Genomic DNA, 258,381 nt, shown 5'->3' on the forward strand with positions numbered 1-258,381 from the left:
AGTTCCAGCCCAATAATTCGGTCTTCCAAATTTTTTAACTCCCCCTCTATACGACCAAATACTTCTTTATTCTAGACTCGCAAAGCACTTTTAAGGAGGTTTAATTTTTTGCTAATCCGAACCATTGCACATCCATCCACACGTGTATTCCACACCTCTTGAACTAGAGGAATAAAACACTCATGAGAGCCCCATATGCGTAGAAATCTGAATGGCCGAAGGATAGACACCCGATCTTGCAATAATTGAACAACCATGGGGGCATGATCCGATGTGGTTCGCGGTAAGTACTTAACCGTAATATCTCCAAAGGAGTTTAAAAAATACATATTAACGAGCACTCTATCCAACCGCGCCTAGATTCGACGGCCACCTAACCTTCCATTACACCATGACAAACGATTTCCTTCACAAGGTAGGTCCACCAAACCTTTTTGGGTTCAACTCCATAATCTGCCTCTGGCAGCCATGACTGAGGAGGTGGGGGATCAGTTTGGTTCCTCTATTGGTCATGTCATTAGGGTGGATGCTGAGTCTAATGGTTTGGCTTGGGGGTGGTGTCTTCGAGTAAGGGTGGTAGTTGATCTCCATAAGCCTCTGTTGAGAGGTAGGTGGCTGAGTTCTGAGGGGAAACAACACTGGATTTCTTTCAAATACGAGAGAGGTTGCAGACTCTCTGTTTCCTGTGTGGCATCTTGTTCCATCAAGGGAGGGGGTGTTCTGGGCAGAGGAATGAGCAGCTAGGAGATGGTGTGAAGAACCAACAGTATGGTCCTTGACTTCAAGCACAGCCAATGAACACTAATATTTTTTATGTTAGGAAGTATGGTGGTGTTACTGAACACAACCACCAACAGAGGCGGCAGGAGGCTGAAGTCAAAGGTGGTGGAGAAGATGATGCCAATTTAGGCAAGAATGATTCATGGAGGATTCTAAGGCTAACATGAAGAAGGATCCAATTCAGAAGCAGTTGAAAAAGGAAAATTGAGTGATTGGGTTTTGGGGGGGGGGGGGGGGGGAACAATCCCATGTTAAGAAAGTTGGTAGTGTGGATACAGCTGTCAAAGCTTCCAGTAATTTTGGGATTTTCCTTATGGGGACTTTGGAAAGTAGACCTTTTGTTTTGAAGCCACAAATGAGTCTAAAAGGGGATAATCTCTCCTTAGTTAATCCTGGTGAGTCAGAAAAGGGAAGTATTGATTGCCACATGGAGTTTGAGACCTCTAACCCAAAATTGGAAAGTTTTTCTAGGACTAGAATGTTGGATAAGTCCAATAAGTCTCGTGAGAATAAAGAGCCTGCAATATCAATCAAGCCAAGTGGTGCTGGAAAAGTGCCCAAGACAAAGGGGTCCACATGGAAAAGATGGGCTAGGAAAGTGAATTGCCACTCACTTATAGCTTCCAAGGTCGTGGCCCTACTAGTAAGAAGAGAGGTGGTAATTCTCAACTGAGTAACGTGGACAAGTCTGGTAAGAAACAGAAGTAGGCTTTTGTTGTGGACTCTATTAGTTATGAAACTGGGTTGGTGGAGGCCTTAGTTGGAACTATAGAGGGCTTGGGAACCCTCGTACAGTTAGAGAACTTCACATGTGGGTGAAGACAAAGTGGCCCAAAGTGGTATTTTTCATGGAAACAAAGTGTTGAAGGAAGAAAGTGGAGGAACTGAGAAATTCAGTGGGTTTTGACAGAAGTTTTGTGGTTGAGAGTAGAGGACTTAGTGGGGGGCTTGCCTTTTTGTGGAATAGCACAGATGACATTACCTTGGAATCTTTTTCTCCGAATCATATCTCTTTGTCTATAAGGAGGGAAGCAGACAGTGTGCCAGTGTGGAACTAATACTGACTGGTTTTTATGGACACCTTTCCACTTCTCAGAGGGAGGGTAGCTGATAACTTTTGAGAATGCTTAAGCCTAACAAAGATAGAGCCTGGATTTGTTTTGGGGACTTCAATGAAGTACTGCATCAACATGAAAAGAAAGGTGCAGCTCGAAGGCCTTATCACCAAATGGAACTTTTAGGAAGGTAGTGGAGTTTTGTGGTTTAAGTGATCGTGGTTTTGAAGGAACAAAGTTTAATTTAAACAATGGAAGAGTGGGCTCTCATTTCACCAAGGAAAGATTGGATCAAGCTTTTGGAAACCTCTCTTGGACTAAACTGTTTACTGAATGCAGTGTCGATGTTCTAGCAGCATAGATTTCTGACCATTGTGCCCTTTGGCTTAAAATGAGGAATGGGAGGGAGAGGGTATAGAGTGAAGAAGGGGGTAGAACAAGGGTGTTTAGATATGAGGCAATCTGGGATCAAAGTGGCAGTGGAATTATTCACAATAGCTGGTCTCAGAAACAAACTTGGCAGGGGTCTCATTTGTGGGGTGTGCATAATAGCTTATTGAGGTGCATAGACTCTTTGATTAAATGGAGAAAAAATTTTCTTGGCAAGCACAGGAAAGAGGTTCAGGAGAAACTCAAAAAGTTTTCTAAGTTGTAGGATTCTAACTCTAGTGATCACTCAGTGGCTGTGAAACAGGTTCCGAAGGAAGTTGATGAACTTTTGGAAGAAGATAATGTGAGATGGAAGTAGAGGGCCAAATAGATATGGCTCAAAGATAGTGATAAAAACACCAAGTTTTTTCATAGAAGTGCTAACCAGAGAAGAAAAGTTAATGAGATCAAGAGAGAGGTGAGGGGAGATGGAAGGGTAGCCAGCTGCTTGGATGATATTTCAGAAACCTTTTGTTTACATTTCAAGGACCTTTTTTCCTCTTCTAATCCTGATAAAATAGCTGATTGTTTGACTCATGTGGGAAGGAGGGTGGATGAGCACATGAATAGAATGTTGTCGAAGGAGTTTACTGCAGATGAGGTAAAAACAACTTTATTTCAGATGAGTCCATTGGGGTCTCCTGGCCCTGACGGATTCTCAACTGTATTTTATCCAACTCATTGGGACATAGTGGGAGGGGATGTGACTCGAGCTGTGCTTGAAGTGCTTAATCCAACAGGTGACATTTCCACTATTAATGAAACTTACATTGTGCTGATTCCTAAAGTCAAAAAACCTCGAACAGTTTCTGAATTTAGACCTATCTCTTTATGTAATGTTATTTACAAGGTGGTCTCAAAGGTCCTAGCAAATAGGCTCAAGCTCATCTTGCCTCAACTCATTTCTCCTACACAAAGTGCCTTTTGCCTTAGAGATTAATCTTTGATAATGTGATTGTGACATTCGAGGCTATGCACTCAATGAATTCTAAGGTGAAGGGGCAGCATGGATATATGTCTTTGAAGTTAGACATGAGCAAGGCCTATGATAGGATGGAATGGAGTTTTTTTAGAGAGGTAATGAAGAAGATGGATTTCAATTCTAGATGGATTTCTTTGGTGATGAGGTGTATTTCAACTATTTCATATTTCATTCTTATTAATGGTTCCCCTCAAGCTTGGTTCCAACCCACAAGGGGATCAAGAAAAGGGGATCCCTTATCCCCCTATCTTTTATCCTTGTCTCTAAAGTATTGAGCTCCATTTTGAATCATGCTGAAGCTTCTAAGTAGATTCATGGTGTCCAATTTGGTGGAAGCAAGTTGAGCATTAACCATTATTTTTTACAGATGATATATTGCTATTTTGTTGAGCAAATGCAGTGGAATGGTCTAAGATACTTGACTTGCTTGTTCTCTATGAAAGGGTCTCAGGATAGAAACTCAACAAGGACAAAACATGCATCTTCTTCAGTGCAAATACAAAAAGGTTGACAAGAGATTACATTCTTGGAATGGCTGGAATCAGAGCTACATCATGCTATGAAAAATATCTTGGCTTACTGATTGAGCTGAAATATTGTATGTTTTAGCTATTTAAAACCAATGTATTTTAAATTCTTCATGACACTATTATTGGTTTTAAATGAAAAAAAATAGTTAATAAGCATAAATACGAGTTGCGATTTTTAATTGATTAATATCATGTTTATGCTTAATTTTATAACTATGATTTAATGGGACAATATTTCCTCACATATATAGTTTATTTGTGATAATCTATTTTTCTTTTAATTTATTTTTGAGTGTTATTTTTATTTTCAGTTCAAATAAAATTCACATGATCCAATTGGAACTGTTGACCATGAAGAGAAGGAAATAAGAGATGTACTTGGGCAGCTAAAAATAAAGACAGTGACTTTCTATAGATGCATGAAGATTGCGGTGGACAAATACATACAATGTAAAGTCAAGAACAAGTTTGGCAAAAGAAGAAGTGAAGGAAATGGAGCTGGACGTATACGGAAAGAAAAAAAGTATTCACATCTTCACATCTGGCGTCTACTTGAGGCGGCAACTTGTTATCTAGCTTTACGTTGATAACAACATTACGGTGCAGTTAAAGTGGACGTGTGGGGAAAAGGGAAAAGGGAAGTGCCGTGTTTAATTTTTCAATCAAGGGAAACGTGTAGGAGTGTTGAGAGAATTGGAGGGAGAGTGAGACGTGGAAGTCTATAGTGAGTGTCGGCTTGGATTAATTTTCCAAACCAAATCAATAGGTGAGAGACGTGGATGTGGTGTGCAGAAAATTAGCAAGGAGTCATTGCTTTTGCTTACCACACGGACACCATGCATGGACCAACTTACACATGCAGCTCACATGCCAAACACCATGCAGCAACCACTCACTCGGAACTGCACTCACACGATGCAACCAAGCAGCACACGGATACCAGCTCACACAAGCAGTTTTCGGACAGCACTCAAGCAACTTACACATGCAGCTCACATAAACGTGACAGCAGCCACTCACACAATGAACCTGCAGCAAAGAAAACGTGACAGCAATTCACCACATGGACAGCACACACACCCACTCACTCGGATGTGCAGCAACCTGCGGCAAGGAAAAGCACTCAGATCAGTTCACACATGCATGACAGCAGGAGCACTCGGACAGCAGGACTCACACATGCACACGTGCAGCAAAGAGATCACTCGGAAGCAGGAAAAACACATGCACATGCAGAACAGAAAGACTCATTCGGATGTGCACACATGCAGCAGGTCAGCAGAAGAAAGAAAAATGCAGTGGACAGCACACATGCAGCAGACATTCGGACATATGCAGAACACAACCTGCAGCAAGGACAAGCACACATGCAGCAGGTTAGCAGAAGAAAGAAAAATGCAGTGGACAGCACACATGCAGCAGACACTCGGACATGCTTTGACAGAACATGCACATGCAGCAGCAGGTTTGTTCCCTCTTGTTCGAGTAGCTGGTGCAGCAGAAGATCAACAGCAACACACGGCTATAAAAGGAAAGAAAGCTGAAATGAAGAAGGGAGTTTTCGGGGGGCAGTTTTAGTTTTTGTTTACTTATTTTCTCTTTGTTTAGAAGCTAGAGAGAGTTTTAGTTTTGTTTTGGACTTAGAAGCAGCACGGAGAGAGTCTTTGTTTTGGACTTGTTTTATTTTCATTTAGAAGACTAGCGCAGCAGGGGTCTTTGACTCTTTAGTTTTATTTTCTTATTTTTCGTTCCAGACATCTTATTCTTTCTGTAGCTTTTATTTTCTTTCTTTTATTTCCGTTTAGAAGCTAGCAGCAGCCAGCTTATCCTTCTTGCACTTCCTTTTGGTTTTTCATTCGGCAGTTTTTATTTTCAAGCTTTATTTTGTTTTCGTTCCAGACCTAGTAGCATTAGAGTGGGCTGAGTTTTTATTCTTTCTTTTTTTTTTTCGTTTTCAGACTAAAGAAGCGGCAGTTTTTATTATTTTGTTTTAATTTAAACATAGTGTTGTGTTTGGCAGTTTTTATTTTTGGCTACAATGCTTTGTTGTTTTAAGAATTTTTATTAAGTATTAAGAATTGTTTTAGAAGTTTTTAATTAAGTGTACTAGTTTAATTTATTGCAAAAAGGGTTTGGTAGAGAGCTTTTGTTTTTGTTTTAGTTGGGTAATTTAATTGTTGTTTACTTATTTCATGTTATTTATTTTTATTGTTTCATTAAGCTTTCATTTTAATAGTAATTACAATTGTTATGGTTTAATTTGAGAATTTGTGATTTAGATACAATGATAAACCCTAGAATATTGGTTTTATGCATTTTCAATTTTCAATGCATGTTTTGTCTAGTTTAGTTCTTAATTTAGTTTTATTAATCTCTGATTTTAATCTGTTAGTCATTTACATTCCAATCCGACAATCAAAAATCTAAAAATATGAATTTAGTCCATGACTAGTAACCTCTTCCATCCATTGTACATATCATCCTCTTGTTTTCTCTTTGTGAAGTTTTTCACACATTTTTCAACAAGTTTAATTTTAAGTAACTTTCCCTGAGGAGACGATCTAGGAATTTATTCCTAATTATTACACGACATCCTCCTGCACTTGAGATAGCATTAGTGCTACTCATTTTTGAGTGAGTCAAGTTTTTGGCGCCGTTGCCGGGAAAAGTTGTCTAACTTAAATTTAAACTTGTTATTGTATTTTATTTTTTTACTCATCTCATTTGAATCAACCACTCATCTCTACCATATTAGATTGATGTTTCATGTCATGCCAGTATTTCAAGAAGGTGGGTCTGAGCCAATACAATCAGCTAACTGGGTCAATCGAGCACAGAATCAGCCTTTCTCCAACACATATAATCAGGGGTGGAGGAATCACCCAAATTTCTCATGGAGAAATGATCAGCCTGGTCGGTCCCCACCACCTCAGCAGCAGTCATTTAATCAAGGTGCTCCTCAGCACCAGTATCCGCCATATCAGAATCCTCAGAGCTATCCTTATGTAGCTCCTACTGGATTTCAGCCTCATGTAGCTGCACAAAGTCCTCAGCCTTCATCATCTGCCAAGAAGACTCTAGATGACAGTATGACACAGATGGCCAACACACTTCAGCAATTCATTCAGGCCACCACAAATAATACTCAGGCCATAAATGAGTTGCGTGGCACTGTTAATAAGATGAGCACAACCTTGAGCACCCTAGAGAAAGGGAAATTTCCTGCACAGCCTCAACCTAATCCTCAAGTATACAGACAACAACAAAATCAAGTGCATAATGTCTCAGGAGACGTTGTTGAGACAGCAAAAGCTGTTCTTACTTTGAGAAGTGGGAAGGAAGTTCCCCGACCTGAGATGACCATAGACACAGAGGTAATTGCTCCTACGCCTAAAGATGCAGCAGAGACAGATGAAGCTGAAAAAGAACCAGAGGTAGCAAGACCAGAACAGAAGAAGCCTATGAGTGCAGATGCTAAAACTAGTAAGGGATACCAACCTGTGGTACCCTATCCTCAGAGATTGGCAGCTGGCAAAAGTGGAGTTGTGAAACTTACCTTTGGAAACATGACATTGGAGCTGAATATCTTTAATACTTGCAGGCAACCTCAGGATTTAGAAGAAGGAACCGGGCATGGGGTGCCTTGGCAACCAATGTTTGCAAAGTTGCCACCTTGGGCAGCACCCATAAAACCATCTTCAAATGACAGACACCATCTCATTGGAGCACTCAGGACACTCGAAAATTCAAATCTGAGGTTGAATAATTTTTTTTATGATGACCTTCACTTGTTTAAATATTGCTCTGACCAAATGTTTCGAAGATGTTTAGCCAACAAACACATCCAAAGTAAGATTTTTGATCCTGGTAAGTTAAGGTTTCGGTGGAGTGGGCCTTATTTGGTTAAAAAAGTTTTCCCTCATGGTGCTATTGAGGTTGCACCTGAAGAACCTACTTTGCATTTGCTTGATCCTAATTGATGGTTCTTGATCTATCCATTTCTTTTCATTGTTTTCTTTTGTTCTTCAGTTTTTATTTTTATTTTTTTGGTTGCATTCCTTTCAAAGATATCCAGGTACTTCTTTTTCCTCTTTCCTTCAGTTTTTCTCCAAATTTTCGGTTCTTCTATTAGTTGTTTTGCTCCTTAACTACTCTCTTTGTGTAAATTCTTTCGTTTCTCTTGCACCATTGAGGACAATGGGTCCACTTTGGGGGTAGTGTTAGTAATGAGTTGAAAGCAGATTAAATCTCTCATTCTTGAATTTTACATGCTGGAAAGTGATTAAAAAAAAAAAAATTTGGATCCGTCCGTGACCTGACAAGTGTAGCTGGAGATTTGAAAACAAATCGCCTGATGTTGTTGACAAACGAGATTGAAGGCTCCGAGTTTCTAAGAAATGTCATTTTCACCGAAATCACATTACTCTTTGACTTGGATGATAGCTCGTCTGGTTCTTCATGCTATCTCTATAAAATCAGTCCTGAAGTTCATCCAATCCGCATCAAGTTTTCTTCTCATCTCTATAACTCATCTGCATTCTGTCAACATGCTCGTTTTAAGCCTTCTATTCCTTTGTCAATGGCTCATTCCTCTAGCATTTCTCTAGATCAATCCATGAGGCATTCTGCATCTCAACCTCTTGTCCTTTCTGCAGCTACCATTGGTGCCATGTTGCAACAAGAGAATACCAGTATGGCTAATAAGTCAGACTCCGATGCTATCTACGACTTGGTGAGTCTTGGGACTCGCTACTCATCCTCCATTGTTGCTTTTTCCCAGCGGGTACAAGCCAAAAACATGAGGTTGAAAGGCTTAAAGAACAAATTGTTGTACGTCAACGAATTGTTCAAGAGTCTCACACAAGGGAAGGAATCATTCGGCAGAAGAATAAACAGTTGAAATCTCTATTAGATTCTTCATTCCGCTTGCCAGTTCCCATGGATAGGAATGACATGATATTGTATGAAGAGAATGAGCGTCTCAAACATGAGGCTAAGAACCTCAAGTTTATGTAAAAAAAAATAAAAAATAAAAAAAATTTCTTTTTCTTTCTTGCTTGTTTTGCATTTTGTTTATTTTGTTTTGAGTCCACTACTTTGGAGGATCCTGCGTATCAGAATTAATTTCTGATTCATCATTGTATATACCATATGTGTTTGTTTTGTTTTCCCTTCTTTTGTTTTCTTTTGTGTTTTTAACTTTGACAGAAATCTACTCCTTGTGTGCACTCGAGTATCTCAAGTGAATTTTTTCCTCTCTGTTTAATCATTTTCGTCTCAATATATGTTCTGCAGTGTTTATCTTGCTCCAATTCATGTTTGTATAGCATACATCATCAAACATTCAATTGCTGAACATTGAGGACAATGTCAAATTTAGTTGGGGGGAGGGTTTTCTGTTGAAAATTTATTAAAAATAAAAAAATAAAATAAAATAAAATAAAATTTGTGAGGTGCATTGAAACATAAATGATTAACACACACTTCTGGCATGTTTGTTAGATTTGAGTATCTTGGTGGAGTAGTTGAGAGGAATTATTTTGTGAAGATTTATTTTCAACTTTAAACATAGAACATGACTTATGATGCATCATATTTTGTTGAGGAGTGACTTGAAACACCGGGATGCGATATTTACAAAAATGAGAATCAGTTTGATTTGTATAGAATGAAGGGTAAGTTTTGAAAGAACATTTTGCACATGCTTACACTTGTAGTGTTCCTCATTAATGTTTATTAATATAAAACAGGAGAAGTAAACTGCAGGACTACCGAGCCTTATTAAAAAAAAAAAAAAAAAAGAATGAATGAAAGAAAGAAAGAAAGAAATTGAAAAAGAAAAAAAAATATCATGTAATTTTTCCTGAATAAAGGGCTAGAAACAGTTACCCAAAACTTTGGGGGTTGAATGTTCAACGTTTAAACAGAGTTGGCGTGAAAACTGCTAGTCCCTTAGGCTTTGAGGTAGTTAGAATCAATAATGATTCATCTTAAGGTTGAAAAATCCTATGATAAATCATGTTTATTAGTGAGGAACATACAGAAGTTTAGCCACACACACATATTCGAGTTCTGATACATTTGCCCCAATTCTATGTGAACAATTGTTGAGACTTTCCTTGTGGATACAACTCCTGGTGTTGAGTAGTCACGAATTAATTTTTTGTGAGAATTCAGAATTATGTTCGATTGTTTTTGTTTGGATTTCAATCTTTATGCAATATTCATCTCAATTAATTTTCACTATTTTGCTCAAGGATTGGCAAAATGCTAGTTGGGGGGTGTGATTGAGCTGAAATATTGCATGTTTTAGCTATTTAAAACCAATGTATTTTAAATTCTTCATGACACTATTATTGGTTTTAAATGAAAAAAATAGTTAATAAGTATAAATACGAGTTGCGATTTTTAATTGATTAATATCATGTTTATGCTTAATTTTATAACTATGATTTAATGGGACAATATTTCCTCACATATATAGTTTATTTGTGATAATCTATTTTTCTTTTAATTTATTTTTGAGTGTTATTTTTATTTTCAGTTCAAATAAAATTCACATGATCCAATTGGAACTGTTGACCATGAAGAGAAGGAAATAAGAGATGTACTTGGGCAGCTAAAAATAAAGACAGTGACTTTCTATAGATGCATGAAGATTGCGGTGGACAAATACATACAATGTAAAGTCAAGAACAAGTTTGGCAAAAGAAGAAGTGAAGGAAATGGAGCTGGACGTATACGAAAAGAAAAAAAGTATTCACATCTTCACATCTGGCGTCTTCTTGAGGCGGCACCTTGTTATCTAGCTTTACGTTGATAACAACATTACGGTGCAGTTAAAGTGGACGTGTGGGGAAAAGGGAAAAGGGAAGTGCCGTGTTTAATTTTTCAATCAAGGGAAACGTGTAGGAGTGTTGAGAGAATTGGAGGGAGAGTGAGACGTGGAAGTCTATAGTGAGTGTCGGCTTGGATTAATTTTCCAAACCAAATCAATAGGTGAGAGACGTGGATGTGGTGTGCAGAAAATTAGCAAGGAGTCATTGCTTTTGCTTACCACACGGACACCATGCATGGACCAACTTACACATGCAGCTCACATGCCAAACACCATGCAGCAACCACTCACTCGGAACTGCACTCACACGATGCAACCAAGCAGCACACGGATACCAGCTCACACAAGCAGTTTTCGGACAGCACTCAAGCAACTTACACATGCAGCTCACATAAACGTGACAGCAGCCACTCACACAATGAACCTGCAGCAAAGAAAACGTGACAGCAATTCACCACATGGACAGCACACACACCCACTCACTCGGATGTGCAGCAACCTGCGGCAAGGAAAAGCACTCAGATCAGTTCACACATGCATGACAGCAGGAGCACTCGGACAGCAGGACTCACACATGCACACGTGCAGCAAAGAGATCACTCGGAAGCAGGAAAAACACATGCACATGCAGAACAGAAAGACTCATTCGGATGTGCACACATGCAGCAGGTCAGCAGAAGAAAGAAAAATGCAGTGGACAGCACACATGCAGCAGACATTCGGACATATGCAGAACACAACCTGCAGCAAGGACAAGCACACATGCAGCAGGTTAGCAGAAGAAAGAAAAATGCAGTGGACAGCACACATGCAGCAGACACTCGGACATGCTTTGACAGAACATGCACATGCAGCAGCAGGTTTGTTCCCTCTTGTTCGAGTAGCTGGTGCAGCAGAAGATCAACAGCAACACACGGCTATAAAAGGAAAGAAAGCTGAAATGAAGAAGGGAGTTTTCGGGGGGCAGTTTTAGTTTTTGTTTACTTATTTTCTCTTTGTTTAGAAGCTAGAAGCTAGAGAGAGTTTTAGTTTTGTTTTGGACTTAGAAGCAGCACGGAGAGAGTCTTTGTTTTGGACTTGTTTTATTTTCATTTAGAAGACTAGCGCAGCAGGGTTCTTTGACTCTTTAGTTTTATTTTCTTATTTTTCGTTCCAGACATCTTATTCTTTCTGTAGCTTTTATTTTCTTTCTTTTATTTCCGTTTAGAAGCTAGCAGCAGCCAGCTTATCCTTCTTGCACTTCCTTTTGGTTTTTCATTCGGCAGTTTTTATTTTCAAGCTTTATTTTGTTTTCGTTCCAGACCTAGTAGCATTAGAGTGGGCTGAGTTTTTATTCTTTCTTTTTTTTTTTCGTTTTCAGACTAAAGAAGCGGCAGTTTTTATTATTTTGTTTTAATTTAAACATAGTGTTGTGTTCGGCAGTTTTTATTCTTGGCTACAATGCTTTGTTGTTTTAAGAATTTTTATTAAGTATTAAGAATTGTTTTAGAAGTTTTTAATTAAGTGTACTAGTTTAATTTATTGCAAAAAGGGTTTGGTAGAGAGCTTTTGTTTTTGTTTTAGTTGAGTAATTTAATTGTTGTTTACTTATTTCATGTTATTTATTTTTATTGTTTCATTAAGCTTTCATTTTAATAGTAATTACAATTGTTATGGTTTAATTTGAGAATTTGTGATTTAGATACAATGATAAACCCTAGAATATTGGTTTTATGCATTTTCAATTTTCAATGCATGTTTTGTCTAGTTTAGTTCTTAATTTAGTTTTATTAATCTCTGATTTTAATCTGTTAGTCATTTACATTCCAATCCGACAATCAAAAATCTAAAAATATGAATCTAGTCCATGACTAGTAACCTCTTCCATCCATTGTACATATCATCCTCTTGTTTTCTCTTTATGAAGTTTTTCACACATTTTTCAACAAGTTTAATTTTAAGTAACTTTCCCTGAGGAGACGATCTAGGAATTTATTCCTAATTATTACACGACATCCTCCTGCACTTGGGATAGCATTAGTGCTACTCATTTTTGAGTGAGTCACTTACCTGCTCTTGATGGTAGGTCAAGGTATCTTATCAGGCTTTTAAAGGGATCCTGGATCAAGTTCAAAGTAGAGTGAGCCATTGGAAGACAAAACTGCTCTCACAAGTAGGGAAAGAGATTTTATTGAAGGCTGTTATTCAAGCTCTCCCCACCTACTGTATGGGGGTTTTTAAATTGCCTCAAGCACTTCTAAGGGAGCTCAATAGAGTTATGCATAAGTTTTTATGGGGTCAACAACAAAATGAGAATAAAGTCCATTGGGTTTCTTGGAAGCAAATGGGGAACTCAGGGAAGGCCAAAACTACAGGAGAGTTGAGTTTTAGAGACTTAGAGAATTTTAACATTGCTTTACTGGCTAAACAGGGTTGGAGGATACTGCAGTAGCCAAATTCTCTGGCTTCACAGGTTCTTAAAGTAAAGTACTTCCCTTTTACAGATTTTCTGAAGGCTATAGTGGGTGCAAGGCCCTCCTTTATCTAGAGGAGTATTTGTTCTTCTAGAAATCTAGTTGAAAAGGGTTCTTTTTGGAGGGTTGGTGATGGTCATGATACTCTCATTTGGAAGGACAGGTGGTTGCCCACTCTTTCTGGCTATAGGATCTAGTCTCCTTCTAAGATTCTTCTTGTGGATGCAAAGGTTGCTACTCTTATAAACCAGACAGATAAACAGTGGAATAAGGTGATGGTGAGAGATGTGTTTGGGGAGGATGAAGCTGCTACTATCCTGAAACTCCCAATTAGTGTCACTGGTGCTAGAGACAGATTGATATGGTTAGGCACTAAGGATGGGTTTTTAACAATTAAGAGTGCTTACCACCTTCAAAAGGAGATGAATGCATTGGCTACAATGGCTAGTGGTCAGTCCTCTTTTGTTGCTTATAAGGAGAAGGATTGGACTACCTGTTGGAGGTATAAAATCCCAAATGCAACAAAGAATTTTATGTGGAGGGCCTACCTCGAGTCATTGCCTACAAGGTTAAACCTGTTCAAGAAAAAAATTTGTAACTCACCTATGTGTCCCATCTGTTTGAGTGAAGAAGAAACTGTGGTCCATATTTTGTGGAACTGTAAATCTACTATGGATGTTTGGAGTCAGGGCCCTTCTGTGTTTCATAAAAGTTCCCTCAGAACAGAAAGATTTAGTGAGCTTGTTGAGGAACTGAGCCTATCTTGTGAATAGGAGACCATGGAACTCTTTCCAGTAACAGCTAGTAGCATTTGGTATAGGAGGAATCAATTTATATTTAAGGACTTATTTGCACATCCGACGGTTTTAGCTAAGCAAGTTGAGAAGTTCCTTGATGAGTTCAGAGTTGCTCAACAGACTCCTAAGGCATCTTCCATTTTGTAAGAAGGAAACAAGAAACATAAGCTACATCTTTCTTTATATGGTGTATACGTATTACTCAGTTTTTTTTTTTTTTAAAATACTAAAACAGGATGAGATAATCGTAGTATTTTGCCTCTTTAGAAAAATGGGGAAAGGGGAATTGGTTTCATGTGGAGGATCTGTACATCTCTGCAGTTTCCCAACGAATACGCATTCGACCCCCATTAGCCTACCCAGTCAAAACAGGATCTTTGGGTGTAGTTCCAGACAGTTACCATAACGATTTGCGCCCGGACGAACTTAGCCCAACTCTATTCTACCCTCAAAGACCTAAAGCTTCGCCGCTTTCCTTCCTCTCTTGCCGAATCAAGTTCTGGCTTCACCACCTTATTCCGGCTTCACCTTCTGCCTGTCCAGCTCCGGCTTCATGCTGCTTTGGAAGCGAATCACCTGAAGATAGTTAGCTCATTTCTTGCATGATAGTGGTCTCTTATGCTTATGGTAGTTATAGTGCTTTTGCGCATTTCCTTTAGATAGTCCGTCCGCACCCTCTCCTTGATTGTTAGAGTAAGCCTTGTGTCTATATGACTTACATATATTTATGGATCCATGTCGTTTAATTTAATTGTAGATTCAATTGAGAAAAAAAGAGAACTTAAGAGTAAAATCATATTTCTTACAAAGCGAATCTTACCTTATTTTTTTCAAATACTTCACAAACATCTCGTGAAAGTATAACCTACTGTGCTTGCCAACCAACACACTATGCTTAATTAGTCAACACTTATCTCTTGTTGTTATGATGATTCGACTTCTTAAACCAAACCAATCGCATCTTCCACATAGTTTTTCTAATTGGTCCAAATGATCAACCTCATCAGGATCCAAAAGGATATTTTTATGGCGAAGTCTCTACTTTAGCAAATTGATTCCTTAATCAACATGACCAACCTTCATACTTGAATATCTTAGGATCTCGGAAAGGATTTTCTCTTGCAATTGGATGAGACTGCCCTTATCTGGTTTTGAAGATTCTCTAACATCTTCTAGGAAACAAGTCTCTTCAACCTGATTAGCAATGAGGTTATACATCGCTTTTGCACTAGTTGTCTTACCAATTCCACCAGTACCGAAAATTCCTATCATGCGTGTGTCATTCATCTTAATACATAAAAGCATATTAATATCTTTCATATGAGACTTTATTCCCACCGGATACTCGGCAACGTGTAAGTATGTACGATTTAGTAGTATTCTCGGGACTTCTTGAACAATCTCTTGGATAAATTTACAGATTAGATGCCCATGAATCAAGTTGTTACTGTTATGCCCATGACTTCAAGCTACTGTAAATCCAAATCAATCATTATTTAAGTCTCCAAGATATTAGCTCTAGCATATCAGCATATTGAATATTTGTAACGGATAGATATTTAATGTTGATTTGTTACCTTGTATAGATTAAGAGATTACTGTCTACAACTACCAAATATACCTGTAAAGATCATATAGTGAATGTGTGAAATTTCTTTCTCCTATACTTTGTTCTTTCATGGTTTACGAGCCCCAAGGGTCTACACCTATTGTTATTGCTAATTCTAGTTCTACTCCCACCTCGTTTTCCTTTCCCAACATTACACGGTCTCTGTTAAATTGGACCATAAATAGTATGTACGTAAGTACTTGATTTTAGGGTGGGTTGTTCAATTCATAGTTTCCTAAATTCCCTTGATTTGTAGAATTTTTGGTGTTTGGTTGCTTAGAAAAGTAGTATATGCTGGACAAATTAGTATTTTTGATACCTTGTTTGATTTTCTTGTCTTTAGTTTCAAGAAAGGTCTTGCATAAGAAAAGCCAAAAAAGTTGAATTTCTTCACCTTTTTTTATTTTTTTTCCCGCTATTGGATTTTTTTTTTTTTTCTTACTTCACCCGCTGGTGGGTTGCTGAGAAAAACTGATTTGAAAGGAAATAAAATTGAGGTTTGAAATATGATTTCTTTCTAATACAATTAATGGAAATTATCATTTGGGAGGGCTAGAGGATTGTCGGTTCATATCTTAGTTGCCGCTGTGTTCCAACCTTTCCCATAATCCAAACTGACCATCAGGGGGTGAAACTGAAGGTATATAGTAATGTCATGAGTTCAATCGTATTTTTTCCTGGTTTGGGACTATTGTCTATTAAAATTTGTTTGTTTTCCTATTCATTTTTATTTAGCTTATTTATATCCCTGTATTCTATTGTTGTGTTTGTTAAAAATTTGCCCTGTATTTATTTGCGTTTTTCTCTTTTGAATTTTTTTTACTGCAATTTTTTTATTTGGCTTATGAGGTCTTGGGTAGCCTTATTAGTCTCTATGTAGGGCTTTAATTTTCTTGAGTTAGCCAGATATGGGTATATAATATTAAGCCATATTTCAGGAAACAGAGGACATGAAGAAGAAATTTGTAGATAATGAAACAGAAAAAATTGACCATTTCCTCGGATACTCCTTTATATTTTTTGGTGGATTTGGCCAAAAAATACACTTCCATTTGCACCTTTTTGTTTTTCAATGAGCCAATGTTCTTATTGATTTTTCCATTTGCAGACAGGAGGAACTGCCAACCGATTTTGAGCCACAAAAGATGAAGGAGCCAAGGAAAAACTTCCAAGACTGCATGCTTGTTGGTGTCCTTTTGTGAACTATGCCCATCCAACTCTCCAAGACTCCATGCTGTGTCTCTACATAGCCAAATACTAATACTAATACAAAACTTGGTAATAAAAACAAAGACCATTGCATTTAATGTAACAACTGGTTACATTAAGAAGAACAATCCAACCAAAGGCAACTTCCAGGTTATACCAAAAAGAACAACATCCTGGTTACGTCATAATGAGCAATAAATTGTTACAATTCACCAATTGTCTTGTCCACCATGAATGTTCCCAATCATGAGAAATCAAGCCACAACTTGCTATACAGTTCAAACAGTGAAAAACCAGCAACTCAAAGGCAAATTTTTCTCTTTCCGTCCCACAATTGTCTGCCAAAAATCCGTATTTATAATTCATGAAAGTATGAATTAGTACCTAATGATCTTAACCTTGGAAATTAACGTCGTTTAGAAAGGCACAAAAACCATACGTGATCCAAACTTTACGATCACAAAACTTTAAAAAAACCAATCTTGATCCCGAAAAACTGCAACCCCTGCAACACCAAAAACAAGTAAAGTAGCAAACAAAAAAGCTGCATTATAGTTATTAAAAGCAACAACTTTACTTTTCCCCAACAATCCAAAGCCAAAATTAAAAGAAATGCTCGTCATAAAGGAAATTCCATACCTCACTAGATCTCAGATAAGTGAACTGAAAGAAATACCCCATAAACAACTATCAGATGCAATCATGTCCTTCAATCTCTTCACCTGAAAGCCATGATAAATCTACATTTGTGTCGTATGCATGGAACTAGTATATAAACTAAAATAAATTCTAATCTAGTTCAAAAAATTAAGTTCTAAAATAAAAAGTTAAGAGCTAAACAATCAATGAATCAAAGCAAGAAATAATTAACTTATTAAGCTATAATCACAATAAAAAACTAAAATAAATTTTAAATATGCAAATTAATCTAAACAATGAAAAAACTATTAACGGATAATTTTATTTTTAACAAAACTATGAATCGGGCTCTCATCTGAGTAAAATTATTCTAGATCATGAAAATATAATTGAATTTATATGAAGAATTTTATCCCTCTCAATTGATATGAAGTAAGAATAATAAATCGTTGAACGCATGATTAATTGGAAAAAAAATCAATCTCATAAATAATATTACTAATCATTAATGAGGTTTCATCCTTAACCTTTGTTGAAAATTTAGCTAGGCATATTCATGAAAATAAATTCTGAAATATGAACGTAAATAAATATCAAATCCATATTTAAAATGGAACTACAGAAAATTAAAAATTACACTACTCTCAAAATGTAAAAATAGCTACAAGTCTGTTACCGACTTACCGTTGAAGTTTGTTATGGTTACAATTCTTTCCCTTCTTTGATTCCTTCCGCAACTTTGATTCATTTCCTAACTTCAATTCCTTCATTAAGATAAAGTTCAAATTTAAGTAAGAAAAATAAATATTTCAAAACTAATAAAAATATAAGAATTAACACTATTAAATTGCAACTGACATAGGTGTTTTCTTGCTCCAAATTATCATTTCCTCCACCATACTTTCTACTACTCAACCAAATGAAGTTAGAGGTAAGGAGGCTTGAGTTAAGAGGAACTAAGAGGTAAAAGCATCAGAAATTAGAGTAAACAATGAGGGGTTCAAATATGAAAACTGCTGCTGCAGATAGGATGTTTTTGTTTTCTGTTTTGCTTCATTCTGAGCTCGAGTATTTCATCCACTGGACTAGAATATATTGTATGGATGAGGGTCCTTGGAGTAAGAAGAGATTACATGTGAGAAGGAGAGGGAAAACAAAATGAGAAACTTTTATTGCTGCTGCTGTCTCTTACAACTTTCTGCTGTTGTTGTGTGTGTTGCTGTTCCCCTAAACTTAGAGCTGGTTTTGGTCTGAGATTTTAAGGTCATTCGGTAGTCCTAATGTCACATATTGAGACTGAGTTGAAGAGATGAAATAAAAGCAAACTAAGGTGCTGAAACTTAATAGGAATCAAGGGTTGAAGTTGCTGAATTTTTTCTGCACTAGAAGGACAGCCAAGAGCTTGTGTATTTTCTTGTTTTCAAACCATCCCTCTTTCTAATACATTCCTAATTACACAATCAAGGATTTAGAAGTGATCAAATGAAGATAAACAAGCTAGAGAGTCAACCAAACATAAACTAGTAGGAAGGAATCAATTGCATAAATTTAGAGGAGGAAACGCATTGCAGAAAGAGTTTGCTGCTATGCTACAGTTTTTTGGACAGAATTAAAAGAGGGATCTTACCTGCTGCTTTGGTGGCTTGTATGGTGGTTGTGCTACCTCTTGAGGTGGTCTAGAATGATTTTGCCATTTGCAGACAGAGGAGGAACTGCCGACTGATTTTGAGCCACCAAGAATTAAGGAGCCAAGGAAAAACTTAGTGAGTGGTGGAAGTGATGAGCAGCACCACTTCAAGACTGAATGCTTATTGGTATCCTTTTGCGAACTATGCCCATCCGACTCTCCAAGATTGCATGCATGCTGTGTCTCTACATATTTAATCCTTCTTAGTAAAACATAGCCAAATACTAATACAAAACTTGGTAAAAAGACAAAGACCATTGCATTTGACACTGCTTTGCAATTAACAACTGGTTACACCATAAAGAGCAATATCCTGGTTACTGTTGATTTATGTTTAATGCATTGTTTAAGTGGTCAGTTATTACCACATATGTATTTTCCTTTTATGTTGGGATGTTTGTTACTTGTTGATTTAGTCTTCCTACCACGTTTGTTATTGAACGTGGGCTATGTTATTGCTTTCAGTTATTTATTTCAGTTCTCTGTAAGGCTATTTAACAGCCAAGTTTGTTATTGAAATGATTAAGACGATTTCCTCCATTCTATCTATGCAACCTCTTCAATCTATATTTCCTTACTGTTGGTATCAGAGCCCCATCATAGGGGCCTGATTATTTTCAAGGCTCCAAAATTAAAGAGGCTTACTTCAAAAATTAGGTTTGGTTCAATCATATTAAAATATCCCATTAAAATAAGTTTTGGACTCATAAAAATATATAGAAGATTTTAAAACACTAGCTCAATTTAAAAATTATCTGCTAAATTTAAAAATAAGGATTCGAGATTTAAAACGTAAAGACAAAACTTGTGACCAATCGAGAGGAAAAGGAGCGGTTGGTCACAGGTAGTAAGTGAATATGTGTGTCCAAGAATATATATATATATATATATAGTAGTTGGGTGACGACAATTAATTAAATGCTACTACCTTAAAGGAAGAACAAGAAAAAAGAAATTGCAGACTTTGTTCAACCAGATTGAGTATTGCTTTATAATTATAAACAGTAAATTGAAGAATGACAGAGTTTTCCTCCAAACTGGCTTATAATTAGAAGGACTATTGGTATAATTGGACAATGTGATAGTGCTTCTTTGCATTGAAAATGATGTCAGTGAACACATTGAAAGGGATTACACAACAGAGGCGGATATTATATATATATGTATGTATGTATGTATGTATACATGCATGACAAAAATGCTATATTTATAAAGAAAGATATACAGAGGGCCCACCAATTCACGAACTAATATACATGCACATGTGAGAAAACATATTTTAGAAAGGAGATCAGTGTACCATGTAGATGAACGGCCAAGCTGGCCTTCTGCACAGTCAAATGCCAAGAGCTTCTCTTCCTTCCTATAGTAGTAAGCCACCAGAGGAAGCAGATTCGGGTGTCTCAACCTCCCTAACTTGCTCATATGCTCTTGAAACTCCTCTTTCCCCAAATTATTCATTTGTTTGAACCGCTTCACAACCATCACCTGTCCATTGTGCAAGGCAGCCTTGTAAGAAGACCCAAAGGATCCACTGCCCAATATCTCAGCTGAGGCTTTAAGCAATTCCTGCGTATCAAACCTCTCCCTATCTTCCCTGACAAAGTTCAGCTTCACATTCTCAACTTTCTGGATATTTCCACTGCGGTTTGTTGAGTCTTGCCCTGATTTGTTCGATTCCTTTATGCCTGATTTCTTTTGCAAGTTTGTTGGCTGTACTGGAGCCTTTGTCAATAAAGATGGTTGCCTCTTGTGGTTGATGAAGACCACTATACCTATGCCGATTGTTGCCATTGTTGCAAGTATAACAATCACTAGGATACTTGGAATTGAGCCTTCGTCACAATTACCCATAGGCTTTCCACATAGCTCTAAATTTCCTACCATTGATAGGACAAACCATCACTGCCTGAATGTTTTCACACATATTTATCTTTGTATATATGCACATGTGGGCTTTAGGCATTGTTTCATGTGGGTTTTCAGTTCTTTGGAGGTTTAAGTTGGCTAATCAATGTCCAATATTAGCGTGGAAAGTGCTAGATGCAAATGAAGCCTTGAGATGATCATGTATGTTCAAACATTATATTCAACTAAACAGTTTTGAGTATATATATAGATATAGATTTAACAATTAATCTTACAGGAAATACTCTCTATTTTAACTACCAGAACAATATAGAATCCAATAGATCACTTATAGGCTTAATCAATATTTTAGCTCAAAACATAAGACTGCAAATTTGTAACTATTACTTTGTACCTTAAGAGTTTGTTAGAAGCAGCCATTTTCTGATAACTCTGTGAAGAATAAACACAACTGAAGAAACACGTTTGTGTAAGTACATATACATGTACATGCACATGATACATTATATATATAGATATATATATATATATATATATATAGACTCACTAGAAAAATGAACTTTTCATGAGAAAAAACAGAATAATAAAGCAATGCAATGATCATAAAGCAGAGAATAGAAACAATTTCACAACCTAACAACATGCATGCTTCCTATATCCAAACAGAAACAAAACTCAAAATCCAATCTTATTGAGGGAACAGAATCCTCATAAGAGAAGATGCTGCAACAAGAGGCACTACCAGTATTAAAGCTTCTAGAAGAAAATCCTTCAAGCATGACTTAAGCATGACTTAAGCATGACCCCAGTAAAGTCTCCAGAATATTCCTCTATAACTAACTGAATAAATGTGAACCGTGTGATCAATGATTATAATCTGATTTGCTCTTACTCGAATATGTATATATGTGCTGTAAAGCATATGTATTAGGCATGAAAATGAAATACACAGAATAGAAATGAGAATCTGACTTCCTTTGAGACATTGTGTCAAGCACCTAGAGTGCACTCTTTATTTGAGCTTTAGGATTTATGGTTTGTGTAATTTCCGAAACCAGAAACTTTCAGCAATTACCCTATATATATGTGCTGTAAAGCTGATGTATTAGGCATGAAAATGAAATACACAGAATAGAAATGAGAATCTGACTTCCTTTGAGACATTGTGTCGAGCATCTAGAGCGCACTCTCTTTATTTCCTCTGTTTTTGTTGTTTCTTCAAAGCTCAATGCAATACTAATTCACAAACGATACCATCCTTGAAAGACTCAAAACAAAGTCCCAGCAAAGAATGCACGTACCAAATCAAACAAGAAAATGAAAAACCTTCACAAAACCATAACCACAAAATGGCAGGCCAATTACCCTGTATTTTGATAAATGCAGCCCACTAAGATCTACAAGTACAGTATGACGAAAAAGAAAATCAACAACTTTTTAGATTCTCAAAGAAATTAAGTTAATCTAAATTCATGCATTTGCCACACATGTTTAGAAAACCAGCTCCACACACATTTTACCTTTCTTCGCTCCACACATAAATTTGGTCATTAGTTTCAGCCTTTTAATGGTGACCTTCTAATGCCTAGTATAACAATTCATCCAACATCCTTTCCAATATGGTAAGAGGTCATCATAGTTTCATAGAAAGCTGTAAACGTGAAAAAGGGATAAGAAATCAGGTCCAATACATATTCTATTTGGTTAACCCCGAAAAGAATCAAAGAAAATTATAATTTCTTTTATGTTATGCTGTACAATTCTAACCTTATTATCCTTACCCTTCTTATGGTCATCAGGTCTATAAAAAATAGTTTTCAAGGCACTTAAATCTCCCTTTACAGATCTAGTCTTGGTCTAAAAACATAGACTTTGAGGCCTTGAACGTGTTTCAATATTCCTGGTAATGTTATGTATATATGTACTGGAATTCCAGTAGAGTGGTCGAGGAGATTACTTTGCTGCAAATTCCACAAGCATCCTGTGAATGAAAGGTTTGAGCCATTGCAAAACAATTCGAGAAATATTCATTCTATGTCACTTAAACTAAAAAATACCTTTAAAAGAGTACTAATTTCCCATGAAAATGTTTTCTAAGATACATGGAATATCAATGGAAGCTTATTCACAAGTCACCATGAGATAATGCAATTGAAGTTGATGATAAAACTGTTCAAGAAAGACAAGAGAATTCATTAGAAGAGTTGTTTGAGAGATACAATTGAGTCCAAAAGGAAAGAGTTAACTTGAAGAAAACTCACCAAGATCACTGAAGAGAGGCCTGCAGCTAGGGTTTATGTATAGGAAGGAGAACAACAGTGATTTCTTGAAATATTTGAGTTTTGGGGGGCTAAAAAGGGAAGGTCAAAGTTGCCCAAATCAAGCACTAAGACAGCCTGTGAATGAATAACTGCAAATCAAAATACAAAGTTCACAAACTCTCTGTATCCCTCATGTTATATATGTTGGTAAAGTTTATTACTTCTCCCTTACTATTGCAAAACATTGCATAACGGATGGGATAAAAAAATAAGGGATTAACAACACATGAATACAGATAAGGCGATGCATTATGATTGTAATAGACACAAAACATGCTGAAACAACATGCTCAAAATGAGTACAGTACAGTACAGTACAAACATAATGAAAAGTTAGCAGATAGAAATAGAAAAATTAGGATGATTTTGCAATAGTAAATTATAATTAGAAAAATTCTGAGGTCAACATAAATTCATGGGAGGCTGATTTTGCTTCCAGGAAAAATTAGGATGAGTCCACCAATTGAGATTGAATGTCTCAGAAAAATTAGCAAACAGAACTCTGAATAAGCCTGTGTGGAAGGACAGGCTTTCCACACAGGCTTGTGTCATATGCATGATAGCACAGAGAGAATATAATTCATCTTGAACTTGATTGACATAATTCATGATTCTACTTAGAGTCAAAGCTTCTGCCTTACAAGTGAGATTGTCTAATTTGACCTTAATATCTGCATGATTTTCACTTGTTTTAGACAAACCTCATTTCTTGACTGTCTGGGATAGAGTCTATCTATGATTAGGAAAATTCCATTGATAGGAGCTTTAAGATAAATTTTCAAGAAACTTATATGGCTCATCATCCATCGAACTCAAAAATCCATCATCATTCATCGACTCAATCATGTTACGGTTTCTCTAAATTAAACTGTTATAAAAATAGTGCACTTGTCTTCGTGTCTCAAGACCTTGATTGGGACACTTAAGAATCAAGTCCTTAAATCTCTCCCAACTCATAAAACTGTCATTATCATCTTGTTAAAAATCAACAATCTCTCTCCTCAAAGCACTAGTTTTTTGCATCGAAAAAAATTTAGAAAGAAATTTTGTGACGAGAATATCCAAAGAAGTGATAGATCTTGAAAGCAGAGAGAGTTAAACCATGCATTTGCATTGTCCTTTAAAGAAAAAGGAAACAAGCGTAGACGAGCTGACTCATCAATGAAGTTTTAGAACCTAAAGGTAGCATAAATTTGAAGAAAATCCTTTACATGCATGTAAGGATCTTCTTTCTCGAAACCATGAAAGGTAGGAAGTAGTCAAATTATTTGTAGCTTCAGCTCAAAGTGTGCCGCAGTGGTTTACATGATGGAGGGTTGGTGGTAAAATCAATCAAATATAAACTAAATAAATTATAATCCAGTCCAGAAAAATAAGTTCTAAAATAAATCAATCAAATATAAACTAAATAAATTATAATCCAGTCCAGAAAAATAAGTTCTAAAATAAAATAAGTTAAGAACTAAAAAATCAATGAATCAAAGCAAGAAATAATTAATTTATGAAGCTAATCACAATAAAACAAAATAAATTTTCAAAACTAATAAATATATAAGAATTAACACTATATATATAATTGTGATAATGCTTTATTTAATTTAGTAAAATTCTAAACAATTCAGCTATTATCACATACCCAAGTCTAAAATTCTTTATTAATTAAATCATCCATAGCCTCTTTGAATTTCCATAATGCTAGAGCTGGTTGAAGATCCCCGCCTCTTCTATTGTGGGTTCCAATCGGGTTCCAAGTCATGCTCACCATCATCTCGCGGGTATCTATTTGAAAGTTGAATAGGATTGTCATTCCCGTATATTAGATCGACTCCAGCACTTTTTAAGATTGCTCTCTCTGAATCACTTTCAAATGTAAACCTCAAATTATTGTTCCCCTCCCTGTAACTTCTTGACAGAATCGCATCAATAGAATTTCCAGCTATGTATTTTAGACATACACGATGTGGGTCCATTGAATCCCATAACCGCGTATCATCGTTTCCAATCCGCTGGCCGTTTATTGAGATAGTAAAACCATACAAAGTCCATGCTGGAAGAGGTCCCACAACAAAACACAAAACTAATGCCATGATCTGATGCCGAGAACACATGGACGCATTACGATCAATTTCTATTTCAATAAAATTAGTATATGAAGTATTCTCCTTGCAATACTTGAACCACTCTGGAATCCTACTTCCTGGATATATAATCATACTTGAATATTTCTCCCGAAAGCGTTCCTATTAAACCAAGTATATATATGTTAGAAAACAAATACAAGCTATCAAATATGGCATATATACAAAACAGAAAGAAATTAGTGATCAAATAGATGAGACATGTATACCTGAACCAATAATGGATCTGGCGCAAGATTCCCCACATTCACATGCACTTTATTGCACTCCGATAAGTCAATCCAGCTTAGCCGTTTTAATTCGGTTGTACCGAATGAAAATTCTGTTGATACATGAGGAAAGCATTCCAATAACCAGCATCCTTGAGCCTCTACATATTCTATATTTGGTGGAAGGTATTGAATTTCTTCAAGTTGCTTACAATCCTTCAAACTGAGGCGAGACAATCCAACAAATTCTTTTGTGGATGGAGGAAGTCTAATAATACCACTACCATCTAGGTTTAAATACCTCAAATTGGATGAGAAATTAGATGTCCAAGATAAATTATTTGATTCTTGAGGCGTCAATGGGAGCGATTCCATACTTGATGAAATTTCATTTTCCTGTGTACATTGCATGGATTGTCCATTATGCCCCACCTCCTGTCCAAAATTTACATAATTTGGACTTTTACTGACTGTAACACCCTCTAGACATTCCACCTTAAAAATGTTATTTGGAAGACGCACAAGGCTTTTGCACCCATACATATATAACTGTTTGAGCCCAGTGAGGAATGTAATGGATGAAGGTAGCTCCTGTATTACAGTGCTTTCTACCTTGACACACTTTAAATGTTTCATTTCACACAGAATTTCAGGAAATTTTTCAAGACTTGTACAACCTTCAAGTTCAAGTAATTCTAGAGATCCCAACTTGAAGCTTCTTGGCAACATCTTGAAATTGGAACATCCTTTCAATCTCAATTCAACAAGCTTCTCCAAAACTCCAACAGAATCATCAACCTCAGCTAATCTTATACATCCATCAAAAACCAACTCCTCTAGATTTGGGCAACTTGAAAGATCCGGTATATATGTCAAGTATCGACAGTAACTGAGATCTATACGTCTCAATTTCTGTTTAAAAAGAAGAAAATAAAGTAGACATATAAACAATTAAAGGAAATTTGCATCATACCTTAAAGGGAAGATAGATCGACATGAGATTGAAAATAAAGATACTTACCTTAGATTGCAATCCCGTTCCCAAACTACTAATATTGCCTCCTCTTATATTTAAAACAATGAGTTTCTTTCCATGAAAAGAAGATGGCAAAAACTCCAAAGAGCAACCAAGCCAATCAAGAACTCTTAACTCATTAGAGAGATAGTTCAATCCGTCACGAAAGATCCCCCTGCAGCATGTAATTTTTAATATTCTGAGGCTTTTCATTTTTGCAAACACCTTAGGACCCAAACGTATCAAGCAGTCCTCCTGAGGCAGATCTATCAATATGCCTTCAATTTGCCCAGTTCCCTAATGTGAGAATGCACAGGTGTTGAACTATAAGTTTAACATGCTAAGATTATATATATAAATATATATTTTTTCCAAAAATAAATCACTATCCCATTTTTTTAAGAAGGAAACAAAATACATAAGCCACATCTTTCTTCATATGGTGTTTCTATTTTAGATTTCGAAAGGGATAGCCTTATTTTTATTATCAGATTTTCAGAAATAAGTGAGCACTTTCAATTGTAAAAGTCATGTATACTTCTTTTGTTTCATACGTATTACTCAGTCTAAAATACTAGAACGCATCAGATAATCATAGCATTTTGCCTTTATAGGAAAAATATGGGAAAAAGGGAAATTGCTTTTTATGACTTTCTTTATACTTCTTTACTAAAATTATTTTATTTTCACATTGAGATAATATTTCATGTGGAGGGTACGTACGTGTCTATATAATAATTTATATGTATTTATGGATCCATTTGTTTTAATTTAATAGCAGCTTCAATTGAGAAAAAGGAGAACTCGGAAGTAGAATTATATCTCTAGGGCGAATCTTACCTTATTTTCTTCAAGTATATCGCGGACATCTTCGTGAAAGTATAATCTACTGCGCTTGCCAGATTTTTTGGGTGATTCTTGTCGGATAATTTCTCTACCCATATCTGCTAGTAAGTCATGCATCATCAGTCGGTCATCTTCAATCGTTATGAGACATTTATCATTGAGCATTTTGATACCGGAATCGGGAAAGAAATCACAACCATCTAGTATTTTAGTGACATCTTTTTTCTTGTTTCTTTTGAAGAAACATGCAATGTCAAGGAAAATACTTTTTGTAGACTCATCTAATCCATCATAACTTACTTTGAGTTTTTCCTGGATATCTTTTTCTGGAATTCTTTTGTACTTTTCCAATTCGCTTTTCCAATATTTTCTATCTTGTCCGTATAGATTTGAGCCTACCACCTTTAAAGCAAGTGGAAGGCCACCAGCATACTGTAGTGCTTCATCTATGAGATCCGCAAAACCATCAATCGGTTTGTCAGTACTTTTGAAGGCATTCCAGGTAAAGAGTTGACGGGCTTCATCGCCTTTCATTTCATTTCCTTCATAGGATAATTCAAACTCACTTTATGGTTAGTTAGCAAACTTGTATCCCTTGTTGTTATGATGATTCGACTCCCAGGACCAAACCAATCACATTTTCCACATAATTTTTTTAATTGGTCCATACGATCAACATCATCAAGAACCAAAAGAATTTTTTTACGGCAAAGTATATCCCTTATCAATCCCATTCCATGATCATCATCATCAACCCTTTGTGACTTTCCTAGAATGTTAGAAAGAATTTTCTCTTGCAATTGTCTGAGACGACCTCGATTTTGCTTTGAAGATTCTCTAACATCAGCAAGAAAACAACGGCCTTCAAACTTCTCAGCAATGAGGTTATACATATGTTTTGCAATAGTTGTTTTACCAATTCCACCAATACCGTGAATCCCTATCATGCGTACGTCATTCTCCTCAATACATAATAGCTTCTCTTTAATATAGTCTTCACGAGACTCTATTCCCACTGGATACTCGGCCACATCCAAGTGAAAACGATTTGGTAAGCTTGTTGAGACCTTTTGAACAATCTTCTGGATAAACTTAGATTCATCCCTACCATAGCAAAAAAGATTTAAAGAAGATTCATAAATTTGACTTCCTCACATTAAAAGACACGAGAACATGATTTGTGCAAAATTTTATTCTCATGTTATAAATGACGTTATTAACAAGGAAAATGATCACTACCATTTGAACTAGATACACGATAGATACAATTTTAGGTTGTGTTAGTTTCACACACTTCATTTTTTTTTTTTTTTAAAAGTAGAGTTCACTATTAAAAAAATAATTTCTTTATATAGATCCCAAATTTATCCAATTTGTTTCAAAATGAAATTACATGTTTTGAACTAACAACAGTTTATAAACATATGAATTTTTTTAGAAAGTGTAACAATTCTCATGGCTAGCTCTATAAGTACTATACCAAAACTATCATCCTAAGTGCTGAAACTGCTGATCAAAGAAGGTGCAGATCAGATGGTCTTTATCAAATTGAAGACTTAAAAAAGGTAAAAGAAATGGAACTTTGAAAATAGTTGAGAAGCAAAGCCATGTACGTTGTCATTCTTTGTTCAAATCGTTGTGGTAATGTTCTTCAGTACGTGACATATATGTGTTAAAAAAATACCACCCATATTCAATTTATACCAAAAGTTTGGTAAAGTTTTAATTTGCATTCTGAAGGACGGATAAATTTTACTTTGTACATTCTAATTTAATTTGACAATATATATCGAGAATGTGCTGCTTGACCAATTTAATTGGTAAATCATAAATGTATGCAATTACTTAGGGTAGAAATTATCTATATATATATATATATATATATTAATTTATGGTAAGAAATAAAAAAAAGACCGTAGTTCGAGTGTGAAAAATGTTATTGCTTAAAAAACATCAATATGAACACAAAGGATTCTGCATTTTGGTCATACGGAATGTGCAGCCAGCCCCAAAAGCCCAAGCACAGACCACAACTAAGACCCCAAAACCTTAGGAGAAGGCAAGCCCATCCCCTGAAAACGGCCTCGTTTTGTCCCATTTCACACAAACCCTAATCCCCCTCTCCTTCCCCGGTCCTCCCCTCTGTCTCGTTCCCGCTGATCTCTTCTCCCTCATCCCCTGTCGCCTTCCTCCCCCTCTCGTGACCTCTGTGCACCGCTCTGCCTACCAACCACACCCACAAAAACACACGTAGCCGAGTGTCATCCGACTCATCCCTTCTCTGCCACCCCTAGCTGCCACCGACCTCCATCAATCACAAACGAGAACTATGTTGCTCGTGAAGTGGTTTCTCGGTCTATAACTAGCGTGAGCCACCTCCCCCTCTGTGACCACCTTTCTCTTCCCTCCCTCGGCTTCTCGTTGTCTCTCTACTCCCTCTCATCTCTCGGTCTCACTCTCCCTCCCTCAGATTTCTCCTCTCTGTTTTGTGCCGTCTGCTGCCACCATCCTCCATGCGTCGACACCGCATCTCCAGTAATCCTCTCTCTCCATCTCTCTCGATCGTCGCTCTCTTTAACACGAAACCCACACCCATTTTGGGTTCGAAAACCCTAGCTACCGCCACCTCGCCGTGCCATGTCTGCCAGATGCTGGCCACGGTGAGCCCTTACACTCTGTGTTTGTCACACTCACTCACTCTCTCACTCGCTCTCTTTCATTCTCTCTTTCTGTCTCCGCCTCTCTGTCTCTCTCTGAAATTTTCCACCCGCCGACCACCCCACTACCTCTCACTAGCGTACTTCTCCTCCTTCTGCCGTCTCTCACTTTCCCTCCTTCCGCGTCTGTCTCCGTCAATCTTCTGTCCCTCTCATCCTCTGTCTCCGTCACACTCTCTCTCAGGCGGACGACTACCCACTTCCGCCTTCCCTCTCAGTTTCCACTCCCTCACTCTGTCTCACCCTCTCGGTTTCTCCTCTCTCTCTCTCTAGCTCCGCAACACACACAATCTGTTTATTTCTACCTGAGACCCACCACACCCATTCAAGAGACCACTTCGCCTTCAGCTTACGGGACGGGAATGACCACATGAAGCAGCAGAGCTCGGGACGCCTGTGATCATCCAGAGATTCTACCCTTCGTGTGTAAGTGGCTCTTGGACCAACGTTGAAAATAATTATTGATGTAAATTGTGAATTGTGATACGTGAAATTCGAATAATTTTACTTATCAAAGTACCACACACCATTCTTCCTTTAATTTTTTTTTTCCGTTTTTTCAAACAAATACGTGGTAAATAGATTATTTTTAGGATGAAGCGGAATAAAAATAAATAAATAAAATATGTAAAGTGTGGCGAGTGATGCTCGTGAAATTCTGTTTTGTGGCTGTGGCCGAGTGCCATTCGAAGTATATATATATAGAGTTTTGCTACGCATTAATCTGTGTATCAATACTGATTTATTCATACTTAAAATTTAAATTAACACTATTTTTAATTAAATTTATTTTTTGACCAATTACATCACATTGATATACAAATTAATGCACAACCATACTTATAAGTATATTTTTTCATATATATATATATATATATTATTTACTGTCAAAGGAAGTAATCAGATCAAAACTAAAAAAATATATGAATAGATAGAGGGATAAGAGTTGTTGAAATTACTGGTCGATCTTCAAATGAAAACCGCTTAGCCCGGCAGTTTGATTCAAGGCAGTCTTCCAACTCTGAACTCTAGCATCATCGAACCTTTTTTCATGTTCAGCGAACGCCTTTTTAAAACTATTTTTTTGGTATCGTACTGTTGATGGCTTGACTTTGTAATACACTGCTAGAACCTTCTGTTGTTTTGATTCTTTACATTCTAGGATCTTCAGCAGCTCATCCAAACACCATGAAGATGACGCATAGCTTTTAGAAAATATTATGAGTGAAATCTTTGACTCTTCAATGGCCTTTAAAAGTGCAGGTGAAATTTCTTCTCCTTTTTCCAGCTTCTTGTCATCCCTATAAGTGTTGATTCCATTTTGAACCAAAGCTTGGTAAAGATGACCAGTAAAATTATTGCGTATATCTTCACCTCGAAAGTTTAAGAATACATCGTGACTTGATTGCGAGGTTAAAACAGGGGAATTGGAGGAGGAGGGAGAGGAAAGGACTCCTGGTAATGCGTTGGGAGAAGTCATTATGAATGTAAAGTATAATTAATTGGAGATGGATGGATCGAGGAAGACGATGGAGCTCCTTATATAAGTCTCGTTGCATGAGGAGGAACTTCTTGGCAACTTCCGCGTTGCATCATAAAAAGCTGTCATCTGAATTGGTATAATTATTATAGGAGTTGAAAGAAACGTGTCCTGCCAGCTTTTTACTCATGATACACGATCCCGTCGGTGGGAAAAATTATTATTTGTTATAAATTTCAATGGGAATATATTTTTTGTTATTATTTATTTCTTTATCTAAACACAATATTTTTCATTTCTAAATTTTTAAAACTTCCACATAAATAAACAGTAAGGAAATTACTTATTTAAAAAAAATTAATAAACATTAAAAATGGATAATAAACAGTGTATGAATAATTCACAGTTCGACTATCTATGAAATAGTGATACATACACATTTTTCAAATATCAAAATTAAAAATTATCTCATCTCATCTATTCAAATACTTATTTTTTTTATAAATTATTTTATCTCATTTTAATTTAAAAACTGCATTATTATTCAAAATATATCATCTTATCTTATTTGAATTGCATATCCAAACGGGCATTAATTTATACTTGTTTGATAAAATCAAAAGTGTCTTTAAACTGAGTTTATTAAAAAAAAAAAAAGTGTCTTTAAACAGAAGAAAAATTAAAATTATGAAAATTATTTTTTAGATATCAGTGAATGTTTGGGTTAGTTTGCACGCATCTCGATTAATCTTACAGGGTCTTGAAGTTAAAGGTCTTGAAGTTAAAGGTTGGGTAAATCTCTTAAGAGGACTCAAAAACAAATTCAAGGCCTAACCATAGTTAGTGAGATGCTACTAATGATCATAGAAAATGATAATTGGCTTACCCAAATTTATAGTTCAAAGTAAATGTTCGAATATTTTATATATTTTTTCTAAATGGTTAGTACAGTGACTATTAATTATTAATTAAATCGTCTATTTTTTTCACTTTTTTTTAACTAATTAAGGATATTAGAAATTGAAGCGAATTGAAGTACATGCATTATAATTTCTCAATTGCTTTCAAGCGAACTGAAGTGGACGCATGATAAGGAGTGCAGCTAGTTTTGTCTTTGGTGTGGAAAATTCTTTCTGCAACTTTTTTATTTTTAGGGTTTAGTTGATTATACATTTTAGATGAGATGAGATTTAATATTTTTTAAAAAGCTGAGTAAAATATTGTTATAATATTATTTTTTAATATTAATTTTGTTTTGAGATTTAAAAAAATTATATTGTTTATTATATTTTATATAGAAATTTAATAATGAGATGAGATAGTTTAGATTTAGGTAAATAAATGAAACCTTACCAAAGAGGTGGGCCTCTTATAGATTGAGGTCAATCGTTCATTTTTTATTTATTTTTAAATCTATTTGATGTTGTAAACGATATTATTAATCAAATCAAGTGAAATATTAATATTTATTCTGATTTTTGTCTTTTCTAATCTTATTTATTGCTAATTAAATTAATAATCACTTATTAAATTAATAATAATAGCAATAATCAATAACCTACCACACTTATTAAATTAATAATCACTTTTTTTTTTATCTTTTTCTTTATGAAAATTTAAAAAAATTATAATAATTAAGTAATAATTATATAAAAAAATTAAAAATTAAAAAATATTTATATTTGTAACATTTAAATATGGGGACTTTCATTATCTAAACCAGGGGTTAGACTTTAATTGCATGTGCTTAAAGTATTTTGTGTACGGAATATGCAAAAAGCCTACGCGTGGCAACTTCTTTACCCACAAAAGAAACGGCTGCCACAAATTTCTTCAGCAACTTCCTTTTTACCGTGAGCCATTTCTCGAGGTCAGTCAATCAATCATTTAATTATTATTATTATTATTATTATTATTATTATTATTATTTATCTATTTAATGGTATAAAAGACATTAATCTAACAATTAAATTTAACAAAAATAAATTTTAAGCTAAACTCTTGGTCCATTCGTAGTTTCTTATTTTATACTATTTTTTTTTTTTTTTGTGATAAGTTTAGTTTTTACTATTGTTGATACGGTCAACAGATATGTTCAAGAGACATCACTCTATCTAAACAGATATTTAACCTTACCCTTCATAAAAAAAAGAAAGACAACCTCTACAAAAAATATATGAGGGACAAAATTTTTATTTTATTTTAATTAACAATAAAGAAATCAAAAAGAAAAGAAAATATTGTTTAAAAGCAAATCTAAATTATTGTTTGAAAGCAAAATATCATCTTAAGAAATAATTCTACTTCCACTAACTTGAAAGTACTTTAGCAAAGTTTCATAGGCTATTATTGGAAGGTTTTTTTTTTTTTTAGTCCAAATCTGAATTTCCTAATTGCAAGCCCAATAAATAATGTAATTTTCTCCCTAATCCCAATCTGGATTGCCATATGCAATTATCTCATTGTGGCTAAAACTTACATTTATGCTACTCACCTGGTCACTCACTTCATGTTCTAGTTTGCTTAGAGCCATAAGCATCCCTCCCGCATCAACATTCTTCTAAATATTCGTGTAAGTCTACTTGAGATTTATGGCCAGAGATGGATCCACAAACAAATTAAGCATCATTCACATTGAGTTTAATCATTATATTAATCTATTCAAAATTTGCAGTTTCATTTATGTTGATTTGCATTGAAAAAAATGTGGAAAGTCGGTCTCATCTATTTATGATGCAAATTCAAGTAAAGTTATATACATATATATGTCCGACATGGCTTCCAATCTTGGTATCTTTTTGAAAGTTCAATATGTGGATCACCATCATCTCGACATTGATCTCTTTAAAGATTGAATACAATCCGTGAAATTGCCATTTTTGTATATCAGATGGACTCCACTACTTTTGAAGATTACTTCCTTATTGAGCATTATTCCTACCATCTCTTGAAGAGATCTATTTTTTCTCTCTACTACCTCATTTTGTTGAGGAATTCGAGGAGCAGAAAAATTATGTACAAAACCATTTTCATTACAAAATGTTTCAATATTTTTATTAACAAACTCTTTTCCCCTATCACTTCGGATACTTGAAATAGTATAGCCCTTTTCATTTTGAATTCTCTTGTATAACTTGGTAAAGACATTATGTGCCTCATCTTTATGAGCAAGAAAGATGACCCAAATATATCTAGAGAAATAATCAACAATAACAAATGCACAATATTTTCCTCCTAGACTTGCAACTCTATTTGGTCCAAAAAGATCCATGTGTATCAGTTGCAGTAGTCTAGTAGTGAAAATATGTTTCTTGGTTTTAAAAAAAGTTTTTGTTTGTTTACCAAATTGGCATGCATCACAAATTTTGTCTTTAAGAATTTTTTTTTTTTTGGGTAAACCTTTCACAAGATCATTTTTTGAAAGTTTGGAAATAAGTTCCATGTTGGCATGACCTAGTCTTCTATGCCATAGCCAACTAGTTTATTTTGAGCTGAAAAACAAATAGCATCTTGTGAGATAATTTCTTCAAAATCGATTGTATAAACATTGTTGCTTCTAAAAGTAATAAAACAAATATTACAATTATGATCATTCAAAATAATACACTTATCCATTTTGAAAGTAACTATAAATCTTTTATCACATAATTGACTTATGTTCAAAAGATTGTGTTTTAGACCTTCAACAAGTAGAACATCTTCAATTATGAGAGAATATTCATTACCAATTTTACCTATTCCTACGATTTTCCTTTTCGAGTTGTCTCTAAATGTCACGTGTCATTCCTCTTTAGATTTAAGATAAAAGAACTTAGTCTTGTCTCCCGTCATGTGTCTTGAACATCCACTATCTAAAAACCATTTATTTTTTACTTGTGGAGGACTTCATGCATACCTATAAAAATAATTAAAATGATTTTTCTTGGTATCCAAATTCTTTGGGTCATTTATTTATTAGTATTAGAAGAAACAATATTTTTAGGTACCCATATAGTATTAGTCATTGTATGCTTTCTTCTAATAGGACAAGTATGATAATTATGACCATTTCTATTATAAAAATTGTAAATAGCATGTGACATATATGAAGAACTTGAATAATTATAATATTATCTTTTTTTGACAAAATTATTTTTATGAAAAGAATTTTGAATATTAGACTTTGATGTAGAAGGATTCTCAAAGAAGTTTTTATAAGGTTTGTATTTTTATTTTGGCATATATCCCAAGCCTGTCTTGTCAAAAACACATCTTTGACTACTAAGAAGTTTTTTAAAATTTCTTTTTCCATTCGTAAAGTTTTCAACAATATTTTCTAAATCAGTTTTCTTTTTCTTCAACTCAAGATTTTCATCTTTCGAAACGATGCTTTCTTTTCTTAAAATATCAATTTCGTTTGTTAAAGAATAATTTTTCTTTTTTAAAGCAGTATACTTGATACCCAATTTTTCAAGTTCCTCATATACCTCTTTTAAAACATTTTGCAATTATTCATATGAAAGATCTTCAATATTATCAAGATTTGTTACCTCAATATCATCTTTAGTTATAAGACAAAGATTTGCTGATTCTTCATTACTTGCTTCACTATCTGAGCTATTTTTTTTTTTGAAATGACATCTCAAATATCATTGATAATTGATCAATTACAGAGTTTGTCTATCAAGACATTACCTGAGATAATCTCAGGACCCTCCTCGATCATTACAATCTCACTCTCATAATGGAAACTTAACTTAGCTAACTGATGTGCTACACTGTTTGCTGATCTTGGTGCCCACGAAACTGTCCAATCATGCCTTCGGTGCAGCAAACCTTGTATGTCTTCCACCACTTGCCCAAACCACATCCAGTTGTCACCCTTTGTGTTCACTGTTTTTACCACCACCTGTGCATCACCTTCAAGAGTAACATTTCTAAAGTTAAGTTCCTCACACAGTTCTACAGCTCTACACAAAGCCAAACATTCAGCTAAAACAGGTTTAGAAGAAAATGGTTTGTTCACAATTAGAGTTGCCAAGATATCTCCATTATGATCTCGCACAATCACCCCTATACCCATCTTCTTTGCAATTGTATCCACTGCTGCATCCCAATTCACTTTTACACAGCCCTCATTCGGTTTTCTCCATCGCTGTACTCTAGACATTGCTATTCCTCCTTGAGTAGCCCCTTGCATCCTATCCTGAGCTTCTTTGAATTGGACCAATAACTCTGCCACCTCTTGGCCTATATGTCTGGGATCATCCAGCTTACCTTGATGCAAGTATTTATTTCTTCTCAACCAAATCCTCCACATGGCCACGGCTACCCATTGCAACTCACTTTCTGTCAACTTGTCTGATAAGCTCTTCCATAAAGCCATAAATTCACTTTCATGCATACAACACTTCTGAACTGGGCTTAGATTGTCCATCCAAACATCATTGGCAGCAGGACACCTCCATAGCAAATGAATAACCGTTTCTTCCTCAGCCTTACATATCATGCACATAGGATCCTTTAGAACCTGTTTCGAGTACAGATTCTTCTGAACAGATAAAGCATTTTGGCATGCTTTCCATATAAAAAGTTTCACTGCCTCAGGTATCTCTAGTCTCCATAATCTTTTCCAGCTGTTCTCCAAACCAGTCTTTATAGAAGATTCTCCCTCCTGCATCCTTTGTTGTTGCAGAGCCAAATAATAGCCACTCTTCACTGTATAAGTTCCATCCTTTGTGTAGCCCCAGTAGCATTTATCAGGATGTCCATACTTATTGGTAGGTAATTGGCAAATCTGTTCAGCTTCCTCATTCTCAAAAATTTCTGTGACAAGTTCTTTATTCCATCCCTGACCATCATTGTTGAAAAGCAAATTAACTGCGGCATCCTGATCTAACACCCGTACTTGAGATTGAACACTGAAGGATGTTGGGGATGAAAGCCATTTATGTCCCCAAATCTTTATCATCTGACCATTACCCACCCTTCATCTCAATCCTTCTTTCAATAGACCCATTGCCGAGCATAAACTCCTCCAAATCAAAGATGGGCCTCTGCCTAGTTTGGACTCCAAGATATGCTTCTTTTTATAATACTTATCTTGAAACACTTGAGCAACCAAGGCAGAGGGGTATTGCATCAACCGCCAGCATTGTTTTGCAAGTAAGGCTTCATTGAACCTCTCCAAGTCCCTAAACCCCAAACCTCCTTCATTCTTTGGTTTTCCCATTGTGCTCCATTTTTTCTAATGTATTTTCCTCTCTTTCTCCTTACTTCCCCACCAGAATCTGGAAATTAGGCTTGTGATGTCGTGACAAAGCTTTTTTGGTAATCTAAACACATTCATAGTATAAGCTGGCATTGCTTGTAATACTGATTTAATGAGCACTTCCCTTCCAACTTGAGTTAAAAAAGAGGATTTCCAGCTACTGATTTTCTGCCATACACGTTCCTTAATACCTCTAAAGGATTTAAATTGTGATCTTCCAACCAAAGCTGGCATTCCTAGATAACGTTCATAGCTTCCACACACCCCCCCTCCAGCTATTGTGATAATGTCCTCTTTATCTTTAGTTTTTGTATTTGAACTAAAGAAGAAGGAAGACTTCTGCTTATTAAGTTGCTGACCCGAGGCTGCCTCATATCTTTGAAGAATAGATTGAAGCTTCTCCCACTCCGATAGCTTGGCTCTACAGAAAAGAATATAGTCATCCGCAAACATTAAATGATTGATACTTATCCCACCTCTTCTCACCGAAACACCTCTAATCTCTCCCCTCTTCTCAGCAGCAACTATAAGTAAACTTAGGCCTTCTACACATAGGATGAACAAGTAAGGTGACAAAGGATCACCTTGCCTCAGACCCCTCTTTGGATAGAAAGCAGCACCTGGCTTGCCATTTACCAACACAGAAAAACTGACAGAGCTGATACATTCCATAATGATCTTTATGAATTTGCCACTAAAACCAAGTTTTCCCATAATTGACTCCAAAAAACTCCATTCTACCCTATCGTATGCTTTGGACATGTCAAGCTTCAAAGCTAAATTTCCCACTCTTCCTTTCTTTCGGGTCTTCCTTTCTTTCGGGTCTTCCTTACTTGAATCATCATCCTATGTAGCTTTCATTACTTTCTTGCCCTTGTTTCAATCTTTCTTTAGCAGAGGACAATCTGGCTTGATATGACCAGACTTATTGCATTTATAACAAATTAAAGTGTCATTTTTACCTTAATCTTTCTTGGAAAACTTTTTGAAAGATTTCTTCGAAGGAGTTTTATTTTTTTTTAAGAACCTCTGAATTCTTCTTGTTATCATCGCAAGTTCTTCATCTTTATCGTCATTTTCCTCATCTTCATCACTTTCACTTTCATGAGGAACAATTTTAAGTCCCAAGCTCTTCTTTGACTTTCCTTCTTCTTCTCCTCTTTTCAATGTGTACTCATGGGTGATAAGTGATCCGATGAGTTCATTCATTTTGAGCTTCTTAAGGTCTTTAGTTTCAAGAATCGCTGTAACTTTTGATTCCCAACGTTTTGGTAGAGAGTTGAGAATTTTTCTTACTATCTCCACCTTGGAATAAATTTTGCCAAGAGCTGTCAAGCTGTTTATGATGTTAGTAAAACAAGTGTGCATACTAGAAATAGATTCATCATCATTCATCTTAAACATTTCATATTCATGAATAAGAATATAAATTTTTGATTCTTTGACTTGCGAAGTTCCTTCATAAGTAACTTCCAAGTTGTTCCAAATTTCTTTTGCCGTAGCGCAAGTCATTATTCTATTAAACTTATTTCCATTGAGAGCATTTTATAATAAATTCATAACAGTTAAATTCAAAGTATAAAGTCTATCATCTTCACGATCAAACTCTTCTTTTTCGTTCATGACCTTTATTCCATCAACCACTTTTGTTGGAATATAAGGTCCATTTACAATACATTTCCAGATTTCTCGACCTTGAGCCTGAAAGAATATTCTCATTCTAACTTTTCAGAATGAGTAATTGTCTCCACAAAAGAGTGGAAGCCGACTGCTAGATTGACCTTCATCAAATGAAGCTGCAATATTAGCTATAAGATATTAACTCAAAAGATAGTTAATCTTATAATAGAGCTCTCAGCTTTAATACCACAGAGCTCTCAATTCTGATACCAATTGTTACTGATCATAGGCAGCATCTATGTCACCTAACAATTGTACCTACCAGACTAGCTGGCCACCGTCTCTACCGGTGCACAGTCACCCATGGTCGGAGAGTCTTGCTTGTGACTCTCCGGTGACATAGTCATAAGCGAGAGTTCCCATGAGTGATCTGCTTGTATGAACAGTACATGTCAACTAGCTCTGATACCAATTGTTGCCCAGATGACTAACACAAGAGGGGGGGTGAATTAAGTTGTATTTAAAAAAAATAACAATTACAAATCAAATATAAAATATAAACAAAATACGAAATAACAATAAATATAAAGAGTAAGGGTAAAAGAGAAGCAAACTCAGTATGTTAACGAGGTTCGGCCTCACTGCCTACGTCCTTGCCTCAAGCTACCCCTTGAGGATCCCTAAATTCACTATTCAACCTCCTTTAGGTGGAGATAGAAACCTATTACACTTTTGAATAACACTACTACAAAGGATCCATGTAGAACACCCTCTACACTTGCAATCACCTTATACATGGTGATTCAACTATTTCCTGTGTAGAACACTTTCTACACGCACAAGGGTTATACACACCCTTTTACTGATACAAGAGCTGATAGTGGGTAGGTTATCAGAAAACACTCATCAATGAGTGAAATAAGAACAATACAGCGCAAACTATATCTCTCTCAAAATGAATAAGGATTAAGGCTCAATACTTAGAGAAAAGATAATGAAAGCTTTAAATGAATGTTATATGCTCTTGGTGTTATGAATGTGAAGCTCTCAAATAATCTATTTATTGGCATATGAGACTTCATATTCATATTTAAAAAGATTCATATGCCAAAGACAACATCATCCACTTTTTCAAAAAATTCAAATAAAAGGTTATTCTTTTTCAATTGTCAAAAACAACATCATTCATTTTTCAAAAATTTCAAACCTAATCTTTTACTTTTGGCAAATGACAAAAGGAGCACACTTTACTTTTCAAATATTTCAAACCTAATCTTTTTACTTTTTGCATATGACAAAAGGAGCACACTTTACTTTTCAAAATTTTCAAACAAAATCATCTATCTTTTGCATAAGTCAAAAAAAGTATCAATTACTTTTGAAAATATTCAAATAAAACATGCACATGTGAAAGATGACAATCAATCATCTTTCAAGATTTTTAAATTTAATTTTCAAAATATTCATATACATGTGGAAAATGTATTTTAATGCTTTATGATAAAATATTAATTTTGAGCCTTAATCCTAATTTTGAATTTTTAAGAAATTTACAGCATTACTCTATTACTTTAATGTGAACTTGTTCCCTTCTTGCTCATGCTTGGTTTCTTGATGTGCTTGAATCCATTGTATAGACACCTTGAGCTTGAGACTCATTTATTCTTTGAATTCATTTGCTATCATCAAAATCCATGTGTAGATTTACGAAACTTGAAACCTTGGGTTCAACACTATTAAATATATTAATATATATATATATTAGTAATATGTTAATACTATTAGTCTATTAGTATATAGTAAATTAGTAATAATTATTAACTTATTTACTATAACTAATAATATACTAGTATTAATACTATAACTAATAACTATATATGTAATAATAGTAATACTATATGTAATATACTAGTATTATTATATCTCTTCAAACACCACATTGATTAGTACTATATGTAATACTATATTAAATAATAGTAATACTCTTATTACTAATACTTTATGTAGTTATATTAAGTACTATATTACTAATACTTTATGTAGTTATAGTGATTTAATACTAACATATTACATATTAAGTTAACTATACTAATACATTATAAATTTATAAATTATACATATATGATATATTATAATTTATACCATAACTCTTATAATATGTTAATATATTAATATATACTAGTACTATATATTATAGTTAATAGTTATACATTAAACAGTATAATAATACATTGATAATAAATATATATAGTTATATACTTATAATGATTTAGTTACTATGAATTTACGATTAGTATAACTATATAAATATATATATATATATATATAATAGTATTTGTATTAGATTATTAGTAATTTAGTATATCTATATTATATTAGTAATATTAGTTATGTTAAATCAATCAGTTAGCATAACTATTTTCTACATTATTAGTATTAATAATATTAGTATTAATTATAACCATATAACCTATATTAGACTTAAGAGTCTTAGACTATATAATAGACTAATAGTATTAGTACAACTGTATAAGTATACTGTATAGCTATATATTAATACTAATTATAGAGAAAAGTATAACTATATAATAGTATTAATAGTAGACTAATAGTATATCTATATATTAGTATTAGTTATACTGTTATAGTGATTTAATATATTATAATTTATACTATAATTCTTATAATATGTTAATATATTAATATATAGTAGTATTATATATTATAGTTATACATTAAAGAATATAATAATACATTCATACTAAATATATATAGTTATATTTATAGTGATTTAGCTATAACTATATTAGTATTAGTATTACTTATAGTATTTAATATAACTATATAGTCTATATTAGTATAAGTATAACTATAGTATATTATAATATTAGACTATTAGTATTATTTTTTTTAATACCATATTAGATTATATAATTAATTTATAAAATTATTTATATAAATTATATTTTATTTATTTATTTTTTATTCGGTCCGATTCGGTTCGGGGTGGGAAACCCTCGGACCGAACTCATTCAGTCCTCCCAAATGAGGACTGGACCGGACTTTGGCCGGTCCGAACCTACTGACTCTCACCCCTACTTTTCACCGTGGGTCGTTTCTCGAGGTCAATCAATCAATCATTCAATTATTATTATTATTGATCTATTTAATGGTATAAAAGACATTAATGTAACAATTAAATCTAACCAAAATAAATGTTAAACTAAACTCTTGGTTCATGCGTAGTTTCTTATTTTACACTGTCTTTTTTTTTTTTTTTGTGATGGGTTTAATTTTTACTATTGTTGATACTCTCTACAGGAACGTCTAAGAGACATCACTCTACTTAAATAGAGATTTAACCTCACCCTTCGTAAAAAGAGAAGACTCAACCTTCAATATGAGAGACAAAAATTTTATTTTATTTTAATTAACAATAAAGAAACCAAAAAGAAAAGAAAAATATTGTTTAAAAGCAAATCTAAATTATTGTTTGAAAGCACAATATCATCTTAAGAAATAATTTCACTCCCACTAAGTTGAAGGTACTTCAGCAAAGTTTCATAGACTATTATTGGAAGGGTTTTTTTTTTTTAGCCCAAATCTGAATTTCCTAATTGCAAGCCCAATAAATAATGTAATTTTCTCCCTAATCCCGATCTGGATTGCCATCTACAATCATCTCATCGTGGCTAAAACTTATATTTATACTACTCACCTGATCACTCACTTCATGTTCCAGTTTGCTTAGAGCCATAAGCATCCCTTCCGCATCAATATTCCTCTAAATATTCGTCCACTCGAGATTTGTGACCAGAGATGGATCCACAAACAAATTAAGCACCATTCACATTGACTCTAATCATTATATTAATATATTCAAAATTTGCAATTTCATTTATTTTGACTTGCATTGAAAAAAATGTGGAACGTCGATCTCATCTATCTATGATGCAAATTCAAGTAAAGTTATATATATATATATATATATATATATGTTCGACGCTTTTGAAGATGGCTTCCAATCTCGGTATCTTTTTTAAAGTACAATATGTGGATCACCATCATCTCGGCACCGATCTCTTTAAAGATTGAATACGATCCATGAAATCATCATTCTTGTATATCAGATGGACTCTACCACTTTTGAGGATTGCTTACTCTGAATAACTTTCAATTTTAAACCTTAGATTGTTCCACCAACATTGCACTTGATATCACTTTCTAATTGAAAGTGCATCATACTTTATGTACATATTGACGTGATGCATTTTAAGTAGTTATTCCTTTAATTTAAAACATGTATGATTAGAGAAAAAATGTAAGAGGAAGAACAATATTTCTCTTAAATTTTGGACATGTTTGGATAACGAGATAACATGGGAATTATATCAATAATAATGAAATGGTTCAACTTGTTTACGATAATCATAATTTTTATCACCTTTTTATTTACGATATTTTTAGGAGATCATGATCATATCTACTTCGTTTGGGAGCATATGAGGGAATGGAATAGAAAGGAGTAGGATAATTTTCATACGTTTTGATAATTTTTTAACCAGTATTAAATTTATGAAAGGATGTAAAATCAACAGACGAAACATTTTATGAATGTTTAGACCGAAAAGCATGCTGAAATAAAATGCTCAAAATGAATCAAACTCTGTATGATCAACCCTTTATCGGTTATGGTACACGTTCCTTGAAGGCAATTTGTAGATCTTGGAGTTGAACCTCCCTGATCTGTGATTAGAACAATATCTTTGAGATCATGTTCCTGCACTAGAACATTATGTGCAATATCCATCCGACACTACGTCTCCGATAATAGAATTTCCATGCGAGAAGGTCGTGCCACTTGTCTAGACTAATTAGCTTTCACCATCCTCAAGTGAAAATGGCCAAGACCAAGCTGTGTTTCTGAGCAAATGGTGGTATATATGATGAGCAATATTCCTAAGAAATAAGGAAAAATAAAGAGTGCATGTGTTTTAGTATTTTGTACATAATTAAAATGCATGCCAACACAAAGTAGGATCACATATAGACCTCACACCACCATATTGAGTTGTCAACTTTGGAAAAAAACTAGTTTTGTATATTTTAGTTTTGGGAGCACGATTTGAAAGTTAATCAAGACCAAATCAAGCATTTTGGGTAATGAAGAAAAACTGGTAGATTGATCATTCATATTATGAGTGATTTGATCATTCATGTTGTGTTTTCGATGGTAGTTAGATTCAAGTCGTAATCATGTTCATAGGTAGAGGACATCTGAATGATCTTTTGTGTTCTCTACATGCTTATGTAGCAAATGGACTTTGCAACTTTTAATGTATAATGAGCTTGAATTACAAGAAAACTCAATATTTAGACCTTACCTGTTTAGCTTAAAAGGCTGATCTAGAGCAAAGTACTTCAACTATACATGATCTCTAGATTTTGAAATCCCTATGTCGAGCATTTTCTCGTTGTAATAGTTGTGCACGCCATTAATAGTGATCTCAACACTAGGAAATGAAAGAGATCAAATGCAGAGCTTTCAAAATTTGCTTTAATAACACCACACAGAGCTATTCCTCTGATCTCATCCAAATTTAGATCACTTCCATTGATATCTATTTCACATGATTTAGAATTATTTGAAGCCTTCTTACTGTGGTTGAACCGCTCAAGAATCATATCTCCTAGAAATATAATGCTGCCAAAATAGCCATTTAGATGTCCCTGTCAAACATGTATCACAAAGTCTCAATCATAAAATTATAAATCAAAACACACACAAACATGTAAAAAAGAAAAAAAAAAAAACAGAGACATGTCATGATATTCGAACAATTCAATCTATCTTAGTTCTCGTAAGTTGCTGATTTTGAATTGGAATTTTTTTTTTGGATGGAAGCTCTAGAATTTCTTAAAGTTGCAGTCAATCCGTCAATAGAAGGTGCTTTTATCCAATGAGATGCATCCATTAGCATGCACCTACTCTATATTGGGTGGAAGCTCAGAATTTCTTTAAGATGAAGGCAATCTTTCATCACAAGGTGCTTGAGTCCAAAAACACTTTTGATGCATGTAGGAAGACTAATAACATCACTCCATAGATGTAACCTCTTTTTTATTGTTTTATATCTCTTGGTTTTTAAAGTTGGAATTTGATCAGTATTTTATTTAAAAGCTTTTAAGAAAAATTTATAAATTATATTTGTATAATTTGGCATCATGTAAACATAAAAAAGCGTAACCCCACTTAGCCTTATTAAAAAGCTTTTACGCTTATTTGATAAAATGAAAAGTTCTTTTAAATCGTAGAAAACTTTTTAAAAATTGAATCTTTTTTTATTTTTTTCCTCCCCCTCCCTCCCTCTATTTTGTTTTAATTATTTGAGAAAACTACAAACCAAAAAACTCCCTTTTGTTGGCGTAAAGAACGCGTGACAGGCTGACAGCTGTACAAGAAAACATATGCCTTGGTCAAAGATTAACGCGAACAAACTTTCTTAGTACGCACTGTAGTGGGCCTCTTCTCAAGTCAATCATTCATTATTATTATTATTATTATTATTATTATTATTATTATTATTTATCTATTTAATGGTGTAAAAGATATTTTCAAATTGGAAAATGAATTGGATCCGAATTCTTTTTTTAAAACAAACCTCTGTATCTTATATTCATTCATCTGTAGTCATTACAGTTTTGTCCTTCATTACATAGTATTAAATACCTGCAGGACCTTCTTCTATCCATATTTGCTCCTCATTTATAGTTAAGGAAAATTTAGCAAGAAAATCAGCTACTCTGTTACATTCTCTATATGTATGTATAACCTTCCACATTGGTCTGTTCCTCAGTATATCCTTGACATCTTCAACCAGTTGACCATGCCATTCCCAATTAGTCTCAGGATTATTAACAGCCTTAACTATATTCAATGCATCGCCTTCAAAAACTACCTCTGTCAAATTAAGATCTGCACAAATCTGCAAGGCACACCATAATGCCTGAAGCTCAGCTACCAAAGGACTGCATACATTCTGCTTTTGAGAACACATAGATACCATAAGGTCCCCATTCTCATTCCTTATCACTACACCTACTCCCATTCTCCCTTCTTCTAATTTTAATGATGCATCCCAATTTGCTTTCATCTGACTAGTTGTAGGAGCTTTCCATTTACAAAAGTCTCTTTGCCTTGTTCCAACCATTTGGCACCTTGCATTCTGTTTCTGAGCTTGCTGAAACTCAAATAAACTGTCTGCAGCATGCCTAAATATCACATCGGGCCCTTCAAATTTATTCTAAAAAACAAAGGGATTTCGCCTTAACCATATCCTCCTCAACACTATAGCCATAAGCTCCAGTTCCTCTTTTTGCATCTTTTCACACCAGTCTGCCCATAGATCTTGCATATCTCTTTCAGTAGATGCCCATTTCTGTACTGGACTTGCTTTGTCTGCCCATACATCCATAGCCCCACCACAACTCCAAAGAGCATGTGTAACTGTTTCCATCTGTAGTTTGCATATTGGACAGAAAAAATCCTTAACAGCCTTCCTGCAAGCCAGATTCCACTTTGTAGGTGAGCAATTATTTAGTGCTTTCCATAAAAACATCTTAACTACTCCAGGAATGTTCAGTTTCCACATATTCTTCCAAATATCTATTACACCTTTCGATACCTCCCCCTTTCCTCTATGTTTCCTACTCATCTCTAGGTGGTATGCACTTTTTACATTAAACTGTCCATTTTTTGTAGGGGCCCATATTAACTTATCTGGTTTACCAGAAGGACTAATTGGTAAACTGAAGACCAGTTTTGCCTCTTCTTCATCAAGAATTTCCCTTATCATCTCCTCTTTCCATGTCTTAGTAACCCCATCAATTAAATCTTTAACCTTTGCTTCAACTGGTAAAGAGTTTCTGGGAGTTTGAATTTTGAAAGTAGACAGCTTAGGTATCCGCCTATCACCACATATATTGATGTTTTCCCCATCACCAACTCTCCACACCAATCCTTCATTTAGTAAATCCAAAGAACCCCATAAGCTTCTCCACATAGTTGAAGGCCTGTAACCCAACTTTGCATCTAGAAATTTCCCATGCCTGAAATACTTGTCTCTCCATATCCTTGCAGCCAAAGATTGTGGATTCACTAACACTCTCCAGCATTGCTTGGCCAAAAGAGCCTTATTGAAACTCTCAAACTCTCGGAATCCCAATCCACCACCATGTTTCCAAACCCCCCATCTTGGTCCAGCTTCTCCATTGTATTTTACTATCCTTTTTCTTATAGCCCTACCAAAACTTTTCCATCTGTGCTGCTCTCTACTTACATAACTTCTTTGGAAGCTTGAAAACACTCATATAATAAGTTGGGATGGATTGTATAACTGCCTTTAGCAATACTTCCTTCCCTGAGGGAGACAAGAACTGATTTTTCCAATTTTGAAGCTTCTTCCACACTTTGTCCTTGATGACTCTAAAAGAGTTATACTTTGATCTACCAACTATAATTGGCAAACCCAAGTATTTTTCACAACAACTCTGTTGCCTGGCCCCCATCTCTCTTATGATTCCTTCCTTCACAGAAGCTTTGACTTTTGGACTAAAAAACACTGTGGTTTTATGTTTATTAAGGCTCTGGCCTGATGCCGCTTCATAAGTCCCAAGAATATCCATTATCTTCCTCCATTCCACCCAACTAGCCTTCCCAAAAATGATGCAATCATCTACAAATAACAGATGGGTAACCCTTGAGCCTCCTCTAGCCACTGCCACACCTTTTAGTTCTGAACTACTTTCAGCCTTATTAAGCAAAGCACTTAGTCCTTTAGCACACAAAAGGAACAAGTAAGGAGATAATGGATCTCCTTGTCTTAATCCTCTTGAAGGCACAATAGTCTCCCCTGGCTTGCCATTAACTAAAACAGCATATGTGACAGATGATATGCACTTCATTATCCACCCAATCCACCTTTCACCGAAACCCATCTTCCTCATTATTGCCTCAAGATAGCACCATTCTACCCTATCATAGGCCTTAGAAATATCCAATTTTAAAGCCATGCTCCCACCCTTACTTCTTTGCCTTAAATTCATAGAGTGAAGTACCTCATAGGCTGCAATCACATTATCTGAAATTAACCTCCCTAGTATGAAGGCACTTTGGCTTCTAGAGATAATAACATCCATTACTTTCTTTAATCTGTTGGAAAGTGTTTTGGCTATAAGCTTGTACATCACATTGCACAAGCTTATTGGTCTAAAGTCATGGACAGTTTTTGGATCACTCACTTTGGGAATAAGGGCTATATAGGTATAGTTTAGAGTAGGATCCATCTCTCCTCCATTAAGAAACTGAAGCACAGCACTACACACATCATCACCAACAATATGCTAGAAGGATTGGAAGAAACAAGCTCCAAATCCATCTGGTCCTGGGGATTTTAGAGGTCCCATCATTTTCAAAGCATCTTCCACCTCCTCCCTCCTGAAAACTTTTTCTAGAAATTGGATCCTAATTTGAGATCCAAAAAGTGTCTCTCTCTCTCTCTCTCTCTCTCTCTCTCTCTCTCTCTCTCTCTCTCTCTCTCTCTCTCTCTCTCTCTCTCTATGTTTTTTACTTAGTAATTAAGTAAATTCTTTTTAATAATATTGTAATTTTTTTTATTTTTAAAAAAATATTTTATAAAAAATTAAATAAATAAATAAATAATGACTTCATTCGGTTGGTATTCGGGCTACATCCCTTGGGATGTTGCAATACCCTTTAAAATTAGAAATATTGTTGTTCTTTTTATTTTTAATCTTTTCTAATCATATATGTTTCTAATTAAATGAATATCTTCAATGCATTACATCAAATTGCATTAAATGATAAAATTTAAATCAAAAATAAATTTTTTCTAGATCAAAATTAAATTCATTTGCTGCAAAAAATAAAGAAAAATATAGTTAAGATATAAATCTTAACTTTTAAGTGATTATTAATTTAATTACCAATATATAAGATTAGAGAAGATAAAATAAGAATAAATAATAATATTTCACTTAATTTGATTTATAATATGGTTTACAACATTAAATAGATTTTTTTATTAAAAAAAATATAGAGAAGAATGATTGGCCTCGACCAAGAAGATGCTACAAGTAAGAAATTTCTGACTGCAAAATTCTTCAATTATAATATGATAGATTTTAGGCCTGTTGTTGAACAATTCAGTGAGATTATACATATTTTTTTTTTTTATCAATTCTCTCAACATAACATGAAAATGGATGTCCATATTTGTCTCATCCATTATTGATAAACTTCCTCAATCACGGAAAAACTATAAAAGAAGTTTGAAACATAGAAGGGAAGAAATGTCTCTAGAAGAGTTAGGCCAACATCTTTGTATATAAGAAGAAAGAGAAAAACTTTCCACCGGTGCTTCCTATAAACTTCATTTATCGAAGACCAATAAAATAGTGACACGTCACTCCTCTATCTCCCATCCTTATCGCCGCGCTGCAGGGAATCAAAAAACAAAAAATAATTTCTGTCGGTTTGAGACCCGCTCCCCAACCCCCCCCTCTCTACCGAAGCTCTACAATTTTTCTTTGTTTCTGCTTCAAACTTTAGGCTATCCAAAGCTACGGATATATAGAAGGTTCGACCCTCTACCTCACCTTTTCTCCATATTAGAATATTCACTATGGATTTATACCTCTTTTCCTACCATATGAAAAAGAGCATTTTGTATGCTTTATCTGTCCCAAATTCCTATTCCTAAACTCCATAGCTAGCTAGTACCATATATATCTCACCAACTTGCAGAGCTGAGAGCATCATCTTTTTTTCAAAATCTGGAAAGCTCGATCGGTTTTGATGCAAAGACTGGTCAAAGATTGATTGTTACACATATGCAGTATGGTTACTGCAATCATTGATCAGGAGTGCAATGCATATGAAAGATTAGCATGAATCGATTCACTTATCTTAATTAATAATAAACTCCAACATAATAAAATTGAAAGATGTCCTTACGTCCGTACCCTTTAGATGCAAAGGTTGAATGATATGATTTCTTGGGTCCCTCTTTGCAGCTGGGGTTTGCATTCATGGAATCTAGAAAACACCTACCTTTTTTTCCCATACCGAAGTACCAGGCTTTACTTTTAAACTAGTTTCAGTAGTCTTATTCAAACTTCAAAGCAGCGTATGTATGCTGTATGCAGAGAGGATTCATGAATATGTGCCAACAGTGGGAAATCAGTTTCTCAAGAGAAAATGAGGGCAGAGAGGAGGAAGGAGAGAGAAAGGTGAGAGATTTCAGACTGAGAGAGAATGAGAGCAGAGAGAGGGACGGGGAGAGAGAGAGAGAGAAGTTAGGGATTTTTTTTCCCGAGAAATGAAGCAGAAGGTGGGGTGTGTTCAGCTCAGATGTTGCGTGTTTCACTGTGGGTTTTAATGAAACCCTTACATGGCGAGTCCCTATTGGTCTCCGATAATTGGAGGGTGTAGGAGACACCTGTTAGAATCGTTCCTCAAGAAGAAATAAGGCTTATATACAATAATGAAGAGCATGACTATTTGACTTCCAACATGCACATGGTAGAGGAAAGAAAGACCCACCAACCCAAACAACCCAGTGAATTCGGATATGAAAACCGGAAGAGAAAGAATAATTTTGGAAGAAAACGAAGTCACTTCCAAAATGAAAATTAGAAGAATCTAGGAGTAAGTTGCTTATATTGTGGCAAACAATGTCATTACAAAAGGGAATGTCATTTTCTTAAAAAGAAACAACATGACTCTGGTTCTAAAGATAATTTTGAGGCTATGATCTCTGAGACCGATACTCTTGAAGGAGATAACTCCTGGTGGATTGATTCAGGAGCAACAAGGCATGTCTATAAAGACAAAATTTTGTTCAAGAGGTATGAGCCAATAGAAGATATACATGTTCTATACATTGGGAACTCATCCACTGCCGTAGTTAAAGGCAAAGGGACAATAAAAATGGAGTTTACCTCCGGAAAAGTTCTTACTCTCAATGACATGTATTATGTATCAGAAATTAGAAAGAATCTTATATCTGGTAGTCGTCTGAATAAGTTTGGGTTTAAATTGGTTTTTAAGTTAGATAAATTTGTACGACCAAAAAGGGTAATTTCGTGTGGAAGAGATATTTAAGTGAAGGGATATTCAAACTTGTTATTAATAATTAAGGTTTTGCTTAATTTACAACATTATTGTTTAGAACACATGAATGCTAAAAATCTAGTTGATATGGATAATTTAGATTTTATTTATGAATATGCATGCAAACAAATAAAAAATGTGTGACTTCTATGTGATTTTTCTATATATTGTTATGTTCAAAGAACCAAGCTATTTGGATAGTTGTACAAAGCATTTTATGATATTTGAGAAATATCATAGATTATGGTATTGAGTACAGTGGATTTCCTTCAGTTATAGAATGAGGTTTCCTTCGGTTATAGAAGGAATATAAATGCCACTTAGGAACTAAGCATGATGATCACAAATCAAACAGTGGGTGGATATTTACCCTAGGTGGAGGAGTAATCTCCTGAGATCAAAGAAGCAAGCATGCATAACTCAATGACTGAGTTTATAGCATTGGCTTCTTATAGCAAAGAGGCAAAGTGGCTAAGAAAATATTGATAGAGATATTGGATTTGGCCAAAATCAATACCACCAATATCTTTGCATTGTGACAATTAGGTTGTATTGTCACAGGCCTAAGCCATATTTATAATGGCAGTGGCAAGTCTACACATATGTTAAGGAAATTACTCACATATGGAGTAATTACAATTGATTTTACTAGATAATGCTAGAACTAGCATATCCATTAACTAAAGAACTTGCAAAAGAATTGATGTGGGACATTAAAGGGATGTGTTTAAAACCAAAACAATAAAATCACTAATAATGGAAACTCAACTCAACTCTTGAATATATCATGACTTGAGTTCAATGAATAAAGTACATTATATGCTCGTGGTTTGCAAGCACCATGCTATTAAATTAGTTTTTCAAACTAATTTACCATCCCAAGGTTTAAGTGCTTGGTACTGTAATGAAAAGGAGTGGCTGAGCAATAAGCTCTTAATAGACTTATAACATGGTTATGTTAAAGTGTTTTATTACGGGACACTTTTGATAAGTCTACCTATATGAGTGTCGGGGGTGGTGCCGCCTCCTATGCGAATTAGGCTTTGTCACTAGAGCACTCATGAAACCAGGATATAGACACAAGGCCAATCCACGTGTCGACTTATATGAACTACCCAAAGAGAATAAAATTTATATGTGAGATATTTCCAGCTAATCGTATAGAATTGCTGGTTCAAAGCATGTCTACTATGCCATTTTGGTTAGCTTTGATGTATTTTCACTATGTGAAGGTTCAAGTCCAAAAGAGACATTCATTTATGTATAAGTTTTCCTATTCTAACTAGGATGTATTTTGAAAAATGGTGGGGGATTGTTAGAAATATTTTCAAAATAATATATATTATATTTATCATTAATAATATTTTGGGATTTATTTTTGGAAGTTATGAATTATTTTGGAAAGAGAGAATTAAAGGAAAGTTTATAAGCTATTGCTTATGGTTAACGGCATCTCTCTCATACAAATTTTGGTCCAATGCTTTTCATACTGCAACTTATCTCATCAATTTTCTCCCCTCACCTTCCCTTCACAACAAATCATCACATCTCCTTCTCTTTAACAAAGACCCAGATTACTCATTTCTCAAAATTTTTGGGTCCGAATGCTAGCCCAATCTTTGGCCCTATAACAATCACAAAATCCATTTTCCCTCCCTCTCTTGTCTCTTTCTTGGATATAGTCTGATACACAAAGAATACAAGTGCTTACATGTTCCCACAAATTGGCTATATATATCTCGAGATGTCATTTTTAATGAGAATTCTTTTCCCTATTCTTCTCACTCACATTCGGGCTCTAGTCCATCTCAACAAACCCATACCATTTTGCCTATTTTCGTTCCTCCTGCCATGGGCCCAAATCCAACACATATTCTAAGCCCACTGTCTCTTCATTCCAGCCCCACTCTAGTCGGCCCCTCATCACCTTCTTCTTCTCAAACAGACTCGTCCGCTACCTCAACCTCGACGCACGCTAACCCTAACCCTCAAACAACTTCATCCTCTCACCCAGATTCATCTCCTCCACCAGATTTATCCTCTCAACTAGTTTCATCTACTCAAAACCCTCCCATACCACCACCTCCCCCTTCTCCTCCACCTCCTCATCCACGCTCACCAATCATTACACGATCTAAAACCAATAACTCTCGTCCGAAATCCTTCATCCATGGCCAAATCCCTTACCCAAAATCTCATCACTACCTTACTCTCACCATTGATGTCCCTAAAGAACCATCGTCATAAAGCATTGCCTCATGATTTTCTAAGTGGCGTGACGCCATGAGTAGGGAGTTTCAAGCTCTTCTTTAGAGCAACACTTGGTCCCTTGTTCCCCCTCCCCTTTCCTCTAATGTTATTGGTTGTAGGTGGGTGTTTTGAACCAAGTACAATGATGACGGCTCCATCGAAAGAAGTAAGGCAAGACTCGTCGCTAAGGGTTTCCACTAGTAAGAAGGCGTCGACTATGCCGAGACATTTAGCCCGGTTGTCAAACGAGATCCTAAATCATTAATAAATTTAACTAAAATAGTTCAATTTGTCTTCATTTCTTTTTTCTTTTTTCTTTCTTTTTTTTTTTAACAAAAAACTGATTGGCAACTTCTTCGTGGCAATAATATCATGTAAGAGCTAGGGGTGAGATTTGGCCGATCCGGACCGGCTATTTTGGGACCAGACCTAATCGGACTGAAATTAATGGACCGAACTCATTTGGTCCATTGAAATTTGGACCGGACCGGACTGGACCGAATGTAAAATAATAAAAAATATAATTGTTTATATATTTATATATTATTTATATATAAATTAATTATATAATTATTAACTAATACTAATATTTATAATTATATACTAATATTAATATTTATACTATTAATAATAGTCTAATAGTTTGATATAGACTATTGTAATATTGTTATACTAAATCACTATGAGTAATACTAATATATAGCTATATTAATAATCTACTATTAATATTTAATACTATTATATAGTTATACTAATCACTATAATTAATACTAATATATAACTATACAATATACTTATACAGTTATCTTAATATATATATTAATATATTTATCATAGTATACTATATGTGTATATATATATATATATTAAATTATTTAATAGTTATAAACTTATAGTAAATAAGTTAATAAACTATTACCATATACTAATAGACTAATAATATTATAATTTGTTACTATATTACTATACTAATAGACTATTACTATATTATCAGTTATAATTATTACTATACTATAACTTATATAGTTATACTAATCACTATAATTAATACTTATATAGTGATATTAAATTACTGATTCACCATAACTAATATTACTAATATATAGCTATATTAATAGTCTAATACTGTTATAGTTTATATAGTTGTACTAATCATAATAAGTTAATAACTAAATCACTATAAGTATAACTATATATTTAGTATGAATGTATTATTATATTCTTTAATGTATAACTATAATATATAGTACTAATATATATTAATATATTAACATATTATAAGAGTTATAGTATAAATTATAATATAGAATTTATAATATACTAAATCACTATAACAGTATAACTAATACTAATATATAGCTATGCTAATATTCTACTATTAATACTATTATATAGTTATACTAAGCACTATAATTAATACTAATATATAGGTATACAATATACTTATACAGTTTTACTAATGCTATTAGTCTATTATATAGTCTAATGATGGGAACCAAGATGGAGGTAGCCTTCAAGATCCTTTGCAAGTCCCAGATGGGCTAATTACAAGATCAAGAGCCAAGAAGATCAATGAAGTAATGCAAGGATTGGTGCAAACCACTTGGGATGAAGTTAGGAAGAGCCAAACACTCAAGATGGGCTTGAAGGAAGGATAACCAGTTTTGATCTACTTGATACAAGCTGTGGAAAACATGACTTAGAGATAGGGCCTATTTTTGTTAAGGCTTTCAATTTATTATTAGTTTAGAATAAATGGGCTTAAGGATGCTTAACCCACATACGTCATATTTCTAATGAGTTAGGGTTTTTGGGTAGGCCTTGTATATTGGCCAAGGGCATATTTGAAAAGTTATTATTTTATGTGAACTAGGGTTTTACAAGTACTATAGCTCGGCACTGTTCACGCTACAGTACCTGCAGTACTATTCACTTAGGATTTTTGGGGATTATTATTTAAATCACTTGTAGCCTCATTTGAAAAGATTAGACAATATTAAATTTTCATTGTGAGTTGAGTTTACTCCTCTTATTCTTGATTGAACTTCTGAACTTATCAAAGGTAAATCACAACTTTTGTGGTGCTCTTCCTTGTAATATAGGTTTTTGAGACGGGTTCTTCAATGGGTCTAGATTTTAATATAATCTAGGCTCTTGAAACAAGATCTCAACGGGTCTAGATTCTCTATTCATAGACTTGAGTTTGGCTTTCTTGGATTTGTTTTTCCAATATTGTTGTTAGGTCTTAAAGCAAGTCGATTGAGGTTCACATCATTTGGTATCAGAGCCAGGTTTCCAATCAGGTCTGATTTTATCTTTTATTTATTTTATCGTTAATTCTAGGGCTTCATTGTTCTAGAGTTGCAAAAAAAAAAAAGTGCTTCATTTTTCCCTAGGACTGTCAAATTACTCTATCATTTGGGTTTCGAGTTCATCATCATAGGGTGGCTAAATCCCTTGTTTGAGGGCTGCCAAAATTTGCACCATCTAGTGTTTGAAATTTCTAGGGTTTCATTGATTCCCTTCTATTTCCTTGTCAATTTTTATGTGTTTGAATTCAATTGTTTGATTATCACAATTGAATATTTTTGTTTGTGGTTGAATTGTTGATAAAAGAAGAGAAAAGAAAATAATAGAAAAAAAAAAAAGAAAAAAAAAATCGAAAAAAAATTCAAATTTTTATTTTATTAATTGAGCCTTATCTTTAAAGGGGCTGAATACATCTTTCTAGTTGGTATCTTCTTTCGTAATTACTCTTTCCATCATATAAATTCCTTGAGTCTCATGTCATTTTATTCCTTCTGTGTTTTCTCTTATACTTTGTTTCTTGGACCTAATTACTAGTTTGAACAAAACAATGTTGTATTGTCTTGATTGAGTTCAATTAGTTCTTAAAGAACTTGAGTGGGAATACTCTTGAGGTAAAAGACAAGAGAGTGAGAGAGATCATTATCAAAAAAAAAAAGTCAATTAAGAGTGAAACATGAGTGGAATGCCATTATTCGAGTGTAAACACGTAAGGGAGCGTGTGATGTCTTTTCCACTAACACTTTTTTTGTGCAGCACATACGATATCTCATAAAAGTGACACATCACCAAAGGGGATGACAGATAACTCCTTTGTGTTGCAGGCCATGCAACAACAGTTTGAGCGGTTAAATATGATATTAGGGGAAGTGAGGGATAGGATGGATCAACAAAATGAAGTAATTAGAAATTTGTATGGTGGGAGAGATAGGAGGAGATGTGAACCTAGAAGAGAACATGAGTATGAAGATGAAGGAGATGGTGAAGATGAAGGAGATGGTGAGGATGAGGAAGACCTAATGTATGAAGTTGGGATGGGTAGGCATAGAGAAGTTAGGCTTGAAAGAGGATTTAGGGGAAACCCACAAGGTCGTGATGGAGTAGATAGGGACATTGAGAGCATCAAAATGAAAATATCATATTTTCAAGGTAGAACGGACCCTGAAGTTTATTTAGAGTGGGAGAAGAGATAGAGTTGATCTTTGATTGTCATAAATATTCAGAGGAGAAGAAAGTGAAGTTGGCAGTAATTGAGTTCACTGATTATGCTATTATTTTGTGGGATCAATTAGTGACCAATAGGAGGAGGAATTATAAGAGGCTTGTCGAGACATGGGGAGAGTTGAAAGCTCTCATGAGGCGGAGATGTGTACCTAGCCACTACTATAGGGACCTCTACCAGAAATTACAAAATCTTACACAGGGGTTTAGGAGTGTGGAGGACTACCATAAGGAGATGGCGGTGGCTATGATACAGGCGAATGTAGAGGAGGATAGGGAGGCCACTATGGCTAGATTTTTGTGTGGTTTGAATAGGGAGATAGTCAATGTGGTTGAGTTGCAACACTATGTAGAAATAGAAGACATGGTGAACATGGCTATGAAGGTGGAGAGGCCATTAAAGAGGAAATAGACATCAAGGTACACTTCGGTTTCTAGCACTCATTGGAAACCAAAGTAGGAGAAAGATGATCGAGCTGTAACAAAGGCAAAGACCGAACCACCTAAGGGAAAAGATGAAGGAACTAGCAACAAACCCAAGGTAGCATCCCAACCTTCTAGAAATAGAGATATTAAATGCTTTAAGTGTTTGAGTTCAAGACACATTGCTTCTCAATGTCCAAACAAACATGTGATGATTATGCGTGACAATGAAGAGGTGATGATTGCAAGTGAGGATGATAGTGATGAAATGCCCGAGTTAGAGGATGCTAGTGATGATGATGGAGTAGAATACCCCGTAACAGGTGAGTCCCTTGTTGCTAGGCATGCTCTCAACACACAAATTAAGATGGATAATGTAGAGCAGTAGAGAGAGAACATTTTCCATACTAGATGCCACATCAATAGCAAGGTATGTAGTATAATCATTGATGGGGGAAGTTGTACTAATGTTGCTAGCACTACATTAGTTGAGAAATTGAATTTACTTACCGTGAAACACCCTAGACCATACAAGTTGCAGTGGTTGAATGATTGTGGAGAGGTTAGGGTGGATAGACAAGTGTTAGTTACTTTTTCTATTGAGAAGTATCGGGATGAAGTGCTTTGTGATGTTGTGCCTATGCACACTGGCCATATCTTGTTGGGGAGGCCGTGACAGTATGATAGGAGAGTGATACATGATGGATTCAAAAACATGTACAACTTTGTAAATGAGGGCAAAACAATCAAGCTTGTTCCTTTAACTCCAAGACAAGTCTATGAGGACCAATTGAAACTGAAAAGTGAGGTTGCTCAAAAAAGAAAGAGTGAAAATGAGAGTGATAAAAAAAAAAAGAGTGAAAATGAGATTGAGCAAAAAAAAAAAGAGTGAAAAAGAGATTGAGTAAAAAAGAAAGAGTGAGAGTGAAAATGAGCAAAAAAGAAAGAGTGAAAAAGAAAGAGAGTCTACAGAGAGAAAAGGAAAGACAAAAGTGAGTTTCTATGCAAGAGAGAGTAAGGTTAAGAGGGCTTTCTTAGCAGATCACCCTATGATTTTTCTTGTTTATAAAGAATCTTATCTTAATTTTGATGAAACTAACCAGTCTCTTCCTAGTTTGGCTTTTTTTGTTGTTGTAGGAATTTGATGATGTATTCCCAGAGGAAATGCCTAATGAGTTGCCACCCATTAGAGGCATTGAGCATCATATTGATTTTGTGCCGGGGGCTGCTATTCTAAATCGACTAGCTTATAGGAGTAATCCTGAGGAGACAAAGGAGCTTAAGAGGCAAGTTGAGGATTTGATGATCAAGGGGTACGTGAGGGAGAGCATGAGCCCATGTGCAGTGTCAGTGCTACTAGTGCCCAAGAAGGATAGGACGTGGATGATGTGTGTTGATTGCAGGGCGGTTAACAATATTACGGTAAAGTATCGTCATCCCATTCCTAAATTAGATGATATGCTCAATGAATTACATGGCTCATATATTTTCAGTAAAATTGATCTTAAAAGTGGGTACTCTCAAATTAGAATGAAAGAGGGTGATGAATGGAAAACTACTTTTAAGACTAAGTATGGGCTTTATGAATGGTTGGTTATACCTTTGGACTTACAAATGCGCCGCCCAGTACTTTCATGAGATTAATGAACCATGTCCTATGTGCGTTCATAGGCAAGTTTGTGGTTGTGTACTTTGATGACATCCTAGTGTACAACAAGGACTTAAATAAACATATTGAGCATTTGAGATATGTGTTTGATGTGTTGAGATGTGAAAAGTTGTATACTAATTTCAAGAAATGTACCTTTTGCATGGAGAAAGTTGTTTTTCTTGATTATGTTGTTAGTACAAAGGGTATTGAAGTGGATGAAGAGAAAGTCAAGGCCATCAAGGAGTGGCCAACGCTAAAGAGCATCACTGAGGTAAGAAGCTTTCATGGTTTAGCTAGCTTTTATTGGCATTTTGTTAAAGATTTTAGCACCATTGCTGCACCACTCACTGAAGTCATTAAAAAGAATGTTGGGTTTCATTGGGGGGCTAATCAAGAGAATGCTTTTGCCACTATTAAAGAAAGGTTGTGCTCTGCACCCGTGTTAGCATTACCTGATTTTAACAAAACTTTTGAGATTGAATGTGATGCCTCAGGAATAGGGATTGGATCCGTTTTGATGTAGGATAGGCGGCCCATTGCTTTCTTCAGTGAGAAGCTAAGTGGGGCATCCCTGAAGTACCCTACTTATGACAAAGAGCTTTATGCTCTTGTTCGTGCATTAGAGAATTGATAGCATTACCTGTGGCCTAGGGAATTTGTGATCCACACCGATCATGAATTATTGAAGCATCTTAAGGGTCAAGGTAAGTTGAATAAGAGGCATGCTAGATAGATGGAATATATTGAGACCTTTCCATTTGTCATCCGTTACAAGCAAGGTAAAGAGAACATTATTGCTGATGCTTTATCCTTTTTTTTTTTTTTTAGAAGAGTCGGTAGCCACACACATAGCAGCCCCATCCCAAGTTTATTAATAAACCCTCACTTGTGGCGGAGGAAAACCGTGGTAAAATCGTACACTTGGGGGTTTACAAGAAAAGAACGCTATACCTACCCCAAAAACCAAGCGTAAATAGAAAGACAAATCAAACAAATAAAACCAACCAGCAACTAACAAGCCTAAAACAAACCACAAAAAAAACCTGAATAAAACACTTGACGCTCTTATTCAGTCCAAAAAAACACCTATTCCGCTTATAGACGAATAGCCAGAAGACCAATTTTATCAACTTTTAGAATCCCTTTGAGCAAAAGCGACACTTCATTGTAAGTGTTCCACGTACCATTATTCTGACTTGAGGCCCAGCGTGCCAAGAAATCTGCTCCTGCATTGCCTTCCCTATAAATATGTCAAACCTTAACTTCCAAGTTGGCAAGAAGAGTTTGTATCTTTTCCCAATAATCTTCAAGATACCATATACCACATCGCCCTTTTTCTAGCCAATGAACCACTAACAAAGAGTCTAGTTCAATCTCCACTCTTTGAATTGCCAAGTCTTTACAATATTGAAGACCATAAAAAAGTGCAGTGAGCTCAGCTTCATTATTGGACTCATTCCCCAGTTCTTTAGCAAAGGCCCAAATAAGACTTCCCTCACCATTTCTAATTAAACCACTTGCACCTATATGACCCGGATTTTCCAAAGAACTCCCATCTACATTTAATTTAAACCAGCTTGGGAAGGGTTTCATCCATTTCACAATACAAGGTCTTTGCCTCTTAACAGGTTTAAACGGAATAGAGAAAAACTTTAGAACTTTTTCATCTCCATCCTTCATCTTTTTTGTAGCACGCAATCGGAGACCCACCCAGGTAATGGTAGCCTTGATCGAACCCCACAAAGATCCCATAGAGCTCCTTTTACCTTCCAACGTGCTTTACATCTCCAAACCCAAAGAGACCAAGTCACAATAATAGGAACAAGAGCAAGTAAAGTACGTTTTTGAGTCGAATGAGCAATTCGCCGGAACCATAATTCCATAGTTGCTTTCCATGATCTACTGGGGTCATAGGGCATCCCCAGCTGTAGAGATACACATCTCCAGATATCTACTGCTACCAACCCGTTTGCAAGGACATGATCGTGGTCTTCCGCACACGCCTGAGTGCAACATTCACACTTTGAAGCCAAAGGAATGCCCAGAGAACTAATTCGACTATCAACCATAAGACTAAAGTTAAAGCCTTCCAAGTGGTAACCGAATACTTCTTAGGAAGCGTAGAATGCCAAATCCAAGAAGCCCACTCAGATTTGGGAGCCCGAACATTGACACAATCCCAAGTCGACTTCGAAGAAAATTCCCCATTCAGATTTGGCTTCCAAATCAACAGGTCGTTTCCATATTTTTGTTCCCCTAGACAATTTAGAACTTCTTCCATTTTGGATTCCCCCACCAAGCCCTGCAACATGTCCACATCCCACCCATTCTAAAGCCTGCATTCCTTAACTTTAAGAAGGGGACGATTAGATATCTCACAAGAGTTTAAGAGGACACCTGATTTCAGCCAAGGATCTCGCCAAAAAGAGACATTTCCATCCCGCACCCGCCACCATGAGTGGGCTAAAATCTTCAGAACCATACCCACAACATGTTTCCAAAATAAAGTGCCTTTCTGATGATCCACCAAAGTCACATGTTTATCTTTCAGGTACTTAGTCTTGAAGAAATTAGCCCATAAAGAATCTCCAGTCAGTAGATTCCAAGCAATCTTCATAAATAAAGAATCTTGAACTTCCACTATTTTCCAGACACCCAAACCCCCTTCTTGAATTGGAGAGCAAATTTTATGCCAAGCAACCCACTTACGCTTTTGTTTTCCGTTAGAGAAACCACAAAAAAAAAATTACTCATGATCCGGTTTACAACCACCATAACAGCCTTGGGAGCATGCAAACCAGAGAGTAAATGAATAGGAATACTAGCAACAACATGCCTCAATAAAAGCAATTGAGCACCAGAAGATAGAAACCGGTTCTGCCAACCTTCCAACTTCCGACGAATGCAATTCAATAAATCATCAAAATGGGACACTTTGAGCCTACCTACCAAAAGAGGCACACCCAAATATTTAACCGGAAAGAAACCCTCAGAAAAAGATGTCAACATCAAAGAGCTCCTCTTCCGAGTAGCAGTGGCATGTTTAGAAAAGAAAATAGATGATTTTTCTTTACTAACCACCTGCCCAAACCAATCTTCATATAAAGCGAAAGTATCTTTGATAGTTTGGAGAGAAGATCTTCTTTCATTTGCAAAGAGTAGAATATTACCAGCATATAATAAATGAGAAACAAGAGGGGTACCTCGGGGATGTGAGAAAGGAGCAATGGTGCCAAGAGCAAAATTATGCTTTAACAATCTTGAGAGCACCTCTTCAACGAGAATAAATAGATAAGGTAAAAGAGGATCACCCTGACGCAAGCCACGACCACTAAAGAAAAAACCTTTTGCAGTACCATTCATAACCACTAAGAACCAAGGAGTCGAAATATAGTTCCTGATCAAATTACAGAAACGCAAAGAGAACCCAAAGGTAGCCATAACATGAATTAAGAAATCCCAGTCTATGCTATTATAAGCCTTGGCCATGTCAATTTTAACGACGACGTTACCCCCCCTAACCTTCTTATTAATCAAATGTATCATTTCTTGAGCCAAAGAAATATTTTCAAAGATACTTCTCCCAGGAAGAAAGGCACCTTGTTCTGGAGAGATAATTCTGTTTAATATGGGAGCCAAACGTCGAACCAAAATTTTAGAGAAGACCTTGTACACAACTGAGCAAGGGCTTATAGGGCGAAATTTATCAAAACCGTTAGGCTTCTGCATTTTTGGAATGAGAACAATGAAAGAAGCTGAATAAAATCTAGGCATAGGGATTTCAAGGAAAAACTCCCGAACCGCTGCCACCACATCAGTTTCAACAATATCCCAGCACGATTTATAGAATCCAAACCCAAATCCATTTGGGCCCGAGCTACTATCAACAGGAATGGAGAACATTGCCTCTTTAACCTCTTGGATCGAAGGGAGCTATAGGAGGTTGGAATTTTCCTCCTCAAGAACGGAGTTTTGCACCAGAATCGACAAATTTGGTAAATCTCTAAGATGTCTAGCCGAAGAAAGAACTGAAATAATCCACAGCACCTAAATGAATAGCTTCTGGGGTGACCAAACAAGACCCATCTCGAAGTCTCATTTCATGTACTATAGTCTTGGTTAAAGAAGCAAAAGTTTTAAAGAAATACGTTGAAGCTTCTCCTTTTTCCATCCAACTAAGCTTCACTCGTTGTGACAACCGAGTTTCTTCTCTTTGCATCCAGATAGCCAGATCTTCCTTGGCCACCAATAAATCCCTCTCCATATCTTCAGAAAACCTATCCTGGAGACTGCTTTCTAATTGTTCAATTTGATTCTCCAAATCTTGAATATTCTTTTCTGATTCTCCAAAAATATGATGATTCCAATCTTTCAATGCCACTTTCAATCTTTTCAACTTAGAAGCCAGGCCAAAAAGCCCCATGTTACCAGTCGCGATCCAATTAGTCTTAACGACGTCCCTAAAGTTAGAATGGGACAACCACATTTGCTGGAACTTAAAGGAAGAAAGACCATAACGAGTGGCCGAGGCATTTAAAACAAAAGATAATAGGGCATGATCCGAAGTCGATCTTGCCATATACTTGCAACAGGCATCTGGCAATAAATCTACAGCCATGACATTCATCAAACATCGGTCGAGTTTTGACTAGCTTCTAGCTAAACCCCGCTGGCCATTACACCAAGATAAATTACTCCCAATAGATTTCATGTCAATGAGTCCACAACTATCAATAAACTCATTAAATTCATCCATGGCAATCCTCAACCTCGGTCTATCACCACGATGTTCCTCCTCCCCACGAATAACATTAAAATCACCTCACTACAAGAAAACTCACTTTTTCCATCGATTTTGTGAATGTCAGGAATAAATTCGTTGTTATTGATGATTTTTAGTGACAATTTTATCATTGTTGCAACATTTCGATGCAATTTATGGGAATGAGGTATTGTGAACTGTGCAAGAATTTTTTACAGCAAATTTGCAAACAATTGCAGCGGTTTTTTGGACACAAAATCTTTTCTTCTATTGTGTCGAAAAAAATACAATGTAAAAGCACTATTGTGGCAACCCAAAAAATTGCCACAATAAATGGAATTCCCGAAACGACATTCTTGGTATTTTTCCTTCTTCAGGAACTTTTCACATCGAGTTTTCAACCTTTTGCAACAAGTTATTCGACACAAAATATTTCCTTTTATTGCATCGACAATAAACCCAACGGAAAAGCACTATTGTGTTGAGAAAAAAAAAATCGTTGTAATAAATCGAATGTATATCGATCCCTTCGCCGATATTCTGGGTATTTTTCCTTCCAATTTCAAACAACCCCTTCTAGACTTAACCCTACCTCTGTTTTCGTTGCTTCCATTCCCCCACGAAAACCCATTACAGAACTTGCTTCTCCCCTCGGAAGGCCTTCCCTGCATAGTTTTGTCTCTATCTCACCTTTTCAATGGCGTTGATTTCATTTGGACTAAGGTTTACACAAACATCAAACTTGGTATTGATGTTTTTAATTGATATCTAACTTGTTTCTCAGTGAGTTCGTATAACAGTTTGAGGTTTCACAAGTGGACACTGAAGAGAGATTTGATGTTCCATAGTTTGCTTTGAAGAGGAGTTGATCCGATTTCGCACCATCAAGGTATTTCTTTCGCCCAACTAATCCTACCAGCAAAAACCATTTTTGATTTATATCCCTAATCAATGCTCGATTTTGTCATTCTGTATGTAGTCATAAATAATGGCGAAGTGTATTGTGAATTGTCTTCTGTTTTGGGTTTCTGTGATGTGGTTTGCTAATTGGACATGCAATTTTCTTATAGTTCTAGCAATTCCCCTAGCAGTTGTCTTAATCTCAATTGGAATTGGGGTACTCTCCCATTTCAATTTGAACTTGTATTAAAGCCAATTGGAATGTTTCATTCCTTTCAATTTAACAAATTTGTTTTGTGGCCTCAGCCCCTTGCTTAATTTATGTTATGATATTTCTTCCATCAATCCTCAATCTATCCATACTGCTGATATACATAAAACCCGAGACAGAGGATATTGTCATTGGCTTTTGTTCTGTACTATCTATTGAGTTTCTGTGATGTGGTTTATTAATTGGATATGCATTCTATTAAGTGTTTTAATGGAGTTCCCTCGCACTTGTATTAACCCCAAGTTGAAAAGGGTGCTCCCCCATAAGGTAAAAATAGAGACCATAGCCAATTTGTTTCTAGGATGTTTCATTCCTTTCAATTTAACAATATTTTTTCTCAAGCCTCATCCGCTTCTAATTTTTATCTTATGCTATTCCTTCCCCCCGCCCCAACCCACACTCAGTTTGTGCCAACAATTTATACTTTGTTCTTTGGAGATTGTTAATTATGAATGCCAACTTAAAGTTTGGGAGATCATTGTTCATTAAGAATGCCTTAAATATATGTGTGGCAGTTACCTTTCAAAAAACTTTTCAAAGGTTTGCTTGGTTTTGATCTTTGTGATAAAGACAATGAGGAGGCTAATTACCAGTGTGATGGGAAAAAACAATCTCATGGCCAAATTGTTTGTCCTGTGGTAGCTGAATCTAAGAGTGATGATAGTAGAAACATATTATGTAGCTATTGTAGTTTAAAAAATATATATCTATGCTGGTTGGTCGCTGCCCCTCAACTTTTTTCGCTTGAAAAGTATAAAGTTGAGGCACCATTACTAGGGTCTAGAGGAGTCAGATGTGTCTCTACAGGATTAGAGTTTTTTCCTTTCTAATTTTTTCCTTTCTAATTTTTTCCTTTACTTTTTGGAGTGCCCTTGGTCCATTTACCCCGGAAGCCTCAATAACATGATCCTACTACTACTAATAACTACTACAAATCTAACTACTACTACAGATCTAACTACTACTACATATCTGTTATTTTATTATTTTTTTATAAGTACTACAGATCTGTTATTTAAGCAAGGGAACCTTGAATGAGACTTCAAAATGATTGCAATTACCAATGGGTCAAAAGCAGCCTAAGCATGGTAGTTGGGTTTGGAAATTTGGTTACTAAACCTTAGAACATATGAGTCAATCTATGAAATTTATGTATATATGTGCAGGATTTAGGACTATTAATATCTATAGGTTCTGATTTGTTCACTAGTTAGTTCGATGTTAGTTTGTGTGATATTTCCTTGTTGATATATACAATGAGTGGCCTAGTTTCTTAGTTCATTAGCTTTAACCTTGAAAGGGAATCTAGATATTACACAATGATCCTTAATTGGCTTTTTGTATATCCGAGCCATTTTTTTCTTGACCTGAACCCCCTGATAATGAAGCCCCCATCTTTTTCTCGTATATCAAATATCTATTGTAGTGGGAGTGCTATTCTGAACATAAACTACCTGCACCATGTGGTACTCTACTGTAAACATCATTTTAACTTAATATTTCCCCTGAACAGGGGGGAACTATCACTGTATGTCCAAAACGTAAACATCAACTTTATCTAGATTGTATAAAGTTTAGATAAATTTCAAGAAACTTACAGTTATTGACAGTCCAAGCATGTGTTCCAAGATATATAATTTGTCTTCTATTTATTCAGTTCCTACAAAATAATATATCATGTCCATTCCTTTTTTGAAGATGGACAAAAGTTGGATGAATCTCCATGATAGGCTTAGATCAGCTGAATATGCAGAAGGTGTTGAGCAGTTCCTCACATTGGCAAGAAACCACGCAGCTGGAAGTGACCACATTCGGTGTCCGTGCCGTGTATGTGCTAATAACATTTGGTTACCTATAAGTGAGGTGGAAACTCACTTGTTCATTACTGGGATTAATCCTAACTACACAGACTGGATATTTCACGGGGAGGAGGAAGTATGGAATGTGACCGATGATGAGGATAATGTTGAGGCCATTAGTGATGAAGCAGAATACATTGATGACATAGATGAGATGTTAGATGACTTTAGGGCTGGGACGTTCGGTGAAGGAACCTCGGGCAACCCCATCCATGATGGCCCGACTCCTATACCTAACATCAATCAAAGCAACGCATTTGAGAAACTATTAAATGATGCCCGACAGCCACTCTTTGAGGGTTGTGCACAGTTTTCCCAACTCTTCTTCATTGTGAAGTTGCTACATATTAAAACAATTGGGGGCTGGTCAATAAAATCATTTGACATGTTACTTGAATTGTTGAGGTCTGCATTTCCTAATGCTGTCTTGCCACGCTCATACCAGGAGTCACGATCATTGCAGCGGGGTTTATGCTTTACATACACCAAAATTCATGCTTGCCGTAATGACTGCATTTTATTCTGGAGGGAACATTCCAACCTAAATGAGTGCCCTAAATGTGGGGTTTCACAGTGGATGTCAACCACACACAACAAACGCCCAATCCCTCAGAAGGTCCTACGTCATTTCCCCTTGAAGCCAAGGTTACAGCGGCTATTCATGTCACAGAAGATAGCTTCTGATATGAGATGGCATAAAGAGCAACGAATAGATGATGACATCAATATGAGGCATCCAGCTGATTCTGAGGTCTGGAAGGCATTTGATAAGGAGCATAGTTGGTTTGCTCAAGATTCTCAAAATGTTCGGCTGGGTTTAGCAAGTGATGGCTTCAACCCTTTTAACAATATGGCTAAACCTTGTAGTATATGGCCTGTAATCCTTGTTCCATATAACTTGCCTCCATGGTTATGCATGAAAGATGCCTTCTTTATGATGTCTCTCATTATTCCTGGTCCAAAATACCAGGAAATGAAATAGATGTCTACTTGCAACCTTTGGTAGATGAGTTGAATGATCTTTGGGAAAACGGGGTTGCTACATATGATGCCTCTACCAAGACTAATTTCTTACTTCACGCAGCTTTATTGTGGACAATCAACGACTTCCCAGCATATGGTAACCTTTCCGGGTGGTCAACCAAAGAGAAACTGGCGTGTCCGACATGCAATTCGGGCACAGATTCTATGTGGTTGACCTATGGCCAAAAGCATACATATATGGGGCATCGACGATTTTTACCACTTGATCACATATGGAGAACTAAAAAACGTGTGTTCAATGGTAAAAAAGATCATCGCTTACCATCACTTCCTCTAACGAGACCAGAGGTTATCAATCAATTAATTCATCTTCGAGATGTGCACTTTGGCAAGGGTGTGAAGAAGCGCAAACGTACTCCAGAGGAATTGAATTGGACAAAAAGGAGCATATTCTTCACTTTGCCATATTGGTCAACAATTAAGCTTTGACATAATTTGGACGTTATGCACATTGAGAAGAACATTTGCGACAACATATTGGGCAAGTTAATTAACATTCCCAGTAAAACAAAAGATAATATCAATTCACGTCGTGACCTGTCCAACCTTGGTATCAGAAATGAATTGCATTTGATCCATGATGGAGAGCGGTGTAGTATGCCACATGCATGTTTCACATTATATGGAGATGAAAGGAAAAGATTTTGTGAGTGGATGTCGAAAGTGAAATTTCCTAATGGCTTCGCTTCAAATATCACCAAATGCGTGTCTGCACATGATTGCAAAATCTCAGGGTTGAAATCGCATGATTGTCATGTTTTTATGCAAAGATTACTTCCTGTTGCAGTTGGTGGGTACTTAAGGAATGATATTAGCTTGGCGTTGATTGAGCTTAGCAATTTCTTCAAAGAGTTGTGCGCAAGAACACTTGATGTGAACCTATTGAAGCAACTTGAGAGTGATATCGTGGTCATTCTATGCAAGTTTGAGATGATCTTTCCCCCTTCATTCTTCGATGTTATGGTCCACCTAGCAGTTCATTTACCTCGTGAAGCCTTGCTTGCAGGCCCAGTGCAATATAGGTGGATATACCCTTTTGAGAGGTATCTTGGTAAATTCAAGCGGTATGTCAAGAATAAAGCACGTCCTGAAGGATCAATAGCTGAAGCATACATTCACGTAGAATGCTTGACATTTTGCTCGATGTATCTTCATGATATTGAGACAAAGTTCACTCGAGAAGATAGTAACATTGATCAATCAGAAGATGATAACAGAGATGGCTTCTCAATTTTTACCCAGAAAGTTCGACCCTTGGGTATGTCAACTAGGCTCCAATTAGATGATAAGTTTATCAAATCAGCAAGCTGGTACGTCCTCAACAACTGTACAGAAATTGCACCCTACCTTGAGTACGCATCCATCTTCTCCGCACTTTTGGGGTTTCATTTGGGTATTATTTACCTTACCTCACATCGTTGCATGGCTAATATCTATGTTGGAATGATATGCAGAGAACACTACAACATTTGTAAGCTAAACAACCCACATGCTCCCGATCGTACCCATGAGAAACATTTTCCTGGATGGTTGAAGCAACGTATACGTTGACCTTTAATGATGCCCATAATTTGCTCATCATATGCATAGTTCCTTCAATGTAGTTGAAACTAGTCATTATTTCCATTTGTCGTTTTGATAGGTTCAAGAACAACGAACAACCGAACCTAGTGACATCTCTGATGATTTATATGCATTAGTGTTGCCCAGATGACTAACACAAGAGGGGGGTAAAAAAAATAACAATTATAAATCAGATATATAATATAAAATATAAACAAAATATGAAATAGCAATAAATATAAAGAGTAAGGGTAAGAGAGAAGCAAACTCAGTATGTTAACGAGGTTCGGCCCCACTGCCTACGTCCTCGCCTCAACCTACCCCTTGAGGATTCTCGAATTCACTATTCAATCTCCTTCAGGTGGAGATAGAAACCTATTACACCTTTGAACAATACCGCTACAAAGGATCCGTGTAGAACACCCTCTACACTTGCAATCACCTTACACGTGGTGATTCAACTATTCCCCGTGTAGAATACTTTCTACACGCACAAGGATTATACACACCCTTTTTCTAATACAAGAGCTGGTAGTGGGTAGGTTATCAGAAAACACTCTTCAATGAGTGAAATAAGAACAATACAGCGCAAACTATATCTCTCAAAATGAACAAGGATTAAGGCTCAATGCTTAGAGAAGAGAGAATGAAAGCTTTGAATGAATGTTGTATGCTTTTGGTGTTGTAAATGTGAAGCTCTCAAATGATCTATTTATAGGCATATGAGACTTCATATTCAAATTTAAAAAGATTCACATGTCAAAGACAACATCATTCACTTTTTCAAAAAATTCAAATAAAAGGTTCTTCATTTTCAATTGTCAAAAACAACATCATTCATTTTTCAAAAACTTCAAACCTAATCTTTTACTTTTGGCATATGACAAAAGGAGCACACTTTCCTTTTTCAAAAAATTCAAACCTAATCTTTTACTTTTTGCATATGACAAAAGGAGCACACTTTACTTTTCAAATATTTCAAACAAAATCATCTACCTTTTGTATAAGTCTAAAAAAGCATCAATTACTTTTGAAAATATTCAAATAAAACATGCACATGTGAAAGATGACAATCAATCATCTTTAATATTTTCAAAGTTCAATCCTTTAATCAAGGTATGCACATGTGAAAGATGACAATCAATCATCTTTCAAAATTTTCAAATTTAATTTTCAAAATATTCATGCACATGTGGAAAATGTATTTTAATACTTTATGATAAAATATTAATTTTGAGCATTAATCCTAATTTCGAATTTTGAAGAGATTTACAACATTACTCTATAACTTTAATGTGAACTTGTTCCCTTCTTGCTCATGCTTGTTTCCTTGATGTGCTTGACTCCATTGTGTAGACAACTTGAGCTTGAGACTTCTTTATTCTTTGAATTCATTTGTTATCATCAAAATTCATGTGTAGATATATAATTACACAAAACTTGAAACCTTGGATTCAACAATCTCCCCCTTTTCGATGATGACAAATACTTGATAGAACCTGAAGTCTGTATTGATACTTAAGCTCCCCCTGAGAATGTGCGTTAGTTTTTCAAGCAAAAGTATAAATATAATTCCAAGCATATATAACAAGTTTAGCAAATTCAAACAATATTAATGTTCTAGTCTAACACTTCTCCCCCTTTTGGCATCATTAAAAAGGATCGACAGCAAGTAAATAGACTGAAGAAAACGGTGCGTTAATAGATAAGGTAGATAGTTGAAAAAAGAAGCCGTCCGTGACCCGACAAGTGCTGCAAAGCCTCGAGGCCTAACTCTATGAATTTAGTGCGGCTGAAGATTTAAACAATTGCCTGATGTTGTTGACAAACGGGATTGAAGGCTCTAAGTTTTTATAAAAAAATGATCATTTTCATCTATCAGATGCCAAAAAAAAAATACATCGCTTCTTGACCTGAGTTCTGTTTTTCCACAACGATAGAATGGCTAAGCAATTCTCTTCCACTAATGTTCCAGACTTGAATCAGGAACCCTTGACGCATCAATCATCAATCTTCTCTCCTGAGGACGTCAATACCATGATAGGAGCAGAGAACCGTTTTTCTAGTAAGGCTGATTCTGAGATTATTGCAGAATCAAGAATGCTCAGTAGTGAATATGCTGCATCTGTTACGATCATGTCTCGGAGGTTAATGGCGAGGGTGAGTGAGATTGATCATCTTAACATGCAAATATATGAGTTACGACAGAAACTTGCTAATAAGGATAGTGAGAATAAAAGGCTAAAACAAGAAAACCAAGAGTTGAAAAAATTTGCAGATTGGTATGCTCATGATCTGCAACCACGAATAGAGGAGCTGGAATGAGAAAGGGTTCAGATACAAGGTCAACATCGGCAGATAACAGCAGAGGTTTATCGTTTACTAGAAAAATAGGGACAATCTACTGTTAATCTCGCTGGCTTAGTAAGAAAACTTTTGACAATGTGTGTCCAGCATATCTTGTATTTCTTTTGACTAAATAAGATTAGAAGAGACAATAGTTTGTCTTATTCTTTATGCTATCTCTATAAAATCAGTCCTGAAGTTCATCCAATCCGCATCAAGTTTTCTTCTCATCTCTATAACTCATCTGCATTCCTTCAACATTCTCGTTTTAAGCCTTCTATTCTTTTCTCAATGGCTCATTCTTCTAACATTTCTCTAGATCCATCCATGAGGCATTCTGTACCTCAACCTCCTGTCCTTTCTGCAGCTACCATTGGTGCCATGTTGCAGCAAGAGAATAATAGTTTGGCTAATAAGTCAGACTCCGATGCTATCTACGACTTGGTGAGTCTTGGAACTCGCTACTCATCCTCTATTGTTGCCTTTTCCCAGCGAGTACAAGTCAAAAACCATGAGGTTGAAAGGCTTAAAGAACAAATTGTTGTATTTCAACGAATTGTTCAAGAGTCTCACACAAGGGAAGGAATCATTCGGCAGAAGAATAAACAGTTGAAATCTCTATTAGATTCTTCATTCCGCTTGCCAGTTCCCATGGATAGGGATGACATGATTTTGTATGAAGAGAATGAACGTCTCAAACATGAGGCTAAGAACCTCAAGTTTATGTAAAAGTATTTAAAAAATATCTTTCTATTTTTATGAACTCTGATCTATCTTTTAAGAGATATTCATAACATGCATCATACCTATTTCTCTTCTAATCATACATAATCTATCTTCCGGTAAAGGTTTTGTGAATATATCTGCTAACTGATTGTGTGTGTTTGTGAACTCTAGTACTATATCACCTTTCTGCACATGATCTCGAAGAAAATGATATCTTATTTCAATATGCTTAGTTCTAGAATGTTGTATTGGGTTCTTTGAAAGATTTATAGCACTTGTATTATCACATTTGATTGGAATGTGATTATACATGAGTTTAAAATCTTCAAGTTGTTGCTTCATGTAGAGAACTTGAGCACAACAACTACCCGCAGCAACATATTCTACCTCAGCAGTAGATAGTGCAATAGAATTTTGTTTTTTACTAAACCAGGAAACTAGTGCATGACCTAAGAAATGGCATGCTCCACTAGTTCTTTTTTGATCTATTTTACAGCCAGCATAATCTGCATCTGTGTAGCTGATTAGATCGAAAGATGTGTGCTTAGGGTACTATAACCCTAGGTTAATTGTACCACTAAGATATCTAAGAATGCGCTTAACTGCAATTAAATGTGATTCTTTTGGAGATGATTGAAAGCGTGCACATAAGTGCACACTAAACATAATATCTGGTCTACTGGCTGTTAAATATAATAAGCTACCAATCATACCTCGATATATCTTCGAGTCAACTGGCTTACCGGATTCATCTTTATCAAGTTTAGTTGATGGGCTCATTGGTGTTCCAATTTCCTTAGCATTTTCCATCCCAAACTTCTTCAGTAATTCCTTAATATATTTTGATTAATTGATGAATGTCCCACTTTTTGCTTGCTTAATTTGCAATCCGAGAAAGAATATAAGTTCTCCCATCATGCTCATCTCAAATTCTTCCTGCATAGACTTAGCAAAAACTTGACACATATTTTCATTAGTAGCACCAAATATTATATCATCAACATAAATCTGAATCAAAAGAATATCATCATTTTCATATTTAATAAAAAGAGTTGTGTCGATTTTTCCTCTTGAAAAACCTTTTTCAATCAAAAAACCACTGAGTCTCTCGTACCAAGCTCTAGGAGCTTGTTTAAGTCCATATAGTGCTTTTGTGAGTTTGAAAACATGATTTGGGGAAATATGATTTTCAAAACCTGGAGGTTGCTCAACATATACTTCTTCATTTATAAAACCATTTAAGAAAACACTTTTAACATCCATTTGAAAAAGTTTGAAATCTTTATAACAAGCATATGCAAGTAACATTCGAATAGCTTCTAATCTCGCGACTGGTGCATATGTCTCATCATAATCGATTCCTTCTTCTTGATTAAAACCTTGAGCTACAAGTCGAGCCTTATTTCTAGTAATGACTCCGGACTCATCTTTCTTGTTTCTAAAACCCCATTTTGTTCCAATAATAGAATGATTTTTAGGTCTAGAAACAAGTGTCCAAACATCATTTCTTTCAAATTGATTCAACTCTTCTTGCATAGTTAGAATCCAAGATTCATCAAGAAGTGCATCATCAATATTTTTGAGTTCAATCTGAGATAGAAAAGTAATATGATTGCAAATATTTCTAAGAGATGATTGAGTACTTACACCTCGTGAAGGTTCTCCCAAAATTTGTTCTACTGGATGATCTTTCACAAATTTCCACTGCTTGGTTGCATCTTGTATTAAATTTTGTTGATCTTTCCTGATAGTTCCATGTTGAATTTTTTCTATTGTGTTCTCTTTGTTGAGATTGAGACTTTCCGTGTTATTTATACCTCCTGTTTCTTCATCAATAGATTTCTTGGAGAGTGGAGAATTAGATTCATCAAATACTACATACATAGATTCTTGTACAGTCAAAGTCTTTTTATTGAATACTCTATAAGCTTTACTATTAGTAGAATACCAGAGAAAGATTCCTTCATCAGATTTTGCATCAAACTTGCCTAAATTATCCCTATCATTCAAAATAAAACATTTACATCCAAATACATGAAAGTAACCAATGTTGGGCTTTTTCTCATTCCAAAGCTCATAGGGGGTTTTATCTAATTTAAACCTTAGCATAACTCTATGTATAACATAACATGCAGTACTTACCGCTTCGGCCCAAAAATAACTAGGCAAGTTGTTCTCATTGAGCATTGTTCTTGCCATCTCTTGAAGAGATCTATTTTTTCTCTCTACTACCCCATTTTGTTGAGGAGTTCGAGGAGTAGAAAAATTATGCACAAAACTATTTTCATCACAAAAATTTTCAATATTTTTATTAACAAACTCTTTTCCCCTATCACTTCGGATACTTGAAATAGTATAGCCCTTTTCATTTTGAATTCTCTTGCATAACTTGGTAAAAGTATTATGTGCCTCATCTTTATGAGCAAGAAAGATGACCCAAGTATATCTAGAGAAATCATCAACAATAACAAATGCATAATATTTTCCTCCTAGACTTGCAACTCTATTTGGTCCAAAAAGATCCATGTGTATCAGTTGCAATGGTCTAGTAGTGGAAATATGTTTCTTAGTTTTAAAAGAAGTTTTTGTTTGTTTACCAAATTGACATGCATCACAAATTTTGTCTTTAAGAAATTTTGTTTTTGGTAAACCTCTCAAAAGATCATTTTTTGAAAGTTTGGAAATAAGTTCCATGTTGGCATGACCTAATCTTCTATGCCATAACCAACTAGTTTCATTTTGAGCTGAAAAGCAAATAGCATCTCGTGAGGTAATTTCTTCAAAATCAATTGTATAAACATTATTGTTTCTAAAGGTAATAAAACAAATATTACAATCATGATCATTCAAAATAATGCACTTATCCATTTTGAAAGTAACTGTAAATCCCTTATCACATAATTGACTTATGCTCAAAAGATTATGTTTTAGACCTTCAACAAGTAGAACATCTTCAATTATTAGAGAAGATTCATTACCAATTTTACCTATTCCCACGATCTTCCCTTTCAAGTTGTCTCCAAATGTCACGTGTCCTTCTTCTTTAGATCTAAGATCAAAGAACTTAGTCTTATCTCCCGTCATGTGTCTTGAACATCCACTATCTAAAAATCATTTGTTTTTGCTTGTGGATGACTTCATGCATACCTATAAAAATAATTAAAATGATTTTTCTTGGTACCCAAGTTCTTTGGGTCCTTTATTTATTAGTATTAGAAGAAACAAGATTTTTAGGTATCCATATGGCCCTAACAGTCATTGTATGATTTCTTCTAATAGGACAAGTATGATAATTATGACCATTTCTATTACAGAAATTGCAAATAGCATGTGACATATATGAAGAACTTGAATGATTATAATAATAGCTTTTTTTGACAAAATTATTTTTATGAAAGGAATTTTGATTATTGGTCTTTGATATAGAAGGATTATCAAAGAAATTTTTATAAGGTTTGTATTTTTGTTTTGGCATATATCCCAAGTCTACCTTGTCAAAAACACATCTTTGACTACCAAGAAGTTTTTCAAAATTTCTTTTTCCATTCGTAAAGTTTTCAACAATATTTTCTAAATCGGTTTTCTTCTTATTCAATTCAAGATTTTCATCTTTCAAAATGATATTTTCTTTTCTTAAAATATCAATTTCATTTGCTAAAGAAAAATTTTTCTTTTTCAAAGCAGTATATTTGATACCGAATTTTTCAAATTCCTCATAAACCTCTTCTAAAACATTTTGCAATTCTTCATATGAAGGATCTTCAATATTATCAAGATTTGTTACTTCAATGTCATCTTTAGCCATAAGACAAAGATTTGCTGATTCTCCATTGCTTGCTTCACTATCTGAGCTACTTGAATCATCATCTCATATAGCTTTCATTGCTTTCTTGCCCTTGTTTCGATCTTTCTTTAGCAGAGGACAATCTGGCTTGATATGACTAGGCTTATTACATTTATAACAAATTAAAGTGTCATTTTTACCTGAATCTTTCTTGGAAAACTTTTTGAAGGATTTCCTCGGAGGAATTTTATTTTTCTTTAAGAACCTCTGAATTCTTCTTGTTATCATCGCAACTTCTTTATCTTTGTCTTCATTTTCCTCATCTTCATCACTTTCACTTTCATGAGGAACAACTTTAAGTGCCAAGCTCTTCTTTGGCTTTCCTTCTTCTTCTCCTCTTTTCAATGTGTACTCATGGGTGATAAGTGACCCGATGAGTTCATTCACTTCGAGCTTCTTGAGGTCTCTAACTTCAAGAATCGCTGTCACTTTTGATTCCCAGCGTTTTGGTAGAGAGTTGAGAATTTTTCTTACTATCTCCACCTTGGAATAAATTTTGCCAAGAGCTGTCAAGCTGTTTATGATGTTAGTAAAACGAGTGTGCATACTAGAAATAGATTCATCATCATTCATCTTAAACATTTCATATTCATGAGTAAGAATATAAATTTTTGATTCCTTGACTTGCGAAGTTCCTTCATAAGTAACTTCCAAGTTATCCCAAATTTCTTTTGCCGTAGCACAAGTCATTATTCTATTAAACTCATTTCCATTGAGAGCATTAAATAATAAATTCATAGCAGTTAAATTCAAAGTATAAAGTCTATCATCTTCACGATCAAACTCTTCTTCTTCCTTTTTGACCTTTACTCCATCAACCACTTTTGTTGGAATATAAGGTCCATTTACAATACATTTCCAGATTTCTCGACCTTGAGCCTGAAGGAATATTCTCATTCTAACTTTCCAGAATGAGTAATTATCTCCACAAAAGAGTGGAGGCCGACTGCTAGATTGACCTTCACCAAATGAAGCTGAAATGTTAGCCATAAGATCTTAACTGAAAAGATAGTTAATCTTATAATAGAACTCTTAGCTCTGATACCAATTGTTGCCCAGATGACTAACACAAGAGGGGGGGTGCATTGAGTTGTATTAAAAAAAATAACAATTATAAATCAAATATATAATATAAAATATAAACAAAATATGAAATAGCAATAAATATAAAGAGTAAGGGTAAGAGAGAAGCAAACTCAGTATGTTAACGAGGTTCGGCCCCACTTCCTACGTCCTCGCCTCAAGCTACCCCTTGAGGATTCCTGAATTCACTATTCAATCTCCTTCAGGTGGAGATAGAAACCTATTACACCTTTGAACAACACCGCTACAAAGGATCCGTGTAGAACACCCTCTACACTTGCAATCACCTTACACGTGGTGATTCAACTATTCCCCATATAGAATACTTTCTACACGCACAAGGGTTATACACACCCTTTTTCAGATACAAGAGCTGATAGTGGGTAGGTTATCAGAAAACACTCTTCAATGAGTGAAATAAGAACAATACAGCGCAAACTATATCTCTCAAAATGAATAAGGATTAAGGCTCAATGCTTAGAGAAGAGAGAATGAAAGCTTTGAATGAATGTTGTATGCTCTTGGTGTTGTAAATGTGAAGCTCTCAAATGATCTATTTATAGGCATATGAGACTTCATATTCAAATTTAAAAAGATTCACATGTCAAAGACAACATCATTCACTTTTTCAAAAAATTCAAATAAAAGGTTCTTCATTTTCAATTGTCAAAAACAACATCATTCATTTTTCAAAAACTTCAAACCTAATCTTTTACTTTTGGCATATGACAAAAGGAGCACACTTTCCTTTTTCAAAAAATTCAAACATAATCTTTTACTTTTTGCATATGACAAAAGGAGCACACTTTACTTTTCAAATATTTCAAACAAAATCATCTACCTTTTGTATAAGTCTAAAAAAGCATCAATTACTTTTGAAAATATTCAAATAAAACATGCACATGTGAAAGATGACAATCAATCATCTTTAATATTTTCAAAGTTCAACCCTTTAATCAAGGTATGCACATGTGAAAGATGACAATCAATCATCTTTCAAAATTTTCAAATTTAATTTTCAAAATATTCATGCACATGTGGAAAATGTATTTTAATGCTTTATGATAAAATATTAATTTTGAGCATTAATCCTAATTTCGAATTTTGAAGAGATTTACAACATTACTCTATAACTTTAATGTGAACTTGTTCCCTTCTTGCTCATGCTTGTTTCCTTGATGTGCTTGATTCCATTGTGTAGACAACTTGAGCTTGAGACTTCTTTATTCTTTGAATTCATTTGTTATCATCAAAATTCGTGTGCAGATATATAATTACACAAAACTTGAAACATTGGGTTCAACAATTAGCTTGTGGTCTTGATCCATGAGTCGCATCGTATGCCGCTTGCATAGTGAATGGCAAAAGGTTCCACACAAAGGATCGTGAACAACATCGACGATCTCAAAATTGTGGAGTGTTCGTTACTGGTGAACATCAATCCAACTCGGTAGACTTCTACAGTGTTATAAATGATGTTGTCGAGTTACATTATATGGGATGGCGTCGGGTATATTTATTCAAATGTCAGTGGTTTGATGTTGGTGATCGGAGAAGAGGAATACGAGTAGATAACCATATGATTAGTGTCAATATGGACCGGGCATGGTATAAGGAAGAACCTTTTGTTTTGGTGTGCCTAGCTTCACAATGTTTTTACTTAAAAGATCCAAGGGTGAAAGGAAATTGTTATGTTGTACAGAAGTTCATAGACCGGAATGTGTATGACTTGCCACCAGGGCCTCTCTCTGAAGAACATGATTCGGAGCCAAACAGTGGTGATGCATATCAGGAGGATGAGTCCGCTAATGTTTACACGACTGTTGAATCTACTAATGTTGGTGTGGCAATTCCACTAAATAGGAGTGACATAGAACCAAGCCCCATTGATGACCTAGCGATAATCGGCGACATTAATCATGATGACCTCACAGGGGACTTTATCAATGACGAAGATGCTACGGATAGTGAAGAAGATAGAGATGGTAGTGATGAAGATTCAGATGACGAAGATTCTGATGATGATGATGAAGATTCAGGGTGATCAATGTGAGTTTATCCACAAAAGATAATATATGACCATATGTTGCAGTTAGAAATCGGATAAGAGAACTATTTATATTTACTTACATACTGCGTATGATCCTCAGGCATATACCCTTTCATCCCCAACCTCAATTCAGACTGACATCCAAGAGGAAAATTGTTCAAATTAGTAGAGATGCATGTGGTATGATCTACATGGTACATTATAAGTTACATAGTGGCATTAACTAATATATTCTTGCTTTAATGAACTATGACATTTGTGGCTGCTATATGCACTGATTGTCTATTCTTCTTTCAGGTTTGAGCTCCAACAAGTTTGGATTATCCATGAATACTTGCTAGCTTGGTATTATTGGGAAATCATTTGATTCATGGACTCTATTTTTGTATTTCATATTGTCTAATGACTCACAGTTTTGAGTGTGATACTACCACAGGTATGTGGGATGTTTAGTGAGCTGGATATTGCACCATTTTGAACTAACTATATTGCTGTAAAAATAAAAACACCGTACCCTCACGCAATCTATTTTTGGACTACTTAAGCATGGTGAGAAAGGGGCTGATTACAGTACTATCAATACTGTAATTAACCATTAATCATTAGTACTCATCAACCTTGTAAATATATAAAACCAGTGGGAATGTGCATGTTATATGGAATCCCGTTAATCTCAACACTAGAAGAGGGATATAAACATAGATCATTAATAATGCCCCCCATGGTTTGATTCAGATGGGAGACAATCCCCATGAAAGTTCATTACTATGATAAGTTATTGCTACAAGGATATGCAGGCCAAAAAAATCTCATGACATTAGTGGACATGGATTATGCACGTAATATATTGGCACTCGGTTTCATAATTATAGTTCCTTCAATGATACCAATTTTTGCTCTATAAGTGCAATGCAAATCCAGTCAACAGCTGGTTTTTGAGGTTTAATGTTAGTCCAACATGAAAAGTGTCAGGATTCTTCATTCTGGCCAACCCTATTCATCATAATGGGAAAATCTGATCAAATTAGTAGATGATATTGCCTTAAGATTGACAATACATTAATCAAATGCAATATTATCCAGTACGTCGATTTAATATAAAATCTGGTTGGATTAAATGGTAGCTTGTTAACGGTGGAATGAAAGATCCATGCTGAAAATTTTGGGCTTGGTGATTGGGGGCTACTTATATTAAGGGCGGGAGAGGTTGGCGCCCTGGAGGGAAAATGAAAAGCTAAAAGGGCTGATGGGAGATGCCAATTTACTTTTAAGCCCTTAGAAGTGACAGCTAAGTACTCAAGTGAAATGACTTACCTGCAGCAGAAGATCAGTACTTTGATCTACTTTGCAACATCGACTGAGAGTTATCAGGAAAGAGAGCTCTTCTTTCTAGTGTTACCAGACTCTTCCTTCATTTTGGCTGTGTTGTAGGGTCAACAAGCAGCAGGAGGTTAGGCCTGGGTTCTTCACTATTTTAGTTAAGCTTAAGGTGAGCATCATCTCTACCATGGTGTATGTACTCAGGTTTTTAAGTTAAATTTCTGTAGGGCTTCTCCACTGTTTTTTTTTTTTTTTTTTTTAAGAAGAGCGGAAAGTCACATGTCCAAGAGTGACCCCCTCCCATATTTATTAAAAACCCTCACTTTTGACGGAGGAATACCGTGGAAACAGAAAACAAAACCCAAGAAAACACCAATAGAAACCACACACCAAAAATAAAAACAACGACAGGCCTATTAGACAAGAAAAGCAAGCAGACCTAACATCTTAAAGAATGGAGGCCTAAACTATCCAAACGGATCAACCCTCGCAAAAACCGAGGCATATTACAATGAGTATAGAAAACCAACTCCTCCCCTGAAGCCCCAGATTTGGCTAACCAATCCGCCACTCTATTACCTTCACGTAAAACATGTTGAAACTGGCATTGTATAGTTCGGGTTAGCTCAAGAATTTCCTCCCAAAAATCCTCTAGATACCATACACCACATCTTCCTCTCATCCACCAAGAGATAACAACCTTCGAATCCATTTCAACAATCACCTTAGTGATATTTAAAGCTTTGCAAATTCTCAAACCTTGAAGAAGCGCCATAAGTTCTGCTTTATTGTTTGAACCAAGACCAACATGTGAAGCATAAGCTTGGACATGTTGTCCTAATTCATTACGAATTATCCCCCCAATACCACAAGAACCTGGATTGCCACGACTGCTACCATCCGTATTTAATTTATGCCACCCCGACGGTGACTTAGCCCACCTTACTACTCTGCAAGAAGAGACATTCGGGGCCACCGGTTTTATCCTCAAGGCCTCAAGAATCATACCATCTCGATGAGACAACCATTTGGGCTGTTTAATCATCTGACAAAGAGAACCAAGCCATACACAAATAGAATGGACAATAGTGTTATGGGATTCCAATATACCTTCCATCCGAGCTCGACATCTTCTCCTCCATAATCGCCAAGTGACAATGATGGGCATGATACCCACAATAAAACCCACCTGTGTAGATGCATTAGCTCGTCTGAACCAAATCCCTGCATTCTATTTCCAGCCCCTACCAATAGGAATACCAAAAATAGTGGCAAAAAAGGACCATATTTTTTTAGGGTAATCACCCTCAAATAACACATGATTCAAATCTTCAATGTGACCTACCATACAACAATCACATTTGGAAGCAATAGGAATACCAATACGTTGCAATCTATCATCCACACTCAAGGCCATATGCCAAGCCCTCCAAAATTGTATAGACATTTTTAATGGAATACATTTATGCCAAATCCAAGTATGCCAATCAAGAGAAGATCCCCTAACACAAATACAGTTCCAGGCAGATTTAGTAGTAAACTTACCTGTTTCCATCGGAGTCCAAATCAAAACATCCTTTCCCGAATTAGGCCTTGATAATGAATTTAAAATCTCATCCACCTTCTCCCCCCCTACTAAGCTTTCTAACATATCCACATCCCAATTGTCTGATAGCCAACAATCTTTTATTTTAAGCAAAGGTGACCCAACAAGGGACATCTCATTTATAAGAGGGCCATTCTCCCTCCAGTTATCATACCAGAAAAAAATATCTCCCTCTCTAATCTTCCACTTCGAATTATTCAACAACAACGGTATACAATTTGCAACCATTTTCCAAAATCTAGACCCCTTTGAGTCTTGAATTAAGCACCAAGGTTTTGTGCCCACATATTTTGCTTTGAAAAAGTTGGCCCATAAAGAATTACCTTGAATAAGATTCCATGCAAAGCGCATATGCAAAGCTTTCTGACAATCTTGAAGGGACCGCAAACCTAGCCCCCCTTCTTCCACCGGATTGCAAATGTTTTTCCATGCCACCCACTTTCTTTTATCCCGCCCATCTGATTCTCCCCAAAAAAAAGAACTCATCAACTTGTGCATCTTGGAAATGATAACTTGAGGGACCTGTAAAACAGCAAATAGGTGAATCGTCATGCTAGAAATAACATGTCGTAACAATATGAGCTTTCCACCAGAAGATAGAAGCCGCATTTTCCAACCACTCATTTTTTGCCTCACTTTATTCATCATATCTTCTAAGTGAGCCTGTTTAAGTTTTCCCAAAACAATCGGCACCCCCAAGTATTTAAAAGGGAAAGTCCCCTCTCTGAATCCCGTACTCCGTAACAGTCTACGCTTCCTTCTAGTGGGGATTTTATTCGAACAATATAAAGCTGATTTCTGTATATTGATAGCCTGTCCCGACCACCTCTCATATTGGCTCAAAATTTTCTGAAGAACTCTAACCGATCTCTGGCTACCATTGGAAAAAATCATGATATCATCAGCATACATCAAATGAGATACTATAGGTGTACCACGGGCCTGTGAAAATAACCCAAACTTATGCTCCTGAACACTTCTCTGTATCAACCGGGATAAGACCTCTTGTTGTATGATAAACAAATAAGGTGACAGTGGATCACCTTGACGAAGACCTCGACCTCCCGGAAAGAAGCCCTTAACTGTACCATTCATCATTATCGAGTACCAAGGGCTAGAAATACAAAAATGCACCAAATCACAGAATTGAGTAGAAAAACCAAACCTGCGTAAGACTTTGATCAGAAAGGCCCAGTCCACACGATCATAGGCTTTTGCCATATCTACTTTTAGCATAATATTTCCCCCATGAATTCTTCTATTAATGGAGTGGACCATTTCCTGAGTGAGGCTAATGTTCTCAAAAATGCTTCTTCCAGGAATAAAAGCACCTTGCTCCAAGGAAATCAGGCGAGGCAGGAAACCTGTTAAACGAGATACAATAATCTTGGAGCAAATTTTATAAAAAACAGAGCAAAGGCTGATGGGTCGGAACTTATCAAAACCTGTAGGCGACTCCACCTTTGGTATTAAAACCAAATAAGAAGCCGTAAAATACTTGGGAAGATTCTTTGACACAAAAAATTCCTTCACTGCCTTCCACACATCAACTTTAACAATCTCCCAACAGGCTTTATAGAAGCCCGACCCAAATCCATCTGGGCCCGGAGAACTCTGAGGCGGAATAGAAGAGATAGCCTCAAACACTTCCTCTATAGTGGGAGGACGAATGAGAGAGGAATTTTCCTCCTCTGAAATGGCTGGCTCAATATAATCTTCAAGACTAGGCTGCTCTGCAGGTGACTCCCCTTTAAGAACAAAAGTGAAGTACTCTACTGCCCCTTGGTGAATACTTTCTGGCGTCTCAAAGACCACCCCATTTGATCGCATATGTAGAACTTTGTTTCTTCTTTTATTAGCAAGGCAAGCATGATAGAACTTAGTATTTCGATCCCCTTCCATCTTCCATTTTAACTTAGCCATTTGTGCCAATCTCACCTCTTCCCGACGTCTCCAAATAGCCAAATCTGAAACTGCCTCTTGTAATTCTTTCCCCAAATTGTCTTCCCAAGATGATTGCAATTGCTGCTCAATTTCCTCAACCTGTTTTTCAAGAGCATCAATACGAGTCAAGGTATGTCCAAAGACCCTTTTATTCCATTCTCGAAGTGCCACCTTTGTCATTTTTAATTTTCTAGACAAATTATAGATAGCCGACCCATCCATATGGACCTCCCAAGCTGACCGAACACAATCTAAAAAATCATGATGGTCCACCCACATCTGCTGGAAACGAAACGGGGCAGGGCCATAGGAGAAAGGATCCTGCATAAGTTCAATAAACATGGGCGCATGATCTGAAGTCGAACGCGGAAGATAAGAACAACAAGCATTAGGAAACAAAGCCAATAAAGAACTATCCATGAGAGCGCGATCAAGACGCGCCCAAGAACGAGCAAGCCCTGTTTGCCCATTACACCAAGAAAACACACTCCCTTTCGTCACCATCTCCATCAAACCTCCTTGGTGAATCCAATTATTAAACTCCTCCATAGCCATTATAGTCCGAGGCCTACCACCTCTTCTTTCAGAATCATTTCGTATAATATTAAAATCACCCACGAACATACAAGAGTCGAAACCCATATTATTAATGCTAAGATCCTCCCAAAGGAGCCTTCTCTCCGCCAAGGTACACTTGGCATAAATAACTGTAAGCAGAAATTTCATATTACCTTCGCCAACCATAATAGAAATGAATTGCATACCCCTCCTAACAACATGCACCATATGAGTATTATTCCAAAAAATCCATATTTTACCCCCTTCACCCTCATTAGAAATATAGTTCTCAAAGTTAAGCCTTCTAGCCAAATTACGTGCACCCTCTTCACTTTGAAAAGGTTCCAATAGAGCAACTACTTTTGGTCTCAATTTTCCAATCAACCTTTTTAATCTATTTTGAGAGGTGCCCACCCCCCTAATATTCCATACAAAGATGGACTCAATCATAGATTAAGCTTAGAAACACGAGCATGAGCCCGCGAGGAACTACGCATTTTAACAAACATCTTTTTCTTATATTTTTTCTTACCTTCATTCACCTCCACCTCCGAAAGATATTCTTTCTCTTGATTGAAAATCTCTGCTTGAGTTTCTGGTTCTGGTTCCGAAACAACATTGTCAATCCCAACCGTTTCCTCAACTCTTGCCTTCTCGGTATCCTCTTCACCCACCCTCTCCGTTTGCACTTCAAACCGTCCGGTCCCATCACATTGCTCCTCCTGGAATGACACATTCTGATCTGCATTTAGGCATCCCAGTAACATAGTCATCTCCCCGAGATCCCCACAGACAACAGTGTCCACATCTTCCGTCCTCCTCACAATATCTCTGTCTTTTTCATTAACAGATATATTCTGTATAGCCTCCGGCTCTGTGCAGTCTTCAACCAGGTCAATCACTAAACTATTATTTTTTTTAACTTCCAACAACACCACAGGTTCATCCCCTATCGGAACCATTCCCATGGATGCAGACAGCGGATTTAAATCCACCATATTCACGATTTCCACTGGGTCTACTTGATCCTTTCCACTGCTCTGCATGTTCTCCACATTCCCAACAGGCCTACTCATTTCCGTATATTCTTCTTTGTTTTCCTCTTCATTAACAGCAACCGTTTTCCCTTTCTCCTGCTTCTCCTTCTTCCCATTACAAACATACTCTTTCGGTCCAGACTTTCCCCTGCATGTCCGAATGTTATGTCCCTGCATTTTACATTTAATGCAATATGCCGGAAGAGTCTCATACAGCACCTCTTGCTTACGACTAGACGGTAACCCCGGCGCCCCAATCCAGAAATGAGAAATAGGAGGTTTTGCAGCATCAACTTCAACACATAAACGAGCCCCATCCGTCCGTGTAGCACATCTGGTTGGGTTGTCACGTCGGATAAATCTTCCAATCGGCATCATGAGGATATTCAAGAATGATTCTTGATAAAAATTCGGAGGTAGACCTGGAAGATACACCCAGACCGGTACGCTTGAAGGTTCTTCATCTTCATCAAATTCTGGACTCCACCGAAATGGCCGATAGAAACTCCCATTAATTTCACACACCTCCCGTGAGAGAGCCTTCGTGAAATCTGCTTCATGCATCATGCGTACAAAAACATTCCGAGGACGCCGCATGGAAGATACAACCGGAATGGAAGAGAGTCCCCATCGGTTATGAATGAACGATCGAATGGCATCCAGTGAAGGTCTCTGTTTCAGAAACTTCAGAACAACCGAATATCGGAAGGGTTTCGCTGACCTTGCAATCTCTTCTTTGGTGAATTGAAAGAACACCTCGCCATCAACCACCTTAGGCAGCCTAGGTGCAAGAATCATCTCAGGGATGGGTTGTGGAATGGCAGCCACCAGATCGGCAAAAGAAGGCCGACTGGAGCCACCCTCAATGGCTGCCATGCAGCCTCACGTAGAGACCAGGATGCGGCTGCTGTAACCCTATTCTGTAGAGAGAAAAAGGGTAAAACCGGAAAAAAACTCTCATGTCCTTGAAACTGAATATATATCGGGCTTCTCCACTGTTATATTTCTTCTAACTATAATAGTAAACTGCAAGTGAGTTTCTGATGTTAGTCATCTTTGGGAAAACGGCTCACATTTTTTATTTGTTGCTTCCCTTGTTTTTCTGGCCAGGTAGCTGATTGTTCTATGTTTTTATGTAGGTTAGAAGCCTTCCAAATAGCAAGTTCAGCATACGGCTCACAATATATTAAGTAGTTCTCTGGGTCTAGGAGGTAAGTCCTGGGTTCTTTACTGATTTATCCAAGGAAAAAGCAAAACTAATATCCAGTTTTGACTAAGCATGTCTTATGTATTGTACCAAGTAAATGTAAACTCTGGTATATTATATGGAGAATATTTGCACAACATGATATAAATGTTTAATAAGTTTACTAAATGTTTTTATGATAATGTTCTCATACCCATAAAGCTGGCCAGAGTAGTGCTGAAATATGTGTCAATAGATTGTTTATGGTTTCAACGGTAGGAGTTTTTAGAACTTTATCAAGTTTATGGTTATTTAAGCTTATCATGTTTCTCGAAGTGTTTAGAACTTGGTTACCATGCGTAATCACTGTACAGGTTGACTAAATGTGCCAAGTTATATGGTTGATGAGGGGATCTTTCATTTGTCTATGATGTAGGGTAAATTTTATGAATACTAATTCCAGCAGTATATTGTTTCTATTAGTGGATAATTACTCTTTCTAATTTGCTTTTTTTTTTAAGCTAAAAAAATAAATCTTTGTAATTTTTAGGTGATTAACATGAAGATACTCTATGTTAACCTTTTCTAGCATGTATGCATGTATGAAAATTTCTGATACATTGTGGACACGTTAGACCAGCCTAAGATGGCTCCAAGTGGACGAGGGAGAGGGAAAGGACGAGGTATAGGCAGTAGACGTATTGGGGCTGCGACAATTAGAAGGCCATCACAGCATCCACAAGTTGATTCTTGGACCCTACGAGATCATGATAGTGAAGAAGATAGCTCCAATGACTCGCCACAGCCACCAAACATGGTACAAGACACTGATTTGGACAATCCACAGGTAGATGCACAACCACAACTGAATGTAAATGATGTTGGTAAGCTGCCATAATCTTAACAATTCTAATTTAATATGGGTCTATCAATTTATAGAATTCCAGTTTGGGTTTTTAGTACTTAACATGCTTGATGGATCTACAGTGGCGGATGTCAGCTCGGTGCAAGAACCATCAATGCTACCTCCCAAGAAACGAGGACGCGGACCCGCAAAGTGCACCGAGTTTGAGAAGCTACGAAAGCATGGGAAGATTCCTTTGAAAATCAATGATGGCCAAACAGCACCATGTTGTGAGAATGCAATTATGTTTACCACAAGAACAACATGGATATTAAAGCATCATGAAGACATGAGTTATGCTCGATGGACTGATGTACCTGAGAATGTGAAGGATGAGCTTATCGACCGTGTAAGGGTAAGAGAAACTACTTCCATTAGATATATGTGATGAATTTGTCCTTGTTTACTGACATTGTACCATGCATACGTAGGGTGACTTCATATTTGACTGGGATTTGGAGAATCACCGCAAAACTGTTTGGAAACAGCTTCGCAAACGTTTTAATGCATTCCACCATCAGCTACATACGAAATATTTAGGATTCGCAAGTCATGAAGAAGCATTAGCCAAAGGATGTGAATTGGTGCAACCATTGGTTTGGGTTAAGTTATGTGGCAGGTGGGGAAGCGAAGCTTTCAAGGTATTATAGGTTCCTTCGACATCATATATGTGATCTACTCTATTTATTCATATTTCTCTTTATAGTATATGGGCTACACAAATAAACTGACTTTGGTTACTATTTCTGATGGCAGGAACTGTCAAGGCAAAATAAAGATAATAGAGCGATGTGTACTACTAATCACACAGCAGGAAGAAAGTCATTTGTAAGAATACTAGAAGAGAAGGTATTAATAATTTTCTTGACAGCTTTTGATATATAGAGACATGTCTTGATGGTAATCATGTTGAGTGTCTTTTGGGCTAACCATGTCATGTATGTTAAACTTAATAGCATAGCTTATAGTAAACTTATTTTTTCACGTTGCATGTATGCAGCGTGAACCTACATCGAACTTAGTGGAGTTCTACAAGGAAGTCCATTGGTCTAAAAAGAAGGAACAATTTGTGTCATCCACTGCAGAAGACAATTATGTGAGGCTTACAAATAATATTAACATTATTATGTACTAATATATGTATCATCAGCTTGAATTATTTGTTCCAACTTGCATGGTTGTGCTGATGTTTGAGATGGGCTTACACCAAAGTTGTACTTATTTGTGTACTGCAGATGAAAATGGTTGGAAAGCTGAGTGATTTAGAACCTGAGGTTCGTACAAGAGAGACAGCAGATGGGGTGTTTAGAGAGGTTTTGGGACATAAGTCGGGGTATGCTAAAGGGTTAGGAGAGATGATAATGCCGGAGTCTACCCAAAAACGTGAGCGAGAGCGCGATAAACAATATGCTGAGTCTATTGAGAGACATAAAAAGGATGCTGAGTACTATAAGGGTCTCCATGATGAATTAAAGGATAATGTGCGAGTCCTGTTGGAAAGACAACAGGAGTATGACAAGTTTATGAAAACCATGATGGCTGAAAGGCAGTCCCAGGGAGAGTCTCTCCCTACTGCCTAGGACGTGGGGACAAAGTATTTTGCCTTTTTTGAGATTGATATGCTAGCCACTCTTTTGCAAATTCTGACACCTTTGGTTTTTTAAATAACTTTAAGATGTATGATGCAGTGTACAACCACTTTTGAGGGCTTTCTTTTTGTGGTAGTGTTTTGTTGGGGGGGTGTTGTCCAGGTGTGGTATGGTGACAATACTGTAGTGGCTAAATGATTGGATGCACAGCTTATGTGAAATGAAAATGGAATACTTGCAATATGCCCCACTGCTGCTTGTTGACTTTTGTCTGGTAATGTGCAACTCTCCCAGTTTGTGGCTTTTATGGTTTTGTATCTTACTTATTAAACAAAGTCAAAAATCATGAAATTTTTGTCCATTTGGTTGTAGGTGTTTTGATGTGATTTGATGATGTCGTGGCAGTCACTACTACAGAAATCTGGGTACATATGATGCTATTTCGGCTTTAACTTCTATCAAATATATATATATATAGAGATATATATTTGATAGAAGATTAGATTTCACATTATCTCTTGGATAGCTGGTGTTTTTCTTGACTTCACATATCTAATGTATTACTAATCTTATATATGTGTGCAACAGTTTTAATGTTTTAACTTGAACTCATCTATGTGTAAAAATCATTAAGTACACAAAACCTACATCCTTGAATGCACAAGGCTAATAATCCATCCCCTCATGGGACAATCTATCCCCTTATATATTTGTGCAACAGTTTTAATGTTTTAACTTTAACTCATCTGTGTGTAGAAATCATTAAGTACACAACACCTACATCCTTGAATGCACAAGGTTAATAATCCATCCCCTCATGGGACAATTGAGCTTTTTTAGAGTGGATGGATTTGGTATCTTGTTTGGTATGTGACCCAGGTAGTAGTTGGGAGGATGAATCAGTCCACGCTATTGCACCCCCATGTTTCAAACTGATTTTGTAGAAGAGCTAAATATGATGGCCATTCTCTGAAGGTTAATCTGGTCTTTTATTACAATGTAGCAGTAGGCTTCTCTCATTCGAACCTGGCTGCAGTACAAGGGATATTGTTTGGTTTTTCTGTTCATACCTCATACTGTCACAAATTGCACCATGTATGCTGAATAACTAATTACATTGCACATTTAAGCTTCAACAATCTCTCTAGCTGATTATAGTAAAATCTGCAGTTCCATTCATCAGAACTTAAATGTAGTATAGTCCATGCCAAGTTCATGGTACATTGCTTTAAATATAATTTAAGGTTGTCTGATAATGGTTGTAGTAATGACTCACAAGTGGGCTATTGTTCTAGACAAATGGGGTAAAGAGGATGATCAAGTTGGTTGCTGAACTTCCTGTTGGAAAGAGGATGATCAAGAGCAGAGGTAAAGAAGTCCATGACTTCAAGTTGAGCAAAGCAGCCCTGCTATTATATACTTTTCAACCAAAGGTTAATTATGCTAGCATATCAATGCTTTATTGTGCACTTTGGGAGTCTGAGACTCTGAATATGAATATCATGATCAGACTTAAGTAATAGGATTGATGGAATGTATCTATTACAGTATTTGACACAGATCGATTTTAATAGTTCATCAATGAATATTACTAGGTACTTTTATATGATGTTGGCAGATATTGTGCTCGCTGGTTTGGTATTTTTTCCCACTAACTATGGCTAGGTCTTTCATCCATGCTATTGTGTATTGCCGGTGAAATAATATTCTGGGAAGTAAGGCACAGTTATGAGAGAAAATGTCATGTAATATCTGGATTTTGGGAACAGAGCAAATTTTATGTATTTGCTCATGACATATAATTAATTGGGTTGAAAACTATTTTATCATTATATAGAATAATGGCAACGAAAATTTTGGAAATAACCAATTCAAGTTTTATTGAATTGATCAAAATTAAGATATATTAATTTTATGGTTCTGGAGAGTACGTAAATACATGAACCAACCCCAAATATGTCCAATTTTATGGTTATGGCAAGAGTAAGATTATTATTTCTATCGATTTTTCATACTATTTTCCTCGTTAAAATCCAAACGCTTGTTGATAAAGCTTTATTCCGATTAGATTATGGAGTGAAAGAAATTTTTTTTTCCAACAATAAAACAATCGATGACAACAACTACTCGCATCAAACCAAAGTTCGTCATGCGTATACAATTGAACATTTGTTTCGATTTTTGTGTTGTCGTGAAATTGAAATATCAACCAGTTTAATTTTGACATTTAAGTTTTTTGCATCAATAAGTTTTCGCCGCAAAAAGATGTATATATCGATTGTATTTCCTGTTGAAAAAATAATTTGCAACGGCTGAAACTCAAGTGCACAACTTTTTTTCAACCATTAAAAAACTTCTTGCATCGCATGTTATTCGTTGCAAAAAAATTTAATCAACCATTCAACATGGAATTGGAACATGTTATTGCGTTGGCCAAAAACTATTATTGCATCGGTAAATGCAGTGATGCAAATATATTTTTTTGCATCGATTTTACTATTTCCATGAAAACAATTAGTTGCATCCCGACGTTGGCATCCAACGTGCATTGGAGCCAAGGTCAACAAGAAATGTTTTTTGCATCGAAAATATCGATTTTTTGCATCGAAACGCACCGCTGGAAAAGGCCACTTCTCTTGTAGTGCCTAGGCATAACCAAGGTGCATCTTGGACTGCATCTAGCTGTAGCAATCTCCAAAGTTCTCTTCTTTCTAAATGATTACATTTAGCATACACCACAGACACAAATATTTGCTGCAAATCCATACCCAAAGAAACAATCACATGTTGGGCACTGTAATTAACAACTGACAACTACAATCCTTCTTTCCATAATAGCCAAATTTTACCACCAACACAGAGATTAGAAAAACAATGCTCAAAAGCCAACAATTGTTTCAAACTAGCCAATTTATGATCATCTGCAAATGGTTTAGCCAGCATAATAAAATTCAAGCATAACTTTCTAGCCAACTTGCACAACCTTCTCCGAGACGATCCGAGGCCCTGGATATTCCAAAACATAGGTGAACAAATCATAAATTCATGCTAATGGGTTTGCTAGGAACCCGAGTTGAACTTCTGAGCAATCTTCCCCCTTTGGCCAAGTTTTTTTCATTTTGTGTATCATTATCCGAGAGGTAATCTTTATTTTTACACAGAGGCACCCCACACTCCTTTTCCGGTTCTGACCCACAATCTTCCCTACCTTCTTGTCTCAAATGGACTAAGCATTCTTGGGTCGGATGCCCATCATCCTGAATTTTATGTGAGGACCCTACTAGAGCATCATCCACCACCACAGTGTCCCTCAAAGCTTCAAGCTTGACAGTACCAAGAGTACCTATCCACGTGTGATCCCCTGCTATGTTACCAACCTCTGAGCTAGGCGGTTCCAAAACAGGGGAACCATCTTCAGCAACGACAATACTTACCACATCAACATCATTCAAAATCGGCTTATCATACATTTTCGGAATCTAAGTCTTCATCAAATTCGGGCTCAACCTACTGGCATCATCCTCATTATCACAACAAGTCCCTTTTTGATCACTAAGCAAATCCAGAATTTTTGCAATTAATAAAGCCTCTTTTTCATGCCTCTTGTTCTCCCCCAGTACAATATTCAGCACAAGACTTGGCACCTTTTCCTGTCCGATTCCTTCCCAATTAGCAGCTTCCTGCAGCTCTTTCGAGCCACTATGTCTAGCTTCAACTTCAGTCTGCAAATTCACCAATGACCCAGTTTGCCCTTCCGTAATTGGTTGATCCTCTTGATGGTCTTTTACTGTATGCTTCCAAACTTGCATCTATTTATCCCCTTCTTTCAGCTTCCAGTCCAGTACTTTCTTGGAGCCCTCCTTCCATTTACATAAGTTCAAGTTATGACCCTGCATTTTACATCTAGAACAAAAGGCAGGTAAAGTCTCATATACAACTTCAATATACCAACTCAGCTTGTGATGAGGAGTACCAATCCAGATGCCATGGATAGGGGTTTTCGCAGCATCAACTTCCAAGCATATTCTAGCCCCATCAGTTTTGGTAGCATAATTGGTTGCATTGTCCCGACGTACATAGTGACCAATCGGAGCCGTAATTTTTTCAAGTAAGACTCATGATAAAAATTAGGTGGCAGAGTAGGAAGAAAAACTCATACCGGCACCATCGATGGCTCCGCTTCCTCATCAAAATCTGGGTTCCAATGAAACCCGCGGTATGGCACACCATCGATGTCTGTTGCTTCCCTAGATAGTGCCTTAACGAAATCACCTTCAGTCGAAAACCGCACAAACACGTTACGCGCCTTTCTCATCGCCGAGACCACAGGTTGAAATTCCAGCCTCCATCTACTTCGTATGAATCCCCTAATCACATCTAGAGTCTAGAGAAGGCCTTTGCTTGAGGAATTTAAGAACCATAGAAAATCTGAAAGGAGCTGCCGATTTCTCAATCTCCTTTTTGGAAAAAATCACACAAAATTCACCATCTATCAGTTTAGCTGGACGAAACAAGATCTCCACCTCCAGTAAGGGCTGTGGTGGTTGTGCCACCATGTGGAGAAGGTCCTCGTCCACCCAGACAGCGCCGAAGGCCCAAGGAGACCTCCGGCGGCACCCATACGGCACGCAAGGAGTCCTAGTAGAAAAAAAAAATAGATTCGAGAGAACCAAAGGGTATTATCATCCAAGGGTCAAACCTTTTCCCAAAATACCACGGATTTAGTCCAGCTGATGCTTTATCCTGGAGGTATGTACCTCTTACTTCTATGAGTGCTAAAATACTTGGGTTTGAATATGTGAAAAACATGTACGCCGATGACGCTGACTTTTCTGATGTGTATATGGCATGTGATAAGGTGGCATTTGGTAAGTTTTACAAGCATGATGGTTGCTTGTTTAAAGAAAAAACAAATTGTGTGTGCCTAATTGTTCTATGCGTGAGTTATTGGTGTGTGAGGCACATAGTAGGGGATTAATGGGACACTTTGGTGTCAAGAAAACCTTAGACATATTGCATGAACATTTCTTTTGACCTAAGATGAAAAGAGACATCAATCACATTTGTAGCAAATGCATTACATGTAGAAAGGCAAAATCTAAGGTTTTGCCACATGGGTTGTATACACCCATACCCGTTCCTAGTGAGTCATGAGTAGACATATCTATGGACTTTGTTTTGGGGCTGCCTAAGACAAAAAGGGGTAGAGATTCTTTTTTTTTTTTTTTTTTTTTGGTTGTGGATAGATTTAGCAAGATGGTACATTTCATTCCATGCCATAAAGCAGATGATGCCACAAATATAGCTGACTTGTTTTTCAGGGAGATAGTGCGACTCCATGGTGTGCCCAGGAGTATCGTTTCTGATAGGGATGTTAAATTCCTTAGCTACTTTTGGAAGGTGTTGTGGGGAAAATTAGGTACTAAGTAATTATTTTCCACTACTCATCACCCACAGACTGATGGTCAGACTGAAGTAGTAAATAGGACGTTAACTCAACTTTTACGTACTGTTGTTCATAAGAATTTAAAGACTTGGGAGGATTGTTTGTCATTTATAGAGTTTGCATATAATAGGACCATGCATACTACTACTTAATATTTTCCTTTTGAAATTATTTATGGTTTTAATCCACTTACTCCTTTAGACTTGATGTCTTTACCTGTTGATGGCAGGAGTAACTTGGATGGACAAAAGAAGGTGGAGTTGGTGAAGTCACTTCATGAGAGGGTACAGCTTCAAATTGCCCAGAAGAATGAAATGGTTGCTTCCCAAGCCAACAAAGGACGAAGACGTGTCATCTTTGAACCAGGAGATTGGGTTTGGGTTCACATGCGCAAAGAAATATTCCCAGCCCATAGACAAACTAAGTTGCATCCTCAAGGAGGTGGACCTTTCCAAATTCTTAAGAAAATTAATGACAATGCATATAAAGTGGATCTTCCAGGTGAGTATAATGTTTCTGCTACCTTCAATGTTTCTGATCTTTCTCCCTTTGATGTAGGTGAAGATTTGAGGTCGAATTCTTTTGAGGAGAGGGGGAATGATGGGAACCAAGGTGGAGGTAGCCTTAAAGATCCTTTGCAAGTTTCAGATGGCCAATTACAAGATCAAGAGCCAAAAAGATCAAGGAAGCAATGCAAGGATTGGTGCAAACCACTTGGAATGAAGCTATGAAGAGCCAAACACTCAAGATGGGCTTGAAAGAAGGAGAACCAGAGTTTTGATCCACTTGATACAAGCTGTAGAAGACATGACTTAGATATATGGCCTATTGTTGTTAATGCTTTCAATTTATTATTAATTTAGAATAAGTGGGCTTGAGGATGCTTAGCCCACATATGTCATATTTCTAATGAGCTAGGGTTTTTGGGTAGGCCTTGTATTTTGGCCAATAGCATATTTGGAAAGTTATTATTTTATGTGAATTAGGGTTTTAGAAGTACTGTAGCTACTGTTCACGCTACAATACCGTGGCACTATTCACTTAGGATTTTTGGGGATTGTTATTTAAACCACTTGTAGCCTCATTTGAGAAAGTTGGACAATATTGAATTTTCATTGTGAGTTAAGTTTACTCCTCTTGTTCTTGATTGAACTTCTGAACTTATCAAAGGTAAATCACAACCTTTGTGGCGTTCTTCCTTGTAATCTGGGTTATTGAGATGAGTTCTTCAACGGGTCTAGATTTTAATATAATCTAGGTTCTTGAAACGATATCTCAATGGATCTAGATTCTCTATTCATATACTTGAGTTTAGCTTTCTTGAGTTTGTTTTTTCAATATTGTTATTGGGTCTCAAAGCGAGTCAATGGGGCTTTACATCATTAAGACTCTCAATTCTAATATAGGCTATATAGTTATAACTAATACTAATATCTACATTAATACTAATAATGTATAATATAGTTATACTAACTGATTGATTCAACATAACTAATATTACTAATATAATATAGTTATACTAAATTACCAATAGTCTAATATTAATACTATTATATAGTTATACTAATCATAAATTCATAATAACTAAATCATTATAAGTTTATAACTATATATATTTAGTATCAATGTATTATTATATTTTTTAGTGTATTACTATTAACTATAATATATAGTACTGGTATATATTAATATATTAACATATTATAAGAGTTATAGTATAAATTATAATATATCATATATGTATAAATTTATAATAGTATTAGTATAGTTAACTTAATATGTAATATGTTAGTATTAAATCACTATAACTACATAGAGTATTAGTAATATAGTATTTAATATAACTACATAGAGTATTAGTATAACTACATAGAGAGTATTAGTATAACTACATAGAGGATTAGTAATAAGAGTATTACTGTTATTATATATAGTATTACATAGCGTGATAGAATATTAATAAATGTGTGGGGTTTGAAGAGATATAGTAATACTAGTATATTATATATAGTATTACTATTATTACATATAATTATTAGTTATAGTATTAGTACTAGTGTGTTATTAGTTATAATAAATAAGTTAATAACTATTACTAATTTACTATATACTAATAGACTAATAGTATTAGCATATTACTAATATATATATAAATCAATACATATATAATAGTATACTATATGTATTTATATATATTAAATATATCACAATAAAATTACATAAGTATTAAACAAAATGCCATTGGATTTTTTTTTTTTAAAAAGAGAGAGAGAGAGAGAGAGAGAGAGAGAGAGAGAGAGAGTCTAGGGTGGACCAACCGGACTGGATAGTCCCGAATGGGATCGGACCGGCCCGGTCCAAGGTGGGAAAACCCTGGACCAAATAGGTCCGGTCTGGTCCACAAAATCTCCCCGAACCGGACCAAACTCTCCCTTAGTAAGAACACCCCCAATGGTTCTTGTAAAATACATTTTTCTTTAAAATATAAAGGAAGATGACCAAAAGTCCCTTCCAATAGATTCTCTATTCTATTTCTATTTTACTTTTAGCTATAATAAATCCACTACATGTAAAGATTACTATTCATTCCTCTAAACATTTTTTTATTATTTCTCTCATTTGGTTCCCACAATAGTTTCTCTCTCCTTGTATATTTTCTCCAACAAACTATTACATAATATAACATTTAAATGATATAGATAAAAAATAGATAAATTAATGGATGACATATTGTAAAAATCAGTATGTAAAACAGAAAAAATGAATTTTGATGATATATTTTAAAAAATAGGATACATAAATTATTAGGAGTGCTCTAAATAGAAATTAAAGAAGAGTCATTCTACCGTTACTGAGAGATTCTTTCGAGAGAATCTCCCAATCACAGCAATTTTTTTCTTTTTGTTTCAATTTTTTTAATTATTTTTAATATTTTTTAAAAAAAGAAAAAATTCACAATATTATAAAAAATATATATATTTTTTAATTATTAAATAAAAAAATAAAAAACATAAAAGATTTTTGTTGGGACACACCATCGGGATGCTTTATCGGGAGGTAAAGCATTTTCATTAAACAAAGACAGATTTTGGTGAAAGAATATGCGGGCAACTTCCTTCATTGATTTAAAGCGAATTGAAGTCCAGGCACAATGATGGTGCGTGACAGCTAATTCTTTACAGAAAGCGTATGCTTTGGCTACTGTTCAGCTAAGTGAGAATTAAAGGATCCCGGCCAGTCATGTACAGAAAGCATGTAAGAGCTTTGACGCAAACAGATAAGCTGTAGCACGATCGAGCAAGATTAAAACCTATGACCATCAACTTTTTTTTTTTTTGATACTCAAACTTCCAACTTCATTAAATCAAAGAGAAGATTACAGACATAAATCAAACCATAAGGTTTGAGATAAAAAGTCTAGAATACAATCCCACCAAGTTGTAATACTATCAAGATGTCTACCATGTTGAGCTAAAGAATGGGCTGCCTTGTTAGCTTCCCTATAAACATGTGTAAACAAGCAATTTCGGAACAAAGAAGACAACTTTTTAATCTCCAAATACATCCCTCCATACTGTGAATTGGACATACTATCATTGTTTAAAGCTTCAATTACCAAAAGACAATCACTTTCCACTTGGATATTAGAAATACCCATACCTGCACAAAGCTGTAACCCACGGAAAATAGCTAAAAGTTCAATATGCTCCACTTCATCAACAAATACTTCCGGTAGTGCTGCTACCAACAGAGTGCTGCCCATATTATCTCGTAATATAACTCCAATACCAGCTTTTCCAGCTTCTATATGCAAAGAACCATCAACGTTAAGCTTGAGAAAATCTGCTTGAGGCACCTGCCAGTGGTAAAGAGCTTGCACTTGCCTTCGGTTATGTTTTTGTACAGATTTATAACTTCTCAACACAGATAAAGCATGATCAGCAGCATGATATGGAGAAACAACAATTTGATCATGATAAAACTTATTGCGTCTATACCAAAAGCCCCAAGCCACTATAAAGAAAATAGATAAACTCTCCCAACTCTTGTCCAAACAAAACTGGAAAGCAAGATAAAAAAAATTTGAATGAGATGTTGCATGCATAGAAGGTAGGACTTTCAGCCAAGTTCTTTCCAGTAATTTACAGCCCACCAATGTGTGATAAACTCCCTCTTCCTGCTCCATACAGAAACTGCAAATCCCATTTATAGGAACATGTTTTAGCAAAAGATTAGACTTTGTTGGTAACCCATCTTTGCAAGCACGCCACGCAAAAATTTTTATCTTGTTTGGAACCGGCAATTTCCATAAATGTTTCCAGAGCACTCTTTGAGATGTAGCATTAGAAGATTCAGCTGCTTGAAAACCTTGTTTATCCATAATGAACCGGTAGCAACTTCTGACACTAAAAAACACCATTTCTTTCAAACTCCCACATCCTTTTATCTCCTTGATTCACACCCGATCATACGCTTTGCTCATGTCCAATTTCAAAGACATAAAACCCTTATTCCCTGTTCGCTTAAGCCGCAAATAATGAATCACATCATAAGCTATAAGGACATTATCAGTAATGAGACGCCCGGGCACAAATGCACTTTGACATTCCCCAATAATATGAGATAAAACCAGTTTCAGCCTATTTGCAATGACCTTTGCAATCAATTTATAAACCACATTGCATAGGCTAATAGGTCTATAATCCGTAACTCTTATTGGAGATTTCTTCTTGGGAATCAAAGAAATAAAGGTGTGATTAATAGAAGAAGGAAAAGAACCTATATTAAGGGCATGCAGCATTGCTGCAGTCACTGAACTTCCAACCACCTGCCAATATTTTTGGAAAAATATTGGCGACATGCCATCCGGGCCCGGAGCCTTAGAGGGATTCATTTGTTGCAAAGCTATCTTAACCTCATCAGCAGAATATACACGGGTCAGCTCTTCATTCATACTTGGAGTGACTCTTCCCCTTAAATCATGCAAAAAATCTAGTGAAGCAGTCGGGTTTGAAGAAGAGAACAGCTCACTAAAATAACCCAGAATAACATTGTCCATTTGAGCCCTCTCATGCCACTACCCTTGTTCATCTTGAATTCTTTGCAAACAATTCTTTTTTCTTCGTTGAGATGCTTTCATATGAAAGTATCGGGAATTATGATCACCTTCTTTTAACCATAGAGCCTTAGAACGTTGTCTCCACATCACTTCATCTCTCTCCAACCAGATAGCCACCTCTTTTCTAGCAACATTTAAGGCTGAAACATCCAACCCCCGATGATCCTCATATACCTGCTGCAATTTCAGATTAGCTTGTTGAAGCTTTTTCTGAACATTCCCAAAGCAATTCCTGTTCCAGTGCTGCAGCTTGACCCCACTCTTCCTAACATATCCGCCACCTCCTCCAATCATGAATAAACATTACCCATTTGCCATGTATCCTTAATGATAGCTTCACAATCTAGATTTCCAACCCACATTTCCTCAAACCGAAATAGTTTTTTCTTTCTATGAAGAAAATTTGTATCACCCTCCAATTCCAACCAAATCGGAAGATGGTCAGAATAAGCCGCAAAGCCATGAACCACCTTCGCATTCAGATAAGAATTCCACCAAGTGGAATTGGCAAGAAACCTATCCACACGTTCATTGATACAAGCAGAACCTTCCCTCATATTTGACCACGTAAATTTATACCCATTGAACCCCAAGTCACGCAACTCACACTCCTCAACAACATCTCGGAAAGCAGATAACTGAACTTCCGGTTTAGGATTCCCCCCCTGTTTCTCATGATGGAACATCGTTTCATTCAGATCACCCATGACTAACCATGCCTCCCCACGTGAGCGTCTAATACTCCTAAGGAGAGACCAGGTTCTATGCCGTAAATGGGTTTCGGGAACCCCATACAAAGCTGTTAAAAACCAACGCCCTCCAACTACATTGTCATCACTAATTTCAGCATCTATGTGAATTGAAGAAAAATTAACAATAGAAAGTGCTACTTCTTTCCCCCAATATAGATCAAGACCCCCTTTTCTACCATTTGAACATACTGCTAAACAATTAGAAAAACCAAGTTTAAACTTACAGTTTTCAGCATCTCGAACACTAAGCCAGGTCTCTTGAAGGAAAAGAACGTCGGGAGCTTCCCTCTTTGTCAAAGCGCAGAGGTGGCGAATGCCTCGTGGGTTCCCAAGCCCACGAGCATTCCAAGCAAGGACTTTCATGGCTGCCGGCGGGGCTGTTCAACAGCCACCGCTGATAGCTCAGTACATCCCTCCAGCGCCGCATCCATGAGAATCGGTGTTTCAGAAATCCTCCCAGCCTCATATCTCGTTTGGACCTGCCTAACTGATTTCGTATGGGTGCTGCTCTGTTTCCTCTTTCTGCCGCTATCCTGAGTCGCAACCTCAAAAGAAGACTTAAGTTTTGACTTTTTAGACTTAAACGACACCCTGCCAATTCTTTTACTTCCGTATGCTGAAGTCGGCTTCTTTAATGGGTTGGACAGCTCCACAACAGATGGTCCTACCTCCATCGGAACCTCAACAAGCACAATATCGAAAGACCCACCAGAAAGCCCTTCTTCAAAAGCCCCATCCGAAGGCCCATCCACCCCCTCCAGAATCCCGTTAACAACTTCTTCACTGATCCCATTACCACCAACTGCTATCAACGAGCCGTTTGAAACCGAATGAAATACATTACTCGGTAACTGAACTTCCTGAAAATCAGCCATCTTCTTCGTGGGCGTTGTAACCGTTACAGTTTGACCAACGCCAAAATTGCCGGCTAAACTATTCCCGGCAGCAAGACCTGGTTCCGTCGCCGACGAAGGAGCAGGGTTTTTCAACGAACTAATCGGATCAGAATGCTCTTTAACAGAATCAAGCTTTGCTTCCCCTGAAAATTGACTCTGTACGGAGTTCTTCTTCTCATTGAAACTGTCGGAATGTAACCACACACCATATGGTTGAAAAACCGTAGCACCGTCCAGACCAGAAAGACCCTCCGTTTCACTGCAGTCTTTATCAACATGACCCAATCGCCCACACCAGTAGCAGAAGTTAGGCAACCGCTCGTAAGAAAAGCGAATCCAAACCGACTGACCACCTCCAACAAACAACTTAGACCCCCGTAGGAGAGGTTCATTCACATTAAGTTTGACCCTCACTCTCAAATACTCGCCCCATTCCACTTCACCGTTCTCCAGATCAACGTCTTCAACTAAGCCAATCTTCTCCCCAAGCTTTCGACCCACGTGGACATTACGAGCCATGATGGGAAGATCATGTAAGCGGACCCAAAAGGATGCAGTCTCCATCTTAATTTGTTGAACTTGAAGACGACCATCCACTTCAGCAAACAGAACCAAATGTTTATCGAAAGTCCATGGCCCCTCTCTTAGAACCTTCTCTTTATCACTCACATCCTCAAACTCAACAAGAAACAGCGTTGGTGAGAGATCGCAGAACCGGACTCCCATTACAGTCCTCCATATTTTCCGCATCGTACCCTTAAACGCCACCCGATTGAAGTATTTTCCAGTAAAGAGTTGCATAAACAAACATTTCCCTCCCCAAGGCAAAACGTCCTCCAAATTCTCCAGTCCGATGACCACATCTTCACTTTCCTTCTCAGTTAGTGAAAGCTTTGTATAGAGCACGGGAAGATCATCTTCCGTAATCATACTTACAGCAACGTAAAAGTTTTGCTACGTATAAGTAAAGTCGCGTACTAATTTAGTACGAATACTAATTTTTTCATATTTAAAATTTAAATTAACACTATTTTCAATAAAATTTACTTTTTTATCAATCACATTAGATTAATGCACATATTAGTACGTAATTATACTTGTAACCAGATTTTTCCAATATGGTAAATACCATAGATTTACTATTAGGAAGCAGCATTAAAGATTAGAGTAGTGTTATAACTATAAACAGATCATACAAAAGTAAATTTATAAATTGACATGGATTCGTATATTACATTAGATCAACTTTACAATAAAAGTACATTTATAATCTAATTAATCACGTCAATTTATAACAGCTTGTGAGTTTATTTTTACATAATATTTAAGGCTAAAGCATTTCTGTAAAGATTAATTCAGGATTAGATTTATTTTAAGAGAACATTAATTTAGGTTATAATTCATGTCAATTTTGGGCAAGACCTTTAATTGTGCGGTGTTTATAAACTCGACATTAGAATGCACGTATTTGTACAAATCACCAATTAGTAATTGATTACTTGTAATGAATTAACAAATTCAACTCTCTTTTTTTTTTTTTGCCATTTAGTAATTAACAAATTACTCATATGTTGTTATAATTATAACATATTTAGCAAGCATTAATAACTGACAATTCATCCATTGTACACATTTTCTAACATAACAGGAATAAGAAAAAATAATTTTATTAAAAAAAAATATGTAGCATTTCCTAGATGAAAAGTGATTAATAAAACTCCGCCGACTACATTTCCTACCTGATAGTTCATTTTTGTTTTTGGTATGGACTAAGTTTAGATCATTTGTGTGGTTATTGACAAGAAATTCAAACATTTTAGAATGAAACAATATTGTGACACAAATTTTGCACATCCTACATCAACAAGACATAGGCCATCAGGGAGGGGGTGCTGGGGAATAGTGGCATGTCTGCAGTTGGCTTCCATTATATGTAGCAATGCATTTTCATCTGAAGAAGTATAAAGAACTTTTGTGACTGGTTTGGTCTTCATTATTGCTGATACTCTTTATAGACAAATGTCCAAGAGAATTACTCTGCCTAAACAGAGATTCAACATCACCCTTCATAGAAAGAGAGGACTCAACCTCTATTAACAAAGGTCCAAGAGACGAACTCTTTTTTTATTTTAATTAATAATAAAGAAACAAAAAAGAATATTGTGTGAAAGCAAATCTAAATTATTGTTTAAAAACAAAATATCATCTTAAGAAATAAGTCCACTCCCTCTAACTTGAAGGTGCTTTATGTACTCATCAGCAAAGTTTCATATACTATTATTGGGAGGGTTTTCTTTTTAGCCGAAATCTGAATTTCCTAATTGCAGGCCCAATAAATATTATATATGATAACCAAAACCTTAAGCTTCTAACGTGTACTTTTCTCCCAACTTATCATTCTCAAATGCATTTAGCTCATATCCACTTTATCTAATTGTGTATTAAAACGAGTTATTAATATCATAACTATCCTCAATGAATACCCATCAATAATACAATTCAAGAAAGATCTCAAACAAATTACAATATTATATATTCAAGAACTTAATTTTTGCATATATTTATGAGCATCTTCATTAATTACTTGTCCACATAGATTAGTATTGAAGCTGAGGTAATGTAATTTTCTCCCCAATCCCAATCTGGATTTCCATATGCAATCATCTCATCATGGCTAAAACTTACATTTATACTACTCACATGGTCACTCACTTCCATATTCTAGTTAATTGCTTAGAGCCATAAGCATCCCTCCCGCATCAATATTCCTCTAAATATTCGTATACGTCCACTCGAGATTTATGGCTAGATATGGATCCACAAACAAATTAAGCACCATTCACATTGAGTTTAACCACTATATATTAATCTATTCAAAATTTGCAATTTCATTTATTTTGACTTATATTGAAAAAAATGTGGAACGTCGGTCTCATCTATGATATTGCAAATTCAAGTAAAGTTATATACATATATATATATATATATATATATGTCTAACCCTTTTGAAGATGGCTTCCAATCTCGGTATCTCTTTAAAAGTTGAATATATGGATCACCATCATCTCGGCATCGATCTCTTTAAAGATTGAATAGGATCTATGAAATCGTCATTCTTGTATATCGGATGGACTCCACCACTTTTGAAGATTGATTCCTCTGAATAACTATCAATTGTAAACCTCATATTGTTCCATGAACATTGCACTTGATATCACTTTCTAATTGAAATTGCATCGTATTTTATGTACAAAATATTTTGGGGTTAGTGGCAAGAAATAAAGGGACAATAATTTTTTTATTTTTTATTTTAAAGTTTGTTAAACATATTGACGTGATACATTGTAGGTAGTTATTCCTTTAATTTGCAACATGTATGATTAGAGAAAAAATGTAAGAGGAAGAACAATATTTCTCTCAAATTTAGGACATGTTTGGATAATAAAACCACGTATATCATGTCCTACTTTGTTTAAGATAATTATAATTTTTATCACCTTTTTATTTAAGATATTTTTAGGAGATCGTGATCATATCTATTTCGTTTGGGACTATAGGAGGGAATGGAGTAGAAATGAATAGAATAGTTTTCTTACATAAATCAATACTAAATTTATAAAATGATGTAAAATCAATAGATGAAACATTTTATAATTATTTAGAACCAAAAGCATGCTGAAATAAAATGCTCAAAATGAATTAAAGTCCTGTAGGATCAACCCTCTATTGGTTATGGTACAAGTTCCTTGAAGGCAATTTGTAGATCTAGTTGAACCTCCCTAATCTTTGATCTTAGTCTAGAACAATATCTTCGAGATCATGCTCCTTGAAGGTCACATCACCTGTCTAAACTAAAGTTAGACTAATTAGCTTTCACCATCCTAAGTGAAAATGGCCAAGGGCCCAAGACCAAGCTGTGTGTTTCTGAGCAAATGGTGGTATATATGACAAGCAATATTCCTAAGAAAAAAGGAAAAATAAAGAGTGCATGTTTTTTTTAGTATTTTGTATACATAATTAATATGCATGCCAACACAAAGTAGGAATTATTATAGGGTCCAATTTGAAGATCAAAACTAGCTTTGTATATTTTAAAGTTTTGGGTGAGAGATTTGAAAGTTAAAAAAGAACAAAACAAGCATTTTGGGTAATGAATGAAGAAAAACTTAGAATGGTCATTCATGTTGTGTTGTCAATGGCAGTCAGATTTAAGTCGTAATCATATTCATAGGTAGAGGACATCTAAATGATCTTTTGTGTTCTCTACATGCTTACATACCAAATGGACTCCGCAACTTTTAATGTATAATGAGCTTGAATTACAAGAAAACTCAACATTTCAGACCTTTCTCGTCTGGCTTAAAAGCCTCTAGAGCAAATTAGTACTCCCTATGATAACAGCACAACGAGCTATTATATTATTTGTGCGCATGTTAATAGTGATCTCAACAACACTAGAAAATGGAAGAGATCAAATGCAGATCTTTCAGAATCTGCTTTAATAACAGCACAAAGAGCTATTCCTCTTAGCTCATCCAAATATAGATCACTCCCATCGATATCTATTTCACATGATTCAGTATTATTTGAAGCTTCCTTACAGTGGTTAAACCACTCAGGAATCGTATCTCCTGAAAGAATAATGGCCAAATAGTCATTTAGATGTCCCTGTCAAACATATATCACGAAGTCTCAACCATAAAATTATAAATCAAAACACACAAACATGTAAAAAAGAAAAAAACACATACATGTCATGACATTTGAGCAATTCAATCTATCCAAGTGCTCTTAAGTTGCTGATTTTGTATTGGAACTTTTTTTATATTCTGGAAAGCTTTCCAATAAGATCCATTGATCCATTAGCACACCTGCTCTATATTGGATCGATGCTCTAGAATTCCTTAAAGTTGCAGGCAATCCGTCAACACAAGGTGCTTTAATCCAACAACACTTTTGATGGATGTGGGAAGACTAATAGTATCTTTCAAACTACCAAAGTACTATACTGCCTTAAAGAGACCTGATTTTGATTCAAATGTGGCAATGAGAGTGATTCTCCACTTGATGAAGTTTCATATTCATTTGTAGACAAAGCAAAATGCATACTACACTATCCTTTACCCTCCACCTTCTTTCATATTCAAGCTCCAAGAGAAAGCATCTTTATCTGCTGTAATTGAAGAATGTAATTTGAGATATGCATAAGGTTTTGGCAACCTCCTAAATATAAAACCCGAAGCCCAGTGAGATGCCCAATGGATGGAGATATTTCTTTGAAAGCAGAGTAGGAAAGGTTAATGTATTCTAAAGTTTCCATTGAACAATCAAATTCAAGAACGCTTTGAAGGCTTGAAAAATCTTCAAGGTCAAGTGATTTTAAAGATCTCAACTTCAGCCTTCTGGGAAGATTCCTAAGGCTATTGCATTGATTAAGATTGAAAGGAACAAGCTCATCGAGCAATCCAATAGAATGGTGAACTCCAACTAAATGAGTCTTATCCTTCAAATGAAAGGTCTGAGATGCTTGTTAGAAATTGACAATCAGAGAAATCTGTAACTGTCAAGTTTTAAAAATCCTGTAAAAAAAAAAAAAGAAAAATAGAAATTTATAATTAGCATAAAAGAAATGTACAACATGGTTCAAACTTCTTATAAAGCGAAGCACACAATAACAAATATAAAAAAATATAAAACAATTTATAATTAGTAATTACATAGAAACCAAGACATGGCAATTGTCGCCCCGGGGGGGGGGGGGGGGGGGGGGGGGGGGGGGGGGGTTGGTGGTAATATTTTCTCTACAAACTGCATGCAATTACATCCGGCTTAAAGTTTGAAAAGCTTATTCTAGGAGAAGCAAACTTTTTTTCATGAAGAGCTCACAATTCCCATGAAAGGAATGATGCTCTATCTCCTAATCCTTTCTTTAAAGTTTCTGAAAAGATGGTATCTTCCTAAGTTAGGCAGATGCTTTAGATGAATATGGATCCAAGAGACTCTGATCTCTTAAACCACATGCGTAGCTATGTTATCAAACTGGAAGGAAAGAAGCAAGAGGAGAGAGAATGGTTCACCTGCGCAAAAGGCACCCTACAAACATCATAACTAGTACAAAGCCTGGAGTGCAACTCCAATAGCTGCCACATTCTTTTGCAATGAATGCAGCATCCGGGGACTCTCAACTTGCAAACAGCTAAATATTGTCAAAATCTCAAAGCATATTTAGCATGCACATAGATGATGCTATATTATCTAATCACAAATTTATGCTATATTATTTGATCCCTCGAGTAGAATCATCATAATTAATTGATCAATTCGATTTCACATTACAACAACATAAAAATTTGATTTGACATGCTTTGCTCACTCCTACTTATAGCATGTGAATCATCCTCAACTACAACGACTCTTCCATCAAAGGATACCTAGCCTATTTTGTTCACACAATTTCATCCAAGACCGAATCCTCACCTTTTAAAAAATGCTCAAGTTAATATAGCCATACAAAACTCATTGTTATCATACATGTAAAAACCATTAAAAAGGAAAGCAAAATTCTGGCTATGCAGAACAAACTAAGAAATTCTAAGGCAAACATTTTTCTTGAAAATTCTTTTCTCCAGCAGGGAGATAGAGGAGGAAACATCATCATATTCTTGGAAAGAGGTGCTCATGCTCTTCAGAAAGTATGAAATGCTTTAAGAAAAAAAAATCAGTAAATTGGGTCAGAGTTTACTAACGCTTCTCAAAGCATCTTCCATGTTGATCAGAGTTTACTAAATGATATCCACAAACTTCCTTGTGTTAGAAGATGAAAGGGATAAAAGGAGCAAAAAGGGTACGTTTTAGTGATAAAAAAACGTTTTCACTTGTGTTAGAAGATCAATTAAGTTAAGTTTTGGCCTAGTCTATGCCACCTAATCAGTTTAGAAATGACCGGTTCCCATGCTTTGGTGATAACTCATAAGCATTTATCATGACCTCTAATGAAACCAGAAAACATAAAAAGTAGAAAACAAGCACTCTAGAAGTTGGCAATAGATATAAATAACTGATGTTATCAAACTGGAAGGAAAGAAGCATGATGAGAGAGTTGTAATCATGGGATCATGGGAACACTGACCAGGGCAAAAAGCTTTGAAGTTGTTGTCGTTGCAGAGGGTAGCTTCCACTGGTCTGCTTTCTCTACATCAAAATTTAAAAAAAAAAAATTAAGAAAAGAAAATAACAAAAAAACTGCTTTTCAATGCACTGCCTTGCAGAGCAAAGAGCAGATGGTATAATCTGTTCTAAGTCAGTAAAATTCAATCATCATCCCACAACGCCATAGACTGAATACAGGCATTCCAATCAGGCCATTGTCTTATAATACCCATTGAACTTGAAAAAAATTAGACTTTATTTTGCAACATTTTTGAAAGGGCACAATGTTGGTTGCTTGTGTTATGATATAACATGTCTACGTCTTCAAATTAAACTATAAACTTATATATCAACGTAATAGGAATGCATCCGGAATAATAATTGTTCAAAAACAAAGAAAATCAACACGAACCAAAAAAGCTCAAAACCCTAATAGAAGAAATCTCCAAACAAACAATAATCAAAACAAGTTCCAAACGGCAACCAAAACACAACTTTAACACATTAAAAACAACAAAGTAACTGAAAAAGCACAAAAATATTTTTCCAAAGAAAGCAATAACCTAGAAAACAAACCAAATGTAAGAGTAGAAAAAGAATTCAATCCAACTAGATCAACTTTGCTGGTCTTCGACAGTGGAATCTACTCCACAATCCAAAGGCGTAATGGCTTCAAGCATCTCCTCCTTGAGAGACTTGGAATCTTTGCCTTACTTCAGGAAAGCAGGAAAAGAAAGAAATTTTGGCTCTCCATTGAGCTGCTTTAAAAGGTTGTGGGTTATGGCCCATGGGATTGGCTGGGGTTGGGAAGCTTAAGGCAATTCGGGGAGGCCGAGAGAGAGAGAGAGAGAGAGAGAGAGAGAGAGAGAGAGAGAGAGAGGAGCAAAGAGAGTGAGGCAACCGTCAGGGGTTCAAAGGGGGCAAAGAAGAAATGAAAAAAATTTGAACTTTAGGGATTAGGGTTTTCCCCCTTTTTTAAATTTAATTGTGATCTTTTTCTGCGATTTAGTGTTGCCGGAAATAGTTAAATAATCGTCACAGATAAAATAATAATTGCCGTAAAAGACACAAAGGTGTCAAAATTGATTTTGTCATGTCTAAACTAATTGTGGCCAAGTTATTTTTATCGCAAAAGATATATTTTGTGATAAATTCCTAATCGTTGCAAATAAAATGATAATAAATGAGGTATGTTTTTTGCATCGATAATAAAATGTTGTCAAAGGATTTTATTGTCGCCGCAAAAATAAATACAATTATTCACTTAGCCAAATTGCATGCTTAGAGCATCTCATTGGAATATCTAAACATCAAAAACCATCTTCAAATAGCTAATAGGACATAAAAAACCATCACATTGGATTAGCCAAATCCTAACTACAGTAGCTTCTTTTAGCTATAATAAATCTAAATCTAAAACCAAATTTGATAAGTACTGTTCACACATCAAGTGTTTATTTTATTATTTTTTTATAACTCTCTCTCTTCTCTCTATCTACTTCCACAATATTCACATAAGTTTCTTTAAATTAAATAGTAAAATATGATAAAATTAAATAAATTAATAATTAAAAAATTAAATATTTTTTAAATTATTAATTACTCATTACTATATAATAAATAAATAGATAATTCAATGTGGAGATTTGATGTGAATAGCCAAAGTCAAATTTATCTTATATTATTTTATTATTATATAATGAAAAAATAGTTATTCCAATGTAGAGACTTAAATAAATGGAATAGCCAAGATCTAAATTCATCAAAATTGTCCTTTACATATGCATAATCTATTAGCAATGCTCTTAGCGGTGGAAAGTTGCAATGAGGTAAAATTGGCCGCAAAAGAGGAGTTTTAGCGTCTATTTCTTTAGGGATAAAAATGATTTGGTCTCAAAAATCCTATATTCTTGTAGTGTCGATCGAACATACATGGAAATATCAATAAATCAAAAAGATTGATATTTTTGAGACTTCTAGAACAATCCATTCATAGGGTCTGAGGTGCTTGAAAGGTTATGGCTGATGGCCCATGGGATTGGCTGAGGTTGGGGAAGCATAAGCCAGTTTGAGGAGGCCGAGAGAGAGAGAGAGAGAGAGAGAGATAAGATGACAAGAAAGAATGAGAGGAGCAAAGAGAGTGAGGGAACCGTTGGGGGTTCAGAGGGGGCGAAGAAGAAATGAAAAAAATTTAAACTTTAGGGATAATGGTTTTCCCCTTTTTCGTAATTAATTGTGATTTTTGTCTCAAATAGTTAAATAATCATCGCAAATAGCTAAATATAAAAATGAAATTTAGCGACAAAAATAATATTGCTGTAAAAGACACAAAGGTGTTGAAATTGATTTTTTTATGTCTAAATTAATTGCGTCGAGAATAAAACGCCGCAAAAGAATTTTATGGTCATTGCAAAAATAAATACAATGGTTCACTTACCCGAATTGCACCCTTAGCGGTGGAAAGTTGCAACGAGGTAAAATTGGCCACTAAAGATGAGTTTTAGCGTCGATTTCTTTGGGGACATAAATGATTTGGTCGCAAAATATCGATAAATCATAAAGATCGTTATTTCTGAGACATCTAAAACAGTCTCTTGAATAAATTTAGATTCGCTTCTACCATTGCAAAATGATTAAAAGAAAATTCATGAAATAGAATTCCTCTTGTTAAAGACATGGGTAGATGATTTAGGCACAATTTTATTCTCATGTAATAAAAGATATTATTGGTCAGGTATGAAGAAAGTTACATTCATAAAGGAAATGATCACTAACAACGGTTAAAAACTTATGAATTTTGAAAAGACAATCATATCCTTGTCGACTTGAGAATGCTACTATGCTGCCCTAGTTATACCGTTCACTTTGACCCATTGACTTGCACCAAGGTGCCATGTGGTTTATTAAAAAATAAAAAACAAAAAAATATATTCAGAACAAAATGGAGTTCCAAAATATAAAATGAAAAAGACTGAAACTCTATATTTCATCTATCCATGTTTATGTTTATATTTTTTTAATAAAGCATGTGGCACTATGTCAATGGGGGCAAAATGAGCGGTATAGTAGGAACAACATAGTAGCATTTGTCTTTTGAAAATGTAACAATTTGCATGGCAGTAGTTGTTGCAGTCTTAATTTCCATTGGTGGTAGGGATTGGACTACAAATTGTCTTTACTCTTAAATTCTAATCTTTTGACATGAGTGGCCTCCCTGTTTCTTTAGTAGCTTTTATCGGACTCAATACTTAAGATTTAATAAAGGGACAAGAAATGGAACTTTAAAAATAATGGAGAAGCAAAGCCATGTATGTTGTCATTCTTTGTTCATTGTTTTCTTTAAGCGATAGTAATATTTTTTCAGTACCTAGCACTTACACATTAAAAAATAGGGTTGTACTAAAATCGACACCGTCGACTGCCACTGACTCCCACCGACTACCACTACATGGAATCGGCAGAAATTGGCAGGGAACCGGTTGGCCGGCAGTACCATTTATCCAAAACTAACGTTAGTCGGTCCAGCAGCAGTTCGATCCTGCAAAAAATCGCTGAGTTGGCGACTACTTATATATATTAATATATTCCTATCTAAAACGACGCCGTTTTAGGTCTGTAAGACCAAAAAAAAAAACTAAATGAAACGGCGCGTTTCATCCTAGGGTACCTGTGCATCCTTATTCCTTTGGCTCTTATCTTCTCGTCTTCATTTCATGCCACAACCTCCAGTAGTCCAACCCTCCACCTCCAACTTTCCCTCTCTAGCCTCCACCTCCACACCGTTCCAACCTTCGTCAAATCAAATGGCGCAACCTCGGCAAACACAAGTCCATTCCAATTTCGTCCCCCTCACACAGTCCTTTTTGAAGTCTTAAAAAAAAACCCCCATGGAGTTTGCCGCACGCAGTTGTTGGTTTTTGAGGTATGATTTTCAATTTTTGTCGTTTTGTCACTTTGTTCTCACTTGAGTCCCTTCACATTGTAGTTTACCTACTCACGCCAACAAAGTATTTTTTTTTTTTTTTTTCCATTTTTAGTGTATTTGGTTTTGTTGTTTTTAATTTATCATTATATCACTTTATGTTCCATTTTATTTGAATTTGTTGTCTAAATTGTTTATTGTGTATTGTGTATGGACAAGGACTAAAAATGTTTGGAGCAAATTTTTGCACTGTGAAATTAAATTCCTAACCTAATTCGAAATTCCCACTGCGAGTCTTGGAATTCTCAACCAAGACCCAGTTTGGTTTTATTTGGAATCTATTTGGAACAATTGTTACTTACTTGCTTAAGACAATTTGGTTTTGTTTATAATGTGTATTAAACATGTAGTTGAGTTTATTTATTTATTTTTAGTTATCTAGTAATTAGTATATAAGACTATAAGTAGTATTAGTAGTTATTAGTTACTAATAGCATAAATGACATTAAAATTAAAATGAAATTGAATATTTAAAATTAATTTAAAAAATTCATCAAAAAAGCCCCAAATGAAATTGAGCCCAAAAAGAGATTGAATTGGACTTAAAAAAGCCCAAAATGAATGGCCCAAACCGCTTAAAACCGATGAACCGACCGTGAACTAGCTGGAAATTGGTCCGGCCGGTTTCACCCCCTTACATGGTTGGTTTCGGCCGGTTTCCTCCCCCAAAATGAGGTGATCGGTCAGTTTGGGTTTTTGTACAAAACTGAACCGAGGGATCGGTTTTTCAGCCCTATTAAAAAATATAGGAAGATAATCTCCCCACCCAAAAAAAAAAAAAAATTAAAATAAAAATAAAAAACCTACCACCATTTTTTATTTATAATTTATAACATACGCTTCAAAAAGTATTGATTTGCATTCTAAAGTACTAGATAAACTTTACTTAATTTGTACCTCTAACTTTAATTTCACCATTTATGCAATTTAATGGGTAAATATATAAATAGATAGATAGAGGGATAAGAGTTGTTGCAATTACCCATTGATCCTTAAATGCCAACGGATAGATCCGTCACTTATTTTAGGGCTGTCTTCCACCTTTGGACTCTCGCGGTGCCCTTCAACTTGTCTTCATATTTACCCAACGCTTACTTTCAAACTATTTTTTTCATGTCGTCTTGGCTCGACTTTGTAAAATACTGTAAGAACCATTTGTCACTTTGATTGTTTATACTCTAGGATCTTCCTCAGCTCTTCAAAATACCATGTGGGCCCACATTTATTAAAAAATAAAATGATGGAAAGCCTTGGCTTTTTAATGGCCTTTAAAAGTTGAGGTGAAATTTCTTCACCTCTTCTAATCTCGTCATCTATGTAAGTGTGGATTTATTTTTGATGCTAAACACTATAAAGATGAGCAGTAAAATTATTGCTGGTATGCTTATCTTGAAAGCTCAGGCATGCTTCATAACTCCATTGTTAGGTTAAAGAGGAGGAGGAGACTGTTGGGAAGGAATGGAAGAAGTCATTTTGCATGTAAAGTAATGATCACCATTATTGAGACAGTCACTGCACAAAGCAACAAGGCTGCACCAGATTCCTCACAGCCACGCACAAAGGCCTCAACAGAAAAGCAGCAGCTGACAGTCCTTGCACATAAGGACAGTGCTGCACCAGAAACAGAGTCACGCACCAAGGCCATAACAGAGAAGCAGCGGACAGCAGCAGAGCAACCAATAAAAGAGCTACAGTTGTCCTAGCTCTAGAATATTCCATATAACCGAATGTGTAAATATGAGCCGTAGGATTAGGATGAGATCTGGTTGTATTCTTCGGTATTCCTCTATAAATATGTCATGTACAGTGAGCTTTCAATATACGAGAGAAATATAAAAAGTTCTTCCTTTCTCTGAGGCATTATTACAAGCACATACTGTGCTCTCACATTCATTGTTTATTTCGGCTTTATTAACCATCATCTCATTATCTCTTCAAAAGTTGAATACGATCCATGAAATCATCATTCTTGTATATTAGATGGACACCGACACTTTTTCAAGTGTGCTTTCTCTTAATCACTTTCAAATGTAAACTGCAGATTAATGGTCCCCTCCGCGTGCCTTGGCTGTATCTCAATTGAATTTACAGCTATTTATTGTGGAAGGCATAGAAATTGCTTGCAGTCTTTCAAATTATGCTAACACAATCCAACGAGTCCTTCTATACATTGAGGAAGGCATAGAAATTATAGAAGATAAATTATAGGTCCTAAATAAATTATTTGACTTTGTAGATGGAGTCTTAGGGAGAAATTTGGATTGTCCTTGATTTTGTAAATAAATTATTTGATTAGCATAGAAATTATTCTCGATCATGTATACATGGCATGGATTGTCCATAATGCTCCACCTCCTTTACAAGATTTACAAAATTTGGACAATTAATGACACCAACTTTCTCTGGAGTTCCAACTGAAAAATGTTTATTGGAAGATAACAAGGCTTTTGCGACCATTCATAAATTAACAATTGGAGCCCAGTGAGATATGTAATGAATGAAGGTAGCTCTTGTATCGAGGTGCTTCCTAAGTGGACATTGTTCAAATGTTTCATTTCATACTCAATTTCGAAAAAGTTTTCAAGGCTTGTACAACGTCCAAGTTTAAGTAATTCTAGAGTTCTTAACTTGAAACTTCTTGGCTAATTGCTGGAACATTTATCAAAATTCAATTTAACAAGTTTATCCAGAAATCCAACTGAGTCATGAATAACCTTAGCTAAATTTTTACATCATTGGAGAATCAATTGCTTTAGATTTGGGCACCTTGAAAGATCCAATATTTTTGTCAAGTATTTATGTACAGTTTCAAGAGCATATTTTTCGTAATTTATATTTGAAACTTCAAAAAGGGTGATATATAGTTTGAATGTGAAAAGTGCAATTAGGAAAATAATAATTAATATGAACAGAAGTTTTATGATCAGAGAGCCTTTGCAACTTGCGCATTAAATTGATTAATGTATTTGATAGTTCAGAAATGATGTCGAAAACTAGATTACTTTATTCAAAAGTCGTAAAAAGATGTCCTAAACCACCTACCAAGTTTGACTAAATTCTGGTTTGGTTATACAGATAGGATGAGATAAGATAAAAAAATATATAAATAATATTTAGATAGTTGGTGAATAGTAATTAAATAGTTTAAGTTAAGATATTTTATGAGATTTTGGGAAATGAGAGAGTAAAAGTTAAATAAAAATACTATTTAGTTAAAATATTATTATAATATTATTTTTTAATATAATTTTTGTTTTGAAATTCTAAAAAGTTGAATTATTTTTTGTATTTTGTTTGAAATTTTTGGGAAGCTGTAATGATTAAATGAAAAAATTAAAAATTTAAAAATTTGAAATTAAAAAATATTTATTTTTTAATGGTATTTAAGTGTTGAAATTAGATGATATAAAATTAGATGATATTTTGAATCAGCCGTAAAATAAAACTAAATTGGTAGGTAGTAAGTGAATATGTGTGTCAAATAATATATATATATATATATATATATATATATATATATATATATATATATATATATATATATATTTATATATAGTAGTTGGGTGACGACAACTAATTAAATGCAAGGGTGAGGAAGGCCTGGAAGAATGGTGGAAAGGTAGATGACATGAGACAGAGAAAAACAAAGGGGGTGCTAAATGTATGTATTGGATGAGAACTATATCAGGCCGACCTTCAAATTGGAAAGAAAACCCTTGAGAATCACTTTAATTTTTGCTTTCTAGCTAAGTGCATGAGAAGTGATCCAAGTTATGGTGCAGAAATTATGTAAGAGCTTTTGCAGCAAACAAATAAGCTGTAGCTAGCAAGAGCAAGATGAATAACCATGACCATCAACTTTTACAGCACTCAAATATAGGTCTTGATTAAATTTTCTATTTCTTTTTTTGGAAAATATTGGACTTCATAAATAAAATTTATTCACTAATTTGGAAGGCCTTTTAACTGGTATCTAGGCAACTCATCATGACATTATTTCTTGAAACAAAAGGAAAAAAAGAAAAAGAAAAGGAAGTCAAAATTAAGTCTGTCCCAAAGCTCGATGAAGCTGTAAATATCATAGATTTACTATTTGGGAAGCAGTGTATTATAGAATTGAGAAATGCTACGGTCACAAACATATCCTATAAAAATAAATATATAAATTGATATGAATTTATACGATATTTATAATAAAACATATCCTATAAAAATAAATATATAAATTAATATAAATTTATACGATATTTATAATAAAAGTAGATTTACAATGGACCACATTAATTTATAAATTTACTTTTATAAAATCACTTTATAGTTAAACCATTTTTCGAAAGATTAATTCGGAGACTTTTTTTAAAAGAACATCAATTCATGTTAACTTTGGGCAAGACCCTTTAATTATGGGGTATTTACAAACTTGGCATTAGAATGCGCTCGTTTGTACAAATCACTAATTAGTAATTGATTACTTGTAAGGAATTAACAAATTCGACTCTTTGTTGTTTTTTCCATTCAGGCAAGAACGGATTACAATATTAGAAAGCTTAAATACAAATCACCAATTACTAACTAATTATACATACCTTGTTATAATTATAACATATTTAGCAAGCATTAATAACTAACCGATTCATCCATTGTACACATTTTCTAACAGAACAAGAACAAGAAAATTAATTTTATAAAAAAATAATAAATATGTAGGATTTTCTAGAGGAAAAGTGATTAATAAAACTCTACCAGCTACATTTCCTACCGGACGGATCTTCAAGGGCAGAACCCATTTAACAATATGTGTTTATGGTATTGACAAGAAATTCAATCTTTTGGAATAAAACGGTATTGTGTCACATACTTTGCATATCCTACATCACAAGACAGGGAGAGGGTGCTGCAGGAGCAGCGGCATGTCTGCAGTTGGCATCCAATACATGTAGCAATTAAGGCACCCATTTAACAATATGTGTTTATGGTACTGACTCTGCCACGTACGGTTAGCCATCAAATAAGGCACGATTAGATACACGAGCTCCAGCAAGATAACCACAAAATGGCAGGCCAATATAGAAGTCTTTCAGTATGCATTAGTACATGACCTTATTATTTCCTCGTTCTTTCTAATGTTGAGATGGGTTCAAAAGTATGATAATAATCCCATCTAGAGCTTTAGGACCAATGATTTGTGTCATTTCCCAAACCAGAAACTCTCAGCAATTACCCTGTATTTTGACAAATGCAGCCCAAGAAATTAACAACAGTTTAGATTCCCTTAACTTGCACAGAAATTAATTAATTTCATCCCAATGCATGTGTTTGCCACAAATGTTAAGAAAACCAGCTCCATGCACATTACCTTTCTTCCCTTCACACACAAATTTGGTCATTAGTTTCAGCCTTTTAATGGTGACCTTCTAATGTCTAGTATAACAATTCATCCAGCATCCTTTCCAATATGGGAAGAGGTGATCATAGTCTCATAGAAAGCTGAAAAGGCGAAAAAGTTAAAAGAAATCAGGTCCAATACATATCCTATTTGGTGAACTCGAAAAGAATCTTAGAAAATTATAATTCCTTTTATGTTATGCTCTACAATTCTAACCTTATTCAACTTACACTTCTTATGGTCATTAGGTCTATAAAAAATAGTTTTCAAGGCACTTAAATCTCCCTTTACACATCTGGTCTTGGTCCAAAAACATAGACTTTGAGGCCTTGAACCTATTTCAATATTCCTGGTCATGTTATTTATATATGTACTGAAATTCCAGTAGAGTGGTCGAGGAGATTACTTTGCTGCAAATTCCAAAAGCATCCTGTGATTGAAAGGTTTGAGCCACTGCAAAACAATTCGAGAAAGGTTCATTCTATGTCACTTAAACTAAAAAATACCTTTGAAAGAGTACTAATTTCCCATGAAAATGTTTTCTGAGATACATGGAATATCAATGGATGCTCATTCACGAGTCACCATGAAATAATGCAATTGAAGTTCTAAACATGCTAATAGTGAAAGTAGTTATTCCACAAACTTTTTTCATATATGGTTTTGATTGATAAATATGCATGCAATACTTTAAAACGTGTCCAGAGCACTCATGCCTCATGACGTCAAGTAATATGACATAATCAAGCTTCTTTAAAGGAAAATCAGCCTATCTTCATCTTTGGAAGTACACTAGGAGAACCAATCAACCTTCTTCAAACATTTATTGTTTCATCCCTTTACTGTTCTAGATTATCAACACCATAATAGCTTGACCAAATATCACTTTAGAAGTGAATAAAGGCTCTTACCTAAGAGGACTTTTATCAAACCCCGAGGAGAAAACCAAGAGTGGCCATTGAAGTCTTGATAAGTTTAGCAGGACAGCATCGATCTTCCACTGAAGTTGATGATTAAACCGTTCTAGAAAGATGAGAATTCATTAGAGGAGTTGTTTGAGAGATACAATTGAGTCCAAAAAGGAAAGAATTAACTTGAAGAAAACTCACCAAGATCATTGAAGAGAGGCTTGCAGCTAGGGTTTATGCATAGGAGGGAGAACAACAGTGATTTCTTGAAATATTTGAGCTTTGGGGGGCTAAAAAGGGAAGGTCAAATTTGCCCAAATCAAGCACTAAGACAGCCTGTGAATGAATAACTTAAATCAAAATACAAAGTTCACAAACTCTCTGTATCCCTTATGTTATATATGTTGGTAAAGTTTATTACTTCTCCCTTGCTATTGCAAAACAGTGCATAACGGATGGGATAAAAAAATAAGGGATTAACAACACATGAATACAGATACAGGTGCTGCACTATGATTGTAATAGACACAAAACATGCTGAAACAACATGCTCAAAATGAGTTCAGTACGGTACAAACATAATGAAAAGTTAGCAGATAGAAATAGAAAAATTAGGATGATTTTGCAATAGTAAATTATAATTAGTAAAATTCTGAGGTCAGCATAAATTCATGGGAGGCTGATTTTGCTTCCAGGAAAAATTAGGATGATTCCACCAATTGAGATTGAATGTCTCAGAAAAATTAGCACACAGAACTCTAAATAAGCCTTTGTGGAAGGGCACGTTTCTGTCATATGCATGATACTAGCACAGAGAGAATATAATTCATCTTGAACTCAATTGACATAATTCATGGTTCTACTTAGAGTCAAAGCTTCTGCCTTACGAGTGAGATTGTCTAATTTGACCTTAATATCATGATTTTCACTTGTTTTAGACAAATCTCATTTCTTGATTGTCTGGGATAGTGTCTGTCTATGATTAGGAAAATTCCATTGCTAGGAGCTTTATGATAAATTTTCAAGAAACTTATATGGCTCTTCATCCATCAAACTCAAAAATCCACCATCATTCATCGACTCAATCATGTTACAGTTTCTCTGAATTAAACTGTTATAAAAATAGTGCACTTGTCTTCGTGTCTCAAGACCTTGATGGGGACACTTCAGAATTAGGTCCTTAAATCTCTCCCAACTCATAAAACTTTCATTATCATCTTGTTAAAAATCAGCAATCTCTCTCCTCAAAGCATTAGTTTTTTACATCGAAAAAAATTTAGAAAGAAATTTTGTGACGAGAATATCCGAAGAAGGGATAGATCTAGAAGGCAGAGAGAGTTTTACCATGCATTTGCATTGTCCTTTGAAGAAAAAGGAAACAAGCGTAGACGAGCTGACTCACCAGTGAAGTTTTAGAGCCTAAGGGTAGCATAAATTTGAAGAAAATCCTTTACATGCATGTAAGGATCTTCTTTCTTGAAACCATGAAAAGTAGGAAGTAGTTAAATTATTTGTGGCTTCAGCTCAAAGTGTGCCATAGTGGTTTACATGATGGAGGGTTGGTGGTAATGAGTAAAAACAACTCCTTGCAAGTTTATGCATCCTCTAGGTTTTTCCATCGTAGACAAAGAATCAAAATACAAACTAGTAAGATGATGTGTATGATCACATATATATCCACATTTTCATACATCACACAATATTGCAATTTTGTTTATTTATTTTTTATAAAAACTAACTACAACTAATAGAATAATAAATTTTATCAATATTCAATGTGTTTTCCTAACCATATCCCTAGAAACGATGCCAAAAACTTATTGTGAAATTTAATTGTATCCACAAGTATTGTACAAACTGTACCAAAGTATAGTTTATTAAGAACGAGGTCGAACCCAGAGGCACTTGTAAAAGCATAGGAAACCAATCAAATATAAACAAAATAAATTCTAATCCATTCCAGAAAAATAAGTTCTAAAATAAAATAAGAAGTTAAGAACTAAACAACGATGAATCAAAGCAAGAAATAATTAATTTATTAAGCTAATCACAATAAAAAATAAAATAAATCCTAAAAATGCAAATTAGTCTAAACACTGAAAAAACTATTAATGCTGACTTTTATTTTTGAGAAAATTTAATGCTGACTTTTATTTTTAACAAAATTATGAATCAGGCTCTCAACTGATTAAGATTATTCTAGATTATGAAAAAAATATGATTGAATTTACATCAAGAGTTTTATCCCTTTCAATTGATATGAAGTAAGAACAATAAACTGTTAAACGCATCAAAAAAAAAAAAAAAAACCAATCTCATAAATAATATTACTAATCTTTAATGAGGTTTCATCCTTAACCTTAGTTGAAAATTTAGCTAGGCATATTCACGAAAATAAATTCTAAAATATGAATGTAAATAAATATCAAAGCAATATTTAAAATGAAACTAAAGAAAAAAAAAATTAGACTGCTCTCAGAATGTTAAAATAGCTAGAAGCCTGTTACCGTTAAAGTCTGTTATGGTTATAGTTCTTTCCCAACTTTGATTCCTTCCACAACTTTTATTCCTTTTCGAACTTCAATTCCTTCATTAAGATAAAGTTCAAATTTAAGTTAGAAAAATAAATATTTCAAAACTAATAAAAATATAAGAATTAAAACTATATATATAATTGCAATAACGCTTTATTTAATTTAGTAAAATTCTGCACAATTCGGCTATTCTCACATATCCAAGTTGAAGTTTTAAATCCAAATCTTCATTAGCATCTATGAACTCCATTAAACCTAGAGCTGGCCGTTGAAGATCCCCGCCTCTTCTGTTGTGGGTTCCAATCAGGTTCCAAGTCATGTCATACTCACCATCATCTCGGTATCTCTTTGAAAGTTGAATATTAAGATCAATAAAATTGTCATTTCTATATATTAGATGGACTCCAACACTTTTGAAGATTGCTTTCTCAAAGCCAACTTTCAAATGTAAACCTCATATTGTTCCCCTCCCTGTAACTTCTTGACAGCATCTGATCAATAGAATTTCCAGCTATGTATTGTAGCCATACACGATCATGTGGGTCCATTGAAGGCCATATATCACAACCAAAATATCTATTAATCAGCTGGCCATTTATTGTGGTGATTAAAGTACCCCCTTTAGGTCCCACAACAAAACAGAAAACTAATGCCACAATCTGATGCCAAAACACATGGACGCATTATGACCAATTTCTACTTCAATAGAATTACTATATGAACTTGTCTCCTTGCAACACTTGAACCACTCTGGAATCCTACTTCCTGGATATATAATCCTACTTGAATCTTTCTCTCGAAAGCATTCCTATTAAACCAAGTATATGTTAGAAAACAAATACAAGTTATCAAATATGCCATATATACGAAATAGAAAGAAATTATACCTGAACCTCCAGTCCAGAAAATCAATCAAATATAAACTAAATAAATTATAATCCAGTCCAGAAAAATAAGTTCTAAAATAAAATAAGCTAAGCACTAAAAAATCAATGAATCAAAGCAAGAAATAATTAATTTATGAAGCTATATAATCACAATAAAACAAAATAAATTTTCAAAACTAATAAAAATATAAGAATTAACACTATATATATAATTGTGATAATGCTTTATTTAATTTACTAAAATTCTACACAATTCGGTTATTATCACATACCCAAGACAATTCGGTTATTATCACATACCCAAGTCGAAAGTTCTTCATTAATAGCCTCCTTGAATTTCCATAATGCTAGAGCTGGCTGAAGATCCCCGCCTCTTCTGCTCGGTCATTCTTCAAACAAATTCAGACTTTGTTCAACCAGATTGAGTATTGCTTTTTAATTATAAACAGTAAATTGAAGAATGACAAAGTTTTCCTCCAAACTGGCTTATAATTAGGACTATTGGTATAATTGGACAATGTGATAGTGCTTCTTTGCATTGAAAATGATGTCAGTGAACGCATTGAAAGTGATTACACAACAGAGGCGGATATGATATATATGTATGTATGTATGTATGTATGTATGCATGCATGACCAAAATGCTATGTTTATAAAGAAACATATACAGAGGGCCTACCAATTCATGAACTAATATACATGCACATGTGAGCAAACATATTTTAGAAAGGAGATCAGTGTACCATGTAGATGAACGGCCAAGCTGGCCTTCTGCACGGTCAAAATGCTAAGAGCTTCTCTTCCTTCCTATATATGGTAGTAAGCCACCAGAGGAAGCAGATTCGGGTGTCTCAACCTCCCTAGCTTGCTCATATGCTCTTGAAACTCCTCTTTCCCCAAATTATTCATTTGTTTGAACCGCTTCACAACCATCACCTGTCCATTGTGCAAGGCAGCCTTGTAAGAAGACACAAAGACCCAAATGATCCACTGCTCAATATCTCAGCTGAGGCTTCTAGCAATTCCTGCATATCAAACCTCTCCCTATCTTCCCTGACAAAGGCCAGCTTCACATTCTCAACCTTCTTGGTATTTCCACTGTAGTTTGTTGAGTCTTGCCCTGATTCGTTTGATTCCTTTATGCCTGATTTCTTTTGCAAGTTTAATGGCTGTACTGGAGCCTTTGTCAATAAAGAAGGTTGCCTCTTGTGGTTGATGAAGACCATCACACCTATTCCAACTGTTGCCATCGTTGCAAGTATGACAATCACTAGGATGCTTGGAATTGAGCCTTCATCACAATTACCCACGGGCATTCCACATAGCTCTAAATTTCCTGCCATTGATAGGACAAACCATCACTGCCTGAATGTTTTCACACATATTTACCCTTGTATATATGCATATGCGGGCTTTAGGCATTGTTTCATGTGGGTTTTCAGTTCTTTGGAGGATCAAGTTGGCTAATCAATGTCCAATATCAATGTGGAAAGTGCTAGATGCTAGTGATGCCTTGATATGATCATATATGTTCATACATTATATTCAACTCAAAAGTTTTGAGTATATAGATATAGATCTAACAATTAATCTTATACCATAACAATATAGAATCCAATAGATCACTTATAGGCTTAATCTATATTTTAGTTCAAAGCATAAGACTGCATATTTGTAACTATTACTTTGTCACTTAAGAGTTTGTCAGAAGCAGCCATTTTCTGATAACTCTGTGAAGAATAAATACAACTGAAGAAACACGTTTGTGTAAGTACATATACATGTGCATGCACATGATACATTATATATATAGATATATATATATATATATATATATAGATGATCTCATAAAAAGTTGACTCACCAGAGAAGGAGCTTGAATCCATCCCAATTCATTGCCTGATACGTTAAAAGCACTCAATGAATTCTGTTGAAAATCTGGTATCTGACCATCAAAATGGTTATCCTCAAGCTCCAAAAGCTTTGGCAAGGTTAAAGTTTTTCTTCATAAAGCTTTTAGTTCTCGAATTCGACAGTAACGCGAGCAAGTCCACATCAATGAAACCATTTAGTCCCATATTCTCGAGTCGTAAACCCTTAACTTTTCCTTTCCAACAATGAACATCAACCCAATTTACGTTATGCTCAGAACATGGTGTTGTTGAGCCATTTCAGCTGATTAATGCGTCATTGGGTTGAAGGGAGGCCTTGAACTTCAGGAGGGTTTCTGATTCTGATGCCTCAGAAGAAGAGACCACAAATATGAAAATGAAAGCTTAAATACAAATCACCAATTACTAACTAATTACACATATCTTGTTATAATTATAACATATTTAGCAAGCATTAATAACTAACCGATTCGTCCATGGTACACATTTTCTAACAGAACAAAATATGTAGGATTTTCTAGAAGAAAAGTGATTAATAAAACTCTACCAATTTAACAATCTAGGCTCTTACATGTTTGTGTTTATGGTATTGATAATAAATTCAATCTTTTGGAATGAAATATTATTGGGTCACTTACTTTGCATATCCTACATCGACATGACAGGGAGGGGGTGCTGTAGGAACAGTGGCATGTCTGCAGTTGCATCCATTAGAAATAGCAGTGCATCCTCATCTAAAGAAGTGTAAAGAACTTATTGTCATTATAATTGAAGAAATGTTCTACAAAAGAAAAATAGTTCATACCTTTTTTTTAAAAAAAATTTATTTAGATTTTGCACCTATCGAAATAAAATCCTAGCTCCGCCACTACCTCTGCCACATACAGTTAGCCATCAAGTAAGTCGTGATTAGATACAAGAGCTCCAGCAAGATAACCACAAAATGGCAGGCCAATATTGGTGATACTAATATAGAAGTCTTTCATTATGCATTAGTACATAACCTTATGATTAGTAACCAGTAAGCAGGGATTATGTATGACAATAACCAGTAAGAGTTCATTCTAATGTTGAGACGAGTACAAATGTATGACAATAATCCCATCCAGGGCATTAGGACCTTTGATTTATGTCATTTCTCAAACCAAAAACTTTCAGCAATTACCCTGTATTTTGACAAATGCAGCTCAAGAAGATCAACAATTACAGTATGATGAAAAAGAAAATCAACAACAATTTAGATTCCCTTAACTTGCACAGACATTAATTAATTTCATCTCAATGCATGCGTTTGCCAGAAATGTTAAGAAAACGAGCTCCACGCACATTACCTTTCTTCCCTCCACACATAAATTTGGTCATTAACTTCAGCCTTTTAATGGTGACCTTCTACTGCCTAGTATAACAATTCATCCAGCATCCTTTCCAATATGGGAAGACGTGGTAGTCTCACAGAAAGCTGAAAAGGCGAAAAAGGGATAAGAAATCAGGTCCAATACAAATCCTATTTGGTTAACCCAAAAAGAATCAAAGAAAATTATAACTCTTTTTATGTAATGTTGTACAATTCTAACCTTGTTCAACTTACCCTTCTTATGGTCATTAGGTCTGTAAAACATAGTTTTCAAGGCACTTAAATCTCCCTTTAAATATATGGTCTTGGTCTGAAAACATAGTCTTGGAGGCCTTTGAACATGTTTCAATATTCCTGGTGTATATATATGTACTGAAATTCCAGTAAAGTGGTCGAGGAGATTGCTGCAGATTCCACAAGCATCCAATGAATGCAAGTTTTGAGCTATTGCAAAACAATTCGAGATAGGTTCATTCTATGTTCACTTAAACTAAAAAATACATTTGAAAGAGTACTAATTTTCCATAAAAATGTTCTCTAAGATACATGGAATGTCAATGGATGCTTATTCACAAGTCACCATGAGATAATGCAATTGAAGTTCTAAACATGCTAATAGTGAAAGAATTTATTCCACAAACTTTTTTCATATCTGGTTTTGATTGACAAATATGCATGCAATACTTCAAAACATGCCTTGAGCACTCATGCCTTATGACGTCAAGTAATATGACATAATCATGCTTCTTTAAAGGAAAATCAATCTCTCTTCATTGTTGGAAGTACATTAGGCATACCAATAAGCCTTCTTCAAACGTTTATTTTTTCATCCCCTTTCCTGTTCTAGATCATCAACTCCATAAGAAATCAAGGCTCTTACCTAAGAGGACTTTTATCAGAGAAGAAAGCTATAAAGGTGAAAAAGGGCTAAGAAATCAGGTCCAATTCAAATCCTATTGGGTTAACCCAAAAAGAATCCAAGAAAATTATAACTCCTTTTATGTAATGCTGTACAATTCCAACCTTGTTCAACTTACCCTTATGGTCCTTAGGTCTGTAAAACATAATTTTCAGGGCCCTTAAATCTCCCTTTACAGATCTGGTCTTGGTCTAAAAACAGAGTCTTTGAGGCCTTGAACCCGTTTCAATATTCCTGGCATATATATGTACTGAAATTCTAGTAAGGTGGTCGAGGAGATTGCTGCAAATTCCACAAGCATCCTGTGAATGCAAGGTTTGAACCATTGCAAAACAATTCGAGATAGGTTCATTATGTGTCACTAAAACTAAAAAATACCTTTAAAAGAGTACTAATTTCCAATGAAAATGTTTTCTAAGATACATGGAATATCAATGGATGCTTATTCACGAGTCACCATGAGATAATACAATTGAAGTTCTAAACATGCTAATAGTGAAAGGATTTATTCCACGAACTTTTCTCATATCTGGTTTTGATTGATAAATATGCATGCAATACTTTAAAACATGCCCTGAGCACTCATGCCTCATGACGTCAAGTAATATGACATAATCATGCTTCATTAAAGGAAAATCAGCCTATCTTCATCGTTGGAAGTACATTAGGAATACCAATCAGCCTTCTTCAAACATTTATTTTTTTCATCCCTTTACTGTTCTAGATCATCAACACCATAATAGCTCAACCAAATATCACTTTAGAAGTGATTAAGGGCTCTTACCAAAGAGGACTTTTATCAAACCCGAGGAGAAAACCAAGAGTGGTAATTTTTAACAAAATTATCAATCAGGCACTCAACAACTGATTAATACTATTCTAGATCATGAGAAAAATATGATTGAATTTATATCAAGAATTTTATCCCTTTCAATTTATATGAAGCAATAACAATAAATTGTTGAACGCATCAATAATTGGAGAAAAAATCAATCTCATAAATAATATTACTTATTTTTAATGAGGTTTCATCCTTAACCTTAGTTGAAAATTTAGCTAGGCGTATCCATGAAAATAAATTCTAGAAAATCAACATAAATAAATATCAAAGCAATATTTAAAATGAAACTAAAGAAAAATAAAAATTCCACTGCTCTCAAAATGTAAAAGCTACAAGTCTGTTACCCTTCAAGTCTATTATGGTTATAGTTCTTTCCCAACTTTGATTCCTTCCGCAACTTTGATTCCTTTCTGAACTTCAATTGCTTCATTAAGATAAAGTTCAAATTTAAGTAAGAAAACTAAATATTTCAAGACAAAAAAAAAATATAAGAATTAACACTACATAATTGTGATAATGCTTTATTTAATTTAGCAAACTTCTGTCCAATTCGGCTATCATCACATACCCAAGTGGAAGTTCTAAATCCAAATCTTCATTAATTAAATCATAATTAGCATCCTTGAATTTCCATAATGCTAGATCTGGTTGAAGATCCACACCTCTTCTGTTGTGGGTTCCAAGTCATGCTCACCATCATCTCGCGGATATCTCTTTGAAAGTTGAATAGGATCAATGAAATTGTCATTCCCGTATATTGTAGCCATACACGATCATGTGGATCCATTGAAGTCTGTAGCCGCATCTCATGATCAGTTCTAATCTGCTGGCCGTTTATTCTTGTTCTGATGCAAAAACACAAAACACAATGCCACGATCTGATGCCCAAAACACATGGAAGCATTATGATCAATTTCTATTTCAATAGTTTTTATTTTTAACAAAATTATGAACAAAGCTATCAGCTGATTAAGATTATTCTAAATCATGATAAAAACATGATTGAAGCATGTCAAGAATTTTATCCCTCTCAATTGAAAGCATCGACAATTGGTAAAAACCAATCTCATAAATAATATTACTAATCTTTAATGAGGTTTCATCCTTAACCTTAGTTGAAAATTTAGCTAGGCATATTCACGAAAATAAATTCTAAAATATGAATGTAAATAAATATCAAAGCAATATTTAAAATGAAACTAAAGAAAAAAAAAATTGACTGCTCTTAGAATGTTAAAATAGCTACAAGCCTATTACCGTTAAAGTCTGTTATGGTTATAGTTCTTTCCCAACTTTGATTCCTTCTGCAACTTTGATTCCTTTTCGAACTTCAATTCCTTCATTAAGATAAAGTTCAAATTTAAGTTAGAAAAATAAATATTTCAAAACTAATAAAAATATAAGAATTAAAACTATATATATAATTGCAATAACGCTTTATTTAATTTAGTAAAATTCTGCACAATTCAGCTATTATCACATACCCAAGTTGAAGTTTTAAATCCAAATCTTCATTAGCATCCATGAACTCCATTAAACCTAGAGCTGGCCGTTGAAGATCCCCGCCTCTTCTGTTGTGGGTTCCAATCAGGTTCCAAGTCATGTCATACTCACCATCATCTCGGTATCTCTTTGAAAGTTGAATATTAAGATCAATAAAATTGTCATTTCTATATATTAGATGGACTCCAACACTTTTGAAGATTGCTTTCTCAAAGCCAACTTTCAAATGTAAACCTCATATTGTTCCCCTCCCTGTAACTTCTTGACAGCATCTGATCAATAGAATTTCCAGCTATGTATTGTAGCCACACACGATCATGTGGGTCCATTGAAGGCCGTATATCACAATCAAAATATCTCTATTAATCAGCTGGCCGTTTATTGTGGTGATTAAAGTACCCCCCGTAGGTCCCACGACAAAACAGAAAACTAATGCCACAATCTGATGCCAAAACACATGGACGCATTATGATCAATTTCTACTTCAATAGAATTACTATATGAACTTGTCTCCTTGCAATACTTGAACCACTCTGGAATCCTACTTCCTGGATATATAATCCTACTTGAATCTTTCTCCCGAAAGCATTCATATTAAACCAAGTATATGTTAGAAAACAAATACAAGCTATCAAATATGCCATATATACGAAACAGAAAGAAATTATACCTGAACCTCCAGTCCAGAAAATCAATCAAATATAAACTAAATAAATTATAATCCAGTCCAGAAAAATAAGTTCTAAAATAAAATAAGCTAAGCACTAAAAAATCAATGAATCAAAGCAAGAAATAATTAATTTATGAAGCTATATAATCACAATAAAACAAAATAAATTTTCAAATCTAATAAAAATATAAGAATTAACACTATATATATAATTGTGATAATGCTTTATTTAATTTACTAAAATTCTACACAATTCAGTTATTATCACATACCCAAGTCGAAAGTTCTTCATTAATAGCCTACTTGAATTTCCATAATGCTAGAGTTGGTTGAAGATCCCCGCCTCTTCTGCTCGGGGTTCCAATCGGGATCCATTGTCATGCTCACCATCATATCAGCATGATACTTGAAGGTAGAATACAATCACTCAAATTGTCATTCCTGTATATTAGATGGACTCCCGCACTTTTGAAGATTGCTTTCTTTCGATCACTTCCAAATGTAAACCTCATATTGTTCCCCTCCCTGTAACTTCTTGACACCATCTGATCTATAGAATTTCCAGCTATGTACTGTAGCAATACACGATGTTGGTCTTTTGAAGGCCATATGTTAGCATGTGTAATCGATTGGCCATTTATTGAGATAGTAATAGTTTCTATTCCACATCCCACCGGAAGAGGTCCCAAAACAAAACACAAAACTAATGCCATGATCTGATAACCAAAACATATGGACTCATTAGTATCAATTTCTATTTCAATAGAATTAGTATATGAAGTACTCTCCTTGCAATACTTGAACCACTCTGGAATCCTACTTCCTGGATAAATAATCCTACTTGAATCTTTCTCCCGAAAGCGTTCCTATTAAACCAAGTATATATATGTTAGAAAACAAATACAGGCTATCAAATATGGCATATATATGAAACATAAAGAAATTAGAGATCATATAGATCAGACATGTATACCCGAACCAATAATGGATCTGGTGCTTGATTCCCGACATTCACATCCACTTTATTGCACTCTGATAGGTGAATCAATTTTAGCCGTTTTAACTCGGTTATACCAAATGAGGATTCTATCGATACATGAGGAAAGCATTGCAATAACACGCATCCTGTAGCATCTATCTGTTCTAAATTTGGTGGAAGGTGTACAATTTCCTCAAGTTGCTTGCAATCTCTCAAATGAAGGTAAGACAATCCAACGAATCCTTCGATGCATGGAGGAAGGCCAACAAAACCACAATCAGATAGATTTAAATAAGCCAAATTGGATGAAATTTTATTTTCTTGTGTACATGGCATGGATTGTCCATTATGCCCCACCTCCTGTCCAAAATTTTCAAAATTTGGACATTTAATGACTGTAACATCCTTTAGATGTTCCAACTGAAAAATGTTTATTGGAAAAAGCACAAGGCTTTTGCACCCATTGATAAATAACTCCTCGAGTCCAGTGAGGTATGTAATGGATGAAGGTAGCCCTTGTATTACAGTGCTTTCTATCACGACCCGCTTCAAATGTTCCATTTCACACTCAATTTCAGGAAAGTTTTCAAGGCTTGTACAACCTTCAAGCTCAAGTAATTCTAGAGATCTCAACTTGAAGCTACTTGGCAACTTCTTGAAATTGGAACATCCTTCCAATCTCAATTCAACAAGCTTATCCAAAAATCCAACAGAATCATGAACCTCAACTAATCTTGTACATCCATCAAGAACCAACTCCTCTAGATTTGGGCAACTTGAAAGATCCGATATATTTGTCAAGTATCGACAATAACTGAGATCTATACGTGTCAAGTTCTGTTTAAAAAGAAGAAAATAAAGGAAACATATAAACAATTAAAGGAAATTTGCATCATTCCTTAAATGTAAGACAGATCCACATGATATTGAAAATAAAAATACTTACCTTAGATTGCAATCCCGTGCCGAAATCAGTAATATTGCTTCCTCTTATGTTTAAAACAATGAGTTTCTTTCCATGAAAAGAAGATGGCAAAAACTCCAAAGAGCAACCGAGCCAATCAAGAACTCTTAACTCATTAGAGAGATACTTCAATCCGCCACAAAAAATTTCACTGCAGCATATAATTTTTAATATTCTGAGGCTTTCCATTTTTGCAAACACCTCAGAACCCAAACGTATCATGCAATCCTCCGAAGGCAAATCTATCAATATGCCTTCAATTTGCTCTGTTCCCTAATGTGAGAATGCACAAGTGTTACTCAGTTTAAAATACTAAAAAGTCATGTATACTTCTTTTATTTAATACGTATTACTCAGTTTAAAATACTAAAAAGCATCAAATAATCATAGCATTTTGCCTTTATAGGAAAAATATGGGAAAAATGGGAATTGGTTTTTATGATTTTCTTTATACTTCTTTACTAAAATTATTTTATTTTCACATTGAGACAATATTTTATGTGGAGGGTACATATGTGTGTATATAATAATTTATATGTATTTCTGGATCCATTTCTTTTAATTTAATAGTAGCTTCATTTGAGAAAAAAGAGAACTCGGAAGTAGAATTATATTTCTAGGGCAAATCTGACCTTATTTTTCTCAAGTACTTCACGGACATCTTTGTCAAACCATAATCTACTGCGCTTGCCAGGTTCTTCGGGTGATTCTTGTCGAACAATTTCTCTTCCCATATCTTGTAGTAAGTCATGCATCCACAAATATTGGTTACCATCATATTGATCAATTGTTATGAGACATTTATCATTGAGCTTTTTGATACCGGCATAGGCACTGAAACCACAACTGTCCAGTATTTTAGTGACATATTCTCTCTTGTCTCCTTTAAAGAAACATGCAATGTCAAGGAAAACCTTTTTTGTAGAATCATCTAATCCATCGTAACTTATTTTGAGTTTTTCCTGGATTTCTTTTTCTGGAATTCTTTTGTACTTTTCCAATTCACTTTTCCAATAACATACATCTTCTCCATATAGATTTGAGCCTATCACTTTTAAAGCGAGTGGAAGGCCGCCAGCATAATGTAGTGCATCCTCTAAGAGATCCGCAAAACCATCAATATGTTTGTCACTTTTGAAGGCATGCTGGGTAAAGAGTTGAAGGGCTTCATTGTGATCCATTTCCTTCATAGGATATTTCAAACTAACACCATACTTAGTTAGTAAACCCTCATCCCTTGTTGTTATGATGATTCGACTCCCAGAACCAAACCAATCGCATCTTCCACATAATTTTTTTAATTGGTCCAAATGATCAACATCATCAAGAACCAAAAGAATTTTTTTATGACAAAGTCTCTCCGTTATCAAATTGATTCCTCGATCAACGTTACTAACTTTCAAACTTGAATCTTTAAGAATGTCAGAAAGAATTGTCTTTTGCAACTTTACGAGACCACCTTTATCTTGTTTTGAAGATTCTCTAACATTTGCAAGAAAACAGCTGCCTTCAAATTGATTAGTAATGCGGTTATACATCTCTTTTGCAATGGTTGTTTTACCAATTCCACCAATACCGAAAATCCCTATCATGCGTACGTCATTCTCCTCAATACATAATAGCATATTAATATCTTCTACACGAGACTTTATTCCCACTGGATACTCAACAATATGCAAATATGTACAATCTAATACTATTTTTGAGACCTCTTGAACAATTTGTTCCATAAATTTAGATTCATTCCTGCCAATGCAAAAGGATTAAAAGAAAATTCAGGCATTTGAATTCCTTGTGTTAAAATACATGGGAACATGATCTACACATGCATAATTTTATTCTCATGTAATAAATGATTTTATTGGCAGGGCACAAGTTAAATACTAAATGTAGGAAAATGATCCCTAACATTTGAACTAGACTAATGTTAGATACAATTTTAAGTTGTACAAGCTCAGCACACTCACTTTGAAAAAATGTGGGTTCTACCATTAAAAACAATAATGTTTACATGTGGGGCCTAGATTAATCTAATATTTTTCAATAGAGTGCACGAGACTTGCACATCTTAAAAACATATGAATCTTGAAAGTGTAACAATTCGCATGCCTAGCTGTAGTACTATACTTAAACTATTATCATAAGTGGTGATCAAAGAAGGTGTACAGATGGTCTTTATCAAATTCAAGACATAAAAAAAGGAAAAAGAAATGGAACTTTGAAAATAGTGGAGAAGCAAAGCCATGTATGTTGTCATTCTGTAATTTCTTTTAGTACCTAACAATTATGTGTTAACAAAATACCACACATATTCAATTTATACCATGCATAAACTTCATAAAGTATTAATTTGTAGTCTAAAGTATAGATAAATTTAATTTAGTAAAATTCTGCACAATTCAGCTATTATCACATACCCAAGTAGGCTAGAGCTGGCCGTTGAAGATCCCCGCCTCTTCTTTTGTGGGTTCCAATCGGGTTCCAAGTCATTCTCACCATCATCTCGGTATCTCTTTGAACATTGATTATTAAGATCAATCAAATTGTCATTCCCGTATATTAGATGGACTCCAGCACTTTTGAAGAATGCTTTCTCTGAATCAATTTCAAATGTAAACCTCATATTATTGTTCCCCTCCCTGTAACTTCTTGGCAGCATCTCATCAATAGAATTTCCAGCTATGTATCGTAGCCATACACGATGTGGGTCCGTTGAACTCGGCAGATAAACATCATTATCTAAATCTTTAATCAACTGGCCGTTTATTTTGATAAGAATAGGTTCACTTTTCGTAAGAGGTCCCACAACAGAACACAAAACTAATGCCACGATTGGATGCCCACACATGGACGCGTTATGATCAATTTCTATTTCAATAGAATTAGTATATGAAGTAGTCTCCTTGCAATACTTGAACCACTCTGGAATCCTACTTCCTGGATATATAATCGTACTTGATTCTTTCTCCCGAAAGCGTTCCTATTAAACCAACTATATATATGTTAGATAACAAATACAAGCTATCAAGTACAAAACATAAAGAAATTAGAGATCAAATAGATGAGAGATGTATACCTGTACCATTAATGGATCTGGCGCATGATTCCCTACATTCACGTGCATTTTATTACACTCCGATAAGTTAATCCATGTTAGCCGTTTTAAGTCGGGTGTACCAAATGAAGATTCTGTCGATAAATGAGGAAAGCGTTTCAATGACTCGCATCCTGTAGCATGTATCTCTTTTATATTTGGTGGAAGGTGTAGAATTTCTTCAAGTTCATTGCAGCCTTTCAATTTAAGTTCAGACAAACCAACAAATCTTTCGATGCATGGAGGAAGGGTAACAATATCACTACCAGATAGATTTAAAGTCCTCAAACTGGATGAGAAATTATATGTCCGAGATAAATTATTTGATTCTGGTAAGAAATTCTTTAGACCGAAACATCCTTCTGCATATACCTCTTCTACATTTGGTGGAAGGTGTAGAATTTCTTCAAGTTGCGTGCAGTATGTCAAATCAAATTTAGATAATCCAACAAATCCTTCGATGCATGGAGGAAGGGTAACAATACCACTACCAGATAGATTTAAAGTCCTCAAACTGGATGAGAAATTATATGTCCGAGATAAATTATTTGATTCTGGTAAGAAATTCTTTAGACCGGAACATCCTTCTGCACATACCTCTTCTACATTTGGTGGAAGGTGTAGAATTTCTTCAAGTTGCGTGCAGTATGTCAAATCAAGTTTAGATAATCCAACAAATCCTTCGATGCATGGAGGAAGGCTAACAATACCACTACCAGATAGATTTAAAGTCCTCAAACTGGATGAGAAATTATATGTCCGAGATAAATTATTTGATAATGGAGGCAACAATTCCATACTTGATGAAATTTTATTTTCCTGTGTGCATGGCACGAATTGTCCATTATGCCCCACCTCCTTTCCAAAATTTACAAAGTTTGGACAACAAGTGATGGAAACATTCTGTAGATGTTCCAACTGAAAAATGTTTACTGGACAATGCACAAGGTTGTCGCAATTATATATATATAACGTATTGAGCCCAGTGAGGTATGTAATGGATGAAGGTAGCTCCTGTATTTTGGTGTAATGTAACTCGACCCTTTCCAAATATTTCATTTCACACTCAATTTCTGGAAAGTTTTCAAGACTATTACAACCGTCAAGTTTAAGGAGTTTTAGAAATCTCAACTTAAAGCTTCTTGGCAAATTCTTTAGGCTGAAACAATCGCTAAAATCCAATTCAACAAGCTTATCCAAAAATCCAACAGAATCATGAACCTCAACTAAACTTGTACATCGATGAAAAGACAACTTCTCTAGATTTGAGCAACTTGAAAGATCCGATATATTTGTCAAGTATTCACAGTGACTGAGATCTATACTTGTTAAGTTCTGTTTGAAAAGAAGAAAATAAAGGAAATGTATTAACAATTAAAGGACATTTGCAGCATACCTTAAAAGTAAGACAGATTGACATATGAAAAATAAAAATAGGTACCTTAGATTGCAATCCTCTCCATAAATCTCTAATTTTGCTTCCTCCGATATTCAAAACAATGAGTTTCTCTCCATGAAAAGAAAATGGCAAAAACTCCGAAGGGAAATTGAACCAATCAAGAACTCTTAACTCATTAGAGAGATAATTCAATCCATCACAAAAAATACCGCCATTGAAGTAACTAACTTTTAATATTCTGAGTTTTTCCATTTTTGCAAACACATCAGAATCCAAATGTATCATGCTGTCCTTCCGAGGCATTTCTATCAATATGCCTTCAATTTGCTCTGTTCCCTAATGTGAGAATGCACGAGTGTTCAATCAAAATCAAAGCTAATTCCCTATAATTCAACACTACTTGCGCAAGTGTTCATGAACTATATATAAGTTGAACAAGCTACGATTATATGTATTTTTCTTACCATACGTGTGTACATCACTATTTCATTTATTAAGAAGGAAATAACAAACATAGGCCTCACCTTTCTACATATGGTGTTTCTATTTTAGATTTCAAAAGGAATAGCCTTATTTTTATCATTCAGATTTCTAGAAATGAGTATGTACGTTCAAATGTCAAAGTCATATATACTTCCTCCTTTTAATACGTATTACTCTGTTTAAAATACTAAAAAAGTATAAGATAATCATAGCATTTTGCCTTTTTAGAAAAATGGAGAAAATGTGAATTGGCTTTCATGATTTTATTTGTACTTCTTTATTAAAATTATTTTATTTACAAAATTGGGAAAATATTTCATGCAGAGGGTACGTATGTGTCTATATAATAATTTATATGTATTTCTGGATCCATTTCTTTTAATTTAATAATAGCTTCAATTGAAGAAAGGAAAAAAGAAAAGAAAGAACACAAAAGTAGAATTATGTTTCTAAGGAAAATCTTACCTTATTTTTTTCAAGTACTTCAAGAACATCTTCATGAAACCATAATCTACTCCGCTTGCCAGGTTCTGCGGGTGATTCTTGTCGGACAATTTCTTTACCCATATCTTCTAGTAAGTCATTCATCATCAGTCGGTCATATTCATCAATAGTTATGAGACATTTATCATTGAGCTTTTTGACACCGGCATAGGCATTGAAACCACAACCGTCCAATATTTTAGTGACATATTTCCTGTTGCCTCCTTTGAAGAAACATGCAATGTCAAGAAAAATCTCTTTTGTATGATGATCTAATCCATCGTAACTTATTTTGAGTTTTTCATAGATATTTTGTTCAGGAATTCTTTTGTACTCTTTCAATTCACTTTTCCAAAATTGTATATCTTCTCCACATAGATTTGAGCCTATCACTTGTAAAGCAAGTGGAAGGCCGGCAGCACACTTTAGTGCAAGTTTTATGACATCCTCAAAAGCATCATTAGGTTTGTCACTTTTGAAAGCATGGTGGCTAAAGAGCTGAAGAGCTTCATGGTGATCCATTTCCTTCATCCGATATTTGAAATGAACATGATGCTTAGTTAGTAAACCCCCATCCCTTGTTGTTATGATGATTCGACTACCAGAACCAAACCAATCGCATCTTCCACATAATTTTTTTAATTGGTCCAAACAATCAACATCATCAAGAACCAAAAGAACTCTTTTATGGCAAAGTCTCTTCATTATCAAATTGATTCCTTGATCGACATTACTAACTTTCAAACTTGAATCTTTAAGAATGTCAGAAAGAATTGTTTGTTGCAACTTTACGAGACCACCTTGATCTTGTTTTGAAGATTCTCTAACATTAGCAAGAAAACAACGGCCTTCAAACCTCTTAGCAATAAGGTTATACATCGCTTTTGCAATCGTTGTTTTTCCAATTCCACCACTACCGAAAATCCCTATCATGCGTATGTCATTCTCCTCAATACATAATAGCTCATTAATAACTTCTACTTGAGACTGTATTCCCACCGGAAACTCGGCAACATGCAAGTCAAAAAGATTTGGTAAGGTTGTTGAGACCTTTTGAACAATCTTCTGGATAAACTCATATTCGTCCCTACCAAAGCAAAAAGATTTAAAGAAGATTCATGAATTTGACTTACTCAACTTAAAAGACATGAGAACATGATTTAAGCACAATTTTATTCTCATGTTATAAATGACGTTATTGGCAGGGCACAAGTTATGCACTAAATGCAGGAAAATGAACCCTACCATTTGAAATAGATATATGATAGATACAATTTTAGGTTGTGCTAGTTTTGCATATTTTATTTGAAAAAAAAGTGAAGCCCACTATTAAAAAAATAATTTTTTTTTATATAAATCTCAAACTTATCCAAATTTTTTCAAGATGAGTGCACATGTTCTGAACTAACAACAGTTATAAACATATGAATTTTTTTTGAAAGTGTAACAATTCGCATGGCTGTACAAGTACCATACCAAAACTATCATCATAAGTGCTGAATATACTTATCGAAGAAGGTGCAGATCAGATGGTCTTTATCAAATTGAAGACTTAAAAAAAGGTAAAAGAAATGCAACTTTGAAAATAGTGGAGAAGCAAAGCCATGTATGTTGTCATTCTTTGTTCACTGTTCTCTTTAAAAATAGTAATGTTTTTCAGTACATGACATTTATGTGTTAAAAAAAATGCCACCCATATTCAATTTATACCGTAAGTTTGGTAAGGTATTAATTTGCAAACTGAAGTACGGATAAATTTTACTTTGTACATCCAATTTAATTTGACAATATATATCGAGAATGTGCTGCTTGACTAATTTAGTTGGTAAATCATACTGTATGCAATTACTTAGGGTAAAAATTACATATATATATATATATTAATTTATGGTAAAAATTGAAAAAAGACCGTAGTTCGATTGGGAAAATTGAAAAACACTATTGTTTAAAAAACATTGATATGAACACAAATTTTTATGAACTGAGGACATCTGCATTTTGGTCAAACGTAATGTGAAGCCAGATCCAAAATCTCAAGCCCAGACCACAACTAAGGCCCCAATACCTTAGGAGAAGGCCAGCCCATCCCTCTCTCCTTCCCCAGTCATCCGTCTTTCTCGTTCTCGCTGATCTCTTTTCCCTCATCCACTGTCGCCTTCCTCCCCCTCTCGTGACCTCTGTGCACCGCTCTGCCTAGTGCCTACCGACTACACCCACAAACACACACGTAGCCGAGTGTCATCCCTTCTCTGCCACCCCTAGCTGCCACCCACCTCCATCAATCACGAACGAGAACTATGTTGCTCGTGAAGTGGTTTCTAGTTCTATAACTAGCATGAGCCACCTCCCCCTCCGACCACCTCTCTCCTCTCCCTCGGCTTCTCGTTGTCTCTCTATCTCCCTCTCATCTCTCGGTCTCAACTCTCCCCCCTCAGATTTCTCTTATCTCTCTGTTTTGTTCCATCTGCTGCCACTATCCTCCATGCCTCGACACCGCATCTCCAGTAATCCTCTCTCTCCATCTCTCTCGATCGTCGCTCTCTGCGCCTCTCTCTGTAACACGGAACCCGGGTTCGAAAACCCTATCTGCCGCCACCTCGCCGTTCCATGTCCGCCAGATGCCAGCCACGGTGAGCCCTTACTCTCTGTGTTTTCACACTCACTCACTCTCTCACTCGCTCTCTCTCATTCTCTCTTTCTGTCTCCGCCAGTATGTCTCTCTCTGAAATTTTCCACACGCCGACCACCCCACTACCTCTCACCAGCGTACTTCTCCTCCTTCTGCCGTCTCACTTTCCCTCCTTCCGCCTGTCTCCGTCACTCTCTATCCCTCTCACTCTCTCTGTCTCCGTCAAACTCTCTCAGGCGGACGACTACCCTCCTCCGCCATCCCTCCTCACTCTCTCTCTCACCCTCTCGGTTTCTCCTCTCTTTCCCTCTCCCTCTCTAGCTCCGCAACACACATAATCTGTTTCTTTCTACCTGAGACCCACCACACCCATTCAAGAGACCACTGCGCCCTCAGCTGACGGGACGGGAATGACCACAGGAAGCAGCAGAGCTCGGGACGCCAGTGATCATCCAGAGATTCTCCCCTTCGTGTGTAATGGCTCTCGGACCAACGTTGAAAATAATTTGTGATGTAAATTGTGAATTATGATAAGTGAAATTCGAATAATTCATCACTTATCATCTCCAATTACCACGCATCACTCTTCTTTTAATTTTTTTTCAAACAAGCATGTGGTGAATGGATTACTAGGAAAACAACTCAATTAATCAAGAATAAAATAAATAAATAAAATATGTGAAGTGTGTGTTGTGGATGCACATGAAATTTTGTCTTGTGGCTGTGGTCGAGTGCCCTGAGAAGTATTTGGATGAATTGTGTAAATTATGTGGGCGAGTGCCTCATGGAGTGTTGGAAGAATTCTGTCCAATTGTTCATTTTGCTTCCTAAGTGTTGTGTTTTCTATAAATCTTGTTATTGTCATGTCTTATTGAGGGGATTTTTTTTTTCTCGTTCACACTGATGTTCAGTTAGGAGTATTGGAATTTCTGATTATGGTACGGATTTACAACTTGTGAATGTGTGCTGGAAATTTCCCTCCCTTCTACTGAATTACAACTTCTCAATATATATATATTATTGTCAAAGGATGTAATCAGATCAAAACTAAAAAAATATATGAATAGATAAGAGGGATAAAGGTAGTTGAAATTACTCGTTGATCTTCAAATGAAAACCGCATAGCCCGGCAGTTTGATTTAAGGCAGACTTCCACCTCTGAACTTTAGCATCATCGAACTTTTTTTCATGTTCAGCGAACGCTGCTTCAAAACTTTCTTTTTGGTGTCGTACTGTCGATGGCTCGACTTTGTAATACACTGCTAGAACCTTCTGTTGCTTTGATTCTTTACACTCTAGGATCTTCAACAGCTCATCCAAACACCACGTAGATGACGCATAATCTTTAGAAAATATTACGATCGAAATCTCTGACTCTTCAATGGCCTTTGAAAGTGCCGGTGAGATTTTTTCACCTTTTCTCAGCTCCTTGTCATCTTTGTAAGTGTTGATTCCCTTTTGAGTCAAAGCATGATAAAGATGACCAATAAAACCATAACGGGTATGCTCTCCGCGAAAGCTCAAGAATACATCGTGATTTGATTGCGAGGTTAAAAAAGGAGAATTGGAGGAGGAAGGAGAGGAAAAGACTTCCGGGAATGCGATGGAAGAAGTCATTATGAATGTAAAGTAAAATTAGTTGGAGATGGATCAGGGAAGATGATGGAGCTCCTTATATAAGTCTCGTTGCATGAGGAAGAACTTCCTGGCAACTTCCGCGTTGCATCATAAAAAGTTGTCGTCTTTCTGCCAAGCTTCTTACCCGTCGGTGGGAAAAATTATTATTTGTTATAAATTTCAATGGGAATATATAACCTCTTTTTTATTGTTATATTTCTCTTGGTGTTTAAAGTTAAAATTTGATCAGTATTTTATTTTATTTAAAAGCTTTCAAGAAAAAAATTTATAAATTATATTTTTACAATTTGGCATCATGTTAACATAAAAAAGCGAGCCCTCACTTTGCTTTTTTAAAAAGGTTTTACGCTTATTTGATCAAATGAAAAGTGCTTTTAAATCGTAGAAAATTTTAAAAAAATTGAATTTTTTTTCTTATTTTTCCCTCTCCCTCCCTCTTTTTATTTTTTTTTATTTTTTATTTTTATTATTATTTTGAGAAAACTACAAACCAAAAAAATTTCCTTTTTTTTTCTAGATCAAAATTAAATTCATTTACTGCAAAAAATTAAAAAATATATATAGTTAAGATATAAATCTCATAATAATAAAGTTTACTAACTAAAATATATAATTTTTTGTTGTATATGAAATTATATAGTATCTTTTACTTTAGTTTTAATTTAATAAAATTCTAATTTATCACATCAAATTATATTAATTTATAAGTAGGGATTTTTTTTTATAAACTTAGAAATTCAAATAAATAAAACCACGTATATAATGTCCAAAAAAAAAAAAATGTCCAAGAAAGAATATCATGATATCTTAGACATTAGAGGTCTCTCCCACCACACCAAATCCCCCTTATCTTTGTGTTGCAGGTTGGTAGGGACCATTTGCAGGCCAGGGTACAAAATACGTCCGTATCAGCATGCATTAATATATATATATATATATATATATATATATATATATATATATATATATATATATGTGAAAATTGAAACTTATAATTGAAGAGTATTTGTGTGTCTTTATATCTATAAACAAATTGAAACTAAAAATTACTACTTATTTAAAGTTTTTATCTATTCTTAGATTTAGATTTGAATTTTTTATGTTCTCAGTTTCTCCAATAAATTTTAGGTGAATTTAATATGGTGGTATGATATCTTTATCGTTGCCGTAATTATCTCAATTTTCTTCATAAAGTTTGCTTTAACGTCATATAGACAAACACACATACATACATGCATGCATATATACATATATAGTTATATAATCAAAGAAATCAGAAGTACCTATAATTTTTTAATAGGTAGTGATAGGTTACTACCCATTTTCTTTTAAGTATTTTTTTAACATTTTTAATCATTAAGAAAAAATTAAAAAATATATATATAATTTTACTAATAATCACTTCCTTAAACCATTAAGTAAAAAAAAAAAAAATCATATACAAAATAAGTAATAAATGGATAGTAAGAGGGTAATAATCCTATCATTATTCTTCTTTAATTCCAACCCCAATATATTGGCTAGTTCTTCTAATGTTGCCTCCCACTTGGACTTCTACCTTGCTCTTCAACCTATCTTTAAGTTTTGCGAACGCTTTTCCAAAACTTTCTTTTTGATGTCTTACATATGATGGATCTACTTTATAAAATAGTAGTACAACAATTTGTTTTGTTGTGCCCCTACACTCAAGATCTTCAACAATTCATTCAAACACTATTTTGATTCTGCATAATTTTTAAAGAGTATAATGATGAAAATCATAGCTTGAAAAAGTGCTTGCAAAATTTCCTCTCCTCTTTCGTCCTCCTCGTCATCTATGTAAGTATTGATTTCGCTTTTTTTCAAAATATTATATAGATGAGAAATAAAATTTTAGCAAATATTTTTATCTCTAAAGTTCAAGAATACATCATGAATCTGCTGATAGATGGAAGAAGTTGAAGCGGAAGAGAGCGAGAAAGAAGCTCCATGTAAGGCCATGGAAGAAGTGGTATTCTCCTTTGTATGTGGGATAAATGATCACAACAGATGTGCAATTATAGAAATGTGGGTAAAGAAAGGAGAGATTGGAACGTGGTAAATCTTCACTTCAGGGAATCAATAAAGAGGAATCCAAAGTCTACAATTGACACTACTAGACATTGATAGTAATTATTGTTCAGAAACTGCGTATAATGTGGGTTTGAGTCCCCACATGAGCTCCCCTGCCCTTACTTTACATGAACAAGTTCCCATTGTTTCTGTTCAATATTTGGATATCAAAAAATTGTAATAATTTTTTTTTATATTTTTTATATATTTTATTAATGCAATTGACTGAATTATTTTTTTAACATAAAATAATTATTGTAGAGTATATAAGAAATATACAAAAGTAATTATATGGAACGTGATTTAGATATAAATGATATCACTAGTTTCATTAAGATTGGATATATCATCACAGAGCATCATAAAATTATGTAAAAACTTGTCGGCAACTTCTTGGCAATTACGTGCATGTCGAATAGGACACACCGATTTGCATGACTAGGTGGCCTTCACCAATTTTCCTGATGTCAGATCTTCATCTCAATTTGTTTATGGGGATCAATTAATTCAAAGAGATGAATGGAAGTGGCCACTTGCCCACTAGTGTTAGTCTATTTAGCTAATATGACAAAAAAAAAAAAATATTATTGTTTATAAAAATAAGTCTAGATAAAGATATTATTATTGCCGATGTCTACGGATATTTGAGGAGAAAAAATTTAAAATTTATTATGATATTTTTATTTACAACCTCTCATGACGCTAGTTATTGATAACAAATTACAAATAATATGCATAAGGAAATATTTTATTATTAAGTTGGTATATAGAACATACATAGTAAAGTATTTACATATTTTATTATGAGTAATGCTACGTACAGTCTTCAAATGAAAACTGCAATGCAGGTTTAGGTAATTTTATTTTTAAAAATTTCTAAAATTATAAATATATAACTCATAAAATGATATTTTTTCTCATTTAATAAAAGATTGTACATTAATTAATTCTTATTTAGAGACTATAAATATAATTTCTCTTTTATTATTATGCACTCTACAGAATAATTTATACATGAAAAGAGGGCGACGAAATCGCTCTAACTCGAAGTAATCTTTTATTTATCTTATCATGATCAATGTGTTTGTGAAAATTTGCAGTTACGAAGTTTTACAGAGTCCTCCAATGGACATTTGATTAATTCATAGCCTCGCAAAAGCACTCGAAAAGAGCTTTAGATCAAAGCATGATGAGGTAGCCAGCTGGTTTGCACGATATGGTCGATCGATAAAATGGGCTCCACTTGCCAATTGATTACGGATTACTTATAGTGTTATCTGTGATGGATGTGTTTGGATAGATTCTGAGTAAAACTTAAATTATGATATCATCTGATAATTATTACTAGAATTTTTTTTTGGAAAATGCTAAGTTGCCCCTTCCTCATGTCCTTCAAAGTGACCGCTGGTCACAAATAGTTTTTTTTATAATTTTTTTACTTAGTAATTAAGGAAGTGATTTTAAATGTATTGATATTTTTTTTATATTTTTTAAAAATGTTTAAATATATTAAAAAAATCTGAAAAGAAAAAAAAAAAAAAAAACCCGCTGTGCGGTCAAAAGGAGCGAGCGGTGCACTCTGGGCGGTAGAGTAGCACCGTCCTTTTTTTTTTCTTTGTAATGATTAACTTTTTAATTAAAAAAAATAGATAAATAATGTTAGATATAATTTTAAAATATTTAATTTTTGCATACTCATTTTAAGAAAATAAGATTTATTATTAAAAATAATTTATTTATATAGTTTTCATATTTATCAATTTTAAAAAATATATATATGAAAATTACACATTTAAATACTACAAATATTATTTCTCAAGTTGGATATATGATGGCTAGGATGGATTGGATCAATATACATACATATATATATATATATATATATATATATAACAAGAGTACTATAAGAAAAAAGGAATATTGTGCTTCGTCCTAAATATAATCACGTCTAATTATAATATTGTAAATACGAGTCTATTTATACATTAACTATAAAGTTATTTAAAATATCTTGCATGAGTGCTACTTCCATTAATATTAATTTGATAGAATCATTTTCTCTCCAAATTGTTGTATATATGTGCGTATGATGACTTAGGGGCGGTTTGTATATATTTTCAATTAATTCAAAGAGATGAATGGAAGTGGCCCCTTGCCCACTAGTGTTAGTCTATTTAGCTAATATGACAAAAAAAAAAAAAAAATTATTGTTTATAAAAATAAGTCTAGATAAAGATATTATTATTGCCAATGTCTACGGATATTTGAGGAGAAAAAATTTAAAATTTATTATGATATTTTTATTTACAACCTCTCATGACGCTCATCTCTCACTAAAAAAGTTAAAAAAAAAAAAAAAAAGTTACAAATGTGCTAAAGTTTGCTTGGCGCTTTTTATCGAGAGGTTGAACTTTGAAATTGGAAGGTTTGAAGCAATGATAAAATTTTGAATTTAAGGAGTTTAAAATATTATTTTTAATAATATTATTATTTTTAAATTTAAAAAAATTAAATTATTTATTATATTTTTTTATAAAAATTTAAAAAAATTATAATAATCAATAAAAATTTTAAATTTCGGATAAAATTTTTTACCTCCAAACCTGCCTCCATCTGAAAAATCTTCCCCGGAGCCCCCTTTCCTCGGTCCTGCTTTTATTTGCTCTTCAATGCGCATGCCAGCCTGCCATGACTCATGAGGTGACCAGTCTCCCTTGCGTGCTTGAGTCCCTTTGCGTGCATCAGGTTCTTTTCTTTTCCGACGTCCTTTCTGACTTCCCTTTACCCATCATGTCACTTGCCTGCTCCCGTTGTTTCCATGTCTCCTACTCATTTCCTTTCTATCCTCACAAATATAAACTAAAATATTACGTAATGAAGCTTAACAAAGTTGAATCAGCCAATTAAATAGTTGTCAAACAGTTAGATGAAAGCGTTTAAAGCATATTTGTGAATAAATAAATAGATAAATGATTTAAGATAAAAAGATTTCATAAAAATAAATTTATAAATATACCTGATTTTATATAATATTTTATATGGTAAGTTATTTTTATGATAAAGTAAATTAATGTCATAAAATTATATTAATTTATATGAAAAAATAAAAAAATAAAAACCCAAATCCTTTAAATTATAGTCTGTAAAATTTTTAATTACTGTATATAAAAATATAATAATCATAAGAGTTGAGAAAGCTACAACAGAACAAAAGATAAAGCCATCGTAGCAAGGAGTGTACAGTAATAACGTATGACAGCTTTACAAAGAGTAAAACCTTATGGGGCCACAAACTTCTTCAAAACTTCTTCAGCAACTTCTGGTGGTGGGCCTCTTCTCACATGACAGCTAATTCTTTACAAAAAGCGAAAGTGCGTTGGTCATAGAAGGAACGCGGCCACAAACTTCTTCAGCAAGTACTTCATGAATCTAAGAGAAATATATATATATATTTTTTTATCTTAAACGATACGTTATCCTAATTTTTTTGATTATTTTTTCATTTTATTCTTTTTTAAACTAATTAATTTTTTTACTTATTATTCATGCATCACTCATTTTATCGGCAATTACGTGCATGTCGAATAGGACACACCGGGCTTCACCAATTTTTCCGATGTCAGATCTTTATCTCAATTTGATTCTCCATGAGTATCTCAGAAGTGGGTCAGAGGAGAAACTTCTCGGCAACTTCTTGGCAACAACCATAAAACGCCCTTCTGTTGGCATAAAGAACGCGTGACAGCTGTACAAGAAAGCGTATGTCTTGGTCAAAAATTAACACAGCCAAACTTCTTTGATACGCACGGTGGTGGGCCTCTTCTCGAAGTCAATCATTCATTATTTATTTTTTAATCTTTTTAATGGTGTAAAGGATATTTTAAAATAAGAAATATTGTTCTTCTTTTTATTTTTAATCTTTTCTAATCATATATGTTTCTAATTAAATGAATAATCTTCAATACATTACATCAAATCGCATTAAATGATAAAATTTAAATAAAAAATAAGTTTTTTCTAATTCAAAATTAAATTCATTTACTGCAAAAAATAAAAAAAATATATAGTTAAAATATAAATCTCATAATAATAAAGTTTACAAACTAAAATATATAATAATAAAATTCTAACTTATGATATCAAATCATATTAATTTATGAGTGTAGATTTTTTTTTTTTATAAACTTAAAAACACAAATAAATAAAATCACGTATATCATGTCTCCAGGAAAGAATATGATGATATCTTATTGGAAAGTTTCGAAATAGTCTTTTTAATATTTTGAGTTCCAAGATTTAAGAAAAAAAAGTGGGACTCCCTCTGCCTCTTTTTTAAAAGATTTTAGACAAAGGGGTTGCATTTTCATCAACTGGGAATTAGGTTGCTTTTTAAAACTAACTAAGAAATCGTTAAATACTCCTTAAATATATAAATAGTTATAGAATGTGTTTTTGGTTTTTATTATTAATTACTTGAGTTTTATTATTATTATTATTTTACCTTTTGTGTTATTGAGTATATATATTTTGCTAGAAATATATAGTATCATGCATTATATATCTTTATATATATAAAGTGGCTATCTAACGGAATTTTATTGGTTTAACGGTTTTTGTTGTTTTACCGTTAAAACTAACGTCGTTAGTTACATGAATAAATTAAAGTGACTCTCTCTCTCGTCTTAAAAATTCTTACTTTTTTAATCTCTCTCCCAAATTACTTATGAATAAATTCATAATTATTAAAATTTATGCAGCCTATAACTCATGCATTAATGTTCATTTATTTAAGAGGTATATTAGATATTTATATAGATATATATATATATATATCTATATAAATTATATAAATATATATTCTATATTCTATTATATATATGATATTTTATATAAATTATAATTTATATATGTGATTTAAAATTTCTATTCATTCCTTATATAAATAAAGAGAAATGTAAAATAATTAAGTTTAAATCTATTTACCAACTACATTTACAAATACAATTATTTCAATAATATATTATTTATTTATCAATTTAAATTCATTATGAAACATTAAAATCAAATAATAATATCTTATAAAAACCTTAGTATTTTATTTATTTATAAAAATTATATCACTTTTAAAAATAATTGCTTTATTAAACTAAGAAAACGTGGTCTACACGTTGCTTTACAGTTAACGATTTATCTCCTGCACTCAGTTTTGGTTCAAGGTTCTTTTTTTTTTTTTAAATTCTAAATGCTTTAAAACTGATTTAAGTTTATCTTACTATTTGATGTTAGAAATTATATATTTTTTTTCTAAAAGTATTACATTATTAATCAAAAATTTTTCCTTAATAAAAACAATATTAATTCTTAAAAATGATATTTTTATACATTGGGTGAACGTCCCTTGGACGTTGCCCAACTACTAGTATATATATATATATATATGAAAAATGAAAGATCAGAATAAAAGTTGTCATCTGCTTTCAATTCTCAACTGCTTTCAAAGGATTTGAAGTCGATTCATAATACCAGCTCAACTACTTTCTCAACTGCTTTCAAGTCCATTCATAATGATATCTCAACTGGTTTCTCAACTACTTTCAAGCCAATTGAAGTCTATTCATAATTAATATCTCAACTGCTTTTCAGATAAGAGTAATGCTAGGGCTGCCTTCAGTAATAACCGCTGTTGTGATCCTAGCAAAATTTTATATTTATATTTTTATGTTATTTTTCTTTTCAAAATTTTTTAATTTATTAATATATTTTTAAAAAATTAACAAAATATATCAATATACTAAAAATCAATTCTTTAATTATTAAATAAAAAAATTAACGTTGATTTTGAACGGTAACATTAGACGGCATGGTAGATTTATCCTTCCAGCTAAGGCTTTTGGAGTTACAGACGGTGTGTGCATCAGTAAAAGAAGGCGGCAACAAAATTCTTCAACAACTTCCTTTTTCCCATGGTCGTGGGCCGTTTCTCGAGGTCAGCCAATCAATCATTCAATTATTATTATTATTATTATTTCTCTATTTAAGAGTATAAAAGGCGTTAATCTAACAATTTAATCTAACAAAAATAAAATATTATTTTTAATCATATATATTCTTAATTAAATCAATAATCACTTAAAATACACTATATTAACATATGTAACATCACATAAGAAAATTCAAAATTATTCCTAGATCAAAATTAAGTTTTTTTTTTTTGTTAATACTGCAAAATACCATATAAAATAAATTCTTTATTAGAGCAAAGAGTAAAGAACTAAAAATTAATTTACATATACATCTTCAAGTCCACAGCTCCAACTCGTCCCTTTGCCTTTTTAGAGTATTGGCAATAGATTTTTCAACTTCATTTTTATTTTTAAATTTGAAAAATATGCCCTTAAAATCATCTACATTGACTTATTCATATGTAAAATTATAAATAACTAGCTACAATTATTATTCAAACATAAAGACCACCTTTTCATTCTTCAAACTATATTTTTATTATTTTTTTCTCTCTTCCCAACTCTCTCTTTTCTCTTTTTTTTTTTCTCTTCTCTCTCTTTATTATTTTATTATTATTTAATCAAAAAATACATAATCCAATATAAGATTTTTCCTTCATATTCAAAATCAGTCTTTAAAAAATGTAATTTTACATATGAAGATAAAGAATCTATTACCAATGCTCTTAGAACTGCAAAAGAAGCATTTAAATGATGCAAAAGAAGCATGCAAAAGAAGAAAATTGGTGGTCGTTAAGCTAAGTTAACCTAAACTCTTGGTCCAGGCATAATTTCTTATTTTACTTCATTTCTCTTTCCCCTCACTTTCTTTTTTATAAAAAAAGAAAAAAAAAAAGAAAAAAAAGTTAATACAGACTTCATTTCAAACAAAATTCTCATTTAAATAAAAAATATATATATATATATATATATATATATATAGAACGTTGTATATATTTGTAGCAAGAATCCTAAATCTGCTTCATCAAATCTTATAGGGAAAATCTAAAACAATCTTATGGTTTTTATTATTGGATCTTATTTCTATCTTATTTATTTATTATTTTTTTTTAAAAAAAATGGTTATTGCATCTTATAATTTCTGTTCTTTTTGTTTGAGAGTTAAGAGGCCTCTAAATCCTTCGTTTCAAAGCTTCGGTAACTATTTAGTCTCATATAGCAAATCTAAATTATTTTTTTAAGAGAAATTGTCATAATTTATTTATCAGAGAAACGTACATCTATGACTGGATATATTCTGGGATGTCGCCATATCAAACATGACATCATAAATCAAAATAATGCATTTCGTGATTGGTCTGGTCTACACTATTGCTGAAACTCTTTACAAAAATAGGTCCAACAGACATCACTCTACCTAAATAAAAAGTCAACCTCAAATTTCATACAAAGAGAAGGCTCAATCTCTACAGACAAACGTCCGAGTGACAAACTTTTTTTAAATTAACAATAAGAAAAAAAAAATTGTTTGAAAGCAAAATATCATCTTAAGAAATAATTTCACTCCAACTTGAAGGTACTTTATGTCCTCATCATCAAAGTTTCATATACAATTATTGGGAGGTGTTTTTTTTTTTTTTAAAGCCCAAATCTGAATTTCCTAATTACGAGCCCAATAAATAATGTAATTTTCTCCCCAATCCAGATTTGGATTGCCATACGCAATCATCTCATCATGGCTAAAACTTATATTTATACTACTCACCTGGTCACTCACTTCATATTCCAGTTTGCTTAGGGCCATAAAGCTTCCCTCCAGCATCAATATTCCTCTAAATATTCACGTATGTCCACTCGAGATTTATGTCCAGAGATGGATCCACAAACAAATTAGGCACCATTCACATCGAGGTTAACCACTATATATTAATCTATTCAAAATTTGGAATTTCGTTTATTTTGACTTGCATTGAGAAAAATGTGCAACATCAGATTGCTTCCTTTGAATAACTTTCAATTGTAGATCTCGGATTGTTCCACCAGCATTGCAGTTTTTTTATTTTTTTTTATGAAAAGGGAGGAGGGACCCTCCGGGTATATTCAAAACCTCACGTGTGGCGGAGAAAAACCATGGATACAAAAACTCCATATATAACAAAAAACCAAATACAAAATATCAGTTTAACCATCTCGTAGATATGGCAATCCAGCTTTATCCATCTTCAGTAGGCCACAAAGCTTCCAAGGTAAGTCAGAAAAGTATTCCCAGTAGTTAGTGCATCCCTCCGAACCCATTCTAGCTAAGAGATCTACTGGAGCATTTGCTTCCCGGTAAACATGAGTGACATTTACATTCATACTTCTCATCATAACTGCCAGTTCTTCCCAAAAGTCTTCCACATACCATAAACCACAAAGTGATGTTTTCAACCATTTTATCACAATACTAGAATCCAGTTCTATATCTAACTGAACAATACCCATACTTTTTGCCAATTTTACTCCATAATAGACCGCCATGAATTCCGCAAAAGAAATTGTTCCTTGATCCAGAGAAACCGAAAAAGCGCTAACCAAGTTACCTAAGGAATTTCGGATTACTCCTCAACCTCCAGCTTGCCCCGGATTGCCTTGGCTACTTCCATCGGTATTGAGTTTGTATCTTCCCTAGTATGGTCAAAACCATTTGACTACCTGTGGTGTTTTCTTTGTAACCATTTTTGGAGGAACATTTAGCTCTTTTAATATCACCTCATCTCCTCTTTTCAATTTTTTTCCAGCCTTTAATTTCTCACCTATTCTGGTAATCCAAAAGTGAATACTTCTCCAAACCTATTCCATGGACTCGCCGCTGCCTTCCATACAGGTTTTGCATCTTCTCAGCCATAATCTCCAAGTAATAATAGAAGGGATGATTCCAATAAGGTTGCCCATAGTAGAAGATTTAGTAGTAGTATTGAACCAGCTACCAACTATTTCCTTCCAAGACCGACCCTCCCTCACATTCATTCCCACTTGTAAAGCACTTTTTCTCCAAATACATTTAGAAAACTCACCCTTAGCCAGCACATGGTTTAGATCTTCATAAGTTCCATGGTTACAACAGTTGCACTTTGACACAACAGGGATGCCACTTCTTCTCAGTCGGTCATCTACACTCAGAGCACTATGGAGCCCCTTCCACATAGTAGTAGCCATGAATTTAGGAAGAGAAGGATGCCAAACCCAGCCAGCCCAAACATCAATTGGCATTTTGATCCGAACACAATCCCATGGGCTTTTTGTGGAGAATACCCCATCAGGAGATGGGGTTCATACCAGTACATCCGCTCCATTTTTCCTCTTGCCCAAAACCTTCAGGATTTGCTCCACACGGTTAGGACCAACCAACTGATTTATGAGCTCACAATTCCAGCCATCCTCCAGAGTGCATTCTTTGATTTTCAGGGACAAATTTGCAACACTACTAAAGTCATTGCAAAGTGGACCATCCTTCAACCATGTATCACACCAGCAGTATAAATTGCCATCCTTGACTCGCCATCTTGCAAAATGTAGAACTTCAGGAATGCATCGAGAATGCATCACTTTCTAATTGAAAGTGCATCCTACTTTATGTACATAATATTTTGGGGGTAGCGGCAAGAAATAAAGGGAAAATATTTTTTTTATTTTTTATTTTAAAGTTTGTTGAACATATTGACATTATGCGTGGTTATTCCTTTAATTTGAATCATGTATGATTAGAGAAAAAAATGTAAGAGGAAGAACAATATTTCTCTTAAATTTTGGACATGTTTGGATAATGAGATAATATGAGAATTATATCAATAATAGTGAAATGTTTCAACACTTCAAGAAAAATAAAACCACATGATATATGTCATACTTTGTTTACGATAATTATAATTGTTATCACATTTTTATTTACGATATTTTTAGGAGATCATGATCATATCTACTTCATTTGGGAGTATAGGATGAAATGGAATAGAAAGGAATATGATAATTTTCATTAGTGTTGATAATTTTTTAATCAGTATTAAATTCATAAAATGATCTAAAATCAACAGACGAAATATTTTATGATTGATTAGACCCAAAAACATGCTGAAATAAGACGCTCAAAATGAATCAAAGTCCCGTAGGATCAACCCTCTATTGATTATGGTACATGTTCCTTGAAGGCAATTTGTAGATCTTGGGGTTGAACCTCCCTGATATGTAATCTTGGATTCTTGAGTCTAGAACAATATCTTCAAGATCATGTCCTTGCACTAGAACATTATGCATAATATCTATCTGACACGACATCTCTGGAAACAGAATTTCCATACAAGAAGGTCGTGCCACCTGTCTGGACTAATTAGCTTTCACCATCCTCAAGGAAAATGACCAAGACCAAGCTGTGTGTTTTTGAGCAAATGGTGGTAGATATGACGAGCAACATTCCTAAGAAATAAGGAAAAATAAAGAGTGCATTTTAAATTTAAGAGAAATAAAAACCCGAACTCTTTAAAGTTATAATCCTTGAAATATTTACCTCAGTTCACAATCTAATTTCTATATTATATTTAGTTATTGTATTGTAATTCCTAATAGGGAGATAAAAGATGAGAAAGTTGAAATGAAAAAACATGACAATGACAAAGAAGGCTAGAAGGTAAAGTAGACTTGACGATCATGACAAGGACTGTACAATAAAAACGCGTGATAGCTTTACAAAAATCTTATACCTTGGACACAAACTTCTTCAGCAACTTCACTTTTATTCATGGTGGTGGGCTTCTTCTCGGGCCCGTCATTCATTCCTAATAAGTGATTATAAAATTAAATTTATAAATTAATATAATTTATATGAAATGTTAAATTTATTTTATAATAATTTTTTTAATAATATAATATATTATATTAATTTATAAATTTATTTTTATATTATATCATATTAATTTGCAGTCGTTTGCACTCCAGCTGGTCCTCAACAGTCGGTAGTAAGAGGACAAGGGGACTTTGGTTGGGTTTGGAACTTTGGTGGCACGTCGCTTGGAAGGGGTACTGTAGGCCCCCCAATGTTCAGAATTTTTATTCGGAAATTTCGAAATAGTCCCTTAATTTATATATATATATAATGTCTTTCTTTTGACGCCTTGAAAACATTTTGTGTGTACACATATAGTTTCTCTTAGAATCTTGAGGGATGGTATATATCAAGTATATATCAATTTTAATAACTTATTGGTTCAGGAATTAGATTGGAGAAGCTTCTTGGCAGCTTCCTTTCTTGTTTTATTTATTCATTTTCAATTTGTTATTTGGTAGCCAAGATCGAATTCAATTTTTAAAGTCTAATGCAAATTTAGAATTAAGTACTTTTTATAACTTTTTTTTATAAACTAAATATTTCCATGTAAAGAACACCATAAACTAAAATATTATGCAATGAAGCTTATCGAAGTTGAATCAACCAACCAAATAGTTGTGATCAAATATTTAGATCAAAGCGTTTAAGCATATTTGAGCATATTTGTCAATAAATAAATAGAGAAATGCTTTAGTTACAAAGATATTCTATAAAAGTAAATTTACAAATTAACGTAGATATAACATAACATATAAAACTATATCAGTTTATGAATTTATTTTTATGAATCTCTTTATAACTATAGCACTTCTCAAATAAATATAACTTTAGTAGTACTGTATTATAAAGTTGCATAGGTGATGGAAAAATAAAAAATAAAAATCCAAACCCTTCAAAGTTTTAATCCATGAAATATTTACATCAATTGACAATATACTTTTTGTGTTATATTTAGTTATTATATTAGGGGCTGTTTGGATTTAGAAATCATTTCATCTCATCTCTATTTTAACAATATTTTAGTCAACTTTCAACTATTTCATCTCATCTCATCTAATTATCCAAATAGTGTAATTCCTAATAGAGAGATGTAAAGATAACATAGGAGTTGAGAAAGCTGAAATGAAAGTGAGAGCTCAAATAGGTTATGGAATGGCGCTGGCAAATGGCAATGGCTAAAAGGGGCTAGAAGGTAAAGCGGACTTGACGATTATGATGAGGACTACAGAATAATATCGCACGTAGCTTTACAAAAGAATAATGATACATTTTCACATATGTGTTGGCTGCTTCTTCAGCAGCTTCTCTTTTATCCACAGTGGTGGGCCTCTTCTCGACGTCATTCATTCATTTTTAAGATGTGACTAGAAAATTAAATTTATAAATTAATATAATTTGTATGATATATTAAATTTATTTTAATATAAAAATAATTTTATAATTTAATATATTTTATTATACTGTATTAATTAATCTATAAATTTATTTATTTTTACATGTTAGAATCCGAGAACTCAAAGTTAAGCCAAAGTGGCTGCAAAGATTTGTGTTGATAAGAGGGGGCATGGTTTGCATTCAGCTTATCCTCAACAGTCGTAGTAAGAGGACAAAAAGACTCTTGTTTTTGTTTTTGTTTTTTGTTTTTTGTTTTTTAACACACAAGGACTTTTGGTTGGGTTGGGTGGCATGTCGCTTTGAGTTTGAAGGGGTGTGACCCCTCAATGTTCACAACTTTTATTGACAAATCTCAAAATAGTCCTTTAAGAACATTCAGGAAAGATTATGGCTATTTTTAACAAGAGACTGAAGAATGTTATTTGGGAGATGCACATAAGGTTTTACCTGAAGCCCAGTAGGAAAAGTTAATGTATTCTATAGATTCCGTTGTACTCATTAACGTCAGTCTCATCTATGATATTGCAAATTCAAGTAAGGATATATACATATATATGTCCGACACTCTTGAAGAGGGCTTCTAATCTTGGTCTCTCTGTTGAATATGCTGATCATTACCATCGTCTTGGCATCGATCTCTTTAAAGATTGAATATGATCCATAAAATCGTCATTCTTGTGTATAAGATGGACTCCGACACTTTCAAAGATTGCTTCCTCTGAATAACTTTCAATTATAAACCTCATATTGTTATGCGAACATTGCACTTGATATCAGTTTCTAATTGAAAGTGCATCGTACTTTATGTGTACGTAATATTTTGGGGGTAATGGCAAGAAATAAAGGGAAAATAAATTTTTTTATTTTTTATTTTAAGTTTGTTAAACATATTGACGCACGTGATGCATTTTAAGTAGTTATTCCTTTAGTTTGCAACATGTATGATTAGAGAAAAAATGTAAGAGGAAGAACAATATTTCTCTTAAATTTAGGACATGTTTGGAAAATGAAATAATATGAGAATTATATCAATAATAGTGAAATGGTTCAATACTCTGAGAAAAATAAGACCATAGAAATGTCCTGCTTTGTTTACAATAATCATAATTTTTATCACCTTCTTATTTACAAAATTTTTACGAGATCATGATCATATCTACTTCGTTTGGAAGTATAGGAGGGAATGGAATAGAAAGGAATAGGATAATTTTCATACATTTTGATAATTTTTTAATTGGTACTAAATTTATAAAGATATAAAATCAACAGACGAAACATTTTATGATTGTTTAGACCCAAAAGCATGCTGAAATAAAATGCTCAAAATGAATCAAAGTCCTGTTGGATCAACCCTCTATTGGTTATGGTACATGTTCCTTGAAGGCAATTTGTAGATCTTGGAGTTGAAACTCCTTGATCTGTGATTAGAACAATATCTTTGAGATCATGTTCTTGCACTAGAACATTATGCGCAATATCCATCCGACACTACGTCTCCCATAACAGAATTTCCATACAAGAAGGTCGTGCCACCTGTCTAGACTAATTAGCTTTTCACCATCCTCAAGTGAAAATGGCTAAGATCAAGCTGTGTGTTTCTGAGCAAATGGTGGTATATATGACGAGCAATATTCTTAAGAAATAAGGAAAAATAAGGAGTGCATGTGTTTTAGTATTTTGTACACAGATTTAATATGCATGTCAACACAAAGTAGGATCACATATAGACCTCACACCACCATATTGAGTTGTCAACTTTGGAACAAAAGATGAATTATTACCAGATCTGGCCATGTGAAGATCAAAACTAGCTTTGTATATATTAGTTTTGGGAGCACGATTTGAAAGTTAATCAAGAACAAAACAAGCATTTTGGGTAATGAATGAAAAAAAACTGGTAGGTTGATCATTCATGTTATGAGTGGTTTGCTCATTCATGTTGTGTTGTCGATGGCAGTCAGATTCAAGTTGTAATCATGTTCATAGGTAGAGGACATTTGAATGATCTTTTGTGTTCTCTACATGCTTATATAGCAAATGGACTATGCAACTTTTAATGTATAATGAGCTTGAATTACAAGAAAACTCAACATTCAGACCTTACTCATTTAGCTTAAAAGGTTGATCTAGAGCAAAGTACTTTGACCAACATGATCTCCAGATTCTGAAATCCCTTTGTCTAGCATTTTCTTGCTGTAATATTTGGCATGCCATTAATAGTGATCTCAACACTAGGAAATGAAAGAGGTCGAATGTAGAGCGCTCAAAATTTGCTTTGATAACAGCACACAGAGCTATTCCTCTGATCCCATCCAACTATAGATCACTCCCATCAATATCTATTTCACATGATTCAGTATTATTTGAAGCCTCCTTACAGTGGTTGAACCACTCAAGAATCGTATCTCCCAAAAATATAATGCGGCCATAATAGTCATTTAGATGTCCCTGTCAAACATATATCACAAAGTCTGAACCATAAAATTATAAATAAAAACACACAAACATGTAAAAAAGAAAAAAACACAGACATGTCATGACATTCGAGCAATTCAATCTATCTTAGTGCTCTTAAGTTGCTGATTTTGAATTGTAACTTTTTTTGGAAGGAAGCTCTAAAATTTCTTAAAGTTGCAGGCAATCCGTCAATACAAGGTGCTTTAATCCAACAACACTTTTGATAGATGTGGGAAGACTAATGGTATCTTCCAAACTACAAAGGTAATATACTGCCTTAAGGAGACCTGATTTTGATTCAAATGTGGCAATGAGAGTGATTCTCTACTTGATGAAATTTCATATTCATTTGTAGACAGAGCATAATGCATACCACACTTCCACCTTCTTTCTAAGCTCACCAAGCCCTGAACAAGCTCCAAGAGAAAGTGTCTTTAGCTGCTGCAAATGAAGAATGTAATTTAGATGTTCCTGCCAATTCCAAACATATATCACAATGTTTCAACTATAAGATTATAAATCAAAACACACACAAACATGTAGCAAAAGAAAGAAACATCAGAGATACAGAGAAAGGGGCAGGGGAAGATGGAGAGAGAGAGAGAGAGAGAGAGAGAGAGAGAGAGAGAGGGAGAGAGAGAGAGAGAGACCACAGTCAACAAAGGATTTTTCGCATGATTTACTATATTCATAGACATTTCATAGCAATCGAGCAATTCAATCTATCTAAGTGCTCTTAAGTTGCTGGTATTGAATTGGAACCTTTTTTATTCTTCTAGAAAGCTTTCCAATGAGGTGCATCCATTAGCATGGACCTGCTCTATATTGGGTGGAAGCTCAGAATTTCTTTAAGATGCAGGCAATCCATCAACACAAGGTGATTTAGTCCAAAAACACTTTTGATGCATGTTGGAAGACTAATAACATCACTCATCGATAGATATAGATCTTCCAAACTACAAATTAAGTAATATAGTGCACTCATCAACATGATAAAAACCCCAACAAGTGCCCACCACCAACTAAATCTCACCCATGTTGCGGAAAGGTCGGTCTCATCTATGGCTATGCACACCCAACTCCAAGTTTTAAATCCCAATCTTCATTTTAAATCATCATCAGCCTCCTCCAAGTCCACAATGCTCAAGGTTGAAGATCGATCTTTGTGGGTTTAGAAAAATCATGAATAAATAACGATCTTGGAATTAGAATAGTAATAATGTGGCAAAAACATTAACAATTTGCATGATTTATATCGCCGCAAATAGTCTTCATTGTCTTCACAAATGTATACATACCGTATTGCCAGTAAAATATTTCCCGGTGATTTTTTCTCTCTAGAAAATCTTAGTTATAATACTGAATTTTGGTTGGAAAATCTTATTTACCGCAAAAAGCCTATGAAAACTAAAAAAGATCTTACAAATGAATATAAAAGAAATTTCTTCTGTATCCATTTGTTAAATTTTTTCTACTTTTAATAAAGGGAAGCATGCGATAACAAATATAAAAAAATTAGAAACAATTTATAATTAGTAATTACATAGAAACCAAGACATGACAATTACAAATAAACATCCCCAAATTGTGGGTAAGAGAAGAGGGGGGGGGGTTAATATTTTCTCTACAAACATGCAATTACATCTAGCTTAAAGTTTGAAAAGTTTATTCTAGGAGAAGCAAACTTCTTTTCATGAAGAGCTCATGATTTCCATGAAAAGAATGGTGCTCTATCTCCTAATCCTTTCTTTAAAGTTCCTGAAAAGACGGTATTTTCCTGTGTTAGCTAGGCATATGTTTTATATGAATATGGATCCAAGAAACTCCGATCTCTTAAACACATACGTAGCTATGTTATCAAACTGGAAGGAAAGAAGCACGAGGAGAGAGAATGGTTCACCTGCACAAAAGGCACCCTAAAAACATCATAACTAGTACAAAGCCTGGAGTTCAACTCCAATAGCTGCCACATTCTTTTACAACGAACGCAGCATCCAGGGACTCTCAACTTGCACAGCAAAATCTTGTCAGAATCTCAAAGCATTTTTAGCATGCACATAGATGATGCTATATTATCTAATCACAAATTTATGCTATATTATTTCCATCATCGAGTAGAATCATCATAATTAATTGCCCAATTTGATTTCACATTACAACAACATCAAAGTTGATTTGACATGCTTTGCTCACTGCTTCTTGTAGAATGTGAATCATCCTCAACTAAAATGACTCTTCCATTCAAAGGATACCAAGCCTATTTTGTTCACACAATTTCATCCAAGACCGAATCCTCACCTTTTAAAATATGCGCAAGTTAATATAACTATACAAAACTCATTGTTATCTTACATGTAAAAACCATTAAAAAGGAAAGCAAAATTCTGGCTATGCATGCTGAACAAACTAAGATATTCTGAGGCAAACATTTTTCCTGAAAATTCTTTTTTCCAGCCGAAGGATGGAGGAGGTAGCATCATCATATTCTTGAAAAGGGGTGCTCATGCTCTTCAGAAAGTATAATGCTTTAAGAATTAAAAAAATCAGTAAATTAGGTCAGAGTTTACTAAATGATATACATAAACTTCCTTGATGATATATATGACAATCCACTTGTGTTAGAAGATGCAGGGGATAAAAGGAGCAAAAAGGGTACGTTTTAGTGATAGAAAACGTTTTCACTTGTGTTAGAAGATCAATTATGTTAAGTTTTGGCCTAGTCTATGCCACCTAATCAGTTTAGAAAAGATCGGTTCGCACGCTTTGGTGATAACTCATAAGTATTTATCACGACCTCTAATGAAACCAGAAAACATAAAAAGTAGAAAAACTCAAACATAAGGTTAAAGATGCAGCATTGATAGAAGAACAAGTACTCTAGAAGTTGGAAAAAGATATAAATAAGTGATGTTATCAAACTGGAAGGAAAGAAGCAAGAGGAGAGAGTTGTAATCATGGGATCATGGGAACACTGACCAGGGCAAAAAGCTTTGATGTTGTTGTTTTTGCATAGGGTAGCATCCACTGGTACTTCATCCTACTTTCTCTACATCAAAATTTAAAAAAAAAAATTAAGAAAAGGAAATAACAAAAGAATTGCTTTTCAATGCCTGGATTGCTCCTCCTTCAGTGCAGCAGTCTCCCCTTGTAGATTGTTTACTGTTTCTGATAACTGTGATGATCGTGTTCCCTTAGCCATGTCGCAGGAACGTGGCTCTGAGACCAATTTGTTATGTTCAAGGAAATGTATTTAGGTGAATTCTGGCAATTCGAGGAGCCAGACCCTCCAATTTTGCACTCGGCAATATGAGTTTCAAACTGATAATTTTCATTCATAATAATCTGGCCTTTTGTAGCGTTTACAAACTTGCAATTAATCAGGAAATAACTGACCCACTTCGCACGGACTAGTGCGTCAACAAATAACAACCCACTAACCAATCATGACTCATTAACTATAACAGCCCATTGACTCGGTTTAGACTCAACTGAATTAAAGAACATACATAACCGAAAATACCGTTTAACAGTTTTAAGTAATTACCTAACATACGTAGCCCTACTAACACTTAAACAATTTAGGCGTGTAACTTAGAAGAAATCACCAAACAACGATAATCAAAACAAGTTCCAAACGGCAACCAAAAAACAACAAAAATCTTTTTCCAGAGAAAGCAATAACCCAAAGAACAAACCAAAGGTAAGAGAACTTTGCTGGTCTTCGACAGTGGCATCTGCTCCACGATCCAAAGGCGCAATGGCTTCAAGCAGCTCCTCCTTGAGAGTCTTGGAATCTTTTCCTTATTTCAGGAAAGCAGGAAACGAAAGAAATTTTGGCTATTCATTCATAGGGTCGGAGGTGCTTGAAAGGTTGTGGGTGATGGCCCATGGGATTGGCTGGAGTTGGGAATCATAAGGCAGTTCGAGGAGGCTGAGAGAGAGAGAGAGAGAGAGAGAGAGAGAGAGAGAGAGAGAGCAGATGGCAAGAGAGAATGGGAGGAGCAAAGAGAGTGAGGGAACCGTCAGGAGTTCAGAGGGGGCGAAGAAGAAATGAAAAATATTTGAACTTTAGGGATTAGGTCTTCCCCTTTTTCGTATTTAATTGTGATCTTTTTGACGCGATCTGGTGTTGCCGCAAATAGTTAAATAATCGTTGCAAATAAATAATATTAAAACTAATATCTTCGTAAAAGACACAAAAGTGTCAAAATTGATTTTTTTATTTTTTATTTTTATTTTCTTTTCTGTCTAAATTAATTGCAGCAATGTGCCTTTTGTCGCGAAAACTATATTTTTGTGACGAGTTGCTAATCGTTGCAAATAAAATATAGAAAATGTGGTATGCTTTTATGCGCTGAGAATAAAACATAGCAAAATGATTTTATTGTCACTGCAAAAATAAATACAACTGTTCATTTACCCAAATCGCACCTTTAACGATGGAAAGTTGCAACAACTAACAAGGTAAAATTGGCAGCCAAAAGATGAGTTTTTGCATCAATTTGTTTTGGGATGGAAATGATTTGGTCACAAAGCCCTATATTCTTGTAGCTAGTTGTCAACTTCAGAACAAAACTAGCATTTTGGATAATGAATGAAGAAAAACTGGTAGAGGTTGATCAAAGCTATTCATCTGATCTCATCCAAATATAGATCACTCCCGTCAATATCTATTTTACATGATTCAAATTTCAATATTATTTGAAGCCTCTTTACAGTGGTTGAATCACTCAAGAATCGTATCTTCCGTAAATATAATGCCGTCAAAATAGTCATTTAGATGTCATATCAAACATATATCACAGTCTCAACCATAAAATTATAAATAAAAACACACAAACAAGTAAAAATGAAAAAAACACAGATATGTCATGACATTTGAGCAATTCAATCTATCTTAATGCTCTTAAGTTGCTCATTTTGAATTAGAACTTTTTTTGTGGAAAGCTTTCCAATGAGATGTATCAATCCATTAGCACACCTGCTCTATATTGGATTGACGCTCTAGATTCCTTAAAGTTGCAGGCAACCGTCAACACAAGGTGCTTTATTCCAACAACACTTTTGATGATATGGGAAGACTAATAGTATCTTCCAAACTACAAAAGTAATATACTGCCTTAAGAGACTTGATTTTGATTCAAATGTGGCAATGATAGTGATTCTCCACTTGATGAAGTTTCATATTCATTTGCAGACAAAGTAGAATGCATACTGCACTTCCACCTTCTTTCTAAGCCCACCAAGCTGCCCTGAACAAGCTCCAAGAGAAAGTGTCTTTAGCTGCTGCAACTGAAGAATGTAATTTAGATGTTCCTGTCAATTCCAAACATATATCACTTTCAACTATAAAATTATAAATAAAAACACACACAAACAAGTAGCAAAAGAAAGAAACATCAGAGACAGAGAAAGGGGCAGTGGAAGATGGGGAGAGAGAGAGAGACCTCAGTCAACAAAGGATTTTCCACATGATTCCCTATATTCACAAACATTTCATAGCAATCGAGCAATTCAATCTATCTTAAGTGCTGGTATTGAATTGGAACCATTTTTATGCTTCTAGAAAGCTTTCCAATGAGGTGCATCCATTAGCATGCACCTTCTCTATATTGGGTGGAAGCTTAGAATTTCTTTAAGATGTAGGCAATCAGTCAATACAAGGTGCTTTAGTCCAAAAACACTTTTGATGCATGTGGGAAGACTAATAACATCACTCCTCGATTGATATAGATCTTCCAAACTACAAATTAAGTAATACAGTGCCATAAGGAGAACTGATTTTGATCAGAGGCTACCTTCATAATTCAAATGTGGCAATGAGACTGATTCTCTGCCACTTAATGAAGTTTCAAACTCAATTGCACCCATCAACATGATACAAACCCCACCAAGTGCACACCACCAACTAAATCCCACTCATGCTGCGGAAAGGTTGGTCTCATCTATGACTATGCACACCCAAGTCCAAGTTCTAAATCCAAATCTTCATTTTAAATCATCATCAGCCTCCTCCAAGTCCACAATGCTCAAGGTTGAAGATCGATCTTTGTGGGTTTAGAATATTAAATTATGAATAAATAACGATCTTGGAACATCAATGAAAATATCGATAAATAGGAGAGAAAAATATTTCTGAGACCTCTTAAACAATCTCTTGAATAAATTTAGATTCACTTCTATCATTGCAAAAGGATTAAAAGAAAAATCATGAATTAGAATTCCTCTTGTTATAAAAGATATTATTGGTCGGGTACGAAGATGTTACATTCATATCCATGTCGAATCCCAATCCTCCTATGGGCTGGGTTGGCCATAAGTTAAGTACTATATAAGGAAAATGATCACTAACAACTGTTAAAAACTTATGAATTTTAAAAGGAGAATCATATCCTAGTTGACTTGAGAATGCTACTATGCTGCCCTAGTTATACCGCTCACTTTGACCCATTGACTTGGCACCAAGGTGCCATGTGGTTTATTAAAAAAATAAAAATAAAAAAATATATTCAGAACAAAATGGAGTTTGAAAGGACAAAAGGAGAGAGACTGAAACTCTAGGTTCCATCTATTCTTTTTCATGTTTATGTTTATAATTTTTTAATAAACCAAGTGGTATTGACAGCAAAGTGAGCGGTATAGAACAACATAGTAGCATTTGTGTTTTGAAAATGTAACAATTTGCATGGAAGTAGTTGTTGCAGTCTTAATTTCCATTGGTGGTAGCGATTGGACTAAAACTTGTCTTTGCTCTCAAATTCCAATCTTTTGACATGAGTGGCCTCCCTGTTTCTTTAGCAGTTTTTATCAAACTCAATACTTAAGATTTTAGAAAGTAGTGGAGAAGCAAAGCCATGAATTTTGTCATTCTTTGTTCACTGTTTTCTTCAGTACCTGGCATTTATGTGTTAAAAAAATACAAGAAGATAATCCCACCCCTCGCCCCCCCCCCCCCAAAAAAAAATAAATAAAAAAACTACCGCCATTTGTTGATTTGATTGTTTATACTCTAGGATCTTCCTCAGCTCTTCAAAATACCATGTGGGCCCACATTTATTAGAAAATAAAAGGATGGAAAGCCTTGACCTTTTAATGGCGCCCTTTAAAAGTTAGAGATGAAATTCTTATAGTCTCGTCATCTATATAAGAATTGATTTCTTTTTTATGGAAAGCACTGTAAAGATGAGTAGTAAAATTATTGCAGGTATCCTTATCTGGAAAGCTCAAGCATGCATCGTAACTCCATTGAAAGTTAAAGAAGAGGAGGAGGAGACTCTTGGGAAGGCAATCGAATAAGTCATTTTGCATGTAAAGTAATGATAATCATTGTCTCGGTATCACTTTGAAAGTTGAATACTATTCATGAAATCATCACTCTAGCAAACCATCCCCTCCCCTTGCCTTGGCTGTATCCCAATAGAATTTGCAGCTATGTATTGCAGCCATACACGATGTGGGTCCGTTGAAGTGCGAGTCGAGATAGTTATAGGAGTGAAATCCACCGTAAAGGTTCCCAAAACAACGCACAAAGCTATTGCCACGATCACAGCAATTGCTTGCAGTCTTTCAAATGAAGCTGACACAATCCAACAAGTCCTTCTATGCATGGAGGAAGGCTAACAATACCACTCTTGGATAGATCCTAAATAAATTCTTTGATTTTGCAGATGGAGAAACAATATTCTGTATACATGGCATATTTGATGAAATTTCATTTTCCTGTATACATGGCATGGATTGTCCATTATGCCTCACCTCCTTTGCAAGATTTACAAAATTTCAACAATTCATGAAGCCAACTTTCTCTAGAAGTTCCAACTGAAAAATATTTATTGGAAGAAACACAAGGCTTTTGCACCCATTCATAAATATAACAATTGGAGCCCAGTGAGGTATGTAATGGAGGAACATAGCTTTTGTATCAATGTACCCTCTAAGTTGACATTGTTCAAATGTTTCATTTCACACTCAATTTCGGGGAATTTTTCAAGGCTTGGACAACATCCAAGTTTAAGTAATTTTAGAAATCTCAACTTGAAGCTTCTTGGCAAATTCTTTAGATCAGAGCAATTATCAAAATTCAATTCAACAAGTTTATCCAAAAATTCAACAGAATCACGATCTCAACTAAATTTTTACATCCAACGAGAATCAACTACTTTAGATTTGGGCACCTTGAAAGATCCAATATTTTTGTCAAGTATTTACAGTTCTTGAAATTCTTACTTTTAAAGTTAAGTTTAAAAAGAAGAAAATAAAACAAATAAATTAAACTATTAAAGGAAATTTGCAGCATACCTTAAAGGAAGACAAATCTACATGTTGAAAATAAAAATACATACCATAGATAACAATGTCATGCCGATATCTCTAATCATGCTTCTTTCCATTCTTAAAACAAAGAGTTTCCGTCCATGAAAATTTGATGGCAAAGAACATTTGGGTCAATCAAAGAACTCTCAACTCATTGGAGAGATAATTCAATCCGTCACAAAAACTTGCATTATGGTTTATTAATATTCTCAGTTTCTTCATCTTTGCAAGCACGTTGGGACTCAAGCGTATCATGCGTTCTATTTGCTCGGTACCCTAGTGAGAGAATGCACAAGCATTGTATCAAATACTGTAGATAAGTTTCCTAATATAGTTCAACACCTACTAAAGTTATTATTTTTTCTATTTTTTTTTTAAATATTGTAGCTTCAATTTGGAAAAAAGAAAAACTGAGAAATAAAAATATATTTCTAAAGTGAAACATACCTTATTTTCTTCAAATATGTAACGAACATCTTCATGAGACCATAACCTACTTCGTCTGCCAGGTTCTTTGGATGATTCTTCCCGAATAATTTCTTTACCCATATCCTCAAGTAAGTGATGCATCATCAAGGGGTCATATCTTATGAGGCATTTATCAATGAGGTTTTTGATACCAAAATTTGGAAAGAAACCACACTTGCGTAGTATTTTAGGGACATATTTTCTATTTTGTCCTTTGAAGAAACATGCAATGTCAAGGAATATATTTTGCTCATAATCATGTAATCCGCTGTGATGATTCATAATCATGTAATCCATGTAACTTATTTTGAGTATTTCATAGTTCTTTTTATTTGGAATTTTTTTGTACTTCTCCAATTCGTTTTTCCAATAATGTATATCTCTTCCATGTAGATTTGAGCCTACCACAATTAAAGTGAGTGGAAGGCCACCAGCATATTGCAATTCAAGTTTTGTGAGTTCCACAAAACCATCATCAGGTTTGTCACATTTGTAGGCATGCCAAGTAAAGAGCTTAACATCAGTCAATAGGATCCAATACATTCATAGGATATTTCAAACCAACATCATGCTTATCTAGTAGATGCTCATCTCTTGTTGTTATGATTATTCGACTACCTAAACCAAACCAATTGCAACTTCCACATAGTTTTACTAATCGGTTTGAACAATCAACATCATCAAGAACCAAAAAAATCCTTTTACGGATTCCAATCTCTTATCAAACTCAATACTTAGAAAAAGGGACAAGAAATGGAATTTGAAGTATAGTGGAGAAGCAAATTAAGCCATTGTATATATGTTGTCATTAATCTTTGTTCCCTATTTTTATTCGTCGAAGTAATTTTTTTTTTTTTCGATAACACTTCTTGTAACTTAGATTATAACGGAAGACTTGAGCATTACAAGTGAAACTCCCAAAAAAAAGTGACGTGGCGCTAGGGATTTTTTCTCTCAACTTTGAGGCGATCTAGGGTTCTCGTGCATGGTGCTGGGCGCCGGCCCTCTGCCATCACCGGCTGGCTGTGGGAAGGAAGGGGAGATTTGCACGAATCTGGCAAAGGGACATTTGGCTTCTACGGATGGGAAGGCTGTGACGAAGAATACAGGATGCCGATTTGCGGAAGTGGTGGGTTCAAACCCTCAGATGCTCCCTCACGTTCCAATCCCGCATAGAGATCCGAAGTTTCAAGATGGAGAGATGTTCTTTGTTTATTCCAAAGCAGAGGTGCAATTGTCGTCGAAACTATTCCAGCTCTCAGTGGTTTTAAAATTTCTACGTAGAAGGCCTTCGCTTGATCAGATTAGGGGATTTATCCAAAGTCGTTGGAGGCTGAAAACAATACCGGTTATTGGACAATTGCGAAATCCACGTAATATTTTGGTGAGGATGGTTCAGGAAGAGGATTTTATTTCGGTAATGGCTAGAGGGAACTCTGAAATCCTTGGTGTGCCATTCCGAGTTTTTCATTGGACTCCAGATTTTATTGAAGAGGATGATTCGCCTTGGGTCTAGGTGTGGATGACATTGCCTGGACTTCCTCCAAATTATTTTCAAGAATCAATTTTACGGAGTATTGGAGATGGTTTTGGGAAATTCTTGAAGAGTGACAATGCTACGGCTTGTGTCACACGGCCTGAGATGGCTCGAATCTGTGTTGAACTGGATATTTCTTGTCCTTTGAGGCATTCGTTCTGGTTGGGTCCTCCTCATGGCAGGTCTAGTCATTTTCAAGAGGTTTATTATGAGGTGGTACCTAGCTATTGTGTTTCATGTCGTAGACAGGGGCGCCAAGAATCTAAGTGTAAGAGTGGCCATGATTTGAAGCAGAAAAAAGTTGTTTCGGTGGATGGGGGAAATAAAAAATCTAGGAAATTGGCCTAGAAGGAGGTTACAAATACAATAAGGAAGGATGATATGTTGGTAGCGCAGGCTGAAAGAGGAGAGGCATCAAGGTCTCATCGTTCGGTAATTTTGGAGAAGATTCATGCACGACAAAAAAATGGAGTAGGGGGTGTTGAGTCTCTTTTATTTATTTCACAATCAGGTGTGGTTCATGATCATTGTGAGGATGAGTTTTGTGAGAAAGAGCCAGGTGGGTCGGTGCAGGAAATTCCAGGGGTAAATACCTCTATTCCGTGAACTTCAAATAATAAGTTGGAACTGCGTAGACAAGATTTGGAACAAGATGGCTTGCTGGAGATTGTTTTGTTGGTGCATAATCATGATGCTAGTATGGGCAAATGGAGTGATATGGTTGATGATGACTCGTTCGGTTCAGAAATGGAACAGAGTATGGCTGCTTCTGGTTCTAGTAGTATGTTGCGGATGGTGGATGAGGCTTTAGAGTTTGAGCTTGGTGGATTGGCCGGAGAAGATGTTTTTGTAGATACTAATATGAGGGAGGTGGTTGCTCCTTCCCGGGCAGTTTCTGATGGGGAACAAGAAGGTGAGTTAAATGAGTTGGCTGCTAAAATTTTTGATTCTGACCTAGATATGAGTGTTCCATTGAAGAAGGTGAAGGGGGTGAGAAAAGAGAAATCTATTGTTGTGCTGGAGCGTCGTACTCGCTCCAAAAAATTAATTTGATTTTTATGTATATTCTCATATGGAATATTAGGGGTATTATTTTGTCAAAATTTAGGCTTCGGCTTATCTTGAATAAAAGTCATCCGTTGGTGGTGGCTATTTTAGAACCTTTTCTTATTGCTAATAAATGTAGCCGGTGGGCGAGATGGATGCGGTTACCGTCCTTTGTTAATAACTCAGATGTTGGGGGGGGGGGAATTTGGTTGTTTTGGACGGATGAAGTAAAGTTCGAGCTATCTTCTATTTCTGATCAAGCCATTTCAGGGTGGTTCTCTTTTGGTTCGAGACGTGTATTTGCTTCGTTTGTGTATGCCAGTTGCTTCCATGAAAGAAGGATTGAACTATCAGATTATCTTAGGATGCAAAATCCTCAAGGGTTGCCGTGGTTGGTTGGGGGGGATTTTAATATTATTCGTAATGATAGCGAAAAAGTAGGGGGTGTGTTTCAGGCTTCTCAGGCTAAGACTGATTTTAATCAATGTATTCATGATTGTGCACTGCTTGATCTCCCTTTCGAAGGGAATCGTTTGTCTTGGTGTAATGGACGTCTTGGTGGGAGGTGAATTTGGGCTAGACTGGATCGAATTTTGGTGAATTTTCATTTTCTTAATGGTTTTGAGGGGGCGAGTTCTAGCTATCTTCCACGTACGTCATCCGATCACTCGCCTATGTTGATTCATTTTTGTAGTAATAGAGAGCATATTGTGAAGCCTTTTCGGTTTCTTCGGATGTGGGGTTCTCATGATGGCTTTCTTCCATTGGTGCGGAGGTGTTGGGAGGGTAGTGTGGAGGGAAGTGCTATGGTGCGGATTAGTAAAAAACTTAAATGTCTAAAAGGTGAGTTGCTGAGATGGAATAAAGAAGTTTGTAGCCGTGTTGAGGTGGAAATTTAGAAGCTAGGAGATCGTGTTCTTTTGTTGGAGGAGGAGGTGGTAAGGACGTATTCTGTCTAGACTAAAAATGAGTTGCTTGATGTTAAACATTCACACCTGCAGTGGATTCATTGAGAGGAAATTTTGGCTTGTCAAAAGTCAAGGATTAAATGGCTAATAGAAGGAGATTCTAATTCTACTTTTTTCCATGCTGCGTTGAGAGTGAAGAATTGAAAAATAAAGTAGAGAAAATGGTTCTGGAGGATGGTAGAGTGCTTGATTCGGTTGAGCATATTCATACGGAGGCAGTGAGTTTTTTTCAGAGGGTTTTCACGTGCTCTAGCGTAAATACAGATTTTCTCTAGATGGACCTGCTTCTTCCGGTCGTAATTGCAGATGAGAATGCAAATTTATGTAGATCGCCGTCTGTTGAAGAAGTGCAGGCTGCCCTTCAGTCTATTCCTATAGATAGCAGTCCTGGCCCAGATGGCTTTTCAGCTTCTTTTTTTAATTTGGCTTGGGATATTGTGAAAGAGGATCTTGTAAAGATGGCAAATGATTTTTTTTGCAGGGCAACCTTTCTCTACTTTCTTCGGGGCGACAAATTTGGCTTTGATTCCTAAGGTGGAAGAACCTGTGGGGTTTGGACAGTTTAGGCCAATTAGCCTTTGTTCGGTGGTGTATAAAATTATGACAAAGATTATGGTTGGTCAATTGGCCCCTGTGCTTGAAAGAATTATCTCAAAGGAATAGGCAGCGTTTATTCTAGGTTGTAGCATCTTTGATAATATGGCTTTGGCTCAGGAGTTGGTGCAAGGAATAAATCGGAAGGTTCGAGGTGGTAATGTGATGTTGAAGATTGATATGGCAAAGGCGTATGATCGTGTGAATTGGAAATTCCTTATGGAAGTTTTACGTCGGTTGGGTTTTTCCGAGGCTTGGAGGAATCTAGTTTATAATGCTATCTCTTCCCCTTTTTATTCAGTAATGTTGAATGGTTGTTCTAAAGGTTTTTTTTTTTTTTTTTTTTTTTTTTTTTTTTTTTTTTTTTTTTTTTTTTTTTCAGGCATTACGTGGAATTCGGCAAGGTGATCCTTTATCACCTTATTTATTTATCTTGTCTCAGGAAATTCTCTCGTGCATGTTGCACCAGCAATTCAGATTGGGTCATATCAAAGGCTATCACCCGGGTGGTGGTACTCTCATATCGCATTTCTTATATGCGGATGATATTTCAATTTTTGCCAATGGTGGCAAGGGTTCTATTAGGAGGCTCATGTCAACTTTGCATCGTTATGAGGAGATGTCTGGTCAGTTGATTAATCCAAGTAAATCTACTATTTATTTCTCCTCCTCTATTGGTGTGGAACGGAAGAGTGATCTCAAATTGATATCTGGGTTTGAAGAGGGAGTTTGGCCGTGTAGGTACCTAGGAATTCCTTTGTATGTGGGTCAGTTAAAAATCAATTTATTTAATGGGTTTTTGGCTAGGATACATAAAAAACTGGCGGGGTGGAAGAGTAAGATATTATCTTTTGGGGGGAAGATCATTCTTCTAAGACGTGTTGAATAGCATGCTGATTCATATGCTGTCGGTGTTGAAAATGCCTAAAGCTGTGTTTGTAATGATTAAAAGAATTTTTTCAGACTTCCTTTGGGGATCCTCGATGGAGGCTAGAAAGCACAAGTAAGAAACCGTGATTTGTAAGCCTGTGGAGGAGGGGGGTCTTGGTGTTAAAGACTTGATGGAGGTGCAGGATTCTCTCTTTATGAAGATTGGTTGGAAGTTGCTTAAGGAAGGTTCTATTTGGGCAGATTTCTTCAGGAAAAAATATCTTGGGCGAGAACATGTTTATAAAGCTATTCAGTTGCAAAAGGGGTCACGGTTTTGGAAGGGTATTTTTGAGTTAATGCCGAGAGTACTCCAGAACTCTAAATGGATGGTTGGAAATGAGAATTTAAATTTTTGGATGGATAATTGGGTTGGGTGTGGTCCTTTGCAAGATTTTTGTTCGGTGAAAGGTGATAGCGCCCTTTCAGTTGCTAAAGTGATTGATGATAGGGGTATGAAAAATGAGATTATTTGTGAATTGGTTCCGCCTAAGGTGCTGCAGCAGTTTAATGAAGCTGGCGTGAGGCTGAAGACTAATAAATCAGATGTGTTGATTTGGAAGCATTCGTTGGAGGGTAATTTCACAATAAAATCTGCCTGGGAGATTTCTAGGCAAAGGGGACAACCTTGTGACTGGAAAAAGTGGTTATGGCAAGCTAATATCCCCAAGAAAATATCTTTTTTTTTTTTTTTTTTTTTTTTTTTTTTTTTTTTTTTTTTTCTGTTGGAGGGCGAAAAGAGGGGTTGTGCCGACAGATGATATCGTTCAGCGTTTAGATATCCCGCTTGCGTCTAAATGTCATTGCTATGTATTGCCGAGTGTGGAGTCATTGCAACACTTATTGTGTGAGGGGCCGAGTGCTCAAATGGTTTGGAGGTATTTTGCAAATATCTGCCAAATTCGATTACCACATATCAAAAATTGGAAGGGTATGATGATATGTTGGTGGCAGAGAGCAACAAATAGAACACAAGCAGGATGGATACGGGGTGCACTTTCAATTTTGATTTCTTGGTCTTTATGGAAGGCTAGATGTTCAATGAGAATGGAAGGAGTTACTTTCAAAATAGAAGATACGATTCGGCATGTAAAATGTCTTCTTAAAGATGCTTCTTGTTCTTTGCAAAAATTTCAGCAAATGAGGAAGGGAGATAGCGTGGTGATGAAGAGCTTGAATTTACCGATACTTCCAACGCATAAGAAAAAAGTTAATTATGTTAAATGGGAGGTGCCGCATGCGGGAATGGTAAAATTAAATGTTGATGGTGGTGCTAGTACAAATTCGTGAGAGGCAGGGGGTGGTGGTGTGATCTGGGATTCAAATGGTAGATGTATTGCTAGGTTTGCGCATTGTTACGGGATTGCTTCTAATACGGTTGCCAAATGTCGTGCTTTATTAGATGGGCTCCAACTTTGTAAACATTTACGAGTTCAGAATGTTCTAGTAGAATTAGATTCCTCAGTGGTTATGAATTGGCTCACCTCCGGAATTTGTCAACTTTGGTTTCTTTGGGATTTTTGGAAGGAGATTAAGGAGATTGCCATGGAGATTAATGCAAGGTTTAGGCACATTTTTCGGGAAGCAAATATGGTAGCTGATTTTTTGGCAAAGGAATGAACACAGGGTGTAAATTCGGATTTTGTTGGCTTGGGAGTTGAGAACACACGGTTGAGAGGTTTGATCCATATGGATCGGTTGGGATGGCTTTTATTAGAGAAAAGTAATTTTTTGTTCTTTTTTGAGATTATTTATGATATTCCTCCGCCACAATTGAGGGTTATTTAATAAACTTGGGACGGGGCTACTATGTGGGTGGCTACCGGCTCTTAAAAAAAAAAAAAACTTAGATTATAACAGACGATTTTTTGTTGTCGTGCAAAGTTTAGTAATTCTTCATAATGAAATTAAGCGAAAAAATGAGAGAGAGAGAGAGAGAGAGAGAGAGAGAGAGAGAGAGAGAGAGAGAGAGAGAGAGAGAGAGAGAGAGAGAGAGAGATATTTCAATTCAAGTTCCACTACATCTAATTTTCTAGGTAACATGTAACATCTCAACAATCAGACACCCAAAAAGCATTGACAGTAACCAACCATAAACTTTGGGGAAAAAAAATGAAGTCTTGAAAAATATGGGGTTAGTATTTTTGATACCTTGTATGATTTTCTCTAGTTTCAAGAAAGGTCTTGCATAAGAAAAGACAAAAAAGTTGTATTTCTTCGTTTTTTTTTTCCTCTATTGGTTTATTTTTATTTTGTTTCTTACTTCACCCTCTTGTGGGTTGCTGAGAAAAACTGATATGGAAGGAAATAAAATTGAGGTAATTTGAAATATGATTTCTTTCTAATACAATTAATGGAAATTATCTTTTGGGAGGGTTAGAGGATTGTGGGTTCATATCTTAGTCTCTGCTGTGTTCCAACCTTTCCCATCATCCAAATTGACTATTGGGGGGCGAAACTAAAGGTAATATAGTAATGTCATGAGTTCAATCGTATTTTTCTCTAGTTTGGAACTATTTTCTATTAAAATTTGTTCTTCATTTTTATTTAGTTTTTTTATATCCCTGTATCTTGTTTCCGTGTTTGTTAAAAAAATTTCTTGTATTTATTTGCATTTTGCTCTTTCAAATTTTATTTACTGTGATCTTTTCTTTTTCTTTTTCTTTTTTTTTTGTTTGGTTTATGAGGTCTAGGCTAGCCTTATTAGTCTTTATGTAGGGCTTTAATTTTCTTGAGTTAGCCAGATATGGGTATATAATATTAAGGCATATTTCAAGAAACAGAGGAAATGAAGAAAAAAATTGACCATTTCCTCGGAAGTCTGGTATAGCATACTCCTTCATATTTTTTGGTGGATTTGGTTAAATATACTAACATGTAATTCATGGCTTTGGCCATCTTGTAAATACACTTCCATTTGCACTTTTTTGTTTGTCAATGAGCCAATGTTCTTATTGATTTTGCCATTTGCAGACAGAGGAGGAACTGTCGACTGATTTTGAGCCACCAAGAATGAAGGAGCCAAGGAAAAACCTAGTGAGTGGTGGAAGTGGTGAGCAGCACCACTTCAAGACTACAAGCTTATTGGTAACCTTTTGTGAACTATGCCCATCAGACTCTCCCAGACTGCATGTTGTGTCTACATATTTAAACCTTCACAGTAAAACATAGCCAAATACTAATACAAAATGTGGTAAAAAGACAAAGACCATTGCATTTGACACTACTTTGCAATTAACCACTGGTTACATTAAAATGAACAATTTAACCAAAGGCTACTTCCTAGTTATACAAAACAGAACAATATCCTGGTTACGTCATAATGAGCAATAAGTTGTTACAATTCACCAATTGTCTTGTCCACCATGAATGTTCTTGATCCTGAGAAATCAAGCCACAACTTGCTATACAGTGAAAACCAACAACTCAAAAGCAAAATTTTCTCTTTTCGTCGCCACAATTGTCTGCCAAAAATCCGTATTTATAATTCATGAAAGTATGAATCGGTAGTACATAATGATCTTAACCACGGAAATTATCAGAGTTTGGAAAGGCACACAAGCCATAAGTTTTTTTTTTTTTTTTTTTTAAGAAGAGGACGGTACCCCAATTTTATTAATTGTCCTCACTTATGGCGGATGAATACCGTGGTAACAAGCAGGACACATGAGATTTACAAATATTCAAGAAAAACCATCCCAAGCATCAAAATCCAATAAAATAAAAACAACCTATACATTAAACTAAATAAATAAATCAATAAAACCAATTTAAACACGCCTATTTATTTATAAACCAAAACCAAGCAAACCACAACTTTACATGTAAACAACCTACGCCATAAGTGATCCAAACTTTACGATCACAAAACTCCAAAAAAACCAATATCTTGATCCTGAAAAACTGCAACCCCTACAGCACCAAAAGGAATCTTTTTGGTCTATCCAGACTACCAAAAAACAAGTAAAGTAGGAAACAAAAAAGCTACATTATAGTTATTAAAATCAACAACTTTACTTTTCCCCGGCTGGCAATCCAAAGCCAAAATTAAAAGAAATGCTCGTCATAAAGGAAATTTCATACTCCACTAGATCTCAGAGAAGTGAACTGAAAGAAAAATCCCCACAAACAACTAGTCAGATGCAATCATGTCCTTCAATCTCTTCATCTGAAAGCCACGATAAATCTACATTTGTGTCATATGCACGGGACTAGTATACAAACTAAAATAAATTCTAATCTAGTACAAAAAATTAAGTTCTAAATTAAGTTCTATAATCACAATAAAAAACTAAAATAAATTTTAAATATGCAATTTAATCTAAATAATGAAAAAACTATTAACGGATAATTATATATTTAACAAAATTATGAATCGGGATCTCAACTGATTAAAATTATTCTAGATCATGAAAATATGATTGAATTTATATTAAGAATTTTATCCCTCTCAATTGATATGAAGCAAGAATAATAAATCATTGAACGCATCAATAATTGAAAAAAAAAATAAATCTCATAAATAATATTACTAATCTTTAATGAGGTTTCATCCTTAACCTTTGTTGAAAATTTAGCTAGGCATATTCATGAAAATAAATTCTAAAATATGAACGTAAATAAATATCAAATTCATATTTAAAATGAAACTAAAAAAAATTAAAATTACACTGCTCTCAAAACGTAAAAATAGCTATAAGTCTGTTACCGTTGAAGTTTGTTATGGTTACAATTCTTTCCCTTCTTTGATTCCTTCCGCAACTTTGATTCATTTCCAAACTTCAATTCCTTCATCAAGATACAATTCAAATTTAAGTAAGAAAAATAAATATTTCAAAACAAAGAAAAATATAAGAATTAACACTATAAAATTGCAACTAACATAGATGTTTTCTTGCTCCAAATTATCATTTCCTCCACCATACTTTCTACTACTCAACCAAATGAAGTTAGAGGTGAGGAGGCTTGAGTTAAGAGGATTAGAAATTACAGTAAACAATGAGGGGTTCAAATATGAAAACTGCTGCCGCAGATAGGATGTTTTTGTTTTCTGTTTTGCTTCATTCTGAGCTCGAATATTTCATCCACTGGACTAGAATATATTGTATAGATGAGGGTCCTTGGAGTAAGAAGAGATTACATGTGAGAAGGAGAGGGAAAACAAAATGAGACTGTTACTGCTGCTGTCTCTTACAACTTTCTGCTGTTGTTGTGTGTGTTGCTGTTCCCCTTAGTTTCAGCTACTTAAGAGCTGGTTTTGGTCTGAGATTTTAAGGTCATTTGGTTGTCCTAATGTCACATATTGAGGCTGAGTTGAAGAGATGAAATAAAAGCAAACTAAGGTGCTGAAACTTAATAGGAATCAAGGGTTGAAGTTGCTGAATTTTTTCTGCACTGGAAGGACAGCCAAGAGCTTGTGTATTTTCTTGTTTTCAAACCTTCCCTCTTTCTAATACATTCCTAATTACACAAGCAAGGATTTAGAAGTGATCAAATGGAGATAAACAAGCTAGAGAGTCTACCAAACAGAAACTAGTAGGAAGGAATCAATTGCATAAATTTAGAGGAGAAAACGCATTGCAGAAAGAGTTTGCTGCTATGCTACAGTTTTGGACAGAATTAAAAGAGGGATCTTACCTGCTGCTTTGGTGGCTTCTATGGTGGTTGTGCTACCTCTTGAGGTGGTCTAGAATGAGGCCAGTTCAATAGCTACAAGAGGCTTGAGTTGAGTAGTTGAGGAAGAGGTGAAGAGGTGAAATAGGTTGTTAGTTCACTGCTGCACATTTTACTGGTTTGCTGTAATCTATGGTTGTTCACGTTGGTTTAAGCTTGAGAAGGTGGCTCACAAACAAACACTGATTTCTAATGGTTTCAAGTATAAAATGGAGGGTTTAAACCAATTAAAAAGGGATTCAGGTAAAGGAAATGATAGAGCTAAATCTATAGTTAGAAACTATAATAAAAACCGAACTGCCTTAGACCAAAAACTGAGCAGAATTTTATTCTACCTCATCAAGTAGTAGGTTGAACTAATTTCTCTTGTTTCTACGTTCAAAAATATTTTCTCAAACTCATAAGCCCCTTGACAAAGCATTCTCGTGATTTCATAAGTTCAAACTCATAGGCCCCTTGGTACAAACCGTGTTTAAACACTCAAAACACAACATCATCTAACCAAATGAATATAATAGTCCATAAAAGAGTGACGTAGAGAGTTAAACAGTTACTAAAAGAGTGACGTAGAGAGTTAAACAGTTACCAAATATCGTGGCCAAGAGTTTAGCATTCGGTGTGGTCGAACATATTCAATATGTGGCAGAGAGAGACCAATTAATGGCCATAAGTTGCCGACTTGAGGTTTGAACAAAACAGAGGAGGAATGGAAAAGCAAGTGGCATGAACAAAGGGCTATGTAGGTTGTCTTGGGGCTGAACTACCATAAAGGAAGAACAAGAAAAAAAAATTGCAGACTTTGTTCAACCAGATTGAGTATTGCTTTTTAATTATAAACAGTAAATTGAAGAATGACAAAGTTTTCCTCCAAACTGGCTTATAATTAGAACTATTGGTATAATTGGACGATGTGATAGTGCTTCTTTGCATTGAAAATGATGTCAGTGAACGCATTGAAAGTGATTACACAACAGATGCGGATATGATATATATGTATGTATGTATGTATGCATGCATGACAAAAATGCTATGTTTATAAAGAAACATATACAGAGGGCCTACCAATTCATGAACTAATATACATGCACATGTGAGCAAACATATTTTAGAAAGGAGATCAGTGTACCATGTAGATGAACGGCCAAGATGGCCTTCTGCATGGTCAAAATGCTAAGAGCTTCTCTTCCTTCCTATATATGGTAGTACGCCACCAGAGGAAGCAGATTCGGGTGTCTCAACCTCCCTAGCTTGCTCATATGCTCTTGAAACTCCTCTTTCCCCAAATTATTCATTTGTTTGAACCGCTTCACAACCATCACCTGTCCATTGTGCAAAGCATCCTTGTAAGAAGACACAAAGACCCAAATGATTGACTGCTCAATATCTCAGCTGAGGCTTTAAGCAATTCCTGCTTATCAAACCTCTCCCTATCTTCCCTGACAAAGGCCAGCTTCACATTCTCAACCTTCTTGGTATTTCCACTGTAGTTTGTTGAGTCTTGCCTTGATTCGTTTGATTCCTTTATGCCTGATTTCTTTTGCAAGTTTAATGGCTGTACTAGAGCCTTTGTCAATAAAGAAGGTTGCCTCTTGTGGTTGATGAAGACCACCACACCTATTCCGATTGTTGCCATCGTTGCAAGTATGACAATCACTAGGACACTTGGAATTGAGCCTTCGTCACAATTACCCATAGGCATTCCACATAGCTCTAAATTTCCTGCCATTGATAGGACAAACCATCACTGCCTGAATGTTTTCACACATATTTACCCTTGTATATATGCATATGCGGGCTTTAGGCATTGTTTCATGTGGGTTTTCAATTCTCTGGAGGATTAAGTTGGCTAATCAATGTCCAATATCAATGTGGAAAGTGCTAGATGCTAGTGATGCCTTGATATGATCATATATGTTCAGACATTATATTCAACTCAAAAGTTTTGAGTACATAGATATAGATCTAACAATTAATCTTATACCATAACAATATGGAATCCAATAGATCACTTACAGGCTTAATCTATATTTTAGTTCAAAACATAAGACTGCATATTTGTAACTATTACTTTGTCACTTAAGAGTTTGTTAGAAGCAGCCATTTTCTGATAACTCTGCGAAGATTAAATACAACTGAAGAAACACGTTTCTGTAAGTACATATACATGTGCATGCACATGATACATTATATATATATATATATATATACAGATGATCTCATTAAAAGTTGACTCACCAGAGAAGGAGCTTGAATCCATCCCAATTCATTGCTTGATACGTTAAAAGCACTCAATGACTTCTGTTGAAAATCTGGTATCTGACCATCAAAATGGTTATCCTCAAGCCTTAACTCCAAAAGCTTTGGCAAGGTTAAAATTATTCTTCATAAAGCTTATAGTTCTCGAATTCGACAGTAACGCGAGCAAGTCCACATCAATGAAACCATTTAGTCTCATATTCTCGAGTCGTAAACCCTTAACTTTTCCTTTCCCACAATGAACACCAACCCAATTTACGTTATGCTCAGAACATGGTGTTGTTGAGCCATTCCAGTTGATTAATGCGTCATTGGGTTGAAGGGCGGCCTTGAACTTTAGGAGGGTTTCTGATTCTGATGCCTCAGAAGACGAGACCACAAATATGAAAACGAAAGCTTAAATACAAATCACCAATTACTAACTAATTACACATATCTTGTTATAATTATAACATATTTAGCAAGCATTAATAACTAACCGATTCATCCATTGTATACATTTTCTAACAGAACAAAATATGTAGGATTTTCTAGAGGAAAAGTGATTAATAAAACTCTACCAATTTAACAATCTAGGCTCTTACATGTTTATGTTTATGGTATTGATAATAAATTCAATCTTTTGGAATGAAACAGTATTGGGTTACTTACTTTGCATATCCTACATCAACATGACAGGGAGGGGGTGCTGCAGGAACAGTGGCATGTCTGCAGTTGCATCCATTAGATGTAGCAATGCATCCTCATCTAAAGAAGTGTAAAGAACTTATTGTCATTATAATTGAAGAAATGTTCTACAAAAGAAAAATAGTTCATACCTTTTTTTAAAAAACTTTTAGTTAGATTTTGCACCTATCGAAATAAAATCCTAGCTTCGCCACTACCTCTGCCACATACGATTAGCCACCAAGTAAGGTGTGATTAGATACAAGAGCTCCAGCAAGATAACCACAAAATGGCAGGCCAATTTGGTGATACTAATATAGAAGTCTTTCATTATGCATTAGTACATAATCTTATGATTAGTAACCAGTAAGCAGGGATTATTATTTCCTCAAGAGTTCATTCTAATGTTGAGACGAGTACAAATGTATGATAATAATCCCATCCGGAGCTTTAGGACCTTTGATTTATGTCATTTCTCAAACCAAAAACTTTCAGCAATTACCCTGTATTTTGACAAATGCAGCTCAAGAAGATCAACAATTACAGTATGATGAAAAAGAAAATCAACAACAATTTAGATTCCCTTAACTTGCACAGACATTAATTAATTTCATCTCAATGCATGCGTTGGCCAGAAATGTTAAGAAAATGAGCTCCACGCACATTACCTTTCTTCCCTCCACACACAAATTTGGTCATTAACTTCAGCCTTTTAATGGTGACCTTCTACTGCCTAGTATAACAACTCATCCAGCATCCTTTCCAATATGGGAAGACGTGATAGTCTCATAGAAAGCTGAAAAGGCGAAAAGGGATAAGAAATCAGGTCCAATACAAATCCTATTTGGTTAACCCAAAAAGAATCCAAGAAAATTATAACTCTTTTTATGTAATGTTGTACAATTCTAACCTTGTTCAACTTACCTTTCTTATGGTCATTAGTTCTGTAAAACATAGTTTTCAAGGCACTTAAATTTCCCTTTAAATATCTGGTCTTGGTCTAAAAACATAGTCTTGGAGGCCTTTGAACATGTTTCAATATTCCTGGTGTATATATATATGTACTGAAATTCCAGTAAAGTGGTCGAGGAGATTGCTGCAAATTCCACAAGCATCCTATGAATGCAAGTTTTGAGCTATTGCAAAACAATTCAAGATAGGTTCATTCTATGTTAACTTAAACTAAAAAATACATTTGAAAGAGTACTAATTTCCCATAAAAATGTTCTCTAAGATACATGGAATGTCAATGGATGCTTATTCACAAGTCACCATGAGATAATGCAATTGAAGTTCTAAACATGCTAATAGTGAAAAGATTTATTCCACGAACTTTTCTCATATCTGGTTTTGATTGCTAAATATGCATGCAATACTTTAAAACATGCCCTGAGCACTCATGCCTCATGACGTCAAGTAATATGACATAATGATGCTTCTTTAAAGGAAAATCAGCCTATCTTCATCGTTGGAAGTACATTAGGAATACCAATTAGCCTTCTTCAAACATTTATTTTTTTCATCCCTTTACTGTTTTAGATCATCGACACCATAATAGATCAACCAAAGATCACTTTAGAAGTGATTAAGGGCTCTTGCCAAAGAGGACTTTTATCAAACCCGGGAGAAAACCAAGAGTGGTAATTTTTAACAAAATTATCAATCAGGCTCTCAACTGATTAATACTATTCTAGATCATGAGAAAAATATGATTGAATTTATATCAAGAATTTTATCACTTTCAATTGATATGAAGCAATAACAATAAATTGTTGAACGCATCAATAATTGGAGAAAAAATCAATCTTATAAATAATATTACTAATCTTTAATGAGGTTCATCCTTAACCTCAGTTGAAAATTTAGCTAGGCGTATCCATGAAAATAAATTCTAGAAAATGAACGTAAATAAATATCAAAGCAATATTTAAAATGAAACTAAAGAAAAATAAAAATTCCACTGCTATCAAAATGTAAAAGCTACAAGTCTATTACCGTTAAAGTCTATTATGGTTATAGTTCTTTCCCAACTTTGATTCCTTCAGCAACTTTGATTCCTTTCTGAACTTCAATTGCTTCATTAAGATAAAGTTCAAATTTAAGTAAGAAAACTAAATATTTCAAGACGAAAAAAAAAAAAAAAAAATTAACACTACATAATTGTGATAATGCTTTATTTAATTTAGCAAACTTCTGTCCAATTTGGCTATCATCACATACCCAAGTGGAAGTTCTAAATCCAAATCTTCATTAATTAAATCATCATTAGCATCGTTGAATTTCCATAATGCTAGAGCTAGTTGAAGATCCCCGCCTCTTCTGTTGTGGGTTCCAAGTCATGCTCACCATCATCTCGCGCATATCTCTTTGAAAGTTGAATAGGATCAATGAAATTGTCATTCCCGTATATTAGATGGACTCCAGCACTTTTGAAGATTGCTTTCTCTAAATCACCTTCAAATGTAAATCTCATATTATTGTTCCCCTCCCTGTAACTTCTTGACAGAATCTCATGATCAATAGAATTTACAACTATGTATTGTAGCCATACACGATCATGTGGGTCCATTGAAGTCTGTAGCCGCATCTCATGATCAGTTCTAATCTGCTGGCCGTTTATTCTTATTCTGATGCCCAAAACACAAAACACAATGCCACGATCTGATGCCCAAAACACATGGACGCATTATGATCAATTTCTATTTCAATTGTTTTTATTTTTAACAAAATTATGAATAAAGCTATCAGCTGATTAAGATTATTCTAAATCATGATAAAAACATGATTGAACTATGTCAAGAATTTTATCCCTCTCAATTGAAAGCATTGATAATTGGTAAAAATCAATCTCATAAATAATATTACTAATTTTCAAGGAGGTTTCATTCTCAACCTTAGTTGAAAATTTAGCTAGGCTTGTTCATGAAATTAAATTCTAAAATATGAATGTAAATAAACATCAACGCAGTATTTAAAACGAAACTAAAGAAGAATAAAAATTTCTCAAAATGTAAATATAGGCGCTGCAAGTCTGTTACCGTTGCGGTTCTTTCCACCAACTTTGATTCCTTCCGCAACTTCGATTCCTTTCTGAACTTCAATTCCTTCATTAATATAAACTTAAATTTAAGGAAGAAAAATAAATATTTCAAGACTAATAAAAATATAAGAATTAACATGACTACATAATTGTGATAATGCTTTATTTAATTTAGTAAAATTCTACACAAATTCGGCCATTATCACATACCCAAGTCGAAGTTCTAAATCCAAATGTTCAATAATTAAATCATCATTAGCATCCTCAAATTCCACAATTCTCGTGGTTGAAGATTGCCGCTTCTGTTGTGGGTTCCAATCGGGTTCCAAGTCATGCTCACCATCATCTCGGTATCTCTTTGAAAGTTGAATAAAATCAATGTTCTCGTATATTAGATGGACTCCAGCACTTTTGAAGATTGCGTTCTTTGAATCACTTTCAAATGTAAACCTCATATTATTATTCCCCTTCCTGTAACTTCTTGACAGCATATCATGAATAGAATTTCCAGCGATGTATTTTAGACATACACAATCATGTGCGTCCAGTGAATAACTTTCAATCCGCTGGCCATTTATTCTGATAGTAAAACTATAATAATGAGTCCATGTTGGAAGAGGGCCCAAAACGTAACACAAAACTAATGCCACGATCTGATGCCCAAAACACATGGACTCATTATGATGATCAATTTCTATATCAATATAGTTAGTATATGAAGTGGTCTCCTTGCAATACTTGAACCACTCTGGAATCCTACTTCCTGGATATATAATTCTACTTGAATCTTTCTCCCGAAAGCGTTCCTATTAAACCAACTATATATATGTTAGATAACAAATACAAGCTATCAAATACGAAACATAAAGAAATTAGAGATCAAATAGATGAGAGATGTATACCTGTACCATTAATGGATCTGGCGCATGATTCCCTACATTCACGTGCATTTTATTACACTCCGATAAGTTAATACATGTTAGTCGTTTTAAGTCGGGTGTACCAAATGAAGATTCTGTCGATACCTGAGGAAAGCGTTCCAATAACACACATCCACTGGCTTCAACCCATTTTATATTTGGTGGAAGGTGTAGAATTTCTTCAAGTTGCTTGCAGTAGCTCAAATCAAGTTTAGACAATCCAACAAATCTTTCGATGCATGGAGGAAGGCTAACAATACCACTACCAGATAGATTTAAAATCCTCAAACTGGATGAGAAATTATATGTGCGAGATAAATTATTTGATTCTGGTAAGAAATTCTTTAGGCTGGAACATCCACTAGCATCTACCTCTTCTATATTTGGTGGAAGGCATAGAATTTCTTCAAGTTGCTTGCAGTAGCTCAAATAAAGTTTAGACAATCCAACAAATCCTTCGATGCATGGAGCAAGGCTAACAATACCACTACCATATAGATTTAAAGTCCTCAAACTGGATGAGAAATTAAATGTCCTAAATAAATTATTTGATTCTGGAGGCAACAATTCCATACTTGATGAAATTTTCATTTTCTTGTGTACATGGCACGAATTGTCCATTATGCCCATCTCCTTTTCAAAATTTACAAAATTTGGACAATGAGTGATGGAAACATCCTGTAGATGTTCCAACTGAAAAATATTTACTGGAAAATGCACAAGGTTGATGCACTTATTTATATATAACGTCTCAAGCCCAGTGAGGTATGTAATGGATGAAGGTAGCTCCTGTATTACGCAGCTATTTAACTTGACACATTTCAAATATTCCATTTCACACTCAATTTCTGGAAAGTTTTCAAGACTAGTACAACCGTCAAGTTTAAGTAATTCTAGAGATCTCAACTTAAAGCTTCTTGGCAAATTCTTTAGGCTGTAACAATAGCTAAAATCCAATTCAACAAGCTTATCCAAAAATCCAACAGAATCATGAACCTCAACTAAATTTTTACATCCATTTAAAAACAACTTCTCTAGATTTGAGCAACTTGAAAGATCCGATATATTTGTCAAGTATGCACAGCAACTGAGATCTATACGTGTTAAGTTCTGTTTGAAAAGAAGAAAGAAAAGGAAATGTATTAACAATTAAAGGACATTTGCAGCATACCTTAAAACTAAGACAGATCGACATGATATTGAAAATAAAAATACTTACCTTAGATTGCAATCTCGTGCCTAAATCTCTAATATTTCCTCTGATACTAAAATCAATGAGTTTCTCTCCATGAAAAGAAGATGGCAAAAACTTCAGAGGGCATTTGAACCAATTAAGAACTCTTAACTCATTAGAGAGATAATTCAATCCGCCACAAAAACTGTCAGTGTCACTTCTAACTATTAATATTCTGAGCTTTTCCATTTTTGCAAACATGTCCTCAGAACCCAAACGTATCCCGCGGTCCTTCCAAGGCAGATCTATCAATATGCCTTCAATTTGCTCTGTTCCCTAATGTGAGAATGCACAAGTATTCAATCAAAAATCAAAGATAAATTCCCTATAATTCAACACTACTTGCGCAAGTGTTCATGAACTATATATAAGTTGAACAAGCTAAGATTATATATATTTTTCTTACAATACGTGTGTACATTACTATTTCATTTATTAAGAAGGAAATAGCAAACATAAGCCTCACCTTTCTTCATATGGTGTTTCTATTTTAGATTTCAAAAGGAATAGCCTTATTATTTTTATCATTCAGATTTCTAGAAATGAGTGTGTACGTTCAAATGTCCAAGTCATATATACTTCTTCCTTTTAATACGTATTACTCAGTTTAAAATACTAAAATGGGTCAGATAATCATAGCATTTTGCCTTTTTAGAAAAATGGAGAAAAGGGGAATTGGCTTTGATGTTTTTATTTGTACTTCTTTATTAAAATTATTTTATTTACAACATTGAGAAAATATTTCATGCAGAGGGTACGTATGTTTCTATCTAATAATTTATATGTATTTCTGGATCCATTTCTTTTAATTTAGTAATAGCTTCAATTGAAAAAAAAAACAGAACTCGGAAGTAGAATTATATTTCTAGGTAAAATCTTACCTTATTTTTTTTAAGTACTTCAAAAACATCTTCATAACAGTATAATCTACTCCGCTTGCCAGGTTCTTCGGGTGATTCTTGTCGGACAATTTCTTTACCCATATCTTCTATTAAGTCATGCATCATCAGTCGGTCATATTCATCAATAGTTATGAGAGATTTATCTATGAGATTTATAATACCGGCGTAGGCATGGAAACCACAACAGTCCAATATTTTAGTGACATATTTTCTGCCTTTTTGTTTGAAGAAACATGCAATGTCAAGAAAAATCTTTTTACTATAATGATCTAATCCATCGAAACTTATTTTGAGTATATCATAGATCTTTTTATGTTGAATTCTATCGTACTTTTCCAATTCGCTTTCCCAAAAACATCTATCTCTTCTGCGTAGATTTGAGCCTACCACAATCAAAGCTAGCGGAAGGCCACCAGCATATTGCATTGCAAGTTTTGTGAGTTCCACAAAATCATTATCCGGTTGGTCACGCTTGAAGGCATGCCAGGAAAAGAGCTTAAGAGCGTCTTGAGAATCCAATGTATTCATAGAATATATTTTCCAATTACCAAAATCAAGCTGCACTAGTAGATGCGCATCTCTTGTTGTTATGATGATTCGACTTCCCAATCCAAACCAATCGGATCTCCCACTTAGATATTTTAATTGGTCCAAATCATCAACGTCATCAAGAATCAAAAGGATCTTTTTACAGCAAAGTTTCTCCTGTATCAGAATGATTCCTTGATCCACATCATTGACCTCAACCTTTGGATCAACTCTTAGGATATTAGAAAGAATTTTCTCTTGCAACTTCACTTGACCGCCCTTATCTAGTTTTGAATTTTCTCTAACATTGGCAAGAAAGCAACTCCCTTCAAACTTTTTTTTTTTTTTTTGATAACAAGTCTAATATTCATTCAAATCAAAGAGTCCTTACAAAAAGAACATTTATCAAGCCAAATGGCTTGGCTTACAAAAGAAGGACATGAATCCCACCACATAACAATTTCTTCAACTTCCCTAGCATATCTTGCCAATTGATGGGCATCACCATTACCCAAGCGATGAACATGCTCAAGTCTTGTTTCTTCAAACCCATACATTAGCCTTCGAATATCTTGTAAGATAAAATCAAATTCAGTTAAATACTCATACCCTTCATTCAAAGAGTTGACTAGGATCAAAGAATCAGATTCTACAATAATTTTTGGTACCCCCCATTGAGCACATAGTTGGAGGCCTCTCAACAAAGCAATGGCTTTAATAAATTCAGATGAATAAACCTCCCTTTCCATCTTACTAACAGCTACTACAACATCCCCATTATGATCTCTCAAAATAACCCCAACCCCAGCAGAACAAGATTCACTAAATGTAGCACCATCTACATTTAATTTCAAATAATCCATTGGAGGGGGATGCCAATACACAACATGATTAATCCTTTTATCAAACCCAGAAAACACCTGCACTCTAGCATACTCTTGCTGTAAAGACAAAGCACTATTAACAGCAGTATTAATATTCAGAGATGCATTCTCATAAATGAACTTATTAGCAATGCGGTTATACACTTCTTTTGCAGTAGTTGTCTTACCAATTCCTCCAATATCGAAAATTCCTATCATGCGTGTCTCATTAATGATCTCAATACCTAAATACGTATTAATTATATCTTCTGCACGAGACTCCAACCCAACCGGATGATCCGCAACATGCAACCGTGTACGATTTGGTAGTTTGCTTGAGACTTGTTCAACAATCTTCTGGATACATTCAGATTCGTCCCTACCAATGCAAAAAGATTAAAAGAAAAATCATGAATTTGACTTGCTCTTATTTAAAGACATGGGGACATGATTTAGGCACATGAATTTTATTCGTAATTAATGTCGACATTATTGGTAGGGTACGAAGAAGTTACAACATTCATATGATCCTTGATTGTCGACCTGAATCCCAATCCTTCTTTGGGTTGACCATAAGTCAAGTACGTACTAATTAATGTAGCTTAATTTGTATTGGTGGTAGGGATTGGACTATATATATATATACACACTATATATATAAAGTGCGAATGTTGGATGAATAGGTTTTCGTCTAACATTTTTTTTTTCAGTTTTACCCCTAATTTTATGAGGAAATTACACAGCTCGTGTTCCTCCCCTTTGACGCCTTAGCTTCGCACCATCCAACGCTGCCAAGACCCCAACATCAAGCTCATTCCTGTACGCCACCACCACCTCATTCCATGAAATTTCTGCATCGGAAACCACCACCAAAAGGTGACGCCGTGAGCTCCACCACGACATGAACCAACCCCTGTTCTTCCTTGTCAAAAATAGAGCACTCCTCACACACACAGCCACTAGAAGAAGCAAGTTGGCGGCGGCAAAGGGACTTACAAAAAATGCAGAGAAGCCGTGGAAGAGAGGCGACGGAGCTGAGGGTGGCATGCGGTTGAGCTACAGAGAGAGAACCATGAGAGAGAGACCGAAAGCTTAAGAGGTAAATGAGAGAGAGATGAGAGAGTGGTAAAATGGATAGAGATTAGCGTGAGGGAGAACTGCTCATCGAGGATATGGATGAATATGGCAATAGCTGGAAACGACGGAAAATGGTTGAGCATTAACCAGGACAACATCTGAAGGTGGAAGCTCACGGTGGCTCCGCAACTTCGTGCCCTCGTTGGTTGGGCACGGTGGAGCATTTGCTCTGTTTTTAGGAAGCAAAACAGAGGCTTCAAGCTGTTTGTTGCCATGTAGGGAAGAGTTGTGCGGTGTTGCTGGGCTGCTGTGGCTATCGGTGGAGGTTGGCTAGCTGGGCACGGCTGGTTGCTCGACGGTAGTTTTCGTGGTGGGGTCAGTGGCTTTGCTCTCTTAGTCTGGGACCGAAAGAGAGGAGAATAAATGCTCGGTTTGTTCAAAAAAAGAAACCAAAACATAGGAATAAAAAGCAAGCTAGCCAGATGAAAATGTAGGAGCTTCGACAGTCCAAATATGCAGAGGAAAAACACGAAAATGAGAGGAATAAGAACCAGGTGGTGAGCGGCAGGAGAAGAAGAAAAGAAGAGAAAACAAAAGAAATGCAAATAAGTAGAAACAGGGAGAAGCAGCAGCAGCAGCAATACACGAAAAACAGAGGAAGAAAAAATGAAAAGGAATAAAAAATGAAATTGGAGGAGCAGTAGTCGGCGCCTGCAGGAGGAAGAAGAAAGAAAGAAAGTGATAAGGCCATGAACCAAAACGGCGCCGTTTAAGAGAATAAAGGGCCTGGGCTTAAGGTACACGGGCTGGGCCCGAAAGCTGAAAGAGCTTATCCCAAAATCAAAAGAAAAATCCACCAAAACAAATTCCACCCGAAAATAGAAGCCTAACAAGATAAACAAGTACAATAAAAATAAATAAAAATTAAATAAAAATAATACAACTCAATATTAATAAAATAAAATAATTAAATCTAATAATAAAATAATTTAAAATAAAAAACAATTTAAATGAAAAATAATAATTAATATTAGGAAAGAACATTAAAATAAATTTCACAACTTATAAATTATAAAATAATTTAACAAAAAATACGTTAAAATTAAAATAACAGAACCACTAATTATATTAAATAAAATAATCTTTCAATTAAAATACACGAAAATATAACCAAACCAAAATAATTTTATTTTTGAATGTATGTTATTATGATTATTTTGGCATGTATATTATTTTATTATTAAGTTATTTTCTCACAATTAGGCAGTTTGCTCCGCTACTAGTATATATATATATATATATATATATATATATGAAGAATCTAATAACGTAGAAAAACATAATCAATATGAACACAAATTTTTATGAACTGAGGGCTTCTGCATTTTGGTGCTTAAAGTTGGCTGTAGTTTTGGTGTAATATATCTCAAATTTCTTTGTTTTTCAAATTAAGAATATATGGAAATAAAAGTTGCTGTTGATATAATTAAATTAATAAATTGATATAATTTATACTATAAATAAGATTGATGTTATGATAAAAATAATTATGTTATATTATATTAATTTATAAATTTATTTTATATATATTTCTCATTAAAATATAAATATTTTTTTAATGTTATAATCCATAACTGGATATATTCTAGGTTGTCGCCATATCGAGCATGACATCATAAATCAAAATAATACATTTGAAACTTCACTAGTATAATATTTCTTTTCGTGATTGGTCTGGTCTTTACTATCGCTGAAACCCTTTACAAAAAAAGGTCTAAAAGATATCACTTTGTCTAAACAGAAACTCAACCTCATATTTCATATAAAGATAAGGCTCAACCTTCATAGACAAATGTTTGAATGACAATTGTTTTTTAATTTATAATAAGAAAACAGAAAAAAACAATCTTTTTTTTTTTAATTAACAATAAGAAAACAGAAAAAAGAAATATTGTTTGAAAGCAAATCTAAATTATTGTTTGAAAGCAAATATCATCTTAAGAAATAATTTCACTCCTACAAACTTGAAGGTACTAGATGTCCTCATCATCAAAGTTTCATATACTATTATTGAGAGTTTTTTTATTTTTTATTTTAGCCCAAATCTGAATTTCCTAATTACAAGCCCAATAAATAATGTAATTTTCTCCCCAATCCCGATCTGGATTGCCATTTGCAATCATCTCATCATGGCTAAAACTTACATTTATACTACTCACCTAGTCACTCACTTTATGTTCCAGTTTGCTTAGAGCCACAAAGCTTCCCTCCCACATCAATATTCCTCTAAATATTCACGTACGTCCACTTGAGATTTATGTCCAAATATGGATCCACAAACAAATTAAGCACCATTCACATCAAGTTTAACCACTATATATTAATCTATTCAAAATTTGGAATTTCATTTTTTTTTTTACTTGCATTGAGAAAAATGTGCAACATCGGATTGCTTCCTCTGAATAACTTTTAATTGTAAACCTCGTAATGTTCCACGAATATTGTACTTGATATCACCTTTATTATGTACATAATATTTTGGGGGTAGCGGCAAGAAATAAAGGAAAAATAATTTTTTTATTTTTTATTTTAAAATTTGTTAAACTTATTGACGTGATGCATTTTAAGTAGTTATTTCTTTAATTTGCAACATGTATGATTAGAGAAAAAATGTAAGAGGAAGAACAATATTTCTCTTAAATTTAGGACATGTTTGGATAATGAAATAATATGAGAATTATATCAATAATAGTGAAATGGTTCAACACTTTAAGAAAAACCACATATATGTCCTACTTTGTTTACGATAATTATAATTTTTATCACCTTTCTATTTACGATATGTTTAGGAGATCATGATCATATCTACTTCATTTCATTTGGGAGTATAAGAGGAATGAAATAGAAATGAATAAGATAATTTTCATACATTTTGATAATTTTTTAATCAATACTAAATTTATAAAAGGTTGTAAAATCAACAGAAAAAACATTTATAATTGTTTAGACCCAAAAGCATAATGAAATAAAATGCTCAAAATGAATCAAAGTCCCGTAGGATCAACCCTCTATTGGTTTTGGTACAAGTTCCTTGAAGGCAATTTGTAGATATTGGCTCGAGTTGAACCTTCCCTAATATGTGATCTTGGAATCTTGAGTCTAGAACAATATCTTGGAAACCATGTTCCTGCACTATAACATTATGCGTAATATCCATTCGACACGATGTCTCCAAAAATAGAATTTCCATGCAAGAAGGGCGTGCCACTTGTCTGGACTAATTAGCTTTTACCATCCTCAAGTGAAAATGGCCAAGACCAAGCTGTGTGTTTTTGAGCAAATTGTGGTAGATATGACGAGCAATATTCCTAAGAAATAAGAAAAAATAAAGAGTGCATTTTAAATTTAAGAGAAATAAAAATCCAAACCCTTTAAAGTTATGATCCAAGAAATATATACCAAAGTTCACAATCTAATTTCTGTATTATATTTAGTTATTGCAATATTGTAATTCCTAATAGGGAAACAGAAGTTGAGGAAGCTGAAATGAAAGAGCATGACAGTAGCAAAGAAGGCTAGAAGGTAAAGTAGACTTGACGATCACGAAGAGGGCTGTACGATAATAATGCATGACAGCTTTACAAAAATCTTATACCTTGGCTACAAACTTCTTCGATAACTTTCCTTTTATTCATGGTGGTGGGCCTCTTCTCGGGGCCAACCATTCATTCGTAATAAATAACTATAAAATTAAATTTATAAATTAATAGAATTTATATGAAATGTTAAATTTATTTTTATATTATATCATATTAATTTGCAGTTGTTTGCATTCCAGCTGCTCCTCAACAGTCGGTAGTAGGACGAGGACTTTGGTTTTGTTTGGAACTTCGGTTGTACGTCGCTTGGAAGGGGTGTAGGCCCACCAATGTTCATAATTTTGTTTGGAAATTTCGAAATAGTCCCTTAATTTATATATAAATATAAATATATATATATATATATATATTTATATATAATGTCTTTCTTTTGACGTCTTGAAAACATTTTGTGTTTGTGCACATCTAATTGGTAAATGAATATATCAAGTATATATCAATTTTAATAACTTATTGGTAAATAAATGAGACCGGAGAAGCTTTTTGGCAACTTCCTTTCTTCTTTTTATTTATTTGTTATTCATTTTCTATTTGTTATTCGGTAGCCAAGATTTAATTCAAGTTTTAAAGTCTAATGCAAATTTAGAATTAAGTAATTTTTAAAACTTTTTTTATAAACTAAATATTTCCATGTAAAGAATACCATAAACTAAAATATTATGCAATGAAGCTTAACGAAGTTGAATCAACCAACCAAGTAGTTGTGATCAAATATTTAGATCAAAGAGTTTAAGCATATTTGTCAATAAATAAATAGAGAAATTATTTAGTCACAAAGTAAAAGTAAATTTACAAATTAAAATAAATCTAACATAACATATAAAACTATATCAGTTTGTGAATTTATTTTTATGAATTTCTTTATAACTGTAGCACTTCTCAAATAAATATAACTCTAGTAGTACTATATTATAAAGTTGCATACGCGATGGAAAAATAAAAAATAAAAATCCAAACCCTTCAAAGTTTTAATCCATGAAATATTTACCTCAATTGACAATATAATTTCTAAATTAGATTTAGTTATTATATTAGGGGTTGTTTAGATTCAGAAATCATTTCATCTCATCTCTATTTTAACAATATTTTATTCAAATTTCATCTAAAACTATCTTATCTCATCTTATCTCACTATCCAAACAGTATAATTCTTAATAGAGAGACGTAAAGATAACATAAGAATTAAGAAAGCTGACATGAAAGTAAGAGCTCAAATAGGTTATGGAATGGTGTTGGCAAATGACAATGGCTAGAAGGGGCCAGAAGGTGAAGCAGACTTGACGATTATGATAGGACTGCACAATAATATCGCACGACAGCTTTACAAAAGAATAATAATACATTTTCACATACCTTCGCTGTCACGATGTTGGCCACAAGCTTATACGTTGGTCACAAGCTTCTTCAATAATTTTCCTTTTATTCAGTGTGCCTCTTCTCGCTGTCATTCATTCATTAGTAATAAGTAACTAGAAAATTAAATTTATAAATTAATATAATTTGTATGGTATATTAAATTTATTTTATAATAAAAATAATTTTATAATTTAATATATTTTATTACATCATATTAATCTATAAATTTATTTATTTTTACATGTTAGAATCCGAGAATTAAACTCAAAGCTAAGCCAAAGTGGCTAAAGAAATTTGTGTTGATAAGAGGGGGTATGGTTTGCATTCAGCTTATCCTCAACGGTCGTAGTAAGAGGACAAAAGGACTTTTGTTTTTGGTTTTTTTTTTTTTTTAAGATATAAGGACTTTTGGTTTGGTTTGATGCTATGTCGCTTTGAGTTTGAAGGTGTGTAGGCCCCTCAATGTTCACAACTTTTATTGTCAAATCTTTAAGTAGTCCTTTAAGAACAATCAGGAAAGATTATGGCTAGTTTTTACAAGAAACTGAAGAATATTATTTGGGAGATGCATATATAAGGTTTTATCTGAAGCCCAGTAGGAAAGGTTAATGTATTCTATAGATTCTATTGTACAATCAAATTCAGAAACCCTTTGAAGGCTTAAGCAACTTTCAAGATAAAGCGATTTCATTGTTTCGACTTGCATTCAAATAAATCTGAAATGTCTTATTTGTCTTAAAAATGTCCGTAGATTATGATGTCATATGTTTTTATTTATAGATTAAGAAAAAAAGAATCCATAATAATGATGTAAATTAGGACATTTTAAATCTAAGAAATATTGTTCTTTCTTTTGCTTTTATATATTTTCTAATCATATATTTTTCTAATCAAATGAATAATCACTCAAATGCATTGATAAAAAAAAAAAAAAAAAAAGAAAAAAGAAAACTCAAATGCATGCACTACATCAACATGTACTATATATATTGATATAAAATGACAAGATTAGAATTAAATTATTTTCTTATGGCTTTTCGATGCTACCGCAAAATATATACCATGTACATAAAATTTTATTTTATTTTTTTAATTTAACAAAACTAAAATTAGCATTTTTAGTTTACGTAGAGATCTCATAATAGTAAAGTTTATAAATTAACAAATATGATTTTTTGTTGTATATTATAGTTTCTTTTACTTTACTTTCATTTCAAAAAATTTTAACGTATCAAATTAAGTCACAATATTTGATAAATTATAGGATTTATTTTTATAAACTTAACAATTAAAAAAAAAAGGAATATCATGATATCTTATTGAAAAATCTTGAAATAAATTGTTTTGACACAAATTAACCATATTGCTAAAATTAAATGACGATATATACTTAGTTTGGGATCGGAGTCTATGAAGGAATGGAATAGAAAGGAATAGAGAAATATTATATGTTATATATATAAGAGGATGATAGGACGATGATAAATAAAATATTATTTTCTTTAAATATATAAATAGCTCTAGAATGTGTTTTTGGTTTTTATTTTTAATTTTTGAGTTTTTTTAATTATTATTATTATTATTATTTTACCTTTTGTCTTATTGAAGATCGCTAGAGATTTTGACTATTATTATTATTATTATTATTATTATTATTATTATTATTATTTATCTATTTAATGGTATAAAAGACATTAATCTAACAATTAGCTCTAACAAAAATAAATGTTAAGCTAAATTCTTGGTCCACACATACTTTCTTAATTTACATTTTTTTTTTTGGGAGTATAGGAGGGATTGTAATAGAAAGGAATAGGATAATTTTCATACGTTTTGATAATTTTTTAATTAGTACTAAATTTATAAAGATGTAAAATTAACAGACGAAACATTTTATGATTGTTTAGACCCAAAAGCATGCTGAAATAAAATGCTCAAAGTGAATGAATCAAAGTCCTGTAGGATCAACCCTCTATTGATTATGGTACATGTTGCTTGAAGGCAATTTGTAGATCTTGGAGTTGAAACTCCCTGATCTGTGACTAGAACAATATCTTCGAGATCATGTTCTCGCACTAGAACACTATGCGCAATATTCATCAGACACTACGTCTCCCATAACAGAATTTCCATGCAAGAAGGTCGTGCCCCTGTCTAGACTAATTAGCTTTCACCATCCTCAAGTGAAAATGGCCAAGATCAAGTTGTGAGTTTCTGAGCAAATGGTGGTATATATGACGAGCAATATTCCTAAGAAATAAGGAAAAATAAGGAGTGCATGTGTTTTAGTATTTTGTATACAGATTTAATATGCACGCCAACACAAAGTAGGATCACATATAGACCTCACACCACCATATTGAGTTGTCAACTTTGGAACAAAAGATGAATTATTACAGGGTCCGGCCATGTGAAGATCAAAACTAGCTTTGTATATTTTAGTTTTGGGAGCACGATTTGAAAGTTAATCAAGAACACAACAAGCATTTTGGGTAATGAATGAAGAAAAACTTGTAGGTTGATCATTCATGTTGTGTTGTCGATGGCAGTCAAATTCAAGTTGTAATCATGTTCATAGGTAGAGGACATTTGAATGATCTTTTGTGTTCTCTACATGCTTATGTGGTAAATGGACTCAACTTTTAATGTATAATGAGCTTGAATTACAAGAAAACTCAACATTCAGACCTTACCCTTTTAGCTTAAAAAGCTGATCTAGTGCAAAGTACTTCGACCAACATGATCTCCAGATTCTGAAATCCCTGTGTCAAGCATTTTCTCGTTGTAATATTTGGCATGCCATTAATAGTGATCTCAACACTAGGAAATGAAAGAGATCGAATGCAGAGCTTTCAAAATTTGCTTTGATAATAGCACACAGAGCCATTCCTCTGATCTCATCCAACTATAGATCACTCCCATCAATATCTATTTCACATGATTCAGTATTATTTGAAGCCTCCTTACAGTGGTTGAACCACTCAAGAATCGTATCTACCGGAAATATAATGCGGCCAAAATAGTCATTTAGATGTCCCTGTCAAACATATATCACAAAGTCTCAACCATAAAATTATATATAAAAACACACAAACATGTAAAAAAGAGAAAAACACAAACATGTCATGACATTCGAGCAATTCAATCCATCTTAGTGCTCTTAAGTTGCTGATTTTGAATTCGAACTTTTTTTGGATGGAAGCTCTAGAATTTCTTAAAGTTGCAGGCAATCAGTCAATACAAGGTGCTTTAATCCAACAACACTTTTGATGGATGTGGGAAGACTAATGGTATCTTCCAAACTACAAAGGTAACATACTGCCTTAAGGAGACCTGATTTTGATTGAAATGTAGCAATGAGAGTGATTCTCCACTTGATGAAATTTCATATTCATTTGTAGACAAAGCAGAATGCATACCACTTCCACCTTCTTTCTAAGCACACCAAGCCCTGAACAAGCTCCAAGAGAAAGTATCTTTAGCTGCTGCAACTGAAGAATGTAATTTAGATGTCCCAGCCAATTTCAAACATATATCACAAAGTTTCAACTATAAAATTATAAATCAAAACACACACAAACATGTAGCAAAAGAAAGAAACATCAGAGACACAGAGAAAGGGGCAGGGGAAGATATGGGGAGAGAGAGAGAGAGAGAGAGAGAGAGAGACCTCAGTCAACGAAGGATTTTCCACATGATTCGCTATATTCACCAACATTTTATAGCAATCGAGCAATTCAATCCATCTAAGTGCTCTAAGATGCAAACAATCCGTCAACACAAGGTGCTTTAGTCCAAAAACACTTTTGATGCATGTGGGAAGACTAATAACATCACTCCTCGGTTGATATAGATCTTCCAAATTACAAATTAAGTAATATAGTGCCATAAGGAGACCTGATTTTGATAAGAGGCTACATTCATAATTCAAATGTGGCAATGAGACTGATACTCTGCCACTTAATAAAGTTTCAGATTCAATTGTACTCATCAACATGATACAAACCCGACCAAGTGCCCACCACCAACTAAATCCCACCCATGCTGCGGAAAGGTCGGTCTCATCTGACTATGCACACCCAAGTCCAAGTTCTAAATCCCAATCTTCATTTTAAATCATCATCAGCCTCCTCCAAGTCCACAATGCTCAAGGTTGAAGATCAATCTTTGTGGGTTTAGAAAAATCATGAATAAATAACGATCTTGGAATTATTATAGTTCTAATGTTGCAAAAACATTAACAATTTGCAGTGATTTATATCGCTGCAGACAGTCTTCGTTGTTGTCACAAATGTATACATACCAACCATGGTTAATTATTGTCGGTAAAATTTTTCTCGACGATTTTCTCTCTGGAAAATCTCAGTTATAATACTGAATTTTGGTTGGAAAATCTTATTTGCGGCAAATATACCGCAGAAAATGAATATTTGAGGTGGTAAAAGCGACCCAAATAATAATTTTCAACCAAAAAATCATATTATCTACAGTTATTGTCGCAAATACTATTTGCTGCGAAATAATTTTGCCGCAAAAGCCAATGAAAACTAAAAAAAATCTTACAAATGAACATAAAAGAAATTTCTTCTATATCCATTTGTAAAATTTTTTCTACTTTTAATAAAGGGAAGCACGCGATAACAAATATCAAAAAATTAGAAACAATTTATAATTAGTAATACATAGAAACCAAGACATAACAATTACAAATAAGCATCCCCAACTTGTGGGTAAGGGGGGGGGGGGGTAATATTTTCTCTACAAACATGCAATTACATCTAGTTTAAAGTTCGAAAAGTTTATTCTAGGAGAAGCAAACTTTTTTTCATGAAGAGCTCACGATTCCCATGAAAAAAAAGCAAGAGGAACAAGCCAATAGTTTATAGTTTGGTCTAAAAAAAAGTATGAAGGCCTTATAGTCTATAAGGAACAAGCCAATAGCTCCTTATAAACTATAAGGCCTCAAAGACTCTGTTTTTAGACCAAGACCAGATCTGTATAGGGAGATTTAAGTGCCTTGAAAATTATGTTTTACAGACCTAATGACCATAAGAAGGGTAAGTTGAACAAGGTTAGGATTGTACAGCATTACATAAAAGGAGTTATAATTTTCTTGGATTCTTTTTGGGTTAACCAAATAGGATATGTATTGGACCTTATTTCTTATCCTTTTTTGCCTTTTCAGCTTTCTTCTCAGGTTTTGATAAAAGTCCTCTTAGGTAAGAGCCTTGATATCTTATGGAGTTGATGATCTAGAACAGGAAAGGGGATAAAAAAATAAATCTTTGAAGAAGGCTGATTGGTATGCCTAATGTACTTCCAACAATGAAGAGAGACTGATTTTCCTTTAAAGAAGCATGATTATGTCATATTACTTGACGTCATGAGGCATGAGTGCTCAAGGCATGTTTTGAAGTATTGCATGCATATTTATCAATCAAAGCCAGATATGAAAAAAGCTTGTGGAATAAATTATTTCACTATTAGCATGCTTTGAACTTCAATTGCATTATCTCATGGTGACTTGTGAATAAGCATCCATTGGCATTCCATGTATCTTAGAGAACATTTTTATGGGAAATTAGTACTCTTTTAAAGGTATTTTTTTAGTTTAAGTGAACATAGAATGAACCTATCTCGAATTGTTTTGCAATAGCTCAAACCTTGCATTCATAGGATGCTTGTGGAATTTGCAGCAATCTCCTCGACCACTTTACTAGAATTTCAGTACATATGTATACACCAGGAATATTGAAACATGTTCAAAGGCCTCAAAGACTATGTTTTTAGACCAAGACCAGATATGTAAAGGGAGATTTAAGTGCCTTGAAAACTATGTTTTACAGACCTAATGACCATAAGAAGGGTAAGTTGAACAAGGTTAGAATTGTACAGCATTACATAAAAGGAGTTATAATTTTCTTGGATTCTTTTTGGGTTAACCAAATTGGATATGTATTGGACCTGATTTCTTATCCCTTTTTCGCCTTTTCAGCTTTCTATGAGACCATCACCTCTTCCCATATTGGAATGGATGCTGGATGAATTGTTATATTAGGCATTAGAAGGTCACCATTAAAAGGCTGAAGTTAATGACCAAATTTATGTGTGAAGGGAAGAAAGGTAATGTGCGTGGAGCTGGTTTTCTTAACATTTGTGGCAAACGCATGCATTGAGATGAAATTAATTAATTTCTGTGCAAGTTAAGGGAATCTAATTGTTGTTGATTTTCTTTTTAATCAGACCCAAAGACTCTGTTTTTAGACCAAGAACAGATCTGTAAAGGGAGATTTAAGTGCCTTGAAAATTATGTTTTACAGACCTAATGACCATAAGAAGGGTAAGTTGAACAAGGTTAGAATTGTTCAACTATAATATAGGATTTGTAATCTGCTAATATTCCTGGTCTTGAAAATTAGATAGTCATTTTCCGCTATAATATAGGATTCGTAATCAAGAGTGAGTAAATGTAAAGGCAATGTATTTGAGTACTTGGTTGTAAACATTATTCTCTTGATTGTAAATATTCTATACTTGAGAATGAATAAGCAGTTTCAGTTTTGCATTTTATCTTCATGTGGCAGTTTTGCACAGTGGTACTTTTATCTTTCCTAACAGATGAATATGTCCTATTTTGATTTGTATACATCAAAATGGTAAGCACATGGTGAATTGCCCTTGGTTAAAAAAAGGCCACTCACAAAGCATTACAGGCTTGCAGCAATGAAGAGACAACCTCCATATCAGCTCCATCTAAACTAGCTTCCCTGTTTGGGTATTGGTATTTGTATTAGTAATGTTGGAAAGAAGGCTAGATGGAGTTGAGTTTACTTGCATAGACAACATCATCAAAATCAAGTAATAATCAAAATCCTAGAGCCAATGGAAAGCATTCATAGCAGTTTAAGGTACACAATCTTCCTGATAAAAAACTGAGCAGCATTTCCTAGCCATAAATATAACCCATAGATTTTAACGCTTAAACGCTTCTCCACTGGGAATACATTGATTTGTTTCCTTAAAAATGTTGAGAAAATGGATTACTTTGTCAAATGTTTACCATTTTGGTGACTGCTGGTAAATCAAATTACCTGAGAAGCTGGTAAAAATCTGTGAGTCAGTTGAGACTCATGACCTACCCTGAAAGAGAATAAGAGTGGAAAAAAAAATACTCCTTTTTGATTTGCAGTAAATCATTTTGTGTTTATTTGGTCCCCAAAGTCCATTCAAGAATGCAATTTTTCCAAAAACTCGGGATGCTAAGGATGAACCACATAGATGGATATTACATACTCATTTGTCTTTCTCTGAAAATATTTCGAATGGTTGAGAGTACCACAAACATGCAAAATACAATTATTAGTTAATTCATGATAAGCTTGTTTAGTCAAAGGGCAAGAACCTACAGAAGAATGGAATTCAAATGAAATGAACACAGCTTCTGTTATAGCAGACCAAGGGGGAAGGAAAACATTACCTTGTGGTTGTTATTGACAACAGTTGCCTTATAAAGTGCAGTAGCTCCTGGATAGACAGCCAGCACTTGTCTTCCAGGAGGGGAATCCTGGGCAGTAGAAGGGTCATTTCTCTTGGGGAAAGGAATAATATTCGACATGGGCAGCTTGTACTTCCTGAGAACAGCAAGACAAAAGGAGAAAAAATGTCACTCTCAGATGAATTATTCAATCATCCAGAAAACTAAAATAAATGGAAAGGTGTAGAACAAATTTTCCACCCTCAACTATAAGGTATTTTATACATTGTACCCTCAAACCAGAAGTTAAAATCCAGCTGTCAAATGAGAGTCAATAAAAGATAGTTACCGTTGGCCACCACCCTCATCATCATCACCCGCTTCCTCATCTAGTACTTCAAATCTGCACATAGAATTGATTCCTCATAAGCAGGGAATAAAATAAGTGACCTAGAAGAGTGCATTCTTTTTACCACTTCTGTTGATAATTACTGGTGAAAAAATAATTGCAAGAATCCACAGAATAAACAAACCAAGTGACTCACAAGCAGCTAGATGTCAGCTGCTGCATGAGCTCATTCAAGTTTATAAAATAACCGAATCTAGGCGATCCCTAATTTCCTCCCTCCAATGAGTCCCCAGGAGGCTCAAGCCATTGTATTAGCTATAGTCAACAGATTCTAGGATTAGCAACAACACTCAAAAATGCTGTTGAAAGTTTAGTTTTATGCTCCAATTAAACAATTAACACACCTGAGTTCTTAGCTTCTCATGATAGAATGAGATTCCAGTCCCTCCTAGGGAAGGACCAAACAAAATCTAACAGGAATTAAGAATATAAGAAAAACTTGCTTTAAATTCAAAGTTCAAATGAAAATTGGAAAGTTCCTCCAACGAACGAACAAAATTTTAATCTGATATGAAAATGAATCTAATTATCTCATCAACATGTTGGAATATGTGCCTATCTACAGTTCAAGTCTTAACATCAAGTCCAGATGCATAGCTTTATGTGGCTAGTAGAATATGTATTAGAATGTATATAAAGAAAACACTAACAACAGAAAAGCTAGGGATATTTACAAAAAGGGTATTCATAAAACTTACAAGAATGAAAGCTTAATTAAAGGTTAAAAATATATGGCTCATAATGGATAGTAGAATATGAAATATACAAAAGTAAATGACTAACTAAAGAAAATCTAGAGACATTCGCAAGATAGCAATTATCATTGAAAGCTTAAAAAGATAAAAGCTTAATTTTTTTGATGAAAGCTTAATCAAAAGGTTACAGCGTTCAGTCATGTTTTTGAAGGAACAAATAGTAGAATCATATACCTGTCCTTCTTCGTTATTACCCTGAAGGTTCGAAAGGCAGAAGAGTATCAATTTGACCTATCAACAAGGTGGAAAAGCTGCAGCCGAGAAACAATCGAGTTATATATGCAAAAACATGTTTCTTACCAAAATAACATCAAAATAAAAGGAAAGAAGAAAGTAAAGTGAAGATGGAGGAGCGTCGCCTGAACAGAGAGACGCCGTCGCTGGGTGGCGCTGGGAAGAGACGCGAGTTCCTGGTGAGGAGGAGGGTGGGTTTCGCGGCGGGATGGATGCAAAATTCGAATGGTGAAGAAGAGTAAAATTCGTTTTGCTTTAAAAAAAAAAGAAGAAAAAAAGAAAGAAAGAAAGAAGAAGAAGAAAAAGGAAGACGGTTGATGTGCTAAAATAGCTAATGAGCAGTGATACGGTTAACCCTATCACTACTCATTTATTATTAGAAATTTTTTATTTTTTTATACTTTTTTTTTAAATATTTTTTTAACATTTGTTGCCATTAAGAAAAAATTTAAAAAATATATAATTTTACTAATAGTCATTTCTTTAATTATTAAGTAAAATAAAAAATTAAAAAAAATCAAATACAAAATGAGTAATAAATAGGTAGTAAAATAATAGTAATCTTATAATTTTCCTCTATATATAGTTAAACTCATGAAAAAAATATTTAAACTTTAGGGATTAGGGTTTTTCCCCTTTTTCTTTATTTAATTGTGATTTTAACGCGGTTTAGTGTTGCCGCAAATAGTTAAATAATCGTTGCAAACAATTAAATATCAAAAATAAAATTTAGCGATAAAAATAAATCTTTGTAAAAGACACAAAGGTGTTAAAATTGATTTTTTCTATCTAAATTAATTGCCGCAATATACATTTTGTCGCAAAAGGTATATTTTTGTGATGAATTCCTAATCGTTGCAAATAAAATATAAAAAATGAGGTATGTTTTTTGCATCGAAAATAAAATGCCACAAAAATACATACAACTGTTCACTTACTCGAATCACACCCCTAGCAGCAGAAAGTTGCAACGAGGTAAAATTGGTCTCAAAAGATGAGTTTTAGCGTCAATTTCTCTAGGGACGGAAACGATTTGATCACAAAAGCCCTATATTCTTGTAGTATCGAACATCCATGAAAATATTGATAAATTAGAAAGATTGATATTTCTAAACCTTTGGAACAATCTCTTGAACAAATTTAGATTCGCTTCCACCATTGCAAAAGGATCACAAGAAAAATAGAGATGATTTAGGCACAATTTCATTCTCATGTAATAAAAGATATTATTGGTCGGGTACGAAAAAAGTTACATTCATATCCATGTCGACCCGAATCCCAATCCTCCTATGGGTGGGGTTGGCCATAAGTTAAGTACTAAATAAGGAAAATGATCACTAACAACTGTTGAAACTTATGAATTTTGAAAGGAGAATCATATCCTTGTTGACTTGGGAATGCTACTATGTTGTTCTAGTTATACCACTCATTTTGACCTATTGACTTGGCATTTTGTCATTCTTTGTTCACAGTTTTCTTTGAACGGCAGTAATTTTTTTTTTTCAGTACCTGGCATTACATGTTAAAAAATATAGGAAGATAGTCTCCCCCCACCGAAAAAAAAAAAAAAACTACCATCATTTTTTAATTATAATTTATAACATATGCTTCAAAAAGTATTGATTTGGATTCTAAAGTACTATAGATAAACTTCACTTAATTTGCACCTCCCAGTTTAATATCACCATGTCTTTCAAATTAATCTGATACAATCCAACAAGTCCTTCTATGCATGGAGGAAGGCTAACAATACCAATCTCAGATAGATTTAATTTGCTCAAACTTGAAGAGAAATTATAGGTCATAGATAAATTATTTGATTTTGCAGATGGAGAAACAATACTCTATATACATGGCATACTTGATGAAATTTCATTTTTCTATATATATGGCATGGATTGTCCATTATGCCCCACATCCTTTACAAGATTTACAAAATTTGGACAATTAATGACGCCAACTTTCTCCAGAAGTTCCAACTGAAAAATGTTTATTGGAAGATACACAAGGCTTTCGCACCCATCCATAAATAACAATTGGAGCCTAGTGAGGTATGTAATGAAAGAAGTTAGCTCCTATATCGAGGTACCCTGTATTTATTTGCGTTTTGCTCTTTCAAATTTTATTTATTGGGATTTTTTTGGGGGGGGGGGTTTATGAGGTCTTGTCTTGCCTTATTAGTCTTTATGTAGGGCTTTAATTTTCTTGAGTTAGCCAGATATAGGTATATAATATTAAGACATATTTCAAGAAACAGAGGACATGAAGAAGAAATTTGTAGATAATGAAACAGAAAAAATTGACCCTTTCCTCGGATACTCTATATTTTTTGGTGGATTTGGTGAAATATACTATCATGAAATTCATGGCTTTGGCCATCTTTGCAAGCACGTTGGGACTCAATTGTATCGTGCGTTCTATTTGCTCTGTACCCTAGTGGGAGAATGCACAAGCATTGTATCAAATACTATAACATAAGTTTTCTATTTTTTTTAATTGTAACTTCAATTTGGAAAAAAGAAGAGTTGAGAAATAAAAATATGTTTCTAAGTGAAATATACCGTATATTCTTCAAGTACGTAACAAACACTTTCATAAAACCATAACATACTTCGTCTGTCAGGTTTTTTGGGTGATTCTTCAATTACGAGATTCATCATCAAGAGGTCATATCTACCAATAGTTATGAGGCATTTATCAATGAGGTTTTTGATACCATAATTTGGAAAGAAACCACACTTTTGTAGTATTTTAGGGACTTATTTCCTGTTTTGTCCTTTGAAGAAACATGCAATGTCAAGGAAGATATTTTGCTCATAATCACGTAATTCATGGTAACTTAAAATGGTTCTTTTTATTTGGAATTTGTTTGTACTTCTCCAATTCGCTTTTCCATTAATGTATATCTCTTCCAAGTAGATTTAAGCCTACCATAGTTGAAGCGAGTGGAAGGCCACTAGCATATTGCAATGCAAGTTTTGTGAGTCCCACAAAACCATCATCAGGTTTGTCACATTTGAAGGCATGCCAGGTAAAGAGCTTAACGTCAATCAATAGGATCCAATACATTCATAGGATATTTCAAACCAACATTATGCTTATCTAGTAGATGCTCATCTCTTGTTGTTATGATTATTCGACTTCCTAAACCAAACCAATTGCAACTTCCACTTAGTTTTACTAATCGGTCTGGACAATCAACATCATCAAAAACCAAAAGAATCTTTTTACGGATTCCAATCTCTCATCAAGTATTTCCGGAAACTCAAAACTGAAAAAAAGGGACAAGAAATGGAATTTGAAGTTTAGTGGAGAAGCAAATTAAGCCGTTGTATATATGTTGTCATTAATCTTTGTTCCCTATTTTTATTCATTGAAGTAATTTTTTTCAGTACCTCTCGTTAGGGGTGTATACGGAATAGGCGAACCGACCTACACCGACAGCAACCGACCGCCGGACGTCTGAACTGGTGAAGAACCGGTCGACCGGCGGTAGAAATTAATGGAAACTGACTTCGGTTGGCTCGGTCCCAGTTCGACCACATAGAAAACCGGTAAACCGACCGACCTTATATATATATATATATATATTTTATATATACCTTATATAAAACTACGTCGTTTCATATGAAACGGCGTCGTTTTGTTTAAATGTGTGAGAAAAAAATAAAAGCCAACGATGCCGTTTGGTCTCAACCAAACGACATCATTTGGTTGGAAATGGGTTAGGGTTATTCCCCTTCCCAGTCCCCCCCCCCCCTTTTTCCCTTTTCTCTTCTGTTGCCCCCTAATTCTCTCTCTCTCTCTCTCTCTCTCTCTCTCTCTCTCTCTCTCTCTCTCTCTCTCTCTCTCTCTCTCCGTTTAACGGCGCCACAGACGAACCAGTGACTCCCTCAAGCCTCCGTGTTTTCCTTCGGCCTCCGTGACTCCCTCCAGTCTCTGTGAGTATTCTGACCCCCATATCTGTTATACTTAATATACTTAATAATCTGTTATATAAATTATTTTGCCCATGGTATCTGATGTCCAGACTTAATACATTATTGTGACTGGTCATTTCGTTTCAAGGGCATATATTGAATTACTTACAGGTCTTGCGACATAGTGAGCCCGGGAATTTCTCATTGGCTTCCTGTTACTAATTCCCTGTTTACATGTTTGCTTTGATATTATTAATAAGAAAGTAGAGCTCCATTCAGCTTTGATTCAAACTTCTTTCTATCAATGATTTTGGTGGAATGCATCTTTGACTACCTAAAAAAAAAAAAAAAGTATATATATAATCTGTTATATATATATATAGCTAGATAGAAAATGTTGTGTCTTGATGTACAGACATGATGGAACTCAACCTATTTGATGTTGGAGGCGGCTGAGAAGTTTGAGAAGGCTTTCAGGTGGATAGAGAGTGAGGATTATAATTTTCTCTCTTACTTTGATGATGGACACATGGGACCTCCTAAAACTACGGAGTGGGTGTTTGTCAAGTTTTTTGAGATGTTTTATGAAGCCACTACTAGATTTTCTGGATCTTTATATGTGACAGCCAACACTAGTTTTTTAGAGATTTGTGATCTCCAAACTGAATTGATTGTGCTGAGCGAGAGTACCAATACTTGTCTGAGGAGTATGACCATAAACATGAGAACCAAATATGATAAGTATTGGGGGTCATTAGATAGGATGAATTTGTTCATGTTAATTACAGTTGTGCTTGATCCACGAAGCAAGTTAGGGCTTCTTACTTTTCATTTGAAGAAAATTCATGATGAGTTTCGTGCTGAGAAGTTGGTTTCAAATGTGAGACAGCTATTAACAGATTTGTATGCAGAGTATAATGCTACATTCGATTCCACCACGAGTACACTAGTTTCTCAACCCCTTCCAACATCTAGATCCCTGAATAAAGGAGATGGCAAACGTGAGACCAAATGGTTCCAGGAGTGGTATAGGGCATCTTCCGCCATGGGACCTAGTATTACCAAAATTGAAGTGGATCGATATTTATCATATGGTTGTGAGGCACTCAGCGCATCGTTTCACTTATTGACTTAGTGGAAAATAAATGAGGCTAACTATCCTATACTTGCGAGGATTGCACGAGACTTATTGGCCATGTCTGTTTCCACAGTTACGTCCGAGTCAACATTTAGTATGGGAGGTCATGTGTTTGATCCTTTTTGGAGTTCGTTGGCTCCGAGAACTATTGAGGCACTTATTTGCACTCAAAATTGGTTAAGGCATCCGTTAACACCCATTGATATCCGAGAGGCTATAGATAATGTGGAGAACTTTGTAGTAGAATCGGGTAATGTTTTCTTTTTTTTTCATTGTAATTTAATTTTGCATATTTTTCATAATATGAATTTACTAACATTTGATATTTTATTCTTATTTATTCTTATAGAGTTGACCGCACAATCGAACGTGACAAGTATTGACGATTGAAGATTGAAGGCTTGAAGCAATAATGAGCGAACATGAAGATCGATATTCTTAATTTTTTGCATTGTTGCTATGTTTAGGTCTTTAAGACAATTTGTTTTCATTTATTTATGTTAGTTTTTTACTTGCATTTTTGCTATGCTTAAGACAACTTGGCTTGTTTTTCAAATTTGTAATATGTAATACTAAATATCTAGTGAAGTTATCTTTATTTATTTTTAATTATGTAGTAAGTAATATAGTAATTAGTTAGTTAATATGATGAATGCTTTAGTTATTTATTATTTTATTTATTTTTAATATGATGAATGATGAATTTACAACAGTTTGGATGATGAATTGAATTATTAGTTAAGAACAAAAACTTAAAAAGATATTGGATGATGAATTCAGCAAAAAAAATACATATATATATAAAGAAAAAAAAGCCCACACATGTATTGGATAAAAGGCCCAAAACAAGGCCCAAACCGGAACCGGCCGGCAAAGGAACTAGTCGGTTTTCTCCCCCATGCACGGTCGGTTTCAGCCAGTTTAACTCAATATTCTTGAAGTGGCGGTCGGTTTCGGTTTTCAGCCCTACCTCTCATTTAACACTTCTTGTAACTTAGATTATAACGATGATTTTTTGTTGTCATACGAAGTTTAGTAATTCTTCATAATGAAATTAAGCAAAAACATGAGAGAGAGAGAGAGAGAGAGAGAGAGAGAGAGAGAGAGAGAGAGAGAGAGAGAGAGAGAGAGAGAGAGAGAGAGAGAGAGAGAGAGAGAGAGAGATTTCAATTCAAGTTCCACTACATCTAATTTTCTAGGTAACATGTAACATCTCAACAACTAGACACCCAAAAAGCATTGAGAGTAGCCAACCATAAACTTTGGGGAAAAAAAATGAAGTCTTGAAAAATATGTGGTTAGTATTTTTGATACCTTGTATGATTTTCTTGTCTTTAGTTTCAAGAAAGGTCTTGCATAAGAAAAGCCAACAAAGTTGTATTTCTTCGTTTTTTTTTTTTTCCCTCTATTGGTTTATTTTTATTTGGTTTCTTACTTCACCCTCTTGTGGGTTGCTGAGAAAAATTGGTATGGAAGGAAATAAAATTGAGGTAATTTGAAAAATGATTTCTTTCTAATACAATTAATGGAAATTATCTTTTGGGAGGGTTAGAGGATTGTGGGTTCATATCTTAGTCTCTGCTGTGTTCTAACCTTTCCCATCATCCAAATTGACTATCGGGGGGCGAAACTGAAGGTATATAGTAATGTCATGAGTTCAATCGTATTTTTCTCTGGTTTGGGACTATTTTCTATTAAAATTTGTTCTTCATTTTTATTTAGTTTTTTTATATCCCTGTATCCTATTTTCGTGTTTGTTAAAAATTTACCCTGTATTTATTTGCGTTTTGCTCTTTCAAATTTTATTTACTGTGATTTTTTCTTTTTCTTTTTCTTTTTTTTTTTTTTTTGTTTGGTTTATGAGGTATAGGCTAGCCTTATTAGTCTTTATGTAGGGCTTTAATTTTCTTGAGTTAGCCAGATATGGGTATATAATATTAAGGCATATTTCAGGAAACAGAGGAAATGAAGAAAAAAATTGACCCTTTCCTCGAAAGTATGAATCGGTATAGCATACTCCTTCATATTTTTTGGTGGATTTGGTTAAATATACTAACATGAAATTCATGGCTTTGGCCATCTTGTAAATACACTTCCATTTGCACTTTTTTGTTTATCAATGAACCAATGTTCTTATTGATTTTGCCATTTGCAGATAGAGGAGGAACTGTCGACTGATTTTGAGCCACCAAGAATGAAGGAGCCAAGGAAAAACCTAGTGAGTGGCGGAAGTGATGAGCAGTACCACTTCAAGACTGCAAGCTTATTGGTATCCTTTTGTGAACTATGCCCATCAGACTCTCCAAGAGAGCATGCTTTGTCTACTTATTTAATCCTTCACAGTAAAACATAGCCAAATACTAATACAAAACTTGGTAAAAAGACAAAGACCATTGCATTTGACACTGCTTTGCAATTAACAACTGGTTACATTAAAATGAACAATTTAACCAAAGACTACTTCCTGGTTATACAAAACAGAACAATATCCTAGTTATGTCATAATGAGCAATAAGTTGTTACAATTCACCAATTGTCTTGTCCACCATGAATATTCCTAATCCTGAGAAATCAAGCCACAACTTGCTATACAGTGAAAACCAACAACTCAAAAGCAAAATTTTCTCTTTTCGTCGCCACAATTGTCTGCCAAAAATCTGTATTTATAATTCATGAAAGTATGAATCGGTAGTACATAATGATCTTAACCACGGAAATTACCAGAGTTTGGAAAGGCACACAAGCCATAAGTTTGGTTTCTTTTCTTTTTTAAGAAGAGGACGGTACCTCAATTTTATTGATTATCCTCACTTATGGTGGAGGAATACCGTGGTAACAAGCAGGACACATGGGATTTACAAATATTCAAGAAAAACCATCCCAAGCATCAAAATCCAGTAAAATAAAAACAACCTATACATTAAACTAAATAAATCAATCAATAAAACCAATCTAAACGTGCCTATTTATAAATCAAAACCAAGCAAACCACAACTTTACATGTAAACAACCTACGCCATAAGTGATCCAAACTTTTTTTTTTTTTTATATGTAAACAGTATAAGTGATCCAAACTTTACGATCACAAAACTCGAAAAAAACCAATATCTTGATCCTGAAAAAATGCAACCCCTACAACACCAAAAGGAATCTTTTTGGTCTATCCAGACTACCAAAAAACAAGTAAAGTAGCAAACAAAAAAGCTACATTATAGTTATTAAAAGCAACAACTTTACTTGTTCCCGGCTAGCAATCCAAAGCCAAAATTAAAAGAAATGCTCGTCAAAAAGGAAATTTCATACCCCACTAGATCTCAGAAAAGTGAACTGAAAGAAAAATCCCCACAAACGACTAGCCAAATGCAATCATGTCCTTCAATCTCTTCACCTGAAAGCCACGATAAATCTACATTTGTGTCATATGCACGGGACTAGTATACAAACTAAAATAAATTCTAATATAGTACAAAAGATTAAGTTCTAAATTAAGTTCTATAATCACAATAAAAAACTAAAATAAATTTTAAATATGCAATTTAATCTAAACAATGAAAAAACTATTAACGGATAATTATATGTTTAACAAAATTATGAATCGGGATCTCAACTGATTAAAATTATTCTAGATTATGAAAATATGATTGAATTTATATCAAGAATTTATCCCTCTCAATTGATATGAAGCAAGAATAATAAATCATTGAACGCATCAATAATTGGAAAAAAAAAAACCAATCTCATAAATAATATTACTAATCTTTAATGAGGTTTCATCCTTAACCTTTGTTGAAAATTTAGCTAGGCATATTCAAGAAAATAAATTCTAAAATATGAATGTAAATAAATATCAAATCCATATTTAAAATGAAACTAAAAAAAATTAAAAATTACACTGCTCTCAAAATGTTAAAATAGCTATAAGTCTGTTACCGTTGAAGTTTGTTATGGTTACAATTCTTTGCCTTCTTTGATTCCTTCCGCAAGTTTGATTCATTTCCAAACTTCAATTCCTTCATTAAGATAAAGTTCAAATTTAAGTAAGAAAAATAAATATTTCAAAACTAAGAAAAATATAAGAATTAGCACTATAAAATTGCAACTAACATAGATGTTTTCTTGCTCCAAATTATCATTTCCTCCACCATACTTTCTATTACTCAACCAAATGAAGTTAGAGGTGAGGAGGCTTGAGTTAAGAGGATTAGAAATTACAGTAAACAATGAGGGGTTCAAATATGAAAACTGCTGCTGCAAATAGGATGTTTTTGTTTTCTGTTTTGCTTCATTCTGAGCTCGAATATTTCATCCACTGGACTAGAATATATTGTATAGATGAGGGTCCTTGGAGTCAGAAGAGATTACATGTAAGAAGGAGAGGGAAAACAAAATGAGAAACTGTTACTGCTGCTGTCTCTTACAACTTTCTGCTGTTGTTGTGTGTGTTGCTGTTCCCCTTAGTTTCAGCTACTTAAGAGCTGGTTTTGATCTGAGATTTTAAGGTCATTTGGTTGTCCAAATGTCACATATTGAGGCTGAGTTGAAGAGATGAAATAAAAGCAAACTAAGGTGCTGAAACTTAATAGGAATCAAGGGTTGAAGTTGCTGAATTTTTTCTGCACTGGAAGGACAGCCAAGAGCTTGTGTATTTTCTTGTTTTCAAACCTTCCCTCTTTCTAATACATTCCTAATTACACAAGCAAGGATTTAGAAGTGATCAAATGGAGATAAACAAGCTAGAGAGTCTACCAAACAGAAACTAGGAAGGAATCAATTGCATAAATTTAGAGGAGAAAACGCATTGCAGAAAGAGTTTGCTGCTATGCTACAGTTTTGGACAGAATTAAAAGAGGGATCTTACCTGCTGCTTTGGTGGCTTCTATGGTGGTTGTGCTACCTCTTGAGGTGGTCTAGAATGAGGCAAGTTCAATAGCTACAAGAGGTTTGAGTTGAGTAGTTGAGGAAGAGGTGAAATAGGTTGTTGGTTCACTGCTGCACATTTTACTGGTTTGCTGTAATCTATGGTTGTTCACGTTGGTTTAAGCTTGAGAAGGTGGCTCACAAAAAAACACTGATTTCTAATGGTTTGAAGTATTAAACCAATTAAAAAGGGATTCAGGTAAAGGAAATGATAGAGCTAAATCTATAGTTAGAAACTATAATAAAAACCGAACTGCCTTAGACCAAAAACTGAGCAGAATTTTATTCTACCTCGTCAAGTAATAGGTTGAACTAATTTCTCTTGTTTCTACGTTCAAAAATATTTTCTCAAACTCATAAGCCCCTTGACAAAGCATTCTCGTGATTTCATAAGTTCAAACTCATAGGCCCCTTGACAAACCGTGTTTAAACACTCAAAACACAACATCATCTAACCAAATGAATATAATAGTCCATAAAAGAGTGAGGTAGAGAGTTAAACAGTTACCGAATATCGTGGCCAAGAGTTTAGCATTCGGTGTGGTCGAACATATTCAATATGTGGCAGAGAGAGACCAATTAATGGCCATAAGTTGCCGACTTGTGGTTTGAACAAAACAGAGGAGGAATGGAAAAGCAAGTGGCATGAACAAAGGGCTATGTAGGTTGTCTTGGGCATGAACTACCATAAAGGAAGAACAAGGAAAAAAAAAAATTGCAGACTTTGTTCAACCAGATTGAGTATTGCTTTTTAATTGTAAACAGTAAATTGAAGAATGACAAAGTTTTCCTCCAAACTGGCTTATAATTAGAACTATTGGTATAATTGGACGATGTGATAGTGCTTCTTTGCATTGAAAATGATGTCAGTGAACGTAGTGAAAGTGATTACACAACAGAGGCGGATATGATATATATGTATGTATGTATGTATGCATGCATGACAAAAATGCTATGTTTATAAAGAAACATATACAGAGGGCCTACCAATTCATGAACTAATATACATGCACATGTGAGCAAACATATTTTAGAAAGGAGATCAGTGTACCATGTAGATGAACGGCCAAGCTGGCCTTCCGCACAGTCAAAATGCTAAGAGCTTCTCTTCCTTCCTATATATGGTAGTAAGCCACCAGAGCAAGCAGATTCGGGTGTCTCAATCTCCCTAGCTTGCTCATATGCTCTTGAAACTCCTCTTTCCCCAAATTATTCATTTGTTTGAACCGCTTCACAACCATCACCTGTCCATTGTGCAAAGCAGCCTTGTAAGAAGACACAAAGACCCAAATGATCCACTGCTCAATATCTTAGCTGAGGCTTTAAGCAATGCCTGCTTATCAAACCTCTCCCTATCTTCCCTGACAAAGGCCAGCTTCACATTCTCAACCTTCTTGGTATTTCCACTGTAGTTTGTTGAGTCTTGCCTTGATTCGTTTGATTCCTTTATGCCTGATTTCTTTTGCAAGTTTAATTGTTGTACTAGAGCCTTTGTCAATAAAGAAGGTTGCCTCTTGTGGTTGATGAAGACCACCACACCTATTCCGATTGTTGCCATCGTTGCAAGTATGACAATCACTAGGACACTTGGAATTGAGCCTTCGTCACAATTACCCATAGGCATTCCACATAGCTCTAAATTTCCTGCCATTGATAGGACAAACCATCACTGCCTGAATGTTTTCACACATATTTACCCTTGTATATATGCATATGCGGGCTTTAGGCATTGTTTCATGTGGGTTTTCAGTTCTCTGGAGGATTAAGTTGGCTAATCAATGTCCAATATCAATGTGGAAAGTGCTAGATGCTAGTGATGCCTTGATATGATCATATATGTTCAGACATTATATTCAACTCAAAAGTTTTGAGTATATAGATATAGATCTAACAATTAATCTTACACCATAACAAAATAGAATCCAATAGATCACTTACAGGCTTAATCTATATTTTAGTTCAAAACATAAGACTGCATATTTGTAACTATTACTTTGTCACTTAGAGTTTGTCAGAAGTAGCCATTCCAGTTGATTAATGCGTCGTTGGGTTGAATGGCGGCCTTGAACTTTAGGAGGGTTTCTGATTCTGATGCCTCAGAAGAAGAGACCACAAATATGAAAATGAAAGCTTAAATACAAATCACCAATTACTAACTAATTACACATATTTTGTTATAATTATAACATATTTAGCAAGCATTAATAACTAACCGATTCATCCATTGTATACATTTTCTAACAGAACAAAATATGTAGGATTTTCTAGAGGAAAAGTGATTAATAATACTCTACCAATTTAACAATCTAGGCTCTTACATGTTTATGTTTATGGTATTGATAATAAATTCAATCTTTTGGAATGAAACAGTATTGGGTCACTTACTTTGCATATCCTACATCAACATGACAGGGAGGGGGTGCTGCAGGAACAGTGGCATGTCTGCAGTTGCATCCATTAGATGTAGCAATGCATCCTCATCTAAAGAAGTGTAAAGAACTTATTGTCATTATAATTGAAGAAATGTTCTACAAAAGAAAAATAGTTCATACCTTTTTTTAAAAAAATTTTATTTAGATTTTGCACCTATTGAAATAAAATCCTAGCTTCGCCACTACCTCTGCCACATATGATTAGCCATCAAGGTGTGATTAGATACAAGAGCTCCAGCAAGATAACCACAAAATGGCAGGCCAATATTTGTGATACTAATATAGAAGTCTTTCATTATGCATTAGTACATAACCTTATGATTAGTAACCAGTAAGCAGGGATTATTATTTCCTCAAGAGTTCATTCTAATGTTGAGACGGGTACAAATGTATGATAATAATCTCATCCAGAGCTTTAGGACCTTTGATTTATGTCATTTCTCAAACCAAAAACTTTCAGCAATTACCCTGGATTTTGACAAATGCAGCTCAAGAAGATCAACAATTACAGTATGATGAAAAAGAAAATCAACAACAATTTAGGTTCCCTTAACTTGCACAGACATTAATTAATTTCATCACAATGCATGCGTTTGCCAGAAATGTTAAGAAAATGAGCTCCACGCACATTACCTTTCTTCCCTCCACACATAAATTTGGTCATTAACTTCAGCCTTTTAATGGTGACCTTCTACTGCCTAGTATAACTCATCCAGCATCCTTTCCAATATGGGAAGACGTGATAATCTCATAGAAAGCTGAAAAGGCGAAAAAGGGATAAGAAATCAGGTCCAATACAAATCCTATTTGGTTAACCCAAAAAGAATCCAAGAAAATTATAACTCTTTTTATGTAATGTTGTACAATTCTAACCTTGTTCAACTTACCTTTCTTATGGTCATTAGGTCTGTAAAACATAGTTTTCAAGGCACTTAAATATCCCTTTAAATATCTGGTCTTGGTCTAAAAACATAGTCTTGGAGGCCTTTGAACATGTTTCAATATTCCTGGTGTATATATATGTACTGAAATTCCAGTAAAGTGGTCGAGGAGATTGCTGCAAATTCCACAAGCATCCTATGAATGCAAGTTTTGAGCTATTGCAAAACAATTCGAGATAGGTTCATTCTATGTTCACTTAAACTAAAAAATACATTTGAAAGAGTACTAATTTCCCATAAAAATGTTCTCTAAGATACATGGGATGTCAATGGATGCTTATTCACAAGTCACCATGAGATAATGCAATTGAAGTTCTAAACATGCTAATAGTGAAAGAATTTATTCCACAAACTTTTTTCATATCTGGTTTTGATCGATAAATATGCATGCAATACTTCAAAACATGCCTTGAGCACTCATGCCTTATGACGTCAAGTAATATGACATAATCATGCTTCTTTAAAGGAAAATCAGTCTCTCTTCATTGTTGGAAGTACATTAGGCATACCAATAAGCCTTCTTCAAACATTTATTTTTTCATCCCCTTTCCTGTTCTAGGTCATCAACTCCATAAGAAATCAAGGCTCTTACCTAAGAGGACTTTTATCAAAACCTGAGAAGAAAGCTAAAAATGTGAAAAAGGGATAAGAAATCAGGTCCAATTCAAATCCTTTTGGGTTAACCCAAAAAGAATCCAAGAAAATTATAACTCCTTTTATGTAATGTTGTACAATTCTAACCTTGTTCAACTTACCCTTATGGTCCTTAGGTCTGTAAAACATAACTTTCAAGGCCCTTAAATCTCCATTTACAGATCTGGTCTTGGTCTAAAAACAGAGTCTTTGAGGCCTTGAACCCGTTTCAATATTCCTGGCGTATATATGTACTGAAATTCTAGTAAGGTGGTCGAGGAGAATGCTGCAAATTCCACAAGCATCCTGTGAATGCAAGGTTTGAACCATTGCAAAACAATTCAAGATAGGTTCATTATGTGTCACTAAAACAAAAAAATAACTTTAAAAGAGTACTAATTTCCAATGAAAATTTTTTCTAAGATACATGGAATATCAATGGATGCTTATTCACGAGTCACCATGACATAATGCAATTGAAGTTCTAAACATGCTAATAGTGAAAGGATTTATTCCACGAACTTTTCTCATATCTGGTTTTGATTGATAAATATGCATGCAATACTTTAAAACATGCCCTAAGCACTCATGCCTCATGACGTCAAGTAATATGACATAATCATGCTTCTTTAAAGGAAAATCAGCCTATCTTCATCGTTGGAAGTACAATAGGAATACCAATTAGCCTTCTTCAAACATTTATTTTTTTTCATCCCTTTACTGTTTTAGATCATCGACACCATAATAGATCAACCAAAGATCACTTTAGAAGTGATTAAGGGCTCTTACCAAAGAGGACTTTTATCAAACCCGAGGAGAAAACCAAGAGTGGTAATTTGATTCCTTCAACAACTTTGATTCCTTTATGAACTTCAATTGCTTCATTAAGATAAAGTTCAAATTTAAGTAAGAAAACTAAATATTTCATGACAAAAAAAAAAAAAAAAAAAAGAATTAACACTACATAATAGTGATAATGCTTTATTTAATTTAGCAAACTTCTGTCCAATTCGGCTATCATCACATACCCAAGTGGAAGTTCTAAATCCAAATCTTCATTAATTAAATCATCATTAGCATCGTTGAATTTCCATCATGCTAGAGCTGGTTGAAGATCCCCGCCTCTTCTGTTGTGGGTTCCAAGTCATGCTCACCATCATCTCGCGGGTATCTCTTTCAAAGTTGAATAGGATCAATGAAATTGTCATTCCCATATAGTAGATGGACTCCAGCACTTTTGAAGATTGCTTTCTCTGAATCACTTTCAAATGTAAACCTCATATTATTATTCCCCTCCCTGTAACTTCTTGACAGAATCTCATGATCAATAGAATTTACAACTATGTATTGTAGCCATACACGATCATGTGGGTCCATTGAAGTCTATAGCCGCATCTCATGATCAGTTCTAATCTGCTGGCCGTTTATTCTTATTCTTTTCATCGGAAGAGGTCTCGCAACAAAACACAAAAACTAATGCCACGATCTGATGCCCAAAACACATGGACGCATTATGATCAATTTCTATTTCAATAGTTTTTATTTTTAACAAAATTATGAATAAAGCTATCAGCTGATTAAGATTATTCTAAATCATGATAAAAACATGATAGAACTATGTCAAGAATTTTATTCCTCTCAATTGAAAGCATCGACAATTGGTAAAATCAATCTCATAAATAATATTACTAGTTTTCAAGGAGGTTTCATTCTCAACCTTAGTTGAAAACTTAGCTAGGCTTGTTCATGAAATTAAATTCTAAAATATGAATGTAAATAAACATCAAAGCAGTATTTAAAACGAAACTAAAGAATAAAAATTTCTCAAAATGTAAATATAGGCGCTGCAAGTCTGTTACCGTTGCGGTTCTTTCCCCCAACTTTGATTCATTCCGCAACTTTGATTCCTTTCTTAACTTCAATTCCTTCATTAATATAAACTTAAATTTAAGTAAGAAAAATAAATATCTCAAGACTAATAAAAATATAAGAATTAACATGACTGCATAATTGTGATAATGCTTTAATTAATTTAGTAAAATTCTGCACAAATTCAGCTATTATCACTTACCCAAGTCGACGTTCTAAATCCAAATCTTCAATAACTAAATCATCATTAGCATCCTTGAATTCCATAATTCTCGTGGTTGAAGATTGTCACTTCTGTTGTGGGTTCCAATCGGGTTGCAAGTCATGCTCACCATCATCTCGGTATCTCTTTGAAAGTTGAATAGGATTAATGAAATTGTCATTCCCGTATATTAGGTGGACTCCAGCACTTTTGAAGATTGCTTTCTTTGAATCACTTTCAAATGTAAACCTCATATTATTATTCCCCTCCCTGTAACTTCTTGACAGCATATCATCAATAGAATTTCCAGCGATGTATTTTAGACATACACTATCATGTGGGTCCACTGAATACCCTGACCATCTAAACCCTGACCACCTATTTCCATTCTGCTGGCCGTTTATTGAGATAGTATAACTATAAAAACCCCATTGTGGAAGAGGTCCCACAACAAAACACAAAACTAATGCCACGATGTGATGCCCAAAACACATGGACGCATTATGATCAATTTCTATTTCAATAGAACTAGTATATGAAGTACTAGTCATCTTGCAATACTTGAACCACTTTGGAATCCTACTTCCTGGATATATAATCGTACTTGATTCTTTCTCCCGAAAGCGTTCCTATTAAACCAACTATATATATGTTAGATAACAAATACAAGCTATTAAATACGAAACATAAAGAAATTAGAGATCAAATAGATGAGAGATGTATACCTGTACCATTAATGGATCTGGCGCATGATTCCCTACATTCACGTGCATTTTATTACACTCCGATAAGTTAATCCATGTTAGCCGTTTTAAGTCGGGTGTACCAAATGAAGATTCTGTCGATAAATGAGGAAAGCGTTCCAATGACTCGCATCTTGTAGCATTTATCTCTTTTATATTTGGTGGAAGGTGTAGAATTTCTTCAAGTTGATAGCAGTAGCTCAAATCAAGTTCAGACAATCCAACAAATCCTTCGATGCATGGAGGAAGGCTAACAATACCACTACCATATAGATTTAAAATCCTCAAATTGGATGGGAAATTATATGTCCGAGATAAATTATTTGATTCTGGAGGCGACAATTCCATACTTGATGAAATTTCATTTTCCTGTGTACATGGCACGAATTGTCCATTATGCCCCACCTCCTTTCCAAAATTTACAAAATTTGGACAAGAAGTGATGGAAACATCCTGTAGATGTTCCAACTGAAAAATGTTTACTGGAAAATGCACAAAGCTGATGCAATCATTTATATATAACGTCTCAAGCCCAGTGAGGTATGTAATGGATGAAGGTAGCTCTTGTATTACTGTGCCTTCTAACCAGAGCTCCTTCAAATATTTCATTTCACACTCAATTTTTGGAAAGTATTCAAGACTAGTACAACGGTCAAGTTCAAGTAATTCTAGAGATCTCAACTTGAAGCTTCTTGGCAACTTCTTTAGGCTGGAACAATATCTAAAATCCAATTCAACAAGCTTATCCAAAAATCCAACAGAATCATGAACCTCAACTAAACTTTTACATCCTACAAAAATCAACATCTCTAGATTTGAGCAACTTGAAAGATCCGATATATTTGTCAAGTATTTACAGTATCTGAGGTCTATCCTTGTGAAGTTCTGTTTGAAAAGTAAAAAACAAATAAAATATATATTAATTGTTAAAGGAAATTTGCAGCATAACTTAAAAGTAAGACAGATTGACATATGAACAATAAAAATAGGTACCTTAAATTGCAATCCTGTCCCTAAATCTCTAATTTTGCTTCCTCCGATATTGAAAACAATGAGTTTCTCTCCATGAAAAGAAGATGGCAAAAACTCCAAAGGGGAATTGAACCAATCAAGAACTCTTAACTCATTAGAGAGATAATTCAATCCACCACAAAAAATACCATCATTGAAGTAACTAACTTTTAATATTCTGAGTTTTTCCATTTTTGCAAACACATCAGAATCCAAACGTATCCTGCTGTCCTTCCGAGGCATTTCTATCAATATGCCTTCAATTTGCTCCGTTCCCTAATGTGAGAATGCACAAGTGTTCTATAAAAAATCAAAGATAAATTCCCTATAATTCAACACTACTTGCGCAAGTGTTCATGAACTATATATAAGTTGAACAAGCTACGATTATATGTATTTTTCTTACAATACGTGTGTACATCACTATTTCATTTATTAAGAAGGAAATAACAAACATAGGCCTCACCTTTCTTCATATGGTGTTTCTATTTTAGATTACAAAAGGAATAGCCTTATTTTTATCATTCAGATTGCTAGAAATGAGTGTGTACGTTCAAATGTCAAAGTCATATATACTTCTTCCTTTTATTACGTATTACTCTGTTTAAAATACTAAAAAAGTATTAGATAATCATAGCATTTTGCCTTTTTAGAAAAATGGAGAAAATGTGAATTGGCTTTCATGATTTTATTTGTACTTCTTTATTAAAATTATTTTATTTACAAAATTGGGAAAATATTTCATGTAGAGGGTAAGTATGTGTCTATATAATAATTTATATGTATTTCTGGATCCATTTCTTTTAATTTAATAATAGCTTCAATTGGAAAAAAAAAAAAAACAAAAGAACTCGGAAGTAGAATTATATTTCTAGGGAAAATCTTACCTTATTTTTTTCAAGTACTTCACGAACATCTTCTTGAAAGTATAATCTACTCCGCTTGCCAGGTTCTTCGGGTGATTCTTGTCGGACAATTTCTCTACCCATATCTTCTAGTAAGTCATGCATCCTCAAATATTGGCGACCAATATAATCTTGATCAAGTGTTATGAGACATTTATCATTGAGCTTTTTGATACCGGCATAGGCATTGAAACCACAACCGTCCAGTATTTTAGTGACATATTCTCTCTCGTATCCTTTAAAGAAACATGCAATGTCAAGAAAAATCTTTTTTGTACGAGAATCTAATCCATCGTAACTTATTTTGAGTTTTTCGTAGATATTTTGTTCTGGAATTCTTTCGTACTCTTTCAATTCACTTTTCCAAAAATGAATATCTTCTCCATATAGATTTGAGCCTATCACTTGTAAAGCAAGTGGAAGGCCGGCAGCACACTTTAGTGCAAGTTTTATGACATCCTCAAAAGAATCATTAGGTTTGTCACTTTTGAAAGCATGCTGGCTAAAGAGCTGAAGAGCTTCATGGTAATCCATTTCCTTCATACGATATTTGAAATGAACAGGATGCTTAGTTAGTAAACCCTCATCCCTTGTTGTTATGATGATTCGACTACCAGAACCAAACCAATCGCATTTTCCACATAATTTTTTTAATTGGTCCAAACAATCAACATCATCAAGAACCAAAAGAATTCTTTTACGGCAAAGTCTCTCCTTTATCAAATTGATTCCTCGATCAGAATTATCAACTTTCAAACTTGAATCTTTACGAATCATGTCAAAAAGAATTTTTTGTTGCAACTTTACGAGACCATGGCCTTGATCTTGTTTTGTTGATTCTCTAACATTTGGAAGAAAACAACTTCCTTTAAATTGATCATTAATGTGATTATACACCGCTTTTGCAATCGTTGTTTTACCAATTCCACCACTACCGAAAATCCCTATCATGCGTATGTCATTCTCCTCAATACATAATAGCTCATTAATAACTTCTACATGAGATTGTATTCCCACCGGATACTCGGTCACATGCAAGTCAAAACGATTTGGTAAGGTTGTTGAGACCTCTTGAACAATCTTCTGGATAAACTCATATTCGTCCCTACCAAAGCAAAAAGATTTAAAGAAGATTCATGAATTTGACTTCCTCAAGTTAAAAGACATGAGAACATGATTTAGGCACAATTTTATTCTCATGTTGTAAATGACGTTATTGGCAGGGCACAAGTTAATTACTAAATGCAGGAAAATGATCCCTACCATTTGAACTAGACACATAATATATACAATTTTAGGTTATGCTAATTTTGCGCACTTTATTTAAAAAAAAGTGAAGCACACTATTAAAAAGATAATTTTTTTTTATATAAATCTCAAATTTATCTTTTTTTTTTCCAAACTGAGTACACATGTATTGAACTAACAACAGTTATAAAATGCAATCAATACATGTAGGAGTCTCCTCTCTATTCTCTCTAAGGAATAGAGGTGGTGAAATAGCAGTTATAACTAACTGCTCGAGTGAGGAAGCCATGAACGAGAACTCGATCGGAGGGATGAATGGATTGGAAGCTCAGTGGAAGAAATTGAGGTTATCGGAGGAGGAGAATGTAGTTGTAGATGTAGGCGAGGAGGCAGAAGAGGAGGTTCGGGAGCAGGGGGAAAGGAGTGCCATCGGGAAGGTCTGTATGGAGAGATCAGTTGGCAGAGAGATCATTTCTTCAACCATGGGGAAGATATGGCGCATCAGTAAACCTGCAGAATTCAGAGAGGTAGGGGATAATAAATTTGTCATTATATTTCGAACTCTTAGTGATAAAATGAGAGTTATGGATGGTAGACCTTGGTTGTTTGACAACCAACTGTTTGCACTCCAAGAGTTTGATGTGTTTACACAGCCAAACGAGTGGAAGTTTGAGAGTGAGCCATTTTGGATTCAGATCCATAATCTACCAATGGCGTATATGACAAAGGAGAAGGGTAGATTAATTGGTGAGACTCTTGGCAGGGTGAGAGAGGTGGATGTGCCTGTAGATGGGATTGGTTGGGGAAAATACTTGAGAATTAGAGTGGAAATTGCTCTGAAAAAGGCTGTTGTGAGAGAGAAATGGATCAAAGTGAAGGGGCAAAATGTTTGGGTTAATTTGAAGTATGAGAAAATGCCTAGGCTATGTTTTCACTGTGGATGGTTGGTTCATGGTGAGGATGGTTGTGTAAATGGCTCTAAGGGGAATGGTAGTGGTAAGAATGTAATGGAACAGTATGGATCGTGGTTGAGGGCTGAAGGGGGACCAAAAAAGAAAGGCTACTGGAGTGCTAATATAGAGAGGAATGGGAGAAGAAATGAGAATAGTGAGGGAGATAAAAAAAGGAGAGGAGAGTGTTTACTCTATGGGTGGAGGGTGGAGAATGGAAAAAATTAATAAGAAAGGTGTGGATGATATGGGGAGGGATGAGGGGAGTAAAAATAATGGTGAGGAAAATTAATGAGAAAGGTGTGGATGATATGGGGAGGGATGAGGGGAGTAAAAATAATGGTGAGGATATTTTGGAGGGTGAGAGTGGGGAAATAAAGGGTGGAGAGGTTAGTAATATGATGCTGAAAGGAACAGTGGGAGGGGGAAGTGTTGGGGCAAAAATAAATGGATTGTTTGGGGAGGTTAGTTTAGATAGTGAGGGGGAAGAAGATAGGCTTGTGGAAGGTGCTTTGGAAAATAAAAGTAATATGTTGGAAGGGGAGGAATGGAGAAGTAACAGTTATAAACATATGAATTTTTTTTTTTGAAAGTGTAACAATTCGCATGGCTAGCTGTATAAGTACTATACCAAAACTATCATCATAAGTGTTGAATCTGCCGATCGAAGAAGGTGCAGATCAGATGGCCTTTATCAAATTGAAGACTTAAAAAACGGTAAAAGCTAAGAAATGGAACTTTGAAAATAGTGAAAAAGGTACGTTGTCATTCTTTGTTCACCGTTTTCTTTAATCGTTGTAGTAATTTTTTTCAGTACGTACGTGACATTTATGTGTTAAAAAAAAAATGCCACCCATATTCAATTTATACCATAAGTTTGGTAAGGTATTAATTTGCAACTTGAAGTTTTACTTTGTACGGATAAATTTTACTTTGTACATTCCAATTTAATTTTACTTGGGGTAGAGATTATCTATATATATATATATATATATATATATTAATTTATGGTTAAAAAAAAGAAACAAAAAAAAAAAAAAAAAAAAAAAAAAAGACCGTAGTTCGTATTTGAAAAATGCTATTGCGCTTAAAAAACATCAATATGAACACAAGTTTTTATGAACTGAGGGCTTCTGCATTTTAATCATACGTAATGTGAAGCCAGCCCCAAAAGCCCAAGCCCAGACCACAACTAAGGCCCCAAAACCTTAGGAGAAGGCCAGCCCACTGCCCATCCCCTCAAAACGGCCTCGTTTTGTCCCATGAATTTTCACACAAACCCTAATCCCTCTCTCCTTCACCAGTCCTCCCTCTTGCTCGTTCTCGCTGATCTCTTCTCCCTCATCCCGTCGCCTTCCTCCCCCTCCCGTGACCTCTGTGCGCCGCTCTGCCTACCAACCACACCCACAAACACATACGTAGCCGAGTGTCATCCCTTCTCTGCCACCCCTAGCTGCCGCCGACCTCCATCAATCACAAACGAGAACTATGTTGCTCGTGAATGGTTTCTTGGTCTATAACTAGCTTGAGCCACCTCTCTCTTCCCTCCCTCGGCTTCTCGTTGTCTCTCTATCTCCCTGTCATCTCTCGGTCTCACTCTCCCTCCCTCAGATTTCTCCTCTCTCTGTTTTGTGCCGTCTGCTGCCACCATCCTCCATGCATCAACACCGCATCTCCTGTAATCCTCTCTCCATCTCTCTCGATCGTCGCTCTCTCTGTCTATCTCTCTCTGTAACACGAAACCCACACCCATTTTGTTTCGAAAACCCTAGCTGCCTGCACCTCGCAGTGCTATGTCCGCCAGATGCTGGCCACGGTGAGCCCTTACTCTGTGTGTTTGTCACACTCACTCACTCTCACACTCGCGCTCTTTCATTCTATATTTCTGTCTCCGCCTCTGTCTCTTTATGAAATTTTCCACCCCACTATCTCTCACCAGTGTACTTCTCCTCCTTCTGCCGTCTGTCACTTTCCCTCCTTCCGCCTCTGTCTCCGTCACTCTCTGTCCCTCTCATTCTCTCTGTCTCCGTCACACTCTCTCTCAGGCGGACGACTCCCCACTGCCGCCTTCCCTCTCAGTTTCCCCTCCCTCACTCTAGCTCCGCAACACACATAATCTGTTTCTTTCTACCTGAGACCCACCACACCCATTCAAGAGACCAATGCGCCTTCAGCTGACGGGAATGACCACAGGAAGCAGTAGAGCTCGGGACGCCTGTGATCATCCAGAGATTCTCCCCTTCGTGTGTAAGTGGACGTTGAAAATAATTTTTGATGTAAATTGTGAATTGTGATAAATGAAATTCGAATAATTTTCCTTATCATCCACGAATACCACACAACATTCTTCTTTTATTTTATTTTCTTTTTTCTTTTTTTCAAACAAATACTTGGTAAATAGATTTTGAAGAGAACATATCAATTAGTTTAAGCGGAATATAAATAAATAAATAAAATATATAAAGTGTGGTGTGTGATGCTCATGAAATTCTGTCTTGTGGCTGTGGCCGAGTGCCGTGCGAAGTATTTGGATGGATTGTGTAATTTATGTGGGCTGTGTGCTGGAAATTTCCGTCCCTTCTACTGAATTACAGCTTCTCAATATATATATATATATATATATATATTATAGTGTCAAAGGATGTAATCAGATCAAAAATAAAAACATATATGAATTGCTAGAGGGATAAGAGTTGTTGAAATTACTCGTCGATCTTCAAATGAAAACCGGATAGCTCGGCAGTTTGATTTAAGGCAGTCTTCCACTTCTGAACTTTAGCATCATCGAACTTTTCTTTATGTTTAGCGAACGCTGCTTCAAAACTTTCATTTTGGTGTCGTACTGTCGATGGCTCGACTTTGTAATAGACTGCTAGAACCTTCTGTTGCTTTGATTCTTTACACTCTAGGATCTTCAACAGCTCATCCAAACACCACGTAGATGACGCATAGTTTTTAGAAAATATTACGATCGAAATCTTTGACTCTTCAATGGCCTTTGAAAGTGCTGGTGAAATTTTTTCACCTTTTCTAAGCTCCTTGTCATCTTTATAAGTGTTGATTCCCTTTTGAATCAAAGCATGATAAAGATGAATGGTAAAATTATTGCGAGTATCGTCTCCCCGAAAACTTAAGAATACATCATGATTTGATTGCGAGGTTAAAAATGGGGAATTGGAGGAAGGAGAGGAAAGGACTCCCGGGAATGCGATGGTAGAAGTCATTATGAATGCAAAGTAGAATTAATTGGAGATGGATCGGGGAAGATGATGGAGCTCCTTATGTAAGTCTCGTTGCATGAGGAGGAACTTCTTGGCAACTTCCGCGTTGCATCGTATGGAATGTAGAGAAAAGAAAAGATGAGAGTAAAAGGTTGTCCAATGCATTGGTCATTGCGTTGGGCGGCGGCCTCTTTCTTCTCCAGCCCAACCATTCCTTTATTATTTTTATTAGAAATTCTAAACCCACCTATAGACTATAGTGGTTCCAATAATGCATCCTGACGTTTTTTTAAACATAATAATTAAATAAATTACTTTTTTAATGATGATGTGAATTTTTAAATAAAAAATATTTAAAGGTATTAAAAAAATGCATGAGAAAAAAAAAAAGATGAAATTTACTAATCCGCGTCCAAATTGGGTCCTGAAATTGGCTATTTTAACGATTTAATACCATATATTACAAAATTTTAAATTTAGTCCTTATTTGGCTATGGCTACATAAGATGAAAGTTGAATAAATTATTATTATAATATAATTTTTATTATTATTTTTATTTTAGAATTTGAAAAGATTAAATTATTTATTATATTTTTTATAAAAGTCTAGAAAAGTTATAATGATTAGATAAGATGAGACGAGATTAAACCAGAAAAGTTGAATAAAATATTGTAAAAATATTATTTTTTAATATTATTTTTATTTTTGAGATTTGAAAAAGTTGAATTATTTATTGTATTTTTTATGTGATAGTTTTGAAAATTTATAATGATTTTAGAAGATGAGATAAGTTGATTTGTATAACCATATGAAGGAATACTGTTCTTCCTTTAACTTTTTATCTTTTCTAATCATATATGTTTCTAGTTAAGTGAATAATTACTGATCAAATGCACTACATCAACGTGTATGACATGTATGATATAAAAAGCGGGGATCAAAAATAAATTATTTTCTTAACGCTTTTGGATGCTACCGCAAGATATATACCATCATGTACATGAAGCAAAAGAAATTTTTTATTCTAATTTTCTAATTGAAAAAAATAAAACATTTTTAGTCTACGGAGAGATCTCCTAATAGTAAAATTTACAAATTAATTAATATGATTTTTTGTTGTATATTATAGTTTCTTTTATTTTACTTGCATTTAAAAAAAATTCTAACATATGTTTACATCAAATTACGTTAATTTATAAACAATGAGATTTCTTTTATTGAGAAATTTTGAAATAGATTAGAAATGATTCATGTTCAGACACAAAACAATATTGTTGAAACAGGTACACTAGGTTGTAGATTTGTTTAGTTCGTTTTCATAAAATTTTTCATCTCATCTTATTTAAAACATAATTTTTTATTAAATATAAAGAAGGTTGCTCAAAAGTTGATTATAATGAATTTTGAATTTCATCTTTATTATACACTCTGCAACAGTAATCTTGTTAGGTATAGAGGATACTGTTCACAACTCTAGAATATTTTAAATTAATTTCTTTCTCCTCTAAATTCTTTTCCAGTTATCATATTTTCATTTCAGCCCCCCTCTCTCATTCATGCACTTTTCCTCTGCGTTTAATGCCGAAGAAGCTGTCAGTTTCATGGGTGCATCTACCGATTATCCAGCTCATCAAGGGTCTCTGTTTGGATCTTTTTATTGCACTTTCAGAATAAAGTATCATAATACTTAACATTTCATGGCATTACTGTAAAAGTAAAAAATAAAATCCTGCACCTTCGAGTGTAGCTACATTCTATAAGTGGTGTTTTTTTCTTATTAGGATGAGAGGGTGGGTATACAGGAAGGATTGTTTTGTGTATTGTCTTTCCTGTTTTCATAATATACTTTGAGAATATTTTCATAATTATAATTTTTTTTAATCAATTTATATTTTAGTTTAATTTATAAATTTGGATTAATATGAAATACCACATAATTATATGACATTATATATGAAGAGATATTACAAATATCAAAAGATGAGAATACCATTAGTAGTTAGAAAATATTTGAAATGAATAAAAAATATTAAAAAATATAATATTTAAATAATATAAAAAAAAATAGATAAGTTGATATATGATATATTATAAAAACTAATATGTAAAATTAAGAATAAATAAATTTTAATAATGTATTTTAAAATACAAGATAAAGAAAATATTGAAAATACTCTAATAACATCCTGTGGCAGCTTTACGAAAAGCTTATGCGCAAAGTTCATCGGTAGCTTCCCTTTAGTTTTAAATTTAATAATTATATTATAATATATTAATTATTTTTATATAACTTTATCACTAAAATATTTTTATTGGACAGAGATTTTGGTGAAAGAATATGATGGGCAACTTCCTTCGTTGCTTTAAAGCGGATTGAAGTCTAGGCACAAATGATGGTGCGTGACAGCTTCTTTACAGAAAGCGTATTTTAGCCACAAACTCCATTTTACGTATGGTGCATGTGGTCCTCTTCTCGACAAGAACGGATCACAATATTAGAAAGTTTAATTAAATACAAATCACCAACTACTAAATAATTACTCATATCTTATATATTATAATTATAACATATTTAGCAACCACTAATAACTAACCAATTAATCATTTTTATACATTTTCTAACAGAAAAAGAATAAGAAAAATAATTTTATAAATAAATAAATAAATATGTAATATTTTCTAGAGAAAAAGTAATTAACAAAAAAAATTTATAATATTATTAAAAAATACTATCTTAATCACTAAATTAAGATTTCCGTTTGTGACTTTGACATTTCTGTAACGTGCTTGTGACAGCTTTACAAAAAGCGTATGCATGAGTTGGCCACAAACTTCTTCGGCAGCTTCCCTTTAGTTTTAGATTTAATAATTATATTAGTTATTTTTATATGTCTTTATCACTAAAATATTTTTTTTGGATGTTAGAATCTGTCGGTGGAGAACTCAAAGCGAAGCCAAAGTGGGTGAAAAGATTTGCTGTCTGCTATTGATAAAAAAAAAAAAAACAATTATTTTAAAAAATTCTAAAATATCACGTCAAGTTGCAATAATTTATAAATTATATGATTTCTTTTATAAACTTAACAATTAAAAAAGAAAATCATGATATAGAAATTTCAAAATAGATCAGTAACGATTGTTTAGACACAAAACCAAATTGCTGAAATTAAATGATGATCATATATATATATATATATATACACTTCGTGTGGGAGTTTATGAAGGAATGAACAGAAACGAATAGAGTAATTATATTATACAATATATATATATATATATATATAAGAGGATGATAATTATAAATAAAATATTATTTTCTTTAAATATATAAATAGTTCTAGAATGTGTTTTTGGTTTTTATTATTAATTACTGAGTTTTTTATTATTATTATTATTTCCAAAATGTATAAGTTTTAGAAATATACAGTTGCATGCATTATATATATGTGAAAAAGAAAAGATCAGAATAAAAGGTTGTCATAATTAATATATTAATTAATATTGGAGTTAAAAGCTCCTAATATTTATGCCTTTTCAGAACAGTAAAATTAGAGGAATTTCAGTAAAATTAGAGGAATTTGATATATATATATATATATATATATATATATATATATATATAATTTCGATATATTATTTGTTATAATTTCGATAGGAATATCCCGATTGAGTCCTTTGTTTAAAAAAATAGATCACATCCTAAATCATGACCTAATAAATTTGACTATAAACAGTACTTCAATTTTTTTGATGGTGATCTCATTGGGCCAAATACAAAGAAAATGATGAGCAACTTCCTATCTCAATTCCTTTCTAGCGAATTCAAGTCCATGCATAATAATATGTCCAAGCTGTCCTTGCATTGAAATGTTATGTGCAAATTGCAATATCCTGTGCATCCTACAATACATCTCCGATAATAGAATTTTCATGTAATTTTCATCCTCTCTTTTTCTTCTAAGTTAGTAAGTCTACAAGTCTTCCCCTTATTTTACATCTTGTATGCTATTGAGTTGTCCCTGCACTAGAATGTAATTTCCATAATAATATCTCCGACCTATCCCTACATTAGAATGTTATGTGCATTAATATTCTGTATCCGATAATACATCTCTTATAATAGGTAAAGCTAATCATTCAAGGTCGTGCCACCTATCTAGATTGATTAGCTTTCACCATTGTTGATCATGTATTTTTAGCAAGTCTTCCCCTCTTTTTCTTCAACTTTAATTTCTCATAAACTTTTGGTGGACAACACTAACTCTACCTCCAACAACCCGTCTCAAGTGAAAATGGCCAAGACCAAGTGTGTTTATGAGCAAATGGTAGAGTGACGACAAGTACTACTTTATCTTGAGATAAAATTTCTCTACTACTTGAAGGCAACAATGAGGAATTAAAAAATTTAATTAGGTGTTTGAGTCTGATGACTCATCATTTGTAAAATTGATTGTCATTAACATGGGGCACACGAATCCTTAGACTTGTAACAAGGTTTCATTTGATTATATAGATGAGATGAGTTAAAAGTTGAATAAAATATTATTAAAATATATTTTTTTGCGATGAGTTACAAATTTTAGTATTATTTACAAACTATCTCAATTCATCTCATATCTAAATTCAAATTAGACATAAATGATGAGATCAATAACGTCAAGATATTATTGATCCGTTTTCTCAAGAAGAAAAAGTCACTTGTGCCGGGAAACTTCGCTTGATAAAATATAAATATTTCGCGACCATATATTTGGCAGTCTCGCATACAGCACAGAATGAATTGAAGCTCTTTCTTAATTGGCAACTTCCAAGAGAATCAAGCGGTAGGTAAGACAAGTCCTCGCCAATTGAATACAATTGGTGACGGGCTCTTATCGGGATCAGTCATTCATTTTCTAAGAAAGTGGGTATCGATCAATTTAAATTTATAAATCATATGTTAAATTTATTTTATAATAAAAATAATTTCATAATTTTTAAAAGATTGAATCTTTTCTTATTTTGATAAGGTATTTTAAGCTACAAGATAAAGAAAATATTGAAAATACTCTAATAACAACCTGTGATAGCTTTACGAAAAGCTAATTATGCGTTGGCCACAAACTTCTTCCGCAGCTTCCCTTTAGTTTTAAATTTAATAATTATATTATAATATATTAATTATTTTTATATATCTTTATCACTAAAATATTTTTTTTGGACAGAGATTTTGGTGAAAGAATATGATGGGCAACTTCCTTCATTGCATTAAAGCGAATTGAAGTCCAGGCACAAAGATGGTGCGTGAGTCGTGACAGCTAATTCTTTACAGAAAGGGTATGCATGCTTTGGCCACAAACTTCCTTTTTACGCATGGGGCATGTGGTCCTCTTCTTGACAAGAACGGATTACAATATTAGAAAGTTTAATTAAATACAAATCACCAATTACTAACTAATTACTCATATCTTATATATTATAATTATAACATATTTAGCAACCACTAATAACTAACCGATTCATCATTTTTATATATATTCTAACAGTAATTAACAAAAAAAATTATAATATTATTAAAAAATACTACCTTAATCACTAAAAAAAAAATGTAAACACCTCCGTCGGGACATGAAATCAAAGAAATATTGTTCTCGTGATAAAGTTTACATACTAATGCATTCTTTTTATATCATATTGTAATGTTTAAAAGTTAAGAAAAGAGATCCTAAATCATGACCTAAAACAGTTCTAAAGTTAAATGGTTTGAGGGATAGTATATATCAATTTTTAATAACTTAGTGGTAAAAGAATAATGAGGAGAAATTAAATATATATAATGCGTGACAGCTTGTTGACAGAAAGCGTGTATGTGCTTTGGCCACAATCTTCCTTTGTACCCACGGTGGTGGCCGTCCTCTTCTCGACGTCAATCATCCATTATTTTTATATTTTGATCTATATAATAGTGTAAAGGACATGATATTAAAGTAATGTACTAATATTGTTCTCCTGATAAAGTTATTGCTTTTCCTCCTCCTCTTTTTTTTTTTGTATAGTTCTCTTTTTCTTTAATTTTGTCTTAAATTTCGAACATATCACATTAATTCACATCAATTTACCAATATGAAATTTATTTTTCTATAAACTTAACCCTTTAGAAAGTAAGAATATCATGATATCTTATTAGAAAATCTTGAATAGTCCCTTAGTTTTTATTTTTTGATCTCCATGATTTAAGAAAATAAGAGCGAGCCCTCACTTTGGTTTTTTACAAGGCTTTACTCTTGTTCGGTAAAATCAAAATTAAAGTGCTTTTAAAGCATAGAAAACTTTAAAACATTTGAACTTTTCTTATTTTTTTCCTCTCCCACCCTCTATTTTATTTATTTATTTAATTTTTTTTTTTTTTGAGAAAACTGAAAACCAAAAAACAATTGTTGAGCTAAGTGAGAATTAAGCGATCCCAATCAGGTACAGAAAACATGTAAGAGCTTTGACGCAAACAGATAAGCTGTAGAAAGATCGAGCAAGATGAAAACCTAGCTATGACCAGCAACTTTCACAGCACTCAATATAGGTCTTAATTAAAATTTCTACTTAATTTATTTTTTGGAAAAAATGGGACTTAATGAATAAGATTTATTCACTAACTAATTGGAAGACCTTTTAACTGTTAAGCAACTCATCATGACTTTATTTCTTGAAAGAAAAAAGAAAAAAAAAAAGAAAAGAAAGTCGGAATTCTCATCTATTTAAACACTTAAATGTTAGGTCTACGCCAAAGCTGGATGAAGATGTAAATACCATACATTTACTATTGGGAAGCAACACATTTAAGATTATAGAAGTGTTATAACTGTAAAAGGATCATATAAAAGTAAATTCATAAACTGACAATAGGGGTATAAAAATAAACTAAAAATACTGAAAAATCGGCTTGGATCGGACCGGTTGGTTTGGTCCGGCTTTTGACTGGTTTGGTCTAGAATTGGTTTTATGTTTTCTAACATCGGACCAGACCTATTCACATATTATATATATTTTATTAATTTTTAATATTATATATTATATATTTTATATTATAAAGAATTTTTTATATATAATATATTATAATTTATAACATAATATTTTAATCTTAAACATGAATATTTATTTGATCATATGTTTTAAATATAATATATATAATAAATACATTTTATTGCCTAATAAATTCTCAATATATTTATTTTGATAAATACATTAGTAATACGAATGTACTTAATATATTAAAATCGGAATACAGGACTAAACCGGTCCAGAATAGATAAAACTAGAAATATCGGTTTAAGGGAGTATACGTAACTGGTGCTAATCGGTTTTAAAACTAATCGGTTTTAAAAATTGCAAAACCGATGTTACTAGTTCGGCCTTATATTTTGTCCAAAATTGGACCAAATCTAACCAGTTACACCCTTAACTGATATGGATTCATATATTATGTTAGATCCATTTTATAATAAAAATATAGTTACAATCTAATATACTATATTCGGTTACAATAGTTTGTGTGCTTATTTTTAAGTGATCTTTATAGTTAAAGCATTTATCTAAAGATTAATTTAAGATCAGAATTTTTTTAAAAGAACTTTAATTCATATTAAAATTCATGTTATTTTGGGCAAGACCCTTTAATTGTGGGGTGTTTACAATAGAGATCTCGTAATAGTAAATTTAAAAAATTAATTAATATGGTTGGGCAACACCCTTACTATGGATGAATCCCACTTAGATCGCCCTCTCAAGGGATATGTCTTCCATAGAGAAATATGAATATTCATTTTCCGGTGGAGGGGTACCGGAAATTAAGAGCATTTACAATGGCTTTTATAAAATATAATTTTTTATTAAATATAAAGAAGGTTGCTCAAAAGTTCATTATAAATTATAATGAATTTTGTATTTCATCTTTATTATACACTTGCAATAGTAATCTCGTTAGAGGTAGAGATACTGTTCACAACTCTAGAATATTTTAAATTAATTTCTTTCTCCTCTAAGTTCTTTTCCAGTTATCATATTTTCATTTCAGCCCCTCTCTCTCATTCATGCACTTTTCTTCTCTGTTTTTTTTTTTTTTGGTTATGAACTATACATAGATGCATATCGCATTAAAAGCTACAAGGATCCTTAACCTTTCAATGTCCATATCAAGTTTTCAGGAAAACCATACATTCTATCTCCTAACAAAATTTAAGATACCTTGTGGCACCTTGTTACACCAGGCACTTCAATGCCTGCCTACAGACAATTGATCAACAAAGCCCAAGGAAAAACAATTATCTTTTAGTTGAAGGTCCCATCAAACGACATGCCTGAAGGTGAGGTTAATACGAGTTGCCTCTACTTTTGCACGCTTAGGCACTGAGTGGAGCCAATCTCGTTGAGTGTTGCCCCTCATTACCAATAGCGATCCATGCTTAAGCGTGAATGAGTGCTGATCAGTATGGCTACTCTTCTTGGACCGCTTGCTTGCTGGTTCTTCACCACGTTCTTTTGACACATGAGATCTCTTACTGGGTTTCTTCTTCAAGAAAAATTCACGTTCACATCCAAAGGACACTGAAGCAATTTCCGGCGTCGATCCATAGAGCTTCTCATCATCAGAGTGCCAACCAAAGGACACTTTTCTTCTGTGTTTGATGTTGAAGAAGCTCTGAGTTTCATGGGTGCATCTACCGATTATCCAACTCATCAAAGGTCCCTCTTTGGATCTTTTTATTGCACTTTCATAATAAAGTATCATAATACTTAGCATTTCATGGCATTACTGTAAAAATGAAAAAATAAAAATCCTACACCTTCGAGTGTAGCTACATTCTATAACTAGTATTTTTTTCTTATTCGGATGAGAGGATGGGTATACAGTAGAATGATTGTTTTGTGTATTGTCTTTACTGTTTTCATAATATACTTTGAGAATATTTTCATAATTATAATTTTTTTAATCAATTTATATTTTAGTTTAATTTATAAATTTGGATTAATATAAAATACGATATAATTATATGACATTGTATATGAGAAGATATTACAAATATCAAAAGATGAGAATACCATTAATAGTTAGAAAATATTTGAAATGAATAAAAAATATTAAAAAGTATAATATTTAAATAATATAAAGAAAAATTAGATAAGTTGATATATGATATATTGTAAAAGTTAATATGTAAAATAATAAATAAATAAATTTTGATAATATATTTTAAAATACAAGATAAAGAAAATATTAAAAATACTCTAATAACAACCTGTGACAGCTAATTCTTCGGTAGCTTCCCTTTAGTTTTAAATTTAATAATTATATTATAATATATTAATTATTTTTATATATCTTTATCACTAAAATATGTTTTTTGGACAGAGATTTTCGTGAAAGAATATGATGGGCAACTTCCTTCAATGATGGTGCGTGACAGCTAATTCTTTATAGAAAGCGTATGCATGCTTTGGCCACAAACTTCCTTTTTACGCATGGTGCAAGTGGTCCTCTTCTCGACAAGAACGGATTACAATATTAGAAAGTTTAATTAAATACAAATAACCAATTACAAACTAATTACTCATATCTTATATATTATAATTATAAAAAGGTTTTACAGTTGTTATCAACTTGCTTTCTTCTCGAGCGTTATGATTTTAAACTATTTAATGCTGTAAATTAGTGCATTTTTAAATCTATTTTTAACTATTTTTTCTAATCATATATTTTTTTAAGGAAAAAGAATAATCACTCATGAAATGGACTACATCAACGTGTATATATATGGCACGTAATGCCAAAATTTAAATTTAAAATTAAAGATGTTCCTAATGCAAATATTTTAGTTTATAGTAAAGAATACTATAAACTAAAATATTATGCAATGAAGCTTCAAGAAGTTGAATCAACCAATCAAATAGTTGTGATCAAATATTTAGATCAAAGTGTTTAAGCATATTTGTTAATAAATAAATAGAAAATTGATCAATATGTTCTGAGGATGCTTATGGGGTCGAATAAAATTGATCAATATGTTCTAAGAATTAGCCGGGGGTGGCTCAATACAAATTGAGGTCTAATGTGAAATTTAAGTATTTATAATTGAAAAAATTTGATTGTAAGGGTTTATGCGCACCAATACGCTCATCCATCCAACGTGTTTGGTCAGAAAGTCAGATTTTAATGAAAATGGTGCCAATTTGAATTTTGAATATGAAAGTATCAATATTGGTACGAAAATCGGTATGCAAATTTGCTTGAACGTAGTAAAAGTCAAATTTTTAAATAAAGTTTTTTTGAATTTAAATTTAATACAACAACTTAAATGAGACCTTAATGCAAATTTTGTGTCTCAATTTAGTAAGATTTTAAAAAAGTATTTAAAATATAAATAATATATTGTATTAAATATTAAATTTAGTATTATGGGGCCTTGCACACAATGAAAAATATAAAAATTATTTAAAGAAATGGTGTTTTTTTTTTCAAAAACAAATTAAAAAAAAAAACACCTCATTTTAATTTTTGGGAGCCATACATAGAGTGTGGACCTTAGGCAATGGTCTAAATGGCCTTGCCATTGAGCCAGCCAGGAATTGGCTGAAATATTTGAAAATCAAATTCATCAATCTTTTCTATACCTTTGTCAAATATTCCAAACTGCATCACACTAAAATATATATACATATATATATATATATATATATATATATGTCATATGTATTCATAGAATATGAGTTATCTTTGAGATGCCTTTGTGGTGCAATACTGATAGACATGCTTGACGGAAAATCTCGTGCAAATTTGCGTGAAGGTTCGAGTCCTCTTTAAAGCATAGTATTGATAATACTACAACATGCCCGTTACCTATTTTGATTAAGGCTAAAGTCTACCTAAAACGGAACTTATTTTAAGCTGCCAAACAAATTCAATTATAATGAAAAACACGGATTATTGGCCGAACCTAGCGTGCTAGATACACTTATAGGCTGTCATGCAAATCTCACTTACATATTTTATGATTATAAATATTATTATTTCTTTTAATTTGATATCTTGTTAATTTTATAATGCAATTAGACTTTGATTCCTGAAAAATCGACACTACACACGTTACACGGTTTACGGGTGCTTTCATTGACTATAGTAAATCGTCATGATCTCTAAATCTCACCTCCCACCAAATCTAATTGTTTGGTAAATTAAAGTCCCTAAATCTGATCTGGTGAAAATTAAAAAACTCTACTGACATAGAAAGGTGCTAGTATCGATTATTTGGAAACAAAATGAAAAACAGTTTCACTAGGTGCAGTTCATTTTGTGCAGACTTTGTGCACCCTCGCTGTCTTCTTGGAAGAGACGAAGGTCATGGAAGTAGTCATTTAAAAATTAAGATTTTCATCTAAATCTCATATTTATTTATTTTTTTCAAAAGAAATGTGCAACACTTACACATTATATAAATATAAATATGATTTCTCTTCTACATGTAATTCTGAGTTCTGCTTGCTGGATATAGTTGGAGAACGACTCTACGTCCTTACTTAAAAAAAGAGATCCGGTTGATGGTGCGTCTGCGGTGCATCATTAAAATAAAAAAACAAGTTCGTCAGATGAATTATTGGTGAATTAAAAAAATAATCGATGATCAAGAGCAACTTCTAGGCAACTAGTCGGAATTGGCACAAAGTTAAACCGGGATTAACTTGCACTAACAAATAAGGAGATAAATTTAATAAAAATATTATATGAATTCCCAAGGATGGTGAGGAAGTAATTTCTTGGCAACTTCGGCGTTGCATCACACGCACATAAAATTAACCAGAAGAAAAAAAAGATAGTAATAAACTTTAGTTATTAATGGAAGACTAAAATTAATGAAGTCAATGCTCGAGCTTTCATGCATATATTATATAAAAAAATGATTTTATTTATTAATATATAAATTATTTTTTAAACTTTCACCATCATATATATATAATATAACTTTTTAACTAATTAATTATTAAAGTTTAGTCATGCCAATGGTCTGGTAGTCTATGGTGTTTGTTTATTTCTGATCATGAAAGATAAATTTTAGGGTATGGGGACCAGAGGAGGATCGGGTCCCCATACCCTACCTGCTGTATTCGAATATGCTAAGAATCATCATATATAGAAAGATAAATTGGAAAGAAACGCTTGAACAACTCCAGTGTAGCGTCAAATTAATTGATCAATATGTTCTAAGAACTAGCTGAAATATTTGAAAATTAAACTCATCAATCTTTCTTTCACCTTTGTCAAAGATTCCATACTGCATCACACTAACTAATTATGTCATATTCATATAATACTAATTATCTTTGAGATGCTTTGCTTGGTGGTGCAATGATAGACATGCCTGACTCAAAATCTTGTGCAAATGAGCGTGAAGGTTCGAGTCCTCTTTAAAACATAGTATTGATAATACTACAACATGCCCATTACCTATTTTGATTAAGGTAGAAAGTCTACCTAAAATGGAACCTATTTTATGCTACCAAACAAATTCAATAATTATAATGAAAAATACGGATTATTGGCCGAACGTAACATGCTAGATATACTTCCTGTCTGGCAAGTCTCATTTACATACTTTATAATTATAAATATTATTTTTCTAATTTAATATCTTTTTAATTTTATAACCCAATTAGACTTTGAATCCCGAAGAATCTACACTACACACGTTACATGGTTTACGGGTGCTTTAATTGACTATAGTAAATTGTCATGATCTCTAAATCTCATATCCCACCAAATCTAAATGTTTGGTAAAAGTATCTAAATCTGATCTAAATCATATGTGAAAATGAAAAAACTCTACTGACATTGAAACAAATCTAAATCATATAGTATCGTTTATTGGGAAACAAAATGAAAAACAATTCCGCTAGGTGCAGTCCATTTTGTTCACATTTTGTGCACTCTACTCCTTGGAAGAGGAAGAGGAAGAGGAAAAGACTCCTTGGAAGGCAATGGAAGCTGTCATTTCATATGGAGTAATACTAGCTAGATACAATTATGGGTTGTGCATTAATTGTAATGCATTCATTTTTAAAAAGAGTGGAATCTACCATTAATAAATTAAATTTTTTACATAAATCTTATATTTACTTACTTTTTTTTATATGTTGTAGACTTCATATATATATATATATATATATATTATCTTTTAAACAGTCGGAGTATATTTCTAAAATGATAGCAAAGATTGATGCGATCGTTTCAATGGAACATGATGAACTAATTATTATATGTAGTTTAATAACGTCAATGGTCTAGTAGTCTATGTTATTTGTTTATTTCTCATGAAGTTAGATACCATGAGATCAGGATCGTGTCCCCATACCCTACCTACTGTATAAAAAACTTTATTCTATCAATTTCTTATTCAAATATTCCCATATGCTAAGGGTCATCATAGAAAGATAAATCGGAAACAAACAACACTTCAACAACTCCATGCTAACTTTGACCCAGGTGGGGCCAATCATTCTTTTTATTATTATTATTATTATTTTAAATCTATTTGATGACGTTGTAAACAATATTATAAATCAAATCAAGTGAAATTTTATTATTTATTTTAATTTTTGTCTTTTCTAATCGTATTTATTGGTAATTAAATTGATAATCACTTAGAAGAGTTGGACAATATATCCGAGCTGTCGTTGCATTGGATTACTATTGCAGTAATATTCGTTCCACAATATATCTCCAATAATAGAATTTATCAAGGTCGTGGCAACTGTCTAGATTGATTAACTTTCATCATTGTTGATATATTTTTAGGAAGCCCATCCCCCTTTGTTGCCTTTTCCCTCTTCAAGTATTCCCCTTATTTTACGTCTTGTATTTCAATTTTATGCAGTATCATCATTCCTCCTTGTTCGATCATTATCAAACCTTCTGTTTCTTCCTTCCATCCTAGCATAGTGAACTTTAATTTCTCATAAATTTTTGGTGGCCTTAACACTTACACTATGAAACGACTTGAAAAAGTTTTAAGTTAGGAGCTGTGCGAGATGCAACCATGGTGCACGGTTTTGAATGAGAGAAAAAAGTGAGAAATTCTCTTTTAACTCTAACTGTGTATAAGAAATATACATGCATGATCCATAGCAATATCAATAACCCTACCACATGTACTTTATCTCGAGAAAACATTGCTGGTCAATATATGTTGAGTTAAACTCGTCCTATAAAAAGGTGGAGATTGGATTTCCCCCCAAGGCAACAATAATCAAGGAGTAAAAAACTTAGGCCATTGAGTCGTCATCATGACTTATCATTTGTAAACGATTGTGATTAACATGCGACACAAATCTCTTAAGGCTTATTTGGATAGTAAATTGAAATAAAATGAGTTGAGATATTTTATGAATAGTTGTAAAATATTTGAGTTGAGATGAGATGATTTAGAAATGTTTTACGGGGTTTTGTAAAATGAGAAAGAGAAAAGTTGAATAAAAATATTATAAAATTAAAATATTTTAGAATATAATTTTTTTTAATATAATTTTTTTTGTGATTTGAAAAAGTTGAATTATTATTTTTTTTTTGTCTTTTTTTTTATAGAAGTTTGGGCAAGTAATAATAATTAAATAATAATTAGATAAAAAAAGTTAAAAATGTGAAATTGAAAAGTATTTATGACATTTAGATATCGAGATGAAATAAGATTAGATGATATGCGGGCTTTCATTATCTAAACCATGGGTTAGACTTTAACTACATGAGCTTAAAGTATTTTATTTAATTATCTAAACAAACTTTTTATTACAACAAAAAGTTAAAAAAAAAAAATTAGTTCACAAACTAACAAGAATTTTTTTTGTATTAATTCATTTTATTTTAATTTACTTCAAATAAATTATAACGTATTATATCAAAAGATCAATTTACATATTAAAGATGAAAAACTTCCTTACATAGAAAACTAATCCAAGTCAATGGTCAACATTATAGAAAAGGATACGACTTTGTGGAAGAAAGATGTGAGAAAATACTTTGGCAACTTCCTAATATATATGTGTATCTAATTCAATGTATATATATATATAGGAAATTAATTATATTAGGATAAATTACACATGATCGATCCTCCCTCTAATATATATGCAAGTTTATAGTTCTTTCTGCCTTTTGAGAACTGTAAAAGAAGCATTCAATGGGATTATGGGATTAAAAAAGAAAATGGATGGTCGTTAATTGTATGTTTATTCTATTTCGCATACTTTCTTATTTGAGAACTGTACAGACACAAAGTAATTATACAAAATAAATTTACAGACTGATGTGGTTTCATGGAATCCATTACATTTACTTTATAATAAAAATAATTTTACAATCTGACTTACCACATCAAGCCACATTAGTTTGTGGATTTATTTTTGTGCAATCCCTTTGTGGCTAACGTATTTTCCTTCTTATTTTACTTCATTTCTCTTTCCTCTCACTTTTTTTTTTAAAAAAAATGATTAATATAGCCTTCATGTCATACAAAACTCCGATTTAAATAAAAGAAAATATAGAACGTTGTATATATTGTAGCAAGTAAGAATCCTAAATCTGCTTCATCAAATCTTATAGAGGAAATTTAAAACAATCATATGGTTTTTGTTATTGGATCTTAGAAATGATTATTGCATCTTATAATTTTTATCCTTTTTCTTTTAATGAGTTAAGAGGCTTCCTCTAAATCCTTCATTTCAAAGCTTTGAGAATATTTAGTCTCAAGTAGCAAATCTAAATTATTGTTTGAAAGCAAAATATCATCTACAAATAGAATTAAAAAAATAATTCTACTCTTTCTAACTTGAAGATACTTTATGTACTGCAAAGTACAATCATATCCTATTATTGGGAGGGTTCTCTTTTAGCCCAAATCTGAATTTCCTAATTGCAAGCCCAATAAGTATTATATATCTATATGATGACCCAAACCTTAAGCTTGTAACGTTGTAACGCCTACTTTGTTCTACCAACTTCTCATTCTCAAACGCATTCTCATAACTATATATCCTCAATGAATACCCATCAATAATACCATTCAAGAAAAATCTCAAACAAATTACAATATTATTCAATAACTTAATTTGCATATATTTCTAGTTTATGAGCATCTTCGATCATTAATTAGTAATTACCTTGTCTACATATATTATATATATGATTCACTTGAAAGTTTTTGAAACATTACTGTAACTTTATAACCTCATTTACCACATCTCCAATACTACATAGATTAGTAGGTAGGTATACTATACACTCTTTGCTCACTAGGCTAATGGATTGTGTTAGTGGGCTTTAACTAACCACGTCAGTCCCAACTGATGGAGATAAAAACACCCCCTCCAGTTACCCAGGAAATTCTTATCATGCTGACGTGGTGGGAATTTAATCACCTAGCTCAATTTTGTCCTTTTCCTTATTAATTCCTATTGGCGGTTTGTGCTCCCACTTCTTGGGAGTAGATGTAATGGCTTTGTGTCGACGCCACCCTTTCACGTCACCAAGATCGTGAGATCTGTCCATGGTAATTATGTAGCCTCTCCTTCCATTGGCTCAAAACCACCCAAAGTTTGCACGCGAATCTTCACGCTTGTCGGGAGGACCCCATCAACCTGCTCAAATTTTGTCGAGTGCTTAGCCTACTATCCCGGAAGGTTCTCTTGACTTAGACAGTGTTGATAACCTATTGGAACTGGTCACCACGGATCTGACAAGCTTTGGTTTTCCAGTTCCCTTCCACAATCGTAGATTTTGCGCAATGGCCAAACTTTACTCTTCCATCAACCTCGTTGGGCGATCAGGGGATAATTGATGATGAGGAAGATGCTGACATCGACCTATCCTTCTTTTAGGGTCTTTTGGACTCCTCTTCCAATATGCCCTAGATGCTAGTCCCATGAGGGTGCTTGAGGAAGTTCGGATAGCACCAACGGCTTTGGGCGAACCAGATAGTGGCGATGCTACCACTGCGTTGGTTCTAGAGCTGCAGGCCAAGGATCCTCCTAGTTAAGAAGTGGGTGATAGGGAGCTCACCCCACACTCAGTTCCTTTTACTGTTTAAGGCGAGACCCCTATTCTTCCTATCGACCACAAGGGTCTCTCTCATGAGGACCCTATCGATTTGGACTTGAGCAAGGGTAGGGTTTCAATACCCTCCTTGCCATTCAGTGTTTCCTTAGGAGAAGAGGTTTCCTCTCTTGTGGTCCTCAAAAGGGGTCATTTTTTCTACTCTGGTTAGGAATTGAGCAAGAACTGGCTTTCACACAAGATGAGGAGCGGGGAGAGGAATCTCCACTGCCAGCGGATGGAGGCAAGATTGAAGCCTTCATGGGTGGAGGACATTTGCCTCCTTCCCCTTCCTCTTTTCCATCTTATCCTCTCAGCTCACTCCGTGGTTTGAAGTCTCCTTAGGGTGAGGATTGCCCTAAGTCTTTAGCTGCACGGAATGGCATAGGTGATGATGAGGTGAGGCCAACTTTGTCCACAAGATGGTGAGCAACCTTAGAAGCCACGTTTCTTTAGTAAACCTTTCAACTGTTTCCCCCTAACTTCACCTTAGTAGGTGACTTTACCTTGATAAGTGTGGCTTGACATGGGGTAGACCAGTTGGCAGCTTATGCCGTGGGTGATCAAGCTGGGTTTGAAAAGGAGGTGCGTGCCAAACGGATGTTCCCTTACTGGGTTTGAAAGCAAGTTGCCAAGCTGCAGGCCGAGAAGGCTGAGTTGGAGGAGGCTCTCAATTAGGTCGAGGGTTATACTCACTCCTTAGTGGAAGATGTTGATAGTCTATGCGAGGAAGTATCCAACCTCAAGAGCGATCTCAACTGGTCGAGGAGGGACGCTGCTCGTAGCCAGTTCGAGCTTAGGGTGCTGCAGGTGGAACATGCCTTGTGGCGAGATCTTTTGTCTCGTCTTGCAAGAGAGTTGGAGGAGACCATTCGAAGCTACCATGAGTGTACCGACGTGTTGGAGAAGGCCAAGGACTCCCCCTGGGACCTGAACTTGAACGTTGACTATCTCTGTCAGGAGAAGGAGTTGCTTGACAAACATTGTTCATCGTTGGAGAGAGACCGTACCTGGTTGTACAAGAAGCACGATGAGCGTAGTGAATCTCTGTAGCGCTATAAGGACATAGTAAATACAAGCTATAAAATAAGGCATATCAAACAAAGAGAAATTAAAGAAATAGATTAGAAATATATACCAGAAGCAATAATGGATTTGGCGCTTGATTCCTTTTATTTACATGCATTTTATTGCAATCCGATAAGCCAATTGATTTTAGCCTTTTTAAGTTGGGGTTACCAAAGGAATAATTTGCTTATACATGAGGAAAGCGTTCCAATGACACGCATCCTCAAGCAATTGCTGCTTCTATATTTGCTTATACAATCCAACAAATCCTTCTATCCATTGAGGAAGGACAAGAATACTTTCTAAGTTTTAAGTTCTCACTATCATATAATATAAAAACTGATGCAATATATCATTTCAACGAACATGAACTAATGATTATATATAGTTTAATAATGTCGGCAATGGTCTAGTACTAGTCTATGGTATTTGTTTGTTTCTCATGAAAGGTACCATGCATGAGAGGATCGGGTCCCCATACCCTAACTACCGTGTAAAAAAATTTAGCTATCATGTTGAAAATTTTTGAAAGAAACACTAGAACAACTCCCCTGTAACACTTCTAGTGGCAATAATGTTATGATCAGGTGGTATTCCCATGTGCTTACATGGGGTAAAATCAATATTTTCAAAGAAGAAACATTTGATAAAGTCTCCCGCATCTATAGCTCTGATCTCTTAGGCCGTTGTCACAACAATCCACCACCACTCGAATCATGATGAGCTAGTTGGAAAAAAAATGTGATTTGAGTTTGATGAAGTGAAAGGTAATAAATTACTTACAATTTGCTTGCCAAAACATGGAATCTTCAATGAATCTTTAAAGATAATAAACACTTGAGTTGCTGATATTGAATTGGTACTTTTTTCTTTACCAAGGAGACCTGATTTTTATAAAAGGCTACCTTCGTATTTCAAATGTGGCAATGAGAGTGATTATGCACTAGACAAAGTTTCAGATCCATTTGTAGACACAACAAATTGTAGGCCTGCAACCCGGCCTGCCTAAGGCTGATTTGGGCCCGACCCGTCCCGGGGATCATGTGGAACAAAATAACCCAACCCGACCCACTCAATTCGGGTTGGGTTAAAATTGTCTTTTTCTTTTTTGAAGTACTGCTTCGTGCTTTACCGAACTGTTTTATTGGGAAACTACTGATTTTAACATTGATATTTGAACTGCTTTGAAATTAATAATCATCCTAAAATTAATAAAAATTAAAAATTAATTCAATAACATTAAATATTTACAAATTGCAAAGTAGAAGCACACAAGAATGACAGCAATAATAGAGTTGATACAAGAATAAAAATGGTTGTATATCCAACTCCATCAAAAAATATATATCCACCACACCTACTCCTTGTATGACTCCTTTCAGAAATCCCCTCAAGCCTTCCCCACTAAGAGCTTATTGCTGCACAGATAAACAATTGTTATCAGTTTGACAATTTCTATCCCCATCAAAGGAATGCCTGCATGAAGTTGAAGAGCATTATATGCTCACAAATGAAACATATATAGCAATTTTTCTTGCAGTTTCTAATTCATCTAGATCAAGAATGTCAACTGGGACTGAAGAACAACAACTGGCTAAGAAAAAATTATTTGTTTCTAAGTGTAATGAAAAATATTTGTCATTAATCCAATCCAATGAAATGACTGGACACAAATATTTGTCATGTTTTCCTGTGATAGCCATGAGTGGAAAAGTCGTGAGTAAAGCTTTTTACACAAGATTTCAATGGAAATACATCACTCACATAAGAGATCAAATGATTATATACATATATATATATATATATATATATATATTGTTAAATAAGAGATGGTAAATGTTGTGAAAACTCCAATTATACTTCCAATATTTTTTTAATTTGTGATAAACATTACCTTTTATACAAGAGGAAGAATCAAATTCAAACAAGCACAAAACAGAACAGAACTTACTCAATGCTTGCTCTGCAGATAACCTTCTTGACAGATCCCTACAAACCATCTTCCTCACTCAAGTTATCAATTCTTATCCTAAATTTTCTCGAAACTTTGAACAAAAGCCAAACAAAGACAATTCAGAAATAGTTTTAGTTGCGTTGAACAAAAAACAGAGGCATACAACACTGTCCTTTACCCTTCACCATCTTTGTAAGCTCACCAAGCCCTGAACAACTTCCAAGAGAAAAACCTCCTAGATATAAAACCTGAAGCCCAGTGAGATGCCCGATGGGTGGAGAAATTTCTGGTTATATTCTAAAGATTTTAGTGTACAATGAAATTCAGGAACATTTTGAAGGCTCGAGTAACCTTCTAAGTTTTTTTTAATGCCCAAATCTGAATAATTTCTTAATTGCAAGCCAAATAATTATTATGATGACCAAAACCTTAAGCTTGTAACATGTGTACTTTTCTCCAAGCTTCTCACTCTCGAAGGCATTCTCACGTCCACTTGATCTAACTTTGTATTAAGATGAGCTACTAATACCATAACTATCCTCAACGAATAGCTTGTATATATATCATTCACCTCAAGGCATTTGAAACATTATTGTAACTTTCTGACCGCATTTACCACATCTCCATACTACATATATTAGTATCGAAGTTGAAGTAATGTAATTATCTCCCCAATTCCTATTTGGATTGCCATTTGCAATCCTCTCATCATGGCTAATGATTACTTGATCATTCATTTCATGTTCTGGTTTTCTTAGAGCCATAAGCATCCCTCCCGCTTCAAGATTCCTCTAAATCGCTTAGGTCCACTAGAGATAAATTGCCAGAGATCCACAAACAAATTAAGCACCATTCAGATTGAGTGTAATCACCATTGATCTATTAGTTTAGAAGATTTCATTTATTTTGACTTGCATTGACACAAATCATGTGGAACGTCTTCTTTGATTATTTGCTTGAATCTTGTGTGTATATATATAGGTTTGAGATACTGATTGTAATTGACAACTATGTTTTTTCTTTTTGACTTTTCTCGGGTACTAATTCTTCTTATATTAATCCCAAAATAATGATGAGCCACTTTTGCGTATAACCTCAAATGAATGCATACATCAGGGAAATTGGGACAAAGCTAAACAGCTAGGAAAAAAATTACACCAACAAAAGAATGATATAAACCACACCCACCACCAACTAAACACCACCCATGTTGCAGAAGGTCAATCTCATCGATCTACGACTATGCATACCCAAGTCGATGTTCTAAATCCAAATCTTCATTAATTAAATCAGCATCAACATCTTCCAAATCTGCAATGCTCAAGGTTGAAGAATATCGCATCTTCTGTTGTGGCTTCCAATCAGGTTCCAAGTTATAATCACAATCATCTCGGTATCTCTTTAAAAGTTGAATACCATCCATGAAATCGTCATTCTTGTATATTATATGTACTCCAACACCTTTTAAGATTGCTTCCTTTGTATAAATACTTTGAAATATAAACCTCAGATTGTTCTCAGCCTCCCTGTACATCGATTGTATCTCAATACAATTTGCAGCTATCTATTGTAGCCATACATGATTTGGGCCCATTGGAGGAAATAGGCACATAACAAGTCTAATCTTCTTACCGTTTATCGAGACAGTAACACTTTCGAGTCCCACCGAAATAGGCCCCACAACAACACACAAAACTAATGCCACGATCTCATGCCTACGCAGTAGTGCATTGTTAATGTCTATTTCACAGTAATTACTATATGAAGTAGTCTCCTTGCGATACTTGAACCACTTTGGAATCCTACTTCCTAGATATATAATCCTAATTAAAGTTTTCATCCAAAAGCATTCATATTAAACCAAACATATATAAGAAAGTAAATGTAAATTATCAAATAAGGCACACAAAACAAATAGAAATTAGAAAAATAGATAAAAGACATATACCTAAAGCAATATTGGATTTAGCGCATGATTCCCTACATTTACATGCATTTTATATCAATCCGATAAGTCAATCCATCTTAGTTGTTTTAAGTCGGGTGTTCCAAATGAAGATTCTGCTGATACACCAGGAAAGCGTTCCAATAACGTGCATCCTCCAGCATTTGCCACTCCTTTATTTGGTGGAAGTTTAGAATTTCTTCAAGTTGCTTGCAATCTTTCAAATCAAGGTGCCACAATCCAACAAATCCTTCTATGCATGAAGGAAGGCTAACAATACCACTATTAGTGATAGATTAGAGAGAGAAGAATAGAGTGAAGCAATTTTACTCTGATTTCATTCGTAGCAAATGTGTGTTACAGTGCATGTTTTTATACACAACCATATCAGAATATTCTTTTCTAACAAACTTAGACACGTATACAATTGAAGAGTTATTCTAGATGATTCTTTCCTTTGGTTGAGCTAGCTTCGTCTTCAATTTTACTAATACTCCCCGGCGAGCCAAGCAAAGCTGGAAGAACTGTGAGGCTTGATCTAAGAGTGCAGAACCAGGCTGTGGACAACGGTTTGGTAAGCACATCAGCAATTTGGTATTTACTTGAAAGAAAGGAGACTTGAAGAGTCTTGTTGTGAATACGATCCCGGACAAAATGATAGTCAATATCGACATGCTTGGTTTGTGAGTGCATGACTGGATTGACTGAAAGATAGGTAGCCCCCAAGTTATCACAATAAAGTATGGGTGGTTTGGGTAAAAAGAAGCCCAATTCAGAAAGTAGAGACTAAACCCAAATTAATTCACAAGTGGCATGCGCTAGGGCCTTATATTCAGCCTCTGTGCTGGATCGAGCAATGGTAGACTGCTTCTTTGAGCTCCAACAAATTAAATTAGAACCATAGAAAACACAATGGCCCCCTATAGACTTTCTGTCATCTAGACATCCTGCCCAGTCGGCATCGGAAAATGCAGACAGGCTTGGTGTAACTGATGGTGTAATGACCAAACCATAATCCAAAGTGTGCTTTAAGTAGCGCAGAATACGCTTTACCGATTGCCAATGGGAGACACATGGTGCATGCATGAATTGACAAACCCGATTGACTGAAAAAGCTAAATCAGGTCTGGTAAAGAGCAAGTATTGTAGACTACCCACAACACTCCTATAAAGTGTTGGGTCTTCCATAGCAGATGAATCAAAAGCCGAAAGTTTTATAGAAGGAGACATGGGACTGCTTACTGGTTTACAATTGTCCATATTCGTCTTCTTAAGTAAATCCAAAATGTATTTACATTGAGATAACAGCAGCCGAGTAGAATTACGATGGCATTCAACACCGAAGAAATAATGAAGGTTACCAAGATCTTTCAGAGAAAATTCAATGCTCAGAAGATGAATAAGGTGAGAAATAGCATGCGGGTCCAAACCAGTTAGGATCACATCATCAACGTAGACCAAAAAATAGATGACAACAGACTGATGCCGATAAACAAACAGAGATGTATCTGACTTAGAAATCACAAATCCAAGCTCAAGTAATTTTCGACTCAACCGTGCATACCACGCACGTGGAGCTTGTTTCAGTCCGTATAAAGCTCGATTGAGCTTACATACATAATTTGGAAATTGGGGATGAACAAACCACGTAGGTTGGGACATGTAAACCGTTTCATCTAATAAGCCGTGTAAAAAGGCATTTTGCACGTCCAATTGGTGAATGGACCACTGAGAAGAAAGAGCAACAGATAGAACCAACCTGATAGTTGCAGGCTTCACCACTGGGCTGAAAGTCTCGGAATAGTCCAGTCCCTCAAGCTGACTGTAGCCTTTGGCTACTAACCTCGCCTTACGCCGTTCGATTGAGCCATTAGAGTGAAACTTGGTTTTGAAGATCCAGTGACAACCAACGAGATTATGAGATGAAGATGGTGGTACTAGTGTCCAGGTATTATTGGAGAGCAGGGCTTCAAACTCGAGCTGCATGGCTTTGCGCCATTCCATAAACCTAGAAGCCTCGGTGACAGAGGACGGCTCATCCGGGGTAGCAAGGGAGGTAACGTGAGCTCTGGGTTTTGGCCATGCAACAGTTCCGTCGGTTCTAACCTTTGAAAAATGAAGATTGGATTTGGAGCGAGTTTGGACGGAGTACTCAGATGTAGGGGCCGAGATAGACAAGGACGCTGGGAGTGTCGGGGAAGCTTAAGGAGAAGAGGGAATTGCTACAGTGGGAGAGGAAGATTCTGGAGTTAAGGTATGTGGAGGTGAAGAAATAGGCTGTGTAGGACTTGAGGGCCGGGAAGGATTTGGACCGTGGGCTTGGAGCATATGGTCACATGGAGCATCAGATGGAATATGCATGGACCGAGCGTGGGAGGAGTTTGAAGGGTTGGAAGAGGAGTTAGATATGGGCCGTGAGAGTATATGAGGTGTGGACCGGGAGAGTGAGTTACATGTGGACCGAGATATAGGTGTAGATGAGGCGGGAAGGGAAGGAGTTGAAATGGGCCGTACTGGTAAAGAATTGGGTAGAGTAGCGTGAGAAGGATGTACTGGGCTGAGGTTGGACTTTTGAAGTGGAAAATTGTGTTCATCAAATAAAACATCACGGGAGACATACATCCGAGCAGTAGGAAGATGAAAACAGAGATAGCCATGATGATTTGGGCTATACCCAAGAAAAACACATGGAAGAGAGCGATAATCCATTTTGTGTTTGTTAAAAGGCCGGAGATTGGGCCAACAAAGGCACCCAAATGTTTGCAGAAAATTGTAATTAGGAAGTTTATTCCATAAGAGTTCGAAAGGGGATTTATTGTGTAATACAGGTGTGGGAAGCCGGTTGATCAAATACACGGCAGTATTGAAAGTATCGGACCAGAATTTTTGTGGAGAAGATGAATGAGCAAGAAAAGCTAGACCAGTTTCGACTATGTGTCGATGTTTTCACTCAACCAAACCATTTTGAGCATGAGCATATGGGCAAGTCAAGCGATGTGAAATACTAAAGGAATGTAAAACATGAGTGAGTGAGCGAAATTCACCACCCCAATCGGATTGGAGAGCACGAATTTTTGCATTAAGAGATACTTCAATATGACGTTTAAAAGAGATAAAAGTATTGACTACATCCGATTTACACTTTAAAGGAAACAACCAAGTAAAACGGCTGTAGTCATCTACAAAAGACACATAATAGCGAAAACCACCCCGTGATAAAATGGGTGTAGGACCCCAGACATCAGCAAACAGAAGTTGTAAAGGAGCTGTGGATCGTGAAGTAGACGCAGCATAGGGAAGTTGATGGAGTTTGGCTTGACAACAAGAGGAACACAACCCAGGGGTGGAGGAAGACTTCAAAGGTAACGATAGATGAGAAATTATTTGATGAACCAACTGCATGGATGGATGGCCTAAACGAACGTGCCATTGGAATGGGGAAACTCGAGAGCCAGTGTAAGCATGAAGAGAAGTTGGAGCTGATGGAAAAACATACATTCCATTTTTAGTAGGACCTTGTAGAAGTATGTTCTTGGTGCGAGAGTCCTTCACAGAGAAAAAAGAGGAATGAAATTCAAAAAACACACAATTATCTTCACATAGTTTTCGAACAGAAATCAAATTCTTAGAAATAGAGGGCACGAGATAGAGTTGAGAGAGAAGAAGATTGCCATTTTGTGAAGGAATGTTGGAGGTGCCGACGTGATGTATCGGTAGGGAATTTCCATCGCCCACACGAACCTGATCTTCACCCTTATACTCAGAGGGATTCAAAGACAAATTAGAGAAATTATGTGTGAAATGGTGAGTGGCAGCTGAATCTGGATACCAATTGGAGTCCACGGAAGAAGCAGTATCATATGAGTAAGGAGAAGCAGAGGTGATGTTAGCCGATAAAGAGGGAGGAGGTGGGGTTTGATAGCTATGGTCAAATCGGTAATAACATTGAATAGCTGTATGGCCTTGTCTATGGCACACCTGACACTGAGGCGATTTGGGGAAAAATGGGTAGGGAAAAACCGACCACTGTTACGGCCACGACCACTGCTCCTGTTGCCTCCTTTGCCTCGAAACAAAACCTCTTCCTCTGGCACCACTGGTTGTTGTAGTGGAGTTTGCCGAGAACTCAGCTGCGGCAGTGAGATTGGTCTGTAAATGGGAAAGTCTGGATTCATAGGTGAGGAGATGACTATACATTTGTGAGGGAGTAACCAGAACAATCCGAGTGGTGATGGAGGTAACCACGGCATCAAAATCTGTACCCAAGCCAGCTAACACGTAAGTGATAAAATCAAAATCAGATAATATTTTACCAGATGCAGCAAGAGTGTCCCGAATAAGTTGTGCTTTCTGATAATATTCTGCAATTGAATCTGAGCCTTTCTTTAGTGTAGTGAGTTGGTACTAAAGTTGCATGGTACGGGCTCGGGATTTAGAGGCAAACAAATCGGCCAGAATATTCTAGATCTCCCGTGATGTAGAAGCAGCAACAACATGGGCAATAAGGCTTTGGGAAAGTGACGAAATGAGGATAGTCATGAGGGCTTGATCTTGCTGTCTCCAGACAAGATAAGCTGGGTTTGGCTGCTGGGAACTTTCATCAAGTAGGGGGGTGCAGCGATGGTTCCATCAATATAACCAAAAACATTCTGGCTATTGAGGTAGGGCATGAGTTGGGCCCTCCACAATAGATAATTGTCATGATTTAACTTTACGGTAATGAAGTGGGAAGGAGAGGGGAGGGAAATTTTTTTCTGCCATAACTAAGCTTCGGACGTGAGTCCTTAAGCGGCTCTTGATACCATGATAGATTAGAGAGAGAAGAATAGAGTGAAGCAATTTTACTCTAATTTCATTCGTAGCAAATGTGTGTTACAGAATATTCTTTTCTAACAAACTTAGACACGTATACAATTGAAGAGTTATTCTAGATGATTCTTTCCTTTGGCTGAGCTGGCTTCTTCTTCAATTTTACTAATAATTAGATAGATGTAATTTCCTCAAACTGGATGAGAAATTAAATGTCCATAATAATTTGATTCTGGTAAAACCAGAGATGGAGATGGCCATAGTGTTAAGAAACAATACTCCGTAGAAATGCTTGAACTCGTAACTGGAGGCAACGATAAAAATATCTTAAGCTAATTTTGTGGATATTATTGAATAAAAATATTTTAAGTTAATTTCGTGGATATTATTGGGTAAAAATATCTTGAGTTGATTTTTGTAGATATTATTAGGTAAGAGAGTCCTACACTCCACTCTCACTCCGGTAAGAGAGTCCTACACTTAACTCTCACTTCGGGTAAGAGAGTCCTACACTTAACTCTCACTCCAGCCTCATCTCTTCCATATCTCATCCACAAGTATCTCCAGCCACCCCTCCCCACGAAATTATCTTCATTTACGCTTTCCATTGAAAGAATACCAAACACTCTCTCTCGGACAGCTTTTAGGAGTTCTTTTGCACACCCATTTAGAAGCTTTTTTAAGTGTTTTATCATAAAGTCTCCTTCATATAAGTTGTTCCTTTTTTAGTCTAGTTTATATGGATATCTTATTTGTCCCATTTGAAGATCATTTGGTCAGTCAAATATTATGTAAACTATAAAAAGGTCATTCTGGGAGATAAACTGGAGAATATGTTATAGTTTGGAGTTTTTGACCAAGCTAATGGATAGATATTGGTCCGAAATTTTTATGGAGTATTGTTAACATGTATATATGACTATTGGTTGAGGATTTTTGCATGATTAAAGGTTTTGATGAAAGATTTTCTTAGATTTAGAAACTTAGAAACTGGAAGAGGAAAAACAGTTTCTGTTTTGAGAAAGTTTAACTCTTTGGTGGTCTAAACCTATTCCAATGACTTTGATAATTTTATTGGAGGATCCTAAGCATCTTATATACATGTTATATTATTATTTTGAATATATTTGATATTAGTTTCAAAGATACGAAATTTTATGTAAAGAGATATTCAAATAAGCCAAAGTGTGGATGTTCTTGGCTAAATTTATGTTTTGGTTAATTTTTAACCATGTGATCTTGAATTAGAAGCTTATATATGTTTTAGGACATTTTTTTCAACCACGTGATGGTTTAGTTTGAAGATCACATCTTTATAAGTCATAGATCAAAAGGTTAATCAAAACAAGTTAGAAACAAAAATCAATGGAAATAGCATATGAGAATTTCGGCCCTATGGAGTTTTAATAGTTGTGATTAGTTTTAAATTTTTCTAAAGTGATATTTGAGTTGAGGATAAAATTTACATGAGGCATGTAAATTTTGGTAACTTTTGGAGTTAGTATGCAAAATCCTTAAGTTATGAGTAAAACTGTCATTTTCCTACATGTAGAGAGTAAAATGGAAATTTTACTCTTTAAGTTAGTATTTTCCCATATTTCAAATTATTAGTGATTTAGTGATAACTTTTAGAATCACTAATTACAGTTCCTCGTGATCGCACTTGAGGTTTTATAAGAAATGCAGAGATCGAGGTAAGTTAGCTTTTAACTTACTAGCAGTCTACTGTGTATGTGTGCTAAGTAAAGGAACTACAGTGTATGTATGTGTGTTATCATATATGTCTTGCCATGCCAAGTTATCACGTAATTGTCTGTTATACAGAATGTATTCTATCATCAGATTTTATCTGTTACATAATATGTTCTGTATTGCTGTACATTACAAGTACGTCAAGCTAAGTATGCCATCTATTACATGTATGTCAAGTCATGTAATATTCACTGTTGCAAGTATGTCATGTTAAATATGTGGTCTATTATATGTTATGTCATGTTACGAAATGCTTCTATCTCAAGTTGGTCATGTATTTCAAGTTATGTTCAAGTCACGTTATGTTACGTCAGGGCTTCAGTCCTTTCGTATTCCAGTCACGTTTCATCTTGAGTACATTCACTTTGTGTAGAATACATGGGGCCACAACAACTGTGGAGTATGTATTTAACTACAATTGTGATGTGTGGAATACATGGGGCCACAACAACTGTGGAGTATGTATTTACACGTAGAATACATGGGGCCACAACAACTGTGGAGTATGTATTTTTCATGTTAAGTCAAGTTTATGTAGAATACATGGGGCCACAACAACTGTGGAGTATGTATTTAACTGCATTGTGATGTGTAGAATGCATGGGGCCACAACAACTGTGGAGTATGTATTTACATATAGAATACATGGGGCCACAACAACTGTGGAGTATGTATTTTTCATGTTAAGTCAAGTTTATGTAGAATACATGGAGCCACAACAACTGTGGAGTATGTATTTATGTGTAGAATACATGGGGCCACAGCAACTGTAGAGTATGTATTTATACGTAGAATACATGGGGCCACAACAACTGTGGAGTATGTATTTTTCATGTTAAGTCAAGTTTGTGTAAAATACATGGGGCCACAACAACTGTGGAGTATGTATTTACACGTAGAATACATGGGGCCACAACAACTGTGGAGTATGTATTTTTCATGTTAAGTCAAGTTTCAGAACAAGTTCATGATAAGTCAAGTTTCAGATCAAGTTCATGTCAAGTCAAGTTCAGTTCATGTTTCAATTTAAGTTATGTCAATTATGCTATGTTGTATGCCAAGTTATGCTTTAATTACTTATGAATTATGATTATGCATTTATGCTTTTACTGTCATCCATGCATCATTAGCTTGTGTGGAAGTTTTTTGTTAACTTGCTGAGATTTGTAATCAAATCTCACTGTGGTAGTCCCAACTACCATTCCCCCCGAATGGTAGATTTTGTTACAGGACCTGAAGGAGAATCAGGAGCTGACCAACTAGACACAGTTGACTGAGCGACGATGCGACGTCAATGTTAATATAGTAGTTAACGTAAATTACTACTTGTACGATGGAGTTGCATCTCCAGTACTTTTTGGATCATAATCATTTTGGACTAGTGTTATGATCTTAGTTGTTCAATGAGTCTTTATATATCAAGTATGTTTTAAGCATTTGAGATATTTTCAATTTGGTGTATAGTATTGCTAAAGAAATAATTTATCTGCTGCGAATATTGCATAATGTTAGATGCATGTTAGGAACATTGCATCTTATATGTCATGAACGGGGGCAGGTAACCTTGTGTTACATGTCTCGACGCTTCAAATGTCTGTCCAATCCCAAACGGAATTTGGGGGCGTCACAGGGTGGTATCAGAGCAATACGTCTCTGGGCAGTAAATCCACATGTCCTTAGGAAATGCACCAAACATTAGGCTTGAAATTTTAGTAGTCAGTAGGCTTGAATTTCTTAAGGTATGAAAAGTAGTATGTGGTTTTAATACATATACTCTTGTGTTTCAAGAAGTGACACATGACTTGTAGTAGAATACCTCGAAATTCTAAGGGAGATAACAATCAAGAGGATCAGAATTCCCCAATGGATGAAGGATTAGCTGAGGTGGTAAGTTTGCTGACCAACGTGTTTAGACATCCACAACTACGGTAAGT

General features: G+C 34.5%; 14 protein-coding genes, 2 long non-coding RNA genes and 1 other non-coding gene across 86 annotated transcripts; 3 read left to right on the forward strand and 14 right to left on the reverse strand.

The window, feature by feature from the left end:
- Positions 1 to 14,923: 14,923 nt before the first annotated feature.
- Positions 14,924 to 20,895, reverse strand: LOC122296933 (probable inactive receptor kinase At3g02880). Its single transcript, XM_043106727.1, has 5 exons — positions 20,309 to 20,895; positions 18,949 to 19,207; positions 17,322 to 17,345; positions 17,160 to 17,187; positions 14,924 to 15,129 (listed from the first exon to the last, which is right to left on the reverse strand). The coding sequence occupies exons 1-5, from the start codon at positions 20,893 to 20,895 to the stop codon at positions 14,924 to 14,926; spliced, it is 1,104 nt and encodes a 367-aa protein (XP_042962661.1).
- LOC122295637 (disease resistance protein RUN1-like) lies at positions 16,818 to 31,221 on the reverse strand. Of its 14 annotated transcripts, XM_043104723.1 has the most exons (15): positions 31,083 to 31,221; positions 27,401 to 28,510; positions 26,567 to 26,857; positions 25,546 to 26,457; positions 24,835 to 25,438; positions 23,139 to 23,287; positions 22,935 to 23,046; positions 22,659 to 22,858; positions 22,398 to 22,528; positions 21,272 to 21,328; positions 20,309 to 20,888; positions 18,949 to 19,193; positions 18,006 to 18,085; positions 17,322 to 17,404; positions 16,818 to 17,187 (listed from the first exon to the last, which is right to left on the reverse strand). In XM_043104723.1, exons 2-5 carry the CDS (start codon positions 27,938 to 27,940, stop codon positions 24,923 to 24,925), a joined length of 2,259 nt encoding a protein of 752 aa, XP_042960657.1. In that variant the 5' UTR covers positions 27,941 to 28,510; positions 31,083 to 31,221; the 3' UTR covers positions 16,818 to 17,187; positions 17,322 to 17,404; positions 18,006 to 18,085; positions 18,949 to 19,193; positions 20,309 to 20,888; positions 21,272 to 21,328; positions 22,398 to 22,528; positions 22,659 to 22,858; positions 22,935 to 23,046; positions 23,139 to 23,287; positions 24,835 to 24,922. The 14 variants fall into 14 exon arrangements, with proteins under 14 accessions (XP_042960657.1, XP_042960660.1, XP_042960654.1 ...); XM_043104726.1 differs by lacking the exon at positions 21,272 to 21,328 and having other exon boundaries at positions 20,309 to 20,879; XM_043104720.1 differs by lacking the exon at positions 21,272 to 21,328.
- LOC122296934 (disease resistance protein RPV1-like) lies at positions 27,942 to 31,603 on the reverse strand. Its single transcript, XM_043106728.1, has 3 exons — positions 31,083 to 31,603; positions 28,037 to 28,510; positions 27,942 to 27,948 (listed from the first exon to the last, which is right to left on the reverse strand). The coding sequence occupies exons 1-3, from the start codon at positions 31,601 to 31,603 to the stop codon at positions 27,942 to 27,944; spliced, it is 1,002 nt and encodes a 333-aa protein (XP_042962662.1).
- A 13,324-nt stretch (positions 31,604 to 44,927) lies between these two features.
- Positions 44,928 to 48,818, reverse strand: LOC122296935. The gene is made up of 4 exons (XM_043106729.1): positions 47,911 to 48,818; positions 46,806 to 47,828; positions 46,307 to 46,745; positions 44,928 to 45,203 (listed from the first exon to the last, which is right to left on the reverse strand). Exons 1-4 carry the CDS (start codon positions 48,816 to 48,818, stop codon positions 44,928 to 44,930), a joined length of 2,646 nt encoding a protein of 881 aa, XP_042962663.1.
- Positions 48,819 to 60,613: 11,795 nt separating this feature from the next.
- LOC122296936 lies at positions 60,614 to 63,421 on the reverse strand. Its single transcript, XM_043106731.1, has 6 exons — positions 62,228 to 63,421; positions 61,965 to 62,129; positions 61,620 to 61,820; positions 61,285 to 61,521; positions 60,876 to 61,243; positions 60,614 to 60,758 (listed from the first exon to the last, which is right to left on the reverse strand). Exons 1-6 carry the CDS (start codon positions 63,419 to 63,421, stop codon positions 60,614 to 60,616), a joined length of 2,310 nt encoding a protein of 769 aa, XP_042962665.1.
- A 109-nt stretch (positions 63,422 to 63,530) lies between these two features.
- On the reverse strand, positions 63,531 to 64,136 carry LOC122296937. The gene has a single exon (XM_043106732.1). The coding sequence runs from the start codon at positions 64,134 to 64,136 to the stop codon at positions 63,531 to 63,533; it is 606 nt and encodes a 201-aa protein (XP_042962666.1).
- Positions 64,137 to 67,149: 3,013 nt separating this feature from the next.
- Positions 67,150 to 68,783, forward strand: LOC122296938. Its single transcript, XM_043106733.1, has 2 exons — positions 67,150 to 68,176; positions 68,281 to 68,783. The coding sequence occupies exons 1-2, from the start codon at positions 67,150 to 67,152 to the stop codon at positions 68,781 to 68,783; spliced, it is 1,530 nt and encodes a 509-aa protein (XP_042962667.1).
- Positions 68,784 to 100,965: 32,182 nt separating this feature from the next.
- Positions 100,966 to 101,790, reverse strand: LOC122296939. Its single transcript, XM_043106734.1, has one exon. It carries the CDS (start codon positions 101,788 to 101,790, stop codon positions 100,966 to 100,968), a length of 825 nt encoding a protein of 274 aa, XP_042962668.1.
- Positions 101,791 to 105,949: 4,159 nt separating this feature from the next.
- Positions 105,950 to 110,431, reverse strand: LOC122295508. 2 transcript variants are annotated; one of them, XR_006238099.1, is made up of 4 exons: positions 110,049 to 110,431; positions 108,401 to 109,514; positions 107,075 to 107,902; positions 105,950 to 106,954 (listed from the first exon to the last, which is right to left on the reverse strand). It is a non-coding gene; the product is annotated as an uncharacterized LOC122295508 (long non-coding RNA). The 2 variants fall into 2 exon arrangements; XR_006238100.1 differs by having other exon boundaries at positions 105,950 to 106,991.
- A 7,682-nt stretch (positions 110,432 to 118,113) lies between these two features.
- LOC122295746 (disease resistance protein Roq1-like) lies at positions 118,114 to 142,157 on the reverse strand. 3 transcript variants are annotated; one of them, XM_043104850.1, is made up of 16 exons: positions 141,476 to 142,157; positions 137,733 to 138,837; positions 136,827 to 137,120; positions 135,368 to 136,720; positions 134,709 to 135,271; positions 132,924 to 134,037; positions 132,274 to 132,564; positions 131,322 to 132,164; positions 130,621 to 131,214; positions 129,660 to 130,250; positions 129,433 to 129,512; positions 119,950 to 120,084; positions 119,752 to 119,863; positions 119,247 to 119,293; positions 118,811 to 118,941; positions 118,114 to 118,676 (listed from the first exon to the last, which is right to left on the reverse strand). In XM_043104850.1, the coding sequence occupies exons 1-9, from the start codon at positions 141,994 to 141,996 to the stop codon at positions 130,738 to 130,740; spliced, it is 6,561 nt and encodes a 2,186-aa protein (XP_042960784.1). In that variant the 5' UTR covers positions 141,997 to 142,157; the 3' UTR covers positions 118,114 to 118,676; positions 118,811 to 118,941; positions 119,247 to 119,293; positions 119,752 to 119,863; positions 119,950 to 120,084; positions 129,433 to 129,512; positions 129,660 to 130,250; positions 130,621 to 130,737. The 3 variants fall into 3 exon arrangements, 2 of the variants coding, with proteins under 2 accessions (XP_042960784.1, XP_042960785.1); XM_043104851.1 differs by lacking the exon at positions 136,827 to 137,120 and having other exon boundaries at positions 141,476 to 142,156; XR_006238241.1 differs by lacking the exons at positions 129,433 to 129,512; positions 129,660 to 130,250; positions 130,621 to 131,214; ... (6 more) ...; positions 137,733 to 138,837; positions 141,476 to 142,157 and adding exons at positions 122,256 to 122,335; positions 123,470 to 123,558; positions 123,913 to 124,505; positions 125,034 to 125,693.
- LOC122298007 lies at positions 120,896 to 121,001 on the forward strand. The gene has a single exon (XR_006239065.1). It is a non-coding gene; the product is annotated as a small nucleolar RNA R71 (small nucleolar RNA).
- LOC122295749 (disease resistance protein RUN1-like) lies at positions 126,716 to 227,987 on the reverse strand. 48 transcript variants are annotated; one of them, XM_043104905.1, is made up of 17 exons: positions 227,300 to 227,985; positions 222,378 to 223,500; positions 221,473 to 221,766; positions 220,462 to 221,364; positions 219,737 to 220,365; positions 219,525 to 219,590; positions 218,694 to 219,151; positions 218,455 to 218,544; positions 217,788 to 217,971; positions 216,979 to 217,148; positions 216,725 to 216,849; positions 216,045 to 216,140; positions 214,711 to 215,303; positions 214,168 to 214,341; positions 212,673 to 212,752; positions 212,046 to 212,148; positions 211,499 to 211,874 (listed from the first exon to the last, which is right to left on the reverse strand). In XM_043104905.1, exons 1-5 carry the CDS (start codon positions 227,815 to 227,817, stop codon positions 219,823 to 219,825), a joined length of 3,381 nt encoding a protein of 1,126 aa, XP_042960839.1. In that variant the 5' UTR covers positions 227,818 to 227,985; the 3' UTR covers positions 211,499 to 211,874; positions 212,046 to 212,148; positions 212,673 to 212,752; positions 214,168 to 214,341; positions 214,711 to 215,303; positions 216,045 to 216,140; positions 216,725 to 216,849; positions 216,979 to 217,148; positions 217,788 to 217,971; positions 218,455 to 218,544; positions 218,694 to 219,151; positions 219,525 to 219,590; positions 219,737 to 219,822. The 48 variants fall into 48 exon arrangements, 47 of the variants coding, with proteins under 47 accessions (XP_042960852.1, XP_042960854.1, XP_042960855.1 ...); XM_043104882.1 differs by lacking the exons at positions 211,499 to 211,874; positions 212,046 to 212,148; positions 212,673 to 212,752; ... (2 more) ...; positions 216,045 to 216,140; positions 216,725 to 216,849 and adding exons at positions 177,653 to 178,357; positions 179,438 to 179,630; positions 179,733 to 180,030; ... (1 more) ...; positions 181,219 to 181,314; positions 181,902 to 182,029; XM_043104902.1 differs by lacking the exon at positions 214,168 to 214,341.
- On the forward strand, positions 139,673 to 144,300 carry LOC122295770. Its single transcript, XR_006238268.1, has 2 exons — positions 139,673 to 140,853; positions 143,915 to 144,300. It is a non-coding gene; the product is annotated as an uncharacterized LOC122295770 (long non-coding RNA).
- Positions 158,290 to 162,866, reverse strand: LOC122295764 (BTB/POZ and TAZ domain-containing protein 5-like). 4 transcript variants are annotated; one of them, XM_043105000.1, is made up of 5 exons: positions 162,480 to 162,866; positions 161,761 to 161,830; positions 160,685 to 160,792; positions 159,158 to 159,255; positions 158,290 to 158,775 (listed from the first exon to the last, which is right to left on the reverse strand). In XM_043105000.1, exons 2-5 carry the CDS (start codon positions 161,818 to 161,820, stop codon positions 158,766 to 158,768), a joined length of 276 nt encoding a protein of 91 aa, XP_042960934.1. In that variant the 5' UTR covers positions 161,821 to 161,830; positions 162,480 to 162,866; the 3' UTR covers positions 158,290 to 158,765. The 4 variants fall into 4 exon arrangements, with proteins under 4 accessions (XP_042960934.1, XP_042960936.1, XP_042960935.1 ...); XM_043105002.1 differs by having other exon boundaries at positions 159,158 to 159,222; positions 161,761 to 162,864; XM_043105001.1 differs by having other exon boundaries at positions 159,158 to 159,225; positions 161,761 to 162,864.
- On the reverse strand, positions 176,831 to 184,999 carry LOC122295763. The gene is made up of 2 exons (XM_043104998.1): positions 184,484 to 184,999; positions 176,831 to 177,426 (listed from the first exon to the last, which is right to left on the reverse strand). Exons 1-2 carry the CDS (start codon positions 184,942 to 184,944, stop codon positions 177,420 to 177,422), a joined length of 468 nt encoding a protein of 155 aa, XP_042960932.1. The 5' UTR covers positions 184,945 to 184,999; the 3' UTR covers positions 176,831 to 177,419.
- Positions 197,356 to 204,013, reverse strand: LOC122295757. 4 transcript variants are annotated; one of them, XM_043104975.1, is made up of 10 exons: positions 203,625 to 204,013; positions 203,040 to 203,105; positions 202,832 to 202,950; positions 202,636 to 202,689; positions 202,290 to 202,443; positions 202,106 to 202,119; positions 201,514 to 201,579; positions 198,483 to 198,567; positions 198,232 to 198,303; positions 197,356 to 197,849 (listed from the first exon to the last, which is right to left on the reverse strand). In XM_043104975.1, the coding sequence occupies exons 3-10, from the start codon at positions 202,855 to 202,857 to the stop codon at positions 197,718 to 197,720; spliced, it is 603 nt and encodes a 200-aa protein (XP_042960909.1). In that variant the 5' UTR covers positions 202,858 to 202,950; positions 203,040 to 203,105; positions 203,625 to 204,013; the 3' UTR covers positions 197,356 to 197,717. The 4 variants fall into 4 exon arrangements, with proteins under 4 accessions (XP_042960909.1, XP_042960912.1, XP_042960911.1 ...); XM_043104978.1 differs by lacking the exon at positions 202,106 to 202,119; XM_043104977.1 differs by lacking the exons at positions 202,106 to 202,119; positions 202,832 to 202,950; positions 203,040 to 203,105 and having other exon boundaries at positions 203,625 to 203,701; positions 203,810 to 204,013.
- An 8,145-nt stretch (positions 227,988 to 236,132) lies between the features above and the next one.
- Positions 236,133 to 236,525, reverse strand: LOC122296940 (DNA oxidative demethylase ALKBH2-like). The gene has a single exon (XM_043106735.1). It carries the CDS (start codon positions 236,523 to 236,525, stop codon positions 236,133 to 236,135), a length of 393 nt encoding a protein of 130 aa, XP_042962669.1.
- Positions 236,526 to 258,381: the final 21,856 nt, after the last annotated feature.

Source organism: Carya illinoinensis, chromosome 15 (assembly GCF_018687715.1).
Source record: "Carya illinoinensis cultivar Pawnee chromosome 15, C.illinoinensisPawnee_v1, whole genome shotgun sequence".
NCBI lineage: Eukaryota > Viridiplantae > Streptophyta > Magnoliopsida > Fagales > Juglandaceae > Carya > Carya illinoinensis.

Excerpts from the sequence above, each read along its gene's own strand:
- LOC122295637 (XM_043104729.1), bottom strand. The coding sequence starts at position 27,940 with ATGAAAGGCGATGAAGCCCGTCAACTCTTTACCTGGAATGCCTTCAAA. Across the intron at positions 26,858-27,400 it reads ATATACTTGAAGAAAATAAG|GGAACTGGGCAAATTGAAGG; the intron begins GTAAGATTCGCC and ends TTCTCACATTAG. Across the intron at positions 26,458-26,566 it reads GAACGGGATTGCAATCTAAG|AAATTGAGACGTATAGATCT; the intron begins GTAAGTATCTTT and ends CTTTTTAAACAG.
- LOC122296937 (XM_043106732.1), bottom strand. The coding sequence starts at position 64,136 with ATGGCTGTAGATTTATTGCCAGATGCCTGTTGCAAGTATATGGCAAGA.
- LOC122295763 (XM_043104998.1), bottom strand. The coding sequence starts at position 184,944 with ATGTGTTTTGGGCATCAGATCGTGGCATTAGTTTTGTGTTACGTTTTG.
- LOC122295757 (XM_043104975.1), bottom strand. The coding sequence starts at position 202,857 with ATGCAGCAGCTGACATCTAGCTGCTT. Across the intron at positions 202,690-202,831 it reads CAGCTGACATCTAGCTGCTT|ATTTGAAGTACTAGATGAGG; the intron begins GTGAGTCACTTG and ends TTCTATGTGCAG. Across the intron at positions 202,444-202,635 it reads GATGAGGGTGGTGGCCAACG|GAAGTACAAGCTGCCCATGT; the intron begins GTAACTATCTTT and ends TGCTGTTCTCAG.
- LOC122296936 (XM_043106731.1), bottom strand. The coding sequence starts at position 63,421 with ATGTTCTCCATTCCTGTTGATAGTAGCTCGGGCCCAAATGGATTTGGG. Across the intron at positions 62,130-62,227 it reads CTCTAACGGAAAACAAAAGC|ATTGCTTGGAATCTACTGAC; the intron begins GTAAGTGGGTTG and ends TTATTTATGAAG. Across the intron at positions 61,244-61,284 it reads GATGTAAAGCACGTTGGAAG|GCTACCATTACCTGGGTGGG; the intron begins GTAAAAGGAGCT and ends GGTTCGATCAAG.
- LOC122296935 (XM_043106729.1), bottom strand. The coding sequence starts at position 48,818 with ATGGATCCTACTCTAAACTATACCTATATAGCCCTTATTCCCAAAGTG. Across the intron at positions 47,829-47,910 it reads CTTCAAAATTGGAAAAATCA|CTTCCAAAGAAGTTATGTAA; the intron begins GTTCTTGTCTCC and ends AGTGTTTTCAAG. Across the intron at positions 46,746-46,805 it reads ATAGTGTTGAGGAGGATATG|GCATGCTGCAGACAGTTTAT; the intron begins GTTAAGGCGAAA and ends TGTGATATTTAG.
- LOC122295764 (XM_043105000.1), bottom strand. The coding sequence starts at position 161,820 with ATGAAGTACCAGTGGATGCTACCCTATGCAAAAACAACAACATCAAAG. Across the intron at positions 160,793-161,760 it reads CATCAAAGCTTTTTGCCCTG|TTGAGAGTCCCTGGATGCTG; the intron begins GTCAGTGTTCCC and ends TTGCTGTGCAAG. Across the intron at positions 159,256-160,684 it reads TTAGGGTGCCTTTTGTGCAG|GAACATCTAAATTACATTCT; the intron begins GTGAACCATTCT and ends TGGAATTGGCAG.
- LOC122296939 (XM_043106734.1), bottom strand. The coding sequence starts at position 101,790 with ATGAAAGTCCTTGCTTGGAATGCTCGTGGGCTTGGGAACCCACGAGGC.
- LOC122296934 (XM_043106728.1), bottom strand. The coding sequence starts at position 31,603 with ATGACTTCTCCCAACGCATTACCAGGAGTCCTTTCCTCTCCCTCCTCC. Across the intron at positions 28,511-31,082 it reads TTTCATTTGAAGATCGACCA|GGATGAATCTAAGTTTATCC; the intron begins GTAATTTCAACA and ends TTGCTATGGTAG.
- LOC122296933 (XM_043106727.1), bottom strand. The coding sequence starts at position 20,895 with ATGGTAGGAAATTTAGAGCTATGTGGAAAGCCTATGGGTAATTGTGAC. Across the intron at positions 17,188-17,321 it reads CTTATCTGAGATCTAGTGAG|GGGTTGCAGTTTTTCGGGAT; the intron begins GTATGGAATTTC and ends TTGGTGTTGCAG. Across the intron at positions 15,130-17,159 it reads GTTTTTCGGGATCAAGATTG|GAATTTTCGGTACTGGTGGA; the intron begins GTTTTTTTAAAG and ends CACGCATGATAG.
- LOC122296940 (XM_043106735.1), bottom strand. The coding sequence starts at position 236,525 with ATGAGTTGGATAATCGGTAGATGCACCCATGAAACTCAGAGCTTCTTC.
- LOC122296938 (XM_043106733.1), top strand. The coding sequence starts at position 67,150 with ATGGACAAAAGTTGGATGAATCTCCATGATAGGCTTAGATCAGCTGAA. Across the intron at positions 68,177-68,280 it reads CAATATGGCTAAACCTTGTA|GAAATGAAATAGATGTCTAC; the intron begins GTATATGGCCTG and ends CCAAAATACCAG.
- LOC122295746 (XM_043104850.1), bottom strand. The coding sequence starts at position 141,996 with ATGACTTCTTCCATCGCATTCCCGGAAGTCTTTTCCTCTCCTTCCTCC. Across the intron at positions 137,121-137,732 it reads AAGTACTTGAAAAAAATAAG|GGAACAGAGCAAATTGAAGG; the intron begins GTAAGATTTTCC and ends TTCTCACATTAG. Across the intron at positions 134,038-134,708 it reads GCCAGCTCTAGCCTACTTGG|GAATGAATCTAAATTTATGG; the intron begins GTATGTGATAAT and ends TTGCATTGGCAG.
- LOC122295749 (XM_043104918.1), bottom strand. The coding sequence starts at position 227,817 with ATGACTTCTACCATCGCATTCCCGGGAGTCCTTTCCTCTCCTTCCTCC. Across the intron at positions 221,365-221,472 it reads GGACAGGATTGCAATTTAAG|AACTTCACAAGGATAGACCT; the intron begins GTACCTATTTTT and ends CTTTTCAAACAG. Across the intron at positions 220,366-220,461 it reads CAGATCCATTAATGGTACAG|GAACGCTTTCGGGAGAAAGA; the intron begins GTATACATCTCT and ends TTGGTTTAATAG.